Source organism: Balaenoptera ricei, chromosome 1 (genome assembly GCF_028023285.1).
Source record: "Balaenoptera ricei isolate mBalRic1 chromosome 1, mBalRic1.hap2, whole genome shotgun sequence".
NCBI classification, from domain to species: domain Eukaryota; kingdom Metazoa; phylum Chordata; class Mammalia; order Artiodactyla; family Balaenopteridae; genus Balaenoptera; species Balaenoptera ricei.
Window position 1 is genome coordinate 31,456,675 of NC_082639.1, and position 244,748 is coordinate 31,701,422.

A 244,748-nucleotide genomic window follows, 5' to 3' on the forward strand; every position below is an offset into this window, starting at 1 on the left:
TCCTGCTTCTGATGAGCCCATTTTCCCCAGCTGGAAGGGGCCAGCAGTGGCAGGGAGGCCTTTGATGTGATTCGCTGGAAGCCTGATGCTGGCACAGAGGCATTCTGTTGCAGGCTGAGCCCTTTCATCTCAGCAAAGAGGGTCACCCCCCTCAATCGCGGGCCCACCTGGAAGACAGGTCTTTTACAGCAGCGATGCTGGAATCAGCTGTCGAAGGAAAGCAGATGGTTTTGCTTTTACTCATCTTGATCAAACTAGCCCGGAAGCTGTGTGGCTTCTTGGAGGATAAGAGGGGTGGGTGTGGGGGGGGCGGGGGCCGGTGTGGGGAGGCGGGGATGTCACCCTGGAATAGATTACGCAAATGTATTCTTTGGTAGAAACATGAATGTTCTTAAGGAAGTCATCTGACTAAATTAGGAAAGATGGGTTTTGATCAATGAGCAGAGTTAGACCAAACTCCCCAAAATAATCTGCAGCGCTTCCCCCAGTCACTGCCAACAACGCGGTTCCCTCTGCTTGTGTAGCCAGGGGGTCAACTGAGGACCACAGAATGGGAGGGGTGGGGAGGTGGGAGCCGGGAGAGGGCAGCCATCCCAAGGATGGAGAGGGAGGGGCCCTGGAAGAGCCTGGGGCTTCCTCACTCTCCTACCCTCTCCTGGATTAACCACACCTTCCATTTCCCATCCACTCCCCTCTGCTTGGGACTCAGGGCCGCTGGGAGGCAGCTGATGGAGGACAGAACCCTACGATGATTCCGTACAGTCCCCCCTTTGACCTCTTACCTCAGCGTCAGCCTCTCTCTTCCTGCCTCCACATTCCTGATTTTGTCCCCGAGCCAGATCTTTCCACGCAAAGCTTGTGTTTCACCAGGAAACTTCTGCCCTACAGTGTCCCATTTTCTCCCTGCCACACCCTAAAAAGTCAACAGGGTATCATAAGCCCCCACAAAGACGCGTACACCGTATGCTTTCTGTTCATTTATCTTACACAAGAGGAGACCAAGGCTCAGAGAGGTTATGCAGTTGGCCCAAGTTTACCCAGCTAGTAAGTGCCAGAAAGAATGTGAACAGAGCCTACCTAGAGGTGTCAATTAAAACCCGTAAAACCCTTCATCCCCCGGCCTCCCAGCCCGCACACCCTCACACCAGCTGTTCACTAAGCATCCCTGAGAAGCCAGGGCAGGGCCAGTGTGTTCATTCACTCGACAGGATGTACCAACAGATCCTAAGCAGAGCCTGGGTGTGTGACTGAGAAATCCCACACACACACACACACACACACACACTCACCTTTCGATCAGCTGATTTACAGAGAAGCTAAGGAGGTTTCTGGAAAAAGAACTCAGAGAACGTCGGCGTCTGGGGCACAGCTGTAGGCAGGCGTGTTCGGGAGCTGGTGCAGAAGTCAGGTGCCAAGGAGGGCCTGTGGGTCCAGCGAGAGAATCCACCCAGGGAAGAGTCTGGCGCTCCAAGGCCCTGAGGACCAGAGAGCGGTGCTTCCGGGTGGTTGCTTCTCCCACCTGCACCCCCCCCCCAGCCCATCCCGCCCCCCCCCCCCCCCCCGCCAGGAGAGAGAAAGCCTGTGAGGCATAAAACCACAGGCGCTATAGAACCTTGACACCCAAGCACCCCTGCTTTGGACTCCCTCTCAAAAATGCCAAATACAACAAAGGGGACAAAATTCCCCAAAGCAGAGTGACAGGCACAGTCCTGAGGGGGGAGGGATGGTGGTCTCCAGAGAAGAGCAGCGCCCCTGCAGCAGAGGCCCCAGGGCCACGGTGGTCTATCCAGATAGGGGAGGCACTGGCTCAGCCAGAGACATACATACACTGTGATGCTGGGGGGCAGAAATAGTGGCTGCGCAGCACCACAGTTTAAAAAAGCTAAAGGACATCATGGGAATGCAGTGCGACACCCTGATACCTGCCCAAGCCCCAAAGTGTGTTGGGAAACGACAGGGTCCGAATTCTTGTAGTTCTGCGGTCAGAGGCTCTTGGGCACAGGAGAGCCGGGTCTACACAGTAAGGGTGCCTCATTTGCACCCAAAGGTTGTGAGTCCCAAAGACATTTGAGTTACACAGCTAATGCTAACTGACCCCCATTGTGGCCCCAGTCTTGTACCCAGGGAATACAGGCATGAGTCCCTTACCATTTCTGCACTCAAAATTTCCAGCTCAGTGGAGGTAAAGATAGATGATCCAAAGATTGTACTAAATGCTCCAGAGTCTCTGCCTAAAACACTGACTATGAGGGAGCAGAGAGGGAGCGATGCTACCTGGCTGAGTCAAGGAGGGCTTCTGAGAGGAGGTGGCATTTGAGTTGGGTCTTGAATGTGGGTAGGAGGTCATGAGGTGAAGCTGGGTGAAGAACAAGCCGGGCAATGAGAAGAACCTGAGTGAAGGCCTGCAGGGGGAGGGCACTTAGGGCTCAGTGCAGCTGGAAGGCCCAGCGTCTCAGCTGGGGAAGGGGCACAAGTGGCATGGGGGTGGAGGCAAGCTGTGAAGCATCTGAGGCCATGCCAGGGCATTGACCCACACTCAGAGCCCGGACATGTGATGGTGTTGGGGCCTCCTCTTCTCCCTTCTTTTGCAGTGGACACCCTGGAAAGACACCCCAACTCCCAGGGCTGCATCCAGAGCAGGAGAGACACCGCTTATGGCAGGGACTCCAGAGTGACCTGTTGTGAGCCCATCAAGTTTTGAGGAAGATCAGAAGTGAGAGCAGGACAGAGCCACACAGCATTGCTGCTCTTTCCTTCCAAACCTGCCTCGCATCTCAGGGGCACCAGCTCCCCTACCTCTATCCCGTCATCATCTCTAGCCCCCTAAGAAGAGGGAGGGAACAGGATAAATATGTAGTATACAGCAAAGTGCCATTATTCAGATGAGGGACCTGAAACCAGACAAGGAAGGAACTTACTAAGTCGCAGAATGGATCTGAGACCAGAACTCGAGGCTCCTGACCCCTGGTTAGTGGTCTGTCTACTAACCCAATCCCCATCCCCTAAGAGCTGTGGGTTTGGAGTCTATCTTTTGACCATTACAAGCTCCTGAAACAAAATCTGTTTCTGATACAGGCACTAAAGGAAACGAGTGTGATCCCAGCTCCCCCACACCAACACACAGACACATAAAACTCAGCGAGAGCATCCACCATTACAGCAGCAGAAGTCATAACAGCCTGCTGGGTACCAGCACTGGGCCAGCACTTTGCAGGCACTGCCTCATCCTGTCCTCGTGGTAATCTTCAGGGGTGGAACTGTCACTGCTCCCACTTTCCAGATGAGGGAATAAGACTCGAGGTGTCTGAGCTGCCTCGCCACACAGTGAGCGTAACTCAGACAAGGAAATGGTCACACACCCTGGAATTACCACGGCCTCACGTCAACCTAGTTCAACCTCAGAGGTAAATATGGCCTCCGGGAAGCCATGAACCCCTTCACTCCACAAGGCCTGGGAGACCCTAACCCCGTGAAGGATTTTTCAGGCCTGAAAATTTGCCCAGTGAAGCAAGCTGCAGGCCGAGGACAGGAGGCTATGGAAGTGGTCGTGGGGTCTCCAATTCTAGTTCCCCAGTTAGCTGACTGTCCTCACTGTAACTTACCTGAACTGGGTGACATCTCAGCTGCCCCCATCCTCGGCCACACACCCATCATTTCTCACCCAAACCACTGTAACAGCCACCTAACTTCTCTCCCTTCCTCCCTTATCACCATCCCTCCCTTCCTCTGTTCTCCATGAGGCAACCAGGAGAAATCTGTTGAATGCATACCTGACTGTGTTCCTGTTTAAAACCCTTTAAAAGCTCCCCATCACTTGAGAAAATAACTGAATTCCCTCCTGAGCCCTCCCTGGCTGAGTCTCGCACCTCTCCCATAGAGCCATACAGGATTTCTTTCACTTGGTCTAAACATGCCCCACTCTCTCACCTCTGGACCTTCGCACACGCTGTTCCCTCTGCCTAGAACACTGTTCCCAGCTCTCTACTAACTTCCATAATCCTTTAGGGCTCAGTTTAAATATCACTACCCCCTAAGGGGTCTTCCCTAATCATCACTCACTCACCCTGGGTCCCGGATGAGCTCCATATTTTCCCTTCTATAGTGCCTATGTTTCCTTGCGGAACCCTTATCACCCCTGTTCTTAAATTCTTGTCATATATGTGTCTTTCTTCCTAGCTAGACTATAAGCCCCAGGATGGCAGAGGCCGCATCTGTCCTGTTCTTCTCTGTATTGCTTTCCTAACTCCAAGTACAGTGTCTCATTCATAATAGAGGTCAATAAATATTTGATGAAGAAAGAAAGTAGAAGAAGGCGAGAAGGAGGGAAGGAGGAGGTCTTGTCTTGTAAGAGCTGCCTCCCTTCCCTGACTGAGCCAACTGAGAAAACTGCCTTCAGTAACACTAAGGAGGAATGGCACCGTATGGTGACTTGATGGTGACTCATTTACTCTTCACAAAAACGCTATGAGGTGAAGACCATCACTGAGCCCATTTGAGGAATCTGAGGATCAGAGAGCTGAAGCAATTTGTCCAAGGTCACACAGCTAATAAGTGACAGCATTGGGAATTGAATTCGGGTCAGAGTCCAGAGCCTGGGCTTTTAACCTGTACAGTACACTCCAGGGAATTGAATTCGGGTCAGAGTCCAGAGCCTGGGCTTTTAACCTGTACAGTACACTCCAGGGAAGATGCAACCCGGTCGTATAGGCCGTAAGGATATTCTGTGTGCAAGACTGAGTTTACCATGAAATAAAATAGGCATGAAGCTGCCTCTCCAAAGTGAATTACGTGGAAGGAGGAAAAGTTTAATCTTGAAACCCTTAAAATACATTCACATAAAGCCCAAACCAATCGCTCTTAAAGACGCCAACCCCGCACATATCACCTGTTATCTGAGCCAGAGAAGGGAAGTAAAATCCTCACTTGACAAGTGTGTAAGCCGGAGAGATAAAAGAGGTTAGAAACGACTGTGACCTCCAAGACTGTGGGGGAGAGTGAAGAGAAATGAAGTTTTTATTCTTAAGATGTTTGGGCCCAAGAAAGGAAAGTGGCTTTCTCCCTCCATACCCAGGAGGTGTGCTCAGGGGAGTGGCCGCTCAGTCCCCTTGGCCAGGCCAAACAAGGCCTCCCTGGACACAGGAGAAAATCAGGAAAGCTGGTAAAGGTCTCTAACTATAGCAACATTTTCCATTGTTTCTCAAAGGTCTGAGCCCTCCTAGGGTGCATAGCAGGTCTGGGGATGGTGTGGCATTCTCAGTGGGTTGACTACCTGACGTCATCCCCACCCTCCCTGGTTTACAGAAGCCCGATTTTCTTTTTGGTATCAGGAGGTTACAGACTCATGCAAGTGTATTTTGATTGGTCTAAGCCAATTGAAGTTATTCTACTCCTCCAGCCAATGATTGTTTAGGAATGGGGATAGAATGTAATTCTAGCCACTGAGACATAAGAGGTTGGTGGGGGGTAGGTGTCTGCTGGAGGACTTCTGGGATCTTTGATCTTAAAGAGAGATGCCTGGAGCTGCTGCAGCCGTCTTGTGACCATGAGGAAAACAGCTGAGAAGACATGAAAAGAACTTGAGTCTCTGGTGAGGTCAGTGAAGGCAGAAATAACCAACCCTGAAATTGCCCTAACTCCAGGCTTCTCATTATGGAGCATTAAACTATCCTGCCTAAACTTTTTTAGGTTGGATCTTCTATTTCTCATAGCTGAAAGAAACCTAACTGATACATGTTGGGGAAAAGCACTGATCTTGGAGTTTGAATAGATTCAAGTTCAAATTCCAATTCTGCAGCGTGACTTTGGGTAAGTCCTCAGACCTCTCTAGCCTCACCTTCCTCATCTCTTCCTGTAGGAATAGAATTAAATTCATTCACTTGACAGATATTTATGGATGCCTAGTCTGGAGGCTACAAGATGAATGGCATGGTCCCTGCCCTGCAGGGGTTCAATTTGGTAAGAGAATCCTGACACTTGCCCAAATAAGTACCATATTTCCATTAATATATAATAGCATTGATTATTAATGCAACATTATTTTTGCGCTAATAAGAAAGAAAAATGCTGCAAATGAAACTAATACAATACAATGCTTTTTATCACTGAATTTTTATTTTATTCTCATCTAATGAACTCTATTCAACTTAGACATTTTTATATCATATATCATTCTTGGGCATACACATAAAAAGAAAACTATCAGCAAAATTAATTGGTTAAGGTCTCTAAAGCTTCTTCACAGAGTCCAAATCTCCTGAATCACTTTTCTACCTAGAGTGGTTTATGGCCACATTTTTTTTCATATAACATTGTTCTCTGTGACATCAAGAGCATAAATGATGCTGCATTTCTTCAAAGAGGGGTCTGCTACCATCTCTGGGATTTTCTTCCAAGCTGCTGACACCCATTTTGCATTCAATTCTAGACCTTCCTGGTCGTATTAGAAGGTGTCAACAGAAGATTTACAAACAAGAACCCAGACTCATATTCCTTCCTCCAATGGGCCCTAATTGGTTTATGACGGGACCATGGAGGGGTTGGTGTTGTCTGCACGAGTCACCAGGAATAGCGGTCCCCTTCTGGCATACGTAGGCAACGGTGACCACATCACGACTGTTACCCCTCCAACAGCAATTGTGACAAGGTCATGCCTGCTGAAAATGCATCCCAATTGCAGAGATGTGAACACGTGGGAAATCTCAGAAGTGATGAACTACAGTAGTTTGGTACTTGTGCTCTAGTGTGACCTGGGCTAACTAAATTTACACCATTCTAGAAGCTGGAGGAAGAACTGACTCTCTCAGCTTTGTGGCGGAGGTGGCCTTTGAGCAAGAGCCTGAAGCAAAAGGAGGAATAAACCATAAAGCCAGGGGAGAGCATTCTCGGACGAAGGACAGCCTATGCCATTCACGGACACATGGAGAATCGTGGTACCTCTGGCAAACAGTCAACACTTTTGCCAGAGGTGAGGCTTAAGTGGGAGGAAATTAACAAACTCTGAGGCTTCAAGGGTACTTTGGGAGATGTTAGGCTGAGGAACTTGGACTTAAGTCTATGGGCAATGGGAGCCACAGAAGGACAGTAAGATAGTTATGTGCTGAGATTTGCATCCTGGAGTAATCCCTCTGGCTAAGGAATACAGTGGAGGAGAAGGGACAGAAGCAGAGGAACTGTTAGGAGGCTGCTGCAGGATGAAGCCAAGCCTGAGGTGGGGGAGGGAAGGGGAGTCAGGCTCCAAATATGGCCACCAACAATTCTTCCCATCCCTCTGTGCGCAGCTGCCCTTCACGTCAAGAGGTGGAGACTAGTTCCCCTCCCCCTGAATCTGGGTGGGCCTGTGATTTGCTTTGACCACAGAATGCAGGCTTTGTGAGAGTTAACACTTTTCCCTCTGGAAGCCAGCTGCCATGTAGAGAAGCTCAAACTAGACCACCAACCATCTTGGGCACTGGGATGAAGCCACAGGAGTGACCTCTGTTCCAGTGTGGGGATCAGAGCCACTCAGCTGAACCCAGTCAACCCACAGAATCATGAGAAACAACAAATTGTCATTTTAAGCCACTAGGTTTTGGTGCGCTTTGTTACACGGCAATAGCTAACTGATACCTAGAGGGGTAATGAGGTGGGGAAGGTTGGGAGGGACTATTATGAGGGTCAGGAGAAAACCATCGTGAAGGTCGTGTACACAACACGTACACACAGTGCCAGGCCTGCAGCTGGTGTGTGTGTGTGTGCGTGTGTGTGTGTGTGTGTGTGTGTGTGTGTGTGTTGGTGGGGGGGTTCCCTAGAAGCGCTTCTGCAGACTTTGAGCAGAACCTGAGCCCCCCCACCCCCATCTTGGAATGCACGGGGCAACATCAAAAGGCAAAATTCCTTGCTTCTGATGTGATTTGACAAACAGCTGCACAGCCTCTAAGGGCAAGCTGCTGCCGTTGAAGCCAGGGGGAAGGGCTCTGCCGGAGGCTCCCGTGGGGTTCATGGTCCACTTCCATGCAGAAATCAAAGAGATTCAGAGGAAGGAGAGAGCATGTTCAGTTGTAGGGGTGAAGACAGGCTTTGTGGAAGTGGAGAACATTTCAATTGTTCCTTCAAGGACAGAAAATGTCCACAAGGAATGATAGGTAGAGAAGGCATTCTGGGACGAGAAAAGAGCACCTGCAAAGGCACAGAGGTAGGCGGAGCGCAGGGGCACGGGCGGAAACCGGGACAGGCAAGGTTGGGGCTTGCACAGAGTGCAGGGTCTGCCAGGAGACCCCGATGGCAACCCTCACAGATTCTGAGCAAGAATTGCACTTCTGCTCACTACCATTTCTTGCCCCTCTCACTGGGTTCTGGGGCAGCCCGGCCTTAGAAGTGCCAAGAGCCTGGCCCACCACACTCTGGCAACCTTCCTTCAAACATTTTAAGACTTTCAGAATCCATGCAGAGAGGGAAAACTTGGGGTCAGGAGCCAGGCATTGTGACCCATTAGCTGTGTGACTTAGGGCAAATTACTTGTCTGAGCTTCAGTCTTAGTTGTAAAATAGGAAACAGTAACATTACCTACCTCACAGGTTAGCTGTGACAATTAAACAAGGTAAGGTGGAATTCCAAAATTCCAGTGTTTGGAATTTTTTTTTAATACAAATCTTTGTGCTTTTATTTATTTATTTATTTATTTATTTATTTATTGGTTGTGTTGGGTCTTCGTTGCTGCGCGTGGGCTTTCTCTAGTTGTGGCAAGCAGGGGCTACTCTTCATTGCGGTGCGCGGACTTCTCATTTTGGTGGCTTCTCTCATTGTGCAGCATGGGCTCTAGGCACGCAGGCTTCAGTAGTTGTGGCTCGCAGGCTCTAGAGCACAGGCTCAGTAGTTGTGATGCACGGGCCTAGTTGCTCCATGGCATGTGGGATCTTCCCAGATCAGGGCTTGAACCCATGTCCCCTGCATTGGCAGGCAGATTCTTAACCACTGCACCACCAGGGAAGTCCCTGGAACTCTTTTTTACATGGCCTTTTTCTTCCTCACTCCTTTTGGTCTACACAGAGGAAGTGTGTCTAAATACTTCTGGTTCTTTGCTGGGCGCTTTCCCCTCCTCACCCTCACGGGTGAGTTTAGGAGAGGATCTGCCTGGCATAGCCCAGTCTGTCCTCCCTTCCTTATCAGGATCTTCACATGCGCTCTGCTCTCCTCTCTGCCACACTGGGGGCCCACAGTGCTTTAGGGCACAGCAGCCTGTTGATGGGTCCATGCTAAGGATGAAGAGTGGACTTGAGGGCAAACAGAAAATACCTGGCACATCACCAGTAGGAGACTGGCTCACTAAATCACAGAATACTCATACAATTGAAAAACATTTAGCCATTAAAAATCACGTTGAGAAAAAATACTTGTTGAAGAGGAACTCATTCCATCTTTCAGTGAAAAACTACCTATAAAACATACAACATAATACAACTTTGGTTAAAAATATATAGACTCGCAAAGAAAAAGCTTAAGGAGGTTATTTCCGGGTGACACAATTGTGGCTAATTTTTTTTCTTCTTTGAATTTTCATCATGTCCATACTGAACATTATTGGGGTTTGAGCAGGCTCAATAAATACTTCTGGTTTCCCCATCCAGGCTCTGAACTAACTAAAGAGAATACAAAAGAGTAAGACATCAAAGCATGTATATAAGTAGAAATCAAAGCATCAATTTTATTACTGATATTGGCAGGGCTGGAAGGGGGGCTTAGATGTACAGTAACAATGGGATTCCTAAAATTGAACCCCTGATTAGACAGACTTACACAGGCAGCGTGATCAGCTGCCCCTGCAGTGAAGGCAAATGGTCGTGACATCAACAATAACAACGACAACAATAATCATCATCATCACTACTTACTGAAGAGTTACTACGTCCTAGAGAAATGTGCTACGTTCTCTATGTACATTAGCACATTTAATCTGGACAACCCCGAGAGATACGTTTTATCATCCTTTTTCAGGTGAGGAAGTGAGACACATAGGTTAAGTAATTTTCCCAAAGTCACATAACGGGTGAGCTGGAATTCGAACCCAGGCTCTCTGAGTCTGAAGTCCGAGCTCTTCTGACTTGGATGGACTGTCTCTGAGGGCATGTGTACACCAGGATTTGAAACAGGCTCAAAGTCATTCACAAAAGAGATTTCCGATGGAGCAGCCACCCAGACACTTTGTCCTGGTACAGAACACGGCGTTACAGGAAATCAGCTGGTTGTGGATGCAGACAGGGATGGGACCCCATTAAACGGTTATGTGACCCCAGAAAAATCCATCTCCTTTCTGGGCCTCAACTTCTCCATCTGTAAAGTGAGGGCGATAGGTGAGTTGGATTGGCCCCTGAACATGCTCTCTCCTTCCTCCGAATCCCTTTCAGCTGTGATACGCAGAGATCCTGGGGGCTCTGAGGCCCCAAGCCTCGGCTGAGTTGTGGTCCTGCTGGGCCTGAGCGGAGCGGAGCCCAGGTCTACCCAGCAGAGCACACCCTGAGCCCGTGCGGATGGGTCTCGGTCAGAAACGAGGTCTGGTTCAGAAAACAACATGGTCAGCCAGCAGATGTCTACTGGGCCATGTTCAGCTGAATCCAGGAGAGAGCCAGACAAGAATAAATTAATACATAATCAACTCTTTCCCCAAAATCTCTGAGAAGCCTGAGAGTGAACCCAGGTCAGCCCCACTGGCAGGACCACATTGTAAAGCAGCTGTAGTGGGTACGGAAGTAACTCTGTCCACTTCAAGTGACCACAGGAGGCAGAAGGAGCTGCCACCACCGTAGCCAAAGCAAGAGTCTGAGAAAATGGTGGGACACTTGGTAGCTGATATCATATAAGTGATGCCCCCGTGTAAGAGGAATCCTTTCAGCCCCGCCCCCAGCATCCCCATCACCCCTAAAGGCTGCAAACATGAATGAACACCTGAAACTTCCTGCCCGAATGCCTTCTCTCTGGATGGAAGCAACCATCAACCAGATCAGAGACCATACCCAGGCTTCCTCAGCCCGCGGGAAAGATAGCTCTGAGCCGTGTTCAGGCTGCCTCCCAGAGCTCCCGGGAGATCCCGCTCCAGGTGACCACGTGGGCTGGTTCTTCCCTTCCTTGTTCCTCTTCCTCACCACGCCCCACCCTTCAATGTTTCCTGGGATCAGCTCCCAGATAAACCACTGGGACTTGAATCCTTGTTTCGTGATTTTGTAATGAGTCAGCCTGACTAGGTTAATCTATATTTTCCAGAACTGCATTTCCCCAATGTTTCCAGTTAAGGTTGGCCGCAAAGAAACTCCTGTGGGAGGTTTGGAGGGCGGAAGGGAAGCAGCGGCTATTTCGTGTTTCGCACACGCTGTGGCTGAGGGGCTGACTCACCTGCCGGTGGTGTGAGATCCACCTCTGCTCCACTTTCCTCTAGACCTTCCTTCACTTCTCTGATGGCCAGTCAGGCAGATGTGTTTAGCTTTGTGACAAAGGACTCCCCCCCTTGCCATCAGAAGCAACAAGAACAGACCCTGATTTCAGAGCGTTCTTGCGGGGGTCCCAGCTCGAGGGTGCGGGCTCCAGCTTGCCCTTGCCCTCCCTCCCTTTCCATCCGTCTTCCCTCCCTGACTGCCTGCCCTCCAGACATCAACCTCCAGTATCAGGCGCTACAACTGCACCTTACAGAGACTCCCACAATGTGTAAAGTCCAATCCTTGTAACAAATCCCTTAAATGTGGATATATAACCTCCCAGAAGAAAAATCAGAGACAAAGTTCAGTATTAAAGTATTACTCAGGGGCTTCCCTGGTGGCGCAGTGGTTAAGAATCCACCTGCCAATGCAGGGGACATGGGTTCGAGCCCTGGTCCAGGAAGATCCCACATGCCGCGGAGCAACTAAGCCCGTGCACCACGACTACTGAGCCTGCACTCTAGAGCCCGCGAGCCACAACTACTGAGGCCCACATGCCACAACAACAGAAGCCTGCGCACCTAGAGCCCGTGCTCCGCAGCAAGAGGAGACACCGCAATGAGAAGTCCACGCACCACAACGAAGAGTATCTCCTGCTCGCCACAACCAGAGAAAGCCTGCACGCAGCAACAAAGACCCAACACAGCCAAAAATAAATAAATAAATAAATAATTTTTTTTAAAAAAAGTATTACTCAGGGTTCGGGCAAACCCTACTAGGAGATGGACATGGTGGTCTTGCTTCTTCCTGGTGGCAGCGGCACTGCTCTGATTGAATCCTCACTAATACACCTTGTTTCTGGGGGAACCCAAACCAAGATAGCCAGGAACTCCCAGGACCTATGGGGATAAATCAGCTCCAGGTTCCCATGGGTAGCCGGAGACAGAGCTAGGGACATAGCGTCCTTAGAACAATAATTAGGATGTCATTTTGACCCCTCCCCCTGGCTAATGGGGCCCATATGCTACACAATCAAGCTTGATACTCACATCTCACACTTCCTCCTGTTCTAAGAAACAACACTGGCATACTCTCCAGCATCCAACAATAAATATTTCTCTTAAAATATCAACAGCATTAAAAACACTTTGTTTTTAAGTGGTGGCATATTCCCTGGTGCTCAAAATCAAGAACCTCAGTGCAGACTCAGCTGCCTATTTTTCAACATGATTCCCCAGGGTTGACTCAGAGGGGAGGTCCCAAGAGTTAAAAAAGAGCCACACAACCCTTTGTCCAGTTAAAGGAGTTAAACAGTCGGCTGGAATCAGGCTGGGATTTTCTGGGGATTCTAGGAGGTTGGAACCCATGAAACTTGGGGAGCCTCCAGCCTCACAATCAGCATCCCTAAGCAAAGCTGTTTGTTCCCTCCTCAGCTTTCCCACAGGGCTCTGAACAAACATGCATTGGCCCATTTACCACCAGCTCATGTGTGTTTCTGCTCCAACCGACCCTGAGCTCCTCAAGGGCAGGATACTGACGGCAAGCCGGCATCCCTGGCCCACGAGGCAATGCTTGGGTGGAGTTTAGTGAATGAGATCAAAGAAAAGGTGCCAGTTATCAAGGTTCTTACGGTGGCAGAGCACTGACCTTGGAAGAGCCCTCCGAGAAACTTCTACTCCAACTTTCCCCCCTACAGATTAGGAAACTGAGGCTCGGGAAGGAGAAAGTCACACACAACTGTGATCTCCCTGAAGAAGAATGATGGCTTGTCTGTCTCTGTTTTCTCAGAACCAGCACAGGACCTGACACAGAGTAGGCATCAATAGCTGTTGAATAAAGGAAGGAAGGGAGGGAGGGAGGGAGGGAGGAATTTGGCTAGTAGTGACACACCTAGAACAGAAGTCATACCTCCTGACTGCCAGACCCTTCCTCTTCCTTCATGCCTCCCCAACCCACCCTCAAGCTCACATCTGATCAAAAATACAATTGTCCTTCCATTGTTTAGCCAGAATTCTCTTGGAATATTCACCCAGAATCCCCTGGGGTTGCCCACCCAGAATCCTGGCTCCTCATTCAGAAAGTAGAACTTTTGGGATACCAATCAAAGGCATTTTGAGGGCAAAGGCGTGAAAATCCTAGTTGCTAGGGCAGCTTTTTCTAAGTCCATAGGACAAGGGTCTCCAGCTGTGAAAAGGAGAGTAGAATGAAGACAGCTTTCAGTCCTCACCACCACCTCCAGCCCTGCATTCCCCACATAATGGTCACTGGGAGATATTAGCATCTAAATTATTTTAAGGAGATATAATAAGATTCACCCAGCAGGCCATTAATGACAAAAGAGATTATTACTGGAAAAAATCCAAGACTGACTTTGAGCAGAGTTGGTTCATCTAAATGACCCTTTCCCTGCACCTCAGATGATCCTGGCCCCCAGAGATGATACAGATTTGAAAAAGTAACTGCTGTGGAACATGCTCACGTTTGTGCAAGGTCTTACACAAGGAATCTCCAGAGAATTAGGGTCAGGAGTGCATAGCAGTGAGATAAATGAGATGTTCCCTGAATCGTAAGAATCCGCTGTGGCAGAATTTACAGGAAGCATTTCCAGTCTCCATATTTGGCAGGCGTCCAGCCAGAGTTGTCAAGTATTAGATTAATTTTAATTCAATGCAAAAAACCACATTAGTGGAGTGTTGCAATTGAGAGTTGAAACATACAAAAGCCAAGAGTCCTTGAAGTGAATCATTCCAAAGCCTGAGCATCATTTCAGGCGTCCATCAAAAAAGGCACATTCTTCAGAGCATTCCCCAGCTATCTGCCACCTTTCAGTCAGACTACTTAGCCAGGTAAATGAGCCACCTGGCAGTGACCTGAAAGGATGCAGCTGTTGATGAATGTTACTTCACAGGTCCTGGTCACAGGAGTTAAAGTTCAAACTCCTTGATACGGCACTCAAGACCCTCCATAATCTAGCTCCAAATGCCCTTCACAACCTCGTCTTTCAGTACAATCTTCATGTGTTGCAGACTGTAGCCACACCAGCCCTTTGATTACTGTTGATAATCTTCCTGCACACTTAACTTCCACTCACAGCCCTGGAAGGGAGCAGCCCAGATACCATGTGTTACCAGGGCAACCCTGGTCGTTGAGGGGGAGGGGAGCACCTGACCCAGGGAGGCAGTCCATTGGCTAGCCAACAGCCAATCAGATTTCTCTTGGAAATTTGAACTAAGAGACACAAATGGTCGTTGGTGGGTAGTAGTCTTGAACCCATGGATGGGGAAGACATTTTGAGGTAATGTGGAATGTTGAGCAAGCAAAGAGAGTCACCCCACGGAGAGAACAACACAAGATGCCACAGGATGGAGATGGAGAGAGGATGGGCCTGGGTTCCTACATCTGTCTTGAGACTCCTCACTGGGCTTTCTTCTCTTGGGGCCTGTAAGGTACCCCTATATCCTGATGAGTTCTTTCTCTTACAAAACATTTGGAGTAAGTGGCTTTCATGGGTTGCTTGAAAATACTCTTACTGGGAATACAAAACAGCAGCCCCCTCGATGTAGGCAATGCCTGTCATCCCACTGGTCATCCTGTGCGTTAACAGGATGGCCCATATGACTGCTTCCCCCGCAAGTCTGCATCCAGGAGTAACCCTCCAGCATCCTTCTGCTGAGGTTGCCTCATCCCAGGCAGGAAGCCCTTTGGGTGATATATTAGTCAGTGTTCTCCAGAAGAACACAACCAATATGATATATATTTATATATCTCTCATATATAAAGAGATTTATTTTAAGGAATTGGCTCACATGAGTATGGAGGCTGGCAAGTCCAAAGTCTGCAGGATGGGCTGGCAGCCTGGAGACCCAGGAAGAGCCAATGTTGCAGTTCAAGTCCAAAGGCCATATGCTACAGAATTTTCTGGAAGCCAATTTTTTGTGCTATTCAGGCCTTCAACTGATTGGACGAGGCCTACCCACATTACAGTGAGCAATCTGCTTTACTCATCGTCCACCAATTTCAATGCTAATCTCATCCAAAAGCACCCCTCAGAAACATTCAGAATAATATTTGACCAAGTATCTGGTCACCATGGTCCAGACAAGCTGACACATAAAACTGACCATCACAGGTGGTATCTATTTTTAAATGACCCTGGTCCGTGGGATGTAGGCTTTTGTTCACACCCCTCTGGGCCGTGGAAGTTCAGTGTGTCCACAGCCACTTCTGCCAGCCTCTCAGCTGCAAACTGTACTCGAGCCCATGCTGGACGGCACTCCACTGTGTGTCTCAAACTCCAGGAGTAACATAGGCCCTCTTTTCAGGCTTAGGATAAGGATCCACTCAGTGGATGAGGCCAGGGAGGGAAATGGCATAGCACTCCAACAACCTGTTCAGAAAGACAAGTTCTCAATTGTCTTAGAGGCTAAGCCAACTCCAAGAGAGAGAGGGCCATGTTGACATCTTCTACACTAGCTAAGCCAACTCCAAGAGAGAGAGGGCCATGTTGACATCTTCTACACTAGCTAAGCCAACTCCGAGAGAGAGGACCGTGTTGACATCTTCTACACTAGCTCCGGTGAGTTTCCACTGCTGTGAGACCTCCACCATGGGCCATGCCTCTGCCTTTGCTCACACCCATCCATCGACCAAAAATGCTCTCTCTTCTCCTTTCTCCAACCCCCATGAAGCCAGCTATTATGTGGGAGAAAGATAGAAAAAAGGCAGTGTTCCTCCACCACTCCTCTGTTGGTTGTGAGCAACCCAGCACTGGCCCCAAGCCTGCATTCCCCACTCCACAAAGCCAAAGCCCTCCGGGTGCCCAGGCCAGGGCTCCTTAGAAGGCAGTCTGAAGACCATGTCTCCTTCCTTCAGCAGGTTTCTTGGGGTCTCAGCCCCCACTGACAAGCAGCTTATCGAAGTATTCCTTTATTGTCTCATCCCAAGAGGATTTCTAGAAAATGCCATCTTCTTTATCAGGTTACAGGTCCAATGATGCCCCTTATACAGCTGCCATCTGCCCAGCTGCCCCATGCATAATCCAGCTCTGGGTGCCTGGGAGGGTGAGGGCTGGCCTGATCCAGCTGGACCTCATGGCATCCAGGGGAGCTTGGGGTGACCTCCCCTGAGACTTTGGAGCACCAGGAGCAGAAGCCACAGGGGAAGTCGAGGCCCAAGTGCCACCAGAGGAGAATCAGGTAAGCTGTGACTCCAAGAGGGGCCGGGGTGGAGGGTGGGCTGAACCCAGGGGCCTCTGGTCTCCTCCTTGCAGAGGCAGGAGAGACCTCAGAGGTTACCAAGCCCAGGATGCAGGGATCTCTAAAGCCTCCACTTGACCCCTCCAGTGACCAGGAAAAGAGAAAGACACTCACGTCTATCGAGACCTACCACGTGCCCTGCACAGGACCAGGTGCTTTACACAAAGCACCCAACCAGGATTCCCAGCAGCCCTGTGAAGTTGATTCCATTGTTACTGTTTTCCTCATAGGACAGAGTTGAAATTGAGGCTTGGAGAGATTGAATGACTTGCCTATGGCCACTCAGCTGGAGCCAGGGTTTGACTCCAAAGTCCATGCTCTTCTCCATTGCACCCTAAATTTTTAAATTAAACATTTATTAAGCACCTACTATGTGTGAAGCTTTGCACTGGAAATTTTCACTTGTAGTTATCGTATTCCATCTCCATGACCACCTGCAAGGTTAGTAGCATTAATCCCTTTTTATGAATGAGGAACCCATGTCCAGAAAAATCAAGCACTTTGTCCAAGTAGTAAGTGGTAGAGCCAGGATTTGAACCCAGATTTGTTGATCGAGTCCAGCACTCTCTCCATGATTCCAGAGCTGATGGGAAGCAGCTCAGTACCTCACAGCAGACCAGCCTACATACCTTGGGGAAGCTCCAACAGAAAATTACAAAACACCTGGGCCAGCTCAGGTGGATACTAGAATCCAAGACTTAGAGGAACCCGATGGTGCAGAGATACCAATTTTTAAACCAGCACTCCATATGGGAGCTGGTATTTGGCCACCACGAGTAATACGCTGCTGTTAGAAGGGCAGGCGGAGGCATGAGCAAGTCAGCTTCCTTACTAGACCTCATTTACCTCTTCTGTGTAAGAGTGGGGGGACCAGAGTTAGGATGGTAAATAACCAACTAATATACCCCATCCTCCCTTCCCACATCCGTGGAAGACATTGCTAATGGAGCACTGCATCTTTCCTCCCAACACAGCCTCCAAATCTTTCTCAACACAGTATTTCAAGCCATCACTACAGACTATTTGACTATGAGACTATCTGCCAGCCCTAGATAGGCTCTGTGCTTCCGAGTATAGATATAAGTCTACAGCATATCCACCTCTGTGGCAGCAAACGGACCCTCCAGCCTCCCTCTTTTACTTACAAGGACAATTGTGATTACACTGGGCCCATCTGGATTATCCAGGATATTATTCCCATCTCAAAATCTTTAATTTAATCACCCCTGCAAAGTCATTTCTGCCATGTAAGGTAAGGTATTCACAGGTTTCAGGGATGAGAATGTGGACATCTCTGGGGACCGCTATCCTGCCCACCACATATACCTCATGCGATTGTGTCTAAGGGTCAGATAAAACAATGCAGGTAAACAGCTTAAACCCAGCGCCTGGCACTTAGTAAGCCCTCAATAAACATTACCTATTATTACCCTTATTTTCCCCACTCCCACTCCATACCTATTGCAAATAAGTGTTCAATAAATATTAAATATCATTGTGATTGTTATTGTCACTGGGCCTCCCAGCACTGCTGGAGCCAGGGTCTGATTCCAAAGGCCAATGTCCTTCTCCATTGCACCCTAAATTTTTTAATTAAACACTTATTAAGCACCTACCATGTGTTAAGCTTTACACTGAACGCTTTCACTTATAGTTATCTTAGCATTCCTCTACTATGACATTTCTTGCACTGTATTGTATTTAATTTGTTTATGTGTTTCTTTCCCCATCTCTTCAGGGAAAGCAACACAAGGCGGGGTAGCACTGGCCTCCCGCGGGGCCTGGCATAAAGTAGGCTCCCAGGAGATGGTCCAGGAAGGGCGGAGTAACGGCCAGACCCTGCCCCTCTCAGGGGATGGGGTACGGCATTGGGGGGGTGGATCCCAGGGCTCTGACTCTCAGACCAAAAGTGGGGGCCACTGTCCAGGCTTCACAGGTGGCCCAAGACTAGCCACTGTCAACCTGCAGGGCTGGGCTGGGGAGACTGAGCAGCGTGAACCCCCAACTCCTGCGCCCCGTTAGGATGCCAGTCTTGCGGAAGGAAGGTCCCACACCAGCAGTTAACCTGCACGCGCAGGAGCCACACGTGGAGCAGAGCGGGAGCTTGCTCTGCATTTGTTCCTTTGCCCAAATGCACCACTAGGTTGTCAGACACTAGCCTGGAAAATTTCCATTTAGCAACTTCGCTCTCTACTGTTGGGAGAACTAGCCCAGGGAGACTCGAGACACCTTTGCTCTCTGAGCACCACTCAATGTACTTGAAACCGAAGAAGAGCAAAGGTAGAACTCAGGAACCCGGAATACTGTAAGTCTTTCCTCTTGCAATAATAACAGGGGTGTGGGCATGGTAATGTACTGAGTGGTTAAGACTCGGTATTCTCCCTTTGCCCTCCTTGAACTTGTGCCATGAAGGCGGCCAGTGCCTCCTTTCCTTGGGGAGGTTTGTTTGATGACGAGAGGTCCAGAAAGGGGGCAGAGGTTGCCTGCGAAACAATTCCCTTCCCGGCTTTTGTTTCTTAAACCCTGAACTCTTTGAAGAAGGAGTCTGTAATTCTCTCCCTGCCCACGTTTTCCAGCCTCATCTCTCTCCCGTTCCCCCACCCTAAGTATGCACACGCGCACGTGCATGCACTCACACACACTCAGACACAAGTGCATGTACACATACATGTGTGCACAGCCACAAGTACACACATGCACCCACATACATAAGCCCATGCTTCCAATGCATGTTGTGTGTATACATGTGTGCTGGTTACATGTGCACATTTATGTTCCTGTGTACATGCATGTACAGTCACATGGCCATGCACGTACACACACATACACATATGAGTGCACTCACTATGCTCTGGTTATACTGAAATATTTGACTTCCGGAACTCATCATGCTTTCTCCTCTCATGCCTCAAGGCCTTTGTACCAGCTGCATCCCCTTTCTGGAACATACTTTACCCCTTTTGTACCTAGCTACCTCTTCTTCTTATACCAGGTCCACAGTTGAACTTTCAGCCCTCAGCACTGAAAGTGCCTGTTTACTCCCCTGCCCAAGCAACAAAGTACACAACTCTATTTTGATGACCTTGATATTCCTAGCACCTAGCATGGGCCTGTTATGACTATCTGTGAAATGAAAGGGTAAGTGGATAGATGGATGGATGGACATAGAATCAAATCAGTAGTTCATATCCAGGCACACCCCAGGGAAATTAGTTGAGCCCCAGTCCCCTCAGGGTCCCACAGGACATGGTGTCTATGTCCCAAAATGGCCATGACTATTCCCTATGTACCTCCCCCTCCAGGGCTCTTGGGGCACCTCTAAGGTAAGGGATTAGGGGGTACCCCATAGTTTAACTATGATCTGGAAATACCTTCAAGATCTCCAAATAATTAACATTCCATCAGGTTGGGCTGTTCCTTTCTTGGATATTTAAAAACACTGTGACCCGAAGTGAAAGCCCATTGCTGATAGCATATCAGGGTAATCTCCAGGAGATACAGTACCTTGTCCCAGTCCAAACTGATGGCCATGCCAACTTGAGAGATAACAGGGTGAGGGCTCCTGGGAGGAGCTGGTGGCTGAGGACAGGGATGAAAAATGACTGCTTTGAGCTGGTTTCAGGGCTGGTTTGTTCTGAGATAGAACAAATGAGGTTCCTGCCCTTGGGGAAGTACGGGGTAGACTTCTCTCTCTGGGGAGATACCCGGAACGAGAGGAGGGTGCATAACCCAGAACACTGGTAAAACTTAGGATGTCACCTCCCCACTTCCCCACTCCATCCCTGCACCTGAGAGATCTCACAAAACCAGCCTCCTTAGAGCCTCACTTTCTTCTCCATCCTTCCATCCCCAAACCTGCTTCTCCTCCTGGGGTCCCCACTAGGTGAATGGGGCCACCATCCGCCCTCTCGTAGGTCACAAACTTCAGTCTTCCCCAAACATCCCCTTTCTTACCCTGCCCCTCCCCCACCTCATGAGCAATAAACCCAGTCAATCCTTTCTCGTAATAACCCTCTAAGTGTCCTTTGCTCTCCACCCCAGCGCCCCAGACTGGATCAGCCTCATCGTTCCACTCTGAACTGCTGGAAGAGTACTTCACAGGTCCCCCCTTTTTCAGCCTCTTCCAAACTCAATTCATTCAGCCGGAGTCAACCTTGCATTCGTTCTTTTGTGCAAAAGCATCTTTGTGCCCTATGACGGGCCACGTACTCTGTTGGGGGCTGAGAATACAAATGCAAATAAGACTCAGAGCTGATTATATCATTCTCCTGTTCAAAAACCCTTGATGGCTTTCCACTGCCCACGCAAGAGTCCATTCTCTTTAGCACACCAGGCAGGGCCTTCCCTGATGAATTAACCTCTTCACATTAACCTTCTTGGCCACAGCCTCGCCCAGACACCCACGGGTTCAAACAGCACAACTCACCATCCCCACACCAAGCCCTCTCCTGCCTCCAGGCCTCTCTTTCTCCCGTTTCTTTCTTTCTTTTCCCCTTATCAAATCCTTCTCATTCTTCAGTGAGAAATGGCTCCAATGACATTTCTTCTGTGGAGCTGCCATAATCCTCCAGGTTGGAATTAATCACCCAATTCTCTTCGCCTCCAAAGCATAGCTCTAATACCAGCATTCTAACATTTATTTCTTCCAGGTTCGTGGTTTAGGTAATGAGGTGGGGAAATTATTATCTAACGGCTGACACCAGAATTTCTCTTAGGAAGGAAAATGTTGTCCTTTGGGAAAATGCCTTGAACTCGAGCCCCCAAGTCCCTCCCTTGGGGTTCACAGATTCAAGAAAGATGGGAGGAGGATTCTCATGTGTGTTCCTGAGTGGAAAGGTGGGGGAGGGAAGGTCTCCCTTTGTACTGCGTCCCCCAGGGTCCTCTGTGGGGGGATGGTCCAGAGTGGAGACATGAATGGAAAGAGGCGATTTGGGGGGAAAGGCATTCCAGGCGGATGGAACACAGGAGTGAGGGCATACGGGGCCGAAGCAGTGGGATAGATGCAGGGAACTAAAAGCTGTCACTGGCATGCAATCTTCTTAGGGACATAGTAGCTGCTTAGGGCCACCTGTCAATCTTGTCTCCAGGACCACACATGAGCACATGTGCATGACAAGTTTTTTTTTTAATTTTTATTTTTATACAATTTTAAAGGTTACTTTCCATTTACAGTTATTACAAAATATTGGTCATATTCCCCATGTTGTACAACACATCCTTGAGCCTCTTACACCCAATAGTTTGTACCTCCCACTGCCCAGCCCTATATTCCCCTCCGCCCCACTGGTAATCACTAGTTTGTTCCCTGTATCTGTGAGTCTGCTTCTTTTTTTGTTATATTCACTAGTTTGTTGTATTTTTTAGATTCCACATATAAGTGATATCATACAGTATTTGTCTTTCTCTGACTTATTTCACTTAGCATAATGCCCTCCAAGTCCATACATGTTGTGCAAATGGCAAAATTTTGTTCTTTTTTTACAGCTGAGTAGTATTCCATCGTATACATACACATCTTCTTTATCCATTCATCTGTTGATGGACACTTAGGTTGTTTCCGTGTCTTGGTTTGCGATTACATGTAGGGCCCACCTGGATAATCTAAGATAATCTCCCCATTACAGGATTCTTAAGTCAATCACATCTGCAAAATTCCTTTTTGCCATATAAGGTAATAGTCACAGGTTCCATGGATTAGGACACACATATCTTTGGGGGCCATTATTCAGGCTACCACTGGGCTGCTATGAACATTGGGGTGCGTGTAGCTTTTGGAATCAGTGTTTTTGTTTTTTTGGATATGTACTCAGGAGTGGAATTGCTGGGTCATATGGTAGTTCTATTTTTAGTTTTTTAAGGAACCTCCATACTGTTTTCCACAGTGGCTGCACCAACAGTGTACAATTTGTGCATACAAGTTTTGACCTGAATTTCAGGAGTGCACAGACTTTATGAAGCCTAGCCATGAAGGTCTGGTGGGAAGGAACGAAGCCGGTACATAGACCCCCAGGTTAAGAATGGCTGCACTGAAGCACAGTGAGTGAGACAGGAAGAGGCAGAAGATGAGGCTGCAGCCACAGGCAGGAGACTTGTCACACGGACGGACCCAGGCTGTCACATCGGGGGACTTGGGCATAGTTCTAGGTGTGATGGGCTGCTGTTCATATACGTTATGAAAGTCATTACAGGATGCAGCAAGATTTAGGAAGAGATGCAGACAAGAAATGATGAGGAGTAGTAAGGATGGGGAGAAAAGAGGACAAACTGGAAAAACATCTTTTTAAAAAGGGGGTTGTATTAGCTTCTGATGGCTGCTGTAACAAATTACCACAAATTTTTGTGGCTTAAACAATACAGATGCGTTCCCCTGGGGTTCTGGAGGCCAGAAGTCTGAAGTCAGCTTCACTGGGCTGAAGGCAAGGTGTCAGCAGGGCCAGTCCCTTCTGGAGGCTCCAGGGGGGAATCCATTTCCTTGCCTTTCGTAGCGTCTGGAGGTTGATGCATCCCTTGGCTCATGACCTCTTCCTCAAATCACTCCAGTTTCTTGTTTTGATCGACACATCTCCTCCCTCCTCTTCTGTAGTCAAATCTCCCTCTGCTTCCCTTTATGAGGATGCTTGTGATTACATGTAGGGCCCACCTGGATAATCCAGGCTACTTTCCCCATTACAAGATTCTTAAGTCAATCACATCTGCAAAATTCCTTTTTGCCACGTAAGGTAATAGTCACAGTTTCCATGGATTAGGACACACATATCTTTGGGGGGCATTATTCAGCCTACCACTGGGCTATACTGACAGAACTTGGCAATTTATGGGATTGTGTGTGTTGAAGGGAAAGGAGGCGTCCAAGAGTGCTCTGAGGTTTCAGCTTGGGCTGCCACCCGGTGCTGGCTCCATTAACCAATGTTGAGGGCAGAGAGGAGGGGCCGAATTTTAGATGGGTCCTGCACACCACCCAGTGTGTGTATTCAAGTCTAGGGCTCAGGGGAGACTTCAGGAATGGACCCAGAGATAGGAGCGCACCACATATAAATGATGGTTAAAAATGCTGGCTAGGGGCTTCCCTGGTGGCGCAGTGGTTGAGAGTCTGCCTGCTAATGCAGGGGACACGGGTTCGAGCCCTGGTCTGGGAAGATCCCACATGCCGCGGGGCGGCTGGGCCCGTGAGCCACAATTACTGAGCCTGCGCGTCTGGAGCCTGTGCTCCGCAACAAGAGAGGCCGCGATAGTGAGAGGCCCGCGCACCGTGATGAAGAGTGGCCCCCGCTTGCCACAACTAGAGAAAGCCCTCACACGGAAACGAAGACCCAACATAACAATCAATCAATCAATCAATTAATCAATAAAAACATAAATCTTTAAAAAAAAAAAAAATGCTGGCTAGGAGAGTGAAAGCCTGGAGTGAGAATAGCGGTGGCGGGAGGACAGAGCCCAGAGGGAGAGGGGAGAAGAGGACCCCGTGAAGGCAAACTTGGAGCAGCCACCGGAGAGGCTGGAAGAAAACGCAGTGACTGCAGAATCGCAGACAGCGCGGGGATTTTCAAGATGAAAGGAGTCATCCCTGGCGGCCGAGTCTGCAGAGATGAGAAATAAAGATGAAAACAGAAGAGGTGCTGTTGGATTTGGTTATTAGCAGGTCAGGGGTGTCCCAAGGGGAGAACAGTATTGAGGACATGAAGGAGCCAAAAGCCAGACTGCAAAGGCTCATGAAGGGGTGGGATGGGCAGCAAGATAGGGGTAGGGAATTAAGAGATACAAACTACTATGCATAAAATAAGCTACAAGGATATATTGTACAGCACAGGGAATATAGCCAATAGTTTACAATACTATAAATGGAATATAATTTTTAAAAATTGTGAATCAGGACTTCCCTGGTGGCGCAGTGGTTAAGAATCCGCCTGCCAATGCAGGGGACATGGGTTCGAGCCCTGGTCTGGGAAGATCCCACATGCCGCGGAGCAACTAAGCCCGTGCGCCACAACTACTGAAGCCCCTGCGCCTAGAGCCTGTGCTCTGCAACTAGAGAAGCCACCGCAATGAGAAGCCTGCGCACCACAACGAAGAGTAGCCCCCGCTCTCCGCAACTAGAGAAAGCCCAGCGCAACAATGAAGACCCAATGCAGCCAAAAAATAAAAAATAAATAAAAATAAATTTAAAAAAAAATTGTGAATCAACTATATCTCAATTAAAAAAACTTTAAAAAGGATCATGAAGGGAATGCAAACCATGAAATCTGCTGAAAAAGAGACAATGACTTTTAAAATAAATAATAGCTGACATACATTGAGTGCCTACTCAGCTATCTGCCTGCCTCGCACTTGTTATCATTTATTAATCTGCGTGATAATCCGATGGGAAGTTACTATGGTTTCATCGTCTCCATTTCACAGATGAGGAAACCGAGGCTCAGCAGACAGAGTAGCTTTCCCAGCATTACACTAACCCCGGTAATAGCAGTACCAGGCTTCAGTCCCAGCCTGTCCGGCTACAGGGCCTTTGTCCTGAGCCACCAGGTACCTTCACACACTCCTAGCTGGTCGCAGCAGCTGGGTCACCCCAGGCTCTGTCACCAGACTTTGAGCAGCCCATACATCTGACTCACTCCTCTTCATTCCCCTAGCGGCCTGGAGGATCACTTAGTGTTTACAGAGGGGAATCTAGCTTATTTGCACAAACTTCCATGTAAAAATCCTTCCTGCCCCAGAGTGCCTGTAGATGTCCTCATGAGGCTGTGTCAGAAGCTGTGGCATTTCATCCCAGCTTCTGCCAAGCTGAGGCACAGCAGCCGTCACTGGTCTCCCTGGAGACCCCTCGGCAGGCCCACCAGGCAGTTTCACTTGCGCCCTGGGACCGCTGAGCTCAGAGCCCATGCAAAACACAACAAGGACTGTTCCACATCCCAGCACCTGGGACCAGGCCACCCGCCACCTGCAGTCACACAGCATTTCTGGGAGACCTTCTGCCATCTGCCCAACCTGGCTGGTCCCCCAGTGCTCCAATCACACGAGTGAGGCCCCTCCCACTGTGGGTGGCCACCAGAAGGCGGTCTTTCCAGCTCCAACCAGGTCCACTCTGACCCCAGCCTCCAGTCTTAGCCCCAGCCCCACCTCTGCCAGGTTGAGAAGGCAAATGGCTGTCCTGCCTAGCAAGGCTCCCACCGGAAGTCTAAGACAGGGAGTAAGAGTGGGGAGGAGGAAAAGGAGACAATCTCTTTTTACTTTGTGTTCTTCTCAGTTGTTTGGAAGTTAGACCTTTGCCATAGATCTATATAAAAATTAAAGCGGTTAAGAGCACAGGTGCTGATGTAAGACACCTGGGTTCAAATCTAGCTCCTCTGCTTACAAACTGGGTGTCTCTGGGTGAATTATTTTACTTCTCCATAGCTCAGTTTCCTTATCTGTAAAAATAGGATAATACTAATAAAAGCATAGCAAATACTTCACACCAGTACAATAGTTAAAAGACACAATCAATCTGGTTTTGAATCCCAGCTCTATTATCTATTAGCTGTGCAGCCTTGGGCAAGTTGCTTAACTGTTCTGTGCCTCAACTTCCTCATCTATCAATGGGGCTGATGATCATAATTGCATCTACCTCATAGAGTTATTATAAGGATTAAATGAGTTAATGTACCTAACTCACTTAGAAGAGTGTCTGGTACAGAGTAAGCACTGTGTAAATATGAGCTATTATTATTACTTAATAAATAAATACTAGCTATTATTATAAATATACGTTATGGTTATTTTTACATAAATAAGATTATACTGTGGATATTCTGCAGCTTCTGTTTTTTATTTAGTGTGTCTTGTATTTCTTGGAGGCATTTTCACGTCAGTATTGAAAGATGTGTCTTGCTCTTTTTAAACCACTGCACCACTGGCTCACCACACTGAACCATAAGAAGGAAGTACCCAGCTTATTTAACTATTCCCCTGTTTTACCAACATCTGTTTTAGCACTTAGGTTGTGCCTAATTTTTTGCTTTTATAAACAGCGTTGCAATGTTCATCCTTGCTCTCTGATGACTTGTGTGCATGGTTCTCTGGGATAGATAACTACAGGTGGCACGGGGGCAGAGGAGGGGGTTGTAGGGTATGTGCATTTTGATTTTTTTTTTTAATTTATTTATTTTTGGCTGCGTAGGGTCTTCATTGCTGTGCGGGCTTTCTCTAGTTGCGGCGAGCGGGGGCTACCCTTCGTTGCGGTGCACGGGCTCTAGGCACGCGGGCTTCAGTAGTGGTGGCTCGCGGGCTCTAGAGTGCAGGCTCAGTAGTTGTGGTGCACGGGCTCAGTTGCTCTATGGCATGTGGGATCTTCCTGGACCGGGGATCGAAACTGTGTCCCCTGCATTGGCAGGCAGATTCTTATCCACTGCACCACCAGGGAAGCCCCATTTTGATTTTTGATGGTCGCTACTCACTGGCTGTCCAAAGAGTCTCAGCCAACTCACGTTACCATCCACAGTGCATGAGAGCATTCATTTCCTCACCCCTTCCCAACACTAGATATTTTACCCATATTTATAAATTTCTATCAGTCTTAAGGGAGTCAAAGAAGGTTCACTTTACCGAGCTCTTTCCCATGAGGTTGAGCATCTTTTCATATGTTTATAGCTATTTATATTTCTCTTCTGTGATCTGTCTGTTTACAGCTTTGCTCTGATTTTCTGTTGGGTTGTTTGTCTTTTTTGTATTGATTTTTAGGGTTTGGTGATTGATTGGATGTGGGGAATGTGCAAGTCGAGAGAATTAAAAGTCACACCTGGTCTTTGGGTTTGGGCAAAGGTGGAGACCATGGGGCCATTCACTGGCACAGGAGAACCGAGGGGACGGTGCCCAGGTGGGGCTGGTGAGCACACAGCTGGATAGAGGCTGCAGCTCCAGCCACTAAGCTGCTGCCATGTCCTCCTCCCCTCATATTCAAGGGAGCTTGGCCCTGAGTGGGACCCTGAGCTTGGAAAGCCCCAGACCAGTAGCATCAGTGACCATCATTCACAAATAGCCAATAGCCACTGAGTGCCCACCATATGCCAGACACTGTCCTAGGCAGTGGGAACACAGCAGTGAACAGACAGACAAGAACCCTGCTTTTGGTGAGTTTATATTTTAATGAGAAGAGGCAGACATCAAAGAAAATCATGAATGAACAAAGACAATTTCAGATAGTAAGTGCAGTAAAGGCAATAAATCAGTAATATGATAGAGAGTCCAAATGGGGAGCACCTTTGGTTGGGTGGCCAGAGGAAGACTTTCAGAGGAGGTAACATTTCATTCTAGATCTGGGTGCTGAAAAGGAGCCCTGCCAAGATCTGGGGGAAGGGCATTCCAACAAGCGGGAGTCAAGGTCAGAGCCAGATAGAGGCCGGATGTTACAGGAATGGAAAGAAGACCAGCATGGTGGGAGTGCCACAAGTATGGGGGGTGGAGTGGTATGAGATGAAGTTGGAGAAATGGAAAAGGGCCAGATCAGGTAGAGGCCCTTGAAGCCATGGCAAAGAGTTTGGAGTTTATTCTCTGTGAAAAGGGAAACTCTTAGATGCCTCTAAGGTTCTACTTAGCAACAGTCAGGATATGATTCCTGCTTTAGAAAGCCACTGTGAAGAGAATAGATTATAGGGAAGTCAGAGGAGAAGCAAAAAGACCAATTCAGAGGCTATTGAAGTAGTCCAGTGAAAGTTGGTGGTGGTTTGGATGTGGATATTAACAACAGAGATGACAGTAAGTGGAGAATACACAGCTATATTTTGGGTAAAGCCTACAGAACCTGCTGATGGACAGATGTAGGAAGCAAAGGAAGGAATGGAGTTGACACATCATTTTCTGATCTGAGAAACTGGATGAATGGTGGCCCTATTTACTTAAATGGGGAAGATGGTGGGGGCTGGTACTACTGATTCGGGCAAGAGCAAGAAGAAAACCAAGTGTTTTATTTTGGATGTGTTAAGTTCAAGGTGCTTATGAGACACCCAGTGGCCCTGTCAAGCAGGCAGTTGACAAGACTGGAGCTCAGGGAAGACCCAGAGCTAAGAGTTTAAATCTGGAGCCTTCTGCAAACAAATGGTGTAGTGAATATTTATTGCTTTGTGGCTTAAAAGCCAACCCCAAAGAGCACCCAGATCTCCCTTTTGACAGAATTCTCCTGTAATCTTGGTAGGAGGCTAATTCCCCATTTACTGCAGCTCTGACCAAAACAGCTGAGCTGGGGAATGTGTGGGTCACTGAAGTCTTTGGCACCCCACTCCCTTCCTGAGGCAGGCATGTGATTTACGACGGGCTTATCAGACCCTCATTCCCGATGCTTTGAAGCTGGAGCAAGTGCCTCAAAGATGGAGGTTGTGTTCAAAGGTCAGAGTCATGGTGGTGGCCAGGGTGCATGAGGATGAGACCCTCCCTGAGGCCTGACCTTCACTGAGGTTTCTGCTGCCAAGTCCCCACCTGTTTTCCGGGCCTGGTCTCCCAGCTCCCATGTAAACTGGGAGCACCCCAATAGCCTTTCAATAGACATTGTTTTGCTTACAGCAGCCAGAATTCCTTTCTGTTGCTCCCAGTCAGGAATCCTGACCAATATATATAATATTTAAGGTCATGTGGCTGGATGAGACCACTCAGGGTGACAGTAGAGAAAAGGAAGGATGGAGGGGAGGATGAGTTCTCTTATAGATGAGCTATGTTTGGAACACAGACTTGGAGACTGCTGCAGATTGAACTGTGTCCCACCAAGATTCATGATGAGACCCTACTCCCCAGTACGATGGTAGCTCAAGATGGGCCCTTTGGAAGGTAATTGGGTTTCGATGAGGTCATGAGGATGGAGACCTCACAATGAGATTAGTACCCTTATAAGAAGAGACACCAGAGAGGTGGCTTCCTCTCTTTTTCTCCATGTGCATGTACTGAGGAAAGGCCATGCAGAGACAAGGAAGAAGGTGGCCATCTACAACCCAAAGAGAGAGTCCTCACCAGACACCAACCCTGCTGGCACCTTGATCTTGGACTTTCCAGCCCCCAGAACTGTGAGAAATAACTCCCTATTGTTTAAGCCACCCAGTCTATGGTATTTTGTTATGAAAGCCCCGAGCCACCTAAGACAGAGACAAAACCTCTAGGGCAGCAATAGCTCCAAGCAGGGAAACAGTTAATGATCTCTTCAATAATTAGCCCAGCCTGAAGGATTTTTTTCCCAAGAGCTAGGATAGTTCTCTAGGATAAGGAGCAAGATAAGGCCTCCTAAATGGGGATCCCCGTGTGGTAGGAGATGAGATGTTTTCTTTAAGAGCAGAATTGGGGTTGGGGGATGAGAAGAACAGTCATAGGATTTGTTATCACCAGTACTGCCTCCGATGACTTAGCTCCAGGAGACGATCTGTCACAGCCTGGAAGACAAAGGCAACGTTCCAGTGATGAAGAGGTTAAAAAAAAGGTGGGGGAGATGAACCCAGCCAGAAGGGAGGAGGGGCCCCTGGGACCCCACACAGAGCAAATTTCCCTACATTTCCATCCTACAGCATGAGGTCATAGGGAAGTCAGATACCCATAAAATGGGACCACTCATCGCACTATTGGGCGGGAGCAGCACCGAGAGCATTAATCCCTAACAATGCTCGCCACCACCTCCGTCACCATGTCTACCACCCCTAAGTGCTCGCTGCTGCACCTGAGCCCCAATCCTCACCCGCCCCCGCCCCCCCAGCAGCAAGAACAGTGGCCGCAGCCGGGGAGTGAGCACAAGGAAAGGAAGTGAAGATCCAAGTGATGGGGCCGGAGTCTGTGTGGGCTGGGGTAGGGCCTGCTCTGAATACTGGGGGAGCACCCCGGGGCTGGGGACTGGGCAGGGATGAGCCGCACCGCGGGGAGATGATGGATAAGCATGAGGGTTCCCACCTCGTGTCTGTAAGTTGGATGTGTAAAATCTGAAGGTTCCCAGGACTGTAGCTTTCAAAGTTTACTGTGCATCTGTATCACCCCAGAAGCAGATTCCCTGGAATCTGTATTTTTCATATGTCTCCTCTCCTTCCCCCTTCCAGGTGATTGAGAAATTTCAGCCTTAGCCAAAACCATCTCAAAAAACCTACTTATCACATATTCCACCTTCAGTAGTATTTGACAAGTTGGAAAGCATCATTTTAAACTGGCCCTTCTGTGGAAAGAGAGAGAGGGAGGAAGAGAGAGAGAGAGAGGAGAGAAAAGAAAAAGGAAGAAAAAGAATGAAAAGAAAAAACCTCAAAAAAAATTTCCAAGTCAAACTGCAGTTCCAGTGACTATAACCTTTAACCCCCATCGTAGCTTTCAAGTGTCAATCCAAGTGCTAAGCCTGAATTATCTGACCTTCAGCTTTAAAGAGCCACAGCAAAAAGGTCAGAAGAAAAACTACAGTACGTTGCTGGAAGTCTCCCTGCTTCAGATACTTGAAAGGTAGAAGACCTTCAAAGAGGGACACAGCCTAGAGAAGTCACCCATTTAAAATAAGAGATCCTCAGCTGAGCAAGACAAGCCTTTGCTCAGCTTACTCGCAACTTAATTTGCCCTAATCATTTAAATAATTAGAAGGAATCTCTGGAAAACACACAACTGATCCCTCACTCCTGTGCTTCAGACCTTTTGATAGCTCCCCAGTGCCTTGAAGTGTCTCCCCTAAAGTGTGACCTGCAGGAAGGGATGTTAGGTGAAAAAAGGGCTCCTTATGGTGAGTAAGTTTGTAAAACTCTGGGTTCAACCAAGTTAAACAGGTTTTGCTCCTGCAGGACTTGTCAGAGCCCTTATGAGGCTCATGTGCATTGGTCTTTGCCGGGACTGCAGTATCGAAGCGTCTCCACACCTGACTTGACCACCACGGAAACCCAGTTTCAGGTAGCATCCCTCAGGACTGTGGTTCCGTGGAACGCCTTTAAGACTGACAGCAAACCCCTGAGTCTGGGTTCCACACCTGGCCCCAACCCATACATATAGCCTCACCACCTTCCTTCCACACACACGCACTCGCACCTGAGGTTCTAACCACAACAGCCACTTGACCTTTACGAAACACTTGGAACCCTTTCATGCCCTGCTCAGGCCGCTCTCACTGCCAGGAAAGCCTTTCCTCCTCCTCCTTGCCCTTAAACTTCCACTCGTGTTTTCAGTCCTTGCTCAAACACATGGCCTCCGTGGACCTTCACCTGCTACCACTGCAAAAGTTAACTGCTTCCCGCTCTGGGCTGTATCACAGCGCTGATCGGCCTGCACTGTGATTAGCCCAAGTCCCTCTGTTATTAATTGAGAGCTTCGAAAAGGCTGGGAGTGTGAGCCGACTCCGGAAATGTGTGTTGGCAATACTAATAGCTTCCATCTGTTGGCACTTCCAAAGGCCAGGCATTATTGCATGCTCGTGACATGCATTAGCACATGTAATCTTCACAACCTCACTCACTGGGGAAGTACCATTATTATCAATTATTATTATCCTTATCTTATAGATGAGGAAGCCAAGACACGGAAGTTACCTTGCCCAAAGTCACATGACCGGTGAGAGGCAGAGCAGGGATTCAACCCTATGCTCTCAAACATTATATTATTTAAGAGCAGCAGGGGTGAGCCTGATTCCAGGGCTGGCTGATTCAGAAGCTGCACTTTGTCACCAAGGACTCAGGTTCTTTACATCTCTCCACTGTTCATCCTCAGTGAATCAGTGCTGTCCTAGGGCTGGCTCCCCTCATGGTGCTGAGAAAGTGGCAACAATTCCAGGCATCACATCCAGACACAACAATGTCCAAAGGAAGAAAGGGAATGTGGAGCAGGAGCTAACAGCATTGTCTCTGGAGTCAGACAGCTTTGCTTCCTAGGTATACGACCATAGGCAAGTTAGGCGTATGCAAAGATACAGCCAAGATGGAATGGGCTGTCTTGAAAGGAGCACCCCATCTTCTCTCTTTCACCTCAGGTTTTTGCCTATAACATCCTTGTACCTCTTCTTTGTCTAATACATACCAATTCTTTCTTTAGGAATGAGCTTCAACCTCACCTCCTCCAGGAAGCCTTCCCTGATGGCACCCCCCAGGTTGGGTTCAGTACCCCTGCTGGGTGCCTCTGAGTACTTTGTACTTGCCCCATTGTTGTACTCACCCCACAACACTGTAATTACTGGTTTTATTACCTTCCACACTAGACTACGAGCTGAGGGAAGGCAGGAAGCATGAATCTTGTCACCATCCCCAGTAACTGCTCCAGTACCTGACACAAACAAGGAGCTTAAAAAATAGCTGCTGGACAGCAAAGGAAACCATAACAAACCAAAAAGACAACCTATGGATTGGGAGAAAATATTTGTAAATGATGCGACCGACAAGGGCTTAATTTCCAAGATATATAAACGGCTCGTACAGCTCAATATCAAAAAACAAACAAACAACCCAATCAAAATTGGACAGAAGAAGACCTAAATAGACATTTCTCCAAAGACATACAGATGGCCAACAGGCACATGAAAAGATGCTCAACATTGCTAAGCATCTTTTTATTATTATAATTATTATTATATTATTATAATTATAATGATATAACTATTAGAGAAATGCAAATCAAAGCTACAGTGAGGTATCACCTCACACCAGTCAGAATGGCCATCATTAAAAAGTCTACAAAAACCAAATGCTGGAGAAAAAGGAACACTCCTACACGGTTGGTAGGAATGTAAATTGGTGCAGTCACTATGGAGAACAGTATGCGGGTTCCTTAAAAAACTAAAAATTGAGCTACCATATGAGCCAGCAATCCCGATCCCAGGCATATATCCAGAAAAGATGAAAATTCTAATTTGAAAAGATACATGCACCCCAGTATTCACAGAAGCACTACTTACAATAGGCAAGACGTGAAAGCAACCTAAGTGCCCATCGACAGATGAATGCTTAAAGAAGATGTGGTATATATACACGATGGAATACTACTTGGCCATAAAAAAGAATGAAATAGTGCCATTTGCAGCAACATGGATGGACCTAGAGATTATCTGAAGTAAGTCAGACAGAGAACGACAAATATCATATGCTATCACTTACAGGTGTCATCTTAAAAAAATGATACAAATGAACTTATTTACAAAACAGAAACATTCTCACAGACATAGAAAACAAACTTATGGTTACCAAAGGGGAAGGGATAAATTGGGAGCATGGGATTAACAGATGCACACCACCATATATAAAATAGATAAACAAGGACCTAATGTATAGCACAGGGAACTACATTCAATATCTTATAATAACCTATAATGGAAAAGAATGTGAAAAAGAACAGATATATATAATTGAGTCACTTTGCTGTACATCTGAAGCTAACACAACATTGTAAATCAACTATACTTCAATAAAAAAAAGATAGCTGCTGGATGTTCGAGGGAAAGACAGAAGGTCACTTAAGTTAGGTTGGAGCACGGGCTTGGCAGTCCAGTTAGATCATCCTCAGGCCTTGAGGTGGGCAATTCTTGGGCACACCAGCTTGTCCTTGTTCAGGGGTATGGGGGAGTCCTGGGTCCATGTCCAAAGAACAAAGTGACCCGTGTGCAAGAAAAATGTCTCCTTAACTTTTCCCCCACCATCTGGGATAAGCTTCCCCAGAATGTAGTCAGGAGTCATGGTGCAAAGCACAAAATCTTGGGTCACACAAACCCTAGAGGCTCGAGTTCTGATGCCACCACTTCCTGGCCATGTTCTTGGGAAGGTCTCTTCACCTCTCTGGGCCTGATTTGCTGCATCTGTAAAACGGGGTTAAAAAGAATACTTCCTCCAATGGGCAGTTGTAAAGATGAAATGAGACAAGCTCTACAGAGCGCCGGGCACGTGGTAAATCCCCAGTCAACAATGGGTCCTCCTAGCAGTGTGTACATTCACAGTGACAAAGCTGTGCAGAACTGGTGGCCTATTTTATAACCATATCTCTGAGCTTAGTCTCTGGAGCCCCAAAGAGACTTACGGTTGGGATGGCATGATGCACTGAGGGTGGAAGGTTCGCTGGTCGGACAACTACTGTCCCTCAACAAAGATGAACTCACGAAGCTGGAGATAAGGTCATCAACAGAAATGAAAAATGCAGGCCGGTGGGCAGGCTGAAGCCAAGCTCTCTGAGTAATAACGCCCAATTGCATATTGAGTTGGGGAAGTGTTTTAGGAACAGAACGCTCATCAGTTTTTCCTCTGGGACAGTTTTAGGAAACCCTGCAGAATAAGTTGCTCAAAAGCTCACCAATGTGTTGAAAGGGAGCTCAGTGAGGAGTCGGGACAATTTAATTCTTATCCAGGTTCTGCCAGCAGCTTGTTCCCAGACCTCAAGAGGGTCCCTGCCCTGCATTGGCCTCAGTTAACCTCAGCGACCTCAAAAGTGCCTCTGAGTTCTGTGGCAGGTCTTATAGCACGATGGCTGAGGTGGCAGCCTTTACTGGGTTCAAATTCCAGCTCTACTACTTAGAAACTGTGACCCTCAGCCAGTCACCCAAGCCCGCTAAGCAAATCTCCAACTTGTTTCATGTGAATTGGGGATTAAAATTGTACTGACTTCACAGTACCTCTATCTCCTACCAGCTCTTATGAGGATTAAAGGAGGCAATTACATAAAGCTCTCAGCCAGTCCCCGCACAGGAACATTCAGTAAGTGGTAGCTGTTATGATTATTTCGAGGCGGTAATCTCTTGGCACTTTTGATGACAGTGAAACCTAGGAAAACCTTGCACAGCCCGTGCATCTGACAGAGATGCATAAATCCCCTCCAACGAGGGACATCACAGCCCAGAGGACAGTGAGGGGCTCTGTCCCAGGGCTTTGTAGCTTTCTGCATCATTCAGCCTCAAAGTCCTTTTGAACCAGTCAAGCACCTTATCAAGGTCTTTGGCTCTGAGCCTCAGTCAGGTTCAGCATCAGGTGCATTTTGCTGCTTAACTGATGGCTTCTATTCCCAGAAAGGACTGACTCCACCTCAAAAAGAAAAATAAAAGTGCTTGTAGGGTATGGGAAAGTGACAAGCTGTACGTTGTATCCATTACTCATTTTCAATGTTTTTTTTTAAAGGGAAAAGAAAAATTTTGCTCTGCCAGTGGTTAAAAACCTGGGCTGGAGAATCAGACAGACCTCAATTTAAATCCGGGCTCTCTACCACTCACTATCCATGACCAAGAGCAAGTTACTTCATCCTACAAAGGCTCATCTGTCTCATTTGTAAAAGGGGATGAGAAATAGTACCTATCTTTTGGTGGGATTAAACATGATAATGCAGGTAAAGCTCTTAGCATACTATCTAGCATAAAGTAAGTACTCAATAAGAGTGTGATATTATTATTATTATCACGCAGAAAAACCAGCAGAGAGATAAACTAGCAAATGATGAGGTTAAGAGGCTGTGAATATTCATTAGGTACCCTACCAGTGGCGATATTTAGCTAGCTGGTAGACACTAGCCAAGCACAGACAACCAAGTGGTTACTCAATGGCCCAGACACCCTACAGGCCTTATGTTGTTCCAGACTGACAAGAGTCCTCGCCTCCCTCCCAGCCCCGCCCTTTCTCTACTTGCTGGACGACAGGACAAATTCCTTCCCTTCTCTTGCCTATCAGAAGCGAGAATTGGACTGGAGGGCCTTTCACTGTCTAAATCCCTATAAGTTGAGGATTTGTGCTGCTATTTACAATAGCCAAGACATGGAAGCAACCTGAGTGTCTATCAACAGATGAATGGATAAAGAAGATGCGGTATTTATACACAATGGAATACTACTCAGCCATAAATAAGAATGAAAAATGCCATTTGCAGCAACATGGACGGACCTAGAGATTATCCTACTAAGTGAAGTAAGTCAGGCAGAGAAAGACAAATATTATATGCTATCACTTATATGTGGAATCTAAAAAAAATGGTACAAATGAACTTATTTACAAAACAGAAGCAGACTCACAGACATAGAAAAGAAACTTATGATTACCAAAGGGGAAGAAAGGAGGGATAAATTGGGAGTTTGGGATTAACAGATACATACTACCACATATAAAACAGATAAACAACAAGGATTTATGGTATAGCACAAGGAACTATATTCGACATCTTGCAATCAACTACAATGGAAAAGAAACCAACTATAGTTCAATTTTTTAAAAAAAGGATTGTGCTGAATCCCTAAGCAATTGTTTGCACATCATCTGGTTGCCTAATCATGTCCCTAATTAAGTCTTTCATAGTTATTTAAATTTGTCACCTTTAAGCCTTAGAGTAGATTTGGGGAGACATGATGTCTTTCAATTTATTTATACTCTGCCTTGGGACCAGGCTTTAGGGTCACAGAGCCTGGGCCAGCCCCCAGGCCTGCCACTTTCTAAGTGCAGGGCCCTAGGAAGGTCACTCGCCTCTCCTGGCCTGTCTTCCTCAGCTGTGACATGAGAATGAGGCCAACTTCCCCATGGACCCTGTGAAGATTCCAGAGGAGAGAAATGGTTCAGAGGAGGGCAGAGGAGCCAAGCCAGTCTGTGCCAAGCATCTCTCTGGGCTCTGGCCAGCAAGGTGGGAGAAGACACCCACTCTCTTTCGCTGGATTTGCACCCGGCTGTTCGCGGCGCCGTCTCTGACCATCCACGAGAGTGGGTTCCTCCTAATAATAGAGTCGGCACAGAGGAAGCAGAGAAAGAAACCAGAGCAGAGGACGACGCTCAGCCCCAGTGCCCATCCACGACGCTTCCTATGACGTGGGGCAAAATGCCATTTTCTTGTTTAAAAATAAAAATTAAGAGAGATTTTCTTTTTTTCCCAAAGCAGTTATCACCTTCCACTACACTATGTAAGGTATCCATTTATTATGTTGACTGCTGTCTGTCTCTCCTCACTAGAATAAGCTCCACGAGGTAGGGGTTTTGTCTCTTTTGCTTGCTGATACATCCCTAGCACCCAGCACAGTGCCTGGCACACAGTAGGTGCTCAATAAATAGCTGTTGAATGAATGAATGAACAGCCTTTGAAATCTGGAGAATGCTGCAATGCCTGTAACAATAACCATCGATGGTTGCTCATAATTTTTTTTTCCATTTGCTGACTGGATTTGCCATTTGGCTGGTAACCTGAGACACAGCCAGATGCTCCTCGGACCTCAGACAATGGTTAGTCTTCAGTGCTTCATCTCAAAGGCAAAAAGCAGCAACAGGCAACAGGGGCTTTGCGTTTGGAGGTTCTTCCCCTGAGAGCCTGTCCCTAAAGTGCTGTGTGTCTCGGGGTCCTCACCTTGACTCTCTTCTCGTCTCAGTCTTCATGGTCTCCCTCAGGAGCCCACCCTCTCCAGGGCTGAAATCCCCATCTCTGTGCTGACATCTCCCAGACCAGTCCTCCAGCCCTGACTTCCGGAACCAGATAACAAGCTGCTTACCTGACTTTTCCACTCGGGTAAACTGTACACAGGACCTGTGCGAAGTGAAACTATGAGGGGCCCCTCACAGAAACTCTATGATGAATATCAAGACAGGGACAGCAGATCGTGAAACTAAGCATGGAACCCTTCTGAGCGCAGGGCAACCCCCGAAGCCAGCCTTGCCTGCAGATATTTCCAGCTCAGCGTGTCCAAGATTCAGACCGTCATCCTCCTCTCACCTCAAGAGGCTCCTCCTCCAGCCCTCTGCCCACCCAGTCACTCAAGTAGAGTGCAGCCCTTCACCCTATCTCATCACCCAAGTCTATCGAATCTACTTCCAAGAGGCCTCTGCCATCTCTCTCTGCCTCTCCTTTCTCTCCTTTGCTCCCCTGAGGCCAAGGTCATCCCTGCAACAGCCTCCTAACCACCCCCTGCCTCCCATCTCCCCCCTCTCCAAATCATTCAGCAGATCACTGCAGAGTGACCTTCTGAAAGGGCCAAACCTTAACATCAAGTCCAGACTCTTCGACATGAAGGTAAGGCCTGAGGGACGTGACTGCCGCTTCCTTCCCCAGTTTACAAGGCCACCCCCCTGAACTTTGTTTAGATCCCCCCCGTGAGCCATTCTTGTTGCTTGAAACACCCTCCCTCTCACCCAGCCCCCTCTCTCCTTCATTAGGGTTCTTCCAGAACAGCTTCCTTGACCACTGGAGACCCAGGGGGCACCTCTCCTCCAGGCTCCCCGAGACTTGCTCTTCCCCATCACAGCATTAGCCAAGAAGTAGTATGATTCCTGTTTGCTGGTCCAATCCCTCACTAAGTGGTAAGCTATTGAGGGTGTCTCTCTGCTCCCCACTGCCGTCCTGGGACTAGCAGATACCTGGTTCTTTAAGGCCATTGTAGCTCTAACTGGGGCAGGTTCTAAGTAGCAAAATGGAGGACGGTGACCTTCCAAGTGATGGACCAAGAATAAATAGATAAACAAACAAGTTCCATCAACCCACTTGCTTCAAAGTCTCTCTAGAATACATACGAGAGATATCGACCACACAAACTCTGATTTATTATCGGACACGCAGGTACATATTTAACTCCAGGACGGGGAGGCAGGGGTGGCACGCACGATCATACTCACATATTTCCCCTCCAATATCCAGCCCCCCCACACCCCAGTCCCACTCCGAACCTGTGGGGCAGGACAGTTGGGGCTGTCTGGGGCGGCACTCGTTCGCCCTAGGGGCAGGCTAAGATGCCGCTACCATCCTGTGTCCTAATAAATTTCCTTCTTATAGAAACAGAGAGGAAAACATATCCCTGGATGAGAGTCAAACATTTGTACTCCCTATGACTTCATTTTCTGGTATCCTGATCATTTAAAAACTTGAACAAGAACAGGATGTCTTTTCTTTACCCGCATACCTAATTATCAAGACTACTGAAACTGTTTATATCATTTTAGGGAAATAAGATAAGAAAACATCTTAAGAGGAAACATGACCTATCCTTTAAAAGATGGACATCATATGCGGGAAAACATTCTGAATGAGATCAATATAAACAGGGTTCACTGTATTTTAAATAGCAGGATTTAAGTAGGCTTTTATTCATAACGGGATGGACAGTCCTTTAAATTATGCTGAAGCATCAGGGGGATAAAAGGAGAGCGAAAGTAAGTGATGGCCCGGAAAGCCTGTCTGTGGGTCCTAAATGAAGCAAAATTAAAATGCATTTTTCCAGAAAACCAAACAAATTATAAGTAGGAACAATTAGGTGATGACAATTCTTCTAATAGGAAGTATATATATTTCTGTTTTCCTATTTATAATAGAGCTAGAAGGTGTCAGAGCCCTCCAGTTACATGTGGGCTGGTTTGAAGTTAGGCTTTAATTTAGGATAAAAATACTCAGAGAAGAAATGAGGGCAGGGACTTTGGTCTAGATAGATCTGTAACGCACCAGCTAGTTAGTTCCAGATTTTGACCGTGAAACCACAAGGGAATAAACAGTTCATCCTGAGAAAGCTGGGGTTCTGAATTGTGAAGGCGTTCTTCTCACCGCTAAAAATGCAAATATCATGTAAGGAGCAATCGTTACAAGTTATGTCATCAAAAGGCATGCTCAGAGACTTGTTTATTTCTTAGGGAAAAAAATAGGGAGTTCTGCTCTAGTTTGGACTTCGGAGCCCAAGTTTACCAAGCAATGCTCAGCACCATTTTGCAGGGCTTCTGGTTAAAGGTGCCATTTTGATTTTAATGGGAACATCAGTTAAATCTACAACCCAGGCAAGCTCCTACCTCCTCTCCTCCATCTATCCAGCGAACAAGCCCGGAGTAAGACCACCATCCCCGGAAGTAGTCAACAGACGTGGATATTTCTAATCTACCCATAGAAAACTCTTCAGTTAAACAAACAACAACAACAACAACAAAAACAGGCTGGCTAGTAATCTATTTAAAACCGCGGCTGACATGATAAATGAAACAGAATAAATGTATACAGCGAGTGAGCCTCCTCGGGAACGCGGGGGGACCGGAGTGCTTCTGCTGACAGCGACTTTCCCCGTCAGTGGCCTGTCTCTCGTGGAGGCAGCTGTCAATCACGGGCCAGCCCGCGCTCCCGGGGGAGTTCATTGTGCCCGCAGACAGTTGTGGAATAACTGCTCCTAGGCGTCGGAGCAGCAGATGGAGTGTATCTGTCAATCATTGTCACTAATTATTAACTTCTGTCACTCAGAGCAAGGCAACATCTCGGCGCCTGATCCGCTGTGATTTGATCTGCCACGCCACCTCGGAGACAGACAGAGCAACCCTTCATTCCGGTCACACTCCCGGCACTTTGCTGGGTCAGCCGCGGTGACTGAGTGCTCGCGCCCCGCAACCGGCTGGCACTCGTGGATGCGCACGCGCACGCGCACTTGGGGGCTTCGGGAGGTGCTGCCACGGTGAGGGGCCTCCTCCAGGGGCCCAGGCCGGGGGTGCTCCCGCTCATTAATTACTGAGGCAGGACGGTTTTATCTTGGCCGCTGGCAGAACCGGGGCCAAAGTGTAAGAGAAGACCAATTTGGAGGGTTTTCTTCTCTTCACAGCACCCGGGGACCAGCGATTATCAGCCAGGTTCACACTGATTATAGTCCTATGATCTTTTCTCAACCCTCTGATTTTGGAGCTGGAGATGTCAGCCTGAATAATTAAGGCATCTGTAGCAAGCTTTGCAAACGGGAGCTGCAACCTAAGGGGATATTTGCTACCTTGGGTTCAGAGAGCATCTTCGTGACAAGACTGGGAAGGAGGCTTCGAGATCTTCAAGGCCAACATCCCCCAGAGTGGGACATGACTTGCCCAAGGTCACACAGCCCACTGCACTGGCACCCCCAAGGTGACCTCTCACCTGAGCATATATCTGGAGCTCAGACGTTCCTGGCTGCTGGGCCAGCTGCCCTCCACCAGTTTGGGAAGCTGGGCAAGGCCCCCTTGGAGAGGCTGAATCAGCATGGTGGTCACCCACTCATGCTCTGGAGTCAGACCACTGGGTGACCTTGGATAAGTTGGATAAGTTGCTTTACCTCTCTGAGCCATGACTTCCTCATCTGCAAAACAAGGATAACTCTAGAACCTTCCTCAAAGGCAGGCTGCAAGAGTTAAAATGAGAATATTCCAGGTTAAAAGTACCCAGCACAGTGCCTGCCTGGCACATTTAAAGCTCTCAATAAATAATAGCAACGATTGTGTATACCAGACCAGTGCGGGGGCTGGTCTAATCTCAAAAAGTAAAAATTGGATTTTAAGAACCATTGGGAAATGCTCATCAATTATTATTTTTTTAAGTGCGAGTGACTAGATTGACATTAGCTCTAAGTCTTACAAACCTAGTTGTAGTTCCCATAACTAGGTCCTTAAGGGCCTGCTTTTGTGGATTGACAAGGCATTGTGGTAAGCCTATCAATGGTTTATGTGTAAAGAGTAATGCACACTTGGCTGGGTCTCTTCAAAATCAGTTGTCCTGGGCTTCCCTGGTGGCGCAGTGGTTAAGAATCCGCCTGCCAATGCAGGGGACACGGGTTCAAGCCCTGGTCCGGGAAGATCCCACATGCCGTGGAGCAACTAAGCCCGTGCGCCACAACTCCTGAGACTGCGCTCTAGAGCCCACGAGCCACAACTACTGAGCCCGCGTGCCACAACTACTGAAGCTCGTGTGCCTAGAGCCCGTGCTCCACAACGAGAGAAGCCACTGCAATGAGAAGCCCGCGCACCGCAATGAAGAGTAGTCCCCTCTCGCCACAACTAGAAAAAGCCCGCGCGCAGCAACGGAGACCCAATACAGCCAAAAATATATAAATAAAATAAATAAATTAAAAAAAAAAAATCAGTTGTCCTCTTAGGGAACTAAAGCACTCCCCCTCACTTGGTTGCCATTCCTATTTGCTTTTGCAAACGCTTTCCCAATGGAAGCTGCTCTGGGGAGTTCTAGCCCAACCTTGATTAAAAACCAAACCAAATTCCAAACCGTCAAATCGCAAGGTCTGACTGCATTTGCAAAAGCACCCTACCGCTTCCAGCACCTGCCAAGGATGCTCTAGGCCACCCAAGATGCAAAGCTGGTACTTCTCCCAACCTCCAAGGGTCCCACCAGAGCCACTGTTCCAGTTACAATGGCTGTGTAACAAATTATCCCAAAAATTATCCTAAAACATTCATTTATTACGCTCGTGGGTCCTGCCGGTCAGGAATTCAGACAGGGCACAGCAAGTATGAGTTCTCTCTGCTCCATGATCCCTGGGGCCCCACTAGATGCTGAACCAGTCGGGGCTCCTCAAGCATCTTTCTCTTTCTCCATGTAGCCTCTTCACATGATCTCTCCAGCACATGAGCTTGAAGGTAGTCAGATGGCTTACATGGCAGCCCAGGGCTCTCAAGGGGCATGGAGAGAACAGGGAGAGGAGGGGAGGGGAGGGGGAAGGGAGGCTACCTACCACCTTCTATGACCTAACCTCCAAAGTCATGAAACCTCACTTCCTCCACGCTCTCTTGGTCAAGGCAGTTACAAAGATCCACCCAGGTTCAAGGAGAGGACCAACGTCACGTCATAAGAAGAGTGAGAGTGGGATGGTTTTTAGTGGGGACATCTTTGGAAATGACAATCTGCCACACTCTCCATGAACACTCTCCTGGAGGCTGGAAGTCAGACTGACACCATGTCCAGGGAAGGAAGGCTCATGGCTGCAGCTCTGGGTGAGGGTGTGAAACCCGGGGCCTCAATCGAAGGTCATGCATAGACCCTCTGAAAGTCTGAGTGGGAAGAAGTCTTGAGGGTGCTACCTTGACATCATGCTCAGCCCCTGCACACAGTGGGTTCAATCACAGCCAATGCCTTTGCCTGGCATTTACCCTGCCAATTCCTTAGAATGAGCGATGTCTCCGATGCCTGGAATGTGCCACTCTCCTCCTGCCTCGGGGCCTTGGCATATCCTCTGCTGGGAATCCTCAGGTCACCTGGCAGAGTCACATGGGCAGGGTCCCACTTCACCCCAGCCTGTGGCTGCCAGCAGCCTTGCTCAAAAAGAGCCCAAGTTCATTTGTTCTTTCCTCCACGGGCTCTATATGGGCTCCTTCCTGCTCTCTGCCAATAAACAGTAAGCCTTCTATGCATGGTGAGGGATGTTAACTAGATTTACGACAGTGATCATTTCACAATATATACAAATATCGGATCATTATGTTGTACACCTGAAACTAACATAATGTTTTATGTCAATTATACCTCATTAAATTTTTTTTTTAAAAAGCCAGTAAGCCTTGCTATCTAAGCAACATCAAATTCTGTGGGCTTTCCAGTTTTATGCCCCGAGTATAATCAAGCCCTCCAGCCTGGGTAACCAGATCCAGGTCTCATGCAGACACTGTCCAATAGAACTTTCTGTAATGATGGAAATGTTGTGCTCTATCCAGTTCAGTAGCCATCAGCCACAGATGGCTATTGAGCACTTAAAATGTGGCTAGTGCAACTGAGGGACCAAATCTTAATTTTATTTTTGTTTCATGAATTTGAACTTACATTTAAATAGCCACATGTGACTAGTTGTTACCATATTGGACAGCACAGATTCCATTCTCAGGCCTCAGGGCAGGCCTAAATTCTAAGACAGAGAAGAGATTCAAGGCTCAAGGACAACCCTACAGGAGACAGGCTCACCTCTATGCCTTTGAACCCCCTGGGTCCTGACTAGCTTGGAGCATCATTTAAAGAAGAGGAAAGGGCTTCCCTGGTGGCAGAGTGGTTAAGAATCCGCCTGCCAGTGCAGGGGACATGGGTTCAAGCCCTGGTCCAGGAAGATCCCACATGCCGCGGAGCAACTAAGTCCGTGCGCCACAACTACTGAGCCTGTGCTCTAGAGCCCGCAAGCCACAACTACTGAAGCCCGCGCACCTAGAGCCCGTGCTCCGCAATGAGAAGCCACCGCAATGAGAAGCCCACGCACGGCAACGAAGAGTAGCCCCTGCTCACTGCAACTAGAGAAAGCCCATGCGCAGCAATGAAGACCCAATGCAGCCAAAAATAAATAAATTTATTTAAAAAAAAGAAGAGGGGGCTTCCCTGGTGGCGCAGTGGTTGAGAATCTGCCTGCCGATGCAGGGGACACGGGTTCGAGCCCTGGTCTGGGAAGATCCCACATGCCGCGGAGCAACTAGGCCTGTGAGCCACAACTACTGAGCCTGCGCATCTGGAGCCTGTGCTCCGCAACAAGAGAGGCCGCAATAGTGAGAGACCCGCGCACCGCGATGAAGAGTGGCCCCCGCTTGCCGCAGCTAGAGAAAGTCCTCGCACAGAAACGAAGACCCAACACAGCCATAAATAAATTAATTAATTAAAAAAAAAAAAAAAAGAAGAGGAAAGAAGAAATTACAAAAGGTGAGCTCAAAACCCTTCTTTACTGATGCTCCATTCAATCCAGTCTTTTCTGAAAATTATATTCAGACTGCTTCTCTCGCTAAATATTAGAAGGCCGAGGACCTGGAATTTAGCAGCAGAAAACCAACAGGCTTCTGCCTTGGGCATGCTCTCCATCATCCCGGCACCTGCCCAGAAAGCAGAAAACATCTCAGGCCAATTTTTTGTCTTTTAATTCTGAAAGACCAGAATGCAGGTGGTGAAAGTGTATGCAGAGTGTGCCACCAAAGGTATCTCAAAAACACCAGGACCTGCCATCAACCTAATCTGGGGCAGACAGCGGCTTCAAGTAGAACTAATGGCTCAGTTATAGACCTCATTAGTGGGTGGGATTTTACCCTTTCCCTTACTCTGATTGCAAAGGTTTTTCCCCACTCTGCTATTGAGCGGGAGGAATTTTGTAACAATGTTAAATTATTTGCCATTTCTGAGAGGGGGGGAAAATCAATTAAAAAGGAATCACGAAGAGGGTAAAAATGAATTTCCTCATCATTGGTGCTGATCATTGAAGATGGGATTTTCCCCTGCAGAGCGACTGCAAAGAATAACAGTCCTTCTAGGGCATTTGATAAAGAAAAAGTTCTCTCTCGGTGGTGATTAATGTTGCCATCTCCCACCCCTTTCCTGCAAAAGGGGCTTGGAATTCTTCAGTTCAACCTCCAGCTTGCTGTAGCCTCCTCAATGTCCCAAGCTGTGGTGCTCGGCGACGGAGATTTTATGTGGAACCAGGTGCCGTGCTCACCACGGACAAATGCATGCCCCTTACGAAATACAAATGCATTTTGTTCTTCCTGCAGACCTTTCTGGGGAAAGCCTGACTGCCCTTCCTTGCGATAGGTCTCTTTCTAGAAAATGGGGAAATGAACTCCCGGACACCAAGCCTCCTTCTCCGCATCCCCACCCAGTATTTAGCCAGGAGCCTCCTGCACCGCAAACAGGTCTCCATCTCTGCTCTCATAACCTCTGACAACTCGAATTGCTAACAATATTTCCGTTTGGAGAAACTTTTATAAAATATTACAATCAATTCAATTGCATTAACACACTTGAACCTCTAAGTTCACCACAGTGGAAAACACAATACTTCTCTATTACATCAAATGTCTGGTCAGATATATATCACAGGAAACTGAAACCAGAGGCACTGGGGGACCCTGTACATCCCAACTTAGCAAAAGGAATTATCTGACAGTTGGAAATGAAAAACTACTAATAAACATTACGGTTTATTGAAAAGTTTAAACAATAAGATTAAGGAAACTTCTGCAATATTAAGAAATGTATATTATCCTACTTTACCTTGCTTGGGGAATTCCTCAAGGATTTATTATTCTGTTACACCACCAAAAAGCCTGTGTTATGTTAAGGGATTCTGCCTTCTTCCCTGCATTCCCCATGAATCTAAAATTAAGAGGCAATCTTTCTTCAGCACGTTGTACTTCCCTAAATTAGGTTTGGTTTCCAGTGCAGAATTTGGAAGTCGGTGTTTTTCCTCCAGGTACCATTGGCCCCTAATAATAAATGCTCTAGAGAAAAGAGTCCCCTTTTCTCTGTGCTTTTGTTGTTCACACTGAAATGTATGCACGTGAAGCCGGTGAGGATGCTGGGATGGGAAGCTGACCTCCAGGGCTCGGGGCCCAGGGTACAGAGCAATGGGGAGTAGCCAGGGGCTGCTGCAGGAAGCTGTCAGGCCTCTGACCAACCAGGAACAAAGAGGTCCTTGGGTGTTTCAGCCTTCTAGAAAGCAGCCTCCAAAATCCTCAGAGATCATAGGTTGAGCGGCCTGACCCATAGCAAGTCCCGCTTCCTAGACTACCTTGTTCCCTGCTTTCCCAGATCATCTCTCAGTATGTCTCCATTTGACCTCCAGCAGCAGACCAATTCTCCCTCCAGGTATGAGAGATTTCAAGAGAATCAGGCTAGAGGATTCTGTCAGGATCTAAAGCTCCAGATGGGAAAAGAACTGAGCCCTTGACCAGCCAGCCAACAGCCTCTCAAGGTTCAGATGCCTCCACTATAAATAGGGGGTATTGATAATGTCCGCCAGATGTAACCCCAGCCTGGGGGACCTACAGAGGGGCTTTTCAAACCTTCCCGGGATGTGGGTTGAGTCCCCAGACTCACACACCTGTGGTCTGGATTCTACTCCTCCACAACGTCTCTGTTCTGTCCCACATTACCCCAGGTGCAAAGCTCAGCCCCTTGACTAGTGTCCACTAGAAATCCATTCACTCTGAGCATTTAGTGAGTTTCAGTAGAATCTATGAGGAAGGGAGTGGCAAGGGGAGTGGGGAGAGAGGAGAGAGAGGGGCCTCATCAGACAGTACAAAGCATGCCACCTCCCCACCCCACCCCTGTCCCGCACTGCCATTTCACTGATAATCCCACAGCTTATAAGTAGCAATGATCATTCCACCACCTCAGTGACACTCCCTCTAGCAGGCACTCTTGTCTCTGAACTGTCTGCGCAACGGGGCGGGGGATAAAGCACCCAGAGTCATCCATACTCTCAGCCTCCTGGGAGGACCAACTGCAGGGCTTGGGGCAGACGGATACAGCCTTTGGCTAGGATTTGAAGGTTTCACTCCTCCACATTGCTAATTAGCACCTGCAGAAGCTGAATCTATAATCCTGGTGCGGATCATGCCAGCCCAGTCTAAACAACAGGGTATTTAGATCCAGTTGGAGAGGATCCATGTGGAAGACCAGGATAAGGAGATGTGCATCATTGTCTCAAGTATGCCTCACTCCTCAGGTAGCCTCTAGAAATCTGTGTGCTTCTGAACCTCAGTTTACCCCAACTGCGAATGGGTATCATTCTGCATCCATACTGGCAATGAGTGGTTCTTCACCGGTTTGGCATCTTTTATAATCTGAAACTCCAAACCAAAACTACTTTCCAGTTCCAGAATCACTTTATCTCACCAACCTGCTGCTGCAGCTGTTTAGTTCTTACCCTTCCCCTTACAACTGAATTAGGTAAAGACCTCTCTGTCTCTTGAATGCCCCCCTCAGTTTGAGGTGTGAGGGCAGAGCTTGGCTCCTGCAGGTTAGCTCCTTTAGGACGTGCTTTCATCCACTCTGTTCATGTTAGAAATGTCCCCAGATGCATTTTAATCTCCATCTGCCATTATAGGGAAATTATCCCCCAATTTTTTTTATTATTACTTCTTGTAGTTCTAGAACGTAATGTTTAACCATCAAACCTCAAGACAGGCTTGTCCTTCAAAATTCCAAATCTCTCCTCTCTTGGAAATTTCTGCATATGAATTGTTAGCTGAACACCCAAAAATCTAATGGTTTGCACTGGTATTCAACTGTATTTTTTTTCCAGCACAATAGAATTAACACTCAAATCTGACTTTCCTCGGGACCACAGGAAGTGACCAGGCAGCTGCATTTCTTATCCAAGGAAGGTCATTTTGCCAAATTGGACATCCCAATGTTGCCCTGATATTCCCACAAAATTGGGGAAAAGTTGCCAGTGAAGCCAAATATAACAGAAACCACTCAAACACACTACAGTACCCACTCATCGTGACATTTGGGCCTGGTCTAGCCACAGCTTCCACATAATCTAAACCCTCTAATGTGGAAACCTCTAAACCCAAGCACACCCTGTGCTGTGTGGAAAAGACGGGGGTGAGCTGTAAAGATGGGCAGGTGCTAAAAACAACAGAGTTCATCTTCCTGAACATTAGAGAGAATCCTCTTCCTTTTTTCACAAAACCTCTGGGTGAAAAGAAACAGCATTTTCCCCACATCATCCCATTGCCCTTCACAGCCTCCTGTGAGGTCAGTATTATTGTCCCCATTTCATAGATGGGGAAACTGAGGCTCTGAAAAGCAGTGACTTGCCAGAAATCACACTATGAGGAAGTTGCAGAGGTGGGAACTTGTACTCAGGTGTATCCAGATTTAAAGCTCTTCTCAATGGTTATTCGTAGTCCAATCCACCCCCACCCCACTCCCCATACCCACCACCATCATCCAATGCCTGAATCCGTTCTGTGGCTTCCATATCTAGTGGCCATCCTGCCTCTGCTTGAACACCTGCAGAGATAGGGGGCTCACTCCTTTCTGAAGCAGCCTCCGTCCCCCATCAGCACCCTTACTCTTTCTTGCCTCTCCACTGCAGAGAGCCAGGAAGACTTCCACTCCCACTGAGGTAGTATGATAAGAGGGAAAACTTAGAGCTAGCTTCTAAAAAATTAAAATTAGAAACAGTCATTCAAAACAAAGGGGAAAAAAAACAGACAATACAGCAACAGCCAGGAACCTAGCCTGCTCCAAAGAACTTGTCAATTTCCCTTTTCTAAGGAAAACAGGAGTAAGTGAAGAGAGTAGGTGATGGAGAAGACATCACTCCTGGTACCCAATCTCCATGGGTCTGAGTGAGTCCAGCTGGCCCCATCTGGGAGATAGCTCCTATCATCCACCCAAGTGAACGTCCAGGGAAATGTGGATTGGCTTTTCTCACATCCCTACACTGTGTCTAGGGGGACAAAAAACACTGCCACAAATTTTGTGGATCAGCAGAGAAATGCAACAGTTTGACGGGTTCAACTCAACTAAGGGGCTGGAACCAGCTTTGCCGTAACACCTTTCACATGCTTATGGTGTACCAGGGTCTCTGCTAGTATCTTTACCTGTCACTGCATCTCTTAACCACCCTGGGAGGCAGATACCATTATTGTCCTTGTTTTATAGACAAGGATTTGAAAGCCTTCTTTATCTCTATGCTCTGACCCAGTCATTTGCAACTGAGCCTCAGTTGCCCCATGCCACTAGCAAGTGGCAGAGCTGGAATTTGACCCCACTGGGTTTCAGAGCCTATGCTCTTAATCACTCGCTACACTGCCTCAGTATATTGCAGCTATAGGCATGGTGCTTACACAACAGGCAGTAAGGGTTTGCCAGTAATTTTTGTGAGGCCAAAATCAACCAACCAACAAGCTGAAAAACTCATACAGAAACCACAAGTCCAAAATCATTGGGTGAGAGCAGAGGTTGCTAAAAAGCTTCAGAATCTGTTTTCACAGTTAGTATAATATCAAAACCAAAACCTTACAAAGAAAGAACCCAAAATGAAAATGTCTTATTTATGCATAGTGAATAATAATCTATACAGATTATTAGCAACCAGAATCCTACCACATATTAAAAGACTAACATACCAGGACAAAATGGAGTTCACCCCAGGAATGCAAGGCTGGTTCAATTTTAGAAAATCTATTACTATAATTCACTATAATTAACAAATTAAAGAATAGGGACTATATGATCATTTTACAGGTGCTGGAAAAGATTTTATAAATTTCATCATTCATTCCAGATTTTAAAAACAGAAAAACTCAATAAAATATGAATAGGTAGATACTTCATTAACATGATTTATACATCTTAAGCATCAAAACAAAATTTAGGCAACACTGAGTGTTGGCAAGGATACAGAGCAACCAGAACTCTCATACATTGTTGGTGGACATGTAAAACTCTTTGAGAAAGATCTGGTACTTTCTTATAAAATTAAATACAACCCAGCAATTCTCCTAGGTATTTTCCCTAGAGTAATTAATGAAAGCAAAAGTCCCCAAAAAGACTTTTACATAAATGTTCATAACACCTTTATTCATATTAGCCTAAAACTGAAAAGGATCTGAGTATTCCTTAACAGGATAATAGTTAAGCAAACTGTAATATATTCATATAATGAATGTCTTATTCTGCTCAGGCTGCTATAACAAAATACCATAGCCTGGGTGGCTTAAACAACCAAAAAGTCTATTTTCTCACAGTACTGGAGGCTGGAACGTCCAAGATGAAGGTGCCAGCATGGTCTAGTTCTGGTGAAGATACTCTCGTTGGGTTGCAGATGGCTGCCTTTTCACTGTGTCTGCACATGGAGGAGAGAGAGAGAGAGAGAGCTCTCCAGTGTCTCTTCTTATAAGGGCACTAATCCCATCAGACCAGGGCTCCACCATAACGGCCTCATCTAACCCTGTCTCCCAAAGGCCCCATCTCCAAATACCATCACATTGGGGGTTCAGGCTTCAACATATGAATTTTGGGGGGGAACACAACATTTAGTTCATAACAATGAAGTAAGACTCAGCAATAAGAAGGATTGCTGATACCTGTAGCAACATAGATGAATCTCAAAAACATTATGCTTTGTGAAAGAAAACTTACACAAGAGTAAGATTTCTTTTATACAAAATTCTAGAATAGGTCAAACTAATCTATGGTAGGAAGAAATCACAACTGTGGTTGCCTGAGGTAGAGGGATGGGAACTGAGCTAAGAATGAATACAATAGAACTTTCTGGAATTTTAGTAATATCCTATATCTTGATAGGATTTGGGGTTATGCAAGTGTACGACTTCATCTAAACTCATGGAATGGTATAATTAGGGCCTGTGCATTGAACTGTATTAAATTTTACCCCCCTAAAAAAAGGAACCATCTCAAATATTGAACTCTGGTTAATGAGGCGTATGCTGAAATTTTTAGAAGTAAAGTGTACTGATGTCTTCAACTCACTTTGAAATGCATCCCAAAAAACAGACAGATTGATGAATGGATGAAGGGAAGGGTAGATGGATAGATATGTAATAAAACAAGTTTAATAAAATGTTAATTGTAGCAACTAGGTGCTGGGTATGTGAGCATTCGCTATATACAATTCTTTCCACTTTTCTGTATGTTTGAAATTTTTCATAATAAAATGTTAGAGGAAAAAGCCAGCTTCATACTTAACAGTAAAATACTAGAAGCATTTCCATTAAAGTCAGAAATAAGTCAGGGATACCTACTTTCATCAATATTAGCTTAATTTCTTTCTGAAAGTACCAGCAAGGTTGCAAACTCAAATGCCTTTAGGGGCCATACAGGTAATGTAAAAAGGTAAAGAGTTAGGTTTAAAAAAATAGGGACTGGTTAAACTCTGGAGTCATGACCCACCTTAGAGCAGCAGCGCATGCATTCCAGTGCATTTTCTCCTGCAGGAATACCAGCCCAGTGTGGTCTGACCACTTAAAATTTCATGTGACGATAGAATTCCAGCTTTGGTATATGTGCGAAACTCTCAATTTTTTTTAAGATGATTTAATTGTTTTGCAAATACAGAAAATACACCTGGCCCTAGAGCACTTAGTTTTTTATCAACCTCCAGACCAGCAACAAATAAGAAAAATGTAAAAAGGAAAGGTCATTTATACGCGGAATCTAAAAAAACAATACAAATGAACATATACGCAAAACAGAAAGAGACTCACAGATACAGAAATCAAACTAGTGGTTACTGAAAGGGAGAGAGGGGCAAAATCGGGGTATGGGATTAAAAGATACAAACTACTATGTATAAAATAGGTAAGCAATAAGGATATATTGTATAGCACAGGGAATTATAGCCATTAACCCGTAAAAACTTTTAATGGAGTATAGTCTGTAAAAATACTGAATCACTGTGCTGTACATCTGAAGCTAATATAATATTGTAAATCAACTATACCTCAATAAAAAAATTAAAATTAAAAATTTTAAAGGAAAGGTAAATCCAAGATACCAACTGAAAATCTATTAGGAAATCTAAGAGTTTCAGTAAGAGGGCTGATTACAGATTTAATATATAAACATTGATAGCTTTCCTATATATAAATCACAAGCCATTAGAAAATATACAGGAAGGAAAAAAAATCTCATTTATAATAGCAAGAACAAAAGAAAGAGACCTAGCAAGAAATGCACAGGATCTAAGAGAGTAAAGCTTTAAAACGCTGCTGAAGGTGTGTCAGGCAGTATAGGCTAAATGATGTTGCAGAAACAACCGGCACCAAAATCTCAGTGGCTTAATGCAATACAAGCCTATTTTTCTCACCTGAATTCAGTCGTGTATCTGGGCGAATGTTCAAAGCAGCTGCCCTCCTGTGTGGTTCGGCAATAGGCTTACTTTGGTCCTGCAATACCTCATGCTTCCATGATCACCAAAGCAAAGGAAAAAGAGAGAATCACACATGTATTTGTCATTGTCTCAGCCCCAAAGTGTCACATGTCACCTTTACTCATATTTCACTGGCCAGAACCAGTTAGTTGCCCTGCCATGTCTGAGAAGCTGCAAAATGTAGGAGAACAAATTAAATACTTGCTGAGCATTTTCTGCCCCAGAGTAAATGAAAGTCATATTATGATCTTGATGTAAAAGACAAAAAAGATATCAATTCTTCCTAAATTATGCCATAAATGTAATATAATCCCAAAGTACCAAAAGAGTATTTCTTGGAACAAGACAAGAAAATCTTAAGTTTATATGTAAAAATAAACATATATGTATAACCAGAAAAATTCTGGGGAAAAAAAAGAGTAATGGGGGCTTCCCTGGTGGCGCAGTGGTTGAGAATCTGCCTGCCAATGCAGGGGACACGGGTTTGAGCCCTGGTCTGGGAAGATCCCACATGCCACGGAGCAGCTAGGCCCGTGTGCCACAATTACTGAGCCTGCGCGTCTGGAGCCTGTGCTCCGCAACAAGAGAGGCCATGATAATGAGAGGCCCGCACACCGCGATGAAGAGTGACCCCCGCTTGCCGCAGCTAGAGAAAGCCCTCGCACAGAAACGAAGACCCAACACAGCCATAAATAAATAAATAAATAAAAATTAAAAAAAAAAAAAAAAGAGTAATGGCATGGTGGCTGATCTTACTAACACGTTAAAACAAATTACAAAGCATCAGTAATTAAAACAATTTGGTACTGAAATATGAATAGACCAACCAATCAATGGAGAGAATAAAGGGTCTAGAAATAGACACAAACATTTATTGGGATTTGGTATATAAAGATGACATTTAAAAACAATGAGGAAATGTTTGATTATTTAATAAATAGTGTTGGAACAACTGGCTAGACATTTGGGGGAGAAAAGCTAAATTCTTACCTCACTTCTTATATTAAAACATATTCTGGGTAGATGAAAGATTTAAACACTAAAAAATAAAATTATAAAAATATGAAAGAAAACATGAAAAATATTTTTGAAAATGTGAAAAATATTTTTAAGATCTTTCTAAGTAAGATACATATCCAATGCATTATTTTAAAATTAACAAATTTAACTACACCAACGTGTGAAAATTTCTGCCAGACAAAACAAAAACCAAATCAAAAGACAATGGCAAACTGGGGAAAAGATAATTTACATAATATTATGTAAGAACTCTCAGAAACCAAGAAGAACAAGTCCAACAACCCAATAGAAAAAAAGACCAAAAAAAGAACACAAATGACTTTTAAACATTTAAAAAGATGTTCAGCCTCAGTCATTGAAACAATGAATTATTATTTTTTATCTAGCAGATTGGCAAAGATAAAAAATGTAATAATACTTAGTGTAAGCGAAGATATGAAGATACCAGCATGCTCATGAACTATCAGTGGGGTTATAAATGGGCACAACTGCTTTGAAGGGTAAATTGGCAATAAGTTGCAAATTTTCAATCTACTTGATCTCTGAGCCAGCAATTTTACCTCTAAAATTACAGATATACTCACACACATGTACAAAGAGTATGTTTGCTGCAGCTTTTTTATGTGATCACCAAACAAAAAACCCTGAAACACTTAAACGTTCATCAGTAGGATAGCTAAACACATAAAAAATATAGTGAATGTTGTATAAAGAGACCTTGGAAAGAGACACTAATAAAAGTAGATGCCCAAGGTGGGAAGGGAACACCCACAGGAGAGACAGGGATAGGAATAAGACTTCTCAATGTATTCCTTTTTCTACGATTCTGATTTTTGAATCTTTTGAATGTATTACGTATTCCAAAAACAAAATTGAATTGAAAAACAACAACAAGAAAAAGAATGAGATCGATCTGTATATGCCAATACAAAATGATCTCCAAATACGTTAGTGGGAAAAAAAGCAAGGTTCAGAAGTTTGTCGAGTATGCTACCACTTATGTGGCAAAGTATATGCACTGAAAATGTCTAGAAAGATACATAAGAAACCGCTAACAGCGGTTTCCTCTGATAAGGAAACTAGAAATCTGGAGTGGAAGAATTACCTTTCATTTCATACCCACTAACGCTTGTTTTTTAACAGGTAAATACAATACTATTTCAATTATTTGATCCCCGGATCAAAATCTCTGGGCTAGAATCACCACGATGAAATCAGCAGAATCTCACAGAAACAGATGTAGCTCTTGTGTGTGGGATTTAAAAAAACTAGCAGGGAAGGGAAAGAGCCCCCCCTACCAATATTCAGTGACCTAAAGGATACATCTGGAGGGGCACTGAACTTTGGGAGAAGAGCAAGACTTTCAGAGTCAAGTCCACCGGTGCTTGAATCCTGACTTTGTCACTCACCAGCTGTGTGACCGCAGGCAAGTTCCTTCACCTCTCTGTGCCTGTTTCTTCATTCCTTAAAAAAGGAATTGTTACACTTGTCTTCTGTTATGATGATTAAATGACATAATACAGGTAAGGTGCTTAAAGCCCTGGCATGTAGCAAGCATTTAATTAGTAGTAGCAGGAGAAAGGTTAAATTATCGTACCCTGGTGCTCTGGAATATTATTATATGGCTTTTGAAAAGAATTACATAGGGCTACGCCTGATAACGTGGAAAGATCTCCAGGCACATTCTTACGCGAAGAAAGCAGTGAGAGACCAGAATGTATAACAGGACTGCAACTTGCGGGAGAGCGGGGGGTGGGGGGGGGGTACCTATATTATTTATGTTTCGATTTTGAATTTTTTAAAAAATCAAATGGCTACGAGTATTCAAAAGTCTGGAAGGCTCCATACCAATCCGTAAACGGTGGTTATCTCTGGAGAGGAAGTTTGGAGAAAGAAGGGTTGGAGGAACTTTCGCTTTTTACTTTATGCATCGCTATATTGTTTGAGCTTTTCACGACTAGCGCTGATCACTTTTGATTTTAAAAGAAGTAAAGTCTTTTTCATTAGAAAATTAATGGGAATTAGGAATCTGGCGCACGCTTCCTCAGCAGCTGGGCCGGGGAACTGGGGTGGCAAGGCACCCACTCCCAGCTCTCCGCCCCGACCTCCCTAGCCTCCCACCCCCGCGCCCCGGGCCAGCCCGCTCCAGCCGTGGAGGGCCGCGGGGTGCACACGCGGGCACGGGGGCCGCAGGGACGGGGAGGGGGGAGGGGATCGAGGGGGGAGGGGCCCGCGGGGGTATCGGGGGTGGAGGGGGCGCAGGGCGGGGGGCGCGCGGGGGCGGGGGGACACGGAGCCACGGGGGCCACGGGGGGCGCGGGGCCCCGGGGCGCGCAGCCCGGGCAGGCCAGGCACCCGCTGAGCCCGCGGGCCTCGCTGCCGTGCCATCAGCGCCGCCATCAGCCGCGCCGCGTGCGGCCCCGCGTCCCCCGCTGCTCGCGGCCGCGGGCCCCCGGCAGCAATAATGAGGCAGAGCGCCGTGACCGCGGCCCCGGGCTGCGCCGCCGCCAGCCGCGCGGGCCCCGCATTAGCATTTTCGAGGCCTTCCTGTCTGTTCTTTTGTGCTCATTTTCCATCCCGAATGCTCGGCACATCCCGGGCCGCGTCTTTAGCAGCGGGGCCACCGAGGCAGAACGCGGCTGCCCAGGTTTTGGGAAGCCAAGCCGGCCGCGGGCCCGGCAGCCTCCGGGGCACCCCTGCCTCCCGCCCTGCCCGGCCAGACCTCCTTGGGGCCGGCCCGCCAGGGAAGGAGAGGCTGGGAAGGGAACCGGGAAGGGGCGCAGGCTTCGCCCCAGAATATGCCCTGAGCGGGGTCTTCTCCCTGGAAAGCTCCCTGCCATCGTCTCTGCTACTCCGGCCGGGGTGCACAGGCTCCGGAGCCCGACTGGAGTGGGCTTGGGTCCTGGCTCTGCCACGAAATGATATGGAGCCCTGGTCTACAACCTCTTCTCTGTGTGCCTCGATTTCCCCACCTTTAAAAATGAAGCTGGGTACCTATCTCATCGGAGTAAATGCTTGTAAAGCACTTATCTTCGTGCTTGACACGTCATCTAATTTATTCTTCAACAATCCTGAGAGGTGGGTATTAATACTGTCAAAGTAAATGGGGCTCAGAGGGGTGAAGTGGCAGAGGTCTTGACAGCTAGGGAGCGACCGCACTGCTCGAGGAAGCAGCCAAGAGCAGAAGTATTTGTCTCTGAGGTAGACCGAAGCGTGCACTTTGCGACTAAAGTTTTCTGGCCTAGGAAGCAGATCAGGAACAAATGAGTTCAAAGGAGGAGGCTGGAGAAGAAGGCTATGCTTGGGGTGGCACTTTTTAAGAAGGGGCTAAGAAGCCCTGCAGTTCAGATGTAAGTGTGCATGCACCTGCTGCCCCAGCATCAGTCAAAAAGCGCTGCTGCCTCTTTCCACCATTCGTGCACCAAGGATATGCTGAGCACCTGCAATTAGCCTGGGGAAAGGGATTGGGGGGGGGGGGGCGGTGCAAAACCTACTACAAAGCTACAGTAATCAAGACAGCCTGGCACTGGCATAAGGCTAGACATAGATCAATGGAATAGGATGAGAGTCCAGAAACACACCTTTACATTTATGGTCAATTGATTTTTGACAAAGGTGTCAAGATAATTCTATGGGGAAAAACTAGTCCTTTCAACAAATGGTGCTGGTACAACTGGATAGCCACATCATCATACACAAAAATGAACTGAAAATAGATCATAGGCCTAAATGTAAGAGCTGAAACTATAGTATTCTTAGAAGAAAACATAGGAGTAAATCTATGTAGCCTCGTGTTAAGCCATGGTTTCTTAGATATGACACCAAAAGTGTGTGTGCATACACACACAAAGAAAAATTGAGCTACATCAAAATTTAAAACATTTGACCCAAAAAAAGAAAAAGAAAAGACAATCCCCAAAACAGGAGAAAATATTTGCAAATCATATATTTAGTAAGGGACTTATATCTAGAATATATAAAGAACTCTTACAACTCAATAATAAAAAGACACATACCTGATATTTTTTAATGGGGAAAGATTTGACTAGACATTTCTCCAAAAGAGATATACAAATGGCAAATAAGCACATGAAAAGATGCTCAACATCATTCATTAGGGACATGCAAATCAAAAATACAATGAGCTACCACCTCAGACCCACTAGAATGGCTATAGCCAAAAAGGTATTGATGTGGAGAAATTGGAGCCCTCATACACTACTGGTGGGAATGCAAAATGGTGCAGGGATTGGAAAACAGTTAAACATAGAATTACCATATGACTCAGCAATTGTACTCCTAGGTATATACCCAAGAGAACTGAAAACACAGGACCACACAAAAACTTGTATATGAATGTTCACAGCAGCATTATTCGTAATAGCTAAAATGTATTAAAACCCGAATGTTCACCAACTGATGAATGGAAAAATAAAATATGGGTTATCAGTACAATGAAATATTCAGCCAGCACTGTCCCTAAGTGTACGAAGTGCTCTGTATCTGTATTGAACGAGTGACCAAATGGAAGGTGAAAGAATGACTTCAGCTGAAAGCCGTCCATCTACATTCCCCTGGGTCCCTGGAAAACATCTCTAGGCACAAGCAAAGCCCTACACTGAAGCATCATAGTCACCGCAGAAGGAACCCTGGTTCCCCCGCCTCCTGGCTGCGTGAGCTTGTGCTGCCCTCTTGGAGCACGCTTACTCACCTGTCACAGGGTCGTCAGTGCCTGCCCACTTCCCTCCCAGGGCTGTGCGACTCAAGTGAAGTGTGGCAGGTATTAAGTGCAATCTTCAAACTCAAGTGGCCAAGGAATCTTTTTTATTTTCTTTAAGTAAATATCAGTCCAGCTCTGAAGACCCAGCCCTCTAAACCATCGGAAATTTTATCAGGCATGACTGGGGCTCTTCCTTGCCCCAGGGTTGTTCTGGGATCCTTGGGTCTTGGGCAGCACCAAGCCTCAGACAGGCCCTCTGGTCACTACCTGCCCTACTTGTTCCAAAGGACATGCCCAGGAGGCCCAGCCTCACAGCCCCTTCGGCCAGACAGCTCTGCTACCCCCATGCCACATAGCCAGCCTTCTGAGGTTGTGTTGTCTCTCCTAGAAATGGGTCCCTGGGATCCCCTTGGAGGAACCCACTACCCTCTCCCATTCCAGGTTCATGAAGGCTCTGTCCTTTCTCTCTCTCTCTCAGTGCTTTCCAAGGCAATCCCTACTCTCTAAGATAGCCAGCAGCACTTTTTCAAGGAGCTTTGGCTTTTACAGAACAGGAGCCCTCTCTGCAATCAGCTCCTGCTTTGCCCCGTGCAAGAGTCCCTGAGGCAGAGGAATTCGAAGGGCCAGGCTCTTGGCTTGGAGCATAGGGATTGGAGAATAGGAAAAAAAAAAAAAGTACAATGCATTCATATGTCAAAAATAGATCCTGCCACAAGCAGGCACCAAAAAAGCTCTAATAGATTGTGAAGGGCCATGCCTTGGGTAGGAGTTACACAGCTTAAGTGGGGCTTCAGTTACCTCCACGTGGGGACATCATTTGGGAAATGCCTGCCACGGTAGGCCATTAACAAATAATAATTTGTGGAAGGGATGAAAGAACAGAAAGGTCTGATTTCTTCAGTCCCAAGCAGCAAGCTTTTCTGACTTAAGCAGGGCCTTCAAAATCCAAAAATCAGGCTCTTGACACCCAGCATCGGCCTTTGGGCTCTCTTTGGTTTCCCTGTTGTTCTAGATCAGGGGCAGGATCTTCAGCCTGAGTGCCAGTGCTGACTGCCCCAAATGGGCTGCTACTTAGGAGAAAACATCTTGCTGAGCCATCCTGGGAATACCCACACCCATCCTAACATTGAACTAGTGCTTCCAAATGCCAGGCACCCTCCTCCCTTCGAGATGGTATTTCACTTAATCTGCAAGAGAGTCCTACTGCACTCCTCTGTTGACACTGAGAAAACTATAGCACAAAGAGGTGGGTTCAACCTGCATCTGTCTGACTCCAGAGGCTGTGTTCCTAACCTCCCTCACACATACTACCTCCACTTGTTTTTAAAAAGTCTGGAAATGTACCCATGATGGGAGAAGCACATTCAGTAGCTTCTAGCAGGAGTCTGGGGAGAGGGTCACTCAGCACTGGCCCACAGAGAACCAGTAGGGGGCTGAGTCACAACAGCCCTCGTGTGTGCGATACTGGCCCTCACGTCTAGGACTGCCCTGTGGTTCTGGGGCTCAGAATACAAGATCAAATGCCCAGGTAGTCCAAAGCATGTCATACTTCTGCTCAAACATCTTCAAGGCTTTCCCATCACCCCCACAACCAGACCCCTTGGCCTTTTCCAATCTGCTGTGGAACAAGCATTGGTCTGGAGTCTGGCGATGTGAGCTTTGTTTTCTTCCTGGGATCTTGGCTTCCTCCGCTGTGAAATGAGCATCTGCATCCCTCGGCCCTTCCAGCTCAAATGGCTTGACACCATGGGTATCTCTGCAGCCTCATCTCCCAGAAAGTCCCTTTGCATTTTAACCAAAGCACTTTCCTTGCCCTGGAATCCTCATGCCTTCTCTCCCCTGGGTCTTTGTTTATGATGACCCTTCCTGTAAAATCTTCTTCCCTTCCATCTCTGCCCACCCAAATCCTCCTCGTACTCCTAGCTCCAGCCCTAACATCTCTTCCTCCGAGAAGCCTGCTCCGATCCCCAGAGGAAGCATCCCCTCTGAACTCTCCCAGCACAATGTCTGGGGCTCTCCCTTCCTCTTATGGGGTTTTATGCCATCGCAAGAGGTACAATATTTTTTGGGTCAAGGATGCAGGTTTGGGGACTTCCCTGGCAGTCCAGTGGTTAGGACTCCGTGCTTCCGCTGCAGGGGGCCCTGGTTCAGTCCCTGGTGGAGGAACTAAGATCCCGAAAGCTGTGTGGGGCAGCCAAGAAAAAAAAAAAAAAAGATGCAGGTTTTGAGTCAAACAGACGTAGGTTCAAATGCCGGTTCCCCAGACTGTTATGATCTTGGGCAAGTGACTTAATGGTGCTGAATTTCACTTTCCTCGCATGTAAAATAGCAATAACACAGCATCTCCCTCAGAGGGTCATGGTGAGGGTTAAATAAAATGATGCACGTAAGAGCTCAATAAATAGTTGGTATTAGTATTGTCTTTCTCTTGATGCAAGCTCCTTGAGGGCAGACATAGCATCTTCCTCATCTCCTTAGAGCTCAGCACAGGGTCCTTCCTGAACGTGGTTAAACATTTTTAGAATAAATGAAACAATCAGAAGTAGTTTCAGGCTGTACACCTATGTTCAGAGCAGCATTATTCACAACAGCCAAAAGGTGGAAGCAACCCAAGTGTCCATCAATAGATAAACGGATAAACAAAATGTGGTATTTACATAAAATAGAATATTATTCAGCCTTAAAATGGTAGGAAATTCTGACATATGGATGGATGAACCTTGAGGCCATCATGCTAAGTGAAATAAGACAGTCACAAAAAAAAAATAACTATATGATTCCACTTATACAAGGTACCTAGAGTAGTCAAATTCATAGAAATGAAAGATGGAATGGTGGTATCCAGGGAGGAGGGGAGGGAGGAATGGGAAGTTGTTGTTTAATGGATACAGAGTTTCCATTTTGCAAGACAGAGAGCATTCCAGAAATTGGTGGCACAACATTGTGAATGTACTTAACATTATTGAACTGTACACTTAAAAATGGTTAAGATGCTAAATTTTATGTTACGTGTATTTTATCACAATTAAAACTAAATAAGATAAAATAAAATCAATAACTTGTTCAGACCTTTAAAAAATAGTACATTTAGCCTGAATCCCTCAAGAGTCTCAGTAGGAACAGAGCAGCTGAAAAGATGCGCTTAGAGTTTAAAATGTTTGGGTATAAAATCTGTTTTAATATCTGTGAGCCACTCATATATACATATGCTCCAAACGAGCCCATTTTTCTTCTCCTTTCTGCTCCGAAGGGTGACATAGAGATCATCAGCACAGGAGGGCTCTGAACGACCTGCTGATTACAGGATAATATTCATACAATGGGGTTAAAAGCACTGGCTGAAAAGTTCTTTCATAAAACCTGCTACATGAGAAGAGAAAATAATTTATGAGAACATGAACAATTAGCACTTTGTAAAAAAGAAATAATGCACTTAACTTGATCCCTATATTTAACATCTATTACAGATTATTCTCATGAATGAAACTCGACCTGGAAATTAACAAGGGATTTAAATTACATTATGCAAGCGAAAGATAGAAACCAAGAAGCCAGTGCACCAGCTCAGGACTTCCAATATGCGGCTAGGATGGCATCTGTACAATGAAGCCTGACCATTTCTTCACATTTCTCTGAGCTGCAAGATGTTGCTGCAACATATAAGAGCATTTGTTTCAGCCCCAAAATCCCATGATAAAAATCCCTAGGTAGCTGCAAGTACAAGGTTGGCACCCTTCATTTTTAAAAATAACTTCTAGGTCATTTTTTTACTGATAAAGCTAACCAAGAGATTCCCTTTAAAAGGATGTCTGCACTGCTTCTAGATCTGACTCTGGATCATTTCCATAGAACCATTCAAGTGAATCTATAGGGCAAGGCTAGATCAGAAATTGTATTCTGGGTCACCTAGTTTCCTCCAAGTTACAGAGCATTTTATTCCCCAAAATGAGCAGCTCAAAAGGTGTGCAATGGGTCTTAGAAAACAAGTGCGGACTATAGATATTTATGTGCACTTTTTAAAAAATAGTTACCATGTACTGAGTCATACTCTGTGCTAAGCAACCCACAACCCACCAGGTCAGTTTTATTATCCCCATTTTACAAATGAGAAGACTGAGGTTCAGAGAGTTCACTTACGTTCACATGGGCACATCTGGGATTGGGACCCAGGTTCCTCTGTTTCCAGAGCTCACTGGCAGTCACTACCCTTTACCGTGGGGGGCAGAGATGATGGCAGAAGCATAGAAACCTTCAAAGAAGACAAGTACAAGTCCCCCCCCACCCCTGCCAACCCCTGGAATGCCCCAGAGCCTGTATCTAGAACCAGAGGCTGAGCTCTCTGTTTGTCTCCTGATACAAAGCATCCTGCTGCTTCCCAGGGGACATGTCAGGACCATGGGCTCTGATGCTGATTGCTAACAATTGCCCCATTGGGAGGAAGCAGAGAGCTTCCTGCCATCGTTCAGACCCCCTGCAAGATAGGGTCTTGTTCACAGCCTCATGGGAGATTTGGCTTTTTTTGTTGTTGTTGTTGTTTTTTCTATCACTGTCACTCTTGCTACATCCAAGGTTTTCTGGTTATTGTTCCTAGTGCTGGATCTGGGCACAATTTACCTCTTTGCTGAGAGAAAAACTTGGCTCTCACAGTCCTGGCTTGGTGTGTGTGCATGCAGAGCCCAGCCTTCCCCATTGTTATCTTGGGAAAGAAAAAGCAGATGTTAACCGTTACCCCTTGAGAATTCACTTTGCTGTGCTGTAAAAGTCTGCATTATTAACATTCCAAAATCCTTCCACTCTTGTACGCATCTTAGATGGGAGTGAATTTTTGAGAATTCAAAAATGTGGAGAGGATGGAGGTGGCAGAATTTTATTAAATTGGCCCAGGGCAGTTTTGAAATTTGAAAGTTTCTCACTCTCCATGGCTCTGGGCCAACTCACAGCCAACTCGGCTGAGCAGCTTGTACAAAGGTTTCTCGTTGGGTAGCCCTCTCCATCCTCACAGAGGGTGAAGGGCAAGTACAGTGGGTACCCAGGGAGGACAGACTTGTCCAGCTCCAGCTGGGCACACTGGAAAGAGGGCACAGTGGCAAAGGAAGACACTCCATAAGACTTCACAGTAAGTGCATTAAATATTAGTTAAATTAATGGATCCTTTTTTAAGACAAATCATTCTAAGGCAACTTCTCTTTTATATAAGCCAGCAATGAAACTCAGCGGTTTCTTCCTCCTCTGATCTGGCTGACCCATTGGAAAGTAAGAGATGGGGTTTTTTGTTTTTGTTTTTCACTCTATTTTGAAAAAAAGAGAAACAGGAAAACCAAACAGCCACTCATTGCAAAACTGTAAAATAATTGTAAAGGGTATTTCCCAACATACAAATGTGCTTTGCAGCAAAATAACTGCAAGTTTCTGTAACAATAGAGCAGAGTGATTAAGTCCAGGGCTTTAAAATCGGGAGGACCTAGGCTGAGTTCTGTCTCTGTTCCTTTCCAGCTGTGTCACCATACGCAAGTTAATTAACCTCTCTGAGCCTCAGTTTCCTCCCCTGCCAAGTGGGGAATGACAATAGCACCTACTTTATAGGTCTGCTCAGAGGATTAAATAAGATAAGGGAGATAGAGTACACAGCACCTGGCACATACTAGGTGCCCAAGAAATGTTAGCTGCCTCATATTATTATTTTCACCATCATTATTGTTGGTGAGGTCGTTTTTGAAGTACACTGGTCCCCAGATGCAGTAGCATCCATACATCCTGCCCTGAAGCCAACAGCTGGGATTTGGTTTTGCATCATGAACTAGACCCAAGCAACTGCAAAATAAAGGCCCCTTCCAACAGGAAGAGTTTCTCCTCCTCAGCCCTCACCCCCACCCACACCCCCATGGTTTTGATCTCAGAATTCCCAGCTACTGAAGATTTACTAAGGACATTTGGGGGTAGGGAGAAAAGAAAGACAAAACTGAATCTATTCCTGTAATTAACTGCTTAACTAGAGCTTTCAATTAATGGAATATTTTAAAGAAGAGAGGAATGGATACCCACCATCTCTGATCTGTCTTCTCAGAGGTAAGTTGTTCCCTAGCCCAAGCACAAAGTGCCACCTCAAGGAAACACAGGTGAGTCCTGGAAGGAAGACCCACGTGGGTTAGTTGTAAATGGCGGGGTTGGGGGGTGTCAGCGGAGCCCGGAGGGGGAGATGGAAGTTTGCGCAAGACTGCCACAGATCGGGATGAAACCGAAAAGGATGGTCTCATTAACGCGAAGTAACCGGCCAAATTAACTGACCCAGGGTCCATATTCCCCGAGCATTTGGGGAAAGAGAGTTTGCCAAAAGCCGCAGCGCCCGGTGTGGGAGGCTGAGCGCAGCTCCCTGCAGAGGGAGCTGTGCTGGCGCTCCCCCGCCCGAGTAGACAGCCATCCATCACTCCGGGAGAGGCAGCGGCGGGGACGTGAACTCGGTCACCTCCTCCCCCTCTCTCCTCCCCAGCAGGCTCCGAGGAGCCGAGGCGGTGGCGGCAGCGCGAGGAACAGAACGCGCTGCAAACTGCTTGGCTACCCCTTTGCAAGACTGACGCCGCCGACACAAGTTTTTCCATTTCCCCAAACAGCCTCTCCGGCTGCCAATAAAGACGGCGGCTCTAAGCCCAGGCACGCGGTCAAAGGGGGTCTTATCCAGCGGGTTCGGAGAGGCCCTCTCCGCCCGGAGCGTGCTCTGGGACCTCCGGGGACACTCACCTTCCCCCTCTGTCTGCTGGCGGCCACGCCGGGGACCCGGGCCGATTGGGCGGCTGTGCGGAATAATTACCGAGTCATTCGATGGCGGGTCTGATAGGTGCCAGGTCCAAGTCCCCTTCGAAATCGAATTCCGCCGCCTTCTGCGTCCGGCGTGGGCAAGGCACGGTTAACGCCCGGGATCCTACATTCGCAAGGGTTCTGGGGCAGGTGTGCTCTGAGCCATTGTGGCCCAAGCCGAGTCGACGGGCTCCATTAGAGAGCGGCTCTCTCATGGAAATTGTGGTCTTAACAGAGGGGTATGTGGTGGATACCAATTATTCGCACCAATCTACACTGCCTGGCAGGCCCCTTTCCCTGCCTGACTGATGCGATCAGGGGATGTTCTCAACACCATTCTCTAACTCCACAGACCTGTCCTCATCAGACCTGACCTGCAGGGCCTGGATTGGGGAAGGCATGGCCTGGAGACCCACAGCGAGGAAAAACAATGCCCCTTCAATGCCTGACCCAACTCCTAGGACCTAATGGCCCATGCATTCTACCCAGAAGCCTCAGATGCCTCTCAAAATCAATGCAAACTGCAGAACTTTGCAAGGACTGTCAGATCTAAAGTAGAAAAGTCATTTGAACAGGTCTTACGGCAGCAAGAGTCCTGGTGTGGGACACCTGGATGCCTGGGAGCGACCTTGACAAAGATCTTCCCCCTGGATCCTCAGTGTCCCCACCTCAAGTGCCATGATAAGGCCCAATTTCCCAGAACCTGAAGCAGATCAGGTCTGTCCCTGACCAGGGCATAAAGATGGCCGCTAAGCCAAGACAAATTCAGGTGGAGCCCCCTTCCTCCTAGAAAGCAGAGAAGCCACCTGGAGAGAAGGAACTTGACTGCAGAAGGGAGGGGAGAGGGTGTTTGTAAACCTCACCTGCCCAGGAGGCAGCTCCCAAAAGAGTAACACAGGACCCTGAAGGCAGAGCCCCTAGGACTAGGACTTGGGTCCCCAAAGAAAGAGGCCAATGAAACAAATCCATGAATTCATATCATACACTCCAGAGACATCAGGACGGACCCCAGCCCCCTGGGTCCCACCTCCCCCCTACTCTGGGAAGGACAGTGTTTCCCCCTTCACCACGGCCACCTCCTCTGCACAAACAAACCTCTCTCTCCCGTGGCTGGGCCCAGGTCCCGAGGTGTGCCAGCCAATCGCTTTTCCCCAGAGGTGCGGCCGTGGGGATGGGGAAAGGAGGGGTGACTCAGCCAGCCACTGTGCGTCTTGGGTGGGGGAGCGTCGCCGTGGCTAAGAGGCCGTCAATGACTGAGCCAGGGTCACTAGTGCGAGGCTCAGAACGCCCAAGTATGGGGCCCAGAGAAGGGAGAAGGCTTAACCGTGGGCCACTTCTAAAGAGCCCGGATCAGGATAGGTCCGGTGGCCCCCCTGCGGGCCCTGCACGCGCATCCCCGGCTGCCAGAGTTGAAAGCGCCGCCACCCCGCGGAGGTCCTGGAGCCCGGGCCGCTGCGCCCTCGCACCCCGCGCCGGGAGAGCCCGGAACAAGCCCCGCTCATTCCAGGCAGGGGAGACTGGACTGCTTCCAGCAACCCTCTTCCTTTGGTCCCTTGGACTCTGTCACCCCGGGCTTGCGTGCCCACGGCGGCGCCTCCCACGGAGCAGCCCGCGGGGCCTCCGGCCGGACCCTCCTGAGCTTGGCTGCGGCCTCCGGTGAGGCCCCGCCGGCCGCGGCGCGCGGCGGAGACCAAGGCTGCCATCTAGCGGGCGCGGCGGGTGGGCGCCGTGAGGGACCCGAGCCGGGCCGGGGCGCCGAGGGCTCCCGGGGTCCACTGCAGCCGAGACGGGTTTGGAAGCCAAGCATTCGGAGCAAACTTCAGCACGAGCTGTGTGACCTTGGACAAGTCCCCGACCCTTCTTGAATCAAACCTGCTTTCCTGGTAAAACGGAGAGGGTACGATTTCTCCGCTCAGGGTCGTCGGGAAACACGAGACGGGGAGAGAGGCGCATCCCCCTTCCTCCAGGCCAGTCCTCCGCGCGCCCGCTCCACACCCCACTCCTGCCCTAATGAGTCTTGAGCAAACCCAGTCCCCCAAAGACGGCAGAAGAAGGCGGCGCCACGGAAAGCCAGCAAAGCAGGAATGCACACTGAACAGCAGGATCCTTTTCTAGGAACTGTAAACCCAGAATTGTAAATAAAATGCTAATGATTTATTCGTGCTCAAACTCCGGGGGCTGCGTCGCAGCTTTTGAAGACAATTCCAAGGGAAGCTTTCCAGGAAGGCGGGCCTCCCCGCGGCGCCTTCCAGGGCTCTCCCGGGGGCTTAACAGGCAGTAGTTCTCTGCGGAAAGCTCTGAACTGCCCTTGACTGAGCCCTGGATGGGGTTAGAGGAGGACTGGTCTTTTTCCTTCAGTCTACACCTGAGTCAGTCCCCCTCAGCACACATTCATCATTCATTCCACAAATATTTACCCATCACCAAGTACCCACCAAGCCCTTAGCTGAGTCCTGGTGGTCAGAACAGACGTAGAATTCACATCTGGTTGGGGAAGGTTGACTTAATAAATGATCCCAGAAATAACTCCATGCAAATTACAGTAAGTGCCTCAAAAAAAAAGAAAGAAAGAAAAGTATAGATTTTTAACTTCCAGGATGGATTCCATAAAAGTTCTGGAAGCTTCCAGGGGCTCTGGGGGGTGGGGCTGGGGGTTGATCCTGTAATGCGTGCGCCTTGAGAGTCCTAAATATTTTAAGGTATTTCTTCAACGGATGGGCTTTAAAACAAATGAACAAACAAACAAAAATAATTCAGCAAGATGCATATATACATCGGCTGCTGCCATGGTAGCCGTCGTGATGCCTGACCTGGCCGGGTAAGGCGGGGGTCACTGAGCCCATCAGACTGCTGTCCAGCCAGCCCAACCCACGAAGCAGCACAGACAGCCTCACTTTCAGCTGCTTCTCCCACCAAAGCAAGGAGGCTCAGAGCCAGCTGGAGAAGCTTCGGTGGCTACAAACCCTACAACTCAGAGCAGGAGACCTGGAGCAGCCTCACCCAGCTCTCCAGAGCTCCCTGCAAAAGCACATCGCAGGTTGTGTTTATTTTTAATAAGACCTCTCTTCCCCACATTCCCTTTTATGTAATTTCTTGAGAAATGGTGAGTTTCTGGTTAACACTGACCTTTCTAAGGTCTTTTTGAATATAAGACACAAACGTTACTAAGGGTGATCAAGATTCCTGCCTCCGTCACTAAGCTGGTTTTTGCATTTGGGAGACCTCCGTCAGCCCACCAAGGAAACAGTTCCTTCATGACTGGTCACTGAAGACCCTTTTGTAGAGGAGATTCAGGCATCCTGCAGAGGGCTGCTCTGAAGAACCTTTATTCTTCCCTTCAGTGGACAAATGTTATTGATATCCTGCTGTGGACTGACTCTATACTGGGTCCTGGGAATGTAAGACAGATAAAACAGCTCCTGCCCCTAGGGGGCTCGCAGTCTGTGTCACCCTCCTCCTTTGCAAAGCAAGGAATTCTGGGATTCCCTTCCCTGGCCTGGCTGTGTGGAGATCTGGACCCCAGCACAAACCTGTGTCCTTTAAATTAGTGTATGTTTTGAGGGAATTCATAAAACAATCAGGTCCCTAAAGCTATTTTTTAAAAAATAAGGATGGCATATAATCAGGAGAGCCAGAACCAAAGCCCAAAAAACAACCTCTCTGGGGCACCCTTGTTCCAACTCCCACCCTCTAGGCTGAGCTATATCACGCTTATTTCACAGGGCTGGGTTCTGATAGGTTTCTTTAAGACAATTTCCATTGTAAAAAAAGTACAAGCAATGAAAATGGATGAAATTCAGCTACGGGAAACAACATGGATGAATCTCATAATGTTGGAGCCAAGAAACAAGACACAAAAGAACACATACATACAAGACGATTCCATCTATCCAAAGTTTAAAAGCAAGCAGCAATAAGCTATTTGGGTGGGAACATTATGCAAAAATGCAAGGACATGGTCAAGGTAGGATTACTTCTAGGAGGGAGGGGGTTGAGATAAGGAAGGGACATACAGTGGGCTTTGGGGGAGTGGGTAATACTCTAGTTCTTAACCTGGATTGTGGCTGCAATAGTATTTGCTTTATAAATTATTTGTCAAATCGTGTCTGTGTTTTATTCACTTTTCTATATATGTGTGATAGCTCACAATAAAAAACACATTCAAGAAAAAGGAAGAAAAGGAACGTCCAGCCTATTTTTTAAATGGATTATAATTTTTTCGAACAGAATTCTTCAGTTTGGGTGTCTCTACCCTGCCTGAGTTCTCTATAACTGCTGTATCAACCTTCTGTTTGATTCTCTCATGTGACTGCAACAAGTTCTAATCCTGACTCAGCTTTATAGATACAGGGGTGGGGAAGAGCTCAGCCCAGGAGACTTGACTTCTAGTTCTGACGTGTTACTAATTCACCATGTGACCCTGGGCAAGTCCCTTCCCTCTCTGGGCCTCAGTCTCCTCGAGGGCACAATGAGGGAGTTAGAGGAAATCATTTCCCCAGGCCGGTAGTTACGTGAGAGGTACCTAGTATGTTGGATGAGGTTTTCTCTGTTCTAGAAACCCCCTTCCATCTCCCATGGGACCCGTACCCTGGAGCCAAGCAAATCCCACAGTGATGTCACATTGCAGAGGAAGTGAGTGGTGAGTGCACATCCTAAAAGCAAGGCCATCAAACACCCAAAGTGGCTGTCTGAAACTGCCACAAAGGCTGTTCCTGGGGGGTGGGCACCCCACCTCTCACCACTTCCCTGAATCCACACCCAGAGAATCACAGCACCGTCAGTTCTCAGATGCCTCCCCTTGGCGGAGGCAAGAGCTGCCTTTGGGCTTGATGGCCCTTGGGGACATGAACACCGCTAAAATCCCATTGATTAATCGTGTCCCACCCTTGGATCAATGGCTGGCATTAGGCGAGCTTAGCACAGTTTTATTACTCTGACTGGCCTCTTGCAGATGTTATAGATGAAGAAATAAAACGAGGAGGAGAGGGAAAAAGGACAAAATCATTAGTCTGAAAGGAGCAAAAGAGCATCTTCTCTATTTTGTATTCAGATTTAGAGCTGCACTGGGAGCACACACAACAATCCACTTTTATGCTGTTTCCAGAAGTTCAGTTCAGCCTCCTGACTTCCCACTTTACCTGATAGCTAAAATCCCAGGAGCATCTGGTCCATAGCTATGGCCAGCCTGGCCTCTGAAGCCATTCCAAGACCCCGCCAAACACCTAAGTTCCCATTCATTCATTCGTTCATTCATTTCTCAAAAGGGCAGAAGGCTTTTGCCTGATGTAGGGAAACAGGCCTAACCCTCCACCAGATAATCCATCTTGAAAGGGTCTTATTTGCTCTGAAGGTACTGGTCCTTCCACAGGACTTGTAGAGAAACCTGCTACACACACAGTCGCCACCTTGCCAAAGCTTTGGTTCCAGCAGAGGAAACCCACGGCCTCTGCTCACTGAAGCTCTCCCGAGAGACGCTTTGAATTAAGACCAGAAATGCTTTTAAAAGACTTGGGTCCCTGGCTTCTAATGATGACCTCTTCCTTAATTTTGTGATGGCTTCATCTGCCTCCTTCCATCATCTAGGTAGCTATAAAAAGCTAAACACCTCCTACTAACCCCATTAGGATGAAAGCGGAGGATTTTATTATTCATATTTAATAGGAAGAGGCTCAAACTCCCCCAGGAAGTGTAAAAGGTAGGGTTTTGATGTATCTGATGTGGAGAGGTTGCAACAAAGCAGAACCCCGGAGAATGGGAAAGCCTTGTTGGAGGACGAACAGGCAAGACTGGGGTGACCGGCTCTGCATGGAAGGTAATGATCTCAGGCAGCGACCGACTCCTCCAAGATGCAGACTGATTTCAGAACCTGCCTGGGAATCCAGGAATAACCCGAATCCCCTAGAACACCATCTCCTGATAATTGTCTGTTAAACATTTGCAACTCACACACAAAGGTAACTAATCGGAATGGTTCCCTCCAGGACCACGCTGTTCATAACAGTAATAAAGCCCCTGCCACAGACAGCATCATTACCCAAACGCCATTAATGTCAATATTCATATCAAATGCCATCTGGCAAAGGAGCCTGCAAACCTAAACCCCTCCTGCTCTGGGATTTTGCAGCCTGGTGGGGTGAGGGTGACCCACAACCCTCCTCCTCCGCAGCCTGATGCTTAGGACGGGCCTGCCTGGGAATCCAGGGCCCCGCCGGCAAGCTGATCCCAGGAGGGGACTGAGGTATACAAGGAAGAGCAGGACACGAAGGGTAAAAACATCTAATTTATTCACTGCCATTGACTTTTCTTCAAGTCTTAATTATGAAGATGCAACCAACTGCTCCTTCACATTGTCATAATAGGAAACTGATTGAGTATTTATACAAACCTCGAAGGGATCATTGTTTGGAAGAGAAACAGAACTTCACCGCCCGCCAGTCCTCGGGGTTGCCTTGCAGACAGCGTCACATCCAGAACCCTATACTTAAGTTGAAAGAGCTTTCTGCAGGGAGTAATTAGGTGACCCCAGAACACAAGTTCTTCCTGGAGAGGGAGGCTGGGTGCTTCGGGCACAGCTCAGCTCCTCCTCTGGGCTGGATCCTGTTTCCCCAGCCACTGCATCTGTGTCACTGGGTGGCCTTCTGAGAACCAGGGACCACCGGGCCATGAGGCCATCATCCCTGAGCGTGGGCATGTGAAGGCAAGGGAGAAGGAGGGAGCCTTGTAGGTGTGGGCTTGTCAAAGTGGTGCTGAGCACAGGCAGAAAGAAATACAGGAGCAGGCTTCAAGGAGATCCTCACAAACCACGCTGAACCTCATTTTTCCCTCTGTCAACTGTATCTATTATGATTATAAATATGTATAACTGAATCAATGCATACCTGCTGCACAGGGTTATGGTGAGATTTTTTTTTTTTTAAACCCCACATTTGTTTTATTTATTTATTTTTGGCTGTGTTGGGTCTTCGTTTCTGTGCGAGGGCTTTCTCCTGCTGTGGCAAGCGGGGGCCACTCTTCATCGCGGTGCGTGGGCCTCTCACTATCGCGGCCTCTCTTGTTGCAGAGCACAGGCTCCAGACGCGCAGGCTCAGTAGTTGTGGCTCACGGGCCTAGTTGCTCCACGGCATGTGGGATCTTCCCAGACCAGGGCTCGAACCCGTGTCCCCTGCATTGGCAGGCAGATTCTCAACCACTGCGCCACCAGGGAAGCCCCTATGGTGAGATTTTGAGTGAAGCAGTAGTGATGCTGATGATGATAGTGATGATGTTGATGGCTACCATTTATTGAGTTTAATATGTGCCAGGTACAAGGCTGAGTGCTTCATGTTTTATCTCATTTAATCCTCACCACAATCATGTGAGGTTAAAAAGTATTGATCTCCATTTTATACAAGATGAAACAGAGGTTCAGAGAAGTTAGGTAAGCTACCTAAGCTTACCCTAGCTAAATAACCTAGTAAGCAAGAGAGCTGGAGTTTGAGACCAAATCTACCCAGCTCTAGTGTCCAAGCACTTGCCCACTATTCTGCCCCCCTCCCAAAAGCATTTTGTAAGCTCTGATATACTGAGCACAGGATCTTGAGGGAGAAGGCCAGGTTTCCAGTCCTGGCTCCACCGATTCCTAGCCGTGTGACCTTGGGTTTGTCACTTTGCCTCTCTAGGTCACAGTGTATCTGCCTGCCTCACCGAGTGGCAGTGATGCTCTCAGGAGATGAGGTCTGAGACTAAGTGCTCTTCCTAATGGGTAAAGCACCGCACAGATGAAAAGAGCAGCCACACAAGGGCCAGGGAGATGTGAACTGGGCCCCAGGCGAAGGACAGGCCTTTGGCCCCTCAAAAGCCTATCTGGGGACAACGCACTCCCAGAACCAGGGGCCTGGACAGCGGGAACGGGAACATAATTGCCCTTAGCAGCAGCCGCAGCAGCTTTCATACTGAGACATGACTGGCTGGCAGCAGCAGTTAGAACTGCTCTGACATGTACTGTCTCAGGGAAAGTGAACAATGTATCACAAGGCAGGAAGCTCTTCTCTAACCCCACTTGTAAATCCTTTTGCAAGAGATACAGGACTCAATAAAATCAAAAGACAAAACAAAAAGAAGTGAGCTTCCCAACATTGGAAGCATCCATGCACAGCCCACCAGGGCTGTCCCAGGGAGGAATTCCTTCATTGAGAGGGAGGTCTTCAGTCCCAGAAATGTACTTCTCTAGCCACCCTTTGTAATCACCCAGCACAAAGTCTTCATATGGGAGACAGGGACAGACTTGGAGAGGAGACACAGCTACTTTCTGGAAGAATCGATGTCTTTGACACCAATACAGTACTGTTCCCACTCTATGTAGCTCGTGTGATAAAGTCGAATCATCCCATATCCCCTCTCATTCCCTGCATGCCTCTTGGGGCCAGCATGGTGGACTCGTGCCAAGGATGGGGTAAGTTTGGAAGCCAGGACAGGACTGGGGTTCCCTGGCCTGGGAGAGCAGAAGACACCACTGCCAGAGGCGAGCAAAGTCAGAATGCAGCTCAGACTCCGGAGCAAAGAGACAGGTCCAGTGCAGCAGGTCAGGATCTAATGGGAAATCTGTGTAATTGCACCAAATACCAGCCAGCATTTAGAGCTCACCTTTACAGCCAATGAGGACGTGACTCGTGGCTTGGTCAGCCCTGTTCAAAAAAAGACCTGAGTAGGATGGGTGCTTGGAGTGAATAGGAGCAGTTCCTGCCACCAAGTACCCAGGTGCCAACACCCTGACCTTGACCACCCACTGGACCCTCTGAAAGCCTTGGGCACATCTTCTTTGACTCCAACCTAATACTGCAACCCTGGCAGAGGGAACTTTTTCCTTTTCTACTTTTCCTTAATGCATTCAGGCAGAAAAGTCATTAATACTTCACAAGGAATGAAAAATCAAAGGAGGAAGACAATTTTTTACTGTATTTTTTAAACATTTGGGTAAGAAAAGTCAGATGTCAAAAAAAAAATCCCCATTTACATCTTTTAAAATACGAGCAATTAATATTTTCCACGGAGGTTCACGCTCCCTCTCTTCATTCTGTTTGCAGGGTATTGTTAAGCCATGCTTTGTAATTTGTTGCATGTTTAAATATTCAGTCTGTATTTCATTTGGGCTCCACATTTAATTCAGCCAACATGTTCATTTTAAGATCAATACTGTCATAACTATGTTGAAAAATTAAATTATTGTAACTTTATTTACATTTCTTAAAAGTACTGTGAAAATTATTCTTAACCAGGACCTAATCAATGTTAGAGTCTAAAAATATGCCACTCTGCATGAAGCTATAAAAAGATTAATGTACATTTTTTTACAAGAAATTAGTAGCTTAATGAAGTGGATAAAAACGCTGTCACAATTTTTATTGGATCTAAATTGCATAGTAGTGGAGGTACAGTAAGTGCCTTCTACATAATGACATAATGAGTCATGACTGGTGCTGGAAGGCTAATTTGCCCTTAACTGACACAAAACCAGGGAATTAACATCCCAGTCGCTCTACGCCAATAGCAGATGCATTATTTCATTGCACAGCAGGGTTTTTAACTAAACTCTTAACTGTAGAAATATTGATCTATTCTTCTGTGAAATGATGAAATTGGAATTTTTTAAAAGGACATCTTAAGTTATGGCTGCTGCAGTGACATTTGTTTTCACAGTACCACGTCTGCCGACAGAGCAGATGCAACAAGAGAAGTTTGATGAGGTTCCTACCTGTGTCACAGAGTCTTTAGTCAGAGGAGAGAGGAAGGGGAAATTTCGTGTGAGAGCAAATGCTGGAGTTTGAGAAAATGACAGGCCGTCTACAGGAGCCCCACTTCTGGAGAAAATGTTCTTGGGCATTGTCTCAGCCCATGAACTGGTTTACTTTGAAGAGTGTTTAGTGCTTGAAAGTTGTTTGGGGTAAAACATCACCAAAACAATGATATTCAACTTAAGTCTGAAATAATAATTTACTGGTTCAAGGTAGTCTGGGGGTAGCTGAAGGAGCTAGAGACCCTTGTAGGAGACAAGTATAAAGTTAGAGACACTGTACTACCATGGTTTCAATTTTGTCATACATTCATTCATTCTGCCTATATTTATTGGGCACCTACCAAGTGCCAGAGATGGATAAATACACTCACTTCCCTATGGGGGCTAATGATTGCTTCTGTCAAACAGTACAATGCAACATATTTCTTTGTTTAATCAAGTGAATTAAAATTCATCTTGCTTTGAAAGTTTTGCCATAAACCTGGTACTAACGGCAGATACTTTGAGCTATCACAACCCAGGAATTTAAAAGAAAAAAGAACAGTGTACCCACCAGCAGATATACATCTGACACCTCTCACGTGTCTCTATTGACATTTTTGGTTAGCATCAAAAAATAATAATAAAGATTGGCAAAATCAGATTCTTTGTGACGGAGGAGCTGGGACACCAAACCTATTTATCTCAATTCAACAAGCTTACATTATGGTCATGACGTAAGCCTGGGCACCCAAAGTAACTACATGTGGTTGGATCCAGTGGGTCTCAACAACACTAACGGACAGTGAGTCACAAGGGGACCGCCTTATTTAATTGGTTTGGGATGGACCTGGTATCGCTATTTTTTTAAATCAGCCTCAAGTGATTCTAGAGTGCAGCTGGGGTTCAGAACCACTGCTAAAAAGGCATACAACATAACAACAGCAGAGACTGCTCAGACCACACTAAGTTGGAGGACTTGACGATCAGGCTCTGACTAGGAGGGAAAAGGAAGAGAGCCACACGTGGGCCAGGTGAGGAAGCACAAAAGAGGAGCAATTTGATGCACTGGAAACTGCAGACAATCAATTTAGTCCCCCTACTCTGAGTCTAGGACCATGCTCTACTGCATGTTAAAAACCACTAAACTTCTCTTCCTCATCTTCCCTTCAATAATTATAGGATATTTTTAAATGCATATATATATATATGGTTAATTATAAAAAGGATACATATTCATTGTAGAAAAATTGGAAAACACTGTTAAAAAGGTAAAAAAAGGAAGAGGCTTTTTAAATGTTATTTTAAAGATGTATAAGAATCAATCAATTTTAAACCATCCTAAAATTGACTGCTAAAGTATGGAAGATTCTGTCCTTACACTCTCATCCAGCATCATTCCTTGAAAAAAATGTCCATTTGATAAAGAGAAAGGGAAGCCCATTGTTTTTTTAATTTGCATTTCTTCTATTACTTGTGAGGTTTTATGGTTTGTCATGTTTTGGGCCTCTTCTTTGTGTGTGCATGCCACACACTAATATTTTTTCCTTGTTTTATTTTGGAATGTGTTTCTTACTGATTTGTAAAATTATATTAAGAATATTAACTTTGTTGAGAGTTCCCTGGTGGTCTAGTGGTTAGGATTCAGTGCTTTCACTGCCGTGGCCTGGGTTCAATCCCTAGTGATGGAACTGAGATTCCACAAGTCGCTCAGCGAGGCCAAAATCTATATCTATATATATATATACATATATAAACTTTGTCTATTACACATTGGCAAGCATTTTTTCTGGTTTAATCCTGTTTTGTTTACAGTACATTTTGACATAAAGAAGCTTTCCATTCTTACGGGGGTGGGGGGGGAAACAATAAACAGAACTCCTTGTTAAAGGAGTTCTCTAATATCTTTCTTATTTCTCCTCCATACCCTCTTTGAGTGTCGACAAGCCCCTGGGACTTGGAATTAGAAGATCAACATTCCCTTACCAGCTGTGTAATTCAGGGCACCTGACTTCACTTCTCTCTGAACCTCTGTTTTCCTTCACCTGCATCCCAACTTCTGTCAGGATGAAATTCAGCCACCACTCTAATGGCAAGAACTTTGCTATCCTGTTCATTGATACATCCTCAGGACCTAGAACAGAGCCTTGTACTCAGTAGGCACTCAGTAAATATTTGTTAAATGAGTGGAAAGCATCTGGCCTGGACCCTGACCCAGGGCAGGCAATCGGTACATAGTGGTCACCCACAGCAAGCCGTCACTGTCTTGAACGGGTCAGAATTTGTATCTCCTAGTCCTGCCATTTACATTTTTTCCATTATTCCCCAGCCCAGTAATGTATGTATTGAGTACATAGTCTAAGGACAGGCCTGTTTTGAGCACCCCTGGTGGATACGAAAGAGGGCTACTGCATAGACTCTGCCTTTAACTTAGTGATGGCTCTTGTAGGATTTCATTATACATATAGAATAATTAAAAGAGGAGATGAGATGGGCCAGAATGTGGGCCAGGAGTCTTACTGAGAAGTGAGATCAAGAAGGGAAAATCAGGACCAGGGAAATCTTGTTAAAGGAGGAGGTCCCCAGCAAGGGATGTGAAGGATGAAGACACTTCCGACATACAGAGATGAGGAGGCTGGTAAGGCCAGGTGGTAAACCATGATCCAGGCTTGCTTTGTTTCCTAAGACTATTGGCCTAATGTGCTACTTGACCACAAGGCAATTACATTTTATAATCATGATTTCCCTCACCGGGGCTATTTTACTCGCTCATTGGCACTCACACCATCTGCTAATGTACTGGTTTCAAGAAAAGCTCTCCTTTTCCACTTAGAATTGGAAACCCAGGGAAAAAATGTGAAATCCAGAACACTCAGCCTAGTCAGGTTTTCATTTCTGTTCTAAATCAGCCTCCTAAGTGGTTTGTGTTCAGACTCACAACTGTTCTTCACCTTTTTGAGTGCAGACCCACTGAAGAATGAGAAGAAAAGCCAGGTTCCTTCTGTCCAGTTGGTACATGTCATTTTGCACACAAATGCAGGAGCCCTCGAACCCCTGGTAGCCCATCCAATGACTCCTAGAGTCATACAGTGAACTCCTTGCATCGGAAGTTGGCCCCAAAGAGTATCCAGCAAACCCCAGGCTTCAAATTCTGTAATTATTATCATCTCCTTGGCCTGAAGAACATTATTTTTGGCATATTGCAACCGGCCACAAAATCTGAATCTTTCTGGTTCACTCCTTTCCAGAGATGATTTCCTTTCTCATTCACTACCTGCCTGAGTTCCTAGCTAAGAATCACAACCCACATAGTGTGTAGGTGTGTAAGTTAGGATAATACCAACTGCTATAACAAATCAAGTCCATAATCTCAAAGACTTCACATCAGGGACATTTATTCACAGTTTATGTAACATTCCAATGCAACTGTCTCTTGTTAGCAGATGAGCCTTGCACAGTGTGTCCGCGGGATCCAGGCTCCTTCCACATCAAGGCTCTGCATTTTCAGCACTGTTGCTGTGCTCATTGGCAGCCATCTGGCGGAAAGAAAGGATCTTGCACGGGGGATCGTGCATGAGAGGATTTTATGGGCTAGGCTTGGAGTGGTGTACACCACTTCACTCACATTCTTATGGCCAGAATTCAATCATAACCGTCCATAATTGCAAGGGAAGCTGGAAATGTTATTCCTGTGCCCGAGAAGAGAAAGCTTGTTTGGTGAACAGGTATCCTGCCTCTGCCACAATGGATGACTACAGCTACTCTCAAATTGCTCTTGGGCAAGCTGTTCAGAGTCCCCATTAGCCATTTTCCTTCCTCCTTTTGTAGACTCAGCCTCTAAGGAGCTCTGTTACTACCAAGAAGGCAGGCCCTTGCTCTGGCATCAGATAGATGGGACTTCAAGTTCACGTTCTGCCAGTAACTAGCAAGAGGTTCTTGGAAGCTCCTCTCTGGGCCTCAGTTTTCTTACCTGTAAAATGGACCACAACAATAGCTCCAACCGCATGACGTTGGCGGATTGCGTGAGAAGGCACAAGTAAAGCTCTGAACACGATAGCTGGCAAGTTGTAAGCAGTCAAATAGTCTAATACCAATGCTACTGCTAATAATAATTATAACAAAAATAATGCTATTATTATTATAGGCTAGTCCAGATTTTGAAAAGGAAGAATCTAAGAGACAAGCTGAGGCTTCTGTAAGAATTGAGATAAAATGTGATACAGGTCTGGCCTAGGGTAAATTAAAAACGAATACCAGTGTTCAACACGTACTTTTATAACCATTATCTTGAATCTGAAAGAAATCAAGAATAAATCATTTCAGGATTTAATAATACATTGGGAGAGGAGAGTAAAGGACCTATAGAGTTGAAAATGGTCCTGCTCTCCAGTTCAGAGGTTTTTCCCAAGTCTTCAATACTCCTAGGCAAAATTAAGGTCTATTTGTTCTCACCCGTCAGGTCTCTCACTGCATTTCACATTTCGGTCTACCTGGTTTTCCTCTCACTGCAAGAATCATTCTGACTTCCTCCCCAGCGATCCTCCTTCCACTGATCTACCGTGGCCTTTGCTTAGTCCTGCCCCCACCTGCTCAGCGTCCTCTCTCAACCCTCAGCTCAGCCTCCTTCCCCTCCTTCCAGCCTCATCACTCGAGTTGTCCAGAGAACATCCCCACTAAGATCCTGTGACCCCTGACACTTAAATGAGTTCCTTTTTGCCAAATAGCCTGCCTTTCTCAATGATCCCATTCCCATCAATACCCTGCCACAGGGGTCATGTAGTGAGGAAACAGAGTCCAAGGAACCTTCAGTCCTAGAATCTTCTCTTCTAACCAGGAAGAACTACAATGCAGCAATAAAGCATGCTCCAAGCACAGAAATGGCAGGCAGCTCCAATTTCCAAACACAGCTATTGGGAAGTGGTTAGGGGTCTAGGTTTACTTCTTAGCTCATCTTGAAAAACTGTAAAGCCAATGCCTTGCTGGGACAAGGCCCCAGTACAAAGAGTTCCACCATTGCTTTTCAGAATAAGATAGGCTCAAATAAATTAACATTCCCTTCTCAGCTGACTCATTACCTGGAACGCGAAGTTTGCATGCCTATTTGAATAGAGACAGGAGAGAGGACAAAGGAAAGAGTATATACAACTTATCAAAATGAGCACGTCTCTTAAAAAACAAAAACAAGGGACTTCCCTGGTGGTCCAATGGTTAAGACTTGTGCTCCCACTGCAGGTTTTTTTTTTTTTTTTTTTTTTTTTTTTTTTTTTTATAAATTTATTTATTTATTTTTGGCTGTGTTGGGTCTTCGTTTCTGTGCGAGGGCTTTATCTAGTTGCGGCGAGCGGGGGCCACTCTTCATCGCGGTGCGCGGGCCTCTCACTATCGCGGCCTCTCTTGTTGCGGAGCACAGGCTCCAGACGCGCAGGCTCAGTAGTTGTGGCTCACGGGCCCAGTTGCTCCGTGGCATGTGGGATCTTCCCAGACCAGGGCTCGAACCCGTGTCCCCTGCATTGGCAGGCGGATTCGCAACCACTGCGCCACCAGGGAAGCCCCCCACTGCAGGTTTGATCCCTGGTTGGGGAACTAAGATTCTGCATGCCGTGCAGGCGAAAAAAACAAAACAAAACAGCAAAAAGAACATTGTAGAAGATTAATATTCCATTTTTACAGACCAAGCTTCTGTCTGTTCTGCAGGCTATGTTGTATTAAACCAAATTAATTGTCACATGTCTCCTGATATTTCATCACTTTAGCTCAAAAGATGCTTTTCTTAATTGAAGTGTAGTAGATTTGCAATGTTGTATTTGTTTAAGGTACACAGTAAAGTGATTCAGTTATACATACATACATATTTTTTTTCAGATTCTTTTCCATTATAGGTTATTATAAGATATTGAATATAGTTCCCTGTGCTATACAGTACATCCTTGTTGTTTATTATATATATAGTAGTGTGTATCTGTTAATCCCAAACTCCTAATTTATCCCTCCTCCCCCTTCCCCTTTGTTAACCACAAGGTTGTTTTCTATGCCTGTGAGTCTGTTTCTGTTTTGTAAATAAGTTCATTTGTATCATTTTTTCAATTCTACATATAAGTGATATCACGTGATATTTGTCTTTCTCTGACTTACTTCACTTAGTATGATAATCTTTAGGTCCATTCATGTTTGCTGCAAATGGCATTATTTCATTCTTTTTTTATGGCTGAGTAATATTCCATTGTATATATGTACCATATGTTCATCCATTCCTCTGTCAATGGACATTAGGTTGCTTCCATGTCTTGGCTACTGTAAGTAGTGCTGCTATGAACATTGGGGGTGCATGCATCTTTTTGAATTAGAGTTTTCATCTTTTCTGAATATATGCCCTGGAGTGGGATTGCTGGATCATATGGTAGCTCTACTTTTAGTTTTTTAAGGAACCTCCTTAAAGAGGTTTTCCACAGTGGCTGTTTCCACAGTGGCTGCAACAGTGTAAGGGGGTTGCCTTTTCTCCACACCCTCTCCAGCATTTAGTATTTGTACACATTTATTATTTGTACATTATTATTATTTGTAGACCATTCTAACCAGCATGAGGTGATACCTCATTGTAGTTTTGATTTGCATTTCTCTAATAATTAGTGATGTTGAACAAAAAGTTGCTTTTTAAAGTATAAGGATCTTACAGTGGAAGTTGCAGCACTTTTCCAGAGACACGTTGGTAGTAACGGCTACTTGGGGGGGTCAGGGGGTAACTAGTTTCCTTCCACTCAGTTCATTATAACTGTCCTTTTGCAATTTTCTCAATTATATTTTAAACAGTTCTGAAGATGCATTGATGTATCTAGTTCTTTTTACACTAAAATTTGTCTTTGTAGAACAAAGTCACAGCTGGGGCTTGTGGAGAGATGATATGCCCGTGGAAGGATAATGTGCTGAAGCCTTTCCTTTGCAGTGTTTTAGCTCTCAAGTGTGAAATAATTACAACAAACCTCATCTGAGGCAAAAGAAAGTGATGAAAGCAGATATTATCATTCAAATATGTGGCATTTCCTTCCATGGGAGTCTTTAAGAGCATACACATCTACAGCAGATGGCTTAGGGAACAAGTCGTTCTGCCTGCTATAGGCATGAGGATGGTGTGGTCTTCTTAAAGCCCCTTTGTAACCCGTAATCCATGAAACAAAGGATGTTATGACCTTCATCCTATCCAACCCCTTGTTAAAAAGCTGATAATGAATAGAAAAAGTGAAAATCACAAACTGCTTCACTTCCGATACAATGTCTCAAATCATCACTGAATATGATTTCAGGAGAAATACTCTAAGCAATCCTTTGGATCTCTAAGTTAAGTGTACACTTGGGTGATACAGGTAATTTAAACTTTCAGAACGGAGCCAACGGGCAGGAGCCGGAAAGCTTGAGTTTAAATAATACAACACCGCCACCTAGAGGTCAAGCACTAAGGAAACGGACACTGCAGCCAGACCGGGTAAAAAGCTAGACAAACTACTGCCCACACCAGAAAAGCATCACTGCCTTCACATGAAAGCTGCAATGAGGGACATTTAAATGAGCATGGGTTTTCTTCAACATACGGGATATTGGAGAAATGCTACAGATTAGAAAATATGCTTTCCCCATCACTACCTATAAGGACAGGTGATAAGCAAGTCACCAAGAAAGGGAGCAGAGAACAGACCCACCCATGTCAAGGTGCAGGGGAGGGGGAGTGGTTAGAGGACTTTTGTAGAAGATATGGCATTTAAGCTGACCTTGGTAGGATGAACAGAATAAGCCAAGGGAAGCAGATTCCAGGCTGAAGGAACAGCATGAGCTACTCATCTCAATTGTGAAAATGCACAAGATTTCCTCTTATTTTACCACCAGTCCACTAATGGTTGTATTAAGACACTTGGGAAATGGAATAAAAATCCTATTTCCAATCCCACTGAAAATATTCCTGGAAAGTGTCCTTCGGTATATTTATTATATGCTGCTTGAATAGGCATTTCTTAAAACAGTCAAACTTAGGAACGTGGGATATAAACCAAGGTAAACAGATTTCTCTATTGCAGGTCTTTTCAGAGAATTTAATATTTGACTGTACATAGTAAATCTCCAAGAAGAGACTACAGAATGCTGTTTCCAAAATTTAACTATAGAATTCATTTTCTGCAAAACACTCCATGAGTAAACCCTCCCTCCCTACTAGGGAAGCAAGGTCAAGTGGTGATTTAAGGATGCAGGTTCTAGAATCAAACTGCATGGATTCCAATTCTAGCTCCACCACTCACTATTAGGCCTCTCCAGGCCTGTTTCCCCATCTGCAGATAGAATAGAGGACCTACCTCACCAGGTACTGTGAAGATTACGTGAGGTAATACACATAGAAACCACCTGAAATAATCTGTAGTAGTTGCTGTCCCTTCACGTCCCTCCTGCGTGCTCTTTACACGTCCAGACTCCCAACTCTGTAGGAGCAGTTCAAGGCAGATGCTATTAACAGAAATACGCTCCAGCTATGCTCAGCTGCCACCTATAGTCCCTTGGAAGACTGTGTTCCTTCAGGGTCTCTGGGGGAAAGAAGGGGAGTGTTTAAAGTTACTTTGCTAGCTTAGGTGAAAAACAATAATGATATCCACTAATGAACCTCTTCTGGATGTAACTGGAAGAGCTGTCAGCATTTGCAAAACAAAACAGGACAGATAGAGAATCTTAACAAAGCCCACGAATCACACACATTAAGCTTGTGACAATCGTAATTTTATCTTTAAAATCACTTGCTTCTCTGTGTACACAAAGAATGCTAAACGTAGGAGGTAAATTAATACAATTCCAAATAACTTGAGCATTCTGTATTGGGACATCATTACATACGTGTCTGTGTGTGTACACATGTGCATGTGTGAATGTGTGTATGTATGTGTGTGAACAGGAGAGGTAGTGGTATGTAAAACAGCTCAAACACCCTGCTGCAAAGGATTTAAAAGGTTTTATTTCACCATCTCTCCCAGCTCTCTGAGGTAGCCAGGTGCAGATAAACACCCATCGAGATGCAAAACATTTCAGGCAAACCCTCCTTGATAGTTTTCTGATTTTTCCATTTCCTTTTCCGAGTTGTCCCCTTTCTTCATTCACTTTATTTCTATTCCACCAGTTTTCACCTGTTCTCCTTAATCACTCCCTGAATTTATAATTTTCCATAGTAGTAGGAAAAAATATTTCTTGGGCACCTATGTGCCACGGTACACTCATCTTGAGGCATCATCTCCATTGAGCCAATGGGAGCCTGAGGCTGGAGATGAGGCAGGCAGCACTGGGCTGCCAGGTCTGCAGCACCGGCCCCCACTTCACCACTAACTACATCTATGACTGGGTTGCCCCCTGGTTTACCCAGAACAGCGTAGTTTACACCCATTGCTCTGGCATAATTATCAATGGCATCCCTTCCGCTCTCAACAGTACCCTGATTTGGAGTTTAAGTTAACATGTTCATCCCATCTATTACCCTAGACAATGTTCTTTACTCCTCTGGACTTCAGTTCCCATAATTTGAAAAAGGATACAGGATTAGATAGTATTTTAAGTTTTTAAATCTATTTTTGTGATTTCCAATTGTTTTAAAATTAACTAAAGTAATCCAATCATGAAATTAAAGATCTTTCAACCTCTACCTCCCTCCTTTCTATAAACTGATGTATACTTTACTCCAACCAGTTGAGACCCAACCTAACTATGTAAGCAGAACTTACACTGAATGGTCAATAATGAGTATCTCAGAAACCAGAAGAAATGAAAAATGAGCTGGAATCGGTACAAATTTTGTATACTGTATTCTACTCATCTCATCCACTGAACCGCTTCCTGGTTTGGATATCATACATCAATTATGCCAGGCCCTGGATACTCCCCACCATGAGTGAGATCTGTTGGTATGAAACACCATTTTTACCTAGACCTCCTACCCTAAACAGAAATGGGCCAGGAGATGATATCTGGACACAAGGCATGAAATTCCTGCAACAGGACAGAACTTGGAAGTCCTGAAACATAAGGCATTTTAACCACATGAGGCAGCAAAAGAAGAAGAAGAAATGGATAATGACAGAGCGGGACAAGCCAATGTTCCATCACCCCAACCTTCTATTACCTTAGGCAAATAAAAAACTTATTCTGGAGTAAATACATTTATTGATACCCATTTTATATAGTTCAATGAAATAATCTATAAATATAAAAGCGTTTTTTTTTTGGATATCACCATGGTCCATGTAAATACTCAACAGTCAGAATCGTCTGCAGGAAGCACTCCAAGTCACACGGTTAGGTTTACAGACCTGAATATACATATTTCATTAAACAGTGGCACTTATGTACTCAAGTGGTCCAGTGGCTTTGGAATATATGACTACTGGGCATGTGGAGTAAAAATAACGTGTAAGTTTAAGTCAATGGAAAAGGGTATCAACCTTCAACAAAAAGAAACAATTATGAATTAATATCCTAGGTGAAGAAAGTACCACAGTTGACACTTGGCGTCAGAATACTGAAGACGAAGTATGTTTAACAACACGTCGTGGTGCCATGTGCTCTCTTCAAGTCCCAGTGGGCAGTCCACCAGCGCCTTAGGGTCATTCAGGATCAACAAAACAGCAATTCTTAAAGGATCTCGATAGCTCAGAATAAAAGGAATGTGGGGGCTGGTATCAAGTTTAAAGAAAAGTGAGCTACATAATTCAGTGACATAATGAGTTTCCCTCCTAAGAGGAGGAGATTGCGGGGAAAACAAATTTTTTTTAAATTCCCTTTGTTACAGTGATCAGAATCATTTATCTAACGTGGGAGCAAGAACCCAGGTATCTGGTACCCAAAACACAGGTGCAAAAATTTTCTTCTGTTTTAAAGTTTGTTCTTCAACACTTCCGAGGGAACTAATGCAGCGGCCACTGTTGAGCCTTGCTCTCGACTTGATGCAGCATAAAATTTTCTCATTTCTTCAGAAACAAATACAGGAATGTCCTTTGCTGCAGTCAGACCATGTGTCTTCTGAGTTAGCAAGCAAATGCATTTAGAAGGTCTGAGGTGTGCAAGGTCCAAAATTGAAATCTGAGAGGCAGTGTTAGAACTTAAGCAAGGCAGGATTTTCAGAGACTACTCAAATGAAAATCTAAGCGAAGCATATAAAAACTCAGTTCTTTCTATTATTTTCAACTGGTAATTGACAGTAACATTCTCTGGTAAGGATGGGTAAGTGATGTTATCTCCAGGTCCAAAATATCCCAACTACTTAAAGTAGGACCCCCAAGAGGAGAAAGACACTTGAGGTCTGTGGTCTATAGAATTCTTTTTTGCCATTTTTTTAAAAAAAAGAAATAGTAGCTTCAGTTGCACACCACTGGTGAAGGGGTTTTCATCCAAATGAGAAACTCTACCCCTTGTCTCTAGTGCAACAGGCACCAGATTCCCACAAGCGGCAACTTCCATGTCCTGTAGCACGTGGCATCTGACCCTGGAGTGAAGAATAAGCTGGCACAGACCCCGACCACTGGCATTCAGGCTAGATGGCATTTCGTGGCGTGCCGTTGTGTGTCAACGCTTTCAGGCTGGGGGCACTGGTCTGGTGACCACAGCTCCTGTGAGAAGTCACACCCACCTCAAACACCTCATGAATAGCTTTTCGGAAACAATGGAAGTTGTAGTCTATTAAACCTGCAGGAGAGAAAAAGGAGATCAGGCCTCCTGAATGTCAACTGTGAGACTATCTACTAGGAAACATTTGGTGACGGAAAAAAAATAATTGATATGTATTTAAAAACATATATCCAATTGAGGAATTCTTCACACTGGAAACATGATGAAGCGTATGCCCAAGTGTTAACACTGGTTACCTCTGGGGCCTGGAAGTGAACAGGGTAAATAAAAAAGCAATCAGGGGCTTCCCTGGTGGCGCAGTGGTTGAGAATCTGCCTGCCAATGCAGGGGACACGGGTTCGAGCCCTGGTCTGGGAAGATCCCACATGCCGCGGAGCAACTGGGCCCATGAGCCACAATTACTGAGCCTGTGTGTCTGGAGCCTGTGCTCCGCAACAAGAGAGGCCGCGATAGTGAGAGGCCTGAGCACCGTGATGAAGAGTGGCCCCCGCTTGCCACAACTAGAGAAAGCCCTCGCACAAGAAACGAAGACCCAACAGAGCCATAAATAAATAAATAAAAATTTTTTAAAAATAAAAAAATTAAAAAATAAAAAAGCAATCAGGAAGACAAATTTGCTAAGAAAATTTACAATGAAATCTAAAGTGAAAGTAAAATACTTTTTGATTTATCAAGCTTTTCCTTTTACAAGTCTCTGAGGCAGCCAGAGAAAAGCTGAAGGAAACAGTTGGAACAACAGTTTTGCAAACTGCTCAGTAGAGCCATGGGGTTGGGAGGTGTCAGAGAGGCCCATCAGGCAGAGCCTCAGGAAGCCTGCTTCCCCTATAGGGGAGGTAAGGCAGCTCCATCCTCATCTGCTTTATGAACTGCCTTCCAGATAAGATTTTGGTCAAACAAAGGGCTCCCTACAGGTACATATGGACACATGACCAATTCTGGCCACTGAGATAAATTCAAGTGTGTGAGACTTCTGTGAAGTCTCCTTAAAAGGAAGACTTCCCTATTCCTCCCCATTCCTCCTTAATGTCCAGAATATGGATAAGATTGCTGGAGCTCCAGGAGCCATTCCAGATCACGAGGAGAACTTGAGAATAGAAGCCAGTGCTGAGAAGGGCAGAGCAGAAAGAGAGGACTTACATCCTCGAGGATACTGGGATGTACAGACAGCACACAAGAAAGAAATCACAACAATCTGATGTTAAAATGACTACTGTGAAAGAAGTCCAAAGGTGGGAGAGCCAAGTGCAGGGCAAGAGCAGCAATGAAAGCTGCAGGTGTGAGGCAGAGCTCTGAGGATACGGGCAGGATTTAATCAGGCAGGAAAGAAGAGCAGAATCTCAAGACAACAGCAGGGAGCTGGCAATGAGGAAACACAGCACACAGGTGGAAAACAGGAAAGACACTGGTCTGGCTGGAGATAGGGGCAGAGAATTTTGGGGAGAAGTACTGGGAATGGAGTCTGAATAAGCAGGTTAGAGTCAAATTACGGAGGTCCTTCAGATTCAGGAAAAAATAAAAGTTTTAATAAGTTCAACTACATTAAAACTGACTTCTATGCAAATGGTAAAATTAAACTGACAATCAAGGAAATGTGAACACTGGCTGGATATTTGACGATATTATGAAATCACTGTTAATTTTTTTTTTTTAAACACATCTACTGATGGTAATACTGCTATGCTTTAGAAAGCACACTACCTCTTACAGATGCCTGCTGAAATCTGTATAGACAAAATGATTTGATGTTAGAGATTTGCTTCAAAATAACCCAGTAGGGAAAAAGGTATAGCAAGCAAATAAGAATGGCTATGATTTTGATAACTGTTGAATCTGGGTGATAGATAAAAAGGGGTTCCTCACATTATTTTCTCTACTTTTTTATGTTTGACAGTTTCCACAACAAAAGAGCAAAAGATAATAATTTAGTTGTGAGGAGGATATACAGCAAATAAGATTGACCATGTCTTGATGACTGTGAAAGCAGGGAGATGGGTACATGGAATTGCTGTGCTAGTCTACTTTTGTGTATACTTGAAAATTTCCATAACCAAAAGTTTTTAAAATTTTTAAAGATTAGAATGGAGAAAAATAAAGAACTCCTAAGAAGTACAAAAAACACACAGTACAAAAAAGATAAAAGTATATGAACAGATAAATTACCAGAGAAGGCACCTGAACAGACATAAAAGGGTACCTGCAGTGAAAAAGATGCTTGCTCTAACCCGTAAAGAAATAAAAACCAGAGCCAAATGAGATACCATTTCACACCTACCAGACTGACAATAACTAAACAGTCTAACAATATCAAACATTATCAAGGACCTGAAGTGACAAGAATTCCCACAAAGCACTGTCTGGGGTGAAAATAAAGCCACTTTGGAGAGCAATTCAATAATGCCTAATAAAGCTGAAGACATATGTCCTCTATAAATTCCACTCCTAAATACTTATTACTCTTGAGAAATTCTCCATATGTGCAAAGGCAAACTTGTTCATGAGCATTTCTTGCAAAACTATTTGTAATCTTAAAAATCATCTACATGTCCAGCAAGAAGAATATAAATTGTGGTACATGCACTCCATAGACTACTGTGTGGCAGTGACAACTGAATGAACGAACTGGAGCTACATCTATCGATATGGATGAATCTCAAAAACAATCTTGAATGAAGAGAAACAAGCAAGTTGCAGAAGACAACTTACATGTGGACATTATTTACACAAAGATACATAATACCCTATATTGTTTAAGGATAGATATGAAGTGAAAGACTAAATCATGCACAGGAAAAAGAAAACACTACAACAGAGCGCAAGAGGGGGGTTTCAACTGAGAAACACACAGAAGACAAATATGTATTTGTCATGTTTCAGTTCTTAAGCTCAAAGGTGAATACTCACATTTTTCTTGTACCCAAAACACTTTGTATATCTAAAATATTTCATTAATATCAACATCAGTGAAATAATATTAATTCATTCAATATTAATTAATATCACAAAAACCCAGGCAGAAGAGCAGGGACTTGTTGCAGTGAATAACAGAGAGTTACTATAGATCCTTGAGTAGTTAAATAACATGATAAAAGGAATTTTCTGAAAACTAGTCTGCCTTTAGAATAAAAGATGATACATGCTGAGCCCTTAATATATACGTTGAATGCAGCACCACAGGCTGGAGGAATGAGGACCCGGATTGGAGTCACCAACAGTGGAAATGGAAAGGACACCCGAGAAACAGTTCCAAGAAACAAATGTAAGATTTGATGAAAACTGAATGTAAACACAGGAAAAGAATGGAAAAAGGAAAACACAGAATGCCCTCTGTGAGATGATCTGCAAGAGCCTCATGGGCAATTACACCATACGACTACCTGACTGCACATAGCTAAGCTTGGGCACCAGAAAAATGGCATAACGAGTAACAGAAGTAGAGTAGCCGGGAGGGTCATGAAACAAAGGGGAAAATATTCATCAGTTTTTGACACCATGGACAAGATAAAATATTTAAGTGAAGATGTCTTACTAACAGCTCCAAACACAGGATGGAAACACAGACCCAAGCCAGAGTTGGAGAGGTGAATTTTTCAATCAACTACACAGAGAAGATTAACTGAAGGCACGGATGAGATGCGCTGACCAGGAGAATTAAGTGAAGAAGTGAGCAGGAGACCTGGCTCTGAAGAACACTCAGAAAAAGAAAAACAGAAGAAACAGGACAGGTGGTCAGAGAAACAAACACAGAGAAGAACCCGGCGAGTTCTGCTTTAGGGAAGCAGGGAGAAGAAAGCTTGAGAGAGGAGGGACTGACAGGGTCACATGCTTCAGAAGCCTGAAGAGGCCACAGAATGAGAAAAGGCCACTGAATGCAGCAAGAAGGAGACCAGGTAACCTCTCAAACAGCCTCAGCAGACTGGTTCAGGTGGAAAGCCAAACCGTAGGCAGTTAGACAGGTAATGGAAGGATGTAAAATCAGAGAGGCTGGAATAAAAAACTTGATTTAAAATAAAAGACCAAAAAAAGGCAGGAGAAAGTCTGCACTGTACGTGGACGGGAAGGTACAAAAGTAGTCTGAGCTGGTAAATCCTCTAACACTGCAATATTGTTTTTTCTTGCTTTCAAGAACCTAAGAAATTATGACAAAGAACGTAAAGAAAGCTTTTTAAAATGCATTACCTTTTCGTTCAAAACTTTCTTCCCTAAGGATGCAGACCAGTGCCAAAAATTTAGTCACCTCCTTTAAATACAAGACCGTTGTGTTATTCAGCTTGATGATGGCCATAGATTCTTTGTCGTAAGCACTTCCACTTCCATCTTCCTTTAACCTGTTTTAAAACAAAGTATCATTCATTAGAGGTTTCCCAACTCAGCATTTTGTCACATTTGCACAATAAGGCTTTCCACCCAGTTTCCTGAACATCTTTTTTTTTTTTTAACATCTTTATTGGAGTATAATTGCTTTACAATGGTGTGTTAGTTTCTGCTTTATAACAAACTGAATCAATTATACATATGTTCCCATATCTCTTCCCTCTTGCATCTCCCTCCCTCCCCCCCTCCCCCCCTCCCTATCCCACCCCTCTAGGTGGTCACAGAGCACCGAGCTGATCTCCCTGTGCTATGCGGCTGCTTCCCACTAGCTAGCTAGTTTACGTTTGGGAGTGTGTATATGTCTTTTGAGAAGGGAGAATGCCGGCTCGCCCTTATTGGAACAGAAGCTGCGTTTAGCTATGGGTGCCCAGCCCATGCTGCAGTATTCATTCCATGCGCTCACATCACCTTGTTCACCTAGGATGCATGGAACACAGCAGGTTTCCAATCTTCCCTCACACTAATTGGTGCTGACACCCTCTACAAATAAAGAAGGACCTGAAATATGAAAACTGCCATCAGCGAAAAAGGAGTAAATACAAAAACTAAAATAAATAAATACGGTCCCGTTCAAAAAACGTAAATCAAGAGTCAAGTAAGCAGGACTTCCTGGTGGCACAGTGGTTAAGAATCCGCCTGCCAATGCAGGGGACAAAGGTTCGATTCCTGGTCCAGAAAGATCCCACATGCCACAGAGCAACTAAGCCTGTGCACCACAACTACTGAGCCTGTGCTCTAGACCCCGCAAGCCACAACTACTGAGCCCACGTGCCACAACTACTGAAGCCCGTGTACCTAGAGCCCGTGCTCCGCAACAAGAGAAGCCACCACAATGAGAAGCCCGCACACTGCAACAAAGAGTAGCCCTGCTCGCCGCAACTAGAGAAAGCCCACGCGCAGCAATGAAGACCCAATGCAGGCCAAAAAAAAAAAAAAAAATCAAATAAGCAGCAAACTGAACTTCAATAAAGCATACCGAATTGCACCCATATATTGTGTTAAGAATAACGAAGTAATAGCTATTTCTCTTCTTTTTTATAATGTACTTTATCATATATAATGTAGTTTACAGTGTACCTTATACTGAAAATAAACTTTATGACTAAATTTGATTTTTTTAGTTATAAAAATTGGCTTATGAAAATTTGATTTGTTTTAAAGAAAAAGCGAATGTTCTATTCATCCATTTTTAAAATTAGGAATAGGAACATGAAACTTTTCTGCATAACCTACGGACAAAATCTCATTTTCACTGTGGAAAGAATAAAAACAAAGGAGAGCATATAGTCACAAAACTGAAAGGGAGACAGGAATGCAAGACAAGAATAGACAGGTAAAGAAGAGGTAACACAAATGCATTCTCCTACCCAGAGGCAGCTGGACAAAGACACTGACAAGTCAGGCGGAGAGAGCAAGGTAAAGGGTAGGGACAGAGAGATGAAAGAGGAATTTAGACTAGGTGGAGCAGAGAGGAACAACAGATAAAGGACACAGGTATCAGAAAGCAAAGGTAATGTCAGAGCATCAAGAAATCGCATTGTGAGGACTGACATTAATACATGAGATGAATCTGGGCTATTAGAGGCTGCAGAGGTTACTGGCTTTTGAAACACCAGTAAGTTCACCAAAGTTTTCACTTGTCCTCTGGGCTATTCTACAAAATCACTTCTTTGCCAGCTTTTACAAATTTCTGTATAGAGTGTGGTAAATTTGCATAAAACAAGAGTTTATATTTTAGAGACTTATTTTGGAAACTGAGATGTACAGGTCAAATGTTTATAAGTTCTTCTGACATCCAGAATTCTGATTTTCTCGTTTCTGAGCTTTCTGAAAGATTAAGGATCCCTCAGTTCCACAAAACCTGAGATTAAATTAGGAACCAGTACATACTTTGTTATTCAGAGTGTTTTAAATAATTAATCTTATTTATTGATCTAGCTAAGTCGCAGTAGCGAGAAGACACAGTACAAACCCCCCAAATAATAGCAGGTGAAACTTTCAGTGATAGTAAGTCTGGCACTAGTCACACCGCTCTCATCCACCTATTCCGAAGGAGTAAGACCCAGCAGCCCACCCACACAGAAATCATGCTCCAAGTTGAAGCACTACGGTCAGAACAATTCTACTTCATACAGTACTTGCTAGACGCCTCAGAAATTAATCCCCCTGACAAATCAAGCTGGTAGTCTTCCCCATATCTGAGATCTTGCAGAAATATATATGTACAACTTACCCATATATACAAGACACATCAATTACAACATCAATCATGTCACAGCAAAGTTCATACGACTGCATATCCACAGGAGAACTGTCCGTTGCAATGTAGATTTTGCTGACAACATCGAAGAGAAAAGCTTTTTCAATACCTGAATTCTTGAAAAAACAAAATTGAGTGTTCATTTTTTTTTTTAAGAATCACAATTTGTAAACTTATCAAAGATCTTGAATCACTGATTAACATCCAAGAGCATTTTTAATTATACAACCTAAAACCAAAAGAGCAAATAGTACTTGCTTAGGAGACACTTCTCTTATCCAAAGAATAAAAGTGGAATTATTTCTCTGCTCTGATTTACTGACATAATCGCACCAGTCAAATTTGTTTTTTCTTCATCCTCTTTACTTAAATGAATTATTTCCTAAGACGCCGCACACACACCCAAAAAATTCTCCAAAAATCAAGCCATGCTACATTTTCAATAATCCTTTTTGTGGCAATAATCAATCTCTGATTCAAGTGACCTTGCTACCAGAAAGGCTTGATGTGGCAATTAGCAAACCATTAAAGAATGTTTCACGTTAACATCTAGCATAACCCAAAAAGCCAAAAGAATTGGGGATCACTACACATTGAGTCCTTCAAAGAAATGTTTGGGAAATATAGTGGCTGAATGCTGAATTTATTGGAAGAATATCCTTTTTTATTAAGCTGAATCCTCAAAATAAGAAATGTGAAATATGACACAGATTATAGTTAGCAAGGAAAGGATCAATTTTTCAATGTGACCTCCAGTAAGGCAGAGATTAAGTCCAATTCCCAAAACCCAGTCTACGCTACTTTCTACTCTTCCTTCAGGAAACAGATACCATGAAGATATTAATTCAGAAAGCATGAGAAAATTTTTCATCAGGGCATTTTAAAACAAAAAAAGTGAGTATTAAGGAAAAAATTTAGAAAATAAGCCATTTTTTAAACGTTTTTATTACTTACTTTACATTTAATTGTATCATTAGTCCTTAAGCTTGATTCAGACTAATTCCAGCCATTTTTTGGAGAACTTGATAACACAAATATATTCAACAAAAACGGAACCAGAAACTACAGTGAATTAAATAGCTCACTTACTGATATAAAGATATTTAATAGATTTTCCAAGGTCGGTAGTTGTGGGATAAGTTTCTGCACCACCTTACTAAAGGCTTCAAATATTGAATGGTCATAGATACTAGTCAAATAAAAGCTGAAAAACACAACATAGTTTGATTAATTTGAAAAATCTTAAGTCCAGTGACAATTATCATGATACATAAAATTTTAAGTTTCTTAACATTTGATTTCTGTAAGTTCAAATAAAGCCTCTTTATCTTGTGTACCATCCCCATCATGCAAGATGACAAATGCAGTTTCCCCACCTGGCTTGTAGCTCTCCATCCCTTTATCGCATTTACACAGAGGGCAATTGAGGCAGTACTCAGGAAAGCATTTTCAGATGCAGAAACCTGAATATTCACCTAAGTCTTTGCAATCTGATCCAAAAACCTTGGTTTCTTAAGCCCATAACTGACAAAAACCAAGAGAAAAACCAAGAGAAAGCTCATAGGAGATAGGTGACATTTATTAAATAAGAATACAATACAGGTCTCTACTAAAATGTTACCGCTTCAGAAAGTTCCTTCCTGACCCCCCTACCTAAAATAGTACCCCTGTACCCATTACATTCAACCCCTTTCCCCTAATTTGTTTTTCTTCACAGCACTGGTAAGTACTTAAAATTATACGATACATTTATTTATAAGTGCTTCTGAGCTGTCTCATTCATCAGAATATAAGCTCCATGAGGACAGAGACTCTGTCAGCCTTGCTCACAGCTGCAGGCCCACTACCCTGAAGAGTGCTCATAAACATCTGGTGAATAAATAAATGAATAAAACTGGAGCTTAGAATTTATGTAAATAACATATTAAGGAGGATGAGAGCAGGGGCTCTAGAGAGAATGGAACAGCTATCTGGAGGCCTAAGAGGACAGACAGTGAAGTAAATTTTGTAGATTTAACAAAACACGTATTTGAGAGAGAGACCTTTAACAATAACAGTGTGGTCTACTTTTACCTACTGTACCTACTTTTTCACTCAGGAAATACCTACTTTTTCACTCAGGAAATATACTCTTCGTTATAAAGTTGTATCCATTATATAATTACAAACACAAATTACAAAGTCAGAGACACATAACTGTTTATATCACACTTTGTACCTAATTTAAAGATACTTTCAAAGAGCTCACCTAAGAAGCTAACCTAGATGGGGCTCTAATCTAGATGTTAGAACAACGGCACAGGTGAGACCAAGATGATCCCCCCACAGGCACTAGGGTCAAAGGAATATTTTAGCAGTGTGAGAAGGTCCTGCAGGAACTATGAGGCTTGGAGGCGGATGGGGACAGGGAAGAACCTCCAAGCCACAGGGCATTTTATAGTAAGCTAAGTTTCTGGAAATTGGAAATCAAATACAGCCTCATCCATAGGCCTGCTAGTTATTAATAAAGCTTAATGCTGTTAACAAGGCCTAGCGTCCCACAGAGAACTGGAAAAAGGGATGTTGCGTACCAGTGAGGTGGGATGCCCTGGAAAGGGACACAGACATGGTGTTAAGAGGATGAGAAGGGTTCCCATGGGCACTGGAGAACACAGGATAATCATGGCTTAAAATCCATCATTCATGGTGGAAGAATAAGATTGAAGAATTTTATGGGAAGATACTTTCACTTTCTCCTACAAATACTGCTGAATTTTTTTAAAGCCTGAATTACTTGCACATATTTTAATCCAGGCTAGAGGTCAATGAGACTTTTCTATGTGGTTTCCTAGGAGAATAACAGAAAGATCTTGGAGCCAGAGGCACTAGAGAATATTAGGGGTTGAAAAATGGGGGTTGGCTTGAGCCTATAGAAAAGTCATTATAACAGACCAGGGATAAGGAAATAGCTATGGTTTGTCTCTCGCCTGCTTCCCCTTTAAGCTGTTTATATCATCAAAAGAACATTTTCTTGGGTACTTTTTATTAGTCATTTCTACCTAAACCATAAAAAAATAAATAAATAAGATGTAGGAAGTATTTCTTATACACTTTCAGAACACAAGTACACAAATCATCAATCCTATCTAGTAGGTGTTCTTTAATAATTTCTTAATATTTACTTATGAATCGGCAGTTCTTTAAACTTGAGAGTTCTTTAAACTTGATAAGATACACTCACTTAACCCAATTTTTAGAGATTCATAAAAGCATAAAGTGTTTTAAAAAACATAAACAAGATACATTAGAGTCCAGACTTTAAAGTGTACCCTCTTTAAAAGGCTCTTCCTACTGAAAGAAATACTGTGGAAGCTCAAGCTACAGACTTTTACAACAAATGCGACAGAGATTCCTTGAACTGAGGCAAGAAGGAAAATAATAATAATAATAATAATAATAATAATAATAATGAAACCAAGAGAGGGGAGCCCCAAAGCAGATTTATGCCATGAGGAAACAGCCTGACTCCAGTCTCCTGAGATGAATTTGTAAACACACCTACAGAAACACACTTCACATGACTTCCACCTCTGGGAAAATGCAAAAAAGGGGGAAAGTAACTTCTCAATAACATCAGGCTCCCAAACCTGCTTGAATTCAACAACAAAGAGATCAAAAACATTACAGATTTGGGAAGGGTATACCGGTAACAGAGAGCTACGTGTTTGTAATGACAGAGATGGGAATACATTTACACACTTTTCAGGGCTCTCATATCAAACACACAGGTTGTTACCTAAGGTGGAGTTTTTCTAGCCCAGCATCTGCAAGGTCATCATTGGCCCTTTGATGAATGTCCCTCTGTGTTTCTATTTTGTGATCATCAGACAGACCATCAACTTTGTGAATAAAAACCTCAAAATTCATGTCTGGGTTAACTTTGTAGGCTTTAGAAACAGTAATGTGAAGTCTTGTTAAAGCCTCCATGTAGTCATCCTGTAAGTCAGAACAAAATATTTTTTAAAAAGAAATCTTACGTTAAGAAAGCCTCAAACTACCTCTTTCCCCAACCACAGAAAATATATTATCCTAATTATTCATAAATATTCAAACATCCAAATATATTAACTTATACCACTAAACAGATTTTCAATCGCTCAAGATAAAGAATTCAACTACCAAGTTAATGCTTGTAATTTTTAATACTGATAATATAAGGAAAGGAAACGGGAAATGGACACTTCTTCCCAAAAGAATTTTTAAAGTAATCCCAGCTCTGCCATTCATTAGATGTGTGACTTTAAGCAGGTTGCTTAAACTCTGTGATCTCAGTTTACTCATCCATAAAATCGGAATTACAGTACCTACCTCCCAGTTTTGTGAAGAAATTAATTAGGTCATGTATACGAAAGCATCCATTACAGAGCCTGTCACTCAGAAAGCATTCCTAACTAACGCTTAAGCTTAGAAAAAGTAAGATTCTTAAGGATGGAGACACGTCCCATCAGTCTGAGTGCCCGCCACATGCTAGGCCCTCAATAAGTGCTAGTTGGGCTAAACCCTACTTGGTCAACTAAAGAAACTATTCACTTTACTATTTACTGACTCAGTTCTCACATTCCTCCTTATATTATGGGCACTGATGAGACCTTTTCAGTGAGTGACATCACTACTGTAATAGTTAATAGAGTACAGCAATATCTACTATTAACAAAAACGGAACGCTGCTCACTAACTAGAACTCAGGGATATAAACCGTATCTCCTAGTCATCTGATATTCTGTACTTGTACAACGGCATGCCTGTTCCCAAAGCACCTCTGCAGGTACATCTCTTGCACTGTTAGGGAATCTACTGGCCAAGAAATAAGCTGCAAGAAGCACATGACAAATAAACAACTTTCCTTTGTTCCTACATCTTCCGTCACCAGAGAAGAAAAGTAAACAGTATCATTTCTAACTACCTGTGCATCAATGACATATATCAAAGCTCCTGTTCCCCTGAAGATCATCTCGTAGTCAAAAGTAGGGTCGAAAAAGTCCATTTGCCCAGGAAAATCCCATATTTGGAAATTCACAAAGGAGCTATTTGAAATGTCATCTTTGTAAATCTTGTTGGTACTTTCCAAAAAGAGGGTCTCGTTGGGTGACATTTTATGAAACACCACCTGTCAAAAGAAAGAAAACAATTTAATGACTACTCCACTTTTTATTTACAATACAGAACTCCACCCTGAATTAACATAATTTAAAGAACTTGATCCTACAGCAAAAATTTTAAAAGAGGTAAAAAGTGAATGGTGTATCCACTGGAACCCACTATCCTTTAACTTCTAACAGAAGACACCAAATTATTGAAACCAAATCACCAGAAAAGCTGAAACGTTTCTGCTATTTTCTGTCTGTATTCAATACTAGCAGTAGCAATGTCTCTCATTTCAGTTTGATTTTTTTTTCTGTAAAACTATCAATTCTGCCAAAATCTGCTTTAAGATTATGAAAACTTATAGCTAAAGTTTAGGCAGTTTTGTTCACTGAAAACTTATCGGAATGCCCACATCAGGCTCTGAGAAATAATCAGAAATGAAACTGACTGGACCCTGCCCTCAATGGGTTTGCAGTCTTGTGGAAAAAATGAAACAAAGGCAAATTATACCAAGCAGAAAGTGACATATTGAGGGAGGAGGAATATATGTGGGGAGGGGAAAGAATGGGGGTTGACAGGGAAAAGACAGCTCCCAAAGAAATGGTAAAGGCAATTGTTAAGAATCATAATTATCACAATCTATACAATTCTAACACAAAAATTTGCCTGTTACTTTCTAGATGAGGAAAATGGATAGTTACTCCCAAGGCTTAGTGAGTAACAAGTGAAAAGAATTAAAATCAGTTTGCTAAAAACCTACCATAAATGTACTCAGATTTTGCTGTAAAGGTAAAAGTAAGATAAATAAAACACAGTAATCCATTACATGTGGAAGAAGGCTACTTTTTAAAAACATCATGTCTACAGAATATCATGCAGAGATTTATTTTGGAGAGACCTCTGCAACAGAGTGGAAAGGGCAAAAGGCCAGGTATCTAGCATTTTATCGCCAGCTCACTTTGTGTGTAAGAGCGATGGCTGATGAAGGAGGTCAACCCTGCCTCTATTTCCCCCTCATTAAAAAGTGAGGAACCCTCCATCCGTTCCCGACATTCCCCAAGTGAAAGCACATGGACTGACAAAGGTCTGCAAATATTCTCCAGGTCTCAAGATTTTTGTAGCCACACACAAACGGGGGAAAATCACTAGTAATTACACTCACCGGGCCACAAGTACTAAAATAGGTGGAAGAACAGCCCCCAAATCCCACAAATGTCACAGTGAAGTCTCCTTCGTACTAGTAACAAGAGCAGGCACTACAAAGGCCAAAGAGTTAGTCACTACTCTTTCTGACGCTGCTCCCTGGGGCTCACCTGGGAAGCCCTGAAAACTCAGATCACCTGAAGTGAGAGACACAAACACAACCGGGTCCGGGGAGGGAGTGTGGGAAGTTCTCCAAGTTAGAACCGGGGAGCAAGTCTCAGTTTCGTGAATGGCACAGGGGCTGGGCCCCAGGAGGCGAGGTCCCAGGCGGTGCCACGGGCACCTGCCTCGCTCCGGCCACTCGGGGAGCGCGGGGACCCAGTCGGCCTCGGCTGACCTGGGCGTGGACTCCAAGATCGGGGTCCCGGCGAGGGCCGCGCCCAGGCTCTGCTCCCCGGAGGAGAAGAGAAAGCGCGCTGGGACAGCCCGGCCGCCGCCCTCCTCGGGGCCTCCCCCCCGGCGGCCACCCGCGCCCCCGGGGAGAGGAGGGAGGGGGAGGGGCGGAGGGGCCGGCGAGGCCCCACTCACCTTCTGGATGGAGGACTTGCCGCTGCGCCTGAGCCCCATGAGCAGAATCCTAGGCTTGGAGCTGTCAGCGCCCCCCGGGCCACAGCCTCCGCCGGCCCCCGCCCCAACCCCGCCGCCCGCGGCTGTCGCCTCCTCTTCTTCCTCCTCCACGCCGTAGCCGAAGTCCTTTGGGAACGAGTCCGCCGGGCCGTAACTGCCGGCGAGGGGCGTCTCCTCCGCCCCGTACTGCAGGGACATGGTGCTGGAGCCGCCGCCGCCCGCGCCCTGACAGGCCACGCCAGGCCGAGCCAGGCCGCCGCCTCCCCAGGCCGCCGCCGCCACCGCCCCCGGCAGCCGCCACCGCCATGCGGCCCGCCCCCCGGAGCCCGTCTCTCATAGGCTCGGCGCCCGGACCCGGCCCCTCATTGGCCGCCCGAGCTGCCACTCGGGAGCAGCAAGGTAGGTGGTGCCCGTCACGTGCCCGGAATCACCTGACTCGGAGCCGTGGAGGGGGGAGGAGGAGTCACGAGGAGGGTGGCCCGGCCCGACCGAGCCCTGAGCCCTCTGCCCTCCGCCCCAGCCCGCACTTCGGTCCTGCCCAGCCACGCACCTTGCTCCTCACCGCTCTCCTGCTTTCTTCCGGGCTCCGGAGGCCATCACAATGGGAGATGCTCTCTGGGCACTTGGGAGAATTGACTGTCCTACTACTACTATTGTGCTCGCCCAACCAATATTTATTGATGCCCGCGAAGTCCTGGGGCACAAGGGGCAAAGAACTGGAACCGCCTTGGACCCTGCCTGCCCTCAAGTTGCTTCAAGATTACTGGGGATCGGACCTCTGCGTAAGTAGTTTCCGTACGAGATATCAAATCGTAAGGTCAAAGGTACAGATTAAAATGCTCGGGAGTTGGGTGGATGGGAGCATCTCTAAGGAGCTGGCGTCTGAATAGTTCTAGAAGGATGGATATGGTTGGGATGTGCAAAGGTATGAAGGAGGAGCCAGCCAGAGTGAGGGCAAAGCCTCAACCAAGGCAGAGTCATGGGTGAGATAGTTCGTTCTAGCAGGTAACTGGACCCTGATAGGAAAGCAAGTGCAAGCAAGGGAGAATATCTTATCCTCTTTCTTCAGCAAATCACTGACAGTGAATACTCCTGCCACTTCACACTCATCAGGACCAGATTCCCCCTCCTCCCCACCCAAAGCCTACTTCTTCAGTAATTCTGTCCACCCGTAGAACATTGCATCTTCTATGACCTCCTTCAGATCAGAAACCAAAGGAATGAATAAAGAAAGCAAACCAAAGCAAATGCTTATCACCAATATGTTTGGGAAAGCTAGAGGAATTTTTACTCTTTGGTCAGGCTTTAGAATTGGAAATTTGACAAAAGAGGATCCTCTTCCTGAAGGGAGCGTGGGTGGTGGTACTGATCTTCCAAGGAAACTAACTTCTTGATTATGAAGGGAAAGCATGTATGCAAATCTGGGACTTGGTTCTGTCTGAATGTCGAAGTTAGAGGTAGGACACATACTTAGAGGTCATCTAGTCCAACCTCTCACCTAAAGAGAATCCACTCTACAGTGTCTCTGACTGATAGACATGCAGCATACACTTCAATAGATCCCAGGGAAGAGAGCTCACTATCTCAACAGGCATCCAATTCCACTGTGGTAAAATTTTGTTTAAAAGTCTCTTATTCAGGCCCAAAATCACACTCCCTGGAGCTTATATACCAGAACCTATAAGCAGTGGTCTTCATCTTTTTCACGACAGCATCTCAAATATTAGATTACAGTCTTCATTACCCACTGTCTTCTTTGTTCCACATTAAACATACTCAGTTCCTTCAGCCATTCCTTCTACAGTAACATCCAATAGCACTTCCTCTGATGATAGAAATGTTCTACATCTACACTGCTCAATTGTTGCTAGTGTGACTGAGGAACTGAATTTTTAATTTTGGTTAATTTTAATTGCCAGATGTGGCTAGTGGCTACCGTAATGGACAACACAGCCTTATAGTTTCAAATGCACTCTCCTTTATATGCAACTGAGCTTGTCAACATCCATCAAATGTCTGACACCTACAATGCAGTACTGACCAATACAGCCTTCAGAGTGACTTTTAGCACCTGGACAATATTAATGCTTTCCAGAATGGAATTTTTTTTTTTAATATCCATGAAGTATAAGTGGTTCACATTGATAGTCACTGGAACTAGTACTTTGTCAGCAATCCTAGTGCCTAAACTTGTATAGCTACTTTTTTTAACCTAAATGTAAGACTTGACATTTCAACTTTTTGGCTTAGGCTGTGAAGTTTAGGTACTTCAAATTGTTGATCATTTTCAAGCTCATTTCAATATAGTCTACCAACCAGCCCTTCCAACTTTGTGGCACTTAGAGAATTAGCATTACTACCATCTGACCCATATGTAGTCCTTTACAATTTGCAAGGTACTTTTACATCCATTATGTTTAATTTGATCCTTACAATACCTTGTGAGGTAGGCAAGATAACGAAATCTACATTTTATAGGTAAGGCAGCTGAAACAAACAGAAACTAAACGGATCGGATCCTTTTTTACTCCATTGAGCATCTTCTTGTATACTGTCTTCATCCAGATCCTTGATAGAAATGTTCAAGAGGACCTCCAGAGGCCAGGCTGACCCTGAATTCATAGCACTGACTGATACAGCAGTTTAAGCAGGTCAGTTCCCCCAAAAGGTCTGATTATCCAACCCACAGGTTGCCATTCTGTTCAAAAGGATGGTACAAGAGACAGTCATCTGACTTACATAAATATTAATACCAGTCCCACTGGGAAAAAAGCAAATGAGGGTTGGCTGCCAGAAAAAATTTCTACTTGCCTGTCCACAAAGGGACTGTCATACCAATTGCTTAAGGAAGCCAAGTCTCCCTGTCTTCCAAAACCCCCATGGGGCCATGTTTTATTATTATTGGTGGTTCTTAGCACATCCTGTCCCACACTGTAGTTGGTTAGATACGTGGCTGATAGCTAACTTCAAGTCGTTCACCTTTATAACACCTAGCACTCAGCCCACTGCTGTCCATGTAGGAGGCACTCGAACGGGTAAAACATAAACCAATTCAAGTAAATGTTCTTCCAACTGTATCTGACTCCCCTCCAAAAACAAACTTGTGACTAGAAGAGGCACAGACCATTGCCACATTCCTGCCAACATGACTGATTAAAATGCCCTTATGATTGGCTTGGTCACAGTTTCCAGCAGGTGCTGAGGCTTTTGCTAGTTAAGCCAGCTTTCATTGGATTTTGTTTTCTGTGTGTTTTCACCAAAAAATAAAGATATTTCTCTAACAGTAGGGACAGAATACATGAAATAGGACTACTTCTTAATAATGCTAGTCAATCAATAAGGAAAATAAGTGATCAGTAACACAAAACATCTGACTGTAGGTCTTCCAAGAAAGGAAAAAGGACTAACAAACAAGAATATAGTGCTTTACCATTTACAAATCTTTCACATACATTCCATTTGACCCTCACAACAACCCTGTGAGGTAGGCAGCACAGATATTATTCCCATTTAACAGATGAGGAAAGTGAATCTCAGAGCAATTAACTGATGTGCCCAAGGTTCTACAATTAGTAAATAATTTGTATTCATATCAGTCTTTGGCCTAAAAATTCAGCACCCCACCTCCCCTCATACTTGCCTACCTACTTCACAGGGATAATGAAGATAAAATGAATTCAAGGCTAGAAAAATACTTTGAGGGGAAAAAAGCACTATATAATTATACCCGCAAACTATAATTTTCCACGATATATGGCTCATTCCCCTTCTTGTCCCAGCTTGTGCGTGAACCCAGAATTTTATATTGCCTCTGTTCTGTGTTCAGCTAAGCAACAAGTAAGGCAGGGGAACAGTGTGATTCTCTTTAAAGTTATATAAATTACAATCAGGATAACTGCTATTATAGCAAGTTGAAAAACAACACAGAAAGGCCAATGTGCAACTGGGACCCACGGAAGCACACAGGAAAGCAAGGCAACATTATCAGATAGGGCATGATTGCATAGAAGGAAACGTGGTGTCAGAGTTCACACTGGCACACACACAGTTATCTAAGGCAAAGTGGTGGCAAAGAAGAGTCATTTGTTCCGCATTATATAAACAAGAGCAGAAGATTCATGAGACCCCATGCAACAGTATCTTATGTCACACAGATCTCTCCAGCTGCCTACAGAGAATATAAACAACACTGTCATCTTCATTTTAAAGAATGACTGTACCTGTGTTCATATCCTGAACTAAACCAAGGAATAGCTCCATGCTAAACTTCCTCGGCTAAAATACAACCAGTACCATCATTCCTAGTCAGACTAATAAACAGAATGTCTTTTAAGGTAATGAATTAGATGGCTGTGTTTAGATTTTTTTTCAGGATTCCCTTTTGATTCTCCTGCTTTTAAGACCCAAAGAAAGTTATATTGAGTTTTTATTGGTGATTCTAAGTATATGTGTTTATAACAGTTAAAGTGTGATAGGTGAATTTAACATATTAAAAGAGTGCTATAGCATCTGTTCGGAAAAGATTATATACTATACAAACTATTCAAGTCATACAAAACCATTTTTCAGTGTCTTTTCAACTGAGAAGAATCCTATTCAGCACGCTTCTCCTCCTGAGGTGGTTCATACTGAGCAAGCTATGGGGCAAAGACAGAGGAGTTTAGGTGAATTTGATTCTAAATTGGGTAAAAAACTTAATAGTAACAAAATGCGTTAACTATTATATTCAATTTAATTACTGAATCAGTAAGTTTATATTAAAATCCTATGCTTTCTAAACCACTCAGTGATTTTAATATTTAATATAATCAAACCTAGTGAAAGTTCTTTTTAAATAAACCTTTAAAATTACTGGGAAACTAAAACTTAATTCCCATTCATGACTGCACTACACAAATACTTGATATGCAATAATCTATATCTTCCCAAAGATGTTGTGGCTTATAGTAAGGTACTTTCTTCCTCTCCACCGTAAGTTTACTGAACTTTCTCCTAAAAAGCAGAAAAAAAGAATTATGTGACATATATTAATCTAGCCAGTCAATGAGGAGCAGCTAACGCTTTTGACTTAAAAGGTGCCAAAAAGTTGTGTGGCATCTACGCACTGTGGGATCTCAGATAATTTCAGACACTGAATTTTCTGTTATGCCGAGCTGGGGTCTGCTGCAACACTGCGCTAAGATTTGAGTTCTTCCAGTTAGCTGTCAGATTTGAGAAGCTAATTAGACTTCACTGTGCATTAGTTTCCTCACCTACAAAATGGTCTGTGCACCTGTGTCACTTATCTCACAAAGCTGAGAAGATAAAACACATCATGAGAAATGCCTAGAGTCAAGTGAAATGCATTATGTGATTCAGATGTGGTAAAACCTCAAAGACTTAAGAGCTGACTAGTTTGAACTTTATGAAAATTCTCACGGGAGCTTAAACAAAGAAAAAACTTCAGCACTAGACAAAATTAAGGGCAAGCAAATGTAGCGAGGTTAAGTGCAAACAAGTTTACAGAGTTAACACATTACAGGGCCACCACGTGACTACGCAGATTGTGCACTGCACAATCTAAGGGGTTCCATTAGCAAAGCAGTGGCCCTGTATTGACCTATTAAGTCAACTACCTAAGACTCTAAGAAATCTCCATTTACTTATAAGCCACTAATCATTAACCAATATTTTCACCTTTTTGTTGATGAAGGTTCCCAAGAACCTCTTCTTGACCACACTTTGCTCATCCTATTTACAGTCTGCTCGTGGTTTTCTAGACAGGGCATCAGCTTGGCCTTGCAGTTAACTGAGATTGATATTCACCCGCCTCCCTCCCCTACTGTCCATTTTAGTGAGGTTTTGGTCATATAATCATTAAAGGTGACATTATTTTTAATATGAATTTTTTCAAAAATTTTACCTTTGTTTTCAGTTTTTTATTTTCTTCTACAATAGCTTCATATTTCTCTTTCATTTCTGCCAATTCTAGGCGAAGCAGCTCTATTTCTGGATTTTCTGGGGTAGCAGCTCCTAAGTGATGCTTTAAAAAACTAATATAAAAGTTAAGAATTTACTTGAGCTCAATGAAACTAATGAAATAGCCTTCTGAAATAATTCTCTGATGAGAGTTACCCCACCCTACCACAAATATTTACCCAGAGATCAAAATCCAAATACTCAAAGTAATTTTTTCAATAATCAAAAGTATTTTAAAGGTTAATATCTATGTGAAAAAATACGAGTTCAAAAAAATAAAGGCCTTTTTCTGACTTGAAAAATGAAAAGGATACTCCAAAGCACTATTAGGTTTCTCTGGTTCTTCATATAAGGCTACCAAAACTGCAAATCAAAAAGCAGAAACAAACAACAATTAAAGTCTTAAATTAAAATGGCTTAAATTATATTCCATACCCCAGTAAATATTGAGTGTCTATTATACACCACGCACATTGCTAGGACTGTCCATACCACGGTGAGCAAGACAGACAAGGTTGCTGCTCTCAATGAATTTACAGTCTAGTGCAAAAGATAAACAAGGAACTAGACAAAAAAAAGACTATCAAGCAGCAATATAGGGTAATGGGTTATAGGAGCACATTGGAAGAACACCTAACTCAGCCCAGGGCACCAGGGAAGGCGTCCCCAAGAAAGAGAAATAAGACCTGAGACCTAGGCAATGGTTTCAGATAAAAAGGGAAGGCCAGGGGCAAAAGAACAACATATTGAGGAACTGAAAATTCAAGTGTGTCTAGATGGAGTTGTGAAAAGGGGGGCAGGAAAGGAAGCTGGAAAGGTGGTTAGGGAGGAGACTAGAGGATCCTGCAAGTTCAGTCGGGCCTTGGTCCTAAGAACAAAATGGCATGTAATTAAACAGTTATAAGCAGGGGAGTGACAGGATCACTCTTGACTCCTGTGTGGAAGACTGACACGTGGGACAAGGGTTTAAGGGCAGGAAGAGCAATTAAGAGGCTGATATGGTAATCCAGTTTAAAGAGGGTGACCTGGGAATTCCCTGGCGGTCCAGTGGTTAGGACTCTGCGCGTCCACTGCAGGAGGCACGGGCTCAATCCCTGGTCGGGGAACTAAGATCCCACATGCCTCGTGGCGCAGCCAAAAAAAAAAAAAAGGGAGAGAGTGACCTGCACTAGAGTGATAGAGGGATGAAAACAAGGTAGATACGTTTGAGATAAACTCTGCAGAGAATCAACAGGGCTATGGTTAACTGTTGGAAGGAAGAAGCTCTGAATTCAAAATGTTCTTCAAGAATGAAGTTTCACACACAACATGCTAAACAACCACCAACCAAAAACTTTACCAGTAATCAACATGCTCAAATCCATATTAAAATATATACTTTAGTGGTTTCATATCCAATAGTTCATGTCAGCACTACCTTTTCCATCTTATTATTGAACACATTCCTTCTAGGATATACGACTCAAGTAAAAATCTCTCTAAACCAGTGGTTAATTTTTTTTGTGCACGGAACTCCTTGAAAACTCTGATCAAAGACAAAAAACTGTATCTACACACAAAAAAATGTGCATATCTAGACCCCAGTTTAAGTACACCTCATAAACCAACTTACATGCTTCCCTTTTATTTTTTTAGAGTTGTAATAACCCTTCAAATATAGACAGTATTAAAAAAATCAAATGGGCAACTAATACTAACAACTTACGTTAAGTTCTGATACTCTTCTAAACGTACTTACAGCACTGTTTTTTGAGAAATTGGCATATTTACACATCACTACCCTCTCCTCTCCTTCCCTCTTCTTTCAGTGTTACAGTACACTTTAATTCCTCTACTTACTACCTTTTTCTTGAAACTATGTACTCAAGCTTCTGTTTCTTCTTCCATTGATTTCCACTGATCTCTACCAAATTCTAACTTTATAAGACATGAATACTCTTACCCTTTCTTCCCTTCTTCCCCTACCCTTTCTTTTAGCTTCTAAATTTCTGTCAGTGGTAGTTACAAGGTTGATAATTACAGAACATAATGTAAATGTCAAGTTTCCTGTGCTTTTCTATAGATGAAATATACTTCCTTTTAAACAGACAAGAAATCTACACCCAGTGTTTCCCTTTTTGCCTTAGCAGCCGGGATTTTTAGAGGTTGATACAGTGCTCAAAATAACTAAAATGCCTCTTCTTCCAAATGACTTATCTTTATCTTTAGCTATCCCTATAGCGTTTTAATGTTAGCGTTTTAATGTGGAAATAAGCTGGATAAAAATTATAAGTTAAATCTGTGTAAAGTACACAAAATCAAACTTTAAATAGATCATATCAGTAGATACTCTGTTGTCTGATGTTACTTAGGAGACTGGAAATCTGTGAAAGTTGAGGGGGAATACCAGTAGATGTCAGTAAGGGAAAAGAAGCCTCTAGTGGTTTCCAGTCTCTCATGAAGGAAAATCCATGTATGGCCACAAGGCTGAATATCTTCATTTACCTCCCACTATCGTCACTTCTCTGTCCTTAACAGTGTATGTTTCATTCACTCCATCCAGCCACTCTGGCCTCCTTACACTTCCTGAAACTCAACATCACACTTCATTCAGCTCTCTGCTCAAATGTTCTTAAGAGAGGCCTTGCCTCACCACCCTATATAAAATGGCACACCCATCCTCCTTATCCCCTTACTTCGCTATGTTTTTTTCATAACACTTACCACTGGTTGACACTATGGTTTATCTGTCTCCCCCAGCTAGGATATAAGTTCATTTAGAGCAGGGACTTTTGTTTTCCCCCACTGTTGTATCCCGGTGCCTAGAAAAGACACCTGAATAAAATGGTTAAATAAATGAAAGAAGTGCGCTTGTGGAGTTTTTTGAGGTGGAGGAGGTCGATGAAATTCCAAGAGTCCGTGATACCTCCCCAGATGACAGCACAAGTGCTTTCACGTAGTCCCTTAAATGTTTACTGAAACTTATTTGCAAAGAGATAGGAAACTGGTACCTGAACCTAAGGTAGCAACTCAAAATTACCAGCCCATGCTTGGGAATTAAAAGCCCTGCATTCTGCTAAGACCCAGAGTTGTTATTCTCCCAGAATTTTCTCCTAACTTTTGCTTCTGGCCAAAGAACGGTTTCCAAATTATTTCCCAGATACTTACTGTACTTCTCATGTGGACCCAGATCATCATCCCTGCCAACTCCTCTGTTCTGCACCCTTGAAAGTTCCAGCCAGTGAGTTGAGTGATACCTAACAGGCATTCGCCTTACTGCTTAGCTAATGAAATAAGCAGTACCCACACTACTTCTTGGAACCCCCCAGTTTCAAGCACCTTATTCATCTACTTAGATCTTAAACCCCAGAGTAAGAGATACAGTGTAACAGCTTCCATTTTAAAAAGTGAAAACAATATAACCGTTTTGATGTGCCCTCAAGCTCTTTAAACTGTGATTCTACTTTAATTGTGAAATCTGCACAAAGTAGGAATTGATATAGACTACGAAACGGGGTTCGGTTGAAAAGCCACAGCCAAACCGCTACTTCAGGGATTAGGTTCACTTAGCTACTTTATAGCCCGCTTTCAAACCTGGTCATTTCCCCACTTGCCCTTTGTTCGAAGGAAAATGTTTCTGTACAGGATTTTGAGGGCTCCGAAAAAAGTGTCAGGAGGGAGGAGTTGGGCTCTCAAGGTCTTTAGCAAACATGCTCACTGCGGCTGCTCAAGGCAAAGCAACGGAAGTTGGAGGGACTTCGCAACAGCTGCAAGAGTTTCACTCCCTGCGGCGAGAGCGGTAGCGAGAGCGAGGCTACCTGACTCCGGCGGCGGCCGGCAGCCAGGCGTGAGCCGGTCCCCGCTGAACCCCGAGGCCCACCTCGCTGGACCCGGTACGGGTCCCACCTGTTCCCCTCCTGCCCCACGCCACGGCCCGTCTGGGGCGCAGCGCCGAGGAGCACGACGAGGTCACGAGGAACCCTCTCCTGGCCCATGCTCACCCTTGGTCAGCGTGTCCAGCACCCCCGACTTCTCCAAGTACCTCCGGAACTGCTCGCGCTTCGAGTCGGCGGCCTGAGGAGACACGGCGGGTCAGTGGCCGAAGCCCGGGAGCCGGAGCAGGAAGAAGGCGCTGGGAGTCCGGCAACGCCGCCTCCGCCTCGCCACCTCAAGCCCCCCAGATGTGCGCGCGCGCCCCCACTCCCACCCGAGCCGACCAGCGGCTGGCTACCGCCCGCACGCCCCCAGCCGCGCCGCGCCCCCCTCACTTTGTAATGGGCCATAGTGACAGCGGCAGCGGCGTAGCTGGCGCCGGAGACCGTGGCGGGCGGACTCGGAGCAGCACTGCTCATGCGCGGAAGGGCGCGTGCGCCTGCGCACTTGCGAACCACGGTCCGGGACCGCCGGGGTGCGGCCCGTTTTCATGGCGACCAGGACGCTCTGAATGCCCCACAGTGAGCTGAGCCAAAGGAGGCTGCGTACGCCCGCCCCTCTGTCTAGCAAAGCAGCACTTCTCCTTCCTCTTCCGGTTCTCGCAGAGATTCGGTTACTTAGTAGGAGGCTGGGTTTTGGTAACTCCGGACAAGTGTCCAGGTGGGACCGAAGATGGGCGTGGCGCCAGGGGGCGGGGCCTACTGAGCCCTGAAGCACTAGAACTCATTCCAGAGACTGGGGTCTCTTGACACCGGGAGTGGGCGGACCTGTCTCAACTAGGACCTCAGAAGCTCTGGCAGCGTGTGTGTGCTGGCTTGTCGACTCCCATCTTGAAAAAGGGCGCACTAACGAGGGCAACCCTTGGATTTCCAATGGCTGGAGGACTGCTTAGAATCGTCTGTTTGGGCTCCAGCTCTTATATTTGGAGTCTCCTTGTTTTGTGGCCAACTTGATGTGGGCCTCCGGAGGGTGAGCAGTAATGTGCTAATAATAGCTAGAACTTTTGAGCGCTTACTGTGTGCCTGGCAGTGCATTAAACACATATGTTTCTTATTTTAATTCTCACACCGTCCCTGTAAGGTACGTACTGTTAGTAAACTGTCAAGGATAGATAACCAGTGAGTAGTAGAGCCAAGACTCCGATCCTGGCACTAAATCACGATGCTAACTATAAACTGGTGAAAGAAAGCGACCAATCTTTTTAGGATTTTATTTACCTAGATAGCAACATTATGATTATCTTCAAGACAGATCAGGTTGCAGTCTATAAAGAAACTGCGTTAAGTCCCAGGGGCAAAGTTTAATCAGTGTCCAGAAGTAAAAGATTAATAACCAAAAGAGGGAATTACATAGATTAAGAACAATCTCTGAAGGCTGTGCTCCCTTCAAGGAAAAACCTGGTTCCATTTAGCTTCGATTCTGACATGTGATTTTCCCAAAATTAGTGTTATTCTGAAGGGAGCCTGTAGAAAAGTAGTCCTGACTTGGTAACTCTATGTCTTTGAACTTGAAACTACTCCTTCCCAATTCAGAATTAGAGCCATTTTCCCTTTTTTAGATGGGTTTGCAGTTGTCTGTCTGAATAGCTGGTCTGTAGAGCTGCCCTATCTGTTTTTTCTGTGCTCGACCATCATTAAGCTACTTCTTTGATAATGTAATACACAGAATGTCTAAAAGCCAACAGCTGTTCAGATCTGAAGGTCTGTGGGAGCCCGCCTACCAATGAGATTGTTTGTCAGCGACACTAAATGATTTGGAGGACAAGCAGTAGGGTTACTGCAGGTTCTGACCAACTCGGATTCAAAGGACAACCCTCCCAAAGAATCAGGAGTGTCTGGAATGTCAAGTGGATGGAAGTCTCCCTGTGAAGGAGGAAGGGTTCTGATTGTGCTCTCTCTGAGCTGGCCCTTGAGGTTACCTTTAGGAGGTAATGCCTGGTTTTCATTTTCTGCAGAGGGACCCCAGGCAGCACGAAGCCATTTCGGTTTCCAGGTGTAGTTAGCTGGCAGAGAGAAAGCTGTTTGGGGTGACTGCCCCGTGTGGTTGTTCAGATCTATAGCATCACCTGGAATAGAACAGTGACCTTTAGAGTAGTGGTTCCTTTTGCTGTCTTTGCCATCAGTTTCTCTTTTTCCCCTCAACTGGTTACCATTAACTTCTTTTCCAGATATTTTGTGAGTGTCTTCTTTATTACTTGAGTTGATGTTTTGAAGATGACCACAGGTAGTACTAAGCATGCACATCTCAGAAAGTAGCATTTCCTGTTCATCCAAAATGCCTTTGTCATCATTTCCACTGTGATTATCAGGATCTGTCTGAAATGCAGGTGGATTTAAACCAGGATATGCTGCTGTGTGTGTTTGCTTTTCCACTAACAGACTGTAATCAGGTGCAAAAGAGAATCGTTTCAGTGAATTTGCAGATGTGTTTTGATATTTGGCAAGGTTTTGTTTTGACTTGGTGGTACAAAATTCATTATGTTCATCCTTCAATTTATATTGTCCCCAAAGCCCTCTTTTAATCTTTTTAAAACCTAGATGGAATATTTCTAGAACATTTAAGAAAAGTGAAACAGTAGCTATGGATTGCATAAATAATAGGAATATTGTCTTTTCTGTGGGTCTTGAGACAAAACAATCAATTATATTTGGACACGGGTGGCCGTGGCATTTAAATAGAGGGTCTAAATGAAATCCATATAAAAGATACTGTCCAGTCATGAACCCAACTTCAACCACAGAGCGAGTGAAAATGTGTATCACATAAGTGCAAAGCAAGGTTCCTCTGAGTGGAGCTTTATTTAGTTTCCTTTGCTCAAGCTGACGCAGTTCTTGCTCCAATCTCCTCCGATCCCCAGGCATTTCAAGCTCTGCCTCCTCCAGTTCACCCCTCAATTGAGCTTTCTTCATCTGCCTCTCCTTCTCCAGAACTCTCAGTTGGTACAAAGCATGGCCCATGTAGACCAGGGATGGTGAAGACACAAATATCACCTGCAAAACCCAGTATCTAATGAGGGAGATAGGAAAGGCCTGATCATAGCATACATTTCTGCAGCCGGGTTGTTCTGTATTACAGATGAAGTCAGACTGCTCATCATTCCAGACATCTTCAGCAGCTACACCCAGAACAAGCATTCGAAATATGAACAGGACGGTGAGCCACATCTTTCCAATCATGGTGGAGTGGACGTGAACTTCCTCCAGAAAGCCTCCAAGGAAATTCCAGTCCCCCATGTTTATTTAGTCAGCCATCTTAGCTCTGAACCCCATCAAATAGGAGGCAGATAAATTCTTCCATTCTGAAGGGTGTGCTATTTCTTAAGGCAAACCTATGGCCAAAATATGAACAAAGCATCACTCGTTCAGCATGCTGGTTGCTCTACTTTTTTCCCTAGAAAGTTGTAATAATCTGTTACCAAGAATATGTTTAAGATGTCAGGAATATAAAATCATTTATGTTTAGACCTTACAATGCAATGAGAAAAAAAAAGATACCTGGAGGAGGGGTGTATATATTCCCTCCTATGAAGAACAGAATTATAGGAATTCCTGTAAGAAAAGAGTCTCCTTACTCAGCTGAAGTTTGTTGTTTTATTTTTTTTAACTGAGAACTTTTGGAGAGGTTCCTAAAACTACTGACTTGATCTTACAAACCTATTAAGATTATTTTATATAAAAACTATAACCAAAGTCAATGATTTTAAAATCTCATTTATGCACAAAGGAAAAGGCATGTTTCATTTCATAATCCAGTAAGATACAGCATTTAAAGAAACCAAAAGAAACAAATCTGGCTCTCGCTATAAGAATGTAGATTAGTTTTTTAATCCACATTTAAATGTCTAAATTCTAGTTTCTTTCTGGCAGTTTTTGAGCATTTTCAGAAATCATTTCAGTAATATATTTATGAATATTTATGAAATTATTACTAACTTTGCTGTGAAAATTTTCCAAAAATTCTCAACTATTTTGTACTACCAGGTTGTTATTAGATATTGCTTGAAATAAATTGATCATTGGTATGGTGGTAGTATTATAGAAATTTTCATTATAACAGTATTTGACCTTTTTAAGACATGTAGCTTGCTTTGTGGAGGGAGCAGTGGGGCGAGTTATAATATAGATGCTTGGATTATGAGCCAGTAGGTTCCATATTAGAGTTGATACCCTAGGATATCTAAGAGAAAATATATCCCAAAGGAAAGAAAAAAAGAGTGAATGTTTTCATTCACTTTCATTTAACATATAAATGTATGTCCTATATCCCTTATAGAAAGGGAAATGTTACACAATCAAACAACATACTGGGATATTATAGCTACAAGATATGTTCATCACAAAAATCCTATGAGGTAGGTATGTTGTTCCCCCATTTTACAGATCAGGAAACTGAGGCACACCTTAAATTACCCAAGATCACACAGCTAGAACTGGTATTCAAACTCAATCACTGTGGCTCTAAAGTCAGCTCGTAACTGTTTTACTAAACTGTTATTTTTCCTCTCTAAGCACACTTGAAATTTTCATGAAAGAGATATTAAGAAATCATCTCTTTTCTCTTACAAGTTTAATTATTTAAATTAGGTATGTCAAATAGTGAAAGTTTTGACTTTTTAAATAACAGGTTCTAGAGTCTTTAGTTCCTTTTTGAAAGCTTTATATAGTTCAAAAGACTTGCAGAAGCATCAAACTTCTAAAATTGTGTTGTATTCCTGAGATAGAGAAAATTTCTATTTGACTTTATTATGTTAATAGTACTATACTCTTTGACCCAACAATCCAAAGCATTTTAAAGTGTAAGCAAAGATATTATTCTTGTTGTTTATAATAATCATAACTTGAAAATATCCAAAATAATTATCAATACAAGAAAGACTGTTTTGTACATATAAACAATAGTACATCCACAGTGTGGTACTATGCAACCAATAAAAATAATAAATATATACTAATATAAAAAGACATTGATATATCGTTTCAGTAACATTCACATTATAAAATATAGAATAATATGGCCCCATTATTGTAAGTTTATTTATATGTAGAGATGCATCCAATAAAGCCTAGGATATTCATCAAAATATTAACTATGATTATCTCTGGGTAGTGTGATTACAATTGACTTAATTTTTTATAATTATATATATTTTAATTTTTTCTTTTACCATGAGCACTTTACTGTTAAAATCACGAGAAGAAATTAAAGTTTTTTTTTTTTCCTTAAAGGACAAGTGCATGGTATTTCCTGAAAGAAGAAGTACTATTATTTAGCTTCAAATCTTAGGTCCTAAAGCTTTCATAGCAAATGACACAAATACTAATATACACAGATACAGTACTATAGAGTTCAAAAGAAAAGAAAAAATTTCAAATGACTCTTAATTAGCTAAGACAGAGAGATTAACACAGACCTTTCTCAGTTTAGGTAAATCTGAAGCAGATCATGCTTAAAAGTTATACCACAGCCATCTTCAGCTTAATCTCTGAATGTGTCCCTTTGCAGATGTAGAGCAGATTCAGTTTGGTTCAGTGCAGTGAGTGAGTCTGGCATCAGCTAAAATCCATCTCCCTGTCTCCATTCCTGCTTCTAAAACAGCGCTACCCAATGGAACTTTTTTTTTTAAATCCGGTGGAACTTTTTGCAGCAATGTTGGAATAGACTCCATCTGCACTGTCCAATAAGATGGCCACTAGAAACACATAGCTATTGAGCACTTGCAACGTGGCTTGTGTAACAGAGGCACTGAGTTTTTAATTTTATTTAATTTTAATTAAATGTAAATAGCTACATGTGCCTAGTGGCTACCTTATTGGGCAGCACACATAAAGAATATTTCCAACATTTCTAATACTACAGCACAGTTTAGGAGACTAAAATTATGAGCCCCAAATTAAGCTGAATAAATGGCTCCTCTATAATTCAGAGATGTCACATTTAAAACACCAGATGTTTGTGTGCTTTTTTAATGGTAACTTTACGCCCCGGGGAACCCAGAAAGACATCACTGTTTTTGGTAATGTGAACGATGTTTCTAGTACCAAAATAATCTAACTAGATAATAACTTCTTAGTCATCAGTCTTAATAATCAATGGGTCATGTCCGATTTCATAGTTAGATGAATCCTGTTTCTCTGTCTAGTTTTCTATTATTAACAATTACATTGCACTTTAGGTCATTAAAGATCTCTCTTCAGAGCTAGTGACCTAGTGGGTTGGCGATGGCAGATAAATATTTCTTCCCTGGGCTTCTTTGCCAACTATAGCTAATTTTCAAATTAAATGCAACCCTTTCATCAGGAAAATATATATATATATTCATATTTGTATATTATGTATTATATAAATTATATATTATGTGTAATATATAAATTATAAATTATTAGTAAACTTAAAAAACACTAAGCTTCATTAGTAGTCAGAGAAATACAAATTAAAATAAAGTATTATTTTTTAACTATCAAAATGTAAATTTTTTCAAGATTTATAATACCTGCTTTTGGCAAAAGTATGAGGAACCTGTTACTCTCATATGCTATCAGTAAGAATATAAATGGATACAGCTGTTTAAAAGGTAATTCAGAGTCTTCCCTGGTGGCGCAGTGGTTAAGAATCCGCCTACCAATGCAGAGAACATGGGTTCCAGCCCTGGTCCGGGAAGATGCCACGTGCCGCAGAGCAACTAAGCCCGTGCACCACAACTACTGAGCCTGCGCTCTAGAGCCTGCGAGCCACAACTACTGAGCCCGCGAGCCACAACTACTGAGCCCGCGTGCCACAACTACTGAAGCCCGCACGCCTAGAGCCCGTGCTCCGCGACAAGAGAAGCCACCGCAGTGAGAATCCCGCACACCGCAATGAAGAGTAGTCCCCGCTCGCCACAACTAGAGAAAGCCCCAGCAACAAAGACCCAACTGAGCCAAAAATTAATTAATTAATTAATTATTTTTTAAAAAGGTAATTTAGGGAATTCCCTGGTGGTCCAGTGGTTAGGACTTGGAGCTTTCACTGCCATGGCCCGTGTTCAATCCTTGGTCGGGGAACTAAGATCCCACAAGCCATGAGGCACGGCCAAAAAACAAAAAGGTAGTTTAAATCTATCAAAATAAACATAGCATTTCTGCTTCTGGATGCTTGAAATATCCATTCATTCATTCATTCTCAAAGACACACTGCACATACTAGGATGTTCACATAGCACTGTTGGTAATAATACAAAATCAGCACAACTTAAGTGTTCAATAGAGGAATGGTTAAATCAACTATAGTACATCTTTATCATTAACAATTCAGAGAATAAAGATCTCTAGGAACTAACAGAAAGATCCCTAAGTCATATTATAAAACAAGTTACAGAACAATACATGTAGTATGATCTCATTTATCTTGTTAAAAACCTTCATTTCATATGTACATTTAAATAGCTAAAACAGCGAGATTAACCCAAACCTTTCTTAGTTTAGGTAAATCTGAGAAGCAAATCATGCTTTGAGAAGTTATACCAAAGTCATCTTCAACTTGTTCTCTGAATTTATCCCTTGGTGGGTATAGAGCAGATTCAGTGCAGTTCAATGCAATGAGTGAGTCAGCCATCAACTGAAAGTCATTTCCCTTTCTGCTCATCCTGAGTCGAAAAAGGTCTAGGAGAATATACACCCAACTGTCGACAATGGTCATCACAAGGGAAAAGAGCAGGTTTGGGGTGGAAAGGTAAAAGAGTTTCTTTTAAGTTCTTTGTTTAACCAAGAACATAACTGTATTCTCATACTCAAATTTTAAAGAATTCTGAAACAAATCCCAGATCAGCTTTTCTCAAAATGCTAAAATACTACTTTTCTCACTATATCTAATTAAGCATGTATCCTCCTTTCAGAATACAGCAACATGTTTAGGTGGGTTTTAAATAAAACATGCTTATGATAAAAGAAGAAAAAATTGTATTTCCTGCATTCAGGTGACCTAAAACTACTATTTTGGAAAAAGAATGGCCAGCAATCTGGGTTCCATACAAGAAAAGGACACAGGCATCCCAGCTTTCAGATGACATTTTACCTTTTGTAAATACCCACTCATAGAAGAGCCACTAGCCACGTAAAGGATGAGAATCTTATCATAGATGAGACTCCAAAAAGAGTCCAGGTACATAGTGTGCACGAGAAAGATAGTTCCAGGTTCCTTGGGATCCTAGACACACTATTCAAATCTTTTTTGTTTTGTTTGGCTGAGTTGGGTCTTTGTTGCTGCACATGGGCTTTCTCTAGTTGCAGCGAGTGGGACTACTCATTGCAGTGGCTTCTCTTGTTGCAGAGCACGGGCTCTAGGCAAGCGGGCTTCAGTAATCGCAGCACGCGGGCTCAGTAGTTGTGGCGCAAGGGCTTGGTTGCCCACACTATTTGAATCTTAAACTAGCAATCCAGAGAATTCTTCTATAAGGTATTTCTACCATTCTTGGTACACCCTTAGAAATGTTTCTTCCCATACTCCCATGATATTTTTTAAAAATAAATTTATTAATTTGTTTATTTATTTATTTTGGCTGTGTTGGGTCTTTGTTGCTGTGCACGGGCTTTCTCTAGTTGCAGTGAGCGGGGGCTACTCTTCATTGCGGTGCGCGGGCTTCTCATTGCGGTGGCTTCTTTTGTTGTGGAGCACGGGCTCTAGGCGTGCGGGCTTCAATAGTTGTGGTGCGTGGACTCAGTAGTTGTGGCTCACAGGCTCTAGAGCATCAGGCTCAGTAGTTGTGGCGCACAGGCTTAGTTGCTCTGAGGCATGTGGGATCTTCCTGGACCAGGGCTCGAACCCATGTCCCCTGCATTGGCAGGCAGATTCTTAACCACTGCGCCGCCAGGGAAACCCCACCATGATACAATAAACTTTTGGTATTTGGGGAACACAGCACTGATAGACCAGGAGGCCGGAGAATATGGGCTGTCAAGTCATTACCAACCTTTAAATCCTGCCCCCTCTTAGACAAGTTACTTGATTTTTTTTAAGAGTTCCCATATCCTCCTCTCTAAGATACAGAGTAATAGCTGCCTTCCTGGGTTGTTAAAAAGATGAGCAATAATGCATATAAAGCACCCCAAACAGTGACTTATCGACTCGAACAGTGATGGAAAGTGATAATCAATAGTCTGACAGATGTGAAAAGTTTTTATTTTCAGCATAGAACATTATTTGTGGATTCTATCAAGCAATCTCTATAGTATACCCTCGTAGGAGAGCAAGTCTCTTTTAGAGGATACATACCCTCACGCAGCACACCTGGGAAAGAGCCAATCTTTAGTTCTCACTTCCCTTCCCTTTTCTTTCTTCCTCTTCCCCCTCATGCACTCAGAAGAGCCCCTTCCTTAAACCCTAACTCCTTTTGTAAGCAGTCTTTGAAACTGACGACTTCAAGGGTGTTTTGTCCTGTTTATAAAATTGTTAGCATTTGCTGGGACTTCTCTGTTTCTTCATAGAGAGTTCTCCAGTTTTTTCCCAGATGGCTCCTTTTATTAATTGGTTTGTGTTAGGGGCAAGTCAGTTCGCTGGGGATAGGAAAATGTTGAAAAACACAGCAAATAAGACGCAAGCTAAATAAGCTGCAATTGCTATCCAAAACCTTGGATCTTTCAGCAGTGCCTTATCAAAGCAGCTGAACACGGTATAACCAATGGACATTCCAGCAAATCCACCTGCAATGTGAGCTGCAAAAGACACCTTGAGAAAAAAGGGGGAAAAACGGGAATAAGTGAAGAAAATGTTAATTGCATATTTCAGCTGTTTAAAAAACAAATACCATCCCAGTCAAAGAGTCTTAAAAGTCTGAACGGCAAGGTGGTGAGACAAAAGAGACAAAAAAACTCCATGTGCACAGAGAGGAGATATTCCAAATCATGCAAAGCTAAAAAAAATATCAGTTCACTGACTCTGAGTACACAAGACAGAGCCATCATTTCTCTTTAATCTTGGTCATCATTGCGTTTAGGATGGTTCTATATAAGGCCAACCAAGAGAGTAAGAGTTGAGGTGCCATGAGGGATCTCTATAGGAGCATAATCTGATCGCACATAAATGGAATGTCTAAATTTAAAAATACACACAGATAGTCAAACGGAAACTACCAAATTCAAAGACCAATTTCAATAAAACTGGAAATCTTTGTCAGTTTTCTTTTTATTGTAAATTCATCTGGACCCAAATTATTGCTGCTTTCCAATCTGCATTTTATTCTCTGTGAAGTCCCTTCACTCCTGTTTTTTGAAATAGCTACCAGTATAGCAGGTGCAGAGAACTAGAGCCAGTTCTCAGGGCTATGAGAGAGAGAAGTGAAAAGGACAATCCAAAAGGCTGATTTCCTCAGGAATTTTCTTAACTTCCAAGTGTAAAACTGACTGCCCTAAATCTCAGAATTGTTGCCCCTATTTGGTGACCCTTTTTAGCTATTGATATGATAGGTAATATAAAAAATAATAAATTGAACTCACCGGGGACCCATTTGCAGGGACAAAGAACCTTCTGTAGAGAGCAAATCCCATGTCCGACACAACTAGAAGGGAAAACAGCCCAGTGAAGCCCCACAATCTCCAAAATAGTGTGCCAGTTTTTTTTTGGTTCCCCTCTAGCAATGGTAGCAACGTTTATTGAGACTTACTCTGTGCTAGGTACTGTTCTAAGAGTTTTACATGTACTAGCCTCCATCATTAATCCTCACAACAACCCCATGAAATAGGTACTATCATTATCCCATTTTATAGATGTATTGATCCAACAAGTATTTATTGATTATCTCCCATGTGCCAGGCACTATTCTAGATGGTGGAGATACTGCCGTGAACAGATCAGACTGCCTCATGGAACTGAAAGTCTAGTTGGGGAAGGCAAATGAATAAGTAAAAAAATACAGTATTGTCAAATGGTGCTTAGTGCTATGGAGAACACACAAAGAGAAGAAGGAGAATTGGGAATGCTGGGAGTAGGGTGTGATTTTTAACTGGAGAGTCAGGGAGGATCTCAAGGAGAATATGGCATTTGATAGAGATAAGGGAGCAAGCCATGCTGACCTTTGAAGTAAGAGTCCTCTAGGCAGAGGGCAGTGCAAAGTCCCTAAGGCAGGACTATCCGTACCTGGTGTGTTTGAGGAATACCAAAGCAGTTGATCTGGTTGCATAGGTGGTTTTCAAAGGATGGTTCCCTGCCCCACTGGGGATCCCAGCATCACCGGGAACTTACTAGAAATGAAAATTCTCAGGCCCACCCCAGACTTACTGAACCAGAAACTCTAAAGGTAGGGCTCAGCAGTCTGTGTTTTAACAAGACCTTCAGGTGATTCTGGACTAAAGTTAGGGATAAAGTAGTAGGTGATGAGATCAAACAGAAGCAGATGCAGATCATGTAGGGCCCTTATGGACCATTGTAAGGACTTTGACTTTTACGCTTTGAAGCTTTTGAGCACAGGAGTGACATGTCTGATTTATGTTTTTAAAAGATGATTCTGGCTGCTGTATAGGAAACATACTCTAAGGAAGCAAAGACAGGAGCAAGCAGACAAGCTAATTACTACTACTGCAGCAACCCAAGTGAGGAATGACGGTGGCGTTTTATACATAAACCAAAACACAGAGGTTAAGTACTTGCCCAAGGCCGCCCATCTCAGAGGCAGTAGTGGGATTTGAACCTTAAGCAGTCTGACTGTGGGAGGCTTCACTCTCACCCACCACACTAATCGCCTCTGATTACCATCAGGAGTACAGAAGATGGGCCAAAAAAGGAAATGAGTCCACATCTTCTAATGGAACAGTGAGAGCCAGAACTTAGACATTCCTCAAATAAGTCAGACCTCTGATGCTAAAAGAGCTTCCAGGTTTCTTGGCTTAGAAGAACTCTGCCCTACATGTGCACTTGGAAACATCTCCTGCAGCTGTCACATTCCACACCCATCCCCCAATTCCCTGTGCTCTACTTAGTGAATGTCCTAGGAGAGAGAAAGACCTAGTCCTTGCCTTTGGGAAAACAGCATCAGGACCATGTGTTCTGGCTAGTTTCCCTTTCAATACAGTATTGACACTGAAGTCACTGGATAGAAATTGAGGTCGAGGAGAAGTATTCAATGTTAATTTAATTGTAAATGACTATCACACAAAATGCTGGATAAATGTGGCTATATTGTTTTTTCGATCATTTGCAATTCCTGATCCAGTTTAGTAACGAGATAGGACTAGGAAAGTATAAGAAAACCACTGCTGGAAAACAGGGTTGACTTACTGGAGACAGTTACTTTGGTCTAGTCTTCCACAGTTGGAGACCTCCTTTCAAAAACTCTTTGTAACCCTTAGCCTGTCAATTTCTCCATTCAATTTCTCTCTTGTTTTGGCCCATTCTGACTTACATCTGCCTGGCCCTTTCTGCTTCCCAGGGGAGTTTACTTCTAAGCTGCTGCAGTCTCTAAACTGAGACCTGTCTTCCCACCTGAAAAGAAGCCCTCATTCCAATAAACCAAATCATTGTCTTCAATAAAATTTGACACTCATTTTAAGGGAGCTGCCTTTATATGGATTTTTTTGAAGGATGAAAATGTGAGATTTCCTGAACTTTTTCCGGGGAAGCTCAGTTGCTTTGTTAGAAAACAGATCCAACAAATAATGCTTAATGAAGGAAGGTCCTAGGGCCAATTGTCCTTCACAATTAGGAATAATATTTACCATTTAAAAAAAAAAAAACTATACATTTTCCCAAGGAAACATGTTTAAAATTAAAATGTACTTGTATTTCATTAATCCGGAGTTTGTTCTAACTTCTCTCATTTTCCGTAGTAGGTAAACCAGGCCAAAGAACTTTTAGAAATGGCCTGTGGGGAAGGTTGATGTTAGTGTGTCCTACCTATGTTTGTAGGATATAATAAAAGCACATCATTCAGTGATTGTATTACTTACCTCAAGAATGACAGAATGTTTAAAGCAACTATACCCCAATTAAAAAAAGAAAAGAAAGAATGACAGAATGTGACATAAACTGTATTTGGAGATAACCCTGTGCATGAGGAAAGGGCTTTTACTCCAACATTAAAGGGCATTAGAGTATTAAAACCTTTTCCTCATTGAGGGTTTGAGGCTTATTTTACAAAAGTCATTCATAATTACCTGAAAGAAACAGATTGACTGATGACCCAGGTAACTTGTGTGAGAATATTTTTCTGTCTAAGGACTTGTCCCTTGGTTCTGGTTGTGACTCAGACAGCTCTGCCTGCACGGCAACTCTCCTAACTAACTCCCAGGCATCTGTCCTCCCTTCTGTGCTGACTAGTTTCCCTCACTTTTTGGATTTCTTATGGGGAAAAACAGTATATATGGTATGGTATAAACTAGAAACAAGTCACTTCTTGTCTCTCAGGATGAAATATTGTTTTTACAGCTAAATTGTTCATAAACTTAATTTAGTCTCTTTTTTGAACTCTTGATACCAATTTGCAGAATCATTTTTTTCCTACTATGTGGACAGCCAAAAGCTTAGCCTGTATCAAGTGTCACTTCTGTCTTGGCCTTCAAGTCTGAGCCGACAGTCTGGCCCCGGGGTCAGCCTTCTCCCCGCACCCTCCATGCAGATACAGCTTCAGCAGGAGCAGATCCAGAAATACAAGTTACCAGCCCTGCCTTCACTCTTGTTTGCTTCTACTCTGTATGGCCTGCCACCCATCCAAAATCCTGACTTTCAGACCCGCCTAAAATTCCACCTCTTCTCCAGATGATTGAACGTACTTCCTAAGCTCTTTCAGCATGTAATTCTAGACTATCATTCTTGGAGATTTCCAAAGCCACATCAGTCATGCTCCTAGTTCCCTGACCCCTCTCTTCCTTCACCTCTGCTCTCATCCTCAATCCTCAGCCACCACTCCATGCTTATATCCTAGATCAGTTTTTTTTTTTATCTGAAATTGAGGAAGAAAATGGATTATATGAATGGTTTTCAAGCTTTCCCTTTCTGACAAAATCATACGCAGAATCTAACGTGTGAACAAGAAAAATCCAGTATATAAAACATAAATGACAGCAGAAAGTAACACAACATTTTAAATCAACTATACTCCAATAAAAAAAATTTTTAATAAAAAATTTTTAAAATCCAGGGGCTTCCCTGGCACCGCAGTGGTTAAGAATCTGCCTGCCAATGCAGGGAACACGGGTTCGAGCCCTGGTCCAGGAAGATCCCACATGCCACAGAGCAACTAAGCCCGTGCGCCACAACTACTGAAGCCCGCGCGCCTAGAGCCCGTGCTCCACAACAAGAGAAGCCACCACAATGAGAAGCCCGCGCACTGCAGCGAAGAGTAGCCCCCGCTCGCTGCACCTAGAGAAAAGCCTGCGTGCAGCAATGAAGACCCAACGCAGCCAAAGATAAATAAATAAATAAATATTTTTAAATATATATATATTTTTTTAAATCCATAAACGATGGTATTGTGGTTGAAGTGGACAGAGTGCCTCGAGCCCTGCTCTCTTGACTCCCTGCACTCCAGAAAGAAACAGAGGCACCTCTAAGAACCACCCACCAGGGTCTGTGAAAACTCCATTCACACCTTTCTGCTTAGGGCTGTGAAGCCGAACCATTCTTTCTGACTCTAGGCTGATGGTCATCCTACTTGTTAGTGTTTGGGAAATGTGAGAAGGCTTTCTGAAGGTTGAACCCATAAAATTGAAGGTGTGAAGTGTTCACAAAACACACTTACTTATAAGGACGATGATGAGTAGTCTGATAATTCCAAAGGCAGGAATCATTTCTCGAAAATTCTTGCAAAGAGATAAATAATAATATAAGCTATCTATTGGCAAATGAAACTTCAACTGTCCTCCCCCTTCATCTGCTTTATCATTTAAAAAAAAGTGTGAGTGTCAAATATTTGCAAAACAAAGCATCGGTGTAACAGCCCAGTTTTCAAATGTCTTTGGGAAGCACAGTGCTGGTGCACTTTGGAGTGAAAATGAAACATGATATTAAATTCCTTGATATAAAGTAGGCACAATTTTATTAGCAGGAAATAATCTAAATATAAGTAATAAAAAATCAACACTTAATATGTCGTAGATAGATAGTTAATGCATGCTGTCAAACTAAATCTGATGAAATATTTCCAAGTTTTTTGGTTAATATTCATTTGATACATCTTTACCCTCTTTCTAAGTAGGAGTTAGCAAAGACAACTAAAATTTAAGTATTACCTTTATTTTTTTAGATAATTTCAAAAAATTTTAAATGTCGGTCCAAAAACAACCCAGTTGGATTTTAGCTTTGAAAAATCTCACACCAGCTTGCAGTACCCTCGTGTGTTACTAGAGGACAGAGCAGACTGAGAAAGACACTCCCACTTCAGCCCGAGTTACCTCTCCCTTCCCTTTCAAGTTAACTCTCTTCCCAGAGAGTAGAGATGCTGAAATAGCTGTGTTTATTCTAAATCAATTATTTTCAAATTGTTGTGACCATGACCTACAGTAAGAAATAATTTACATAACACACATAAATCAAATAGTACTTATCCTTATTACACGTGATGTGTACTGAAATTTTTGTTTGTAAAGGGATTTTCACAATCCCTTCAGCTGCGTTCACAACCACTAATGGGTTGCAATCCAAAGTTTGAAAAACTTTTTTCTAAATGACTTCTATTTTTTGAGCAGTTTTTTAATTGATTCATGTTTCTTCCTCCTAGAGTATCTTTAAAGCACACCTATGTGATTAAAGGGTTAATTTAGTCAGGATTTTAGCCTGTTTTAAAAAGTGGTTGACATCTCACATACTATATCATGGGCGTGTAAAATGGTATGCAACTTTGGAGGCATTTATCAATGAAAATGTAAAGCCTTCACCCAGTAAATCCACTTCTAGGAATTTACCTGCAAAAAGAATCACACAAATGCAAAAAGATAGGTGTGAAAGAACATCCCTTACAGCATTATTTTGAAATGTGAAAAGCTGTAATCACCCGAGATTTCTTTTCAATTAAGGATTAAATGTCGGGATACAGCTATATAGAGCGTGATGTGGAGCACCTGAAAAGACTGAGCTGGATTTCTGTGTACTGCCATGAGTAGATAGGATACTTTATGTTAAGATGCAGAACAATATAAGGGTAGTTCCATTTTTGTAGCATTACTATTGGTAGAATTTTGAATACACATAGAAAATGTCTGAAAGGATGTATATGAAACTGTTAACAGATACTTAATTGGCAACTTTGACTTCCTATTTTTCAATTTTGAATTTTATTTAATATTCATTATTTTTGAGATCGGGGGAAAAAATAAAGATAAAATATGAAAGGAAAACTCTTGTGGCCAAATGGAAGATGTGTTCTTAGTAAATATTGATAAATGAAGATCCCCTGAACCAAATACCAGTAATTGTTTTAAAAAAAAAAAAAACATTTAAGGTCCATAGATTCCACTCCCAAAGTTCTTACCACTAGAACATTCATGAAATAGCCTCCCATCAGAGCATAGACTCCTCCTGAAGCACCCACAAGAGATTTGAGTGGGTCAAAGATGGAGCTGGCAAGAGAGCCTAAAGAAATAAAACACAAAGAATCAGATATGACTATAAAAATCATGAAGGATAAATCTTTCTAATCTAAGGTAAAAGTTGGGGAAGCTTGGACAATTATATTAACAAACAACAAATTCACTTTGTCCCTTCCATACTAGAAAAGTATAGCTATGTGGGCTAACTCCCTCAATTTTTATGAAACATTAAATGTTCAATATGAAGACAGTATAACGGTGACAAAAACACAGGCTCTGGAGCCAGAATAACCAACTGTGACTTGAGCAAGTTTCTTAATGTCTCTGTGCCTTAGTTTCCCTGTCTACAAAATGGGGGTACTAATAGAACTTACCTCAATGGGTTGTCAGGAGAAGTAAATGAGTTTATATGTGCATCATGCTTAGAACACTCTGTGACATGTATTTTATACTTGTTAGCCATTGTTTCAAAATATCCTACATGTTCAGCCAAAACTATCAAAATACCTGAGACATTCCAACATTTTATTATCTAAAGGCTAGCTTTCTCATGGAGTCAAGATGTGGTCTCAGAATCCTTCTTAACATACTATTCAGTCACATTCACCAGGCAAGATGAAACCTATTTGCTAACCCAATCTTATATTGCCTGAACCAAAACAAGACTTTAGAACGACCTTATGAAACTCTGAGGTGTTCTCTCTGTACTGCTTAGTTCTATTACTCATTCTCTTGCCTTCAAGGCCCTCCTTCATTCCTTAGAATACAATACAATACAATACCTACTTTATGCAAAAAAGACAAAGTGTCTGACCTTAGGAATCTTACAAATGGATGAGCAAACAGTTATCATAAAATGCAGAATATAACAACTACTATGATTTTTTTTAATGTAATAAATTTGCCATGGAAGCATTTAGGGAAGAATGACTTTCTCAGCAGAGAGGTGGAAGCCCTGCTACTCTGAGAGGAGGGAGACAGCATTTTGGTTAAACTCTGAAGACCCTTTAAGATTGGACAGGGAAAACAAGGGGGAAGAAGGTCAGGACTTGGGGATCTGGAATAGCAAAGACATAGAAACAAAGTTATATGGATGACTGAAGATCAGTGAGAAGTAGTCCATTAGGATTAAAGCAGTGGTTTTCAAATGTTAACCTACAAACTAGGGCTAGGGTGGTTGTGTCTTAATCATGAGAAATTTATTTTTAAAATACAGATGTCCACTTCTGGCCACAGTGAAGTAACAAGGATAAAATTTTTCCTCCTGCTTGAAACAGCTGAAAGCAGTGGACAAAATACACGAAACAATGGTCTTCAAGATACTGGACATCAGATAACAAAGGACAGTGAATCCTGAGAAACAAGAAATAAATAAGATGAGTTGACTAATTGCCCAGCTTACTGCCTTGAGAGAGACTGTAGGCTGCAGTACATGAAGGGGGAACATAGGCAGATCACAGTAAACTTTAAGTTGATGAGACAGAGTCTAGAGTCTAGGTCCATATAGATCCAGGCAGCTAGAGTTCAGACTGCTTCCAAGTAACTTAACTGAGTTACAGAACAAATCTAAGGAATGTTTATAGGAATATAATAATATCCACCATCCAAAGATAAAATGTCTAGCATCCAGACAAAAATTGTCAGACATGCAAAGAAGCAGGAAAATATGACACATAATGAAGAGAAAAAAATTCAATTAAAACCTAACAAAACTGGGAATTCCCTAGCGGTCCAGTGGTTAGAACTCCAGGCTCTCACTGCTGAGGGCCTGGGTTCAATCCCTGGTTGGGGAACTAAGATCCCACAAGCCATGTGGCACAGCCAGAAAACAAAAAACAAAAACAAACAGACAAAGAAACCTACCAAAACTAAAAAAAGAGTTACCATATATGATACAGCAATCCCATTCCTAGGCAAATATCCGGAGAAAACTACAACTTGAAAACATACCTGCACTGCAATGTTCACTGCAGCACTAGTTACAATAGCCAAGACATGGAAGCAACCTAAATGTCCATCAACAGATGAATGGATAAAGAAGATGAGGTTAAAAAAAAAAAAAAAAAAAAAAAGAAGTGGTATACATACACAGTGGAATAGTACTCAGCCATAAAAAAAGAATGAAAACAGTGCCATTTGCAGCAACATGGATGGACATAGAGATTATCACACTAAGTGAAGTAAGCCAGACAGAGAAAGACAAATATAATATGATATCACTTATATGTAGAATCTTTTTTTTTTTAACATCTTTATTGGAGTATAATTGCTTTACAATGGTGTGTTAGTTTCTGCTTTATATGGAATCTTTAAAAAATGATACAAATGAACTTATTTTCAATAGAGAAATAGACACACAGGCATAGAAAACAAATTTATGGTTATCAAAAGGGAAGGGGGGAGGGATAAATTAGGAGTTTGAGATTAACATATACACACTATTATATATAAAATAGATAACCAACAAGGACCTACTATATAGCACAGGGAAATATACTCAATATCTAGTAGTAACCTATAAGGGAAAAGAATCTGGAAAAAATAAAAATATATGTATATATGTATATATCTGAATCACTTTGCTGTACACCTGAAACTAACACGATATTGTAAATCAACTATACTTCAATTTAAAAAAAAAAAATTAAAACTACCAAAACTGACACAGGTGTAAGATTTAGCAAGTAAGGGCAATAAATAATTATTACAACTATATTCTATATGTTCAAAAGTTAAATAGCACTATATAAGAAATGAAACAGGCTCAAATCAAACTTCTAAAGATGAAAACTATAATGTCTAAAATGAAAACATAAACTTGTTCAGTTGATTGGCTGATTAGACATTTCAGAAGAAAAGATTAGTGAACATGAAGACATGGCAATAAAACTATCCAAAATAAAACACACAGAGAAGAATATTTTTTTAAATGCATACAGCATTAATGAGCTATAGGTCAATTTCAAGCAGTCTTCTGATATGTATAATAATAAATACATAATTGGAGTCCCCAGAAAAGAGGAATGAAAGCAGATACAGAAAAAAATACTTGAAGAAATTATGGCCAAAATTTTATGAAAACTATAAACCCACAGATCCAAGAACCTCAACAAATCCCAAACACAAGAGACGTGAAGAAAAGCACACCAATGCATAACAAAATCACATTCTCAAAACAGTTAAAAGTCTTAAAAGCATCCAGAACAAAAAGACATGCTTCATACTGAGAAACAAAGATAAGGATGACAACAGATTTCTCATTGGAAACAATGCAAATGAGAAAACAACACTAGAGCAACATTTTAAAGTACTGAAAGAAAAATACTGTCAAGATAGAATTCCAAACCTAATAAAATATATTACAAAAATGAAGGCAAAGTAAAGATTTTTTTTTCAGACATACAGAGGCTGGAAGAATTGATGACGAACAGACTCATGCTAAAAGAAATGTTAAAGGAAATCCTCAGGAAGACAAAAAAAGATATCAGATGGAAATATGGAGCTACACAAAGGAATGAAGAGCATTAGAAATGGTAAGGACGTGGGCAAATATACAAGATTTTGTTATTATTTAAATCTCTTTAGAAGTTCATTGTTTAACAGTTAAACTATTAGACTAACTACTAGGAATAATAAGTGAATTTATCAAGGTTGGAGGATACAAGATTAATATACAAAAAATCAACTGTATTTCTATGTAATAGCAATGAAAAATTAGAAGTAGAAATTTTAAAAATAGTACCATTTACAGTACATCAAAAATATGAAATATAGAAATAAATCTGACCCAAAAAATGTACAAGACCTAAACACTGAAAACTAAAAAAGATGTTGAAAGGAATTTTGAAAGACCTAAATAAATAGAAGTCCATACCTTGTTCATGGGTTGGAAGACTCCGATATTGTTAAAATGTCAATTCTCCCCAAGTTGATCTAAAGATTCATTGCAATCCAAATCAAAATCCCAGTAGACTTTTTTGTAGAAATTGACAAACTGATTCTAAAGTTCACATGGAAATGCAAAGGACCTAGAATAACCAAACCAACTTTGAAAAAGAGCAGAGTTGGAGCACTGGCACATCCCAATTTCAAGACTTAATAGAAAACTACAGTAATCAAGACAGTATGGTATTGGTGTAAAGATATACAAATATATGAGGGAAACACAACAGAAAGTCCAGAAATAAACTCACATATATATGGACAACTGATTTTGACAAGATGCAAAGGCAATTCAGTAAAGAAAGGATTGTCTTCTCAACCAATGATGCTGGAACAGTTAGACATTTACATTCAAAAAAGTGACACTTCAATCCATATCTTGCACCATGTATAAAAATGGATCGTATACCTAGATGTAAAGCCTAAGATTATAAAACTTCTAGAACAAAACACAGAGAAAATCTTTGTGACCTTGGGCTAGGCAAAATTTCTTAAATATGACACTAAAAGCATAATTCCTAAAATTTAAAAACTGATAAATTATACTTAATCAAAATTCAAAAATTTGACTCTTCAGAAGATACTGTTAAGAGAATGAAAAGGCAAGCAACAGACTAGAAGGCAATATTTGTAAGTCACATATGTGATAAAGAACTTGTAATAGGGAGTTCCCTGGTGGCACAGTGGCTAAGAATCCACCTGACAATGCAGGGGACAAGGGTTCAATCCCTGGTCCGGGAAGATCCCACATGCCGCAAAGCAACTAAGCCCGTGTGCCACAACTACTGAGCCTGTGCTCTAGAGCCCACGAGCCCACGTGCCACAACTACTGAAGCCCACGTACTCTAGGGCCTGCATGCCACAACTACTGAGCCCACATGCTGCAACTACTGAAGACCAAGTGCCTAGAGCCCATGCTCTGCAAGAAGAGAAGCTACCACAATGAGAAGCCCACATACTGCAACGAAGAGTAGCCCCCCACTCGCCGCAACTAGAGAAAGCCCACATGCAGCAATGAAGACCCAATGCAGCCAAAAAAAAAAAAAAATTGTAATAATAATATATAATAAGGAATGTAAAGGAATGCAATTCAATTTTTTTTTAATTTGGTTGTGCTGGGTCTTAGTTGAGGCAGGCGGGCTCCTTAGTTGCAGCATGTGGGCTTCCTTAGTTGTGGCAGGCAAACCCTTAGTTGTGGCATGCATGTGGGACCTAGTTCTCTGACCAGGGATCGAACCCAGGCCCCCTGCATTGGGAGCGCAGAGTCTTAACCACTGCACCACCAGGAAGTCCCCGTAATTCAATTTTTAAATGGGCAAAAGATTTAAACAGATACTTTACTGAAGAAGATATATGGATAGCAACTGAGCACATTAAAAGATATTCACCATCATTCTCATTAGGAAATGCAAATTTAAACCCAATGAGATACCTTTATATACCCAACAGACTGGCTAAAATTAAAAGACTGACCATACCAAGTGTTGATGAGTATATGGAGGAACTGGAACTTATGGTGGGGATGTAAAATGGTACCACTTTTTTACCATGCGACCTAATAATTCCACTCATAGGTATATACACAAGAGATCCACACAAAAACTTGTACACAAATGTTTATAGCAGTATTATTAATAAGAGCCAAAAAGTGTAAACAACCCAAATGTCCACCAAATGGTGAATGGATGAAGAAAATGTGGTATATCCATACAATGGAATGTGGTCCAGCAATAAAAAGGAATGAAGTACTTATACACGCTCCAACATGGATGAAGGATGAAAACATTATGCTAAGTGGAAAAAAAAGTCAAAAAAGATCACATTTTATGATTCCATTAATATGAAATGTGCAGAATGGGTAAATCTAAAGAGACAGAAAGTAGATTAGTGGTTGTCTAAGGCTGGGGAAGGGATTTGGGGTGAGGAGTGGGGAGTGACTGCTAATGGGCACAGGGTTTCTTTGGGGCACAAAAATATTCTAAATTTAGATTGTGATAAAGGGTGCATAACCCTGTAAATTAATTAAAAAACATTGAATTATACAGTTTAAATGGGTGAACTGTATGGCATATGAATTATATCTCAGTAAAGCTATTTTAAAAGTTTGGTAGTTTCTTAAAAGTTAAAAGTAACCCCATGATAGAATCCAGCCATTCTATTCCTAGGTATTTACCCAAGAGAACTGAAAACATTTGTCCACACGAAGACTGTACACCAGTGTTCATAGTAGCGTCATCTGTAATAGCCCCAAACTGGAAACAACCCAAACAAACAACAAACAACAAACAACCCTGTTGTTTGTCCATCACCAGGAGAATGGATAAACAAATTGCTGTATATTCCCACCATGAAATACTACTCAGCAACAAAAAGGAATCAACTAGGGGCTTCCCTGGTGGCGCAGTGGTTGAGAGTCTGCCTGCCAATGCAGGGGACGCGGGCTCGAGCCCTGGTCTGGGAAGATCCCACATGACACGGAGCAGGTGGGCCCGTGAGCCACAGCTGCTGAGCCTGCGCGTCTGGAGCCTGTGCTCCGCGGCAAGAGAGGCCGCGATGGTGAGAGACCCGCGCATCGCGATGAAGAGTGGCCCCCGCTTGCCACAACTAGAGAAGGCCCTTGCACAGAAACGAAGACCCAACACAACTAAAATAAATAAATAAATAAATAAATAATTTAAAAAAAAAAAAAAAAAGGAATCAACTATTCATACACACAACAACATGGACAAATCTCAGAATAATTATGCTGAATAACAGAAGTGACAAAAAAAAAAGAATACTCCATGATTCCATTTATATAAAATTCTAGAAAATACACCTGAACCTATGATAATCAGTGGTTGCCAGGGGAAGGTGAGGGAGGGACAGAGGCAGGAAGGTGAGATTCCAACAGGTTACTGGAAAGTGGGGGGGGGGGGGGGAGTAACGTTCATTACCTTGACTGTGGTGATAGTTTCATGGTTATATACACATATCAAAACATCAGCAGTTATTATACGTCAATTCTACCTCACTAAACAGAAAAACAAAAGAACACAGATCCTAGGGCCCTGCTCTCAGAGATTCTGATTCAGTAGATCTGGGTGGGATCTGAATAACTTTAGCTGTAACAAGCTCTCCAGGTGCTTCTGACCGTCAGTCAGGTTGGGGGACCCTGAGCGGAGTGCAGGCCGGCGATCCTCAATCTTTACTAGTCACCTGTGGATTTGTTCAAATGCAAGTTAGTAGGTCTGGTGTGGGGCTCAAAATTCTGCGTTTCAACAAGGTCCCAGTTGATACCAATACTGCTAATTCAAGACCACGCTTTGCCAGGAGCAAGGGTAGGGAAACTAAAACGATGTTACATATGAAGGAATCTAGGAAAAAAGCAAAGCAATGGGAGAAATGGATGAAAGCGGTCAAAAGGTAAAAATAAAGTATTACTGCTTCCCTCATTTAAAAAAAAAAAAAAGCAAAGCAAGAAAGACACTGAGCAGGAAGAAACTTTCAGAGGTGATAGATATGTTTACAGCATAGTATGTGGTGATGAGTTCACGGGTGTATATTTATGTCCAAATTCATCAAGTTGTATAAATATGTACAAAATTTTGTATGTCAATCACACCTCAAAAGTGATTTTAAAAAAGTTTTACGTCGTCTCCCTCTAACCTCTTCATATATAATTTCTTTTTTTAAAACATAATAAAGAAGTTTATTCTTCCTTAAAAAAGAAGGAGAAGGAGAAGGAGGAGAAGAAGAAGAAAAGAATGAAAGGCAGTGGAGCCAGACGGTGGAGGGTAACGCAGAGCAATCTTGGACATTTCAGCTTTCTATCGGCCACTGTAAATGTTTTAGGAAGGGTGTAATATGATCTAATCTGTGTTTGAGGAAGGTGACCAGCAGCAGGTGAAGGAGAGACTGGCATGGCAAAGAGATACCTGCCAAAAGTTATTGCAAAAATAGGCAGAGGATGGGAACAGGTTATTCACGTTCTCTCCTCTCTCTCTACTCTGAAACTGGGGCAAAGCTGATTCCACAGGTTGAAATCAAGCTGTGAGAGAAACAGGTATAGATGCTGGAGCCAGGAAATACAGGTGTGTGCAGGAACAGAAGGAGGAGGTGGAAGAACAGGATCCACAAAGGTAGGAGGGAAGTAGGATGGGGAGCTGCATCGCTAAGCCTGGCCAAGCCTATCTCTTTACCATGTCTCACGATGGTTTCCTGCTCTCTGTCCCCGCTGCTCTGGGAAGCAGGCACTGTTGTGATGGGTAAAATTTTGAGCACCACCATGGGTCAGATGGTGTCCCCCACCCCCCAGCCAAATATGTTGAAGTCCTAACCCCCCAGCACCTCGGAATGTGACCTTATGTAGAAATAGGATTGTTGCAGATGTGACTGGTTAAGACGAGGTCATATTGGAGTATGGTGGGCCCCTAAACCAACATGACTGTGTCCTTATAAGAGGAGGAGACAGGGACACATGAAGGGAGAACGCCATATGACAATGGAGGCAGAGGTTGAAATGCTGCAGCTGCAAGGCAAGGGACTCCAAAGACTGATGGCCACCACCAGAAGCCAGGCAGAGGCAAGGACAGAGTCTCCCACATAGGTTCCGGAGGGAGCATGGCCCTTGACATCTGGATTCAGACTTCTAGCCTCCAGAACTGTGAGATAATGCAGTTCTACTGTTTTAAGCCATCCAGTCTGTGGCAGCCCTAGGAAACTAATACAACTACCCACTGCAGTATAGGTAAATTCGCTTACAAATTACATGTATATATACCACTGCAGTATAGATATATTCACTTATAAATTACATGTATATGTACCACTACATGTATATGTGTTTAAAAACACAAAAACAGAATTTTAAAGGATGGGCTATATTGGTTACACAATATTTTAAAATTATTTTTACTTCATTAATGATATAAAAAATTCTTATCAGGCAATAAAAAGACATGGAGGAAACTTAAATGCATATTACTAAGTGAAACCAATCTGAAAAGGCTACATACTGTATGATTCCAATTATATGACATTCCAATTATATGACATTCTGGAAAAGGAAAACGATGGAGACAGTAAAAAGATCAGTGGTTGCCAGGGGTTGGGGGATGGGGAAGGATGAATGGGTGGAACATAGAGGATTTTTAGGATAGTGCAGTTACTCTGTATGATACTGTGATGATAGATACATGTCAGTATACATTTGTCCAAAACCATAGACTGTACAATACCAAGGGTGAACCCTAGATTTCATGGACTTTGGTTGATTGTGATACATCAATGCAGGTTAATCAGTTGTAACGAGTGTACCATTCTGTTGATAATGGAGGGGGCTGTGCCTGTGTGGGGGCAGGGGATGAATGGGAAATCTCGATAGCATCCTCTCAGTTTTGCTGTGAACCCCAAACTGCTCTAAAAAATAGTCTTTAAAAAGAAGATCTTTCAGTGAGCAGTGTTATTAAATAAGCTTCATTATTTTTAAAAATCCTGGTTAAATATCATGACACAGAAATGCAAAGATATACTTCTAAGTTCAATTATTTTCCATGGAAGTTTTCTCTTAATCACTGTCATTACCAAAATATAAAATTTAAAAACAATGTCCAGTTTCAAATGGAAGAATTGCATCATTGCCTATACTTATTCCAAATATGCAAAACTTTTGTTGTCATGTGGCGATTAATTCCCACCTTCCCTAACATCAGTCATTTGTTCTTGCAAACTACTCAGAAAGTGTTACAGTCAATAAGTTTACAAACCCACTAGAACTCTTCACTGAGAAATTTTAAATCAGTTGAGAAAATTGTTTCCTGGCTTTTTAAGTGTGAACTTGTGAGAGTTATTGCATCTTCTTCAGGAGCAAAATCACATAATGATGGAATGATTTCCATTGACCAGTTTTCAAAATGCCCCTTTCATAGCATGAGTATTTTTGGAAAAGTAGTTACATTATCACTCCTTAAGAGAAATATACTGTTATGTCTTTGAAGAGACATATTTCGTGTTTGTCTTTTCAGCAACATCTGTTAAGTAGCTTACTACTGAAAGCTTTTTGTTATCGCAGAAAAAAAAGAAAATTAGACACCCATCTTTATGTAAAAGAAAAATGCATAAAGTAATCTTTAAAATGAGCAAAAAGTTGAGAGGAATCCCTCTCACTGATTTCAGGACTTATTATATAGCTACAGTGGTACTGACTATGTGGTATTGGTGGAGGGGTAGACACATTGATCAATGAAACAAAAAGGAGAACCCAGAAATTGTTCCACAAAACTACAGCCAACCGATTTTTGACAAAGGTATAAAAGCAACTCAGTGAAGGAAGAATAGTCTTTTCAACAGGTTATTCCAGAGTATTTGGATATCCATAGGCAAATAAACAAACAAAAAGAAAATCTAAACATCACACTTTATACAAAAACTAACCAACTCAAACGGATCACATACTTAAATGTAAAGTGCAAAACATAACTTCAGAAGATAAGATAGGAGAAAATATTCAAAACTTAGGGCTCGGTGAGGAGTTCTTAGACATGACACCAAAAGCTTGATTCATAAAAGGAAAACTTGATAAACTGGACTTCATCAAAATTAAAAACTTTTGCTCTGTGAAAGACCCTGTTAAGACAATGAAAACACAAGCTACAGACTGAAAGAGAATATCTGTAAACTACATATTTGATAAAGGACTGGGATCTGGAATATATGAAGAACTCTCAAAATTCAACAGTTAAAAAAAATCTAATTATTTAGATAGTGGGCAAAAGACATGAACAGACATTTCACTGAAGAGGATACCCAGATGGCAAATAAGCCCATGAAGAGATGTTCAACATCATTAGCCATTAGAGAAATGCAAATTAAGACCATGATGAGATCACACACGTGCGAGCACAGCTAAAATTAAAAATAGTGACAGGGACTTCCCTGGTGGTGCAGTGGTTAAGAATCCGCCTGCCAATGCAGCGGACACGGGTTCGAGCCATGGTCCGGGAAGATCCCACATGCCACGGAACAACTAAGCCCGTGCACCACAACTACTGAGTCCGTGTGCCGCAACTACTGAAGCCCGCGTGCCTACAGCCCATGCTCTGCAACAAGAGAAGCCACCGCAATGACAAGCCTGCGCACCACAACAAAGAGTAGCCCTGCTCGTGGCAACTAGAGAAAGCCCACGAGCAGCAGCGAAGACCCAACACAGCCAAAAATATTAATTAATTAATTAATTAATTAATTAATTAATTAATTAATTAAAAATAGTGACAAATGGTGGTGAGGATGCAGAAAACTGAATCACTTATACAAACCTGGGAGGAAAGTAAAATGAAACAGCCATTCTGGAAAACATTTTGGCTGGTTCTTAGAAAACTGAATATACAACTACCATACAACCCAACCAACTTGCTCTTGGATGTTTATCCTAGAGAAATGAAAACTCATGTTCACAAAACTGTACTTATGTTTGCAAAAACCTGTACACAAATGTTTACAGCAGCTTTATTTGTAATAGCCCAAAACTGGAATGTCCTCCAGTGAGTGAAGGATTAAACTTGTGGTGGTTTTCCATCCACACCATGGAATACTACTCAGCAATAAAAATGAACTATTGAAACATGCAACAACCTACATGAATTTCCAGAGAGTTATGCTGAGCGAAGAAGGCTAATCCTAAATGGCTATATACTGTATTATGCTATTTATATAACATTCTTGAAGTGAGAAAATGATAGACACAGATTAGTGGTTGCCAGGGGTAAAGGAACATGTAAGGGGTGGGAGAGAAGAGGGTATGGCTGTAAAAATGCAGCTGTGAGGAATCTTTGTGGTGTTGGAAATATTTTGTACTTTGTATCAGTGTAGACATCCTGATTAGGATACTGTACTATAGTTTTGCAAGCTGTTACCATTGTGGGTAACTGGTTAAAGGGTACATGGGACCTCTAGGTACTTAATTTCTTACAGTGTAAATCTATAATTATCTCAAAATAAAAAGTTTAATTTTTTAAAGTTTCTAATAAATAAATGGATAGATAGGAGTTCTGATATTTTCTGCCCACACCCTAATGAATCATCTTTGGCACACCCAGTATGAGAGATCATTGGCATATGCTGCTAGGCCCAGGGGGATAGTCCCTACCCAGTCTTTGGGTCCCTTTAGCTGTTCTCAACATTCTCTTGAAGTTATCTTTCTTAAATGCAATCTTGATCACCTTGTTTCCCCAAATCATTAGTCTTGACAAATAAGGACCTTCTGGCTTTAGTCCTTTATCCAATATATACACCTGAACACCAAACTACTCAGTTTCCAATGGCGCAAAACCCTGTGTGACTGTGACGTACCTGAGAATGGGCACAAAGACCTCTCTATACCCTTATCTTATCTCTAATTAACGTATTTCCTAACTTATCAGGTACCCTAGCACATATGAGGAATGCAACAAATCTTGATTTAAATGTTTATTACCTCCTAAGAGTCCAGAGGTGTTGATTCTGTGTTGCATTCAGAACACTAACCTGCAATCACTCCTGCCAGGTACACCAGCCCCACGCGGAGGCCTTTGTGGACCATTTCCAAGGGAATACCCAAAACGAGCTGCATAACAAGATTCCCCAGGATGTGCTGAACTCTGCAGAGACAAACACAGTTGTCAAACATTATGACTAGCCCAGGCAGTTATTTCCTTGGGAGATTAACAGGCATTGATGTGTTGTTTCTAGTTAAGAACTTGCTTAACTTGAATTCCACTTTCCAATTTTTTTAGGCGACTTTTTTAAAAAATAAAATCTTACATGAAGCTTCAATATGTAAAGCAGATAAAAGGACATTTTAGAAGTACACTTTTGTTTTTTGTTTTGGCCGCACTGTGAGGCACGTGGGATCTTAGTGCCCGGATTAGGGATCGAACCCGTGCCCCCTGCAGTGGAAGTGCGGAGTCTCAACCGCTGCACCGCCAGGGAAGCCCCAGAAGTATACATTTATTTTATAAGCTCTGTTTTACAACAATTACTGATAATGTCAAACAAAGAGCAATGAGGCTTCTTTAAGGAAAATAAGCTTGCAGTTACGGGGTTTAGATGACAACTGCCATCATATGTCAGCTTCAACATCTGCTTTTGTTTTGGTTGCACAGTAGTACTGAGAAAATACTAATTCACTCATGTTGAGTCTAAATTTCAATAGATTTTTTTTTTTTTTGGCTGCGTTGGGTCTTTGTTGCTGAGCGCTGGCTTTCTCTAGTTGCGGGGAGCGGGGGCTACTCTTCCTTGCGGTGCGTGAGCTTCTCATTGTGGTGGCTTCTCTTGTTGCGGAGCATGGGCTCTAGGTTCCCAGGCTTCAGTAGTTGTGGCTCGTGGGCTCTAGAGCGCAGGCAAAGTAGTTGTGGTGCACGGCCTTAGTTGCTCCGCGGCAGGTGGGATCTTCCCAGACCAGGGCTCGAACCCGTGTTCCCTGCATTTGCAGGCGGATTCTTAACCACTGCGCCACCAGGGAAGCCCCGAAATTTCAATAGATTTTTAAACAACCTTCAGGATGTTTAAAAATCCTGAAAACAACCTTCAGGATAGTCTTTAATGAAACAGAGATGGGAAGAGAAACCTCATTCCCAGTTCTACATTAAAAAGGTTTTTTTTTTTAAGTTTACCAGAATGAAAACAAAAAGTTTACCTAGTAACAATAGCTAAAGTTGGTATCGCCCATGTACTATAATTTGGCATATAACATTTTTGAGTACAGATGTTTTTTATTATACTTTTTAAATAGGGAAAAATATTTTTAAGTGAAATTCACATTATTTTACTTGTCAAACCCCACAAGCATCTCTGGAGAATCTCTGAATGTAATTTAGCAAATTCCCACATTACAGTAATCCTTAATTTACTTGCCATGTAACACAATGCTTTATTTTTTTTAAGAGATTTTGGGTTAAACCAGAAAGTTAAAAAATAACACAGGTGTTGAATCTTCCACAAAGTGCAGCCGCTTTCATATTAGTTCTAGGGATTGTGTTTTTGCATTCTAATTTACTTAACAGATATCCAGCAGACCATTGAAGAGGTTCTCTGGGCAAACCCTACAGAACAGATTACTTACCTTTAGGCCACATGTGCATCCAGCCACAACTATCACTGTACAAGCCATCTTCAAAGACATGTGAGAGGTAACACGTAATTCAGCACAGAACAGTCTAGCCAGGACAGTTATATCAATCTTATGGAGGCCTCAGACATAAACAGGTTTTTGAAATATGTGCACCTTGTGAATTGGAACAAGAAGTTCAAAGAAAGCTATCCCATCCTGTCCTCTGGGAACAGTGTGAGGACAAAGTGACTAATAGCACAAAACGGCAAAGAATCACCCCAAGCACTCTTTCCGCTGCTCAACAGCTAGAGTAGAAGTGGCATAATGCTGAGATCCTATCATACCCAGAAGAGAAATACTAATTTTTGTCATCCAAATTCTATGCACCCTTCAAGGTCCAACTTGAATCCATGTCATCTGTGAAGCCATCCCCATCCTGATCATCCCCTTTTTCTGTTTATATTTCTGTAGTTAATCCAACATCCATTTCTTTATCCCTTGTCTACCTCCTCTAGTGAGGGTAGAAGAGCTGGTATTGATTTTCCCAATCTCTCTTAGCTAGGGGTAGCCAGGTCACGTAGTCCTGGCCAATGAGACTCAGGTAGGAACACTGCTAGGAGACTTTTAAGAGAGCCTCTATCGAAACAAAAGGGATAGATGTCACCAGTACCTGGTACTACCTCTTCCCCCTTCCTGCTTTGAATGCAGAGCTACAGCAGCCAACTTGCAACCATGACAGAAAGGCAAAGGGAAAAGCAGAGATGTCAGCACAGGATCGAGTCTTGGCTTCATTAAACAGATGAACCAACCAGCTACCGCTGGGCTTCTTATATGGGCAAAAGATTTACCTACATTTTTTTAAGCCCCTGTTATATTTTCTTGTCACTTGCATCCAAAAGCATCCCTAATTTATACAACCCATATGTGACATGTCCTACACAGCCTTGCAAATTCTTTTTGAGTGTCTTACTATATGTGTCAGACGCTGTAAAAATTGTTAAAAGCATTGTCTCATTTAATCACAGCAACCTTATGAGGTAGGTACTATTACCCCATTTTAGAGATGTGGAAACTGAGGCACAAAGAGGTTAAATAATTACAGTATACTGTAATACTATACTGCCTTGCATTACTATTTAACTGACTATTCCCCCTTATAATTTTAAAGTCTTTGAGTGCAGAAGCCACATTTGCTTCGAACATACTTGTTAAATGGAAAACTAAAGTGTGGAAGTATCCACAGAAATGGGGCAATTGGTGATTTTGTCCCTAACTTGTCAAGCCTCTGAGCCCTGTGTCCTGCCATGGATCCCTATTTAGCCACTGGCCAGAGTTATCTTTCAAGGTCCAGGGCTGGGTAGGTTGCATACATGAAGTTGGCGTCATCTGAAACCCCAGGAGTCCACCAGAGAGGAGGGGCCAGTAGCAAGCTGCTCACTGTCTGCAGTGGGCATGGTGAATCACGGATTCTGAGCAAGGTCACTGAAGGCTATTAGCATTTAAGAAACTGTAAGCAGGGACTTCCCTGGTGGCACAGTGGTTAAGAATCCGCCTGCCAATGCAGGGGACACGGGTTCGAGCCCTGGTCCAGGAAGATCCCACATGCCGCGGAGCAACTAAGCCCGTGCGCCACAAATACTGAGCCTGTGCTCTAGAGCCCGTGAGCCACAACTACTGAAGCCTGTGCACCTGGAGCCCATGCTCCGCAACAAGAGAAGCCACCGCAATGAGAAGCCTGCACACCACAACAAAGAGTAGCCCCCACTCTCCGCAACTAGAGAAAGCCCACGGGCAGCAACAAAGACCCAATGCAGCCAAAAATAAATAAATAAATTTTTTAAAAAAACTGTAAGCAAAAATGGCAGGCTCTACATCACCTATTGCTTGTATTATTCTAAATGAACGTTATTATACACTCATCGAAATGCTCATGAATTAATTTTTTAAGTGTTTGGCAGAGGTGGGGAGGATGGCACTGATGACTCACATTTTCAAAAGAACATTTAACAACATCACACAGCTTGAGGAACACACTTTTGGTTTGGTAACGATTTCTCTTCTCATTAATATTCCTACAGACATACCAATATTAGGCAGTTACAATGCAATACAAAGTACACTGGACCTAGAGTTAGCACTAATGGGTTGAGATCCTCACTCTACAACTTAGCTGTGTGACACGGAGCAAGAGTCTACATCCCGTAAGCCTCAGACACGAAACAGCAAGGCCTCCTAGGGTTGCCATGAGGATCAAACAAGATTATGGACGTGAAAGTGCCTGATCAATAATAAAGCACCGAACAAATGCTCGGGGTTACAATGACTTATAGTCACCTCTGACATCAGTGACTTAACTGTCAGTCCTTACCCAGCATGCACCAGCATGTATGAGATAAACCTCCAGGCTTCCTCCCTCTTCTCAGGACTGTAGATAAAGGGACTCTCCAAGATGCCCGTGTCCAAGGTGATCCACTGTTCCTGCGGCTTCCACACAGCATAGTAAATAAACACTGCCAGCTGACAGGGAGGGGCAGACACAGACGTTAACCACACCTTCTGCAGAGAGAGGCCCCATTAAAGCCCACGGGCACTACCTCTGTTTCAAACAATTAGCTCTCAAGAGGGCCACTCCCTAGCATGTGCTCAGAAGATGACAGGAATTCAATTCCCTGCCATATATCTGACCATACAACTGTGGGCACTTCCTCCAGCGATTAGGAGCAGCTGTAGACCAAACTGCAAAGAAGAATCTTTCGAACCCACTTTCCTCTCTTAAATACCCACTGCCCTCATCTTCCCAAACTCACTATTTGGTCGTTCATTTACAACTTAAGATGAAATTAAGTCACTGCTGGTTTCTGAAGAATAGAGGAGGGAAAGGGAAAAGTAGTAACTTTACAGTGGAGAAACCTGGCAAATACGACCTTAACCAAGTGATGAAGGTTAATGTCACAGGGATGTCATGTGGATGTCCCCTATCCTCTGCTCCCTGACGTGATCTGATGAGAAGGGTACTTCACTTCTGTGGTCTTCCTCCCTCAAACCCATAACTTCAGTCTAATCACGAGAAAAACATCAGACAAACCCAGATTGGGGGACATTCTACAGGATACCTGGCCAGTACTCCTCAAGACTATCAAAACCATGGAAAGCAAAGACTGAAACTGGGAAGTGGACTTCGCCTCCCCAGGAGCGGTACGTCTGTGCACGAGCCTCACGGCTCTGCGGCAGCAGCACAGGGCAGCGGAGCCCGAGGGGTAGGGGTACGGGCAGGGGTACGAGCAGGGGCAGGGGCGGGGCGGCTGCCGCCACAGCCGGGAGTCGAGACACATTCGACGCCATCGTGATGGCGGATGAGAGGTTTCACGGGGAAGGGTATCAGGAAGGCTATGAAGAAGGAAGTAGTTTGGGTATGATTGAAGGAAGGCAGCATGGCACGTTTCCTGGAGCTAAAATCGGATCTGAGATCAGGTGCTACCAAGGTTTCGCTTTTGCTCGGAGATGTCTCCTGCACAGTTGCTCCACTGAGAAAGACAGCAAATAGGTGAAGGTCTTAGAATCGCTGATTGCAATGATTCAGAAATTCCCTTATGATAACCCTACTTATGATAAACTTCACGAAGACTTAGACAAAATTAGAGGGAAATTTAAGCAGCTTTGTTCATTACTAAACGTTCAGCCTGACTTTAAAATTAGTACGGAAGGTTCTGGACATTCATTTTGATGACAGACGAACAGACAAAACATCAAGGAACAGATGTTCGTATGTTAAGTGTTTAAAAATGTGATTAAAGGCAAAACAATGATGGGGGATTCAGTGTTTTGCAGGGAGGGTTCCAGCTTGGCCGGTGAAAGGGCTTCCTTCCCCCGAGGTCTGCCTGCATCGCCTCGGTGCCCCCCACAGGGCCCCTCCGCACAAGCCCGTCCTTTGTTGGGCCCTGTCTGCTCTGCAGTCTGAACACAGCCCTGGCAGAGCCCTCGCCGGGCTGCTGTCTCTGATCCAGGGTCCAGGCCGTTGGCTCACGGTTTCTCGCCACCTGGCAGGCCTGGCTGGATATAGACTCGGGTTGGCTCTGGATAGGATAAACCTCCCATTTATCCCCCCAGGCTTTGGTCAGTGCTCAGAGGGACAGTTTTTTAAAAAATGAGAGCCACAGGGTTGACACGAAGCAGGTTAATGGGAAAGAGTGATGGGTACTGTGACATTTATTGACCCTTGAGATGCGCCAGTGCTGTGACCTGCTTCTCATGTTTTATTTAGTCCCTTCAGGAGCCCGTGAGGTGGGCGTTATTCCTGTTTTATAGTCGAGGAAACGGAGCCCCAAGAGACTGCCTGGTCCAAAGGCAGTGGGCGGCAGAGTTGGGAATCCAACCCCCATCTCCTGGTGCCCGCTCTGGAACCTGCGGTCGCACCCACAAGCTCGGGGTCCCTGCCCGCAGATCCCCGCTGTGCCCCGTGGAGCCCTGGGGTGTCGTCTGTGGCCATGGACATGGGCATCTGGCTGAGAGGAGGAAAGGCCAGCCCTGTCCCCAGGGAGCCCAGACGTGCTCTTCCTGTGTCCCCGGGTGGATGGGGCTCTGTAGCATCAAAAATGGTCAAGGGGAGGGGATTTTAAGGCCACCGCTCTATGTGCAGAAACTTTGGAGCCTTACTGCAGTCTTCCTTTTAGTGTGAGTTCTCTGTCTTCTGCCCGGACTTAAAGGCATCGTCTATACATGGTGAGGTCCCGGCAGGCCAGTCCCCCGTGAGATGCGTGGTTCCCGGGCATTTCTCTGCAAGTGATGGCCCGTGTCCAGGCCCCTCGGGCACCCCGGCCAGAGCCCTCTCCCCACCTGCTACTGGCCCAGGGAGCAGATCTGGAAGCCGTGAGTGAAATTAGCACACGGGTAGCCGTGAATCCACTCCAGATTTCAAAATCATTCCAGAGCATCTGGGTAGACTGTGCTCCCCTGGCAGCTGCTGGGGGGTCTCTGCAGGGCCTGGGACGCTGGCCCTCACCATGTGCCGAGGAGGAAGAAACGGCTTCTAGTTGTTGGAGGACAAGACTCCGCCTTTATCCTGCTCGGCCGTCTTACGTGTGTCTTGCTGTAGGTTCCTGGCCTGCAGTCCCAACCTCAGTTCTGCGGAGCCCAGGGCTGGGCGCACAGCCTCAGATGTGCCTTCGTACAGACACCAGCAGTGCTCATCTCTGGCTGGTGGGATGAAAGGGCTTTTGTTGTCATTTTCCTGGGTGGATTTTTGTGTTTCCTAAACTATCTGTTTGGACAATGTATTATTTTTATAATTGGAGAAAAAATAAACAACATATTTTAAAGCAAAAAAAAAAAAAAGACTGAGAAACTGTCACAGATCAGAGTAAACTGGGGGGAATGTGAAAACTAAATGCAGCATGATACCCTGGGTTCGAGGGTACAAGAGGGACAGAAAGAGGACACTAATGGAAAAATTGGTAAAAGCCAAATTAAGCCTGGAGTTTAGTTATTACTAATATACTAATATGAGTTTCTTAGTTTTGACAAATGTACTATGGAAATATAAGATATTAGCAATGGGAGAAATTGTGTGAGGGATATACAGGAACTCTCTGTACTATCTCTGCAAATTTTCTGTAAAGCTAAAATTATTCCAAAATAAAAAATTTGTTTTAAAAAAGAATTTCTTTTTTTTTTGGCCATGCCATGTGGCTTGTGGGATCTTATTTCCCCAACCAGGGATCAAACCCAGGCCCCTGGTAGTGAAAGCATTGAGTCCTAACCACTGGACTGCGAGGGAATTCCCAAATTTGTTCAAAAATTTTTAATTAGGGAATTCTCTGGCGGTCCAGTGGTAAAGAATCCACCTTCCAATGCAAGGGACGTGGGTTTGATCCCTGGTTGGGGAACTAAGATCCCACATGCCGTGGGGCAACTAAGCCCGTGCGCCACAACTAGAGAGAAGCCCGCACAGTGCAACAAAAAAAAAGATCTTGCATGCCGCAACTAAGACCCAACGCAGCCCCAAAATTTAATCAAATAAATAAAATAAATTTTTTTTTAAAATGGCTTTTGGCCTTCAACTGTAATTCTTACCCCCAGGTCTCCAGTCCTGGCCTACCCTGTAGATTTTAAACTTGCCAAGCCTCCACAATTACATGAGCCAATTCCTTAAAATAAATCAATCTCTCTCTCTCCATATACATGTGTATGTAGATAGATGATAGATGATGATAGATAGATAGATAGATAGATAGATAATGTGTGTGTGTATGAGGGTGTATACATCCTATTGGTTCTGCTTCTTTAAAGAATCCTGACTAATACCGTCCCTGATAAGGAAGTTGAGGCATCAGTGGGAATTAAGAGGATGACATTAGGGACTTCCTAATGGCCCTCAAGTCACACCCCACAGGCAGCCATCCTCTGTCAATTCCTTTATGAGACATCATGGTGTGGGAGAAAAAGCTGGGTGAGATGAGGCTCAGGAGAAGCCCAGTCCTGGCCAAATAACTAAGTATGTGGCCTTGGGCAAATCGCCCCATGTCTCTAGGCCTTGCACTCTTTTCTGGAAAACAGAAGGGCTGACTAGACCAGAGTCTGAAACCCACTACATGCTGCACATAGTAGACATCATTAGAAGATCCCATTTTTTTCCTACTGAGATCTGGAGGCAACCTATAATTCTTCTAAACATATGGCTCCTGATAGACCTTACCAATCAATCAAAGTTGGTTCATGAGATCAAACCAATTTGCAACCCCAAAATTATTTGATTTCTAAAGTCCCCACAAACTAAAATGAAACGAAACCACTAAAACTGTGGTCACTGCTGGGCAGGGGAGTTGTTTGAAAAATAAAACTCAACCCTTGGCTAAAAGTGACTGGGAACATAAGAAAAACCTGGGAAGGGAACTCTGGAGAGGGTGAGGTCGAGTTCTGTGTGTGCTGTACTTGCCGTCGCCAAGCTCACCTCTTACGTTTTCCAGTCTCTTATCTAGACCTGATCTAAAGCCCCAGTGTGTGTGTACAACTCCCCAGGGGTCCTTGCACCAGTGCCCACCACCCCGAATGCTTACCTCAGCAATGCTGATGGAGATGATGAACACAGGGGGCGGGAGGCAGTTAGCTCTTTCCAGGTATGTTCTTCGCATTGGTTCAGGAAGCATCCATTTTGAGACAATCCTCTGGACCTTTTTAGGCTTGAAGGGATCTTTACCTGCCCTGTACTCTCTCATTTTCTCCTCTTCCAGCATTTCTTTCATCTCTCTATCCCTATTCAGAGTCACATCCTCTTCCATCTCCAAATTATGAGCAGCAGCCATTGTCCTGGGTCCACCCTCCACCTGAAAGGGACATGAATGTCAGGGAAAAACAGATGACCCTATAGTTTTTGGGCCATGGCTCTTTCCTGGGCTCTCTGGCACAACCATTGGTTTCCAATGCCTTTCCTGTGTGTTAATAGAAGGCAGCTGAAGATCTGGTGCCCAAATACACGTAATATCCATACCCTTTTCACCAGTGTGTAATGGTGAAAAAGTACTAGAGTCTCCCCAATTGAGGGAGAGGACTCCCCAGAAGTCATTTATGGATTCACCTACGGACACCACCCAAAGGACGGACTGGAACTTTGGGATGGCAACTCTACCTCATATACCAATTCCTTCCCCTCCGCCACTGACTCTCAAAGCAACCATTAGTGTAAGAAGTAGCTTTGCCACGAGGTGATGTATCTCAGAGCCCAAACCACGCTCACTGCATAACTGAACTCAGTTTTGTCCAGCTTAAGTAAATAATCTCCTTTCCCTTCTCAGTTTCATCTTGCTTCTGCTCTCAGGCCAAACACAGATCTCTAGTTTCTGATTCAGAATCAAAAATGATTTACTGAGCATTGACTATATATCAGGTACTATGCTAGGGGCCCCATTATAGGTTAAAAAATTCGCTTCCCATTCCCCCCTCAAAAATGATTTAAACCCACATCTTCTCCTTCTAAATTATCAGTGTCCTTTCTAAAATGCCACCCTGCCCATTCTATAGCACTTGGGAGTTAAGTAGACCCTTCCTTACTGGTTCTCCAGATACAACATTAACATCCTCGCTAAAACACGTCTTCCCAACAATTCTCTGACATCTGACACTCTTGGCTGAGTTCCTAGTAATTTCCACATCCAGTATTCCCTTGAACTCAATCCTCAACATCCAAACACTCAAGGATTTATTCAACAGATATCTGTTGAACACCTACTCTGTATCAGGCCACCATCCCTATCCCAAAGTGTTTAAAATGTCATGAAGGAGGCTGAGGTCAACAAAAATTACACAAATAATTGTACAGTTACAGCTGTGCTAGGTGATACCAAGCAGATACATAGGTTACTGAGGCAGCATGTCTGTAACAGTGAGGCCTGCTCTACATACTCTTTCCTCTCCCTGTGTCATGGTGCTAGCTGTACTGTCCTTCTCCATTCGGTTTAGTTCTGTAATATTTTACTTCTGGTTGAACTATTTAAATATTTCAATCAAATGTTTTCAGGTCAAAAAAAGGGGTGGGGGAGGCTCAAATATATTAAGGGAAAAAAATAATATTGCCAGACACTACAGAGAGTACAATCCAATTTTTGTAAAAAGTAATATATTGTTACACAGGAAAACATCTGGAGAATTAACCATGATTATATCTGCATGATAGGATTTCACTAGATTTTTGCCCTCTATGCAGGAGTAGGTACAGATTTTGTGTACTCTGAAGCTTAAACAATTTGGGAGGGGGGTTTCTTTGGAAAAAATAATATAAAATTAAAATTACAAAATAAAAAAATTATAAATGTACACTGCTTTAGAAGGAGCCCATGCAAGTAGAAGTCTGAAGCTTAAGCTTTATTAGTTTCACAAGTAATCCAGCCAAAACAATACTAAAAAAGAAGAACAAAACAGGAGGTATCACACTCTCTGATTTCAAACTATATAAAAAGCCACAGTAATCAAAACAATATGGTACCGGCACAGAAACAGACAGACACATAGATAAATGGAACTGAATAGAGAGCCCAGAAATGAACTCATACTTATACAGGCAATTAATCTACAACAAAGGAAGCAAGAATATACAATGGGGAAAAGATGGCCTCACACCTCATACAAAAATAAACTCAAAATGGATTAAACACTAAAATGTAAGACCTGAAACCATAAAACTTCTAGAAGAAAACACAGGCAGTCTGCTATTTAACATCAGTCTTAGCAATATTTTTTTGGATATGTCTCCTCAGGCAAGGTAAACAAAAGCAAAAATAAACAAATGAGACTACATCAAACTAAAAAGCTTTTGCACAGCAAAGAAAACTATCAACAAAGGAAAAGGCCACCTACTGAATGGAAAAAGATGTTTTCAAATGATATATCTGACAAGGGGTTGATATCCAAAATATACAAAGAACTCATACAATTCAACATCAAAAAAACAAACAACCCAATTGAAAAACGGCCATAGAGAGAGATTGGTTCAAGATGGCAGAGTAGAAGGACACGCTCTCACTCCCTCTGGTGAGAGCCCCGGAATCAAAACTGACTTCTGAACAATCATCGACAGGAAGACACTGGAACTCACAAAAAAGATACCCCACATCCAAAGACAAAGGAGAAGCCGCAATGAGACAGTAGAAGGTGCACAATCACAATAAAATCAAATCCCATAACTGCTGGGTGGGTGACTCACAAACTGGAGAACACTTATACCACAGAAGTCCACCCACTAGAGTGAAGGTTCTGAGCCCCACGTCAGGCTTCCCAACCTGGGGGTCCGGCAACGGGAGGAGGAATTCCTAGAGAATCAGACTTTGAAGGCTAGCGGGATTTGATTACAGGACTTAGACAGGACTGGGGGAAACAGAGACCACTCTTGGAGGGCACACACAAAGTAGTGTGCATATCGGGACCCAGGGGAAGGAGCAGTGACCCCATAGGAGACTGAACCAGACCTACCTGCTAGTGTTGGAGGGTCTCCTGCAGAGGCGGCAGGGGGGGGGGGGGTGGCTGTGTCTCACTGAGAGGACAAGGACACTGGCAGCAGAAGTTCTGGGAAGTACTCCTTGGCGTGAGCCCTCCCAGAGTCTGCCATTAGCCCAACCAAAGAGCCTGGTACGATCCAGTGCTGGGTTGCCTCAGGTCAAACAACCAAGAGGGAGGGAACCCAGCCCCACCCATCAGCAAACAAGCGGATTAAAGTTTTACTGAGTTCTGCCCACCAGAGCAACACCCAGCTATACCCGCCACCAGTCCCTCCCATCAGGAAGCTTTCACAAGCCTCTTAGATAGCCTCATCCACCAGAGGGCAGACAGCAGAAGCAAGAAGAACTACAGTCCTGAAGCCTGTGGAACAAAAACCACATTCACAGAAAGATAGACAAGATGAAAAGGCAAATGGCTATGCACCAGACGAAGGAAAAAGATAAAACCCCAGAAAAACAACTAAATGAAATGGAGATAGGCAACCTTCCAGAAAAAGAATTCAGAATAATGATAGTGAAGATGATCCAGGACCTCGGAAAAAGAATGAAGGCAAAGATCGAGAAGATGCAAGAAATGTGTAACAAAGACCTAGAAGAATTAAAGAACAAACAGAGATGAACAATACAATAACTGAAATGAAAAATACACTAGAAGGAATCAATAGCAGAATAACTGAGGCAGAAGAACGGATAAGTGACCTGGAAGACAGAATGGTGGAATTCACTGCTGCGGAACAGACTAAAGAAAAAAGAATGAAAAGAAATGAAGACAGCCTAAGAGACCTCTGGGACAACATTAAACGCAACAACATTCGCATTATAGGGGTCCCAGAAGGAGAAGAGAGAGAGAAAGGACCAGAGAAAATATTTGAAGAGATTATAGTCGAAAACTTCCCTAACATGGGAAAGGAAATAGCCACCCAAGTCCAGGTAGCGCAGAGAGTCCCATACAGGATAAACCCAAGGAGAAACACGCTGAGACACATAGTAATCAAATTGGCAAAAATTAAAGACAAAGAAAAATTATTGAAAGCAGCAAGGGAAAAACGACAAATAACATACAAGGGAACTCCCATAAGGTTAACAGCTGATTTCTCAGCGGAAATGCTACAAGCCAGACTGGAGTGGCATGACATATTTAAAGTGATGAAAGGGAAGAACCTACAACCAAGATTACTCTACCCGGCAAGGATCTCATTCAGATTTGATGGAGAAATCAAAAGCTTTACAGACAAGCAAAAGCTAAGAGAATTCAGCACCACCAAACCAGCTCTACAACAAATGCTAAAGGAACTTCTCTAAGTGGGAAACACAAGAGAAGAAAAGGACCTACAAAAACAAACCCAAAACAATTAAGAAAATGGTAATAGAAACATACATATTGATAATTACTTTAAACGTGAATGGATTAAATGCTCCAACCAAAAGACACAGGCTCACTGAATGGATACAAAAACAAGACCCATATATATGCTGCCTACAAGAGACCCACTTCACACCTAGGGCCACATACAGACTGAAAATGAGGCGATGGAAAAAGATATTCCATGCAAATGGAAATCAAAAGAAAGCTGGAGTAGCAATACTCATGTCAGATAAAATGGACTTTAAAATAAAGAATGTTACAAGAGACAAGGAAGGACACTACATAATGATCAAGGGATCAATCCAAGAAGAAGATATAACAATTATAAATATATATGCACCCAACATAGGAGCACCTCAATACATAAGGAAACTGCTAACAGCTATAAAAGAGGAAATTGATAGTAACACAGTAATAGTGGGGGACTTTAACACCTCACTTACACCAGTGGACAGATCACCCAAACAGAAAATTAATAAGGAAACACAAGCTTTAAATGACACAATAGACCAGATAGATTTAATTGATATTTATAGGACATTCCATCCAAAAACAGCAGATTACACTTTCTTCTCAAGTGCGCATGGAACATTCTCCAGGATAGATCACATCTTGGGTCACAAATCAAGCCTCAGTAAATTTAAGAAAATTGAAATCATATCAAGCATCTTTTCTGACCACAACACTATGAGATTAGAAATCAATTACAGGGGGAAAAAAACATAACAAACACAAACACGTGGAGGCTAAACAATACTTTACTAAATAACCAAGATATCACTGAAGAAATCAAAGAGGAAATCAAAAAGTACCTAGAGACAAATGACAATGAAAACACAACAAACCAAAACCTATGGGATGCAGCAAAAGCAGTTCTAAGAGGGAAGTTTACAGCAATACAAGCCTACCTCAAGAAACAAGAAAAATCTCAAATAAACAATCTAACATTACACCTAAAGGAACTAAAGAAAGAAGAACAAACAAAACCCAAAGTTAGCAGAAGGAAAGAAATCATAAAGATTAGAGTAGAAAGAAATGAAATAGAAACAAAGAAAACAATAACAAAGATCAATAAAACTAAAAGCTGGTTCTTTGAGAAGATAAACAAAATTGATAAACCATTAGCCAAACTCATCAAGAAAAAGAGGGAGTGGCCTCAAATCAATAAAATTAGAAATGAAAAAGGAGAAGTTACAACAGACACCGCAGAAATACCAAGCATCCTAAGAGACTACTACAAGCAACTCTATGCCACTATAATGGACAACCTGGAAGAAATGGACAAATTCTTAGAAAGGTATAACCTTCCAAGACTGAACCAGGAAGCAATAGAAAATATGAACAGACCAATCACAAGTAATGAAATTGAAACTGTGATGAAAAAAATCTTCCAACAAACAAAAGTCCAAGAATATATGGCTTCACAGGCGAATTCTATCACACATTTAGAGAAGAGCTAACACCATCCTTCTCAAACTCTTCCAAAGAATTGCAGAGGAAGGAACACTCCCAAACTCATTCTATGAGGCCACCATCACCCTGATACCAAAACCAGACAAAGTTACTACAAAAAAAGAAAATTACAGACCAATATCACTCCTGAATATAGATGCAAAAATCCTCAACAAAATACTAGTAAACAGAATCCAACAACACATTAAAAGGATCATACACCATGATCAAGTGGGATTTATCCCAGGGATGCAAGGATTCTTCAATATACACGAATCAAACAGTGTGATACACCATATTAACAAATTGAAGAAGAAAAACCATACGATCATCTCAATAGATGCAGAAAAAGCTTTTGACAAAATTCAACACCCATTTATGATAAAAACTCTCCAGAAAGTGGGCATAGAGGGAACCTACCTCAACATAATAAAGGCCGTATATGACAAACCCACAGCAAACATCATTCTCAATGGTGAAAAACTGAAAGCATTTCCTCTAAGATCAGGAACAAGACAAGGATGTCCACTCTCACCACTGTTATTCAACATAGTTTTGGAAGTCCTAGCCACAGCAATCAGAGAAGAAAAAGAAATAAAAGGAATACAAATTGGAAAAGAAGAAGTAAAACTGTCACTGTTTGCAGATGACATGATACTATACATAGAGAATCCTAAAGATGCCACCAGAAAACTACTAGAGCTAATCAATGAATTTGGTAAAGTTGCAGGATACAAAATGAATGCACAGAAATCTCTTGCATTCCTATACACTAATGATGAAAAATCTGAAAGAGAAATTAAGGAAACACTCCCATTTACCATGGCAACAAAAAGAATAAAATACCTAGGAATAAACCTACCTAGGGAGACAAAAGACCTGTATGCAGAAAACTATAAGACACTGATGAAAGAAATTAAAGATGATACAAACAGATGGAGAGATATACCATGTTCTTGGATTAGAAGAATCAATATTGTGAAAATGATTATACTACCCAAAGCAATCTACAGATTCAATGCAATCTCTATCAAATTACCAATGGCATTTTTTACAGAACTAGAACAAAAAAATCTTAAAATTTGTATGGAGACACAAAAGACCCCAAATAGCCAAAGCAGTCTTGAGGGAAAAAAATGGAGCTGGAGGAATCAGACTCCCTGACTTCAGACTATACTACAAAGCTACAGTAATCAAGACAATATAGTACTGGCACAAAAACAGAAATATAGATCAATGGAACAGGATAGAAAGCCCAGAGATAAACCCACGCACCTATGATCAACTAATCTGTGACAAAGGAGGCAGGGATATACAATGGAGAAAAGACAGTTTCTTCAATAAGTGGTGCTGGGAAAACTGGACAGCTACATGTAAAAGAATGAAATTAGAACACTACCTAACACCATATACAAAAATAAATTCAAAATGGATTAGAGACCTAAATGTAAGACCAGACACTATAAAACTCTTAGAGGAAAACATAGGAAGAACACTCTATGACATAAATCACAGCAAGATCCTTTTGATCTGCCTCCTAGAGAGATGGAAATATAAACAAATGGGACCTAATGAAAATTAAAAGCTTTTGCACAGGGGCTTCCCTGGTGGTGCAGTGGTTGAGAATCTGCCTGCTAATGCAGGGGACACGGGTTTGCGCCCTGGTCTGGGAGGATCCCTCATGCCGCGGAGCAACTAGGCCCGTGAGCCACAGCTGCTGAGCCTGCACGTCTGGAGCCTGTAGATGAATGGATAAAGAAGATGTGGTGTGTGTGTGTGCATACACACACACACAGGAATATTTCTCAGCCATGAAAAAGAACGAAATCTTGCCATTTGCAGCAACATGGATGGACCTAGAGGGTATTATGCTAAAAGAAATGAATCAGACAGAGAAGGACAAATACTGTATGATTTCACTTATATGTGTAATCTAAAAATCAAAACAGGGACTTCCCCGGTGGTCCAGTGGGTAAGACTCCAAGCTCCCAATGCAGTGGACCCAGGTTCAATCCCTGGTTGGGGAACTAGATCCCATATGCATGCCACAGCTAAGAGTCCACATGCCGCAACTAAAGATACCTCATGCTGCAACTAAGACCTGATGCAAGCAAAATAAATAAATAATAAATAAAAAGTAAAAAGTAAAATAAAAAAAAAACAAATGAACAAACACAACCAAACAGAAACAGAAGTCATAGATACAGAGAACAAACAGGTGGTTGCCAGAGAGGTGGTGGTGGGAGGAGGTGAGAAAAAGGTGGCAGATTAAGAGGTACAAACTTTCAGTTACAAAATAAATGTCACAGATATGAAATGTACAGTGTGGGGAATACAGTCAATAATTATGTAATAGCTTTGTATGGTGACAGATGACAACTAGACTTTTCATGGTGATCATTTTGAAATGTACAGAAATAACGAATCACTGTGTTGTATACCAGGAACTAACAGTGTTGTAGGTCAATTATGCTTCAAAAACAAAGTCATACAAAACGAGTTCAGATTTGTGTCTACCAAAGGGGTGGGTGGGAGGGGGAATTAGACGAAGGTAGTCAAAGGGTACAAACTCCTAGTTATAAGGTAACCAAGTACAAGGGATGTAATGTACAACATGATAAAGATAATGAACACTGCTGTACGTTATAAATGAAAGTTGTTAAGACAGTAAATCCCAAGAGTTCTCATCACAAGGAAAAAAATTTGTTTCTATTTCTTTAATGTTGTGTCTATATGAGATGACAGATGTTCACTAAACCTACTGCGGTAATCATTTTGTGATGTATGTAAGTCAAATCATTATGCTGTACACCTTAAACTTAAAAAAAATAAGATAGAATAAAAACAAAGTCATATCTATGAGACCTTTGCTGGACCCTAAAGTCTCAAGCACTGTACTATTTCTTCCCTCCCCTCGTGGCCTAGTGTCTTGAAGGAGGAGTTTGTATCCACTAAACATCTTATCGTCTGCATCCCCCATTGAAACTGCTCTGCTGAGTTATGCCCTTAAAACAAGTCCGCTTCAGTCATGATGTGAGTCCTAAGGAAGTGTGCAGAGCACCCCAGTCTCTTCAAAGCACATCCTCATGCAAATTCTCACGTACTCCTCCTAACAATCCGGGAAGAAAGAAGACAAGCAGTATCTTCCCAATTCTCATCTTCACCCTTCCTAACAGAGCTTCCTGTTGCAATCCCTTCATCCCTGCCTTTCATCCCAACTATATTCCATCGCCTGGCTTCCTTCTCCCACTCCCCAGCCACAGGCCACAGAGGATCCTCTGCACACTTCAATGACTCTGTCGTGCTGCAACTGGACTTCTCTAACGTGGTGGAGAAAGACACAGTGTCAGGGTCACTAGAGGGCAGGTACACAGGCTAGACAGACCTGGAAAGTGGTCATGTCTTATTTTTATGTGCAACCCCAGACAATAGCCCTGGACCTGGGAACATGAGCCATAGAATGGGGGTTGCCAGGGGCTGGGAGACAGGGGGAATAGGGAGTTATATGTTTAATCGGTACTATACAGAGTTTCAGTTTGGGAAGATGAAAAAGTTCTGGAGATGGATGATGGTGATGGTTGTACAACAGTGTAAATGCAGTGAATGCCATGAATTGTACACTTAAAAACGGTAAAAATGGTAAATTTTATGTCATGTATATTTTACCACACACACAAACACACACAAACTAAACAATAATATTAAATTTTCAAGGTCACTGTGAAGACTAGATAGATTATACTGTTTGTCACCAGCATGGGCTTAATCAACGGTATCCAATGCTACTGATGTTTTCAGCTTAGTCCAGTGTATCTAAACTTCCTAAATGGCCCAAAATAAAGTTTTTCACTGGAATTTTTTTTTAAAGTCATGAGCCATAGAGCCAGATGACTGGGATTAAAACACAGCTCTACAACCTATCAGCTGTAAAGTAACCTTAAGTAAGTCACTTAAATTCTCTGAGCCTCAAATTACATTTTTTAAGAATTGTGGTAAAATAAACATAAAATTAACCATTTAAAAGTGTACAATCAGGTAGCATTAAATACATTTGCAATGTTGTGCAACCATCACGACTATGTAGTTCCAGAACTTTTTCATCACCCCAGACAAAACCCCCATACCCATTAAGCAGTCACTCCCCATTGCCCCCTCCCTCCAGCCCCTGGCACCCACTAATTTGCTTTCTGTCTCTATGGATTTACCTATTTTAGATATTTCATATAAATGGAATCATAAAATATGTGGCCTTTTGAGTCTGGCTTCTTTTACTTAGAAAAGTCTTCAAGGTTCCTCTGTGTTGTAGCATGTATCAGTACATCATTCCTCTTTATGGCTGAATAATATTGCATTGTATAGATAGATATACAAACAAAACCATATTGTTTATCCATTCATCTGTTGAAGGGCATTTGGATCGTTTCCACCTTTTGGCTACTGTGAATAGAGCTGCTATGAACATTCCCATACAAGTTTTTATTTGAATACCTGTTTTCAATTCTTTTGAGTATATACCTAAGAGTGGAATCACTGGGTCATATGGTAATTCTATGTTTAATTTATTGGAAAATCTTCAGATCCCGTTTTAAAGTCAGGATCATGATAGCACTTACCTCATAGCATTATGGGGAAAATGATTTGAGACAATGCATGTAAAGCACTTAGAACAGTTTCTGGCACATAGTAAACACTCCACAATTATTAGTTATTACTGGCTATGGATGGATGGATGAGTGGGTATGTGGATGGATGGATGGACAGATGGAAGGGATGGGGCTGAGTCTGGGGTCTATTTTCACGCTGCAAGTTACTAGGAATCAGGTCACAATTCATTTTCAAATGTATTCCATTAGGCAAGGTCCCACATTACAATAGGTTATATCCAATAAATTTAGGGAAGAAGAGAATTCCCCTTTTATTTATTTTTCCCCAGTAACTTTGCTGAAAATAAAGGCTTCTTACCTCCCACTCACCCAGCCTCCCAGGGTCAGACATTAAGTCTGTAGAAATAACTATTTTATTAATTTTCCTTGCATATTGATGAGTATTTATAGTTTCTTTCATGTCTCATAAATGGCAAAACGAGTATGGATTTAAGATCAGCAGCTCTTGGGCTTCCCTGGTGGCGCAGTGGTTGAGAATCTGCCTGCCAATGCAGAGGACACGGGTTCGAGCCCTGGTCTGGGAAGATCCCACATGCCACGGAGCAACTAGGCCCGTGAGCCACAACTACTGAGCCTGCGCGTCTGGAGCCTGTGCTCCGCAACAAGAGAGGCCGCGATAGTGAGAGGCCCGCGCACCGCAGTGAAGAGTGGCCCCCACTTGCCGCAACTAGAGAAAGCCCTCGCACAGAAACGAAGACCCAACACAGGCAAAAATTTAAAAAAAAAAAAAAAAAAGTAAATTAATAAAAAAAAAAAAGATCAGCAGCTCTTAAACACAAATATTAAGGCATTTTTAAAAATAAGTTCAATTAGGAGTGATTAACATTGTGCTAATAAGCCCTATTGTAAATTTAAATATCATACATGATCATTTCATGAAGAAAGTTCCACATTGTGAATAACACAACTTTATATCTATAAAAGGAGCTAGAAAAACAAGGATTACATTTCCCCGCAATTTTTCTCTTTTTTTCCAGATTTCAAAATTTCCAGAAATGTTACGACTTCAAGCCCATCATTTTAGGTATTTTAGTGAAATACGTTTCCTGTGCTGCAAAGGTATCTGACCCATTCAGTTTAGCTAAGACTCACTGTGTGTCTGCTTTCTTCCTTGGCACGTGCAGTAAAGGGATCTGACGTCTAGACCTACCTACTGTAGATTCCAGAAATAGATGAATATGTTGGTAGTGATCGTGGCATTTTGATTTGACCTCTCTTCTCGGTCAGACACTGTTACGCTCTGACTTCCGTACCTGTCTGCGTGCCTGTTCCTTGAGGACAGAGGCCTCTCTCTGGTTCATCTCATCTCCAGCATCTAGTGCTTGATGTTCACAGGTGCTGCTTCTAGTCTGACATTCCCCATCCCTGCCATTCCTGTTTATCTTCTGCATCCACACCTGAGTTTCTGAGCACAATTCACCACATTGGAAACATTACTGACCAGATTGGCAACAGTAAAAAAGACTGATTCATACTTACAAGGCTGTGTGGAAATGGGTGCAGTTTATGAGGTGTAAATTGATGCAGCCTTTTCACAAGGCAATTGGGCAGTATCTATAAAATATGAAACGCGTATACCTTTCAACAGAACCTTTCTACTTCTAGAAATCTATGCTACAAATGTATTTGAGCGAGTACTCAAGGCTATCTTTCAAAGATGTCCAGAGCAGAACTATTCAGAGTAGTGAAAAATTACAAAGAACCTGAATGTCCTTTAATCGGGTTGTTGTATTTTCTGATAGTTCTACTTCTTAGGTAGTTCATCCTTACACTGTGCTGAAATCTGCTCACCAGCCCTTCTGCTCCTGGGTCCAAGGTTTCCCTCTCTAGGGCCTCACAAAGCAAGTCTAATCTAAGATCATGTCATTAATTGTGTCGGTGTGGCCTGTATACTCCATGGGTTCTATAGGTCATAGTTGGGATAGAATATCTGAATTTTCTAGATTACCAGAATTTTCAGAGGCTCAGTTTGACAGCACAAGAGCCTCAAAACAAGCCAGCAATGATTACAACACATTATAGTCTCACAGAGATATAAAAACATTCACAGCTATCAAATTATTTACTTGGTCACTCTCATCACAGTGTTACTCACTGAGTGAAATTGTTTACTACACTGACTGTGCTTTCTTACTCATTAAGCAAAGATCATGCAGGTTTCTTGAGCTTTCTTTAATGTTGACTTGATATTATGCCTCACCTCCTACCTCTTATCTGCAGCAAGTGGCTGCCAACTCTTTGTTGAAATACACACGTGCGCACACACACACACACACACACACATTCAGATCAAAAGTGGGTGGCACTGCCGTGAAATGTTCTCATCCTACCCTTAGGGAACAACTGGGGGTAGATTGTTAAAAAGAATGTTGGAAGAGTAGAAAAGACTCATAGCCTTCTGGTTAAAAATGGAGACGTTCAAGAACCAAAGACCTTCCCTTCAAGCTAGAAATTATTCTTAAGAAGAGGAAAAGTGGAAAGAACTTTCCTACTTCCTGACCTTACCTGCTACAAGCATTGCTCGTGTTACAAGTCATGGAGCCAGTGTGTTGGCCAAGGATTGGAAAGAGCAGGCTGTGCTCATTTATCCAGAATAATCATCTGCCTTTAAAAAAAAAAAAAATCTGTAGCAAAAGAGATTTCCATAAGAAGATTTAGGACTCCCCTGGCAGTCCAGTGGTTAAGACTCTGCACTTCCACCGCAGGGGTCGTGGGTTCAGTCCCTGGTGGGGGAACTAAGATCCCGCATGCCACGTGGTGTGGGCAAAAAAAAGATTTACACAGGAGACTCGACATTGGCAAGGGATTTTTCCAAAGACCTTTTAGGTGCCCTCATTCACTATATACTGATATGGACAGAGTAAAGGGACAAAGTAGATAAATAGCTATTTCCACCAGAGGATTGTAAGTAAAGAAAAAATTATGGGAGACCCCTGTAAGTTAATGATCACTCAAGAAAGCAGGTTTGCTTAACCATAAAACCAAGCAGGCTTGCTTAGCAGCAAAACCATGCTACAGAAGCATGAGACATGCCCCAAAACAATAATACAATGGTGGCATGAGACCCACATCCTGTCCAGTGAGCTCAGTAAGTTAACGACCCTTAGGACATGCTCTCTGCACACATAAAAAAACAATAACTTATGGAAAGGTGACATTTCAAAGTGAAAGACCCTCATTGTACTGAGACCTGAAATAATTTTTCCATAGTGCCATGACAGTCCCGGCTTGACCACGTAGGGACAAGAAAACTCCCCGCCCCAACATAGAGGAGGAGCTGATGATGGAAGTGTGATGTCTACTCAAGAATGAGGAAGGTGGTCTTTTCCTCCTCCCCGCTTTTCCTTTGATTATAAAACTGTAGCTCACTGAGTTCTTCCGGCACGGCACCTTCTCACCCGCCTGACTGTAAGCATCACAAGCGTCCTATTCTAATAAATCACTTCTTATCTATCACTTTGCCTCTCACTGAATTCTTAATGCACTGAGACATAAAGGACTGGAGGTCCTCAGAGCCCCCCGAAATGCCACCTAGCAGTTTCAATACCACATAGTGTCTCCCAAAATTGTTATAAATTATAGCCAGAAAATTTTAAGTCAATGACTTCCATAACGGAGCAGGACCCTATGGGGCCTTCCCGGGACAGACCTCTCCCTCATATCCTCTGCTTTAGCTCCTCTCTGAAGTACCTGGATAATAGTATCTGATGCACATTTCCTGAGTTGTTTTGCAGATGCTAAAACACCCACCAAATGGAAGACGTTAACTACCTGATGATTGTGACCACATAGTCCCCAGGCCTACTGGAGCCTAAGGATTGATAATGTTAACTCCTGTGATTACCACCCTGTTACCTCACCATCAGAGAATTGTGCACCAGCTGATCACATACCTTGGGTCACCCCTCCCTCACCTTGCCTTTAAAAAATGCTTTGCTGAAACTCATCGGGGAATTCAGGTGTTGTGAGCCCTTGCTGCCCTGGACTCCTTGCTTGGTGCCCTGAAGTAAACACTGCACTTTCCTTCACCAAAACCTGGTGTCAGTAGATTGACTTTAGCGTGTAGGCGAGACAACCCAGGTTTGGTTCTATAACACTTCAGCTGTATTCTTTTGATAACGCATGTAATGGTCATTTGTCAGTTTTCTCGGCGAATTCCTCATCTCATGAATCTGGGTGGGCAGCAGGGACCACTTCCCAGTACAAAAGCTAAAAATGCTCAGTACTCACTTTTCCAGGTCCTTAGGCAGCTAGAGCTCAGGTATGTGACCTAGGCTTGAACAATCAGCTGCATTTGCTTAGAATTTTGGGGACTGGAGCTGGGGATGGGGAAGATTCTGACAGCAGTGCACTTTAAAGTGGTGGCAGCAGTATCTGGTGTCCATCCAGCCTTGCCATTGGAGTCAGTGTGGCACCCAGAATCCAATGCCAGCTGTGTCTTTGATGCAGGCTGAAGCAATGAGCACGCAGCAGCGACAAGGGGGCTGTCTTTGCCTACCTGGCTCTGTGATTTTGGTGTACTTGTAGGTGCCTGGTCTCCGTGTGTTTCTGCTTATTTCCCAAACTTTGCTTCCTTCCAGTGATTTTGTGATCTACCATGATATTGTGATATACTAAGAAATACATATTCGGTCTTCATCCCCAGCTCCAGGCACTGATCTCCTAAAACCCTTGGAATTTCCTGAGTGATAGGGGTGAGAGGAGTATCTTTTGTTATTCATAGTAAGTTTTTTTCAACTGTACTTGAGTTTATGCTAATGAAGTGATTCTTAGAGGGGGGGACCCGGTTGCCAGAGGAAACAACCATGTGATTAGAGGGTTGGAACTTTCAGTCCCCACCTGTGGGAAGGGGAAAAGGGCTCGAGATTGAGTTTAATGACCAATGGTCAATAATTTAATCAATCATCCCTATGTGATGGAACCTCCATACAAATCCTAAACAAATGGGTTTGGAGAGCTTCCAGGTTGGAGAACAGATCAAGGTGCTGGGAAGGTGATGCACCCAGAGAGGGTGCGGAAGCTTTGCATCCCATCCCCTTGCCCTATGCATCTCTTCCATTTGGCTCCTCCTGCGTTGTAATCTTTATACTAAACTGATAATAGTAGGTAATGCCCTCTCCTGAGTTCTGTGACCTATTCTGGCAAATTATAGAACACAAGCGGGGGGGAGGTCACAGAAACCCCGAATTAATAGCCATTTGGTCAGAGGCACCAGAAGCCCAGGCTTGCAGTTGGCATCTGAAGTAGGGAGCAGTCTTGTGGGACTGAGCCCTTAATCTGTGGGGTAGCCAGTGTCAGAATTGCATGGTGTGGAAAACCCACACATTTGGTGCCAGAAGTGTGAGTACGATGAGCGAAATAGATTTTTTAAATTTTACTACCCAATGGGCATTCAATAAAATTCACTTACTGGTGTAGTCAGCCAGAATCAGAATCAGAATCCCTTGCAACCAAGGACCTAACTACTACACCTGAATAGCCAAGAAACTCTTCTAAACTCTATCTGGGGTCTTCCTGTTGCAAGCTAAACTCATTTCTTGTTCTGTGTCTGGGAGACACAGTGTAGGGACAGCACAGAACTAGGGGATCTGTTTTTCGGTCTCACTCTGCCACTTCCGGGATGTGTGACCTGGAGCAAGTCCCTTCCCAGCTCTGAGCCACAGTCCTCTCACCTGCACAGGGAACACTGGGGACTAGACCAGCAGTTCCCCACACTGGCTATGCCTTAGAATCCCCTCAGGCATTTGTTTTTCAACATTTGCTTTTATACAGATTCCTGGGCCCCAGTCCTGAAGAAACTAATTTAATAGATTTAGTAAATTTCTGACACTTATACCAGTGAAGTGGAGGCCTCAGCACCTTTGAGAACCACAGACAAGGCTCTCCAAGGTCCACTCCATCTCACAATCTCTGTGATCTTCCAACGGAAGGCAGACAACAGTTTTATTGGTGTATTCCTCATGCCCAGAAAGTTCCTGGTGCACAGGTGTTCAGAAAGTACTTGTATCTGAGTAAAAGTTAAACAAACTCTCTGCAACTTTTATGTAAATCTAAAATTGTTCCAAAATATGAAGTTTATTTAAAAGAATACTGGAAGGAAGAAGGAAAGGAGAGAGGAATTCCACGTACACCACGTTAACTAAGAGTTTTGTGTTCCTTTATATTGAAAAGCACCTCCCCTCACACTTTTCCTCTGCACACGCCCTCCCCCCTCCAACATCATTCTGCCATCACTGAGCTGTCAGAGGAGACCTGCAGAGCCACCATGCCGTAGGGGTTACAAAAGGGACTGTCACCTGTCTTTGAGGAGCACCAGTCCTTGTGCTTGGCACTGTGAAGACCCGAGTTCTACTTCGCTCAATATCTTACAGAATTATTGTAAGAATCAAATGAAAGAGTTGCCATAATAGCGAGCGCCTACTGTGTGCCAGGTTCTGTGCTAAACACTTTACGAGCACTCACTTCATTGCTGCTTACAACAACCTTGTAAGGTGGGATAATAACATTCCCATTTTATGGATAAGGAAACTCAGGCTTCCAGAGTAACTTGCTCAAGGTCATACAGCTAGTGAGGAGAAGGCTAGGACAGGAGCCTTTGAAGGGGTCTGACTCCAAAGACCCCGTGTGTTGCTCTGCCCTGTCATCTCTAGGTAACAAGGTAAGAAGTGTGCATATTTATTCTGATTATTTTCATCCCATCCTTCCCTCTTCCCTAACCTCCCTCTTCTTCTTCCAGCTCCCCAAACAGGCCCAGACTAGACCCTGAGAGTTCCCAGATGGGAGCTACAGAAGAACTGGCAGGCAGGGCTGGGAATCCCCACCACCCCCATTACTGCCACAGGGAATCAAGATGGAGACAGGCATCCAGGAAAGGAAAAGGATTTGATTCTCTGAGAACCCGAGGACTAAGTCAGGCTCACCTTCCCTTCTTCACCTCACTCAGGAGAGCGCTGCCAAGGGCACCAATCTTAGGACAACTCCCCTTTGGCAGAAGAGGCTTTCGATCATTCACTTGTGCTGTTTCCCAGCTGCATTCAAACAAGTAGGTTTCAAACATCTGAATTGTGTTTTTTTTAAACAGCTGGCCTACCCACTCATTGGTACCAGGGAGGCCCTTGCAGAGGCCGAGTCCAGCCTTGATGTGGCCAGGGTGCCCAGGAGGCTGGGCGACAGACTAGGCTGGGTGTGCCCAATTGCTGCCCAGCTGGGCCTAATGGGGAGACTTCTGATGGTGTTGCTAGGCAACCTGGTAATTGGAGAGGCCACATTGGCCTCGGGGCCACAGAAACTAACAGCCTCCTTCATCACACTGCAAACCATTATTATGCCCCATCCCAGAGGCCTGCAGCAATCACTCTGTGGTTATAGCCTGAAAGAGTGCTTTTTTAGCTCCAGAAATTAAGAACCAGCTTTTCAAATTTATGGGTTTGTGGTTGTGGTTGTTTTCTTTTTGCTACATCTCTGAGGATACACCTGAAACAAATAGGCAAAGGATTTTAAAACAGAAAAAGAAAAAAATGCCTTTGCAAACCGCCTTTTCCAAAAGTTTTCCTTCTGAAGCAAAGCACACTTGCCCTCAATTGTGAGGGCAGCTAAGGTAGGGAATCCCACAGCTGTGGCTGCGGTTCCGCGGGTGGGGGCACCAGGACCTTGGTCACGTACAAGACTTCTCAGTGGAATAACTTTTGTGTCTCTCCCATTCAAAGACAATCATGATACCTCCCCTTCCCAATCCACAGAACCACTTTCACTTGTGGGGATTTGTTTGTTGGTTTGTTTGTTTTTTGTTTTTGTTTGTTTTTTTAATTTTCAGCCATGCCATGCAGCTTGCAGGATCTTAGTTCCCCAACCAGGGATCGAACTTGGGCCTGCGGCAGTGAAAGTGCTGAGTCCTAACCACTGGACTGCCAGGGAATTCCCATCACTTGTTTGTTTGTTTGTTTTTTAAGATTTTTCTTTTTGATGTGGACCATTTTTAAAGTCTTTATCGAATTTGTTACAATATTGCTTCTGTTTTATGTTTTGGTTTTTTGGCCACGAGGCATGTGGGATCCTAGCTCCCCGACCAGGGATCGAACCCGTACCCCCTGCGTTGGAAAGTGAAGTCTTAACCACTGGACCACCAGGGAAGTCCCACTTATGTTATTTTGATGAAGCCTCCCAGCTGCCTTGTGAAGAAGACACCATTTTTATTCCCATTTTACAGATGAACGACTAAGGCAAAAAGAGGCACCCATGATTGCACACCTAGTCACAGCAAAGCCAGAGCAAAATCCCATTCTTCTGAGGCTAGATCCTGAGCTGCTCTACTATACCCCACTGCCACCCCACAGAGCTATTTAAGATATTACATATATTTGTGTACTCTATTATAATACGAATAATAGTAATAATAATACGTACTGGTGTAGAGACAAAAACTTCATCTTGTATCTCATGCTATCCTCAACACATCATCCTTATTGATTGTGGTCAGGCTTTCAGAGCTGCCTCATGTACACTAAGGAATAGAGTCTGGAAGAATTCCCAAAGACAGACACACTATTTAACTAGGTTAATGACCTAGCCCACCAGAGCACGGCGCTCGGCAACAATCCTCCTTAATTCAAGGAGTTGGCTCTGTTTGATGACATTATGATACTGTTTCAGTCCCTTAAGTAAGGAGGCAGAATCATTGCTTTCATTAGATATTTCCAGGTATTTTTCAAAAAGGCTTTCACTGCCTCATCTACAATGTTTCTTAAATAACGGTCCATTGATAATGACCAACTGTGCTGATCTGCACAGGACTAGGGATTTCTTGGGATATGGGACTTAGGGTGCTAAAATCAGGATAGTCCTGGGCACACCAAGGACAGCTGGTCACCACCTACCTCAGAATCATCTGGAGAAGTCAGGTGAAGATGGCTGGTTCTAATCCTAGGGCAGTAGTTCTTAACCCTGGATACACATCAGAATTGTCTGAGGAGACTGTAAAACAGTGTTGATGTCTGAGCTCACCCTGATCAGTGGAATTAGTGCCTCTGGAGCTAGGGCCTGGGCACTGGGATTTTTTAATGTGCAGCCAAGACTCAAACCCCCTGCCCTAGAGATTTGGATTCTGGGCTGGGGTCTTGCCCAGGAATCTGCCTGTCTCTTTAACAGCTTCCCAGGGGATTCTCATATACACTATGGTTTGATAACCAATGAATTCTTATGTGATGTGTGACTTCATTGGACAACATACCCTGAATGCCTTGTATATGTTAGGCTCTGGAAACACAAAGAAAAAAACAAAAACAAAACCACTTCCTGTTCCCCAGGCCCTCCCTATCCAGTGGGGAATAAAGACTATAAATTGTTCCAACACAGTGTACAGTAGTCCCCCCTTATCCACAGAGATACATTCCAAGTCCCTCAGTGGTTGCCTGAAACTGCGGATAGCACCAAATCCTAGACATACAATGTTTTTTTTCCTATAGGGTACATACCTATGATAAAGTTTAATTGATAAATTAGACATTAAAAATAATAACTAATAATAAAATAGAATAATTAAAACAATATACTGTAATAAATTTATGTGAATGCAGTCTCTCTCCAAATACCTTATTGTACAAATTTAATGCCTTTTCCACCTTAATTAAGCACTTATCACGCTCTGTGGCTGTAACTTTTGCAGTTTGAGGTGAGACAGCAAAACTAGCACGAAGTTCTTTTTCCTTCTTCACAATTTCACAGACAGAAGATTCATTTTTACCATAGATCTTAGCAACCTCAGCAACGATTTTTTTTCTTTCCTTATTTACTTTTTTGGCCACTCCATGCAGCTTGTGGGACCTTAGCTCCCCTACCAGGGATGCAGAGTGCCCCTGCAATGGAAGCAGAGTCCTAACCACTGGACTGCCAAGGAAGTCCCCATTTTTCTTTCCTTATTAAGTCGAGAACTTTCACCTTTTCACTTAAAGGAAGCACTTTATGGCTTCTCTGTGGCAGATCCAAATTGCCAGCATTACTACTCTTGTGCTTTGGGGCCATTATTAAGTAAAATAAGGGTGACTTCAGCATAAGCGCTGCGATACCTCAACTGATAACCAAGACTGCTACTAGGTGAACGGGCAGGGTACACTGGACAAAGAGATGATTCACATCCCAGGCCAGATGGAGCAGGACAGCTCGAGATTTCATCAAGCTATTCAGAACAATGCACAATTTAAAACTTATGAATTGTTCATTTCTGGAATTTTCCATTTAATATTTTCAAACCAAGGTTACCTCAGGTAAGTGAAACCAGGGGAAAGCAAAACCGCAGGTAAGAGGGCGAGACTACTAAACTGTGGTTTAGATTTAAAAGTGGGTCAACATCATCAGGGTAGTTGTGGTTATTCAGTTTCCAGAAGCCCAGTGTGGCAGATTAGAGATGGAGCATATTACTTGCCATTCCTCCAGTAAAAGGTGGGTTTGTTTCCCAACTTTGAATCTGGGCCAGTCCTGTGACTGGTTTTGACTGATAATGCGCAGCAGAAGTAGTGCTGGGTACCTCCCAAAGCCAGGCCTGGAGAGATCTGCAGTCCCACTTTTGTTCTTCTTAGAATGCTCCCTCTTTGAAGCCTGACACCATATAAGAAGGTCAACCTACACTGAGGCCACCATGCCATGAGGAAGCCCAAGCTACTCACACGGAGAGAGAGGCCACATAGAAGAGCACCAAGGTGCCAGACCTATGAGTGAAGCCTTCTTGGACCTTCCAGCCCAGCTCAGCCACCAACAGAATACAGCCAAGGGAATGACCCCAGCTGACACCACATGCAGCAGAACTGCTCAGCTGAACTCAAATTCCAGACCCACAGAATCATGACAAAATCAAATGGTTGTTGTTGGAAGCTACTACGTTTCATGGTGATTTGTTATACAGCAATAGCTACCAGCACTCCTCAGGAGAACTAGAAGACGACATGACATCCCAGACCATTCTGCCTTCCCATTAACACTGTTCATCTTCATACCCCTCAGCAGGGTAGACTGCAGGTGTCTCACCTGCCAGAGCCTCCCAGTTAGTCTCCATCTCTGCTTCCGCTCCTGCCCCCCTTCCAAAACAAAACCAAACCATAAATCAGAGTACATCAACTCTCTGCTTAAAAATCCTTCAGCGGTGTCCCATTGTCTTCAAGATAAATACAGGATCCTTACTATGGCTGATAAATGCTGCGTGACCTAGCTCCTGCCTTCTTTGTAGCCTTCTACCACTCCCCCAACATCTCTGTGCTGCTGCCACGGGGCGTCTTCCTGTCTCAGGCACACACCAAGCTCTCTCCCGCCTCAAGGCTAGCTCCTTTTCGGGCCTCTCTGAAGTGGCAGGCCAACCTCCGCCCACCCCACATTCGCTATCATATCCCCCTGCTAACTCACTTCTAGTACTTAACACTATCTAAAAATATCTGGTTTGTTTATTTGTTGTCTGTAAGCTCCAGGAAGGTAGGAAATGTTTCTTTTTTTTACTCCATCTAAAGGTGCTTACTAAGTGTTCGCTGAATAAACCATCAAGTAAGTGGAAGAAGGAAGGAAGGAGGAAGTTTGGGGTCATAGAAAGAGCACTACAATTACCGCACTCAGAAAACCCTGGTTCTTGCTCCGGTTCTGCCCCCTGCTTACCTCCAGGCAAGCCACTTCACCTCACCTGATCAGGATCCCCACCATGATGCGCCTGGCCGGTGATGCTATTTATGCCATACACCTGTAGTCTTCATGTTTTTTGCTCATGAATCCCCATAAGAATTTTGGACAAGCTATGTTACTCTCATACATTTTTAAGTCAACAACTAAAATTATTTCTCACAAATTAAAATTGGTTCCAAGACAGAATTTTCTGGCATAGTCTTTATTAGAGACACGCTTTAGATATATCTTCATCCAAGCCTTGGAGCTACAGATTTAGCCTGTTCAGTTTATGGAAAATGCCTACCATACAATCCAATTGTCAAAACCAGTCCTCACTGTCAAGCCAGTGAGTCAAACCAGAATAATTTTCTGTCTATGAGAGAATCCACCTTCATTTTTTTTCTTGTTGCCTTTAATTAATTAATTTTTTATTGAGGTATAGTTGACTTACAATATTATGTTCGTTTCAGGGGTACAACATAGTGGTTCAAAATTTTTATAGATTATATCCATTTAAAGTTATTATAAAATATTGGCTATATTCCCTGTGCTATACAATATATCTTTGCAGCTTATTTTTCACAGAGTAGCCTGAACCTCTCAATCTCCTACCCCTATCTTGCCCTTCCCCCTCCCCCTCCCCCTCCCCTCTCCCCACTGGTAACCACTAGTTTCAGCCTTACTAAGCCCCATGCAATTCCAGCTCCCACCCTCCACTAGGCTTTTTCAGGAGCATCTCCTTCTGCTAGAATATCTTCTCTCTCTAATTTGTTCTGGGAAAGGCCTAACACTGTCTTCAAGACTATCCTAAACCTCCTCCGCAAAGCCTTTTTAAGCATCTACCGTGTGCATGCCATGGTGCTAGGCACTGGATGCAGTAGCGAACAAAGCAGACATGGTAAAATTAAATGCCACTCTTAGTCCCCTCAGCAACCTCTGCTCCTGTCTAAGGTACAGTTGTCTTCTTTGTATTATCACTGTCTCCTCCACAAGGCTGTGAAAGCCCTGAAGATAGATTCTTAATAGGGATTCTTCATCTTTGAATCCCTATTATGGAGCCCACAGAATGCATCAATTAATGTTTGTTGAATTCATTTACTCACAAAGGATTCACTGAACATTGCTCTATCAGGGACATATAGGGTGCTTGTTATAAACTGTGAACACAGACATGGTCCCTGCCCTCTTGGGACTAACAGAGCACTTGACTAAATGAATGAAATATGAATGAGTGAATTAATAAACGAATCAGGGAAGGAGTGTGCTCTTTCCCACTTGGATGAAGCAGCCCAGAGCAGGAGATGTACAGGAAGTGGGAAGCCAATGTCTAGGAAGTTGGGGGAATGCTGATGCCCTTTTGTTCTTTCTGATACACAGAAGCTTGAAGGACAGCAAGGAGTTAAACAAAGCCCATGGAGTCTAGAGTCTGAGCTAGATTTGAATTCTGGATGCACTACTTATTACCCACGTGACCTTAGGCAAATCCCTTTGTTTGTTTGTATCTTCATTTCCTCATCTGTAAAATGGGGCTGTTAATAATGTAACAGGGTTATGATTAAATGAGATTATGCATTTAAAAGCCTGTAACTTGAGGCCAGGCAGAGTTGGTTTTAGGAACTGGTAGTTCCTATCTTTGGCTCGGTGTGAGTATGCAAATTCAGAAACACAGCAGGAGAGCCTTCCTTTCCTTCCAACTAGAGGTTCCAGCCCTGGCAGGTGTTCTTACCTCAAACCGGCAGGAGGCGCTTTCCCTATTCAGCCCCTCCCTTCACCACCACCTTCTTCACTCCCAGCTCAGTGTTTCCAGGTCTGCCCAAGTGCCTTCAAGGCCACGGGTGTCTGATACATCTTTACAAGATAGAGAAGGTGGCAGTTAGGGAGGGGCATGGCAGGAAGGGGGCCAAAGAAGAAGGAAAGAGTAGAGATGTTTCTTGAGGCCCCACTGTGTGCCTGGCACTCGGCTTGGTGCTTGACATGTACCTTCTCGTGTCATCTTCATAACAATACTATTTAGAGATACGGAAACTGAGGCTCAGGAAGAGGTGGGATATAAATCCAAGTGTGTCTATGACTCCAAAATGAGTTTCCACTCTGCCACGCTGGCCACCAGATTATAGACGATCACTACACATTTGTGAAATAAATTTCAGTTTTCTTATTCCCAGGAAGAGAGGAAATTCTGTGTCCCACCCCAAACTAACCCCACCCCTACCCAACCCCAGCCCTACCCACCAGAGAGGATCCAGCCACTTGCTCAAAGAACGATGAATAAACGAATGAATAGTAACAGATGAAGGAGTGAACAGAATCCCTCAGACACCCGTACCAGGAAGGAGGAAACAAATAACCTTGGAGACTTGCTGTGCAGGAAGAAGCCAGAGATGTCTCCCCTGGCTGTGGTCTCCGGGGCAGAGGTCCGGCAGCGCAGGAGGACTAGCATCTGGCTCAGCTGGAGGGAGGAAAAAACTGGGAGGCAAGTCACTGAGGAGAATGGGATGAAGGGAGAGAAAGAAGGCCAGTGATTGACCAGCGCTGGGAGGCGCAATGGCATTACCTGGTCCTCCGGCCATGGGGGAGGGGGGTGAGTCAGAGCCAGCCCCCTGACTCCTGGCCCAACGTGCTGCCAACTTTTAAAATGAAAGTGGCAGGATCCCAAGCGGCCACTCGTGAAGGCTACTGCGGAAGGAGGCTGCCAAGGGGGCACCCCACGGTTGGCTCTGGGCCTCGGACTCTCCCCACACCCGCCAGACAGAGGGACCCGGTCCGCCAGCTACCAGCTCACGCAGCTTACCTCGGGGAGGCCAAGGGCCGTTCCAGGCAGGACAGGCTGCTCCCCGTGTTCCAGGCCAAGGGACTGCCTCAGCTGCCCTGAAGCTCCCTCCCTGCCAGGCACTCCTAGGTCCCTCCCCAAACTAAAATCCTCCGCACAGGTTCCCTCCGACCCAGCCCCCGGGGGAAGGAGCCCGAGGAAATCCGCTCCCAGCCCTGAGACGGGCCTGGGCCGGTCCAGCCAGCTCGGCAGTCTCAGCCCTGGGCTGGCCCTGGATGAATGAGTTCTCTCGCTCCGCCTGCCTGAGTCTGAGCCAGAGAGCCTGTGACCGCCCCTTTGCTCTTTCTCGCTGGCCGAGGCCCTGAACTCCGATCCTCTTCCAAGTCCTACCCTCCTGGGTCTCCTGCCCGGCGTTCTTACCTCTCTGGGGAAAGACCTCAGCAGGAGGACTTCTTTCTTTTCCCGCCTTCCTATTTCCTGATTCTTCTCACTGGCTCAACTCAACAAGAAGCCGGAGGGCAAGAGAGCTTATTGATGCAATCCACAGGGGTCAGCGCCCCAAGACACGGAGCAAGGCAGAGCCGGGTAGAGAGAATGGATGGTGGGAGGGCGACTAAGGAAAAAAAAAAAAACAGTCTTCCCTCCTGTGTTTCTCCGTTACTCACATAGGACTACCACACAACACTTCTGACACCAGATGTGTGGGTTTTCCCCACACCAAACAATTCTGCAACAGCAGCTGGGTGTCCTACAATTTATCTCAGTTCTGACATGATCTACCTGAAGAGAGTGTCAAATCCCACAGGTGAAGGGCTCAGACTGCCCTCCACTTCAGAAGCCAATTGCAAGAAGTAGGTCCCCAGCTTACCCACAACTTCTGTCCAATTTAGCTACAGATCAGAGGTTCTCGTGTTCCCTTCCTGAGATATATAGGGCGAGGTCTGGGAGGGTCCCAAGCACAGGAGTTTCTGTCCCCGTGGAGTTGGGATGTACCACCCTACCGCTAGGTGGATGTGTTTACCAACCTGGAAGGTCCCCGAACCCCCTACTATTGGGATTTTATGGAGGCTTCCTCACGTAGGCACGATCAATTATTAACTCCATTTCCAGCCCCTCTATCCTCTCTAAAGGAGTGGAGGGAGCCGGGTTGAAAATTCCAGTGTTCTAATACTGGCTGGGTTTTCCTAGTGACCAGCTCCCATTCAGGAGCCCACACAGAGCGGCCTTGTTCGAACAAAAGATGCTCCTTGTACTCTTATCTGGACTTAGGAGTTTACAAGGGTTTTAAGAGCTCTGTGTCAGGGACAGAGTCAAAGACCAAATATTACAACAAAAAGATGCTTGCAGCGCTCTTATCACTTAGGAAATTACAACAGTTTTAGGAGTTCTGTGCCAGGAACCGGGGGCAGAGACCAATATATGTATTTTCTAGTATCTCACAGAGGGGAAGCAAACAGCTGGGAAAAAGATATTTAGGAGTGGCACAGAAATAGCAACTGAAGCCCTGGGAGTGGATGAGATCACTCAGGGAGAGAGACCAGAGAAAGGAGAAAAGGAAATCTAGGACAGGACTCTGGGAAACACCAAGGGACATGCAGAGCATAGAGCAGGGGAAAGAAAGAGGAAAGGCCAGTAGTGAGAGCCAAGGATTTGAGTCAGTTCGAGCTGCTATAACAAAATACTATAGACTGGGTGGCTTAAACAACAAACATTCATTTTTCACAGTTCTGGATGCTGAGAAGACCAAGATCAAGGTGCTGGCAGATCAGTGTCTGGTGAGGGCCCTCTTCCTGGTTTGTAGATGGCCACCTTCTCGCCGTATCCTCACATGGTGGAAAGCAGAGAGAGGAAGCAAGCTCTCTGTTGTCTCTTCCTAGAAGGGCTCTAATCCCATCATGAGGGCTCCACCCTCATAACCTAATTACCCCCCAGAGGCTCCATGTCCAACACCATCACACGGGGGCTTAGGGCTTCAACACATGAAGTGGAGGGAGAGGGAACACAATTCAGTCTATAGCACCAGGCATCCTGTGCACTACAGGGATTGAGCAGGAAGGTCATAAAAGCAGATGAGAACTGGAAGAGACAGAGCAAGTAGGCTGAAGGGGGAAGGGGTGGCACTTGGAGATGCCCCAAAGCACTAGAACCTTTTGTCAGGAGCTTAAGGAAGTTGCACCCCATCCCTATTTTCTAACTAAAGTAGGTGGCAAGGTCACCTGTTCGGAGTTAGAGGGAAAGAGGTTCAACCAAAGATTGAAGGAAATTGTCAAATGTTTGAAAAAATGGTTAGGACGAGAGAAACATGACCAAAGTAATGTAGAGGCTCACAGAGGGGTGGTGAGAACCCAATCAGAATGACACAGATTAACAAAGAGGCAAGAGTGAGGGGCCCTCAGGGAGTGAGAAACCAGGGAAAGCAGATACTGTCCTGAGTGATATGACATTAAGATCATTGCGAAATGGATGAGACTCGTGGGGAATGCCACCAACACCACAGGCTCCCAGGACTGGAGGGAGTTTTCCCGTAAGACGGGAACTGTCTACAGAAAGAAGGTCCTGCTCGAAAGGACCGAGGGCAGCCATAAAAGTGCAAAGAGCATCTGAAGCCAACAGTGGCAGTGCTGGGTCGCAGAACTGCACAGGGACAGTGGCTGTGCCTGGTCAACTCCGGTACCCAGTTCTCCCCACCAAGTAAAGCAGGACCCAGGCTGCCGAAGACACCACTCACTGAGCAGTCCAACCCTCCAACCAACCTCCCTTGTTCTTCTTTCACCCTCAATGAGCTGCTTCCTGATTGTGATTTGGCTTCCCAAGCTGTGTGATTTCAGAGAGCAAAGGTGTCTGCCCACACCCAACACACACATAAGTTAGGGAGCTCTCAGAGAGCAAAGCCTGTATCTAATTTATCTCTGTGTCCCCAGCACCCAGCACAGGGTTCGGCATTGAGTTGGGGTTCAAAAAGGTATTTGAAAAACAGATCTGGGGAGGGCTGATATACTCTTAAATACATTTTGTAAATTAATAAATTCTCATTCAGGGTTTGTACATTTGTTGCTTATGATCTCATTCATGTGGATCAGTACCTACAAATCATTTTGGTTCTGAAATATTGACAAGCTCATGTTTCTAAGCTTGAAAAATTCAGAGCCTGACCTTGGACTGTGGTGAACGCCAGGGTCATATCCCCACTTTTAAAAATTTATTTTATTGAAGTATAGTTGACTTACAATGTTGTGTTAATTTCTGTTGTACAGCAAACTGATTCGGTTATACCTATATACTTTTTCATATTCTTTTCCATTATGGTTTATCACAGGATATTGAATATAGTTCCCTGTGCTACACAGTAGGACCTTGTTGTTTATCCATCCTTTATATAATACTTTGCATCTGCTAATCCCAAACTCCCAATCCATTCCTCCCCCACCACCCTTCCCCTTGGCAACTGCAAGTCTGTTCGCTATGTCTGTGAGTCTGTTTCTGTTTTGTAAATAAGTTCATTTGTGTCATACTTTAGATTCCACATATAAGTGATATCATATGGTACTTGTCTTTTTCTTTCTCTTTTTTATAAATTTATTTATTTATTTTTATTTTTATTTTTGGCTGTGTTGGGTCTTTGTTGCTGTGCGCAGGCTTTCTCTAGTTGCAGCGAGCAGGGGCTACTCTTTGTTGCGGTGCGCGGGCTTCTCATTGCAGTGGCTTCTCTTGTTGCGGAGCACGGGCTCTAGGTGCGCAGGCTTCAGTAGTTGTGGCACGCAGCCTCAGTAGTTGTGGCTCGCGGGCTCTAGAGCACAGGCTCAGTAGTTGTGGTGCATGGGTTTAGTTGCTCCACGGCATGTGGGATCTTCCCGGACCAGGGCTCGAACCCATGTCCCCTGCATTGGCAGGCGGATTCTTAACCACTGCACCACCAGGGAAGTCCTGTCTTTCTCTTTCTGACTTACTACACTGAGTATGATAATCTGTAGGTCATGTTGCTGCAAATGGCATTATTTCATTCTTTTTTATGGCTGAGTAGCATTCCATTGTATACAAAGATCATGGCCCTCTGGGGTCAGTGAACCAGCCTTCTTTGTAAAGCACCACACCTAGCACCATCCCTCCTCACCCAGCCAACATCATGAGACTTAGAATATCTTTTCCCTGGGAATTCCCTTGCAGTACAGTGGTTAGGACTCTGTGCTTCCTCTTCAGGGGCCTAGGTTCGATCCTTGAACGGGCAACTATGATCCCACAAGCCTCACAGCCAAAAAAAAAAAAAAAAGTATCTTTTCCCATTTAGATTTTGCATTTGAAATTTCTACAACTGTTTGTGTGGCTTTTTTTCCCCCTCCTACAGCTATTAGCTGCTCTGGCAAAGAACATAGTAGGGTGGTAGATAGTAGGGTGGTAGGACTGATTCGGGTTTGGGTGCTACAGGAAGACAAGGGCCAAGTATCTTTCCAGCTCACCACACCCAGCTCCTCCCCACACCATCCCTCAAGACTTTGGCTGTCATATATGTAATCCATGCCCAGCATTGGTCTCAGTGACTGGACCACAGAAGGAGGACATTTGACTCAGGCTGGGCCAGTTCGTTTCCTTTTCCTAAAAATTGGCCATAGGGGAAGAGAGACTCTACTCTGTTTCTTCTTATAGCTGTAACTAAAAGAAGTTAACCTGGGAGCTGCAGAGAGCTCCTTGTATTGAGATGCGGGGTAAAGTAAACTTTTCTTGGAACTCTGAGCTTGCCACAGTGTATGGAGAAAATTCCAGTCTTTCCCCCCGTGTGTCTCCTCTTCTACTCACACAGAACACTTCACAGAGTCGCCATGGCCAGCTACCCCTATGGGCAGGGCTGCCCAGGAGCTGGAGGACAAGCACCTGGAGCCCCTCCGGGTAGCTACTACCCCGGACTCCCCCATGCTGGAGGGCAATATGCTAGCTGGGTACCCCCTGGTGGCGGATATGGAGGAGGTCCTGCCACTGGTGGGCCTTACGGACCACCAGCTGGTGGAGGGCCCTATGCACACCCCAACCCTGGGGGGCTCCCTTCTGGAACTCCAGGAGGACCATATGGTGGCGCGGCCCCAGGGGGCCCCTATGGACCACCACCTCCATATTCCTATGGTGCCCAGCATCCCGGGCCTTATGGACAGGGACCACCTCCTCCAGGTGGCACCACTCCCAATGTGGATCCCGAGGCTTACTCCTGGTTCCAGTCAGTGAACTCCAATCACAGTGGCTATATCTCCATCAAGGAGCTGAAGCAGGCCCTGGTCAACTCCAACTGGTCCTCGCTCAGCGACGAGACATGCCTTATGATGATAAACATGTTTGACAAGACCAAGTCAGGCCGCATTGATGTCTACGGTTTCTCAGCCCTGTGGAAGTTCATCCAGCAGTGGAAGAACCTCTTCCAGCAGTAAGACCAGGACCGCTCGGGCTCCATTAGCTACACAGAGCTGCAGCAAGCTCTGTCCCAGATGGGCTACAATCTGAGCCCCCAGTTCACCCAGCTCCTGGTCTCCCGCTACTGCCCGCGCTCCGCCAGTCCTGCCATGCAGCTAGATCGCTTCATCCAGGTGTGCACCCAGCTGCAGGTGCTGACCGAGGCCTTCCGGGAGAAGGACACAGCTGTGCAGGGCAACATTCGGCTCAGCTTCGAGCACTTCGTCACCATGACAGCTTCTCGGATGCTATGACCAGCCCATCTGTAAAGTGGGGAGTGCACCAAGGGACTTTTCCTGGCTCCTAGGGCGGGAGAAGCATGTGGGCCTCTCTTCATTTCCTGCCCTTCCTAGAAAAAGAACTCTCCCTTGCCTGGTTCAGCATTGTTCCCAAAGAGGGCTGGGGGTCTGCGTCATAGCCACCAAGCAGTGGGGAGCTGGGCTGAGGCCACACAGGTAGGGGTCTGACCTAGGAGAGGACTGGAAATTGAATGTCCTTTTACAACCCTGAGTATTTAAATGGCACAGCCTTGCGCCAGGTGCAAGAGATGCTGGTCATTGCAATGGGGTTAGTGTCCAGTCAGCTGACTCCAGCCTCTAGCTTTCCCTTCTGTGCCCTGACGCCAGTGGTAAGTGTTCATCAGCCTCTTACCATTAGCACCTGCGTTCCCTCACCCATGCTGTCTTGTCAGATGAACCCAGTTTCTCCAAAATGGAATCTGACCAGGGTGAGAGATTTGCCCATGCGACCAGTGGCTTGGATTCCACCCGCCACAAGTCCGTGTGTGTTGACTTCTAGCTGCCTGCTCAGGGAGCTTGGGCAGTCTGCTCTCTGAGCATCTTTGGCCGGGCTACCCCTCTGCAGCTTGGACTCCTCATACTTGCCTGCCATCCTCTGCTTGGCTTCAGTCCCCAGGGGACAAGTTGCTACCTCCCACTGCCAATGCTTTTGTGTGTGTGTGTGTGTGTGTGTGTTTTCATTTGGGGCCAAAAGTTTGGTGCAACTGTAAGCTTCAATACAAGCATAAAACTCTGGAGTTCCACTTTTTTCACCAAAAAAAAAGAGAACACTTCACTTCTGACACTTCCGGTCATCAAATGTGTGACCACCAAGCAATTTTCTGTGGCACCAGCTGCGTGTCCTACAATTTAACTCAGTTCTGACACTATCGCCCTGAAGAGAGGGTCAGATCCCACAGGTGAAGGGCTCAGTCCCATGAGACTATCCCCACTTCAGATGTCAGCCAGTCCCAAGTAGTGGGTCCCCAGGTTACCCACAACTTCTTTTTTTTTTTTTTAATATATTTATTGGATAATTGCTTTACATTGTTGTGTTAGTTTCTGCTGTACAACAAAGTGAATCAGCTATATGTATACATATGTCCCCATATCCCCTCCCTCTTGCGTCTCCCTCTCACCCTCCCTATCCCACCCCTCTAGGTCATCACTAAGCTTCGAGCTGATCTCCCTGTGCTATGCAGCAGCTTCCCACTAGCCATTCATTTTACATTTTTACCCACATTCCCACATTCCCCTACTAGGGTTTGATTAATTTGCTAGAGTGGATCACAGAACTCAGGGAAACACTTATATTTACCAGTTTGTTAAAAAATATGATAAAGGAGGGGCTTCCCTGGTGGCGCAGTGGTTAGGAATCTGCCTGCCAATGCAGGGGACGTGGGTTTGAGCCCTGGTCTGGGAAGATCCCACATGCCACGGAGCAACTAAGCCTGTGAGCTACAAGTACTGAGCCTGCGTGTCTGGAGCCTGTGCTCTGCAACGTGAGAGGCCCGCGCACGGCGATGAAGAGTGGCCCCCGCTCGCCGCAACTGGAGAAAGCCCTCGCACAGAAACGGAGACCCAACACAGCCAAAAATAAATTAATTAATTAATTAATTTTTAAAAAATATATGATAAAGGATGCAGATGAACAGGCAGGTGAGGACATATAAGACGAGGTCTGGGAGGGTCCCAAGAGCAGGGGCTTCTGTCCCCATGGAGTCAGGGTGCACACTCTCCAGTACATGGATGTACTCACCAACCTGAAAGCTCTCAGAACCCCGTGCTATTGGCATTTTAAAGAGGCTTACTTATGTAGGCATGATCGATTATTAACTCCATTTCCAATCCCTCTACCCTTACTAGAGAAGTGGGGGTGGGGAGGTAGGGCTGAAAATTCCAAGCTTCTAATCATGGCTTCGTCCTTCTGGTGACCAGCCCCCATCCAGGAGCCCACTCAGAGTCACCCCATTAGAAAGAAAGATGCTCTTATCACTTAGGAAATTACAAGGGTTTTAGCAGCTCTGTGCCAGGAACTGGGTGCAGAGACCAATACATATGTTCTATTATCTCACACGCATCATAACACCTACCACAATGTATTTAAAGTACCTGAGTGTGTGTCTTTCTCTTTCCCTGCTAAAGGGCATGCCCTGAGATTATGAGTTCTTCAAGAACAGTAACCTTCACTGTTTCATCTTTGTATCCATGCAATTATGCCCCAAATCTGACACAAAGTATGAAACAATGAAGGTTTGCTGAACTTTCAAACTGGGCAACATAAATGATGTTCCCACCTTTTCCAGGTGAAGACTCCCTCAGCCACTAGCAGGTGTCAGGACATGTCTCTGTGGCTTCTGGCCACCAAGCTACTTGTCTGATCCATAGTGAGTGGTAAAAGTACAGGTGAGTCACTAGACGTATGCAGAGTGACCACCTGGACAGCTCTGAGGCCCTAGTGTGTCAGGCTCTAACAGGAAGCAATTTAAACTAGGCTGCAACAAGTTACTCATTGTATTCTTCCAGATTGCATGGAGCATGTTCCCCAAATGCTGAGTTCTTTCCTCAATGTGTCAGATGAACTGCAAACATAAGCCTCCCAATAAGCTTTCCTTATGGTTTTGTTTTGTTTTGTTTTGTTAAGTTTTTTGGTTTTTTGTTTTTTTGATGTGGACCATTTTTAAAGTCTTTATTGAATTTGTTACAATATTGCTTCTGTTTTACATTTTGGTTTTTTGGCCAGGAGTCATGTGGTGGGATCTTAGCTCCCAGACCAGGGATCAAACCCACACCCTCTGCATTAGAAGGCGAAGTCTTAACCACTGAACTGCCAGGGAAGTCCCTTCCTTCTGGTTTTTAGCATTCTATGTCTAAAGGAAAAATAAGTTGTTAAAAAGATATTTGTTTATGAAAAAAGACATACCATTCACAGAAAACCCAATACAGCAGAACTTAAAAACAAAACAAAACAAATATAAACAAACAAAAACTAGATAAAATGTAAAGAAATCTTTTTTAAGGCATGACTGACCTTGACTGGATGTGAGGAATCCCTAAGAGAAAATAGCAGTAAGCAATTGTGAGAATCGTATTTGCCCCAGTGGCATATACAGATTCCTAGTGATCCAGCATCTGTGTTTTCATGGGTTATGGAGGTAAGGAAGCCTGAGTCTAAGGAGAGCAGAAAGTAAAATCAGAGGATAAGGCTGAGCCTCTCCAATCCCCAAACCACTAATATCCTCGTGGGCAGAGGGTAAACTAAAAACAAAAACCAAAAACAGGGGGTGGTGGGGATGCAGGCCTATCTTAACTTGGATCAGCGTAAAGTAAAAAATAAACAAACAAAAAACTCTCCTGAGAATTCTCTATCCCATACCTCCACTCATATATATTTACCTAGGGACATACTCACTTTAGCTGTGTGACCCAAAACACTCCAAGATGAAAATTTAAAGTGTTTCTGGATTGGTAGGACAGACAGACATCTGGGAGAAGCAAACCCAAACTTCCTCTTGAAGAATATCATTAAATCCAAGCCTCAAACATTTTCCCACAAAGTTTCAACATGACTCACAATTTTTTTAAAAAGTCTCTAACTACACAAAGAAACAAATGCCTACAAGCAGAAGCAACCAACTAGAGAATCATACTCATAAAGATCAGATATACTGCTATTATCAGCTACAAACTGTAATTTTATTATGTTTAATATGTTGAAATAAATTAAAGAGGGAATTAAAAGTACAACCAAGAAAAAGTAAATAGCAATGACAATAAGTCTAGGCAAATAACAAGAGATTCTAAAAATCCTCGATATTTTCCCTTGTTTAATTTCACTAGAGAAATTTAAGAACCCTTGAACTGCCAGAAAACCAACAGCAGGGTAAATGGAAGGATTAATATATGGGGCATGCTGCCTGGCTGAGATCACAGTATTGAAGTTCACCATGCCACAAGTTACAGAGATTGCTGAAGGTTTTAATTTAGAACTGCTGATCTTGGTAAGTTTCTCAGAACTTTTTTGTGAATAAAATATACATAACATAAAATTTACCATTTTAACCATCTTTAAGCGCACATCTCATTGCTTTTTAAGTCTTCTCTTTGTTTTTAAGTTTCACTATTATGACTTTCTATTTATTTACTCTGCTTGTATTCATTTGGATTCCTGATTATGAATTGATATTATTAATCAGTTCTGGAATATTCTTACAATGACCTTTTTGAAGAGCATCTCTCCTCCAGTCTCTGCTATCTCCTTCTGGATGGAACTCTGATTAGATGGACACTGGATCTTCTTACTGTCCACTCTTTGTCTTTAAACTTCTATTTTATATTTTCTCTCTCTTGGTTTCTGTGTTGTATTCTTCGTAACTTCTTCACGCACAGCTTCTAATTCACTAAATCTTTCTTTCATTTTTAATCTGTGATTTAACCCATCCAATGGATTTCTAATGTCAGTTATTACATTTTTTCCTTCTGTACATTTTATTGGATTCCTTTTCAAGTCTGTTTGATTAGTTTTGATAAATTTAATTGAATATTTACATATTAATGATCGTGAGGAGTATGTTAAAATATCTTACTATAATAACACATTTATTAACTTCTCCTTATATCCCTACACTTATTCAAACAACTTAAATAACATAATTAGCAAGCTTGATCTAATGGACTTAAATAGAACACTGTACCAATCATTCCAGGAACACAAAAATATTTATAAAACTTGACTTATATTAAGTAATAAAACAAGTGTCAAGACATTTCAGAGAAATCATATCATACAAATCACATTTTCTTATCACAATATAACTAAGCTAAAGATTAATAACAAAAAATCGACTTAAATGAAATATCTAGAAAAGGAAAATTCATAGAGACAAAAAATAGAATAGAGGTTACCAGGGGTGGGACTGAGGGGTGGGGAAGACATGGAGTTATTGCTTAATGGTTATAGAGCTTCTGTTTGGGGTGATGAAAAAGTTTTGGAAATAGATAGTGGTGATGGTTGTACAACATCGTGAATATAATCAATGCCACTGAATTGTACATTTAAAAATGCTTCAAATGGCAAATTTCATGTTATGTATATTTTACCAGAATAAAACATTTAAGAAAAACCCTAAAAAGATAAATAAAAACAAAACAAAAAATATATCTGGAAATTTAAAATACATATTTCCAAATGACCAATGGTCAAAAAGAAATCATCAGGGAAATTAGAAAATAATTCACAATATTGTAAATTGACTATACTTCAATAAAAAATAAATTAAAGAAAAAAGAATACACTTAAAACCAAACTATTACAGGCCAAAATTTTTGGCATGCAGCAAAAGTAGTACTTATAGAGAAATAATATATTTAAATAGTGCATTAAAGATCTATTGCTATATAAATGATTACCCCAAAACTTAGTGATTTAGTTTTAGCAACAGACATTTATTATCTCTTATACTTTCTGTGGGATAGAAATTCAAGAGCATCTTGGTTGGACGGTCCTGGCTCAGAAACTCTAATGAGGTGGCAGTAATCCGAAGGCTTGACTGGGGCTAGAGGATGCACTTTAAGGTGCCTCACTCATATTGTCGGCAAGTTGGTACAGGCTGTTAGCAGGAAGCCTTCATTCCTCTCCTTGTGGACCCCTGCACAGGTCTCCTTGAGTTCATACAACATGGTGGCTGACTTACCCCAAAGCAAACAATCCAATGTACTTAGGTGGAAGCCACAGTGCCCTTTATCATCTAGCCTCAAAGTCACACATCATCACTTCTACCATCATAGAAACCAGCCCTGATTCACTGAGGGAGGAAACTACTCAGGGGTGTGAATATTAAGTGGTAATGACCCTTGAGGGCCATCTTAGGGGCCCACTACTACAAATAGTGAAATATTAAAAGCATTTTTTCTTTAGAATCAGAAATAAGACAAGAATGCCCATCATCACCATTTCTACTCAATATTATGCTGGAGGTGATAGACTGTACATTAAAAAAAGAAAAAGGGGAATTCCCTGGTGGTCCAGTAGTTAGGACCCAGTGCTTTCACTTCTGGTCCCGGGTTCAATCCCTGGTTGGGGAACTAAGATCCCGCAAGCTGCATGGCATGGGCAAAAAAAAAGGAAAAGTAAAAAAAGAAAACTTTTTTTTTTTTTGAAGAATTGGAAAGTAAAAAACAAAACAAATTACATGCAGGTAATATGCTTACTTATATAGAAACCTCCCCCCAAAAAAACTACAAGCAATTTATTTGAATTAATAATTTAGGAAATTTATCAGCTTTATGATCAATATTCAAAAGCCAATTCAATTGCTACATACCAGCAATTAACATAATATAAAGACCTTTAAATGATATCATTATAATATTTTAAGAATATATCATTAACTATATTTTTGAAAACTATAAAGTACCTAGGACAAATCTAACAATATTTTCCATAATACTGTTTAGATTTTATATATACACACATATTTATACATACACAGATATCTATATCTATATCTACGGCTGACTCTTGAACAAGGAGGGGGTTAATCAGCATATAACTTAGTCAGCCTTCCTTATCTGTATAAGTGGATCCTGGAAGTTCAAACCTGAATTTTTCACGAGTCAACTATACATTCATATACGTATATATTTTTTAGTTATTTTCATTTATAAAACAACTACATGACATGAATGGACCTAGAGATTGTCATACTGAGCAAAGTAAGTCAGACAGAAAAAGACTAAAATCATATGATATTGCTTATATGTGGAATCTAAAAAAAATGGTACAGGGACTTCCCTGGTGGTCCCGTGGTTAAGAACCACCTTCCAATGCAGGGGATGCAGGTTTGATCCCTGATTGGGGAACTAAGATCCCACATGCCACGGGGGAACTAAGCCCGCACGCTGCAGCTATGGAGCCCATGTGCTCTGAAGCCCGCACGCCACAACTAGAGAGAAGCCCATACACCGCAACTAGAGAAGCCCGCGCGCTGCAAGGAAAGATTCCGCAGGCCGCAACAAAGATCCTGCGTGTCACAGCTAAGACCTGACACAGCCAAATAAATAAATAAATAAATAAATAAATAAAATAATGAAAAAATAGAAGTTTAAAAAAAGGTACAAATGAACCTATTTACAAAACAGAAATAGAGTCACAGATGTAGAAAACAAACTTATGGTTACCAAGTGGGAAGCGGGAGGGCGGGAAGGATAAATTGGGAGATTGGGGTTGACATATACACACTATTATATATAAAATAGATAATTAATAAGAACCTACTGTATAGCACAGGGAACTCTACTCAATACCCTGTAATGACCTGTATGGGAAAAGAATCTAAAAAAGAGTGGATATATGTATATTTATAACTGATTCACATTGCTGTACAGCAGAAACTAGCATGACACCGTAAATCAACTATACTCCAATAAAAATTAATTTTAAAAAATAACTATAAAAATAAGTAGGAAAAAATGAAAAAAATCAAGATAGTGGCCATTCTGATGTAGAGGGAAGAGTTGGGATGGGGGGACAAAACACATTAGCAGCTACAAAGAGACTTTTAATATTACTTCTTATGCTTGGTAAACGTTCTTTTTATTTTTAGTATTTTATCACCATGAACAATTTCACTGTAAACATCTTGTAATGGACTGAATTGTGTCCCTTCCCAAAACTCATATGTTGAAGTCCTAACCCCAATGTGACTTTATTTGTAGATGGGTTATTTAAAGAGGTAATTCAGGTTAAGTGAGGTCATAGGGGTGGGGCCCTAATCCAATGGACTGGTGTCCTTACAAGAAGAAGCAGGGGTGCAGTGCACAAGAAAGGCCATGTGAGGACACAGCTAGAAGGTGGTTGAATACAAGCCAAAGAAAGAGAGGCTTCAGGAGAAACCAAACCTGCCAGCACCTTGATCTTGGACTTCCACCCTCCAGAACTGTGAGAAAATAAATTTCTGTTGTTTAAGTCACCCAGTCTGTGGTATTTCGTTATAGCAGTCCAAGCAAACTAATATACCCATTATTATACATTTGTCTTTATATATGAGTGCTTTTATTTGTATAGAATAGATTTTACAGGGGTTGGATCGATGGTTGCATATTTTTAATTATAGAAGCTGCTGCCAGGTGGCTTTCCAAAAAGAACTTTAAAAATTTACGTTTATGACAGCAATATGTAAGGGTTACTTTTTCCTCAAAACCCTTCCAGTAATAGGTGCTATTGATCTTTTTAATATTTACTGGTCCAATGGGTCTAAAGTAGTATTTCATTGAACTTTAATCATGTCAGTTTGAACATCTTTTCAAATGGCTGTAGGTCATTAAGATTTGCGCCTCTGTGAATTATCTCTTCCTGTCTTTTGCTCATTTTAAGTGGATTATTCTTTTCTTATCAGTTAGTGAGATCTTTATATTATAAATATTAATTCCCTATGCATAAGCCCAAAATTGAAAATATGTATTTTTCTAACCTATTTCTCATCAATTAATCTGTTTACAATTTTTTAAGCATACAAAAGAGCTTAAGGGCTTCCCTGGTGGCGCAGTGGTTAAGAATCCACCTGCCAATGCAGGGGACACATGTTCGAGTCCTGGTCCGGGAAGATCCCATATGCCACGGAGCAGCTAAGCCCTTGTGCCACAACTAATGAGCCTGTGCTCTAGAGCCTGCAAGCCACAACTATTGAGCCCACGTGCCGCAACTACTGAATCCCACATGCCTATAGCCCGTGCTCCGCAACAAGAGAAACCACCACAATGAGAAGCCCGCTCACCACAACGAAGAGTAGCCCCTGCTCGCCACAACTAGAGAAAAGCCCATGCACAGCAACGAAGACCCAATGCAGTCAAAAAACATAAATAAACAAAATAAATAAATTTATTTAAAAAAAAGAGCTTTATTTTTACATGATAAAATATGTCTGGGCTTCCCTGGTGGCACAGTGGTTAAGAATCTGCCTGACAATGCAGAGGACATGGGTTTGAGCCCTGGTCTGGGAAGATCTCACATGCCACGGAGCAAATAAGCCCGTGCACCACAACTACTGAGCCTGCGCTCTAGAGCCCATGAGCCACAACTACTGAGCCCACATACCACAACTACTGAGCCCCTGTGCCACACCTACTGAAGCCCACACGCCTAGAGCCTATGCTCCACAACAAGAGAAGCCACTGCAATGAGAAGTCTGTGCACCTCAGTGAAGAGTAGCCCTTGCTCTCCGCAACTAGAGAAAGCCTGCATGCAGCAACAAAGACCCAATGCAGCCAAAAATAAATAATAAAATGAAAAAATAAATTTAAAAAAATATATGTCTATCTCTTCCTTACAGCTTCTGCATTTCCAGTATTGGCTAGGAAGATCTGCCTCACTCCTAGATTGTTCATAATATCTCCTGTTTTCTTTGCAGGGTTTTATGATTTCATTTTTCTACTGCCATTTTTTTTGCAGTTTGATAAAATTTTAAACTTTTTTGTAATTGAAGTACGATTAATTTACAATGTTCTGTTAGTTTCACCTGTACCGCAAAGTGATTCAGTTTTATATGTATATTTTTTTCTTTTTCAGATTCTTTTCCATTATAGATTATTACAAGAAGAATTTTAAACTTCTATTTATTCTACGTGCTTGAAGCAGACATAATTATCTCTGAAAGTTCTGAATGACAAAATTGACAATGGGGTGTTCTGCTTGAGAAGACTGTATCCCATAGGTCATTTCTCTTTGGCCAGTGTCCCAAGTATATTCCACAGATCCTAGTCTCATTAGATGATCCCGAAAGAAGGGTTTCTTGGTTAATTAAGTGTAGAAAATGTTTCATATTATAAACTGTCCCTTGAAGAGTCACAGGGCATGTCAGCATCATAAGGCTCTAACAAGTCCTGTAACAAACAGACACGTCTGTTCAACTTTGCTTCACCTAGCACTTCCCAAGCTTGTCAGACCTCTTTTCTGTAACATTTCCCATTATGCCTGCTAACATGTTCATCCTCCAAATTAGCAATGCCCTCTAGAAATAGCTTTGGGGACTAAATAGGATATTTCTTGCCAAATTTACTTACAAAATAAATGTACTGTTGTTTAATACATCTTATGGGATAAAGCTGGAGAAGGAGATTTTGTTATATTGTTACAGGTCACATTATGGCTAACTTTCCCCTGATTACCATTCTTCTTCTTCTTTTTTTTTTTAAACAACACAAATTTATTATCTCAGTTTCCACGTGTAAGGAGTCTGGGTACCGGTTAGCTGAGACCTCTGCTCAGTACCTCACAGTGTTGAAGTAGGATACAATCAAGGTGTCAAAGGGGGATACAATCTTATCTGAAGCTCACTAAATGTTGGCAGAGTTCATTCAGTTCCTTATGGTTGTCAGACTGAGGTCCTTGTTTTCTTGCTGTCTGTCAACTGAGGGCCGTTGTCATTATTCTTGAAAATGGAGATTATATTAATTATCTATTGCTATATAACAAACTAACCCCCAAATTTAGTGGCTTACAGAAACAATAAACTACTATATCTTGGAGTGTTTGTGAGTCAGAAATTCAGGAGCAGCTTGGCTGGAACATTCAGGATCTTTCATGATGTTGCAATAAAGATGTCAACTAGGAACTTCCCTGGTGGTCCAGGGGGTAAGACTCCACACTCCCAACGCAGGGAGTCCAGGCCCAATCCCTGGTAGGGGAACTAGATCCTGCACACATGCCGCAACTGAGAAGTCTGCATGCCACAACTAAGACACAGAGCAGCCAAAATATAAATAAATAAATGATGTTAACTAGAGTAATAGTCATCTGGAAGCTTGACTGGGATTATAGGATCTGCTTCCAAGTGGCAAGGTGGTGTCAGCTGTTGGTAGGAGGCCTCAGTTCCACTCCATGTGAGTATCTCCCAGGGCTACATAGTGTCCTCATAAAATAGTGACTGACTTCCTCAAAAGCAAGTTACCAAAGGGACCAAAGCAGAAGAGACAATGTCTTTTATGACCTATTCTCAATAGGTTCATACTATCACTTTGGTAGAATTCTATTGATCTCACAAGTCAGTCTTTATCAAATGTGGGAGGGGACACACAAGGGCATGAATATCACAAGGCCAGGAATGTTGCTAAGAGAGTAAATCTTAAATGTTCTCACCACACACACACAAAAGTAATTATGTGTTATATATTAGTGACATATATGTGTAATTATACATCACTAACATTGTGATAATCGTTTTGCAATATATAGGCATACCATATCATCAAGTTATACCCCTTAAATTTATACAGTGTTATACAATCAGATCTCAATAAAGCTGGGAAAAAATTTAAATAATAAATAAATATCACAAGGCGAGGATTATTGGGCGCCATCTTGGAGGCTGCTACCACAGAGATGCTGAACTATTTTTTTTTTTTTTTAAATATTAATGAAGAGTGTTTAATGTTTACAAAGAGCTTTTAATGATGTAGCAGAACGATAGTGATACTATGATAAGTGGAAAAAGAAAACTGTTATAGAATGGTACAATAGGATGCCAATCATGAAAAAAAATTCATAAAAAAAGACAGAGAGGAAATATGCCAAAATGTCAGAGTGGCTGGAGGAATGATGGGAGTTAAAAAAACAAAAACACTTCTTTATACGTTCTGTACTTTTTAAATGATTAACTATGTACACGGGTTACTTCTATAGTCAAGAAAAAAGTAAAAACTTTAAAAATGCTGTGTACGTGGTTTCCATTTTTATTTTCTCTGATGGATGATTGCACATCAGCAAATCTTGAGTTATGCTAACTACTTAGGCCAGTCACGACACACACACACGTACAGAGAGGTCACATGGGCTGTGCCGGGCTGGCTGTAGCAAATGTACATCAAGTTACACAGGTGGAATTGTTAGGCTGGTTAAAATACACCACCGAATGATGGGACACGGTTGGGTCAGGCCGCTTCTCCTGCCTGCCATTGTTGTTTGCGGAGGTCTGTGTGTTAGGCTGGTGAGTGGCGTCCTGCTGGCACTCCGTCCATCCGGTGGCCCCCGGGGGTGGAGAGTGCCTGGGTCAGCATCTGCTCTGGGTCCCTTCTCATCTGCCCTTGCCTCGAGTTGGAGCTCCCAGCTCTCTGCTACCTCTCCCAAGTACTAGGTGTGCTTCAGCCGGGGCCCCATCCCCACTCTGCTCCACACACCTGGGACAGATGTTGCAAGGGAAGGAAGAGCCAAGAGCGAACGGACACACTCCTGATACAAGCCGTGCCCAGACACAGGAGGGGAGGAAGCGGGAGATGTGACCACGACACCACACACAAGCTCAGTCTTTACAGATGGGCCCTCTGTGTCTCCAGACACGTGGGCTGTGTGGAGCCCTCCAGGGCACAGCCCCTGGGAGAGGACAGATCAGGGGTGGAGCCGTTTGGGGCAGCCTGACAGCAGAACTAGGAGGGTGGATGGGGGATGTGTCCAACATGGTGCTAGACTGTTGAAAAGTCACGACTATACACACCTGGGGATCATGCCCCCTCCCAGTTCATTCGCACAGTGGGTTAGATACAGCTAGATAGAAGTGGAGATATACTTTTTCGAGGGAGGACCTTTCCTGGTGGTTGGATAAACAGTGAGACAGACTCCTGGGTTCGGCATGCTCTGGGGAGGGCCATGCGACAGTGAGGGACTCCCTATTGCTACACTCTGTACAGGGCGGCCGGGCCCGCCCGCCGCACCCACAGCCCCTGGCGGCAGTCATGGGCTTGCCTTCAATCCCTTCCGCCTTGGAGAGCTCTTGGGCCCCGGTGAAATGGGGGCTATGAAGACAAGAGGGTGGGAGGGGGGGTCCCCGTGGCCCCGGGGGCACCCCATGTGGGGGCTACATGATATTGCACTGGGTGGCCCCGCAGCAATCCTTGATGAGCGCCAGCCCCGTCTTGGCTACTGTGGGCTTGCTAGGTGGGGGCTCGGCTTTCTTTTCTGCTCGGGAGCTGGCTGGAGATTTGGTTACTTTGTCTAGAGGTTTTAACTTGATTCTCAAAAAATTGACCATTTCCTTGTCTTCTTCTTGCTCCCTTAGCCGCTCAACCTCTGCATCGTCCACCAGGAAGTCCCTCTTCTGCACCAGTTTGTGGATCTTCTGGATTAGCTCGTCCTCTCTCTGCTTCTGCAACTTGGTTTTTTCTTTTTCTGGGATGGCGACCAAGTTCTGCAGCTCCTGCTTCAAGTCCATGATGTCGTTGCAGAGCTGGATGTCATCCATCATAAACCTGAGCACAGACTCCCGCCGGACCAAGACTTCCCGGAGACGCTGGATTTTCACCATCTCCAGCTCGATCTCCTCTGGCCTCATGGTTGTCTCTGCCATGGAGATGATGTCCAGCTGATCCATGGAGGTTCAAGAAAACATTATTCATAACAGTCATGAAGTGGAAACAATCCAAATATCCATAAATCCATGAATAAAGAAATGGTGCAACGGCATATTCATTGTTCTCATGGCATATTAATCTGAACTATTTTGAAAATAAATGTTTCCCTCTCACCTCAGTCTCTGACATAGTAAACTGGAAATTAATGTGTACATACAACTGAATGAGACTAAAGAATTAAAAAGAGGGATTTCTGTGGTGGTGCAGTGGTTTAGAATCTACCTGTCAATGCAGGGGACACAGGTTTGATCCCTGGTCTGGGAAGATCCCACATGCCGCAGAGCAACTAAGCCCGTGTGCCACAACTACTGAGCCCGAGCTCTAGAGCATGCGAGCCACAACTACTGAAGCCCACACACCTAGAGCCTGTACTCTGCAACAAGAGAAGCCACCGCAATGAGAAGCCCACGCACCGCAATGAAGAGTAGCCCCCACTCACTGCAGCTAGAGAAAGCCCACGCACAGCAACAAAGACCCAACACAACCAAAAAAAAAAAAAAGAATTAAAAAGATTGAGAGCTAATGAAGGTCTGTTGAATTTTCTTGACAAATTACTATTGTTCAAGCATTCCTTGAAGCTCTGTCTTGATTGTACCTTGAAGGGAGGCTCTGCTCTCATTTTCTATTAGCAGATTATTCATAAACAAAATGGGTTCTGTCTATTCTACCTTTGGGCAAATGTGCACCATGTCTTTCAAGTTTGTGGCTGAAGAAATAAAAACTAAAACAAAGCAAAACAAAAAAAATTTTACTAGACTTATGGTATGCAAGTTACATGCAAAACAAAGCACGGTAGAAGTATCCCAGGAAGCCAAAGCAACCTTGAGAAAGAAAAAAAGGAGCTGGAGGAATCAGGCTTCCTGACTTCAGACTATACTACAAAGCTACAGCAATCAAAACAGTATGGTACTGGCACAAAAACAGAAGTATAGATCAATGGAACAGGATAGAAAGCCCAGAGATAAACCCACGCACCTATGGTCACCTTATCTTTGACAAAGGAGGCAAGAATATACAATGGAGAAAAGACAGCCTCTTCAATAGGTGGAGTTGGGAAAACTGGAAAGCTACATGTAAAAGAATGAAATTAGAACATTTCCTAAAACCATACACAAAAATAAACTCAAAATGGATTAAAGACATAAATGTAAGGCCAGACACCATCAAACTCTTAGAGGAAAACATAGGCAGAACACTCTATGACATAAATCACAGCAAGATCCTTTTTGACCCCCCTCCTCGAGAAATGGAAAGAAAAACAAAAATAAACAAATGGGACCTAATGAAACTTCAAAGCTTTTGCACAGCAAAGGAAACCATAAACAAGACGAAAAGAGAACCCTCAGAATGGGAGAAAATATTTGCAAATGAAGCAACTGACAAAGGATTAATCTCCAAAACACAAGCAGCTCATGCAGCTCCATATCAAAAAAACAAACAACCCAATCCAAAAATGGACAGAAGACCTAAATAGACATTTCTCCAAAGAAGACATACAGATTGCCAACAAACACATGAAAAGATGCTCAACATCACTAACCATTAGAGAAATGCAAATCAAAACCACAATGAGATATCACCTCACACAGATCAGAATGGCCATCATCAAAAAATCTATAAACAGTAAATGCTGGAGAGGGGGTGGAGAAAAGGGAACCCTCCTGCACTGTTGGTGGGAATATAAATTGATACAGCCACTATGGAGAACAGTATGGAGGTTCCTTAAAAAACTAAAAATAGAACTACCATATGACCCAGCAATCCCACTACTGGGCACATACCCTGAGAAAACCACAATTCAAAAAGATACATGTACCACAATGTTCACTGCAGCACTATTTACAATTGCCAGGACATGGAAGTAACCTAAATGTCCATCGACAGATGAATGCATAAAGAAGATGTGGCACATATATACAATGGAATATTACTCGGCCATAAAAAGAAACAAAATTGAGTTATTTGTAATGAGGTGGATGGACCTAGAGTCTATCATACAGAGTGAAGAAACTCAGAAAGAGAAAAATAAATACCATATGCTAATGCACATATATGGAATCTAAAAAAACGGTACTGATGAATCTAGTGGCAGGGTAGGAATAAAAACAGAGATGTAGTGAATGGAATTGAGGACACAGGGGGCAGAAGGGGAAGCCTGGACGAAGTGAGAGAGTAGCACTGACATATACACACTACCAAATGTAAAATGGATGGCTAGTGGGAAGCAGCCGCATAGCACAGGGAGATCAGCTCGATGCTTTATGAAGATCTAGGGGGCTGGGACAGGGAGGATGGGAGGGAGGCTCAAGAGGGAGGGGATATGGGGATATATGTATACTTATAGCTGATTCACTTTGTTGTACAACAGAAACTAACACAACATTGTAAAGCAATTATACTCCAATAAAGATACATTTAAAAAAAAAAAAGAAGAAGAAGCTACCCAGGAATTTAAAGCTTATCAGCATCTCAGAGTCCTCAAGCAAATTAAGTCTAATAATCCTTCCTTGTAGGCGATTTTGTGCATGTGTTAAAAAACAAAAACAAAACCAAAAAAAACAACCAAGTGTAGATCAAGGTCAAGTGCAATGATTACTATAAATTTTTTCTGGACGAGACCTGATAATATTTCCCCGTTTAGATCATTTGCTTAACTATTTCAAGGTAAGTAAAGAACTAAGGACAATTTGGTTGCAGAACATTTAGATTACTCTGACTGATGTACTCTGATTCTCACCCACCTATTTACCTTAATTCCACAGATTTTATCTCATCTGAATAAACTTGAAATTTAGTCTGAAAAAGAAGGTTTTCCAGACCATAAGCCTAATTATTTGATGTTTCTTTCATTTAAATGTCATTTAGGTTCCTCCTTAATAATAATCACAAGCACTTACAGAGTACAGATTTTGTGCCAGACACTGTCCTAAGAGTTTTTACATATATGTTTACTCATAAATCCTAAAACATAGAAGATTAAGTGATTCTAGCTGGTGGGTGGCAGAATCCAGATAATCTGGCACCAGATCCTGCTTCTCCTTAGCAAAGTATTGATCAAGGGTTTTCACATCATGTTTTATGTAAGAAGCATTGGTTGCTGTGGTGGATTAAAGACGGCTACAAATTCTTTGTCACTGTTTCCATTGAGAGGTAAAGCTATTTCCTCTCTCCTTGAATTTGGGCTGGCCTTGTAATTTGCTTTGACTAAAAGAATGTGGGGGGATTGATGCTGTTTAACTTTTGATGCAGGGATTACAAGATCTCTAACATCTACTTCTGGTACTTGGAACACTTCTTGGAACCCAGCTGGCATGCTCTCAAGATTGTGGAGAGGCCATGTGAAGGATGACGGAGAAACTCTGGTCAACAGCTCCAATTGTTGAGCTCCCAGTCAACTGCCAGTGAGATGAGGGAGACATCTTCCGATGTTCCAGCCCATTTGAACCTGGCATTAATGAAGCCCCAGCTAATATCATAAAGGAGAGAAGAGCTGTCCAGCTGAGCACAGTCAACTCACAGAATTGTGAGAAATAAATAGCTATGGTGGTTGTTTAAATTCACTAAATTTTAGGAGCATTTGTTATGAAGCAATGGACAATCAAAATAGTTGATGATAATAGAATCCCCCCCACCCCATGAAGTTAAATGGCAACCAGCTAATTTAAGGCTTAAGGAAATTTGGACTTCCCTGCTGTAGCAGTGGTTAAGAATCCGCCTGCCAATGCAGGCAACACGGGTTCGAGCCCTGGTCCGGGAAGATCCCACATGCCGCGGAGTAACTAAGCCCGTGCGCCACAACTACAGAGCCTGCGCTCTAGAGCCCACAAGCCACAACTACTGAGCCCGCGAGCCGCAACTACTGAAGCCTGCGCGCCTAGAGCCTGTGCTCCGCAACAAGAGAAGCCACTGCAATGAGAAGCCCACGCACCACAAGGAAGAGTAGCCCCTGCTCACCGCAAGTAGAGGAAGCACACAGCAATGAAGACCCAAAGCAGCAAAAAAAAAAAAGTCTTAAGGAAATTATATTGCCAGGAAACGAAAACAAAATAAAAACTGAGATCTATTGTGCAATCCCTAAGGCAGTCTCCAGTCCCAAATATTTTACCAGTACAAGGAGTGACACTGAATCGAAACAGCTCCCTGGAGAGGAGTCCTCTCCTATCCCCCTCTCAAGGAGTATTTCTGAAGGATCCTGGACAAGGAAAATCTCTTCATGGTCATAATCCAGGATGACCAAATTCTCTAACCAAGGAATTTACTTACTGGAAGGAAGTGACCTCTACATACAGCTGCACAGGTTGTTCAGTGCACACCTGCTATCATGCGAATGGTACCCTCCAGAGGTGTAAATGTGGTGACCTGGTCAGGAAAATGAGTTAATGAATGAACATCTATGAAATGTGTAGGCCTTACCATATTCTATCAGGGCTTGGAATAAATCTGTATGTTGTATCTTATCCCCCCCCTACTTTTTCTTTTTAATTTTATTTATTTATTTATTTATTTTTGGCTGAGTTGGGTCTTCGTTGCTGTGCGCAGGCTTTCTCTAGTTGCGGTGAGCGGGAGCTACTCTACGTTGTGGTGCGCGGGCTTCTCATTGCGGTGTCTTCTCTTGTTGCGGACCACAGGCTCTAGGCACACGGGCTTCAGTAGTTGTGGCATGTGGGCTCAGTCGTTGTGGCTCGCGGGCTTAGTTGCTCTGCGGCATGTGGGATCTTCCCAGACCAGGGCTCGAATCCGTGTCCCCTGCATTGGCAGGCGGATTCTTTTTTTTTTTTTTTTTTTTTTTTATTTATTTATTTATTTATTTATTTATTTATGACTTTGTTGGGTCTTCGTTTCTGTGCGAGGGCTTTCTCCAGTTGCGGCAAGCGGGGGCCACTCTTCATCGCGGTGCGCGGGTCTCTCACTATCGCGGCCTCCCTTGTTGCGGAGCACAGGCTCCAGACGCGCAGGCTCAGTAATTGTGGCTCACGGGCCTAGCTGCTCCGCGGCATGTGGGATCTTCCCAGACCAGGGCTCGAACCCGTGTCCCCTGCGTTGGCAGGCAGATTCTCAACCACTGCGCCACCAGGGAAGCCTGGCCGGCGGATTCTTAACCACTGTGACACCCATTTTCCCCCTTTTTAAAATGAGAGTTTTAATTGATGACTGTACTAATTTGCCGGGGATGCCATAACAAAGTACTACTGACTGGATGGCTTGAACAGCAAAAGTTTATTTTCTCACAGTTGTGGAGGTTACAGTCCAAGATCAAGGTGTTGGCAGAGTTATTTTTTTCTGAGGTTCTCTCCTTGGCTTATAGATGGCCATCTTCTCCCTGTATTTTCCCTCTGTGTATGTCTGTGTCCAAATTTCCTCTTCTTGTAAGTCCACCAGTCTTATTGAATTAGGGCCCACCCCAATAATGTCTTTAATTACCTCTTTAGACACTATCCAAATAAAGCCACATTCTGAAGTACAGAGGATTAGGTCTTCAACATATGAATTTTTGAAGACTATAATTCAGCCCACAACAAGGTCATGCTGTTTTTCCTGTACTGTTTTATATATGGTATATTGCTTATAGTTAAATGTATCATTTTGGCCGTAAGTTGTAAGATCTGAATCTGATTGAGATTAGACATCACCTAGAGATTCGGTACTCAGAAATGGATTCAATAACTAGGTGTAATTTTGGATGTGAATGTGCTTGAAGTTGTATATGGTTTAATTGCATTGTATTACATACGGAATTTTTGGAAAAGTATGTGTGGGAAGAAAGAGCACGTGTGTGTGCCTATACATATGTGTGTATGTGATCGTCAGGTGGACCATAATAAATACCTGTGGTATTGCACATCTAGCACTTTTCCTTTGTTTTGGACACTAACTCCTCCCTTCTCACAATTCATATGACTCCCATGGGAGATACCATATTTTTACATAATCACATCGCTCCTGGCCACAGTTGATTGGTCTGGGGAGGGCATTTCATTCTAGTCAGGCCAATTAAACTCCTTCTCCAGGATTTTTCAGGCTTGAATTGATAACGTTCATCCTTCTCCAGGGGTGGAAGTTGTACATTGAAAAAATTAGGATCTGCTAGTCACATTCCTGCCATGTAGAGAAAGCCAGTTACCAATGAGAGAAAATGAAGCCAATGTGCTAAAAACAAAGCAAAACAAAACAAAAAAACAGAGACAAAATAGGGAGGGAGTCCTGCAGCCCACCTGTATTCCTAACTCTCCTCTAGGCAACAGATTTGATGAGCCCAAAATATTTTTCCCATTTTGCCTAATATGGTTTGTATTGAGTTTTTCGGGTTTTTTTACAACCAAAAGAATCCTTATCAATACAGTATGTGATGGTCAGTTTTATGTGTCAACTTGACTGGCTAAGGGGTGCCCAGATTAAACATTATTTCTGCATTTGTCTGTAAGAATGGATGGGATTTTCTGTATGAGATTAGCATTTGAATCCGCGGTCTCAGTAAAGTGGTTTGCCTTCCCAAATGTGAATGGGCATCATCCAATCCATTGAGGGCCTGAATAGAGCAACAACATGTAGAAGAAGGAGGAATTCATCCTTTTTTGCTTCCTACTTGCTTGAGTTGGGACATCTCATCTTGTCTTCTCTGGCCCTCAGACTGGGATTTAAACAATCAGCTCCCCCGGTTCTCAGGCCTTTGGACTTGGACTGAATTACGTCACCATCACCGGCTTTCCTGGGTCTCCAGCTTGTAGACAGCAGATTGTGGGACTTCTCAGCCTCCTTAACTCTATGAGCCGATTTGATGTATCTATTCTTCTCCAAAGAAGCCTGACTAATATAAGTAAGATACATGACAGCACAGGTGAATACATGCTATCACTTATTACCATACTTGTGTTAACACAAAGTGTGTTCCTTAAACTGCAAATCTTGCTGGCAAAAGCCCTACCTAAGTGGGAGGATTTGTCTTCTTTATTTGTATCCATCTAGATTCTTAATTTCAAACAACAGAAACGAATTCTGCCTGTTTTAAGCAGAAAAGAAATTTATTAAAAGGATATTAAATAGCTCATAGAATCAGTGGGAGAGCTGAAGAGAAGACTCACATTCTAGGCCACACAATGAGAAACAGCTAATATCAAGGTGCAGAACTGGTCTGGTGATAAGGACACCACTGCCATGGCTACAGAACTCTGGACATGAAGACTGTGCCGATGATACAACCAGTGTTCAGTACTGGACTGACCACTACCTCTGCAGCCACTGCTTTTCCAGGAAGTGATCTTCCTGAAACCAATTTTTCTAGCCAGCTTTGAGGCAGGTGTGTTGGACTGGCAGAGCCTTGTCCACATGCTGATGCTCTAGCTGCAAGGGATGTGGAAAGGAAGTTCCTAGCACTTCAGCTTTTGTAGAGGATGATTGATAGGCCCCATAGATTAGCTTCATAACCGAGAGAATTCCCCAAACGCAGGACAGGGGGTTCCAATGCGGAGGGCCCTAAAGCAGTGTCAAGTGTCCACTACACCCTTAACCTTCAAGACTGCCCCTGTCAGGGACATCAACTTGAGACTGGCCCCATATACCTCGCAGAGACTGCTGCAAACAAGACTCACAAACTGTAATGATCTATGCTTAGAGCTGGTTATTGAATGGGGGTTGATTTAAGTCAGGCACAGCTTTCACCAAGAAAACTGTTATCTCTGCCACATCAGAAAACTGGGGAATTAGAAAGTTGTTGTCCCAACTATTGGTTCTGAGAACCCAACACCTTAGCCAAGATGTGGGGAAGAGGAAGCCACTGCCAGAGTGATGACACCTTAAATCCTCACATGCTGCCTCACTTCTCCCCCACTTAACTCAGTTCCAGATTCAACAAGCCCCTTAGGCATGCATCGGGGAATTTAAAACACATCCAGCTGCAAGGAGGTTTGGAAATGTAGTTCTAGCTTTCCAACTTCTGCCGTATAGGGAGTCAGGGTAGGAGGGGACTGGCACATATGTGGAGATAGCTATCTACCCTCTCTGCCTCAGATACTACCATTCCACCTTTATTCAATCTCTGAATGCTACTTTCTAAAAAAATTAATTTTATGCAAAGATGCTTAATATCACTAATTATTAGACAAATGAAAATCAAAACTACAATGAGGTATCACCTCACACCAGTTGGAATGGCCATCATTAAAAAGTCTACAAATAACAAATGCTGGAGGGAGTGTGGAGAAAAGAGAACCCTCCTACAATGTTGGTGGGAATGTAAATTGGTGCAGCCACTATGGCAAACAGTATGGAGATTCCTTAAAAAAACTAAAAATAGAGTTACCATATGATCCAGCAATCCCACTCCTGGACATATACCCAGACAAAACTATGATTCGAAAAGATACATGCACCCCTATGTTCACAGAAGCACTATTTACAATAGCCAAGTCATGGAAGTAACCTAAATGTCCATTGACAGATGAATGGATAAAGAAGATGTGGTATATATATACAATGGAATATTACTCAGCCATAAAAAAGAATGAAATAATGTCATTTGCAGCTACATAAATGGACCTAGAGATTATCATACTAAGGGAAGTAAGTCAGACAGAGAAAGACAAATATCATCTGATATCCCTTATATGTGGAATCTAAAACAAATGAACTTATTACAACAAAGAAATAGAATTACAGACATAGAAAACAAACTTATGGTTAGCGGGGGTAGGGGGAGATAAATGAGGAGTTTGGGATTAACTTATACACACTACTGTATATAAAATAGGTAAACAATAAGGGCCCACTGTATAGCATAGGGAACTGTACTCAGTATCTTGTAATAACATATAATGGAAAAGAATCTGAAAAAGAACACACACACACACACACACACACACACACACACACACACACACATATAATAGCTGAATTACTTTGCTGTACACCTGAAACTAACACAACATTGTAAATTAACTATACTTCAATTTTTTAAAAATTATTATTTTTAAAAATATTTATTTATTTATTTGGTTGCAGGCGGGCTCCATAGTTGTGGCATGTGAACTCTTAGTTGCGGCATGCATGTGGGATCTAGTTCCCGGACCAGGGATCGAACCTGGGCCCCCTGCATGGGGAGTACGGAGTCTTAACCACTGCACCACCAGGGAAGTCCCTAAAAATTATTCTTAATAGGCAATACATTCACATAGTAAAACAATTCAAACACTGTCAACAGTATGCAATGAAAAGTACCCTCCTCTATCCTCCAATCCTGCAGTTTTCCTCCCAAGAATAATTGACTTCTACCAGTTTCCTGTTTATTGTTCCAAAGATTATCTAAGGGTATGTGAATGTACACCTCTCCCTTTTTGTTTTACGTGTATGGAGTATAAAATACACACTTTTTTTCTAATCTACTTTCTTTAAAATTTTTTAAATTTTAAAATAAATTTATTTATGGCTGCGTTGGGTCTTCGTTGCTGCGCACGGGTTTTCTCTGGTTGCGTCGAGCGGGGGCTGCTCTTCGTTGCAGTGCGCGGGCTTCTCATTGCGGTGGTTTCTCTTGTTGCAGAGCACGGGCTCTAGGCGCGTGGGCTTCAGTAGTTGTGGCTCGTGGGCTCAGTAGTTGTGGCTCACGGGCTCTAGAGCGCAGCCTCAGCAGTTGTGGCGCACGGGTTTAGTTGTTCTGCGGCATGTGGGATCTTCCTGGACCAGGGCTCAAACCTGTATCCCCTGCACTGGCAGGCGGATTTTTAACCACTGCGCCACCAGAGAAGTCCTAATCTACTTTTAATAGCCAGTGAGAGTGAAGAGTCCTGGAGAAGATAAGGACAGTCTGACAATAAAGAGAGCTCCATTTCTTTTTCGCACAGTTTTTGTTTTTTTAAAAAAATCTTTATTTCTTATAAAATATTGCAAAATATTTAAACAATACAAAAAATGAAAACAAAAAAATGAGTGTGTCCCTCAAGCACATTTCCGAAAAACAACTACTCTAATCAGTTTGTGTATCTATCTATCTATCCCTGCGTGTGTATGGTTTTTATAGCTTTGAACTTCTTCCTCTACATTGTTCTAAGTTCTTTGCTGGCCAGAGTGTTGGTTCTGAATTTACCTTACAGCCCTGTAAGCTATTAAGACAATGGCTACAGCTTTAATTAATTCCTTAAATCGTGCGTCTCTACTGAGACTCCTCAAAGCAAACAAACATGCTTGATCTAACTGTGCGCTTGCTGCTCCTTGGTGGCAGACTCTTGATATTCAAGCTCCAATATTCCCTCTCGGATTCTGCCAAACTTCTCTAGGCAATTTCTGCAATTAATTCTGCATGTATTCCCTAATGCAGTGGAATCCTGTTTTTTGTCCTCCCAGACTCCTCCCTCACTTCTGATCACAGACCTGTAACTCCCTGGGACACAGGGATGCGAGCATAACCCAAAACAGGTGAATCAGCATTTTCCCTGGATTTTTCAAAGCAGAGTTGGGAGAAAGATGCTCCTTTCCTTTCTGGTTAAAATACTGTGATTATGTCACTCTGGAACTGTTGGCAGCCACAGATCCACCTTCAAGGTGAAATCGAGTTATCGTCCATAGCAATTCTACTATGTATTAATAAGTTATTTGTTTGTTTGTTTGTTTGTTTGTTTTGGCCATGCCGTGTTGGCAGGTGGGATCTTAGTTCCCCGGACCAGGAATTGAACCTGTGACCCCTGCAGTGGAAGCAAGGAGTCTTAACCACTGGACAGCCAGGGAAATCCCATGTATTAATAAGTTTTTATAACAGCTTGTTTGAGATATAATTCACTTCACAGGGATAAGACCAGCAAATTCTTTAGTATATAACAGGTAATATTTACCCTTTGCCATATTCTTTAGTATATAACAGGTAATATTTACCCTTTGCCAGGTTGAGGGATTAGGGAGTGGATATCTTTGGGGGCCATGGTTTAGCCTACCACATAGCATAATAATGCAATATACCTCATAGAGCTATTGTGAGCATTAACAGAGTAAACATATGTAAAACTTGCATGTAAATATCTCTCAATAAATATTGGCTACTGTTTTTATTATTCATTTCTGAAAGGTACCTTCTTGTTTTTTGGCCTGAGCACCCTTCCTGTTTTGAGGGAATGTCCCATTTATGGTCTCAGTGGGAGGGAGAAGCCCAAACTATATGACAGAAGGTTGAAGGGAGACAGGTATTTTCCTTCTCTCTCCCCTATCAACTGGCCATGGGCCAATAACCAGTAAGATGCTCAAGGCTGGGACACTGGACACTTGTAAAGATTCAATTTGTGATTCTGAAAGCCTGCAGCAATGATATCAAGATTCTGGCAGTAACAAATATCCAGTGGTGGTGTCATGGTCATACTTATCTTAGTTTGGTCAAGCACTATCTGATATGGTGCCCTTATTGGTCAGAACTCTCATTCTAGACCACTTGATAGTGTTCAGATTCTACTCAATATATTCAAAATAGTTACATAATGGTTTTTTTGAGTTCAAATTGTTAATATCTGCAATATGCTGGAAATCCTATTCTTTACGATATTTCATCTGAGTGAAAAAATTTAAATGTCAGCTTAAATATATGCATAGGAATATACAATTTTTCAAAATTTTCTTAGAAGATATGAAAGCAAAACAGTTTGCTCACTGCCCAACTTCTTTCTTTGTTGGAGTCCCATTGCAAATAATGGGAAGAAATGTTGTGGGTTACTGAGGGAAACTTTCGAACTTTATTAATAAGAGCTGTGCTAAGCATTTGAGATACATTACTCAGTTATTTTTGGCAATTGACCTGTAATGTAGGTTCATTATACAGGTGGGCAAATTAATACTCAGAGAAGTTGTGACTGGCCTAGGCTAACACAAGTGGTCAATAACAGAGCTGGGATTTGAAACCACATCTACCAGGTGCCCAGGTCTGTGTCTTAACCACGTCACTCTGCTACATGGCAGAGAGAAGAGAGTCTTCCACTGTCTCCCATCTCTGGGAATGATAATAGCTGCACCAGCAGTGGCCAGCAGCAGGGGCAGTCAGAGCCACACCAACAGAGAGGAGACACAGGATCAGCTCAGGAGGGGATGGTAAGAAGCCCCAAAGCACTGTGGTACCTGTTGCCAAGTTTCTGTAACCCAACAAAGGAAGCCGGAAGGACCTCTGGTAACCTAAGAAAAGTCACCATTCCCATACCACATTGAGAGCTAGGAAGGGGAGCCTCTCCTGTCCTGTCCTGTCTTGGGCGGGGAAGGACTTGGGGGACGACACCGTTGCTACCAGATAATTATTCCACCTTTGTTCCATGGTCCTCTAAACGTTCATGGTATTTAGCGACCTCTCTCTTTTTCTCCCTTTTATTTGTCATCCTCTACCAACTTTCTAGTCACTCCCCCTCAGAAGGAACATAGTATAGTGGCTGATTCATGGACTCTGACCCAGACTTTTTGAATCCTGGCCCTAACTCCTTTTTAGGTGTGCCATCTTGGATGACTTAGGTAATTTCTCCATACCTTAGTTTCCTTTTAAAAATCCTACCATGTAAATTTGCATACTTCTGATCCATGCTTTTTAATAGCTGCATTAAATGTACCATACTTTACTCAATCACTGCTTGAATGATGAATATTCTTTTTAATCTCAGTTTGGCTGTTGCGAACAATGTGGCAATAAACATCTAAGTAGATATATTCCAGTGCTTTTCTTTCTTAGGGTGTCTACCCAGAAGTGGGATTTGTAAAAGAAAAGGTATGTTTTTATTTTTAACAGATGTTGCTGAAATGCTTTCTGGAAAAGACTCTACCAGTTTACAGCAATATATAATAATTCCTCTTTTTCAGCAATTCCACCAGCAATAAATATTTTCTGAATTTTTTAACTTTCACAGTTCGATAAATATAAAGTGATATCTTATTGTTACTTTATTTTGCATTTCTCTGGCTATTAGTGAGACTTAGCACTTCTTATATGCTTCTCGTCCATTCAGACTTGTTCTTCCATGAATTACTTCGTCACGTTCTCTGTCTGTTTTTTCTACAGGGTTATCAGTCCCCTTCTTGTCTGTTTGTAGGTATTCCTCTCGTGTTATAAATATTAACTTTCCATTCTCTCTGTTGAATTTTCCTCCCAGATTTGTTGTCTCTTTTATAAATTCATTTAAAAGGTTTCATTTGGTCAAGTAGTTCTTTTATTTTATAATCTCTGAGTCTGCTACCCTCCTACCTCATACCTAGATTGTACATATGGTCTCCTACATTTTCTTTCTTTTTTAAAACATATTCAAAATAAAAATAGTTGCTTTTATTTTTAAATGTTTTCTTCTTTAAATTATGTAAACATATTCAAATTTCACCAAAATGTTTTAAGCACCTGCAGTTTACACAGCTACTTTACCGGGGAAGGTGTCTTTTTTTCCCCTAGATTTACTGAGATATGATTGACAAGTAAAAATTGTATATATTTAGGTTGTATAACATGATTTTTTAAAGGTGTACAATTGTACACCTATTTTTTAAAGGTGTACAATAGGATGATTATTTTTTTTTTTTGGTTGGGCCACACAGCTTGTGGGAATCTTAGTTCCCCAACCAGGGATCAAACCTGGGCCCTCAGCAGTGAGAGCGCGGGAGTCCTAACCACTGAACTGCCAGGGAATTCCCAGGGATGAATCAATATTGGTATGCATTTTGAAATGATTATCACAATCAAGTTAATTAACACACCCATCATTTCACATAGTTACCTTTTGTATGTGCTATAGTGAGAACACTTAAAGTCTGCTCTCAGAAAATTTTAAGTATACAGTGCAATATTATTAACTATAGTCACTATGTTGTATGTCAGATCCCCTCCTAGATTTTCTTCTAAGATTTTTATTATATGTTTATATTTAAATGATAATATTTAAACCATGTTTTGAAATTGTATGAGATGGGGTCAAATTATTTTCTTCCACATATAGAACCAGATTTACAGCATCATTTACTAGAGGAACCATGTTTTTCCCTCTGACTATGACAAATGACAGTGTTGTCATATGCTGAACTCTCTTATAATCTAATATCTAGTTCTAGATATTCTATTACTTTCCGATGGTATATTTTTATGCCAATGTTGTATTAATTTATTACAGCAGTTTTCTGAGTTTTCTGGTATCTAGTTAAGCAAGTAGTCTCCCTTCATTGTACTTAATTTTCATACTTTTCTTGATTATTCTAGGTTATATAGTCTTCCATATGGGTTTAAGATCATTTTAACAATTCAGTTCAATAGATTTTTTAAAAAACTGTCTGTCAGGACTTCCCTGGTGGTGCAGTGGTTAAGAATCCGCCTGCCAATGCAGGGGACAGGGGTTCAAACCCTGGTGCGGGAAACTCCCACATGCCGCAGAGCAGCTAAGCCCGTGCACCACACTACTGAGCCTACGCTCTAGAGCCCATGCTCCACAATGAAGAGTAGCCCCCGCTCGCCGCAACTAGAGAAAGCCTGCGCGCAGCAATGAAGACCCAACGCAGCCAAAAATAAATAAATAAATTTATTTTTAAAAAAATAAAATTAAAAAAAAACAGCTGCCTGTCAGTATTCTAACTGGAATTGCATTAAATATAAATATTTTAAAAATATTTTTGTTTTTATAACATTGTTTTCTTATCCAAGAACACATAACTTTCCATTTGTCTAGCTCTAATTTTATGTTGTTCAATAAGATTTAATCATATTCTTTATATTTGACCTGTGATTTTGTTCAACTTATTCCTAGGGTATTTTTTTTTTCTTTTTTTCCTTTTCTTGTGGTGGCAAAATACATATAACATAAAATTTACCATCTTAACCTTTTTTTTTTAAATTAATTAATTTATTTATTTATTTTTGGCTGTGTTGGGTCTTCGTTTCTGTGCGAGGGCTTCCTCCAGTTGTGGCAAGTGGGGGCCACTGTTCATCGCGGTGCGCGGGCCTCTCACTATCGCGGCCTCTCTTGTTGCGGAGCACAGGCTCCAGACGCGCAGGCTCAGTAATTGTGGCTCACGGGCCCAGTTGCTCCGCGGCATGTGGGATCCTCCCAGACCAGGGCTCGAACCCGTGTCCCCCGCATTAGCAGGCAGATTCTCAACCACTGCGCCACCAGGGAAGCCCATCTTAACCATTTTTAAGTGTACAGTTCAGTGGTATTAAGTACAATCACATTGTTGTGCAACCATCACCACCATCCATCCCCATAAATCTTTTCATCTTGTAAAACTGAAACTACATCCATTAAACAATAACTCCCCATTTCCTCCCTTCCCCCAGCCCCTGGCAACCACTATTCTACTTTTCATCTCTATGATTTAACTACTCTAAGTACCTCACATAAGAGGAATCATACAGTATTTGTCTTTTTGTGACTGACTTATTTCACTCAAGGTTTATCCATGTTTTTGTAGCATATTGCAGAATTTCCTTCCCTTTTAAGGCCGAAAAATATTCCATTGTTTGTATATACCACATTTTGCTTATCCATTTATAAGTCAGTGGATACTTGGGTTGCTTCCATGTTTTAGCTATTGTAAATAATGCTGCTATGAATACGGGTGCATGAAGGTCTCTTCAAGATCCTGCTTTCGATTATTTTGAGTATATACTCAGAAGTGGAATTGATAGATCATATAGTAATTCTGTTTTTAACTTTTTGAGCAAATGCCATACTGTTTTCTGCAGTTGCTATACCATTTTACATTCCCATCAATAATGCACAAGGGGGGCTTCCCTGGTGGCGCAGCGGTTGGGAGTCTGCCTGCCAATGCAGGGCACACGGGTTCGCGCCCTGGTCTGGGAGGATCCCATATGCCGCGGAGCAACTGGGCCCGTGAGCCACAATTACTGAGCCAGCGCGTCTGGAGCCTGTGCTCCGCAACAAGAGAGGCCGCGATAGCGAGAGGCCCGCGCACCGCGATGAAGAGTGGCCCCCGCTTGCCACAACTAGAGAAAGCCCTCGCACAGAAACGAAGACCCAACACAACCATAAATAAATAAATTAATTAAAAAATAATAATAATAATCCTTTGACTAGTTAACAAACATTTAAAAAAAAAAAAAAAAAAATAATGCACAAGGGTTCCAATTTCCCTACATCCTCACCAACATTTGTTATTTTCTATTTTTTTATAGTAGCCATCTTAGTGAGTGTGAGGTGTTATATCATTATAGTTTTAATTTGCATTTCCCTAATGACTAATGATGTTGAACATCTTTCCATGTGCTTACTGATCATTCATATATATTCTTTGGGAAAGGTCTATTCAAGTCCTTTGGCAAATTTTTGAATCAGTTTTTTGTTGTTGTTGTTGAGTTTTAAAACTTTTCTATGTACACTGGATATTGCTTCCTCATCAGATATATGATTTGCAAATATTTTCTCCCATTTGTGGGTTGCCTTTTTACTCTGTGGATAGTGTCTTTTGATGCACAAATTTTAAAAATTTTCATGAAGTCCAATTTGTCTATTTTTTCTTTTGTTGCTAGTGCCTTTGATGTCATACCCAAGAAATCCTTACCAAATCCAAGGTCATGAAGATTTTGTCCTATGTTTTCTTCTAAGAGTTTTATTGTCTTAGGTCTTACATTTAGGTCCTTGCTCCATTTGGAATTAATTTTTGTATACAATGTTAAGTAAGGGTCCAACTTTATTCTTTTGCATGTGGATATCCAGTTTTCCTAGCACCATTTGTTGAAAAGACCGTTCTTTCCCCATTGGCACCTTTGTCAAAAATCATTTGATCATACATGTGAGGGGGTATTTCTGGGCTCTCTGTTCTATTCCATTGGTCTGTATGTCTGTCTTTATGCCAATAACACACTGTTCTGATTATTGTAGCTTTGTAGCTAAGTTTTAAAACAGGAAGTGTGAGCCTCCAGTCTGTTCTTCTTTTTCAAGATTTTTTGGCTATTCCAGTCCCTTGAGATTCACTATGAATTTTAGGATGCGTTTTTCTATTTTGGCAAAAAAATGTCATTGAGATTTTGATAGAGATTGCATTGAATCTGCAGATCGCTTTGGGTAGTATTGACATTTTAACAATATTAAGTCTTCCAATCCATGAACATGTGACATGTTTTCATTAATTTATGTCTTCTTTAATTTTTTTCAGCAATGTTTTGTAGTTTTCATTGTACAAGTCTTTCACTTCCTTGGTTAAATTAATTCTTAAGTATTTTATTTTTGGATGTTATTGTAAATGGAATTGTTCTTGTAATTTCCTTTTGAGATTATGAAATCATTTTCTATACACTGTGTACAGAAAATGATTTTTGTGTGTTGAGTTTGCATCCTGCTACTTTGATAAATTCATTTATTGTTCTAACGAAGTCTTTAGGGTTTTCTACATATAAGATCATATCACCAGCAAACAAATAATTTTGCTTCCTCCTTTCCAATTTGGATGACTTTATTTCTTTTTCTTGCCTAATTGCTTTGGTTGTTGAATATAAGTGGCAAAAGCAGGCATTCTTCCCTTGTTCCTGATATTAGAGGAAAAGCTTTTAGTCTTTCACCACTGAGTATGATATTTGCTTTTATTGTGTTGAGGTAATTTCCTTCTAATCCTATTGTGCTGAGTGTTTTTATCATGAAAGGGTGTTGAATTTTGTCAAATGCTTTTTCTGCATCAATTGAGATAATGATGGGGTTTTTTCTTCATTTTGTTGATGTGGTGTATTACATGGATCAATTTTTGTATGTTGAACCATTCTTACATTCCAGAATAAATCCCACTGGGTCATGGGTGTTTTTAGTATGCTACTGAATTCTGTTTGCTTGTATTTTGTTGAGAACTTTTGTATCAATGTTCATAGGGAATACTGATCTGTTCCTTGGTATTTATAGTGTTATTGAATAAAATTTTTCCCATTTCCATTTCTAGGTGTTTACTTTTTTAAAAATATTTACCTTGTATCCACCTGCCTTACCAAATTCTCTTACTAATTCTAGTAGTTTTTTGTCATTGTTGATATCAGCAAAATTAGTATCTCTTCTTTCCCAATGCTTTTATCAATGTATTACCTTGTTCTAATCCATATGGTAGTAACTTCAAGGCAATATTTAATAACAATGGTGATTGTGGTCATCCCTGTCATATTTTAACTGAAATAGTTCAGGACTTTGCCATTTGGAATGCTGCTCTTCATTGGTTAAAGATACTTTTTTTTTAGATTCTATTTTTTTTTTTAATTTATTTATTTATTATTTATTTATTTTTGGCTGTGTTGGGTCTTCGTTTCTATGCAAGGGCTTTCTCCAGTTGCGGCAAGCGGGGGCCACTCTTCATCGCGGTGCGCGGGCCTCTCACTATTGCAGTGTCTCTTGTTGCAGAGCACAGGCTCCAGACGCGCAGGCTCAGTAGTTGTGGCTCACGGGCCTAGTTGCTCCGTGGCATGTGGGATCTTTCCAGACCAGGGCTCGAACCCGTGTACCCTGCATTGGCAGGCAGATTCTCAACCACTGCGCCACCAGGGAAGCCCAAAGATACTTTTTTTTTTTTTCTTTTCGTGTTTAAGAAATTTATCTCCACTTCTTAATGTTAATTTTTCCTTTTTATCATTTATTTATTCAGATGAATGTGGTTCTCATGTATATTAGAGGACTCGAATTTGCCTGTGCTTAACTGATAAGGTGAGCTTGCTTTTGGCATGTGATTAGAGCAAACTGCACATTCTTGTTAAGAATGACTATTGAGGGACTTCCCTGGTGGTCCAGTGGTTAAGAGTCCACATTCACAGTGCAGAGGGTCTGGGTTTGATTCCTGTTAAGGGAACTAGATCCCACATGCTGCAACTAAAAGCCTGCATGCCAGGACTTCTCTGGTGGCACAGTGGTTAAGAATCTGCCTGCCAATGCAGGGGACACGGGTTTGATCCCTGGTCTGGGAAGATCCCACATGCTGCAGAGCAACTAAGCCCATACACCACAACTACTGAGCCTGTGCTCTAGAGGCCATGAGCCACAACTACTGAGCCCGAGCACCACAACTACTGAAGCCCGCGTGCCTAGAGCCCATGCTCTGCAACAAGAGAAGCCACCACAATGAGAAGCCCACACACCACAATGAAGAGTAGCCCCTCCTCGGGCTTCCCTGGTGGTGCAGGGGTTAAGAACCCACCTGCCAATGCAGGGGACACAGGTTTGAGCCCTGGTCCGGGAAGATCCCACATGCTGTGGAGCAACTATGCCTGTGTGCCACAACTATTGAGCCTGCACTCTAGAACCCATGAGCCACAACTATGGAGCCCACGTGCCACAACTACTGAAGCCTGCGCACCTAGAGCCCGTGCTCTGCAACAGGAGAAGCCCCTGCTCGCTGCAACCAGAGAAAGCCCACGCACAGCAACGAAGAACCAACACAGCCAAAAATAAATAAATAAAATAAATAAATTTATTTTAAAAAAAAGAGTAGCCCCTGTTAGCTGCAACTAGAGAAAGCCCGCATGCAGCAACGAAGACCCAACTCAGCCAAAAAAAAAAAAAAAAAAAAAAAAGGGGGCCTGCATGCCACAACTAAAAGATCCTGTATGCCTCAATGAAGATCCTGTGTGTTGCAACTAAGACCCAGAGCAGCCAAATAAATAAATAAATAAATAAATATTTTAAAAAAAAGAATGGCTATTGAATTTTATTAAAGCCTTTCAGCATCTACTGATATCATCTTAAGACTTTTCTTCTTTGATTCATGAAGTTTATGAACTACATTGATACATTTCCTGAAATTCTAACCACCTTCATATATTTGAAATTACCCAATTTGGTTGCAGTGTATTATTCTCGTGTGCTAAATTTCATTTGCTAATATTTTATTTGGAATTTTTGCCTCTATTCATTAGTAAAGGTGGGCCATAGTTTGTTTTTTGGAACTATCTTTATCAGAATTTGGTTTTTAAATTATGTCAGCTTTATAAAATGCATTGGGGAGCTTTCCAAATTTTGGCCGGACTAGTAGATCAAATTACAGTGGAATTGTGTATTCTTTAAAGGTTAGATGGAACTGAGTTGGAAAACTATCAGGTTCTGATTCTTTTATTACATGGTAGATGTCTAATCACCTTTAGTTTTCTTTTATGATGATTGTTATATTATAGCTTTCCTTCTCTTTTTGCATTTCTGTTTTTTTTTTTTTTTTTTTGGCAGTGCTGCATGGCTTGTGGGATCTCAGTTCCCTGACCAGGGATTGAACCCAGGCCATGGCAGTGAAAGCCTGTAATCCTAACCACTAGGCCACCAGGGAATTCCATCTAATTTCTTAAGATGAGTTTTAAGTTCATGTATATTTTTAGTATTTCATTTTTAATAATAAAGATAGTAAGGTTATAAAATTTCCCCTGGCTACAAAAGGAAGAATTTGCTGTGTTCTATAATTATATGTGTTATTTGTGTTATATGTGTGTTATATGTGTTATAATCTGAAGTGTTCTCTTTTTCATTGCTTTCTAGATAGTTTATAATTTTAGTTTTTATGTCCTCTTTGACTTCACTGTTATCTAGAAGTCTGTTTAATTTCCAGGCATTCAAAGGTTTTCTTATCACCTTTTTATTATGCATTTGTAATTTTATTGGATTACGATTAGAGTATGCCCTATAAACTTTTATTAAAGATGTGTTAATGTTTTCTTTGTGAACCAAGCATATGGTCTAATTTTGTAAATCATTCACGCGCATATGAAAAAAAGGATATTCTATATGCAATGTATGTTAGGTTCCACAAATGACTACTAAATCAAATTCATTAATTCAATTATTCGGTTCCTCTAAATTTTGCCTATTCTGTACTAAATCTGTTTAATCACAGTATGATTGTATTTCTATCAAGTTCTCCTTGACTTTTTAATAGTTTTTGCTTTATAAATTTAGTTGCCATGTTGTTTAATTTATGATTATTAAAACTTCTTAAATTATTCTTTTTATTAATACATTATATTACCCAATTTAATGCTTTTCTTTAGATTCCTCCTGATATTAACATTGCCTCTTCTACTTTACTTAACATCACCAGGGATGTCTTACCCACTCCCTTATTTTCAACTTTTCTTTATCACTTTGTTTTAAATCTTTTTCTTATATGCAGTACACAGTTGGGTTTGTTTTTTAACTCAGTCTGACAGTCGGTTTTTCAATGGGATCATTCAGTTTATTTACACTTAATGGCAATTGATAACACTCACTTAACTGATACGATGTTTATTATTTATTTTATTTTGCTGATTCCTCTGGTTTTATCAAATTACCATTCATTCCCCCTTTTTCTTGTTATTTGTTGAGTTCTACTATATTTTTCCATTTTACTTATGATTTCTTTTCCTTTCCCTATGCTTATCGATGCACACATATTTTTCTTCTGTCATGTAAAAAAATATCAACTATTTGCCATATAGAGATGCTTTCTTCCCCTACTTCTTTCCCTTCCCCTCAAACGATAAGATCTTTTTGAGTACTTTTATTTCCCCATTCTCCACCCTCATTAAGCCTTTGGATGGGTTTTACCACTCCTCTCCTTACTCCCCCACCCTTGATCTTAGTTCCCCGACCAGGGATTGAACCTGGCCCTCTCGGCAGTGTAAGTGTGGAGTCCTAACCACTGGATCGCCAGGGAATTCCCGCTTCTATTTCATCTTAATAATTTTTTTAGCCTTAATGTTATACAGTTCCAGATAGTTTATTAATATCCAATGAATATATATTATATATTTAGGTAGTCTATCAGTATCCAACGGATATTCAGTGGATATTGATAGACTACCTGAAAATGAATCTAAAGAAATATATGAGATTTCCTTTGTAATCATATGTATTTTATTTTATACATTTTAAAACATTCAGAGAAGGATTTTATAGCACACACAAAAAAGGTAAGAATGCTTGCTCCAGACAATCCCAGCTGCCCCTACAACTTCAATGACCATTTCTACAGTAATGACTGTCATTTTTTTTCTCCAATCCATGCTTGTCCTGAATTCCAGACCCACAGATTTACACATACACACTTACACACTCCACACTTGAGAATCCCAAGTAGTGCTTTAAAGGAACCTCTAATTCAACATTTCCAAAACCACGCTCATAGCTTCTTCCTAGTCTGGTTCTTGTCCAATGAAATCTTTCTCAGAAAATGGTGCTGAGAAAGCCAGAAGCCTAGGAATCACACTTGAATCTTTCATCTCTCTTACCTTCATACCTAATCCTCACCAAGATCTGTTCATTTCATCTTCTAAACTTTCCTCATGTCTGTCCACTTCCCTCCATAGCTTGGAGATCATTGGTGCTTTAGTGGAATGGGAGGGGTGAAATCAGACTGGTGTGGGTTGATAGATGGTGGGTGGGAGATAGCCACTATAGATAACTCTTTTGGGAAATCTGGGCAAAGAATCCCGGAAGATTTTGGAAGATGATATCCTTCTCTCCTTGCATTCCCAGCCCCAACTTTAGCCCAGCCATGCTCCTGGGTCAGACAATTGCTGGCACCAGTAAACAGAGCCTCAGACCTATTGCTGAGCATCCACAGGGTGAATGAAATATCATAGAAACACCCCAGGTGGGGATATGAAAGAATTTGCGTGTGCGGGGAGGTGGGAGGTTCCTTGTAATATTATAAAACTAATGCTACAAGGCATGCATATCCTCCATCTACCCATGCTCACCTCCAACCTGTTCCCCAAACAACAGGCAGGAATCTTTTCAAATGTAAATCATTTTAAAAGTATTTTGTTCCCACCTTAACCCCTGAAGTGGCTTCCCACTGCTCTTAAGATAAAGGTAATAAATCTTGAAGCCTACAGGCATTAAATGCTCAAGCTCCAGACTTCTGCATCAGTTTTTTCTCCCCTGACTCTCTGCATTTGCGCTCTGTACCACAGCCACTTGAGACTTCTTTTGATTCTTCCAACACATTATATCTCTTCTATCACTGGACTTTGGATATGCTGTCCCCTCCGCTTGGGGTGTTCCCATTCTCTTTTTGTTTAGTTAATTCCTAGCTCAAATGTCACTTCTCCAGAGAAGTCTTCATTGCTCTCCAAGACAGGTTAAGACCTCCGCTGCACTCTCTCATAATATCCTGTCCTTTTCCTTCATAGCACTTGTCACAGTTTGTGATTATGCAGTTGTTGTCATTATAATTTGATTAATGTCTGCCATCTCTAATAGACTGGAAGCCTTAGGAGGGCAGGAACCATATCTCTTTTTATAGTATCTTCAGCCATGATAGCATAGTGCCCAGCACCTGAAAGGTAATTAGTAACGTGTGTGTATGTCTGTGACTGGTCAAGTGTCTGAATACGCAAAGCAAAGCAGACCCGGACTGTGGTGACCTCATAAGGAGAAATCACACTGAGACGCTGTCAGAGCAGCCCATCTGCTTCCCTCAAGGACATCCCTCTGGTTGGGCCACTGTCAACTGCAGCTTATAACAGGATATACCACCTACTTGTTTGGTTTCTGAATCATCTGAATCCACCCTCATTCAGTAATGTGGACTATCAGCTTTCAGGGACAGAGAACAACCTTGAAATAATAACTATTTATTCATTCGAACAATATTTATTCTGTGTCTACCCCTCCTGTATTCAAACATTGTACTGGGCATGGGGAAACACAGATGAATAAGGCCTGGGTATTATTCTCAAGGAATTTATAGTTTTGAAGCACAGTCAGATGTGTAAACAAATTATAACTTCCTGTTTTAAAACACTAATTTTTTTTTTTTTTTTGCAGGTGGGTTATATTGTTGTTGTTTTTTTCACACACACACACTGTATTTTATTTTTACAAGAGATAAATAGACTGACACCAATAAAACACTAATATTATAAGGCACTCTCAAAGTTTTAAAGGATCACAGAGTATCCTGTCAAAGCATTTAGCAAAACCCTAGCTAGAAGAGATGCTATTTAGAATGATGACCCAGGGGACACACTTTTCAAACCTTCTGAGCTCTAACTTTGGACCAGTTCAGACCACAAGAAAGCAATCTGCTTGGACCACATTAGACAAGCCCCTTAAAAAATAACCATCCCTAGGTTGCTTTTATGTCCTTGGCTTTTATTGGACATAACAAGAAATATTGATTTAATTTTTCCTTTGCATTTGTTGTTCAAATCTTCTTAATTGCTTTATTACATCATTTATTGGTTCCTAATAAAGTCACATGAGAAACTACCTTTAGAATTTAGTGTTATGAAAAAAAATCTACGGTCTGTCTCCTCTGATGAACTGATTTTTCAGATGACAAAATCTATTCAACATGTACTGTGTTTTCATTTTTGCCCTGGCAGCCAGAAAACTGAGAACTAAAATATCAAATTCAGTCACAGTCATGCTTAACCCCAGGATAACTGTGATCTCATTTTTCTTTGGCCCTAATGTTCTTTTTCTAGCTGTTGTTTGTTTGTTTGTTTTTGCCTATTGTAAACCTTTATGTCCTTATGGAAAAGAAATGGGATAAAATAAATTTAACATTTGGTATGCTCAGTCATTTTAGAGTTATTTCTGCTATTTGTCAAAGATAAATGCAAGAAAACTTAACCTATGTTTGGATCTTAATAAAATTTGGAGAAATTGGGGAGGACAGAGAAGAGCAACAGAAAAGGGACAAAGAATGGGACTGAGGTAGTATCGCTCATATTCTCCAACTCAAATACTGGGGCACATTGATCTGGCATATGGTCTAGTAAAAGAGAGTATCTGAAATTTGGACTGTTTTGGAAAACCCCAGAGATGTGGTTAGACGGACAGATCCCAGGAGGCATGGCCATTATATATATATATATATATTATATATTATATATATATAATATATAATATATATATATTATATATATATAATATATATTATATATATAATATATAATATATATATAAAATATATATTATATATATATAATATATTATATATATATATATGAATAGTTATAGAAAGGTTTTAGCCTTTTTGGATCACAGATCCCTTTGATGATCTCTTCAAAGTATTGAACCTACTTCCCAGTACTAGACATGCACATACGGTTCCCGAAAGCAGAACCCTCCTGTTAACTATTTATCTTTCCAGAATATCAAAAGCACTTTATAGCTGGCACTGCTTTGAAGAATTCGGATAGACCTGAGGAAGCATCTGGGCTGCCAGGTTAGACAGGGAGACTGGCAAATCAGTCATCAGCTGAAGTTCTTAACCCTCTGACACCATTCTTGGATGATTTAAGCCAGTGGGTTGTTTTCTGTTCTTTAACTGTTTGGACTAACAGACCCCTGTGATGAGCCGACGAAGATATGGGTCATCTATCCCAAGATAGGTCCACACACACACGCTATTTTGCACACAATTTCATGGGGTTGGTGGACTTCCTGAAGTCCACCCTCAGACTTTGGGTTATGTTTAAGTGAAGACTTTCCTGGACTCGGGGGGATGCCCCTGCAGACCTTTTAGAATAACCCTCTCTCATCACAGGGACTAGAGCGTTCTGGATGGAACGAGGTTACCGTACCGGGAGACAACCGAACCCCGCGGCCTCTGGACAGGCCCCGCCAACTCTCCCCTCCCCCCTGCCCGTTCGCGCAGGTGCGAAAACCTAAGATGCCACCCCGGCGCGCCTGCTCAGGAAGATGGGGGGACGATGGGACCCTGGGAGCGGCAGTGGCGGGGGTGGGGGCCTTCCCGACCTTGCTTGGTGACCAAGCTCTCCGCCCAGGCCTTTCCATTTCCTCAGCAGGGGGCGCCGCGGGCCGGAACGTGCTGACGGACCTCCCAGAGCGGCCCTTCCGGCTTCCACCCCCTGTTCTGGGCGGTGGCGAGGGCCCGTGACGTCACAGGAGGCGGGGCCAGCGCCTTTGCCGGTGCTGGAGCCGCCATTGGAGCCGGCTTGGCTTGCGGGCTCCGCTGCGGAGCGGGAGGTTGGGCCTCAGTTAAAGTCGCGTCGGCTCCTGGTCCCTGGCCCTTCAGCGGCATGGCGTGCGGGGCGACGTTGAAGCGGCCCATGGAGTTCGAGGCGGCGCTGCTGAGCCCCGGCTCCCCGAAGCGGCGGCGCTGTGCCCCTCTGCCCGGCCCCACTCCGGGCCTCAGGCCCCCGGACGCCGAGCCGCCGCCGCTGCTTCAGACGCAGACCCCACCGCCGACTCAGCAGCAGCCCGCCCCGCCCGGCAGCGAGCGGCGCCTTCCAACCCCGGGTAACCTACGCTGAGGGCTTGGCAGGAAGCCAGGCCCAGGCATTTTTTTTGAAGGGGGTGGGGGAGGGAAGGTCATGAACGCTAGGCTAATTCACTCGCGGACCCCTTCTTTGCCCTGAGAAAAGGGAACTGGGGTGTCGCTGGGCCCGGTCGCTTCCGGGGATGGGAGACATCCGGGAGGCGTCGGGGGGCCACAGTGTCGGTTTTCGGTTTTCTTGGAGCTGGAGAGCCTAGAGGGGTGGGCAGGAGGAAGATGGGAATATCCCCGGCCGCTCGGGGCCCTCGCAGCCCCCGTAGCCCTTCCTGCGTCCGCCACCCGCGCCTGCACTGAGCCACCCTGCAGATCCAGTGGGCCATGGAAAATTGGATTCCGCTCACGAACCCGGCCTTGAGGGTGTGGGGTTGGGGGCGGGTTGCTGGGAGGGGGCCTGAGTGCGTGCTGTGCGCACTGTGCTGTGGCTTGTAGGGAGACCTGATTTCCAGAAGTCTTTAGGGACCTCAGGCCGCCGTCGAAGTCGTGGAATCCGATTTCAACCTGTTTCTAAGAGACTGGCCCTGTTCTTTTATTGTATGGCTGTGGTCCTGTACCATATATGGCTTGAAATCGGTAGGTCGTTAGCTAGAATTTGAGAATCCTTAAACATACAGAGAGGTTCTGGAAGCAGGAATTCAACCATCCGTAACAGAGAGATTTTCCTTCAATAGGGATTCCACATAGGCCAAGGAAAGAGAAGAACTGCCGTGACAATAAAGTTAAAAAAACCCGAACCCCTAACCATTGCGCAGGAGTAGAGGGGAAAGTGCATCAGAGTGAATAGTTAGCAGTTTTAAAGGGCTCCCGGAAATGCGGGGCGGGGGCGGGGGTGCCTCAAAACTGGACTTTGGCAAGTCATTTCTTTGTGTGGGTTTTTCTATTCCTCAAGCGTTGTCAAAACCTTGAGGTGGCCTTAAAATCATTCTTTTCTTGCCCCTTTTCAGTTACCAGTGTCTTTAGCCATTATTTCCTCCTCCCTCTGTGTATCCACGATGCAGATTTGAGGCCCTCATCCTCTCACACCAAGATCCCAGCAGTTCCAAGCCAGGCTCTCCTAGGCACTGTATCCTTACTCGTGTTCACCTTATCTCTTCTTTATCCTGGCATTCAAAGGATTTATCAACTCTAACCATTTCTTACTTTGTCAGTCTTTTATACATTGTTTCCCCAAACTATGCCTTTGCTCTTTTCCCCCAGACCCACTTGGCTGTGCCTGTATCCTGTCTTCCATCGTGATGTTTTCACCTTCTGTTTGCTAATCCAAATACAGTCATTTCTTCAAGTCTTCCATCATTACCTGACTAACCCTGCTCCATAAGGAACTCTATTCTACTTTAAATTCCCTGATCACTTATTGTTTCAAAGCCTTATGTACTGAATGAAATAATGTTTGCAAAAGCAGGGTACATAGATGTCCTCTTGAAGTGATATTTTTTTCTTCCACTGCTCCTACAGATACCCAAGGATAGTCACATAATCTTTCTGGATCTCTCTTGTGCAAAATAGAATTAATACTTGCCCTATCTGTCTCGATGGAATTTATGTAAATGTTTTATTTCTTCCAATACTACCCTCTAGATTAATTTTGTGGTAGTTCACAACATAGCAAATGCTTACTAAGTGATTGTTCAATGTATTTGGAAGCCTAAATATGGCAGGGTGCTGTAATGGGGTCGCTGTGTTTTTAATCTTAAAATTTAATTTTTGCATAGATTTCTTGGTCATTTTGTGTTAAAATATTTTATTAAAAATATTCATTTGTAAAGGTTGATCAGTTATGGTTCTGTCATGAAAGAAACTGAATAATTTGATGCTTTGGCTGAAGTGAAAGATGCCTTCTGGATTAAAAAGGAAGAATGGGGAGGAAATATTAATTGCTATACAAAAAGAAAGAATAAAGCCAACTAATAGAAAAGTGAATTTAAAAATCAGTGACTTCGTATCAAAATATCCTAGTTGTTAACTCAAAAGTTCTTTTAGAAATAGTCAAGAAACTTATGTTCTTACTAAACTTAAAAAAAAAAAAAGATATGTATCATAGCATTTTTTTATGGAAGGAGCCTATAAAATTAAGCCTTTCATTGCTTAAAGGAGCTAGATGGATACCAGACATGGAAGGGGTTTGCTGACCTCCAGGAAATGTTTGTAAACATGGAGGGAGTCTAGATGCAAAGCAGTTAATTGATCATGACTTGAGGGTTGGACAGTAACTTCCAGAAAGAGGTAGCATTTTAGCTGGGTCTTGAATAATGTTGGGGGGAGAGACTGCCCCAGTTCAAGCAAAGGAAAACTGCGAGAGCAAAGGCTAGAAAACCCACAGGTTAAGGAAAGGATAGTTTAATGCAGCTCGGTTGTAGTAGGACTGGAAAAATAATTTGGGGCCAAGTCTTGGAAGGCATGGAATGCCATGTTCAAGAGTTTGAATTTGGTCTGTAGCAACTAGGAGTCACTGTAAAATTTTGAAGATGGGCTTAGTCTGGTATAAGCTGGAAGCACAACCTCAAATAATAACGGGAGGCAAGAATTTAAATGATTATCCACTGTTAAAAAGAAATTTGCATTTTTCTTTTTTTAAAAAAAAATGCCTTGGCCTGCTTGGGAAGAAAGTCACAGCTACTTCTTTTTCTCCTGTGCATACCATTTTTAGATTCTTGGACTTCCCAGGCCTTCTACCAGCCTTAATGTTGTATCTTTCCATTTGTTCACTTCGCTGTACAGGAGGCAGTTAGAAGTTTATCAAAGACCTTCTGTTCTCATGAGCATTGTCCTCATACTTGTCCTTTCTTGTTTCAAGTCTTTGCAGTTCCTTACATCCTTGTATTGATTCTGGCAAGTATGTGCTTGGAGACTAACGCATTTTAAAGATGAAGCAAGGACTTCATAAATTCAGGGATCTAAAATATGATCTTCATAGCATTCTGAAAGGAAAGCTTTGCTAATCCTGCATTGTTCCAGTGTTCAGGCTTGAGAGTTCTGGAGTTTAGCTACGTGTGGAGCTACTTTGAGTTCATGTCAGTCCCTGGACTGTACCATCACTTGTTATGACGTTGTTAATGTCTTTGGTGTTGATTCTCACAACTTTATTGGGTAGGCATTTAACATTTGTTTTGAAGTACTAGGCTAAAGATCCTGAATGATTTCCCAAGGTCATAGTCACATAGGTAGGAAGAAGCAAAATGGCATTATTAACACTTACCCCCCATTAAAAAAAAATTGTTACAACAAAGTAAATATTAGAATAATGTGAGTGGGGGGGGTGATATAATTTCCTGGTTTTTGTTTTTTATGAGGAGGCTTTATGATCTGGAAAGTGAATACATAGTCTATCAAAAAACCCAAAAAAACTTGTTGAAAACCACATCTTTCCAGATTCTGTGTTGTCTCTGGGAGTGGCCTTCAAGGTGGTTAGTGATTTGTGTTCCCTGGACTCCGTTTAATAGCGTTAACAAATTAGTTTATGATTACCTTGACACAGAATAGTAATCTGAATCCTACCAAATATTGCCTCTTATAGGATCAGAAAATTCTTTTCTAAGCTCTGACCATCAGTTCCAAGCAGTAACCTCAGGTCTTCTCTTGGTCAGTGTCCAGGCTGTGAACATAATGTTTTCTGCTCTCCTCTTCCCCAAAGATCTTGAATCCCAAACAGGACAAGAGTTTCATTGTTAGAAGGCCTTGGTATAAGAGACTCGTTCCTAATACCCTTGTTTGTGAAGTTGTGCAACTCAGAGGAGATCAAAAATAGCTTCTTATTAGGTGAAGGAGCTAAGGATGGTTTTGTTTGTTTGTTGCTGTAAGTTGTCCTACTTAATCCTACAGCAAACAGCAGATCTGGTCTTCATTGTCACAAGAAAAGAAGCAAAGGGAACTACCTGGGTGGTTTATGCCAAAGTAGCTGCTATCCTATGTATTACTGAAATAGTGGCAACAAGAGGAAACACTTTGGGGATTATAGGAGGAGTGCTTTATCTGGTATAAACACTTTTGTTAATATAACATGGGAGGAGGGACAAGAAGCTTGAAGAAGTAACACAGTAAAGTGAATGCTCAAGTGTGTTTCTTTTTTATTAGAGCAAATTTTTCAGAACATAAAACAAGAATATAGTCGTTATCAGAGGTGGAGACATTTAGAAGTTGTTCTTAATCAGAGTGAAGCTTGTACTTCGGAAAGTCAGCCTCACTCCTCAGCACTCACAGCACCTAGTTCGCCAGGTAAGCATGTTTTAGTGTGCACCATCCATTTAAGAGTTTGTAAGTGGTAATTAAAATGATGGTTTCCTAAACCAGAATTGATTTTATCTAAACTAATAAAATTGGTAAAGTGTATTCATTGTATTACTACTTATAAATACTTTTAAAACCATGGAGTCATGAAATTGCAAAAGACCTTAGATTGATTTGATTGGACTTCCTTCCACCCAATTCAAGAGTACCCTCTATAACTGCAGTATATAATACCATAGCCAGTAGCCACATGTAGCTGTTTAATTTTCAATTACTTAAAATTTAATAAAATTTTAATTCAGTTTCTCGCTGCGGTAGCCATATTTCAAGTACTTAGTAGTCACGTGTAGCTCTTGTATTAGACAGCACTATAGAACATTTCCGTTATTGCAGAAAGTTGTGTGACAGCACTGCTCTGTAACATTGACAGGTGGTCAGAGAGGATGGCTCAAAAATAGAATCTCAGGGTTGGAGGGAACTTTCATGGTCACATAGTTCAGCCATGAGTCTTGCCTGCCATATCCCTGTAAATAGTCAACAGGCCAGGGCCCAAACATCACCACTGGTGGTGGACTCTGCCTACTTTAACAGTAGAGGAGCTTGTTTCCACACAGAATATTCTACTTTATAACAGTTCTAAGAGTTATTAAAAATTACCTTGATTAAAACTTGTCTCCTGGGCTTCCCTGGTGGCGCAGTGGTTGAGAATCTGCCTGCCAATGCAGGGGACACGGGTTCGAGCCCTGGTCTGGGAAGATCCCACATGCCGTGGAGCAGCTAGGCCCGTGAGCCACAACTACTGAGCCTGCGCATCTGGAGCCTGTGCTCCGCAACGAGAGGCCACGATAGTGAGAGGCCCGCGCACCGCGATGAAGAGTGGCCCCCGCTTGCCTTAACTAGAGAGAGCCCTCGCACAGAAACGAAGACCCAACACAGCCATCCATCCATAACTAACTAACCAGCTAGCTAACTAACTAACTAACTAACCAACAAAACTTGTCTCCTTACAGAACACAGATTGATGTTGGCCAGGAGATAGGGGGAGCGGGGAATGGGGACAAACTGCTTAATGGGTAAGGGGTGTTATTTGGAGTGGTGGAAATATTTTGAAACTAGATAGGGGTGGTGGTTGTACAACATTATGACTATACTAAATGCCACTGAATTGTTCAGCTTTAAAATGGTTCGTTTTCTGTGAATTTCACCTCAAATAATTTTTTTAAAAATTGTCCTCTTGGGGACTTCCCTGGTAGTCCAGTGGATAAGACTCCGTGCTCCCAATGTAGGGGACACGGGTTTGATCCCTGGTCCGGGAAGATCCCACATGCCATGGAGCAACTAAGCCTCTGCGCCACAGCTACTGAGCCTGCACTCTAGAGCCCGTGAGCCACAACTACTGAGCCTGCATGCCACAACTACTGAACCTGCATGCCACAACTACTGAAGCCTGTGCGCCTAGAGCCTGTGCTCCACAACCCGAGAAGCCACCACAGTGGGAAGCCCACGCACCGCAACAAAGAGTAGCCCCCGCTCGCCGCAACTAGAGAAAGCCCACGCACAGCAACAAAGACCCAATGCAGCCAAAAATAAATACATTTAAAAAAAAAAAAAAATTGTCCTCTTAAAACCCAAAGGTCTTGACCCTCAAACAACACCCTTTCCAATTAATTGCTCTTGCCCATACATGAGTGATAGATCTTTCAGTGGTTGTAGCTAGCAGGTCTCTCCTTAATATTCTCCTTGGATTTTAGTAATATCATTTTGAAGTAATAAAATGTTACAGGTAGCGAAACAATTATAAATAATTACTGACTAGATGTTTTGCAGGTTTTATTTGTAGAGAAGAAATTTTGGTTTAAGCAAATAATGATTTGTTTCAAGACATTAACTGGTTTATAGACTAAGAGGGCTGAAGAAACAGATTCCAGGCTGAGCTTTGAGGAAAACTCAGAACTGGGCCGCCAACAGAGCTGCTGCTTTTATCATGATCAGGAAGCCAATTTCCATCTGGCATCCCAGGGGAAATTTTGGTTTCCAGCTGCAATCTCATGAACATTTCATTTTTCTCAACCTAGTTTCAAAAGGGATCAAGGATGAGATGTGTAGTGCCTAATCATCTCCTTCCGTCATTTGTCAGTGACTTAGCTAACAGTTTTTTATATTGGGCAAGTCAGCCATTTCTTATCAGAATCATCTGTGGAACTTAAAAGATGCCTAAGCCCTACCCCAGAATTAAATCAGCATACGTATCTTTTTTGTTGTTGTTAATTCTACAGATAATTATAATGTACCACCATGATTAAACATAGGTGTAGATGATCTCCAAGGATCTGGGTAGCTCTTATATTGTGAATCTACTTTCTCTAATTCAGACTAGAGGCTTTATATCAGCTTTAACCTTTTTGTTCTTGTCTTTTACCAAGTGAGCATTCTGTATGGGCTCGGATCGCTATGGCATCAGAACTGTTTTTCTGTGTGCAGATCATTTAGCACACCTGAATATGCTTTCCTCCTACTTCTTAATTTACCTTCAGCCTTGCCTTGTAGAATGAATGTCAGAATTTTGTGAAACTATTCCATGTAAAGTAGTGGAAAATATCATTTTTCTAAACAATTTTTATATCCTAGGACTCTTTGCATAGTTACTAATTCAGTACCCTAGAGCTAGAATGTATTATGTAAACTAGATATGTCTTTTGGCCAGGTTCCTCCTGGATGAAGAAGGACCAGCCCACCTTTACCCTCCGACAAGTTGGAATAATATGTGAGCGTCTCTTAAAAGACTATGAAGATAAAATTCGGGAGGAATATGAGCAAATCCTCAATACCAAACTAGCAGGTAGGCTGAGGCAGTGGCTATGCCATTGTTAATAGGGTTCTGTAAGGATTAATCCCAGTTAAGTAAATGGTAACTTAGAAAAAGCGTTAAGACTGAATACCAGAAGGTTTAATGAATTGTGAGTATTAAGTTTCTCTCTTTGGTTACTCTCTTTTGGATTCTAAACATTTTATTTATACATTATATGGAAAGACTTTTCATTTACATTTCTGAAACAAGATAAGCCACGCTTTTCTTTCAAGAATTTTCCATATGAATAAAGGCATCGAGTAGGTTATTCGGGCAAGCTGGTGGGTAAACAGGTGGTAGGAATCATGCTGACCTCCCAACAGGTGGTTGGGAAGAGTATAGTCAACACATTCAGACTTCCTGGTGGGAGTCACTTTGTGGATGTGGGAAGTCAGGCATCCTGTGATTTAGAGGTACTTTAAAGTCTGGAAAGCACTGCTCAGGCTAGAACAAAGAGTGATTAGTGATGGCAACCAGTAGACCCTTTTGTGAAAGGAAGGGATCTAAATCAGGAATAGGAAGTAGTACCTGTTTAGTGAAAGAGGGTGATGTGATCAGAGAGGTTTCAGGCAACAGCTTCTTCCTGTAACAGTATTGTTTCCTCATGTGGTGGCCCACACCACAGAATGTTAATTGGTCGGCTTTAAATTGAGAACTGTTGATTTAACAACAGAGTTAAATGAATTTCTTTATAGTAACATTTTTTTGATCCTTTAATATACTAACAATGTGTATTATAAGAAGTAGCTGTAGTATGTCATTCCCCTATTCTACCCCCACTCCAAAATTGTTTAGACCAGCTGGCTGTAAGTCACTTCTGTGTTCATGGATGTCAGACTACCTTCTGTCTTTCTACTGAGTTTTCCTTCAGAAGGTACTTCTGTGGAACTGTCTGCAATTAGGTAATGTGGAATTTTCTCTCAGCTTTCTAGCCATTCCACCTCTATCACTCAGTGTGTATGTTGAAATTTATAGAAAAGATAGAGTGCAGAAAAGAGCTTCAAGCTTCATGTCCTATAGGAGATATACTAAAATTTGCTGGCTTATGGTAGTGAGCACAGCTGTCTATCTTGGGAAGCCATTAGCAGGAGATGGAATTACAGCAGGGGTGAGATTATTAGGAAAATGTTAGCAATGATCAGTGACCAAAACTAGGAGCCAGGGATTTGGCTCTGGGACCTAAGAGAAAGGAACAGATCTCAGAGTGACCATTATAAAAGCAGGGCCTGAGAGTGGATAATATAAACTGGGAAGCTAGATGTGATTCTGACACTTGATTCTTGAAAAACTGTGGGAGAGTTTCTGGGGATAGTATACACTGTCTTTCCCCTCACAGAACAATATGAATCTTTTGTGAAATTCACACATGATCAGATTATGCGACGATATGGGACAAGGCCAACAAGCTGTAAGTATTGCCAAGTTTTTCATTGAATTTTTCAACTTCCAAGAGCAAGATTTTGACACTGAGTACCTTGTCTCCTGAGAGCAGAAAGCCCCTGTGAAGTAAAATAATAGGTAACATTTAAAGAATACTTATATGTCCAGCACTGTGCTAAACCCTTTAAATCCTCACAAAGTTTATTTAATCCACAATTACCTGTTGGGGAGGAACTATTCCTAGTCCCATTTTACAGGTAAGGATAGCATTTAAAGAATTTAAATAATTTGTCCAGGCTCATACAGCTAGTGGTTCAGCCAGGATTAAAACCCCAGGTGGTCTGACTTCAGTGCCAATTTGTTTAATACCTGGCTTTTCCCTCAGAAAGGTAGTTTCAATTGTTTATTTATGAAAGTTGAGTCCTTAAGCTAGTTTATCAAGTGTGTGGTCAGAATTTCTTAATTCTAAACATCTTGCAACTACCCGTTACTCAAAACATAAATTATAAATAGCTGTATATGTAAACTGAATCTGAGTCAGGTTTCTTAAATTCTTGCGAATTTAAGACCTCTTTAGTGGTGATTGATATCCTCTACTGTTTATCACATTTACCGTTAGTTAATATTTAAAAAGCATGACACTATATTTTTCGTATTCTTACACTCATTTGTTTTTTATTCCTAATTTATAGACGTGTCCTGAAGCTTTCTTGCATATCTGGGTACCAGGTTTGACCTCAAGAGATGGCTGCTGTACACTTTTTGCAACTGGTTTGATATCACATTTCAGCTCCAACTTTGCATCCTGAGAACACTTAAATGTTTCTGCAGGTCCATTTTATACAACTTGAAAGACCTTAAAACTTTCCGGTTGCCACAAGCATATCTTTCTTCTCTGCTCATCCAATAAACAGCTGTGCCCTACTGTGATAGATTTTCCAAACAAAAATACCTGGAGCAGCAGTTTAGCAAAATATGCCCTCAGTGGCACTCAACAAATGGAGTTTCCCCAAGCACAGTTCTGTAAGAAGTGTGTGTGAGAGTGTGTGTATGTGTGTGTATGTATTTTAAGTTATTATTTGTATTGTGCAAATTTTTTTGATCTTGGGGATTCTGGCTGTGAATTTGATGCACGACAATTATGGTTAAAAACATTTCCTTGGTCTACAGAAGATCATTAATGTTTTGTGACCATATAAGTTGTAACAGTGGATTGTTTTCTGTGTAGGTGTTATTGTTAAATACAGGGACTGTTTCCAGGCACAGAATATGAATCATAAGTTAGGATGGACATTAGATGTGATTATGACGACATAGCGAAGGTCTGTGGTCCTAGGTGTACAAATGCGTGGTGAGGAATTAGAACAAACCCGAGACAGGCCATTTGACACATGACTCTGCCTAGCTGTGTTAGAACATTACTTTGACTCCAAGCCTTAAAATACCCACGTGGAGTCTGTGCTCACCTCATTCACACAAGGAGCTCCCTGGACACTGAACCTCTAAGAAGGAAAGGAGTCTCCTCTGGAGCAGGAGCAGCAGGGTTTGCTTGGGAGCTTGACACAGGTGAGCATGGGGCTGGGCCATGCCCCGGAGGCACTGCTACTTGGGAGGCGCCACTTCACCTTTGTATCAGTTATTAAAAATAGAATTTGGATCCTTTGGTCAGGTTCCCCCAAATTCTTTTAAGAGATGTCCATGTTCAATTGCTTGAGCTTTGTTTTGGCAACCCCCTGCCTGAAGTTGCTTACAGACTGTTCTTCACCTTATTTCCAAGGCTGAGGAACAGAAAGTAGCCTCTGTTTTGAGGAGGTGGAAGTTAAGTATACATTTATTTTTTACTGTGACTTGTTCAGGACCACGTTTTACAAAATGCCTTGTTTCCTTTATTATTATTTCTGGAAAGGAAAGTTCTATTAAAATTGTTTTAGTTTGAATATAGAATAGTTTTTTTAATTAAGGCTTATTTTGAAAAAAACAGTTTAATTCAAATGTATGCCAGTACCTTCCAAAGTAAGGTAATATTCAGAGACAGTTGTCCTTATCAGATGGCTTAGAGAAGTTTCTGGAATATTCACATTCGAAGATTCCTTATTAATGAATGTCTTTGACTTAAATCTAACCAAAAACTGCAACATTATTCTTTGTACATTTTCATTATATAGTGTTAACAAGCTTAGTTGCAAACAAATAAAATACTTAAGCTATTTGTTTACCTTGCCTTCTTAATACTGTGATAATGTTTATTAATTCAAATAATTTATGTGAGGCTGCTATAACCATTTCCCTATTTCAGCATTACATTTAAGATTTAAAGACTTTTTAAAGCCCAGAAGTGATCTTTTAATAATTAAAGAATTATTTTTACTTCATATTTGAAGGGCAGTGTGTTTCATCTCTTCTTTTTCCAGGGTAGTCACTTGTTCCTGGAAGAGGAGAATAGCAGTGGCTGTAATGCGAGTGGCCTTACAGTGGGATAGTCACCCCAAAACAAGGGCAGGGCATCTGTGGGGGCCATCCGAAGTCCTGAAGGATGGGCCAGGAATGGGCAACGCTGCCTCACTGAAGTCTTCTTGTTACAGAATCAGTGTGATATGTTCACTCACTTTTGCAGGTGTCAGCCCCGTTCCTACTAAATGGCTGCTGGGTAGGAAATAGAGTAGGTTTCTATAAGGAAAATGACAGACACTCTCTCACTGCACCTAGTGTTGTTAGGCTGTTTTATTATCATATGGTTGCCCTTTGGGGCCACAGAGTAAGACCACACCACCATGGCTGGGTTTTGGGATCTCTTCAAAAGGGACTGGACATGTTTGTTTAATGTTTTATGCAGAGAAAAGATGACTCCTAGGTCAGAAAATGGGGACCTGTAAGGTAAGCCTTAGACTAGTGAAAGGTGTTTTTTCCTAGACCTTGATTTCTAGGACTTGAACGTAGGGGCATTCCCAGGTAGGGAAGTGTCTTTGTCTCATGGAAATAGGTCAAGGCCCAGGGAGGAAGTCAACCTACAGAGGCCGTAAGGATGGGCCAGGACCTGTGGTCTCAGAAGATTTGTATCTAGTGAGCTAGTTAAAATTTTTTTCTGTTTGAATTCCATTCATTATCTTTTAGTAAAGTCTTCACCTTAAGGGGAATGAAAGGAGTAGGTGTCCCTGCATACCTAGGTCAGAGGAGTACAGGGGAGATTAAAGTTTGTGAGGCAGTCATAACTGTCAAGAGCTCCCAGGAAAAGAAGAACATCAGAAGACACATGAACTTGGGCCAACCTTCCACACACGGTGAATCTTCTCTGCCCACCAGGGAGGATTGGTTGTTTAGAATAGTAGCTAAAGGAATGGCCTTTGGATGTTTGTAGCCCTAGAGTTTAGTCTGCTCTGCCACTAATTTGCTATGTGAGCCTTGCCAAGCTACTGAACTTTCTGAGCCATGGTTTCCTTATCTGTAAAATGAGGGTTAATTGTATGTACATCATTGGGGTTTGTTTTCAAATAGATTAAATAGTCCATGTAAAGAAAGTATTTATATTTAGCACAGGTTGGGGCATATAATATGCACTTGAAAATGTTACAGCAGGTTTCTTTACAGTGGTCTTCATCAGATCTGAAGACCAAAACCTTTCTTTCTGCAGTGGTGATTCTCAACTTTCCAGAACGAATAGCCCCTTGTTAACATGAAATCTCACATTCTCTTATTAGAATTTGTACATTTTAAGTGTTTGACTAAAAAATAAAAGATGAATGACAAGTGAATTCAGTAATGCCTTTCAGTGAATCTGTATTTTGTTACTCAGCAGGGATCAGCAAACTATGGCCTATTTTTTGTAAATAAAGTTACATTGGAACACTGCCACGCCTATTTGTTTGCGTCTGTGGCTGCTTTCATACTGGAACTCCAGAGCAAGAGACAGTATGGACCACAGGGTTGAAAATACTCTCTGGCCCTTTATAGAAAAGTGTGTGGGCCCCTGCACTGTAGCATTGATAGACACTTGAGAAAGCTCACAAACAAGGCAAATTTGGTGCATCATGGATGGGGGAGTCACACCTCAGGTTGAGGTATGATGAAAAATTCTGCTTACAAATGTAAACTGGTTGCCAAAGTGAACATCTTCCAGAAAGAGCTAATGAACTTTTTAGAGTAATGGTTCTCTAGGATGGGGACAGGGAGCATACTCTTCAGAATGACCAGTTTTATCTTTAGCATACTTAATTTTGAAATTTTAGTTACAAAGGTGGGTGTGAGAATTTTATGTTTATCAGAAGATAGCATGGGTTTAAAGATAGTTTGTTAAATACTGTTAAGGAACAGTGACTTCTGTGCTGCCCTGGTGGTTCTTCCCTTGAAAAGGCCTTCAAAGTATGTGTAGTCTCCTATAGCCGCAGTTGTCCCCATCAGTCCATGAGGCTCCTAAAAGCGTAGTTCAGGCACCCAGGGGCTTTTTCCAGATTGGCAAATGCCTTAAGAGGAAGAGATGCTTTGAGTTCTAGGCTTTCTGGGTTCTTATCTAGATGTTGGCTCAGTAATTCCTCATTACCTAGTTAGCCTTTTTATGCTCTTAAGAAAATGATTTTTATATTTCAGTTGTCTAGTTGGTCTTAGCAGTAGGTGGATCCACATTTCCTGAGGCATGGTACCCAGTGTGCCTTCATGTTAATGGGAGAAAAGTAGGGAAAGACATGTTTATATTGGCTTTTGAATGTTTTTCAGTCATTCAGCAAGCATTACTGGTGTCTTCTGAGTTATGTGTTTATGGAGGACAGATACATGTATTTTTAAATTTATTTATTGTTTACTTTTCTGCCACACTGAGCAGCTTGTGGGATGTTAGTTCCCTGACCAGGGATCAAATCCGGGCCCATGGCAGTGAGAGCACCAAGCCTTAACCACTGGACCGCCAGGGAATACCCTATGAGTTTTAAAAGCCTGACAAGTTCTGTTAAATAGCCCTAATCTGTCTTACATCCCCAGTATCTTTTTTTTTTTTAACTTTTATTTGTTTTTTTTTTTTGGCTGCGTTGGGTCTTCGTTGCTGCACGCAGGCTTTCTCTAGTTGCGTCGAGCAGGGGCTACTCTTCATTGCGGTGGGTGGGCTTCTCATTGCAGTGGCTTTTCTTGTGGAGCATGGGTTCTAGGCGTGTGGGCTTCAGTAGTTGTGGCACGCAGGCTCAGTAGTTGTGGCTCTAGAGTGTCAGGCTCAGTAGTTGTGGCACACGGGCTTAGTTGCTCTACAGCATGTGGGATCTTCCTGGACCAGGGCTCGAACCCACGTCCCCTGCATTGGTAGGCGGATTCTTAACCACTGCGCCGCCAGGGAAGCCCAATCCACCTATTCTTAAAGGTTCTGGTTAGCTCTTGCATGGATTATTAAATTTTCCTCTCAAACTGTCATTTTTCATGGTGCTCCTGTTCTTCTGCCTGGAATTAACACCTTCTCACTTGACAAATGGCCTACTCAAGTGGCAGTTGTCTTTCTGCTCCCTTCTTGAAGGCAGTGTTACTTAGTCATTTGATGAATGTTTATTGAGCATCTACTATTTGCCAAGTACTGTTCTGGGCACTAGGAATATATCACTGAGCTGGACAGACAAGGTCCCTTCTCTCATGGTGCTTAACACTGTTGTGAGGCAAGAAAGGCAAACTAGTACACTGTTTTCATCCAAGATTTAAAAGTGTTTGAAGAAAATAAAATGGGAATGATAGTGAGTAACTGGATGCCTAAATTGGGTGGTAAGAGAGACCTTTCTGAGGAAGGTAATCGTGTAATGCATATATGGGTCTACATGACTCTTCCACTATACTGAGCCCTTAGTAGCACCTTGAGCTATTATCTATTCTTGGCTCTTAAATGATGAATGACTAAATGAATTATGTGGCTACTCCTCTCCTTTTCCAGTAGTCAGTGCACTACCTGAAACTCTTCCTTAGCTCTCAGCTCAAATTACTTTAAGCCTTCTGCAGGTTGTCTCTGCAGCCAAGGTAAGAGAGATGCCGTCCTTACCCTAGAGAGGCTCACAGTCTCTGGGCAGGAATGTGATAAAACTTCCTTTGGTAAGTATTCTGTGCACCTGGACAGAGAAATCAGGGTGTTTCCAGGGAAAGGCCACTCTCAGCAGCTTCCCACCAGGTAGTTTAATTACCCTGATCTGTACTCAGGAAAGCTGACTAGTAAAGCTATATTGGTCTATAAAACCAGACTCCAGTGTGTTAATTTATGATGAGAAATATGTCAGGTGCAGTAGACTGCCCCATTGGCCTTAGTGTGTTTTCTTCATGTAATCATATCACTTGGGAAGCCTAATTAAAGTCAAGAGATAGCTCCACATATCAGAATGAGGGGAGTTTAATTCTAGGGATGGAATGTTTACCAACATCAGATTACCCCTACCACAAGCCTGGCACAGCTTTCCTCCCCACTTCAGTTTGCTTCAGTGATTCCTGGTTCTGTTGCATCTTCGACTTGATATTTTATCTACCCCCAAATGGCATGATTTTACTTTTTTTTTATTTTTTATTTTCTTGGCCACACCACGCTGCATGTGGGATCTTAGTTCCCCAACCAGGGATGGAACCCACGCCCCCTGCATTGGAAGCGCGGAGTCTTAACCACTGGACTGCCAGGGAAGTCCCTTTTTTACTTTTTTAAACAGTCACTCTGATTTCCATTATATTCCAGGCCTTGGGACCCATTACTTTCTCTTTCAGATTACTTTGCTTATTGCTTTTGTTGAATCTATCCTATAGCTCTGGCTTGGGGGTGAGGGTGGGGGGTAAGTTTCCAAACTCACTGACTTCCCGAAATGTGCTAGGATCCTCAGGCTACCCAGTTTATTCAAATCTTTGTAACAGTGGTATCAGATACAGACCTAAAGTTCCCAATGTGCTAAATTATAGGTGGCCTACCTGTAGAAAGGTAGCGTTAAAAGCTTTTCTCGGGTTATGACTGAGGTGTGTAAACATGAGGAAATCCTATAGGTCAAGGACAGAAGTCCAGTGAATGGAGACCCAGGGGGACGTTAAATGGCCTGTGACCGTCCACGCAGCAGCTGAGGCTAGTTTTCAGAGGAGTGGGCATAGGGGCCTTCAATTAACATTGAGCCATCCTCTTATGCTTTGAAGATGGGAGCAAGGCTCTATCGCGGAAGAACAGGTCGCTGGACCCCGCGGCGAACGCCTAGTCCTGTTTCACCGGTTCTCTGAGCCTCGGGTTCCCGAATACAGAATGAAGAAGGCGACAGCTCAGGCTTGCCTCTCTGCGCATAAAACCCTTTGATTTCGTTGTAAAACTACACTTCCACGTGAGGATCTTAGAACAAGGAAAATAAAAGATAAATGACGGGCGTTACAAGAGCCGGCAACCCGCCCCTAACGGCCGAGTTACAACCCTCGTAATGCAAAGCGTAGGAATCCAAGCGGGCGCCCGTGGTGAGAGTAGCAACGGCGCAGGCTCCGTTCTGACGTAGGGTTTTCTGGGAATTGTAGTTTTCCCATCTTTGCGGGAGAGGAGACGACCTGTCACCGACATCTTTGCACAGCCGCGCCGACACCGGGGCTCGGCGTATCAACAGTTAACAACATCTATAATAGGCAACAATATATAACAGGGCTGGTGGGACCTCAACAAAGGCCTAGTAAATGCTCAGGAATTCGGGAAGCTTTCACAGAAAACCGTGCGATAACCGATGCGGACGGATTAATGCATTCGTCTGGGAGACAGTGGGAAGGTAGCAAGTGGGATCACTACAGGCAGAAGAAACTGCTCCTACAAAGTTTGTAAGCATGAGAGCAATTCTGGGTGGCTGAGATCACCAGGGTATTGAGTAGGGGTTGGTGAACAATGGGATCTGACGATTTAGAAATGGGAAGAAATCAGATCATGGTCTTGAATACCAAACCCAAGAATTTGGACCTTTTCTTGAATACACCTCACACGCAGCCCAAGCAATATGAATGACCCCCTCCTTTGCGTTCTCCCTTATTTTGTTCATCTTTGTTTTATCACTTACCACAGCCTTCTGGCTGTGTCTTAGTCCCAAGAGCTCAACGAGGATCATGGCCGTGTGATAAGAGCTCAGGAAGTGTTTTTTGAATGATCAGATTTCAGTTTTTAGAAAAGCAATTAGCAACATTAAGAAGAGAGGGTAAGAAGAGAGCAAGGCTGGATGTAAAAAATCATCAGAGTTCAAAGTAAATTGCTTTTCCAGCCTGCAATTTTCCCTCCAACCAAGTGTTGAAATCTGGCAGCTCAAGGCCATTTCCATCCTGGGGTTTTTTTGGTCAGTGCTTTAAAAAAAAAAAAGATTAATTGCCCCACATTTTTAAAGTGGAATGTTTCACACTTAAACAATAACAAAAGATTTCTCGCTTCTCTTGAAAAATTTGAAGACTTGACAATTTGGGGCCCTGATTCTTGACAGCAACAGAATGGAGCTGAGTAGCTGCTGCCCCCTTTAGACAGGACATATGCTCTTCAGTTTGTCACATTCCCCAACACTCCTTCCATCCCTTAAACTGAGGCCAAGTACCAGTTACCATTTATCATGATGCTTTTGTTTTCATTTCTTTACAGTGAGCTAGCTCTGTTTGGCCTTGGAGGTGTTTAAGTTGCCCATCTTTGCACTAATCTATCCTGCCTGGTATCCGAGGAGTGATACAATGAAATTAGTATTTTAGAAAGATTAGTCAGTGCAAAACAGACTGAAGTGAGGAGCCGGGAGGCAGAAAGGAAGAAAGAAATTGGAAACCTATTGAAGGAATATTTGAAAGAATTTGGCCAGTAATTAAATATTGGATGAAAGATGAGGAAAAGGCAAAATACAACTTCAGAGTTTCCTACCTGAATGGCTGGGAAGATGATATCACCAACATAAGAAAGTGGGAGAAGTGGAAGGGGTGGTGGTGATCACTACCTTGCTACCTCTAGTATTTTGTGGGCAAGGGCCATGAGTTACCAATTCCATAATCCTCCAGTATTGTGCTGGGCATGCATTAGGTGCCCAGGAAATTCTAGCTGAACTGAAACTGATCTCAGGTGCGGTATACCTGATGAGGGGGGAAGGAAGGGAGAATTGGAATGCTGGAACAAAACCAGAACGTTGTGGGACCTTAGGAATTCTCTCCAGAGTGGATGAACCTGGGGCTTGGGGATAGTTAATCCATTTTGGAGGAAAACCTATGCAAAAGTCCTGAAGCAGAACAGGAATTTGGCATGCAAAAATGGAGACGGGATGGGGGGAAATGGTGTCATTCCAGGGAAAGGGAGAAAAAAAAAAATCAAAGAGACTGGATGGCAGGACTTCTCCTGGAAGACACTGGAAGAGCAAGCTCTTGGTTGGAGCATTAGGCAGGGGATTTGGGACAATGAGGCTGGCAAGGTTGGAACGCCAGACTTCTCTAAACAGTTTTGAGAGCACATCACTTGAAAAGAAGTCTCCAGCCCCGAGCTGCTGCTGCTGCCCCCAGCTCCCCTGTGGCGGGGAGGGCACCAGGTCACTGCATCCAGAGGGGCCCAGAAGGGGAAGGAGGCATAGCCTCCACCGCAGCAGCTGCACCCACCATGCAGAGCATCAAGTGTGGGGTGGTAGGCGATGGGGCTGTGGGCAAGACATGCCAGCTCATCTGCTACACAACCACCGCCTTCCCCAGGGAGTACCTCCCCACAGTGTTCGACAGTTATAGCGCCTGCAGTGCCGGCGAACGGTGAACCTGCACCTGTGGGGCACAGTGGGCCGGGAGGAGTAGGGCCGCCTCCGCACACTCTCCTACCCTCAGACCAATATGTTTGTCATCTGTTTCTCCACTGCCAGTCTGCCCTCCTATGAGAATATGTGGCACAAGTGGCATCCAGAGGTGTGCCACCACTGCCCCGATGTGCCCATCCTCCTGGTGGGCACCAAGAAGGACCTGAGAGCCCAGCCTGACACCCTATGACGCCCGAAGGAGCACGGCCAGGTGCTGGCCAAGCAGATCCACGCTGTGCGCTACCTCGAGTACTTGGCCCTGCAGCAGGATGGCATCAAGGAAGTGTTTGCTGAGGCTGTCCAGGCCGTGGTCAACCCCATGCCTAGCAAGCGTGGGTGGTCCTGTGTCCTCTTGTGACCCTGACACTCAGCTTGGAGGCTGCCCCTGCCCCCCACCAGTTGTGCCTTTGTGCCTTGTCTGCCCCCAGCTGTGCCTTTACGACTAATTCTGGCACCCCTTGCCAAGGGGGCTCCCCGAAAGCCTTTTCTCCTTAAGGAGGCCCACAGGGAAAGGGGCTTTGGGCCCTGCCTCACTCTGCTTGGGAACACTAGGTATTCTCGAGAGCTCACCCAGGCCAAGGTCAGACCCCTCCCCAAGAAGCCAACCCAGCGCCCCCTCCCCACTTTCCTCTACCGACCAGTTGATCCAGCTTTCCACACAGATGTTGCTGCCTACTGTGGTGACTTCTCTTAGGTTAGGAGCTCTCAGCCATCCCTAACCTCTCCCTCGCTGCTCTTCAAATTGCTTCCCCCTCAAGATACTCTCTCCCTTCCTCAGAGAAGGAGCCACAGAATCCTAAGAAGATGAATGTGCCCTAACCTACCCCCCCGACCCCCCCCCCCACCCCGTGTGCTCAGGCCTTTTGCATCCACTGACTGACTCGGCCCCACCCCCACCCCCTCCGGGATCCAGGGGGCCCCACCTACTCCCATCAGCATCAATAAAACCTCCTGTCTCCAGCGGAAAAAAAAAGGAAAAGAAGTTCTCAGCCCAAACCCCCCAAAATAAATATTTATTTACAAGTTATTTATATGTACAACTAATGTAATATTATGCTCTTTATAAACATTAACACACAAACAAGAAATTAAAAAACACAAAAATTAGAAATATTCTAGTATTTTCTTCCCACTCCCGCAACGTATCGTATCACACACTGCCTATGTTACCTCCCCCCCAGCCCCTCCCCCCCCAGCCCCTCCCCCCCCCCACCATCACTTCGGAGCCCCTGCTGTAATCAAAGGGAGCCTTTGGAGTTTCTGAAACAGAGGAGGGGCATGGTCTCTGACGACTTTCCCGAATCCGCAAAGTAAAAACAGACTGAGACATCAAAGAACCGCAATTGCCTTAGAGCGCTTTCCACGTGCCAGGAAACGCCTCAGTGCTTTAATATAACTCATTTAATCCCTAAAGCAACCCTACTCTGTACGTACCATTATTGTCTTTTAAGATATTTTTATCTTAAGATGAAACCGAGGCACAGTGAGGTTAAGAAACTTTGCCAGGCTGACACAGAAGTGGCGGAGCCAGAATTGGAACCCACCCTGGGTGGGTCCACACTCCACGAGCTTAACCGCTACTGGAGGGGGATGAGGGCGGCTCCCTTGGTTAAGTCCCTCACCAATCACTGCTATCGTGAGAATCCAAGGTACAGCGCGAGGAGGCAGCAGGAAATCACTAACCCCCGGGCCACCTCTCACTCAGTTGCCTGGGCCAGCTCGGCTTATCCGCAGTCCCCGGAAGCCAACTCAGCCGGTCGCGCAGGCGCAGATCGATAGGCTTGGTTTCTATGGTTCCAGGGCGCGACTGCGGAAGGTAGGTCGGCTCCCGTCGTCGCGCTGCAAGCGTCGCGCTGCGGGCTTCCTTTGCGGCAGGCCTCATTGTCGCCTGAGGATCTTCTAGTAGCGGCGGCCAGCAAGGAGTCGAGGGCACGGCTGCTGGACGGTAGGGGCTGCGTTTGTTTGCGGGGCGATTAAGCCTAAGGAGCTTCCTTCCGAGATCTCTTTAACAGATTTCCTCTTGGCTTGCTGGGTGTCCGTTCTCCCTGGCCGTGTTTTCTGCTTTTCCAGGCCCCTTGGTCCACACAGCCAGTGTCACCGAAGCTTGTAGACCGCGCGTCTCTCGGCTCTCTTTCCAGGTTAACGTATCTTTCTGCCGGACTCATACTTTGGCCTTCTGTTTCTTAGCCTGAAGTCCACGCCCCTTGTCCCCGCTTGCATGGCCCTGCGGGATTTGGGCCCCATCAACTTCTTCAGCTCGTTTCGTTCTTCCCGACATGCACTCTGCGCTCCAGCCACGTCTGGGTGCTCAGTGTCCCCCAGACATACCCAGCACCTCCGGCTGTAACTCGTGCTGTGTGTGCCCTACTGGAATACTCTGCTCACGGAGCTTCACTTGGCAAGCGCAACCCATATCAAAGGCATTTTCCAGTCTCCTGGGCAGAATTGGTGCTTCCTCCTTCGAGCTCTACCTCTTGTGCTCTTCCATTGGGTTCCCAGTTCCACATGTGTGTCCCCATTTTAGTGCTTAGGTTGCAGCTGCTTTTCCTCCCCATCCCAGTGTCTGGAACGGTATTACTAAGTAAATGACTGAAAGAATGGGTAGAAAAATTTTAGATCACATTCATTTGTAAATCTGCCACTTATAGGTAACTATTGACCCTTTTTTGTGCTTTCTTCCAGTCTTCTTTTGCAGGCAGTTTTTTTGGGGGGGGCATTATTGTAATCCCCCCCCTTTTTTTTCCATTCAATATTCAAGTGTATGTTTCATGTGTATTATTCTTTTCCCTTCATGTTCTACCAAATAGGTACCAGATTTGATTATCCATTTCTCTGTTGTTGCACTTTAAAGTTGTTTGAAATTCTTTTTTTTTTCCAACAGTTACTGAGCTCCTACCTGGTCCCTGCCCTCAAGGCACTCATTGTTCAGTAGGGGAGGCATTCATGTAGATAGTGCATTACAGGGGTGTGCGAAGTACTATGAAAAGTCGATGATGCTGTGCTAACACAGGAGGGACATACCCATTTCAGGATGGCTTCTTAGAAGTGTCATCTAAGTTATATGGGTCGAAAAATGTAAAGAAATGTTTTCATGCTTGTGCTTTTTTGTTTATTTCAGTTATTTCTTCAGATCTATCTCAAAGAATTGGGATTACTGAGTCAAAATATAAACACTTTTTTTAACTTGATAAAAATGACCTTGTCAATATAGAGGATTTTAATGCATTGTTTTTTAGTTCTAGTTGTCTTTTCCTTGAGTTTTGTGAAAGCACAGAAATTGCTCATCTACTGTAAACTGGAAGAACCTGTCTAATGAAAAAGTTTGGGGAGAAGTTGGGAGAATAGTATAAAATATCTTTCTTGAGAGCTATGTATCTAAATTATTTCATTTTTCTCAGAAGTTTCTCATTTGATTGCAGTTTTACGGCATTCTTTCTTTCTTTTTCTTCCATTTCAGCCATGCCTTTCTTTGACGTGCAGAAAAGGCTGGGTCTTGACTTAGACCGCTGGATGACAGTCCAGAGTGCTGAGCAGCCTCACAAGATTCCAGGTCGATGCCATGCTTTTGAAAAAGAATGGATAGAGTGTGCACATGGTATTGGTGGTATTCGCGCGGAGAAAGAGTGCAAGATAGAATTCGATGATTTCGTAGAGTGTCTGCTTCGACAGAAAACGGTGAGGAAGTGATGGAGACAGGCACTGAATTACTTCCTCATTTCTTTGGGGCTACTTTTAAGTGCTTTTAATTGGTCACTGGGCTTTAGTTTGCCCAATGTGAATTGGCAAAACTTTTGTGGTGAAACTCCTTCCCTACTTAGGTACCATGTCAAGGAAGTTAAAAGCCTTCAGATCTGAGAAGGGCCTCTTATTCCTCAGTGTTCTTCTTAATGTTCTCATATATTTTCCTTAGCATTGTACCCTGCTGCAGCGACCAGGTTAGAAATTTCATGTGTATATTTCCATTTTTGCGTGGGCTATAAGGTAAAGAATACCAACCAGCATTGGGTGTTTGTCCTTGATAATCTTTGGGTGAATATATTTCAAATTCATCAGACCCTCATTGGGGAAGAGATTAAAATCCTGTAGATCTATTACATTGAAACTGATAAAACAATCTCTGGATAGATTTCTACCTGGGGAGGATGAAGGTGTTAATGAGATTGCTTTAGGTGAGCCTGATCAAAAATGCAGAGGGAAAAAAAAGTTAATAGCATGGTGTCTACTTCCTCAAGAGTTGAATGAATTGCATAACATGTAGGGCCCTGTTCTCCCTTAGAGGAGAAATCTTTGGCTGTGGGCCGTCATTTTGCCTATTTCTGTGCTCCAGATATAACAAATATAAATGTTTTTATTACTCTTAGCTCCTTGGGGTTCAGGGATACATTTTAGATTTTCAGTTAAATGTTTCTCAAAGTTATCTGTATCAAAATTTTAAAATTTCTTGTCTTTTATAATCTGCTCTTGGCATTTGGATTATGTGAAGCCAAATTTGGAAGGAATGAAGGGGTGTCAGGTAATAACTTTATATTGATCTCTAAAGGAATATTAATCATTGAGTAATATTGTAGTATTATTGAGGGACAAGGAATGGGTCATGGTTGGCCACCTACCAGCTATTTAGTTCACAGTATGTCTTAACTTGTCTTCTGCGGGCCCCACTTATTCCTTGCTCAGATTAAGACTTTACTCATTATGGAAAATTAACACCAAGAAGAGACAGTGTGATGAGGCGGGAAGAACATTAGATTGGGAGTTTGGAGAGCTTGATTTTGATGCTGGTTTTGCCACCACTAGTTTCGTGACTTTGAGCAAGTCATTTCTCTTCTAGTCTTGGTTTCCTTATCTGGAAATATAAAGTGTTACTCTAAGGTCACTCCTCATCCTGTGAATTTATGAACAGATATGTTACCATTTTGGAGGTCATCTAAGTGAAGAAGCTAGTGAATCAAGGAATTAGAATCAAGCACTGTTCTAAGTTCTTAGAGTGTAATAATGCATCTATTTCTTACAGTAATCTCCTGTGAGATGCATTACTTTTATTTTCCCCACTGTATGATTAAAAGGTTGAAGCAAGGAAATATTAAGGCCATTACCTAAGGTCATATAGCCCAGTAAGAGGTGGAAATGGCATTTGAACCTGGCAGTGCCGGTTCCAGACCCTGTGCTTGTATCCAGAACACCAAGTGGTGATTGGTTCTAGCTGGGAGAAAGATTTGACAAATGATGGTGTGATAGCTCAGCCATGACTAGTCTGTTGGGAGACTCTTTAATAGAGAAATGTTAAGAATACAGTTTTTATTATTTATTTATTTACTTATTTACAAAATAAATTATTTATTTATTTTATTTTTGGCTGCATTGAGTCTTCGTTGCTGCACACGGTCTTTCTCTAGTTGCAGACTCATTACGGTGGCTTCTCTTGTTGCGGAGCACGGGCTCTAGGCTCATGGGCTTCAGTAGTTGTGGCGCACGGGCTTAGTTGCTCCGCAGCATGTGGGATCTTCCCAGACCAGGGCTCGAACCCGTGTCCCCTGCATTGGCAGGCGGATTCTCAACCACTGTGCCACCAGGGAAGACCAAGAATACAGTTTTTAAAATGGTTATTGTTGGGGCTTCCCTGGTGGCGCAGTGGTTGAGAGTCTGCCTGCCAGTGCAGGGGACACGGGTTTGAGCCCTGGTCTGGGAAGATCCCACATGCCGCGGAGCAACTAGGCCCGTGAGCCACAATTACTGAGCCTGCGCGTCTGGAACCTGTGCTCCGCAACAAGAGAGGCCGCGATAATGAGAGGCCCGCGCACCGCGATGAAGAGTGGCCCCCACTTGCCGCAACTAGAGAAAGCCCTCGCACAAAAACGAAGACCCAACACAGCCATAAATAAATAAATAAATAAAAATGGTTATTGTTTATATTAGTATTTAGGATACCTAGAGTTTTTTTTCCTAGTGAAGTTACATCCTAATTCTTTAAAGTTCATGGGATGTTTAATTGAACATACTACCTCTTCATGCCTTTGTGAAAACCTAGTCATTCACTCAGAAAATATTTACTGGATCACCTATTCTGTCAGGAACTATTCCAGGTACCAGAAATATAGCAGTAAGCAAAAGCCTCTGCCCTAATGGAGCTTATATGCAGGGCAGTGGGGCAGGGGTGGGGGTGACAGTGAGCGGTGGGATATAGAAAATTTACAAACAAGGGAAGATAGTGTGTCAGGTGTTGATAAGTGCAGTGGTGAAAATAAACAGGAGAAGGATAGGAAGCAGGAGAAGGCATGTATGCTCTTTTAAATAGAGTGCTACAAAAAGAGCTCAGTGATAGAAGACGTTTGAGCAGAGGCTTTGAGATAGTGAACCACATGCATATGAGGGAAGAATGTTCCGGGCAGAGGAAACAGCAAGTGGAAGGGTCTCTGAGCTGGAGCAGAGAGCCGGGGGAAGGGTATTAAGAGATAAAGTCAGAGACGTGGGCTTTTTAAGTCATTCCAGGGAAGGAGTCAGCTTTTCCTCTCAGTAAGATGAAAGCCGTTGGGTTTTGAGCCACAGAATAGTGCAGTCAGGATTAGTAAGTCTGTTTTCCATGTCACAGAATCCATGAATTAGGGTTCTCATACAATCTTGAATAGCATGGCTTTCCTCTATTGGAAATGTCCTACTGAGGAGAAGAGGCAGAACTCAAGGCTCTGCCTATCCGAGTGACTAGTAGCTGAGCACATACCACGTCTTTCTTTCAGTGTGGTCCAGAGACCTCATTTGGCTATTTCTGCTTCATTCATACCCAGTGAACAGTCACCAGCAGCAGTGCCACCTTCACATAGAGAGGTCAGGAATATATAAGCTGTGAAATGATCTCAGCTTTTAATATTTTAAAAGATTTTAATATACACAAGTATACCTCTTAAAGCCTTTGGATCTGTATTGTTTTTGTAAATACCTGTATTCCTGTATATCATAGGAACATTTTAGTTATTAGTTTTCAAGGAGATATTATTATATATACCAGAAATTTATTTGTTAAAAGCTTGGGAAATTGGTTCTTTAAAGAAGGGATTTATCCCAGAGGCCCTCTAGGATGAAAAACTTCCATAGTTTAAAAATGAAACCAATTTTTTATTCAGCTTCTCCAGCCCTCACTTTCCAGTGCATATCTCCCCCAACTTTAAATACTTTCTTCCTTTGACAGATGAAACGTCTGAGTGCCATCAAGAGGCAGCGGGATAAGCTAATAAAGGAAGGGAAGTACACACCTCCACCTCAGCACTTGGGCAAGGAGGATCCTCGGCCCTGAGCAGAGCAGCTGCCGGTGGCTGGAGGCTGATTTTCACGTTCTCTCTTCTCTGCTGGAAACTTTACGTACTGAAAACCCTTTTGTGAAAGTGTCTAAAAATAAAGGATTGCTCTATCCTATTTGTTCTATATTCTCATGGATCATACTTCTCTATACTGAGGTTGCAACCTATTTTTTAAGTTTGAGAAAATGTGTTTATCTTAAAAATTAGCATCTAGGGAATAATAAGCAGCATTTAACGAATGCTTACTATGTAGGTACTTTAAATATGGTAACTCATTTAAGAAGTTGCAGTGTTCCTTAGTGTTTGATTCTGGTTTATTTTCTGTAAAGCACCAACTTGGGCCGGGAGGGAGAGGCAGTACAGAGGGTGGTTGTGTGTTTAAGGTCTGTGAAGTGTAACTTTAAGGCTAAGAAAATGCCAAGTTCAGATAACCTCATTTTGAAGAGGCAACACCATTGTTTCAGTTTGCCATCAGTGTTGTGTGTTATGTGTGTTATATATTAGTGGTATATTAGTACTGCTAACTGATATGCTTAGGAACATGTTTTCTTTGGTTTTTGTTTTTTATTTTTTTTTATTTATTTATTTTGGCTGTGTTGGGTCTTCGTTGCTGTGCACGGGCTTTCTCTGGTTGCGGCGAGCGGGGGCTACTCTTTGTTGCAGTGTGCGGGCTTCTCATTGCGGTGGCTTCTCTGTTGCAGAGCACAGGCTCTAGGCATGCAGGCTTCAGTAGTTGCAACACACGGGCTTGGTAGTTGCGGCACACGGGCCCTAGAGCACTCGGGCTTCAGTAGTTGTGGCGCGCGGGCTTAGTTGTTCCACAGCGTTTTGGATCTTTCTGGACCAGGGCTTGAACCCGTGTCCCCTGCATTGTCAGGTGGATTCTTAACCATTGAGCCACCAGGGGAGTCCCTAAAAACATGTTTTCAGATGTAGAAGGAAAGGTATGACCCCTAGAAAATTAATGTAAGTGTTGAGAATATAATGGAAACCTCAGATATCCTGCAGCCTTTCTTGAACTATTTTTTATTGTGTTAAAATACACATAACATAAAATATATCATCTTAATCATTTTTAAGTGTACAGTTCAGTGGTATTAAGTACATTCACGTTGTTGCACAACCATCACTACCATCCATCTCTAGAACTCTTCATCTTGGACAACTGAAATTACATCCATTAAACAATAACTACCTCTTCCCCCTTCCCCCTAGCACCTGGCAACCACTATTCTACTTTTTATCTCTATGATTTTAACTACTCTTAAGTACCTCATTATGAGTGGAATCATACACTATTTGTCTTTTTGTGACTGGCTTATGTCACCTAACATAATGTCCTCAAGCTTCATACATGTAGCATATATCAGAATTTCTTTCCTTTTCAACGTTGATAGTATTCCATTGTATGTACATACTACATC

The 244,748-nt window shown here is 43.3% G+C and overlaps 8 protein-coding genes, 1 long non-coding RNA gene and 2 pseudogenes across 12 annotated transcripts; 6 read left to right on the forward strand and 5 right to left on the reverse strand.

Moving 5' to 3' along the window:
* Window positions 1-83,958: 83,958 nt before the first annotated feature.
* Window positions 83,959-100,624, reverse strand: RRAGC (Ras related GTP binding C). Its single transcript, XM_059919398.1, has 7 exons — window positions 100,290-100,624; window positions 98,377-98,580; window positions 97,210-97,409; window positions 94,524-94,638; window positions 93,408-93,550; window positions 90,980-91,128; window positions 83,959-86,860 (listed from the first exon to the last, which is right to left on the reverse strand). The coding sequence occupies exons 1-7, from the start codon at window positions 100,524-100,526 to the stop codon at window positions 86,709-86,711; spliced, it is 1,200 nt and encodes a 399-aa protein (XP_059775381.1). The 5' UTR covers window positions 100,527-100,624; the 3' UTR covers window positions 83,959-86,708.
* A 156-nt stretch (window positions 100,625-100,780) lies between these two features.
* Window positions 100,781-133,278, forward strand: LOC132363746 (uncharacterized). The gene is made up of 4 exons (XR_009502653.1): window positions 100,781-101,110; window positions 102,894-102,979; window positions 130,083-130,218; window positions 132,793-133,278. It is a non-coding gene; the product is annotated as an uncharacterized LOC132363746 (long non-coding RNA).
* On the reverse strand, window positions 103,733-110,704 carry MYCBP (MYC binding protein). Its single transcript, XM_059919434.1, has 5 exons — window positions 110,534-110,704; window positions 110,267-110,339; window positions 106,601-106,649; window positions 106,231-106,360; window positions 103,733-104,965 (listed from the first exon to the last, which is right to left on the reverse strand). Exons 1-5 carry the CDS (start codon window positions 110,615-110,617, stop codon window positions 104,921-104,923), a joined length of 381 nt encoding a protein of 126 aa, XP_059775417.1. The 5' UTR covers window positions 110,618-110,704; the 3' UTR covers window positions 103,733-104,920.
* Window positions 111,887-113,499, reverse strand: GJA9 (gap junction protein alpha 9). Its single transcript, XM_059919406.1, has one exon. It carries the CDS (start codon window positions 113,429-113,431, stop codon window positions 111,887-111,889), a length of 1,545 nt encoding a protein of 514 aa, XP_059775389.1. The 5' UTR covers window positions 113,432-113,499.
* Window positions 119,364-217,359, reverse strand: RHBDL2 (rhomboid like 2). Of its 2 annotated transcripts, none has more exons than XM_059919418.1 (8): window positions 217,309-217,359; window positions 147,746-148,012; window positions 143,062-143,210; window positions 139,130-139,242; window positions 126,628-126,728; window positions 124,900-124,960; window positions 120,665-120,726; window positions 119,364-119,897 (listed from the first exon to the last, which is right to left on the reverse strand). In XM_059919418.1, exons 1-8 carry the CDS (start codon window positions 217,345-217,347, stop codon window positions 119,718-119,720), a joined length of 972 nt encoding a protein of 323 aa, XP_059775401.1. In that variant the 5' UTR covers window positions 217,348-217,359; the 3' UTR covers window positions 119,364-119,717. The 2 variants fall into 2 exon arrangements, with proteins under 2 accessions (XP_059775401.1, XP_059775407.1); XM_059919424.1 differs by lacking the exon at window positions 217,309-217,359 and adding an exon at window positions 172,587-172,801.
* Window positions 143,989-144,626, forward strand: LOC132347057 (protein LTO1 homolog; annotated as a pseudogene).
* LOC132349054 (peflin-like) lies at window positions 177,380-178,458 on the forward strand. The gene is given in 1 exon segment (XM_059897166.1): window positions 177,380-178,458. A coding segment is annotated over 1 exon segment (873 nt). The 3' UTR covers window positions 178,253-178,458.
* LOC132349059 (bMERB domain-containing protein 1-like) lies at window positions 191,122-192,680 on the reverse strand (the record flags this gene model as incomplete). Its single annotated transcript, XM_059897179.1, has 2 exons — window positions 191,122-191,635; window positions 192,622-192,680. Coding segments are annotated over 2 exons (573 nt in total), but the record flags the coding sequence as incomplete, so codon positions are not given.
* Window positions 217,360-217,475: 116 nt separating the features above from the next.
* Window positions 217,476-227,112, forward strand: AKIRIN1 (akirin 1). Of its 3 annotated transcripts, XM_059919448.1 has the most exons (5): window positions 217,476-217,812; window positions 221,918-222,058; window positions 224,775-224,909; window positions 226,255-226,326; window positions 226,991-227,112. In XM_059919448.1, exons 1-5 carry the CDS (start codon window positions 217,593-217,595, stop codon window positions 226,999-227,001), a joined length of 579 nt encoding a protein of 192 aa, XP_059775431.1. In that variant the 5' UTR covers window positions 217,476-217,592; the 3' UTR covers window positions 227,002-227,112. The 3 variants fall into 3 exon arrangements, with proteins under 3 accessions (XP_059775431.1, XP_059775436.1, XP_059775425.1); XM_059919453.1 differs by lacking the exon at window positions 221,918-222,058; XM_059919442.1 differs by lacking the exon at window positions 226,991-227,112 and having other exon boundaries at window positions 226,255-226,944.
* Window positions 227,113-235,775: 8,663 nt separating this feature from the next.
* On the forward strand, window positions 235,776-236,393 carry LOC132349066 (rho-related GTP-binding protein RhoG-like; annotated as a pseudogene).
* Window positions 236,394-237,872: 1,479 nt separating this feature from the next.
* Window positions 237,873-243,439, forward strand: NDUFS5 (NADH:ubiquinone oxidoreductase subunit S5). The gene is made up of 3 exons (XM_059897201.1): window positions 237,873-237,980; window positions 239,493-239,710; window positions 243,216-243,439. The coding sequence occupies exons 2-3, from the start codon at window positions 239,495-239,497 to the stop codon at window positions 243,318-243,320; spliced, it is 321 nt and encodes a 106-aa protein (XP_059753184.1). The 5' UTR covers window positions 237,873-237,980; window positions 239,493-239,494; the 3' UTR covers window positions 243,321-243,439.
* Window positions 243,440-244,748: the final 1,309 nt, after the last annotated feature.

What these genes read in the sequence shown, in the direction of transcription:
- AKIRIN1 (XM_059919442.1), top strand. Translation starts at nt 217,593, where the DNA reads ATGGCGTGCGGGGCGACGTTGAAGCGGCCCATGGAGTTCGAGGCGGCG. An exon ending in GCGGCGCCTTCCAACCCCGG is followed by an intron (nt 217,813 to 221,917) that starts GTAACCTACGCT and finishes CTTTTTTATTAG; the next exon opens with AGCAAATTTTTCAGAACATA. An exon ending in CACAGCACCTAGTTCGCCAG is followed by an intron (nt 222,059 to 224,774) that starts GTAAGCATGTTT and finishes TCTTTTGGCCAG; the next exon opens with GTTCCTCCTGGATGAAGAAG.
- GJA9 (XM_059919406.1), bottom strand. Translation starts at nt 113,431, where the DNA reads ATGGGGGACTGGAATTTCCTTGGAGGCTTTCTGGAGGAAGTTCACGTC.
- RRAGC (XM_059919398.1), bottom strand. Translation starts at nt 100,526, where the DNA reads ATGTCCCTGCAGTACGGGGCGGAGGAGACGCCCCTCGCCGGCAGTTAC. An exon ending in CTAGAAAAACTCCACCTTAG is followed by an intron (nt 94,639 to 97,209) that starts GTAACAACCTGT and finishes TGTGTTTTTCAG; the next exon opens with CTTTTATTTGACTAGTATCT. An exon ending in AGAAAGTTTTGAACGAAAAG is followed by an intron (nt 86,861 to 90,979) that starts GTAATGCATTTT and finishes TCTCTCCTGCAG; the next exon opens with GTTTAATAGACTACAACTTC.
- MYCBP (XM_059919434.1), bottom strand. Translation starts at nt 110,617, where the DNA reads ATGAGCAGTGCTGCTCCGAGTCCGCCCGCCACGGTCTCCGGCGCCAGC. An exon ending in TCACTATGGCCCATTACAAA is followed by an intron (nt 110,340 to 110,533) that starts GTGAGGGGGGCG and finishes GTGTCTCCTCAG; the next exon opens with GCCGCCGACTCGAAGCGCGA. An exon ending in AAACCTAATAGTGCTTTGGA is followed by an intron (nt 106,361 to 106,600) that starts GTATCCTTTTCA and finishes CTTTTATATTAG; the next exon opens with TTTTTTAAAGCATCACTTAG.
- NDUFS5 (XM_059897201.1), top strand. Translation starts at nt 239,495, where the DNA reads ATGCCTTTCTTTGACGTGCAGAAAAGGCTGGGTCTTGACTTAGACCGC. An exon ending in GTCTGCTTCGACAGAAAACG is followed by an intron (nt 239,711 to 243,215) that starts GTGAGGAAGTGA and finishes TTCCTTTGACAG; the next exon opens with ATGAAACGTCTGAGTGCCAT.
- RHBDL2 (XM_059919418.1), bottom strand. Translation starts at nt 217,347, where the DNA reads ATGGAAAGGCCTGGGCGGAGAGCTTGGTCACCAAGCAAG. An exon ending in GAGCTTGGTCACCAAGCAAG is followed by an intron (nt 148,013 to 217,308) that starts GTCGGGAAGGCC and finishes TGTCCCTTTCAG; the next exon opens with GTGGAGGGTGGACCCAGGAC. An exon ending in TCTCCATCAGCATTGCTGAG is followed by an intron (nt 143,211 to 147,745) that starts GTAAGCATTCGG and finishes CCTCCCTGTCAG; the next exon opens with CTGGCAGTGTTTATTTACTA.